The sequence below is a fragment of the Schistocerca cancellata genome, chromosome 2 (assembly GCF_023864275.1).
Source record: "Schistocerca cancellata isolate TAMUIC-IGC-003103 chromosome 2, iqSchCanc2.1, whole genome shotgun sequence".
Taxonomy (NCBI): domain Eukaryota; kingdom Metazoa; phylum Arthropoda; class Insecta; order Orthoptera; family Acrididae; genus Schistocerca; species Schistocerca cancellata.
In genome coordinates, this window is record NC_064627.1 from 647659221 (window position 1) to 647916266 (window position 257046).

At 39.0% G+C, this 257046-nt stretch overlaps 1 protein-coding gene across 1 annotated transcript; it reads right to left on the reverse strand.

The window, feature by feature from the left end:
- Positions 1-316: 316 nt before the first annotated feature.
- LOC126162321 (uncharacterized) lies at positions 317-136039 on the reverse strand. The gene is made up of 14 exons (XM_049918745.1): positions 135619-136039; positions 121687-121943; positions 114786-116088; positions 109082-109269; positions 89476-89709; positions 75228-75499; positions 59618-60078; positions 58356-58609; positions 42617-42850; positions 40788-41021; positions 39451-39675; positions 28617-28909; positions 6976-7087; positions 317-581 (listed from the first exon to the last, which is right to left on the reverse strand). The coding sequence occupies exons 1-14, from the start codon at positions 135632-135634 to the stop codon at positions 426-428; spliced, it is 4239 nt and encodes a 1412-aa protein (XP_049774702.1). The 5' UTR covers positions 135635-136039; the 3' UTR covers positions 317-425.
- Positions 136040-257046: the final 121007 nt, after the last annotated feature.

Consider the following 257046-nt stretch of genomic DNA (forward strand, 5'->3'; position numbering starts at 1 on the left):
TCTCCTATATATTCCTTCCACCCTTTCGGCTTTCTCATCTTTGCTTAGTACTGGCTTACCATATGAGCTCTTGATATTCATATAGCTGCCTCTCTTTTCTCCAAAGGTCTCTTTAATCTTCCTATACATGGCATACTTCTACAGCCTTGCATTTATCACCTAGTTACTTTTGCTTGGACATTTTGCACTGAGAACAGTATTAACAACACAGCAATAATTTTTTAGAACAGTATTTTTAAGTTGTGAAACATTATTTTCAGGTGTCAGAATATAGAACAGCAATATATTTTGGTTTTACATTTATATATTTAATATTTCTAAGGCACCCCTACAAAAAAGTATACGAAATATATATACTGAAATATTTATTTACACAAGTTATGAAAGTCAAGCTGTACAAACAATGCTTTACACAGAATTTTATTTCACACTTTTCCTGTAAACCTATAGTGTTTCTTGAAGTTGTCATGCACTGTTTTAAATATTTCTTTCGGTGCAGGCGGCAAAATTTGCATGAGGAATGAAACAGCATGAGAGTCACACAAGGTAAGAAAACTGTACACACAGTTCATCATATGCATCTGTAACACAAAAGGAATAATTGCATAAGAATACAAAAAAGGTTCACACAAAACATTTTTGAAACATGCAACATCTACACCACGGCGACAAAAGTCAAGGAATAGCAATATGCACATAAACATTTGGTGATAGTATCATGTGAACAAGGTATAACAGGGCAGTGCATTGGTGGAGTTGTTACTCGTACTTAGGTGATTATGGCCACACAATGGGAATTAACAGACATTGAAAGCAGAGTGGTAGCTGGAGCTAGGTGAATGGGACTTTTCATTTTGGAACTCATTAAGGAATCCACTGTTCCAAGATTCACAGTGTCAAGAGTGTGCCGAAAATACCAAATTTCAGGCATTACCTCTCACCACAGACAACGCAGTGGCCGACGGCCTTCATTTAACGACCAGTAGCACTGGTGTTTGTGCAGAGTTGCCAGTGCTAACAGACAAGCAACACTGTGTGAAATAACTGCAGAAATCAGTGTGGGGCATATTATGAACATATCCATTAGGACACTAGGGGAACTTTGGTATTAATGGGCTATGGCTGCAGACGACCGATGCGGGGGCCTTTGCTAACAGCACAACAACGCCTGCAGTGCCTCTCCTGGGCTTGTGATCATGTCGGTTGGACCCTAGGTGACTCAAAAACTGTGGCATGGTCAGATGAGTGCCAATTTCAGTTGGAAAGAGTTGATGGTAGGGTTTGAGTGTGGTGCAGACTCCATGAAGCTATTGAAGCAAGTCGTCAACAAGGCACTGTGCAATCTGATGGTGGCTCCATAATGGTGTGAGCTGTGTTTACGCTGAATGGACTTGGTCCTCTGACATAACTGAACCAATTATTGACTCAAAATGATTATGTTGGGCTACTTGGAGTCCATTTACAGTCATTAATGGACTTCATTTTTATGGTTGACAATGCACCATGCCACTGAGGCACAACTGTTCACAGTTGGTTTGAAGAACATTCTGGGCAATTCAAGTGAATGATATAGCCGAGCAGATCTCCCAACATGAATCCCATGGAACTTTTATAGGACATAACTGAGAGATCATTTCATGCACAAAATACTGCACTGGCAACAATTTTGCAATTATGGAAGGTTATACAAGCAGTATGGCTCAATATTTCTGCAGGGGTCTTCCCACAACTTGTTGAGTTCATCCCATGTCAAGTTGCTGCGCTAAACAGTGCAAAAGAGGTCCAATACAATACTAAGAGGTATCCTGGACTTTTGTCATCTCAGTGCATAGTCATCTCAGTGCATATTCAGTTGTAATTCTGACTGAAAGGGATTTATCAGTTGCCAAGAATTATTGGTACTAAGTGAAGGTTAAAATCATATGGAATACACATTAATTTTTGCACTGCTGAAATTTGTTATGGAGCTATTTACAGCTGCATGGAAAAATTTTAATTTTTTGAGACTGCAATCAGAAGACATAGGCATGGGACTACAAAAATAACAATATTATGAAAAGGAAAGTTGCTATTTACCATATAGTGTAGATGAGGAGTCGCAGATAGGCACAACAAAACGATTCTCACAATTAAAGCTTTCAGCCGTTAATGCCTTCGTCAACAATAGACCACACACACACACACACACACACACATACACACACACACACACGCGCGCGTGCAAACACAACTCACACACACAACTGCAGTCTCAGCAACTGAAACCACACGGTGAGCAGCAGCACTAGTGCATGATGGGGGAGGTGACTCGCTGGGGGTAAGGAGGAGGCTGGGGCAGGGAGGGGGAGGGATAGTATGGTGGGGGTGGTGGACGGAGAAGTGCGCAGGTTAGACAGAGGGCTGAAGAGAGGTTGGAAGGGGGAGGTGGGAAGGAAGTAGCGGAAAAGGAGAGAAATAAAAAGACTGGGTGTGATGGTAGAATGACGGCCGTGTAGAGTTGTAATGGGAACTGGGAAGGGGCTGGATGGGTGAGGACAGTGACTAACAAAGGTTGAGGCTAAGAGCGTTACAGGAACGTAGGATGTATTGCAGAGAAAGTTCCCACCTGAGCAATTCAGAAAAGCTGGTGTTGGTGGGACAGATTCATATGGCACAGGCTGTGAAGCAGTCATTGAAATGAAGGATATCACGTCTGGCAGCGTGTTCAGCAACAGGATGGTCCACTTGTTTCTTGGCCCCAGTTTGTCAGTGGCCATTCATGCGGCCAGACAGCTTGTTGGTTGTCATACCTACATAGAACCAGCACAGTGGCTACAGCCTAGCTTGTAGATTACATGACTGGTTTCACAGGTAGCCTTACCTTTGATGGGATAGGTGATGTTAGTGACTGGACTGGAGTAGGTGGTGGCTACATAGAACCAGCACAGTGGCTGCAGCCTAGCTTGTAGATTACATGACTGATTTCACAGGTAGCCTTGCCTTTGATGGGATAGGTGATGTTAGTGACTGGACTGGAGTAGGTGGTGGTGGTGGTGGTGGTGGTGGTGGTGGTGGGAGGATGTACGGGACAGTTCTTGCATCTACGTCTATTACAGGGGTACGAGCCATGAGCTAAGGGATTGGGAGCAGAGATTGTGTAAGTATGGACAAGTATATTGTATAGGTTTGGTGGATGGCAGAATAACACTGTGGGAGGAGTGGGAAGGATAGTGGGCAGGACATTACATTCTCCACCAGGGTTTCGATTACCTCTCGTCATTACCTCTCGTAGTGCCCTGAAATGAGAATATTTTTGTTGTGCTTATCTGCGACTCAGCATCTCCACTATATGGTGAGTAGCAACTTTCCTTTTCGTAATATTGTTACATTCAATCCTTGATTTTTCATTGATGGACTACAAAAATACTGTGACTAAATACAGAGTAGAAGCTGAAGGTGACAGTCAGTGGGATAGGAGGAAAGCAATGATGGAAGCGAATGAGTAGGCAAGGAGAGATGATCATACCTTTTTGCAACACTGACGTAAGAGTTCACAAGCAACTCAATATATAGTGTAGAATAATTTACAAGCAACTCAGTATATACTGTAGAATAAGCAAAATGCTGGCTGGGAAGAGAATGACTGATCATCTTCTGTCGTAACTGCCACTAGGAAGCCTGTGCCTTAGCTTGTCACTGTAAATTGTGATAGTGCCATTTGTACTGAGACAATCATCCAAGTGTCATCTTAACAAACTAATGATTACCAAGGAGACATCTACTGCTGACAGTTTATGTGGCAGAACTGCACTTGTTCACACAGTTGCCACTGCCTGAGCTTGCTTAGGTTCCACGACGGAACTACAGCTTCTACTTCACTACAGTATTGTTTGATTACTAAGGCTGCTGGTATACATGTGCTGAAGCAAATACACTATTTTTCCAAAGGTTTGTGACAACTGCTGACTTAAGACTAGACTGATAACACAACACAACAGTGAGCCCTTTAATTGCCATTTTTGCTATTCCATTATACAGCTCAGTCGGATACAGGCAGGGATAGGAGTTGTGTATGATCTAGTTAAAAGAATCCTCATGCACTTTGCCTTGTGTGGTTTACGGAAATCACAGCAAACCTACATATGGACCCAGAATGAGGTACTGGTGGACATAAAGCTGTGAGGATGGGTCATGAGTCATGCTTGGATAGTTCAGCCAGTAGTGCACTTATCTGAAAAAGGCAAAGGGGTCAAGTTTGAGTCTCGGACTGGCACACAGGTTTAATTTGCCAGAAAGTTTTTAAATATGAATGTCTGAGTAGGGATTTGAACCTTGCTTGTTCAAATATGGGTCTATTTCAACACCACACCACCTGAATGAGAAGGCAGCAGCCCAAATGCACCAGAAGCAGATGTTCCACAAACATAAAAAACACAAACACTGATACAGGTGTCTTTCTTTGGAATTACAAACAATTGATTAATGCTTATTAAAGTGGTTCTTAACAGGACTGACATCATGCAGAAATATGGAAATAGTCATTAGTGATTATTGTGTTACATTCATTTCCACTTAAAGTGCCACCAGCAACTATTATATTTACAACTAAAAACGGGTCATGAGATTTATGAATGGTAATAAAATAAGATTCACATACATATAACTCTATAACCTGAAGTATACTTGTCTTGGTGGATGATTCTTGTAGATTTTTAATGTAAAACAGATTTAAATTGCATTCATAATTCAAAGAAGATTGTTTGCCAAATATTTATAACTCACAGAATAGCTGTATGCAAGAAGATTCAACCACTAACACATTAAAAAGGTAAGAATGAAACAAGCAATGGAAAGTCTTAGTTCAAACATCAACAATACTGAAAAGGGTAGATTGCTATTCACTGTAAAGATAACGCACTGAGTTGCAGATAGGCACAATGAAAAGACTGTCACACAAAAGCTTTCAGCCAAAGCATTCTTCAGAAATAAAAACACACACACATTCACACAAATAACCATATCTTGCACACACTGACTGCTACCTCCAGCCTCTTAAGCCAGAAGGCAAATGTTGTGTTGAAAGAAGGCAACAATCCAGACTGGGATGACGAACGGGAAGGGGGTTAGGAATGTACGGCCAGTGGGAGAAAAGAGCATTATCTGGTGGAACATGTAGGGGATAGATTGCAGCAGGACAACACTGCCAGGTACACCTTTAGGAAACTGTGAGGGAAAGGAGAGGGGGAATGGGAGAGTGGAAAGGAGAGGAACAGACAAAAGGAAAAAGACCAGTGGGTGCATTGGAAGATAGTAGCGCATGGTGAGGGTGAGGGGGATGTGAACTAGGAGGAGATGTGGTACACAGGTGCCAGAAGGTATTCAGTAGAGGGTGAAGGAACAGTAGATTACCATAGGCTGAGGCCTGGATACTTTCGGAGGCAGAAAACAAGTTGTAAGGATAACGCCCATCTGCGCAGTTCAGAAAAACTGCTGGTGGAGGGAAGGATCCGGATGGTCTGTATAGCGAAGCCGCCAATGAAATCAAACATGTTACGTTCAGCTGCATGTTGTGCCACAGGGTGGTCCACTTTGCCCTTGGACCCAGCTTAGCTGTAGCTAATCATCCTTGTTGGTCCCTGGGCAGTATCTACAGTGACAGGAACTCCCTTATCCATTACGGTGAAGACCTCACAAGGCCTTCACAGACAGGCACTATCCCCCAGACCTAGTCTGCAAACAATTTCTCATGCTGTATCCACACGCAACCACAATCCTCCCACCACCCCCAAGAAACAGCCCAGTACCACCCTAGTCTAGTGCAACTGAACCATATCTTTCATCTGGGCTTTGATTACCTACCATTATGTCCTGAAATAAGGGCCATTCTAGCCAAGATACTTCCCATCCCTCATAAAGAGGTGTTCTGTCATCAACCCAACCTCCACATCTTAATCCACCCCTAAGTCACACTCAATACCAACCCTTGCACAAGGATCACATAACTGTGGAAGACCCAGATGAAAGACCTGCCCAATCCATCCACCCAGCACTTCCTAATTCCAGTCCTGTAATAGGCTTATCATACACCATTACAGGCGAGACCACCTGTGAAAGCAGCCGTGTCATATACCAGCTATTGCAATCCTTGCACAGCTATTTATATTGGTATGACTACCAACCAGCTGCCAATCAGGGTGAATGGCGAGAGCCAAGATGTGACCAAGAGCAAAGTGAACCACCCTATGGCTCAACATGTAGCTGAACATAGCACGCTTGATTTCAATGGCTGTTTCACAATCAGGGCCATCTCAACCCTCCCCTCCACCACCACCTTATCTGAATTGTACAGATGGGAGTTATCCTTACAACATATTCTCTGCTCCCAAAATCATCCTGGCCTCAATCTACGGTAACGCATTGTTCCCACATCCTTCACCCAATTGTTTTTGTCCCCTCTGTCCCACACCCTTCAACCAATTCAAATCCCCTTACCCTTAATGCGTGCGCCACACTCTGCCAATGGACCCACCAATTTTTTCCTTCTCTGCCCCTTTCCTTCCTGCATCCTATTTCCCTCCAACCCCTCTATCACCACTGCCTCCTGATGCTGCACCAGGCCATGTTGCCCTGCCACAATCTAGTCCCTGTGTACTCTGCCAGACAGCCCGCTTGTCTACCCCCACTTGTACCCTGCTATCCCCACCCCCTCCCCGCCCTACATCAGATTGCTGCTTTGTTCAATGTGACAGCTGCATTTTGGCCTGAGCGGCAACAGATAGCAGTTGCGTGTGTGTGAGGTGTGGCCTTCTGTGAATTCATGTGTGTTTTCTTTTTTGAAGAAACCTTTAGACAAAAGCTAAATGTGTAACAGTCTTTCCATTGTGCCAGTGTGTGGCTCAACATTTCATCTTTACGATGAGTTATTATCTACCCTTTTCAATATTGTTGACAGGCAAGAAAAACATAGAAATAAACAAGTACGGGTACAGAACTCACCCTCACTGCTTGGTGTATAGTAAACTTCTGAAAAATATTTAATATATCTGCAACTATGTACGGACAAACACGAGCAAAATGTTTCTTATGCCGGATCATAGAATTTACCAACCTGAAAGAGTTAACAACATTGCATGAACACTTTAAACAAAATGATGACAATTTCCCTTACTGTGAACAAAGAATAATTTATAGTACTATTTCATCTTTGTTTCTCACCTGCAGAAATAAAAAATAAACAACACTCTGAATTATAGTATTGCTTACTGAATACACAAAGTACGAGCACAAACTAAATAAAACTAAGGGTTAATGCTATTTCGATATACTTTATAAACAACTGTAAAAAAAGCTACTACGGAAACTGATTTAATACTGTTTTTTCACAAACTAGATAGACTTTTGCAATGTCAAAAATATGCCACCCCTAGCAAGAAATAATAAACAGTGCAAAAATGAAGGTTCTGAGCGTACATACTAATGTAAATTTGTGGTGCAAAAAGCTATACAGAAGACTTGATGAAACATGTTTTTGTGTGGTCTTCAGTCCAGAGACTGGTTTGATACAGCTCTCCATGCTTCTCTATCCTATGCAAACCTCTTCATCTCCGAGTAACAACTGCAACCTACAGCCTTCTGAATCTGCTTAGCATATTCATCTCTTGGTCTCCCTCTATGATTTCTACCCTCCACGCTTCCCTCCAGTACTAAATTGGTGATACCTTGATGCCTCAGAATGTGTTCTAGCAACCGATCTCTTCTTCTAGTCAAGTTGTGCCACAAATTCCTCTTCTCCCCAATTCTATTCAGTCCCTCCTCATTAGTTACGTGATCTACCCATCGAATCTTCATCATTCTTCTGTAGCTCCACATTTTGTAAGCTTCTATTTTATTCTTGTTGAAACTGTTTATCATCCATGTTTCACTTCCATACATGGCTACACTCCATACAAATACTATTAGGAAAGACTTCCTGACACTTAAATCTATACTCTATGTCAACAAATTACTCTTCTTCAGAAATGCTTTCCTTGCCATTGCCAGCTGACATTTTGTATCCTCTCTACTTCGTCCATCATCAGTTATTTTGCTCCCCAAATAACAAAACTCATTTACTACTTTAAGTGTCTCATTTCCTAATCTGATTCTCCCAGCATCATCTGATTTAATTCAACTGCATTCCATTATCCACGTTTTGATTTTGTTGATGTTCATCTTATACCCTCCTTTCAAGACACTGTCCACTCCATTCAGCTGCTCTTCCAGGTCCTTTGCTGTCTCTGACAAAATTATGATGTCGGCAGCAAATCTTAAAGTTTTTTATTTCTTCTCCATGGATTCTATTTCCTACTCCAAATTTTTCTTTTGTTTCCTTTACTGCTTGCTCAATATAAAGACTGAATAACATGAGGGATAAGGGACAACCCTGTCTCCCTCCCTTCTCAACCACTGCTTCCCTTTCATGCCTCTTGACTCTTATGACTGCCATCTGGTTTCTGCACAAATTGTAAATAGCCTCTTGCTCGCAGTAGTTTACCCCCATCTCCTTCAGAATTTGAAAGAGAGTTTTCCATTCAACATTTTCAAAAGCTTTCTCGAAGTCTATAAACACTACAAACGTATGTTTGCCTTTCCTTAACCTATCTTCCAAGACAAGTTGTAGGGCCAGTATTGCCTCACGTGTTCCAACATTTCTATAGAATCCAAACTGATCTTCCCCGAGGTTGAATTCTACCAGTTTTCCCATTCATCTCTAAAGAATTTGTGTTATTATTTTGCAACCGTGACTTATTAAACTGACAGTTCAGTAATTTTCACACCTGTCAACACCTGCTTTCTTTGGGATTGGAATTATTCAATTCTTCTTGAAGTCTGAGGGTATTTCACCTGTCTCATACATCTTGCTCACCAGATGGAAGAGTTTTGTCATGGCTGGCTCTCCCAAGGCTATCAGTAGTTCTAATGGAATGTTGTCTACTCCTGGGACCTTGTTTCAACTTAGGTCTTTCAGTGCTCTGTCAAATTGTTCATGCAGTATCATACTTGCCATTTCATCTTCATCTACATCTTCTTCCATTTCCATAATATTGCCTTTAAGTACATCACCATTGTACAGATCCTCTATATACTCCTTCCACCTTTCTGCTTTCCCTACTTTGCTTGGATGGGTTTTCCATCTGAGCTCTTGATAGTCATACAGCTGCTTCTCATTTGGTTGGTAGGGCATATTCTGAGGCATCAAGGGATCACCAATTTAGTATTGGAGGGCAGTGTGGAGGTTAAAAATCATAGTGGGAGACCAAGAGATGCATACACTAAGCAGATTCAGAAGGTGTAGGTTGCAGTAGGTACTGGGAGATGAAGAAGCTTGCACAGGATAGAGTAGCTTGGAGAGCTGCATCAAACCAGTCTCTGGGCTGAAGACCACAACAACAATGATGTATTATGGGATATTTTGGAGTAATTCCTCACTTAAAATATAAAAGTGTTCTTCATACAAACTAAAGTATTAAAGAAGTTTGTGCAGTTCACAGGTGTAAATCGTGTAGACATCTGTTAAAGCACTTGAGGGTATTAACCAGAGCCTCATATTAAATTTTATAATTATTGATGAAATTTGATCAACAATCCATTTCTGTTTGAGAGCAGGAGAGATATTCACAAGTACAATACTAAAGGCATACTATCCTTGAGTGAATTTAACTTTTACACAAAAAGGAATAAAATACACAGTTATACAACTCCTTAACAATTTTTCATGGAAATTACATGTCTGACAAACAGAAATAAGTACTCAACAACTGATCTGACCACTTATATGTGGTAATATAAATACACACATATTATGACTTGTATAGATTTTGTTCAGTTTACACATTCCATGTCACAATTTTACCATCTATATGGTCTATAGAATACAACTAAATAAAATATCGTATTTACCTGAGTAAAGATGAACTCCCTTTTATTTAAGAGGCTCCTTGAGAAAAATTTATTATGTTCAGATTCAGACTAATCAAAATTACAAACTAATACAAAGTATCTGCCAAAACGTTAACATTACATCTATTGTAAACTTACGCCATTTATTGATTGTCTGCATGTTGATAATACCAGGAGAAATAAAATAAACAAAAAGAAATGGCTTATGTTAATTTTCACACCATTTTCTTTTCTACCTATTTTTCTTACAAACCCTGCATTCTGTGATTTAACTATTCTTAATTATCACCATCCCCCTATGTATAGGTAAATAAGGAAAAGACCCAACAAGCTATGACAAAAATTTAAAACCAATGATAATAATTATTAGCACGGCTGCTGTAAGCATCAATAAAGATATATTTTGCTAGCCAGAAGGCGAATAGCAAATGATAAAAAAATCTCCTTTCAATTATTTTTGTTAATTAATAAAGAGACTCTGTCTTTAGTTCTCGAGTGGAGAAGAAGTTTTTTTGTGAGATGTGTGTGGTAGCCATTTGTGTTGTCTGAATAATAATTATTGTTGGAACAAAACCAAGAAGCTATTCAGTTATCTTCGGCGCAATACGTAAACGTCATGTCACAAGTGCTGCCTGTATATAAGGAAGAGGTCCGATAAATGAAGATTACATTACCTACACGGTCAAGAATGATAAGTTTTGTGGCATCAGAAGAAGAAGCACCTAACAGGAATGCGTAGATCTCAACTACATGGAAGTTAAGTTCACGTTAAAATGGGCTCAAAGGAGAGAAACTATAAAAATCCAAAATTTGGGTGTTAATTGAAAATAACTGATTTCTATTAATCTCTTCATTTATGTACCCTTTATTATATTTGCACACCTAATAGCACAGCTGTGAAATTTATATCTTTGTTATCGCAAAAGTTTGGCTGTTTCTTTCGAATATGTAGCTATTTCTGGAGTAGTTGTTACAGTGGCACCTGAGAATACAGCTGTTATTTTCCAAATACGTATCAGATTTAACATCTACACTGATAGGAGAATACCAACATCTCTTGCTTCCAAACATATTACCTGCCCACTGCTCTCCTATTGGTTGTGTAGAACCAGCTGACACACCCCCTTTCAGTATCCTCACACATCATGGTGTCGACAACATTACAGCAAGAAACACGCAAGTATGCCGCTGACCTCTATCTAGACTTTTACTGTCTCCTGCAGAAATGAATACTATTGGTGAGTATTTGTTCAATTTTAAAATCAGTTTGAGTCCACTACAAATGGATTCAGCCAAACTGTAGTTTAAAATTGATAGATGTTCATAAAAAGACAAACTATGTGGTATAGATTCCCATGGCTGGTAACACAATGAAGTTTGTTGCTCGCTCACTGCTCCCCTACCTGCATCATCCTAGTGCTCACTCAGCTGAGCTGGAGCAACTGAGAACAATAGACTGCAATACTGTATAGCGTGCCGGTCATATGCAAAATGCCAACTACTACATAAATAAAAGATCACAGTTACAATTCAGTCCCATTCTCTAACTTTTGCTCGCTGCTCAATCTAGTGACTTCTGTTAGTACCATCTCCATGAAGGGTCTTGTCACTGTAATTTATTTTCACAATAACAATTAGTCAGTTTAATACGATGTATTTCCTTTGTTAGACCTTTCATTGTGGATAAATTTTCCTTCTTGTTTCAACTGAAAGGCACCATCATGTTCTAAAGCTGATTACAAGTTGGTAACATTTTTACGCAATATTCTAATACATGAACAGCAACTGAATTTCTCATTTGCTATCCACTTACTAAGTCATAACTGTCTCTTATAACCAAATAAAATACTGATCTGGCTTCTGAATCAACTAATGGTTTTTGAAGTACATTATTTCTGTTTTTGAATGTTACCTTTATTTAGAAAGCAGCACTAATGTTTTTATACGATATCCATACATGTACGATAATGTTTATTACAAACCTCTTCAAATAGAATGACAGTTTGTAAGATGATAGAATTTAATTCTACTTCCTCCTGTGTTTCAGAAAACTGTCTAATTTAAATCAGAGCAATAGACCGTTGCAGTGGCTAATTCACAGTTTCTCACATATCTCTTGCACTGGAGTCACATGAGTCATTATCACGTGACAAAAACACCACTAGAAACAAACGCAAAATAATTTTATTTAAAAAAGCGGATAAAGTGTCACTAGAAGCCTTCCTAAGAGACAATCTCCATTCCTTCCGAACTAACTATGCCAATGTAGACGAGATGTAGCTCAAATTCAAAGATATAATAGCAACAGCAATTGAGAGATTCATACCTCATAAATTGGTAAGAGATGGAACTGATCCCCCGTGGTACACAAAACAGATCCGAACGCTGTTGCAGAGGCAACGGATAAAGCATGCGAAGTTCAGAGGAACGCGAAATCCCGAAGATTGGCTAAAATTTACAGACATGCGATATTTGGCACGACTTCAATGCGAGATGCCTTTAATAGGTTCCAGAACGAAACATTGTCTCGAAATCTGGTAGAAAATCCGAAGAAATTCTGGTCGTATGTAAAGTACACAAGCGGCAAGACGCAGTCAATACCTTCGCTGCGCAGTGCCGATGGTACTGTTACTGACGACTGTGCCGCTAAAGCGGAGTTATTGAACGCAGTTTTCCGAAATTCCTTCACCAGGGAAGATGAAAGGAATATTCCAGAATTTGAAACACGAACAGCTGCTAGCATGAGTTTCTTAGAAGTAGAAACCTTAGGGGTTGCGAAGCCACTCAAATCGCTTGATACGGGCAAGTCTTCAGGTCCAGATTGTATACCGATTAGGTTCCTTTCAGATTACGCTGATACAATAGCTCCCTACTTAGCAATCATATACAACCGCTCGCTCACCGATAGATCTGTACCTACAGATTGGAAAATTGCGCAGGTCGCACCAGTGATTAAGAAGGGTAGTAGGAGTAATCCTTCGAATTTCAGACTTATATCATTGACATCGGTTTGCAGTAGGGTTTTGGAGCATATACTGTATTCAAACATTATGAATCACCTCGAAGGGAACGATCTATTGATACGTAATCAGCATGGTTTCAGAAAACAACGTTCTTGTGCAACACAGCTAGCTCTTTATTCGCACGAAGTAATGGCCGCTATCGACGGGATCTCAGGTTGATTCTGTATTTCTGGATTTCCGGAAAGCTTTTGACACCGTTCCTCACAAGCGACTTCTAATCAAGCTGCGGGCCTATGGGGTATCGTCTCAGTTGTGCGACTGGATTCATGATTTCCTGTCAGGAAGGTCGTAGTTCATAGTAATAGACAGCAAATCATTGAGTAAAACTGAAGTGATATCAGGTGTTCCCCAGGGAAGCGTCCTGGGACCTCTGCTGTTCCTGATCTATATAAATGACCTGGGTGACAATCTGAGCAGTTCTCTTAGGTTGTCCGCAGATTATGCTGTAATTTACCATCTAGTAAGGTCATCCGAAGACCAGTATCAGTTGCAAAGCGATTTAGAAAAGATAACTGTATGGTGTGGCAGGTGGCAGTTGACGCTAAATAACGAAAAGTATGAGGTGATCCACATGAGTTCCAAAAGAAATCCGTTGGAATTCGATTACTCGATAAATAGTACAATTCTCAAGGCTGTCAATTCAACTAACTACCTGGGTGTTAAAATCACGAACAACTTCAGTTGGAAAGACCACATAGATAATATTGTGGGGAAGGTGAGCCAAAGGTTCCATTTCATTGGCAGGACACTTAGAAGATGCAACAAGTCCACTAAAGAGACAGCTTACACTACACTCATTCGTCCTCTGTTAAAGAATATTGTTGCGCGGTGTGGGATCCTTACCAGGTGGGATTGACGGAGGACATCGAAAGGGTGCAAAAAAGGGCAGCTCGTTTTGTATTATCACGTAATAGGGGAGAGAGTGTGGCAGATATGATACGCGAGTTGGGATGGAAGTCATTACAGCAAAGACGTTTTTCGTTGCGGCGAGATCTATTTACGAAATTTCAGTCACCAACTTTCTCTTCCGATTCGATTGTGGTTCGATGAACCCTCTGCCAAGCACTTAAATGTGAATTGCAGAGTAGTCATGTAGATGTAGATGTAGATGTAGATGTGATGGTTCTAGCAACATTGATACTGTGTGAAGCACTTCAGCATATCGGGAATCTCAAGCCTGTTGGAATGTATCATTTGCAGTAATGAATTCTTCATGCCAAATAGGACCGGGTACCAGTTGTGACACACAATAATTCAATAAGCTGTGTATTTGTATACTTAAAAAATAAATTTTACATAAAAATATATTAAAAAATGAAAGGAAACAAAAGTCTATAACTAACTTAATGCCAGTAATCCTTCACATATTTCAGTTGTTCGAGTTACAATGGGAAAGAGCTGGCAAGAATTGTATATCAAACTCTTGCTGAATGATGCTTCCACTTTTATGATTGGACTGGAACAACTGGACAATATCCTTCATGAGAGCACTGATTACACAGGCAAATGATGGAAAAACTTTTTTGCTGAAAATACCTTACTCTTATGTTTTATAGGCTGGGAAACCAAATATGATACTTAATAAACTGTATCACCCACCATTTCTTCGCATTTTACAGTTAAATTTATTAAATTTAAGTGATTTTTTTAAAGAATTTACCAGCTTTTATAAAGTAAAAATAATTTAAAAAGGAGGTGTAATGAATGTAGGTGACATTGGTAGCACTGCTGAAAAACATTTGCTGGCAAAAAAAAGGTCGATTCTATTTTTGTGTTAACAGATGGTGTTTCGTTTACTGTCAACCTAACCTCACTTTCCCGTTTCCTGTACATGTGTTCAGTACAATGTCTACTCATGGTTGTAAAAACTCTGCTAACTGTTTTTGTTATATTTATGGTGAATTTGTGATTAAAAAACAGCAAAGAAACTTTACAGACTTTGTGAAAAATGTTTACCTAGCATACTTTGGATCTAAACTTGGTGATCAAGATAAATCTTGGGTGCCACGTAAGGTATATTATGTGTGTGTTGAAGATCTGAGAAAATGGTCCAAAAAGGAGAAAAAAGCCTTTGGATTTGCTGTTCCTGTGATTTGGAGGGAGCCAAGAAATCATACCGATGATTGCTACTTTTGCAGTGTCTGCCATCTGACCAACAGGGCATGGTGTACATTTGCCGATTCCTGAACCACCCAGCCTAATGAATGAGTTTAGTATTGAATACGAAAAGGAAGTCTGGAGGCTGTTTATTGATTCATCCAAACCTAGTTTAAAGACTGTTTCATTACACAATGGTAACCTGTATGTATTTATACCTGTTGGACATTCTGTACATATGAAAGAAATCTATGAAAACCTAGAAATAGAGCTAAATAAAATAGGCTATTCTGATCATGGTTGGATGATATGTGGCGCACTAAAAGTAACATGCATGCTCCTTGGTCAGAAAGTGGCTTTACTAAATTTCCATGTTTCTTGTGTGAATGGGACAGAAGGGCTTGGGATCAACACTGGTGCAGAAAGAACCGGCCTGTGAGGGAGTCTTTAAAACCTGGTGAGAAGAACATTCTATGCAAAAACCTTGTAGATCCAAAAAACATACTTTTACCACCTCTATATATAAAGTTAGGCCTAATAAAACAGTTTGTAAGGGCTTTGCCTAAAGACGGACTATGTTTTAAGTATCTCTGCCAAAAGTTTCCACACCTTTCAGAAGCTAAACTAAAAGAAGGCATCTTTATCAGACCTGACATTAGAAAATTGATGTTTGATGTTAACTTTGAATCCACAATGACCTTAAATGAGAAAGAAGCATGGGTATCATTCAAGCAAGTCGTTACAAAGTTCTTAGGACATGAAAATGATCCAGAATATATTTCTATTATAGCTACGATGTTAAAGAAGTTTAAAACTTTAGGATGTTTAATGAGCCTGAAAGTTCACTTTTTGAACCGTCACCTTGATTACTTTCCGGACAATATGGGAGATGTTAGTGAGGAGCAAGGAGGGCGTTTTCACCAGGACATTAAAGTGATGGAAAAACACTATCAATGCCGCTGGAACACCAGCCTGGTGGAGGGCTACTGTTAGACACTTCACCGAGAAGAGCAGCAAGCGACTTATTGTAGAAAAAGCTACACAAGAAGCTTCAATGACAAAAGAGAAAGAAAATACAAACCAAATCCAGCTGACAAGTGAAACCTCTATTAACACATATAATTGCTTTAAGTAGCTTACTGTAAATACAAACCGTGCTTATGTTGTAACAAAGCATTTCATTAATTTCCCCATTTACTGTATGGCATCGGATTTTTATACTATATAATAAAAAGCATATTGCTCGAAAACTATGGGTGATACAATAAAACTAAGGTTAGATTTGGATTCAGCTCATAAAAATCTATAAAGATCAGCTATCAAAGTAAAAAAAGTTTTTTTTAAAAACGAATTTTGTTGGCCTGTGTTACCTATCATCATACCCAGTAATGAGGGACGTCCTAGCCAAGATCATTCCAACCCCTCCTAAAGTGGTTTTTTATCACCCAGACAACTTCACAACATCCTGGTCCCAGGCACTTCCACTCCCAACCCCTTGCCACAGGGGTCGTATCCCTGTGGAACTCCACGGTGCACAACCTACCCATCCAACCAATGAGCACTTGTTACTCCAGTCCTGTCACAGGCTTATCCTATCCCATTGAAGGCAGGGCCGTGTCACCCCCTCCCAATACACATCTCCACATCACCTTTGTCGTGCACTGCATCCTGTGTCCAGCACCCGGGTATTGCATGTCTAGCCATGCCATATACCAAGTCTACTGCAACCACTGACAAACAAACAACTGTTCACCAGAATGAATGGCCAAATCCAAGCTGTGGCCAAGAACAAAGTTAATCACCAAGTGGCACTACACGCTCGAGTTCAACGGCTGCTTCACATGCCTCTCCACTAACAGCTTATCTGAACTATGCAAATGAGAATTATTCTAGCAACATATCCTTTGCTCGTGTAACACTCCTGACCTCAGTCTTCAGTAAACCATTGTCTCCACATGCTTTATACAACAGTTTCCCCTTTGCCTGCCCTGTCATCCCCTCCCAATACACATCTCCACATCACCTTTGTCGTGCACTGCATCCTGTGTCCAGCATCCGGGTATTGCATGTCTAGCCATTGCAACTACCACCCCTCCCTCCAACTATTCTAGTCAGCAAACCTGCTACCTCCCTCCTAGCTGCCAGCTATTCGCTCCAACCCCACTTTCTGCATCCCACCTCTCTCTACCAGTCCCGCCAAACACAACCCCTGTCCCGCCCTAGCCACCTGCCCACCCTAGTCTCCTCTGAGATACCTGCAGCCTACAGGGTATTATATTAAAGTAATAGCATTAATTGTGATACATCTTGTTGCAGCAGCATCTCGTAGAATATCTTCCTGCGCTCCAGGGGCTATCCAATATGTAAGATGGATGACAAAAGCTATTGAAAATGTTTATATTGCTTGACAAATTTGAATTATGAGTACAAGAAGAATAAACAATTTGTGATATTCATATTTTCCTACTCGCTATGTATGTCGAAGCATGGTTCTGTGCCCCATATTTTCCTACTTCCTATGTAAGTCAAAGCATGGTTATGTGCCCTTTCTGAAAGAAAAACACTATTTTTGGATTACAACTTCTTTAAAAATTTCATATGAAACATGGTGTAGATTGTGATCACTCTCATCTGGCTTTACAAAACTGAAAATCATTTACAACAACTGCTGCCTTGGCCATCGCAACTGGTCTTCTGACTGAAAATTAAAATAGTAATTTACTGAATTCACCCATCAGACAAAATTATTAAATGGGTTCAAATAGAAACCAATCAAATTGTCAATAATACCACAGAACAGTTAGTTTCTTATAAAATAAGAGTATTTTTTGTCAGATCTTTTTTGAGTGACTACACAAGCCCTTCACAGTGGCACGAAAATAAAGATTTCATAAATTCTCTACATCTAGCTATTAAACAAAGTTGTGAATGATCTGATGCTCTACATCTAGCTATTAAACAAAGTTGTGAACGACCTGGCTGAGGGAGGTCAGTAGCAGGTGGTCGAGACACAAGTAGCAACAAGGAAGTAACAGATTTTTCCTAACCAGGAGCGAATTTTATATCATCATCTGTGCGCTTTAATAGTTTAGTTTCTTGAGTTTCTGCATGTTTATTTAATAGTTCTACCATTTTTGCATGCATCAGAAAGTAAACCAATTTTTTGACATATTACAAGTTCTTAATCTGGGCGAATAATTTAGTTTCACCTGAGTGCTTCGGTAGTTAGGTTTCTGAATCTCTGCATATTAATCTAATTTATTAGACACAGTACTTGCATTTTCGTCAGGGTCTACAGTAGAGTTGTGCAGCATGTGCCGATAGTCCGTTTATCTGTATAGTTCAGTTTTCCATGGTCTTTAGTACGGGCAGGGACTGCGATTGTTGTGTGTGGATGTGAGCCAAGTTGGTGACACTTCGCTCTCAGCTCCAGGCTGTGATGGCCTTGGTTACACAGCTAGCAGCTGCAGTGGATGGGCACCACTGTTGTGGGCCGGCTGTGGCGATTCAACACATGTTCAGCAAGTCTATGTCCTCCGATCGGTCCTCACCAGTGGCCAGCCCAGTTACTGCTCACACTGTGGTTGACCCCTCACCTGTGGTCGAGTGGGAGGTCGCCCGGGTTGTAGCAGGCAGTGAAAGATTTCCCAGATGGCCGTACGTAAAGCCTCCTGGGTTAGTCTGACAAACAGGTTCCAGGTGCTGTCTGTGGCTGACTCTGTCGCTGAGCCACATGCTGTCGCCTGTCCTGTTTCAGAGGAAACCTCTCAGCCTGCAGGATCTGAACAAGCACAGAGGGTGGGATTATTGATAGTTGGGAGCTCCAACATTAAGGACATGGCGCCAAGAAGGGAAAGAAAACCAATGTGCTCTCTGTGTGCGTACCCAGTGGAGTCAATCCAGATGTGGAACGGGTCCTCCCGGATACCATGAAGAGCACAGGGTGCAGCCAACTGCAGGTGGTTGCTCACATCAGTACCTATGATGTGTGTCACTTTGGATCAGAAGAGATTCTCTCTGGTTTCGAGCGGCTAACAGAAGTGATAAAGGCTGCCAGTCTTGCTTGCAACATGAAAGCAGAGCTGACCATTTGCAGTATAGTCGACAGGACCAATTGCGGACCTCTGGTACAAAGCTGAGTGGAGGGTCTGAATTAGAGGCTCAGACGGTTCTGCGACTGTGTAGGCTGCAAGTTCCTCGACTTGCACCACAGGGTGGTTGGGTTTCAGGTTCCGCTGAATAGATCAGGTGTCCACCATACACAAAAGACGGCTACACAGGTAGCAGGGGCTTTGTGGTGTGGATTGGGTGGTTTTTTAGGTTAGAGGGTCTCAGGAAAACACAAGAAGGGCTTCAATCACTACGGGTGCAGGCCAAACACAGGAAGATCGTTGATACAGGAACCATCAGTATAACAGTTGTAAATTGTCATAGCTGTGTTGGGAAAGTACCAGAGTTCCAAGTGCTAATAGAAAGCACTGATGTTCAAATCGTTATAGGCACTGAAAGCTGGCTACAGTCAGGAATAAGCTCAGCCAAAATTTTTACAAAGAACCTAACGGTGTTCCAAGAAGATAGGCGAAACCAGTTGGCAGTGGCATGTTTCTTGCTGTTAGAAGTAGTTTATCTAGTCAGGAAATCGAAACAGATAGTTACTGTGAGTTAGTATGGGCAGAGGTCATTGTTGGTAATCAGAATAAAATAATAATTGGATCCTTTTGCCGACCTCCCAATTCAGATGATACAGTTGCTAAAAGGTTCAAAGAAAACTTGAGTTTGATTTCAAACATGTAGCCGACTCATATGATTGTAGTTGGTGGTGACTTTAATTTACCCTTGATATGTTGGCGAAAAAACATGTTCATTTCTGAAGGTATGCATAAAACATCATCTGAAATTGTGCTAAATGTATTCACTGAAAATTATTTCGTACAGTAGTTCATGAGCTAACGAGAACAGTAAATGGTTGTGAAAACACACTTGACCTCTTAGCAACAAGTAATCCTGATTTAATAATGAGCATCAAAATGGATACAGGGGTTAGTGAACACAGGGCTGTCATAGCGAGATTGAATATTGTAACCTCCATATCCTCAAAAAATAGACATAAAATATACCTATTCAAAGAAGCAGATAAAAATTCACTTGACGCCTTCCTAAGAGACAATCTCCACTCCTTCCAAATTAATAATATAAGTGCAGACCAGATGTGGCTTGAATTCAAAGAGATAGTATTGGAAGCAACTGAGAGATTTATATCAAATAAATTAACAAGCGATGGAGCTGATCCTTCTTGGTACACAAAATGGGTCAGAACACTGTTGCAGAAACAACAAAACAAACATGCCAAATTTAAACAGATGCAAAATCCCCAAGATTGGCTGTCTTTTACAGAAGCTCGAAATTTAGCGCGGACTTCAATGTGAGACGGTTATAACAGTTTCGACAATGAAATTTTGTCTCAAAACCTGGCAGAAAATCCGAAGAGATTCTGGTTGTATGTGAAGTATGTTAACGGCAAGAACCAATCAATGCCTTCTCTGCACGATAGCAATGTACATACTATCAAAGACAGTGCTGCCAAAGCAGAGTTATTGAACACAGCCTTCCGAAATGCCTTCACAAAAGAAGATGAAGTAAATATTCCAGAATAGAAATCAAGAATAGCTGCCTCATGAATACTGTAGAAGTAAATATCCTTGGCATAGTGAATCAACTTGAATCACTTACTAAAAGCAAGTTGGTTGGTTTGGGGAAGGAGACCAGACAGCGTGGTCATCGGTCTCATCGGATTAGGGAAGGATTGGGAAGGAAGTCGGCCGTGCCCTTTCAGAGGAACCATCCCGGCATTTGCCTGCAGCGATTTAGGGAAATCACGGAAAACCTAAATCAGGATGGCCGGTAAAAGCAAGTCTTCTGGTCCATAATGTATACCAGTTAGGTTCCTTTCAGAGTATGCTGATGCATTAGCTCCATACTTAACAACCATATACAACCATTCACTCAACGAAATATCCGTACCAAAAGACTGGAAAGCTGCACAGGTCACACCAATATTCAAGAAATGTAGTAGGAGTAATCCACTTAATTACAGGCCCATATCATTAACGTCAATATGCAGCAGGATTTTTGGAACATGTATTGTGTTCAAATATTATGAATTACCTCGAAGAAACTGGTCTATTGACACACAGGCAACATGGGTTTAGAAAACATCGTTCTTGTGAAACACAGCTAGCTCTTTATTTGCATGAAGTGTTGAGTGCTATTGACAAGGGATTTCAGGTTGATTCCATATTTCTGGATTTCTGGAAGGCTTTTGACACTGTACCACACAAACCGCTTGTAGTGAAATTGGATGCTTATGGAATATCATCTCAGTTATGTGACTGGATTTGTGATTTCCTGTCGGAGAGGTCACAGTTCGTAGTAACGGAAAGTCATCGAATAAAACAGAAGTGACTTCTGGCATTCCCCAAGCTAGTGTTATAGGCCCTTTGCTGTTCCTTATCTATACAAACGATTTGGGAGACGATCTGAGCAGCCATCTTAGGTTGTTTGCAGATGATGTCGTCATTTATCGACTAGTAAAGTCATCAGAAGATCAAAACGTAGTGCAAAAGATTTAGAAAAGATATCTGAATGGTGCAAAAATTGGCACTTGACCCTAAATAACAAAAAGTGTGAGATCATCCATATGTGCTAAAAGGAATTTGTTAAACTTCAGTTACACGATAAATCAGTCAAATCTAAAGGCTGTAAATTCAACTAAATACCCAGGAATTACAATTACAAACCACTTAATTGGAAGGAACACATACAAAATGTTGTGGGGAAGGCTAACCAAAGACTGTGTTTTATCGGCAGGACACTTAGCAATTGCAACAGATCTACTAAGGAGACTGCCTATACTACACTTGTCCGCCCTCTTTTAGAATACGGCTGCGCAGTGTGGGATCCTAACCAGATAGGACTGATGGAGCACATTGAAAAAGTTCAAAGAAGGGCAGGGCTGGACATCTTCCTCCGAATGCGAGAATATTTTGTTGACACGGACCTACATAGGGAGAAATGATCAAAGCTCGTACAGAAAGATATAGGTATTCGTTCTTTTCACACGCTATATGAGATTGGAATAATAGAGAATAGTGAAGGTGGTGGGATGAACTCTCTGCCAGGCACTTAATGTGATTTGCAGAGTATCGATGTAGATGTAGATGTGTCTAGCTCAAGGAGGACTACAAAATACGAGAAACAGAAGCAGTGTATTCTTCAGTTTGTATCTGAGTACTGGCATGAGTTTCCAGGGCATAAAGAGGAACTTATCAAAGAATAAGTGATTTTAAAAGCAAATTTATGCCTCATAAATGTTGTATGTAGTACCTCCGTACATTTCATCAACGTTGTGAATGATTTGACCCTCTACATCTAGCTATTAAACAAAGACAAAATAACAATAGTTATAGTTAAGCAGAAAGAAATAAACTTACTAGTTAATCAGCTGATTCATAAAAATAGTTTTAGGTAAAAGATAAATAAGTTTTTGAGTGATTTGTCTTTCTTTTTCTTCAAATATGGGAACTGCGAGGCATCCCTCTCTCTTTTCCTATGTAGGCTAAATCACGCACAATACTTTTTTGTGCAATGGTATCAATCTTGGGGTATCACAATAAAAAAATTGAACTTGAAAAAATGAGAGCCACAGTAAGGATGATACTGAATACATCTTTCTGAGACACACCACTACATTCCCACAGGATACTGTCTACAAAGCAATGTTTAGTTTATTATTGTCTCCAGTAGGGTTAAATTCCAACAACATGGTAAATTTACGTCAACAGTCCTGTTTAGGTCATTTCTGCAAATCACTGTTAGCTCTCCACAAAAAAAAAATTATAAATAATCTGCTAATCACTCTTTTCTCCCATTGTAAACTCTTAGCATGCCATATAATACCAAACTGTGAACTGATATTAGTACACTGACATCTTGGCTCAGTGAAAAGCATGAAACCTTGGTTTAGCAGATAGATGGATGCAACTCTAAAAGCATACATCACCCCTTTTCGTTGCGGCACCTCTCCTCTCTTTCTAATTTGTATGATATAGTTTTATGGCTAATGACATTCCGGTATGTTATGGAAACACAATGTTTTGAGGAAGTTCTATATCTGCACATAGTGTCAATGTAATGATAGATGCCCTTCTGCAAGATACATAAGGGAAATGTAAGAGAAGTTTATCATTACATTTTTACAAAGGGTATGCTGTGATATGAATTAAAACAACAAGGATCACTCTATATGTTAAATATGGCAGAATATACTGAATGTTCATGTGTGTTTATTTACAACACAAAAGAAAATATGACGAGTATCCAATAAGAAATGCAACACTTTCTTTTTCTCTACAAACAGGTTGCTTTTACTTAGGATTTCAATGCACCATATTATTCCCCACTTTTCTGGTTTAAAAAATCATATTTTTAAACGTAATCGTTGTTAAATGTGACGGCCTTACACCACCTTACTGGGAGGGCCTGCGTGCCTGCATGGTAGCACTCCATTGGTTGACATCAGAACCAATGTCTTGCTGCATCAATAACCTCCCCAGCAGCCATGTACTGCTTCCCACAGTGTGCATCCTTCATTGGGCCAAACAGATGGAACTCGGAAGGTGCGAGATCTGTGCTGTAGGGTGGATGAGGAAAAACAGTCTAAGGATGTTTTGTGATCTCCTCTCGGATGTGTAAACTTGTGTGAGGCCTTGCTATGTCATGGAGAAGGAGAAGTTTGTTGCACTTCTGTGGTGACAAACATACTAAAGTAATTTCTTCAATTTCCTGAAGGTAGCACAATACACTTCAGAGTTGATCATTTCACCATGACGGGGAAGGGTGGAACACATCAAACAGAATTACCTCTTCAGAGTCCCAGGAGACCCTTGACATGACTTTACTGGCTAAAGGTGAAGCTTTCAACATTTTCTTCTTCAGAGAAGAGGTGATGTTTGTTTCTACGTCAAAGTGATAAACCCATGTTTCACTGCCCATGATGATATTTGAGAAAAAATTGTCACAATCAACATCATATCACACTATCAGCTCAGCTCATATGGTCCTTCGTTGCTCTTTATGCTCTTCTGTTAGGCAGCAAGGAACCCAGCAGGCACACGCCTTTGAGTACCCAAACTAGTGGACGAGTGTGACAACACTACCAATAGAGACATCCTTTTGTGCAGCGAGGTGTTTCATTGTGATCCATCAATCATCTCGAATGAGTGTGTTTGCATGTTCAACACTGCAAAAGTCACAGCTGCGTGTGGCCAGACGGTACGCTAGCGATCCGACAGGTTTGCACGATCCTGACAAAGACTCACCATGCTTGTGTTCACTGCCAGGTAACTGTCGACATTCTGCAAATGTCTTATTAACATCCACGCTGCTCTGGTTTTCTGCCAAACGAAAATCAATTACAGCTCTCTGCTTGGAAAGCACCTCCATTACAGACACCATTTTGAAGGCTACGAGTAGCACCGTCAACTATCAGAACTTTATAAACTACAGGGGCTGAGGTGGGAATATTCCATGATGCCTCACAACAAATTCTTCATTCTTTAAACCAAAACTGGCTGAGAAACAAATATTTTACGTTACTTATTGTGTGCCATTCATACACTGTCATCAGGAAGAAAAATGAGAGTAACACCAATATTACACAGAATTAAAAAAGGCTGAAACTGCACAAACAGAATCACCAAACATGTAGCATACTAGTTTAAAAATAACGTAAGGTGGAGAAATTCTTAACTTTCAAACAAATAATCTGCCTTTTATAAATCTCTTAAAAAATGGATCATCATTTGATTTCAGTTTTTCAAAATACTAACTTTAAGCATACTAAATTTTTCTTTAAACTTCTTGGCAGGTTAAAACTATGTGCAGCACCAAGTCTCAAAAATGAAACCTTCGCCTTTTGCAGGTAAGTGTTCTATCCTTACTTTTAGGAGCACTAGTCCTACAAGTTTTGCAGAAGAACTTGCATGAAGTTTGGAAGGAAAGAGATGAGGTACTGAAGACAGTAAAGCTGTGAGGGTGGTCATGAGTAGCTCACTTGGTAGAGCAACTGCCCACAGGAGGAAAATATTCTGAGTTTGAGACTCGTCCGGCACACAGTTTTAATCTGCCAAGATGTTTCATATCAGTGAACACTCAACTACAGGGTGAAAATTTCATTCTGTAAATTTCTCATTTCTCCCTAATTGGTTATTGTTACATTTCTTTAAAAAGTAGTCGTTTAGAGATATAATGTCAGATATTTAATCATAACAAGCTGACATGTCACTACTGTATCTGCATATAAGTGATTTAGGAGTACAGAGAACAATTCACTCAATAGTGGAGGTATTGTGTACACACACACACACACACACACACACACACACACACACACACACAGAGAGAGAGAGAGAGAGAGAGAGAGAGTGAGTTTGGTGTGGACTAGAGGTGAGTGGTGGTGTCTGATGGAATGGGTGAGGTGATAATGGAGGCAGGGAATGGGAGGGAGGGTTGGGGAAAGTTAGTTGTTGGGTCACAGGGAGACAGCAGGTGTACACTAGAGCAATGAAAGAGAGAGATGATGCAGGATAGACATGAGACACACAGAGACACCAGGACTGTTGGGTTTGTGCAGTACACACTCAAGATGACTGAAGAAGAGGTAACAGATCAGAGGAAGTGGAGATTTTGAGGAAGAGGGTCAGGTTGCTGATGGTTAGCAGAGATTGAGTATTATGAGAAAAAAGGATGTGCTGCCATGGTAGCTGCCATCTACGTAATTAAGAAAAGCTGAGGTTAGGAGGAAAGATCCAGAAGGCACAGATTCTGAAGCAGACACTGGAAAAGAGCATGTTGTGTTCAGCAGCGTGTTCTACAACTGGATGGTGAACTGTGCTCTTGGTCACAATTTGGCAGTGGCCATTTGTTCAGGCAGATTTTTGGTTGATCATACCAACATAAAATGCAGTGCACAAATTGCAGCGTAGCTGGTATATGACATGGCTGCTTACAGGTGGTCCTGTCTCTGCTGGGACAGGATATGCCTGTGACAGGACTGGAACAGGAAGTGCTGGCTGGGTAATTAGGCAGGTCTTGCACCTGGGTCTTATGCAGGGATGTGACCCATGTGGCAAAGGGTTGGGAATTGGTGTGGCAGAGGGACAGATCAGGATATTGTGTATGTTGGGTGGGCAGCGGAATACCACTTTAGGAGGGGTAGAATGACTGTGGGTAGGATGTCTCTCATTTGTGGGAATGACAACAAATAGTCAAAGCTCTGGCAATGAACATGGTTAGGTTGCTCCAGTTTGGGATGATGAGTGATCAGTGATGTGCTCCTTTACAACTAGTTCTTAAGGTTGGTTGGAGGATTATGGGTGTATGAGGACATGGCATGAGAAACTGTGTTTGAGGGCTAGGTTTGGGCGATAGTGCCTGTCTGCGAAGGCCTTAATGAGACCTAGGCAAGGGAACTCTCATGCTGTAGAGGCATCATCCACATATAGCCAGATGATATGGGAGGGATTTTTTTGGTGTGGATGGGATAACAGCTTCCAAAATGTAGGTAATGTTGATTGTTAGTGTTTTGTTGCACACTGGTAACCACAAACGGGTGGAAGGTGGCCAAAGATCTATTGCTGTAAGAGTCTGAACAGGCAAGCAAAAGATTAGTTGACACAAAGGCAGTTTGAATAAATATATTGTACTCAACTTATTCTGAAGAACTCCTACGCTGTTGACAACTGCTATGGCCATAGCTAGCAGTAAGTAGAGGCCTGGCATGGATGTGTGTCTATACACACTGAATGTTCACCAGCAGAGCAAACTATCAACAACTAGGAGAGATGTTTGGCACCAATGAGCAACACAACAGAACTCTCAGTACAAGCATAGAACTACCAGTAGAAGCAGAAGACTGCAACCCAGGTAACCATTGGTTCTTCACTGACTGTGATGTTCAAAGTGCAGCTCATGGCACCTGCTGCAATCTACAAGGAGCCAGCTCTGGGGTGAAGGGAACAGTAGAGAAGGCCGTGGAGAACTCTGATGTTCAAAGTGCAGCTCATGGCACCTGCTGCAATCCACAAGGAGCCAGCTCTGGGGTGAAGGGAACAGTAGAGAAGGCCGTGGAGAACTCCGACAGGATTTCTTGGCCCATCAATGAACTTGAAACAGACAAGGGGTTTGGGGTTTTGTGAGGTTAGGAAAGTTTCTTCTAGATAGCCCATATACAGAATGACATAGGAGGGAGCCATCCATGTGTCAATGGTTATGCTGCAGATTTTTTAAAATGTATCTTCCCCTCAAAGGGAAAGTAAGTACATGTGAGGATATAATTGGGTAGACGTATATAGCTTGGAGCAAGAAGGACGTTGGGAGTAGTGCTGAATAGCAGCAAGGCCATTGGCAAAGGGGATGTTGGTGTACAGGAAGATAGAATCAACACTAGCGAATAGCGATCCAGAGGGTAATGGGGTGGGCATGGTCAAGTGTCAGTAAAGGGAGCAGTTCGTATCTTTAATTATATGAGGATATGCTGTAGGCAATTGATTGGAGGTGCTGGTTGACAAGAGCATGTCCTTCATCATGGCTTTCACTAGCTATCATTGTGCCCTGAGATGATGGACATCTTACCCACTTCACACCCGTCCTAAAATGATAGTCTGCTACCCATCCATCATGCACATCTTTATGCCACACCCAATCCCAAAGCCTTGCCACATGGGTCATACCCCTGTGGAAGAGCCAGGTTCAAGATATGTCCAATTCAAACACTCAGCACATCCTACTCTGGTCTAGTCATAGCCTTATCCTATCCCAACAGAGGCAGGGCCATTCTTGAAGCAGCCATGTCATATACCAGCTCTGCTGCAATTGCTGCATGGTATTTTAGGCGGGCATTACCACCAACAAACTATCCACCCAAAGTAATAGCCACTGCTAAACTGTGGCCAAGCGCAGCATTCGTCACTCAGTTGCAGAGCATACCGTTGAATGCAACATGCTCGATTTAAATGGTTGCTTCACAAACTGTGCCATATGAATCCCTGCCCATACCATCAGCCTTTCTGAACTACGCAAATGGGAGATACCCATGCAAAACATCCTTCGTTCTCTTTATTCCTGACCTCAACCTCAGGTAATCCCCTGCAGCCACATTGTCTCCCATTCTTCTGACCCCCCACCCACCCACATCATCCCCGTTGTCTGCTGCACAATCCCACCAGTTCTGTTGACTAAGTTCACCTGCAGCATCTCTGCCCTGAATTCCTATATTGTATACTTGCTGCCTCCCTTTGAGGTGTCATCCAAATTTTCAGTCTTGTTTGTGTGCCTTTGGATGACTCAACATCTCTACTATTCTCCTGAATTATTTACATTCTAATATATTTGTATCTGAATATAATTTTGAAGTAATAAGTTGAAATATATAGTTTTCACAATTTAGATGTGAGAAAGTCAGAACCAACACATCATTCATAAAACCTGGTTTGGTACAGATAACATTAAAATGTCACTCACTTTTCAAGTTTGTGGCAGCATGTAGCTAACATTGTCAATTCCGACACAGAATACTCATGATTACATGTGACATCTGCTCTTTCAGCAATAGCAGAAATCAAATTTCTCACACATAGAAGCAAAAGTGGCACACGATCCATGACATGAACCTCCCATTTTATCATCATTGTCATAAGCAGCTGTAGGCATATATCTGAAATGTCTACCATCTCAGACACACTGCCAATCAACGATAATTCAGCTCGTAAAACTATTGTCAGGCAGAGATCCAGAACTACTGGTACAAGCTGCACCTGGAAGATGAATAAAACAGGTTAAAATACATTTATGCACAAGCAATACATTTTAACATTAATATATAATTGAAAAACAGTATTTTTTTCTGTTCCATCATGCATTACATGTCATATCCATACCATGTGCAAACCTGGTGCTGCAAATGCAAGAAAGACTCATAGAAATGTTCCCATATGTAACATATTAGGAATGGTACATGGGCAGAAAAGGTCAAACAAATAAGAAAGGCATAAATGCTGATTTTATTATTAACTGCTGCTTACACAATTTGTTCATCAGAGATGTAAAAAAGATGCTCTACACAGACAGATTTGCACCTAATGGCCAAAATTGGAACTAATTTTTTTCTAGTGTAAATCAATTGCACATTAGCATATCTATCAAGTTCCACTGCCATATGACAATTACAGCCCATACTGCATATCCATGAGAAGCTGCATTTTAATTAGAACCACCCGGTACATGGAATGTTGGAGAATAATATTAAAAATACAAATGGATTTGAAGTACAGGGCACTACCTAAAATACTGGTAGCAACAACTCAAACATGTTTTATTAAATCTTTCGTATCAATTTCATCAGCAACAATTCTTACTTTAGACATACCGTATATTAACATTAAGTACACACATGTCTCTAAACATAAACAGAGTTTCACTTTTTTGTGAGAATATTGCAATGCCACACACTGCAGTATCTGAACAGATTGATTAGAACAAAGTGACACACGCACGAAGGTGACAGTGTATTCAAACAATGTGCTACTGTTCGTGTAGGTTTACTGTACTTGATGGTTTGACAGGTATTCGATTCACTTATGGGAGCACAGTTTGTAGGCCAATACAAACGGTAGCACAATGTGTGCATACACAGCCATTTTCGTGCATATGTTATGGCACAAGTCTAAATAAATACAGCTGAGATAGAAAAATGCCCCTACATTCAATAAATTTATGACTGTTGTGCAGACTAAGAGAAAGAAGTGTTCAAATGCCAGTACACCAAGTGGTATAATTTAAACCACTTATTAATAAGTATACTGGCATGAAAAAGCACAGCACACTCTGAAAACAGTGGGGCTCTTGTAACAGTACCGAGCTAGCACTTATCATTTTAAACAAGTGATGTGTATCCATATGCTTTCTTATCAGTATATGATATTCGCAATTAAGATAGAAAATAAACTATTGAATATATAGGTACAGGTATTGTATAGTATTGTTATTTTTATTTGCATGTGGATGAGCCATGTCGAGGCACGATGCACGTCTTCAACGTAGGACAGCAATTGCAGTAACTTCGAGAGAGGGAGTACCTGCCTGGACATGAAAATAAAAGTTCCAGGAATCGCTGGCCTGTCTTGAAGATGCAGCAAATACACATTAACAGTGGAGAATTAAGCTGTGAGAAACAAATGAAATATGATTTCTGAGATTCATTCTATGGTTGATGTTGAGCACTGTCAGTATGTCTTGCCATAATTGTTATGTTATGTTATGTTATGTGGTTTATTCATCTCATTACATACAATTTTCAAATCATTTGATTTGATGTACAGGAGACATGTCAAGGTTTACAAAAGAAACTTTTTTCACTTTTTTAAGAGAAATACAAAAGTTTACATTATATTTTACATTTCTAAGTTTCAGCTACACATGTACATAAAATAATAAATGTATTACAATCCCTGTGTTCAGATTGTGAAGCTGTCCTCAATGAATTCATCGACAGAATAATAACACTTTTCCACCAGTAGAGTAAAGAGCAATCTTTTCAGTGAACCAATCTCCATTTTAAATATATTACTGCCTTTTATTTTATTGAAAATTTTTAACCCCATATACTCTGGTGTTTGGGCATAAAGTAATGGAGAAGTCAAAACATGTGTTATTAATTCAAGGTGGACTGCATGGGTTATGCGGTAGTGACTAAAAATGTAGTGTAACAGTCTTTAACGGCACCACAACTATAAATTGATCAGAAATATGAGAGCCAAAGGGCATCCACGTCAAGAATAAATGTAAGAAGAACTGAATTAATATTTCAACGCCAGTACACCACATTTGTGACATCAAGAGCAGGACATGGATCAAGTTGATGGCTGGAAGCGTAATGGAAACTTAAACTTTGGATGTGACTAATGTATGGCATTATGTGTGATAAAAACAGAAAATACAAAACAAAAACTGGTAGGGGAGATTATTAGAGGAAAGTATTTAAGAAGAATAACCCACTTTACATGAAGAATTATCATGAGATTGTGGCATTACCATTGGCAACCAAATGAATAATTCATTGAAGAAAGGAAGAGCGCATGTTAATCTACATTCTAAAGAGCAGTTATTACAAAGAAATTTGTAGCTGATGACATGCAATTAAAAGTCACAGCATTTTATCTAACACAGATGATTTTTTTAAGATGATGAAATGGAAGATTGACAGCCACCTGCTTTGGCAGACAGCAAATAATTGCAATGACTGACCAATAAACTGCACAGAAATTTGCAGTTTGGGAGACAGTTCCACATCTACATCACAACATCACCGACGGATAAGATGGTGCACTGCAGTTCACATTATGATGCAGCATGCTGCACAACATAGCCAGGTGAGTTGTATTTTATTTTTTCTGTCTTACATGATATTGCATGTTGAAAGAGAACCGGACTAATTTTAAGAAGTGATTTACAAAGTAAGTGTTGGTAATTATTGTGAACTGGGGAAGTATGGTTCAAGTATTATTATTTGGACTTTATGACAGTTTTAACAAGAAGGATTGAAGAAATTTTATGAGGTATTTCTGACCTAAATGCCAAAATGGGACAACTAGTGACTGATCTGAAAACAGTGAAAGAACAAACCAATGTTAATTTAAATGCTCAAAGTGTTAGGTTTGAAAACACTTTTACTCAGATAAATGCTACTGTAGGACAATTAACTACTACACTCACTGACAAATTACGTACAATTTATGAGAGGGTATATCAACAGATTAATAAGTGAGCCATGTCAAGAAAAGGCTCGGGTAAGTTGAAAAATATTACGAGGGTGAGTCAAACGAAAACCTTAAATATTTTTAAAAATATTATTTATTGTGCAGAAGTGGTACAAAGCTGTATCACTTTTCAACATAGTCTCCCCCATGCTCAATGCAAGTCCTCCGGCACTTACAAAGTGCATAAATTCCTTTAGAAAAAAAATTCTTTTGGTAGTCCGCGCAACCACTCATGCACCGCATGGCGTACCTCTTCATCAGAACGGAACTTCTTTCCTCCCATTGCGTCTTTGAATGGTCAAAACATATGGAAATCAGTTGGGGCAAGGTCTGGTGAGTATGGTGGATGAGAAAGACACTCAAAACGCAGGTCTGTGATTGTTGCAACTGTTGTATGGGCAGTGTGGGGCCTTGCATTGTCATGTTGCAAAAGGACACCTGCTGACAGCAATCCACGTCACTTTGATTTGATTGCATGCCGCAGATGATTTTTTAGGAGAGCTGTGTATGATGCACAGGTGACAGTGGTCCCTCTGGGCATGTAATGCTCCAAAATGATGCCTCTTTCGTCCCAAAAGAGAGTCAGCATAACCTTCCCTGCTGATGGTTCTGTTTGAAACTTCTTTGGTTTTGGTGATGAAGAATGGCGTCATTCCTTGCTCGCTCTCTTGGTTTCCGGTTGGTGGAAGTTAACCCAGGTTTTGTCCCCAGTAATGATTCTTGCAAGGAAGCCATCACCTTATCGTTCAACGCACCGAAGAAGTTCTTCACAAGCATAAACAGGTCGTTATCTCATTTCAGGAGTCAGCTCCTGTGGCACCCATCTTGCAGACACTTTGTGAAACTGGAGCACATCATGCACAATATGGTGTGCTGACCCATGACTAATATGTAAACATGCTGCAATGTTATTCAGTGTCACTTGGCAGTTTTCCTTCACTATGGCTTCAACTACTGCAATGTTCTGTGGAGTCACAACCCGTAGTGCCTGACCTGGACGAGGAGCATCTTCCACTTCCTACTCCATTCGTAGACTTGCTGCTGTGACAAACATGCATCACCGTACTGAACCTTCATTCGACTATGAATTTCAGTAGGTTTCACACCTTCACTACACAAAAACTGAACAACAGAACGCTGTTCTTCGCTGGTGAAAGTCGCAACACGGGTGGCCATCTTTATACTGATATGTGTGCATCTGCACTATGCTGCCACCTACAGGCCATTCTGCACGCTGTTTGTAATGTGCTTACCAACTTACATGAAAATGGCCCGAAATTTTGATTTGTCATTACAAATTTAAGGTTTTCATTTGACTCGCCCTTGTAGAATTAAAACATCCACTTCACTCATTTAAAAGGCGATTTACATTCTGAGGTAATTAACCATTGTGATTGAGTGAGGAATGAAGTAAATGAACTATGCAAATATGGATATGAAACAAATTAAAGAATGTACTGAATGAGAATTTGCAGAACAACAGAAACAAATTTCAGATAGCAGTGCAAGACTAAAAGTTTCAGAAAAATGAGTCCCCTTTTACAAACTGGAGGTAAGTGTGAATAATCTGACTGAAGAAAAAATTCAAGGAAAGATAGATTCACCGTTTGATTCACTGTATTTGAGAAAACAGAAGCAGAATTTTCAACATTAACAGCATAAAGTTATTTTAAACCTACTGTATGTAAGGATCTATTTGGGAGACTGTATAAATTTAGTTCAAAACTACAGCTTGAATGCTGGAAGAAATATATAAATGAATTTTGTAGAACATTTAAAAGTTTTCTTTTTTTTTTTTCTTTTTTGGTCATATAGTAATCGATGCTGATTTAGTTGAACTGTTTGATGAAAAGAGTTATTAATGTATGGAGAGTTGGGTTTGTTCTCATTGACAAGTTATATGATTTCGATTTACATGTGGAACTGAGGGAGAACATATTTACAAAATGTAAGAGTAGGATTGTGCTTGGGCCTGGGATCGTAGTGGAAAAGGTACAGACGGGACATAGAATAGAAGGAATCAGAAAACCACCAGATATACTGACGTGGTATCTAGTGTCATAATGATCAGTAGTCTCTGATGAACCATTCAGCAGCATGTAGGGAAAACTATAAGCATGCAAGTCACATTCTGACCGGGGATTTTGTCATAAAGGTGAACATTCAGTATTTTCCACAATAACAGTACTTTCCCATGAACACGACGTTCCTCATTTCAATGACTGCTTCACAGCTCGTGCCATCTGGATCCTTCCCACCAACACCAGCTTTTCTGAACTGCGCAGGTGGGAACTCTCCCTGCAATATATCATATGTTCCCATAACACTCCTGACCTCAAGCTTCATTAGTCATTGTCCTTACCCACCTAGCCCCTTCTCTGTTCCCATTCCAGCTGTATACAGCCCTCTATTCCACCAACACACTCAGTCTTTTTATTTCTCTCCTCTCTGCTGCCCCCCTATCTTCCCCACCCTCCGTCTAACCTACTGACTGCACCTAGCTGCCCTGCTCTCCACCCTGTACCTGAATGCTCCCACTAGCGGCACTTTGCTGTCCCCAACCACTATCCTGCTATCCTCCCTCTCCCTGCCCCAGACTCCTCCTTACCCCCACCTGGTTGTCTCTCCCATCTTTGGCCAAAAGCTCACTTTCTGACAGTCTTTTTGTTGTACCTATCTGTGATTCAGCATTGCTACTATATGGTGAGTAGCAACTGTTGTTGTTGTTGTGTTCTTCAGTCCTGAGACTGGTTTGATGCAGCTCTCCATGCTACTCTATCCTGTGCAAGCTTCTTCATCTCCCAGTACCTACTGCAACCTACATCCTTCTGAATCTGCTTAGTGTATTCATCTCTTGGTCTCCCCCTACGATTTTTACCCTCCACGCTGCCCTCCAATATTAAATTGGTGATCCCTTGATGCCTCAGAACATGTCCTACCAACCGATCCCTTCTTCTGGTCAAGTTGTGCCACAAACTTCTCTTCTCCCCAATCCTATTCAATACTTCCTCATTAGTTATGTGATCTACCCATCTAATCTTCAGCATTCTTCTGTAGCACCACATTTCAAAAGCTTCTATTCTCTTCTTGTCCAAACTATTTACCGTCCATGTTTCACTTCCATACATGGCTACAATCCATACAAATACTTTCAGAAATGACTTCCTGACACTTAAATCTATACTCGATGTTAACAAATTTCTCTTCTTCAGAAACGCTTTCCTTGCCATTGCCAGTCTACATTTTATATCCTCTCTACTTCGACCATCATCAGTTATTTTGCTCCCCAAATAGCAAAACTCCTTTACTACTTTAAGTGTCTCATTTCCTAATCTAATTCCCTCAGCATCACCCGACTTAATTCGACTACATTCCATTATCCTCGTTTTGCTTTTGTTGATGTTCATCTTATATCCTCCTTTCAAGACACTGTCCATTCTGTTCAACTGCTCTTCCAGGTCCTTTGTTGTCTCTGACAGAATTACAATGTCATCGGCAAACCTCAAGGTTTTTATTTCTTCTCCATGGATTTTAATACCTACTCCGAATTTTTCTTTTGTTTCCTTTACTGCTTGTTCAATATACAGATTGAATAACATCAGGGAGAGGCTACAACCCTGTCTCACTCCCTTCCCAACCACTGCTTCCCATTCATGTCCCTCGACTCTTATAACTGCCATCTGGTTTCTGTACAAATTGTAAATAGCCTTTCGCTCCCTGTATTTTACCCCTGCCACCTTTAGAATTTGAAAGAGAGTATTCCAGTCAACATTGTCAAAAGCTTTCTCTAAGTCTACAAATGCTAGAAACGTAGGTTTGCCTTTCCTTAATCTTTCTTCTAAGATAAGTCGTAAGGTCAGTATTGCCTCACGTGTTCTAGTATTTCTACGGAATCCAAACTGATCTTCCCCGAGGTCAGCTTCTACTAGTTTTTCCATTCGTCTGTAAAGAATTCGTGTTAGTATTTTGCACCTGTGGCTTATTAAACTGATTGTTCGGTAATTTTCACATCTGTCAACACCTGCTTTCTTTGGGATTGGAATTATTATATTCTTCTTGAAGTCTGAGGGTATTTCGCCTGTTTCATACATCTTGCTCACCAGATGGTAGAGTTTTGACAGGGCTGGCTCTCCCAAGGCCGTCAGTAGTTCCAATGGAATGTTGTCTACTCCGGGGGCCTTGTTTCGACTCAGGTCTTTCAGTGCTCTGTCAAACTCTTCACGCAGTATCGTATCTCCCATTTCATCTTCATCTACATCCTCTTCCATTTCCATAATATTGTCCTCAAGTACATCGCCCTTGTATAGACCCTCTATATACTCCTTCCACCTTTCTGCTTTCCCTTCTTTTCTTAGAACTGGGTTTCCATCTGAGCTCTTGATGTTCATACAAGTGGTTCTCTTATCTCCAAAGGTCTCTTTAATTTTCCTGTAGGCAGTATCTATCTTACCCCTAGTGAGATAAGCCTCTACGTCCTTACATTTGTCGTCTAGCCATCCCTGCTTAGCCATTTTGCACTTCCTGTCGATCTCATTTTTGAGATGTTTGTATTCCTTTTTGCCTGCTTCATTAACTGCATTTTTATATTTTCTCCTTTCATCAATTAAATTCAATATTTCTTCTGTTACCCAAGGATTTCTAAGAGCCCTGGTCTTTTTACCTACTTGATCCTCTGCTGCCTTCACTACTTCATCCCTCAAAGCTACCCATTCTTCTTCTACTGTATTCCTTTCCCCCATTCCTGTCAATTGTTCCCTTATGCTCTCCCTAAAACTCTGTACAACCTCTGGTTCTTTCAGTTTATCCAGGTCCCATCTCCTTAAATTCCCACCTTTTTGCAGTTTCTTCAGTTTTAATCTACAGGTCATAACCAATAGATTGTGGTCAGAGTCCACATCTGCCCCTGGAAATGTCTTACAATTTAAAACCTGGTTCCTAAATCTCTGTCTTACCATTATATAATCTATCTGATACCTTTTAGTATCTCCAGGGTTCTTCCATGTATACAACCTTCTATCATGATTCTTAAACCAAGTGTTAGCTATAATTAAGTTGTGCTCTGTGCAAAATTCTACCAGGCGGCTTCCTCTTTCATTTCTTAGCCCCAATCCATATTCACCTATTACGCTTCCTTCTCTCCCTTTTCCTACACTCGAATTCCAGTCACCCATGACTATTAAATTTTCGTCTCCCTTCACTATCTGAATAATTTCTTTTATATCATCATACATTTCTTCAATTTCTTCGTCATCTGCAGAGCTAGTTGGCATATAAACTTGTACTACTGTAGTAGGCGTGGGCTTCGTGTCTATCTTGGCCACAATAATGTGTTCACTATGCTGTTTGTAGTAGCTTACCTGCATTCCTATTTTCCTATTCATTATTAAACCTACTCCTGCATTACCCCTATTTGACTTTGTGTTTATAACCCTGTAGTCACCTGACCAGAAGTCTTGTTCCTCCTGCCACTGAACTTCACTAATTCCCACTATATCTAACTTTAACCTATCCATTTCCCTTTTTAAATTTTCTAACCTACCTGCCTGATTAAGGGATCTGACATTCCACGCTCTGATCCGTAGGATGCCAGTTTTCTTTCTTCTGATAACGACATCCTCTTGAGTAGTCCCCGCCCAGAGATCCGAATGGGGGACTATTTTACCTCCGGAATATTTTACCCAAGAGGACGCCATCATCATTTAATCATACAGTAAAGCTGCATGCCCTCGGGAAAAATTACGGCCGTAGTTTCCCCTTGCTTTCAGCCGTTCGCAGTACCAGCACAGCAATGCCGTTTTGGTTATTGTTACAAGGCCAGATCAGTCAATCATCCAGACTGTTGCCCTTGCAACTACTGAAAAGGCTGCTGCCCCTCTTCAGGAACCACACGTTTGTCTGGCCTCTCAACAGATACCCCTCCGTTGTGGTTGTACCTACGGTACGGCCATCTGTATCGCTGAGGCACGCAAGCCTCCCCACCAACGGCATGGTCCATGGTTCATGGGTGGGGGGGGGGGGGGGAGTAGCAACTATCCTTTTCATAATATTGTTACATTCCATCCTGGATCTTCCACTGTTCCAAAAATAAAAAAATAAAAAAAATAACTGTTAGCCTTTCCTTACTCATTCCTAGTGGAACATTATTACTAACATATACTGAAAAGTGCTTTTCTGTGTTTACCTCTCACCCACGGTGGCTGGCCATGCACAATTCTAGCCCTTTGGCCATTTCATTTTCACATTTTTCACTGTCTCTCTTTCCCTCATCCCTATTCCCAGTCCCGGTACTGTTATAACCTTTAATTCACTAATAAATTGTGTGGATATACAAACGTAGAAACAATAGTGGGTTTCATGCTACCAACTCGGTATCTGTCACTCAACTGCCATGCCGTGACATGCGGCCAGCGCCGTTCATAGCCAGGTGGCGCTCCCGCGCTCAGCCGAGCTGCGGAGCGCCTCTATCGCCGTGTTTGTGTACTGACGTAGCGGCACTTTTAAATCTCGTGGCACTGTCACAACAGGTACCACATTGACACATGGGTTTACATGTTACATTGTCACGAGAAATGACTTACAGAGAACAGTGAACTGAAATTATTAATAAAAGAAGATGTAGAACATGCACAGATGAAAGTAGAGCAGCAGAAGGTGGTTTCCTCCAGAATATGAGTTGGCATGGAAGATTTATTCTGTGATTCCCTTTACTTCCTCCCTCTGCATCAAAATTAGGAGAAAGTATCACAAAAAGTCATTTGTGTATTATAGGTGACTACTAACACAATTAAGATTTCAATTATAGGGGGGCAAGATTTGGGTGTTATGTCTGGACTGGGGTGAACCTGGGTTGGGACCCCCCGTGGGGCTTGCAAGCGGTAAGAGGAGAGAAATAGAAGTTGGAAGTGAGAACAATGTATGAAGAGGATAGGGTGTGATAGTGATGAGATGTATTATGCTAACACTGTGAAATTTATCTGTATAGCTGAAGTATTTGAAAACTGACATGTAGCACATTAAAATAAAATAAACTAATGAGAAAGACCAGTGAAAAATGGAGTGAAGAAGGCATAGTTTCATCAACATTTAATTAACAAAATTTATCTCTGTGTATTTTTGGCAATGACAATTATTACAAATGATGTATTCAAGATTCACCTCCCATTCCCATTTGCTTTCAAACTCCTTTTCAAACACCAGTCCTGATATCACATTTTCCTCTCATTCTTATTTAACATCTCTGTGTAGCGTGTCCTCAAGAGCGAGTCATTTATATTTACTTCCAGGAGTAAAGACTCAAAACAACAACTTGTCAAATATGTGTTTCGCATGAGAACTAGAAACAAAACAAATGAAAAAACAGAAACACTAAATGGGAATTGTCATAGTGTTATAGAATAACTGCTCACAGAAATCACCAGAATTAAACTTCACAGGGCAATTTCCTCCTCCCCCCCCCCCCCCCCATCCACCCAATAATAATAATTCAGTTCCTATGATAGATCTATAATAATGACTGAAATATGAAGTGATGAACTGATTACCTCTTTGTTATAATTAATAGCAACTTCAAAAAATTTCAGGAGGTCTCTTTTGCAGGTATCAGGTACTTTTAGAGAAACAAATGAAAACAGAAGCTGTAGTACATCGGTCAGAGTTGTACATCTTATTTTGTTCTTTTCACTGCTCAAATTACTTTTTATCACCGACGACCAAAGGACGAGGCATCTCTCTATGTCATCTGATGAACATAACGCAACAGCTGTTTTCTGAAATAGAGCCAAATGACAACATATTTTACTGATTATAATTAACAATAATAATATATTTCATTAGTTCATATAAAGTCTATCAAAACTGTGGCAGACATTAATTATATCCATGAACCTACTTTCCTAAAATAAAATAAATAAATAAACAAACAAAAATAAAACAGATGTCATTAGGCAAATTGAGAAAGGAACTGCAGATCCTATATTTAATTCTCATTACAAAATAATATTACAGAAGTGGAGGAGTTATTGCATATAATGAATTAGATGTAAGATGAGTAAAAATCTGGATTCTCAAAAATACAAAAAATATACCAATAAAAGAAAAATGACAATAACATTGAAAAGTCCTACCTTCAGTACTTGTGAAGCTGTGCAAAAGTGTGTAAGCTTCATTTACACATGCAACAAATATGAGAAAATCATCATGAACTTTTTCAGTGCCACTTAGACTACGCTCTTACAAGGACTGAAATGTCAGTATGTATTAACATTACAAAGACTGTCATATTGAACAAATTCCTGTTGTGGACTAGAAGTATCTTTTCAAATTTAATCATTTGCAAACTACAAATTGAAGAAAAAAACTGCAATGTGTATTCATTTCCTTAATGTACAGAAAAAAATTTTCATATTCAAGACTGTACAGGCTTTACACTGCACAACATATGAACTGAGTTCATTCTCACTACTGTAGTGTTATTATGTAGATTGTTTTATTTCATGAATAACAGTTTGTAAAGAAAACTGGGGCATGCTAGTAAAGCATTGTGTTGTTCAGACCAATCTTTGGACTGAAGCTAAGTTTACTTTTTTTTTCCTCCAGTTTTTTCATCATCAGGACATTAAATCAGTTGCAATGATCAAACTGCAAGTTTATTTCTTTGTCCATCATTTGAAAAATAAATCATTCATACTTCATTGACACTCTTCCCTCTTTAGTAAGATTCATTTAATTATTATTCACATGAGCTATGATTATCAGAACCATGCACTAAATATTATATAAGTCTTTTCCATCAATACAATACTGTAAAATAGGATATATTATAAGCAACTGCAAACTAATGTTCCAAGTATGCACCATAAAGAAACAGACTTTTACTCACAGTCTGTGATGCAAGACTCTGAATAATGTGTGTATACTCCTCCAATGTGGCACTCTCCAGTAGAAGCTGTGCATTGTCTACAGATACAGCAGTATCTGTTGTAACTTTTGCCCATGCTGTAGTTACAAAATCTGCAGGGAGAAAACGCCCCAACCTACTGCGATGGCGAAGGACTGTAGAGAGCAACGCAATGGCATCTTCTGTCTGAGGGCCAGAGTTCTTAGCACTGGACAACTGAAAAAAAAGTAGTCAATCCAGTAAAGCAACAGTGTGGCATACAATCATTAGTTAAGCACAAAACATAAACCATTACACGCATAATTGGAAAAAAAAAAATGGAAGATTATTACCAAGGAACAAATGAATTGGAAGACATAAAAATAATGGTGCAGCTGGCCCTAAAAGATGACATGTATGGTATCACCAGCACCAATTCGTTAATATTTCCTAACAGTGTCAGTTAACATAGTAACTAATAATAAACAATTAACAATGCATCAGATTTACTCCCAAATTAAATTTGTATATTGCGCACCGGCATTAGTTTCAGACTTACAACCTGTAATAAGATGGGGATAATTATTTCTGCAAATAACAGTAAGTGCTGTGACTACTACAATGTTTCTAGATGATTATTATAAAGTCTCTGATGCAGAATTAAAATTGTGTGCTGTCCTTTTTACCACTCTGAAAGTGTTAAATCTACTGCAGCAATTTCAATATACACGGATAAGATTTAGGAGGCAACTTCTATTTATAGGTCCATTAAACTCCTTAATAGAGAGAGAGAGAGAGAGAGAGAGAGAGAGAGAGAGAGAGAGAGAGAGAGAGAGAGAGCACCTCTCAGTGCACTTTCTAGAAAATACGATGATCTCATGAAAGAAGGTCCCCAGAATTAAAAGTGGCACAGGAGAGGAGCCTGCTAAAGATTCATAACAGGAAGATGAGACATATGTTACAGAGCAATTTGAACAATTCAGAGGAGCTGGCATTAGGGGACAGGAAGTAACACAAGTTGTGAAACAGTGACTGAAGATAATTATTTCACTTTGGCTGATATGCCCTACCAGTGAGTATTCAAATTTGCCCTTCTACATAATGTGGAGTCAAGGAGAATCATTACTCATTTCAGATGGCTCATCTAAGCAGGTAGCGGGATGCAGTTAAAAACAATACAAACACTACACATTAATTACTTTTGCTATTTTATCCACATGACACACAAAAAGAAAATTTCCTGATAAGCATAAAAAAGAACACAATCTGGTTGAAGTACATGCAGAGAATACACATAACAGCCAAACAGACAGTATCCGAAGAAGAGGGTTGGGGCAGTTGTCGAAATATTGTGCATAAAATGGATACGACAACTTGGTAGAATACCAGGAAGCACAATGACAGCCAATCATGCTGAGAAAATCTGAGAGATCACATCAAGAAATAAATCTTCTATCCACATTTTTTCCCTGCTTTACCTGTGTCAGTTTTTTATAAGTGAAATGGAAGTGCATGCTCTATGAATATTTTTTTTTACTTCCTGCAGAAATCAGCCACATCAACAAACTTGTTGAATAAATATTCTGCCTCCAAACTATTTCACAATGACAAGAAATAAAATGTGTTGTACAGAAACACAAAAAAAGTAATAAGCTGAGTCAGCTAAAAAAACTTGTAAAAAAAAAAAAATGAAGCTCTCAATACCACAGTAGTAAGATCAATAACAACAAGTTTACCAAATTCAATGAACACATTTAGTGACATGCACAAGAGAATAAAACCAAATTTCAAGTACTAAAACCAAATTAAATAAAAAATATGAACATACGTACAGCATTTTGAACAAACAAATCCAAGTATTTTACAGAATGACTGAGTTGCTTCTCTTTGTTTCTACTGAGGCTGTTAGTCAAAGTTAAATTAAAACTCCGCATCAGTAAGAGTATCAATTCGGGATTCTTTTTTGTATTTCCCTTCTTCAAGAAATCAAGTAATCTGCGGCACAGTTTATTGCGGTATGCTTTACAAATTGAGCGGCTGGTAGGTTTAAGATGGCGCTGTTTTCCCTGAAAAACATTTAAAGTTTTTTTTTTTTTTTTTTTTTTTTTTTTTAAATATAAGATAATACGAAAACACAAATTTCAGTAATAATATAATTACACAAGATTATGACAACAAGTTTGAAACATATCTCTTTTCTACCACTAATGTTGCTGTGGCTGAAGAAGCTAGTTCTCCAAGTTGCAAGTAATTATCATAATTCTCATTATATGCTAGTCGTTTTTTTGCCCGTACACTTTCCAAAAGTAGCGAGGTGTGGCTACTACTGCTGCCTCTTTATGTACAAGTTCACTCATTCCACACCCCTGAATGCTCTTCCTCATTATGGGATTCACGGAACATTATGTGTGGATGAATGAACAGTTTTTAAATTTTGCAAGTACACTTAGCAGCACAAAAAAAATGGCAGTGGCTGAAATTTGAAGTACCCACCATGTTACACACGAGCCAACCACATTAAAGGCTGTACAGATCTGCTCATAACAGTAAAGAACACTTGTAATTGTGATTGTAGTAGACGGATTAACACCTTTTTGACATTCAGAACAAGAAAGCATCCTTATAAACATGCACAAAAATAGCACCATGTCATTCGTAGCATTGCAGACTTAGTAATGTTACTTCATTTCGTGGTGTGAAGTCAAGAGCAGTAAGAAGTATCTGAAGGTTGGCAGCTGTAGCATACTGCAGTTGTTTCCTCAGTGGCACAGTCAGCGATCTAACAGACAACTGCCTAGCAACAAGGTTTGGTTCATATCTTGCCTCTTTTTTTTTTTTTTTTTCCCCCATTAACTTGTTTAATCAGCGGGAACTACGAAATTACTAGAATGAACAGTTCACGGTACTTATTAAGATATTTTCAATCACCAAAATGGCACAGCAAGGGTGGATTCTTTACCATTTAATATCCCATCCAAAGGCCTTCAACTTCAATGACTGTCTGCAGTCGGCTTTTGCAGTGGGCAATAAATCTCTCATATCCTGTCATCATCTCCTACCAGGCAGCTAAAGCGACATTCCAAAGGTCAAGGTCATCACAGGTTCTTGGCGGGGTGGGATGGGGTGGGAGGGAGAGGGTCAGGTCAGCTTTCTTGCTTCACTCATTTAATCTGTGCCCATATATTTTTAATAGGGTTTAGGTCTGGTGCAAATAGAGACTAATCACGAAGAGAAATGTCTGTTCTGCAAATCACTCCTGCATCATCCCTGACACATGTGTGGGGGAATGGTCCTGTTGGAAACAGAATACTCTGTCTGGAGATAACTGCACTGATAGGAGCATATTATTACTCATAATATGGGTATACTGGGCAGCATCAAGTCAACCATCTATTGTGTGAAGCACTCCATGTCCACGGAAACTCATCCCGCCCCACTGTCCTCAGCAAATGCTAATTGGTGATGATCATCATAGAAACTCTTTTTGATAGCCACATGTTTGCTAAGTAGTCCAGACCCTGAAGCCAGCGCCAAACCACATCCACCGATCCAGCAAATGTAGTAGTTTGTTTCAACTGCACCGCTCTTAAAAAGGATTTTGCCTTGATGTGTTGAGAAGTTCTTTATCCTGGACAAGTGCTGTTACATGTCAAAGTAAAGTTCCTAGATGCCAATTGGATTCTCCAGTATCTCAATAATGTTTCATCCACCATTGCACAGTGCGCCATACTGTGCCGAAGCCTCTGACACTGTCAAATTCTCTTGCTCCACAAGAGTATTGACATGGTCCCGAATAGCCTGCTGATGATCAGGCATGTCACATGAATATGTGACTCAACTGCAAGCTTGTGTACTCTCATTGGCTATTACAGAACGAACGGTGCAGCTGCAGACTCAACACACTGCAACAGACTATTGGTCTACAACTGTGTTAGATACAATGAAGCTGTTAGGTATAATGAAGCTGTTTGAACAATTCTCATGCATTATGTTAAAAAGAGGCAATAAATTTAATTTTTTGACTCCAGGGAGATCATTTTCCATCAGAAGTGATTCTTGTTCATTTGTACCCAAAATTCCACCACTTTGGTGGGAAATTAGCAGCACATCATCAAAATGTGTTTCATAAAATATAATGGAGGGCATCATAGAAAAAATATTGTTTGAACCAGAAGAACATGTGTCTTCTGGCTGAAAAAGAAACTCACAAGGAAATTAACACTTGACATGCAGTGACCATTTATAAACATTACTTCTGTTAACAGGCACTATATCTATAGATTATAGTAGGACATATCTGGAATAATGACAAGATCGGTTTCCTACAACTTTTGAAGTAATATTTCCTCATCTGCATGTTCCTAAGGTACACAGAAGAATATGGCAGGTTGCATTTCATTCATGTCAGTCCTGCACTGGACCTCAGTTCTGGCTGTGATTTCCACCATCCAATTTTTGCATTGTCAAGTGTACCGGACAGAAAATAATACAGTATACTGTTTTAAGCTGACACTATGTGACTGCAAGCTACAAAAAAAGTATTACCAGTATACCTAGAGGGTCTCTCAAGTTTCTTCCAGCCAACAAATTTCTAAAAGGAAATATGTTTATATAGATCCTGTGGTCCGAAGTTTTACAAAAGGTGCAAGTGCCCAACCTGTACAAATAGAACCAAAGGGGTGTCTTTGGACTGGTTATCACTGACCACTGCTTAAGCCCTTTGTAATATTGGAGAAGACTTTCAGACATGTAAATTGACACAGGAAACGTAATTTCAGTGCAGTATGAATGGATTGTGTAATAAGTCACGTGATTTAGAATCCAGTACCTTAAAGCTCTGTGATTTACACAAAACAAAAAGTAAACATGAGAGCTCAGTGCATCTAGGATAATGGGCTTAAATGTGCAATATCGTACAAACATGCTCAATGCAGGAAACAACATGGCACTAATTGTTAGTGAATATATTACAGTTAAAAGAAACTCATTTCTTGAACTGTACACTAAAGGAAAAACTGAAATGACTGGCGTTGTGCTCCAAACAAATATTCAGCCAAAGGGGTTAGCTAAACATAAAGACACTGGAAGGTACCACCCACCAAATACTGATGTGTTCTACTACCTGAATGGACTTAACAGCATAATACAGATTTGACCACTAACCTTGGTATAGTTGGAGAGTTAAATATTAATGCAAACTTCTGCAATTTAATGTACAGGAAGTTGCTGACATTAGAGCAAGAGTCGAGCTCTACTCAAATAGATTACACAACGATCAACAGATATGTGAACAGCAGTGTTAGTACAGAAATGTTTATTTTCATTACTCACACAACTACTGCCAGTTGTCAGAATACCTAAGTTTTGATGTACTAGTGATAACTAAAGTTATGTATCAATTATAACCAAAATATACAAGCAGAAGCAGATTGTGAATAGTGTCAAACTAAGAATTTCAAAAATAAGCTAGCAGGTGTGATGAGGGACACGATTTATCAAGCTGAAGGCTCTGAAAAAAATAAGAGATGAATTTTACAGAATAATGTTGAGGCATTTTCACTACTGCTGTCCTATCAAAGAAATAGCCAGGGTACTAACATACTGCCACAGAGAAAGTACTATTAGACTGAAACTTATACATTTGATTCAGCCAAAGCAGAACACATATGATATTGATCTTGTATACTTTTATATTAAAAAACAGGAAAAGCTCAATTAAAAAAACCTTCTATGGCAAACCTCTTACAATGGAGAGAACAGCTCAACAATGATGCAACTGCGTACTCAGCCAATACAGATAAAGCATCCCGGACACTAATCAGTGAACACTGTACAACATTGAATAAGTCAACATAATTCAAGAAGGTCATCTAGTAAAAGATCCAAAGACATTACTTAATTTGTTCAATAAGCATATTGTTTCTCCTTCTCACCACCCAGCCTCCATTATAGATTTGCAGGCTGAGACACCAAATAACATCACACATTGAGCAGTGCTCAAATTTGTGGAGATGAACTGACAAGAAACATTTAATACAATACAAAAGTTAAGGGCCTACCACTTGTCTGGATGGGACAGTTTCTCAAGCACAGTGGTAAAGAACTGTGTGAATGAGACCACTAAACCTCTTACCTACCACATTAACTATAATATTTAAAAAAAATTATATTCACATATCTTAAAAATAAGTGTAATTCATCTAGTGCATAAGATGGGATGTAAGGAAGTAGTTTCAAATTACTGAAAGATGTCACTGATATCCATTTCCAGTAAAATATTTGAAACTATTGTCCTATCTCAACTCATTAATTTCCTCTCTAGACACAAAATGCTTACCAAATCTAAGCAAATATTTAAGAAAGTTCTAAGCATGACCACTGCTGTTATTATGATTCTTACATGAAGATTACAGTCACACAGAACAAGATACACATGCTGCTGGTATATTTCTAGACCAGAGCAAATCTTTTGACTTAGCAAACCATTAAAGTTAAAGAAACTGAGGGCACACGTCCATGAAACTTCTAGCCACATACCAGATCTACTGGAAACAGTATACCAAAATTATATATCAACCTGACAGTTAGGTTGTAGCTTTCAAATCCTGAAGTGAAAAAGTGATACAAGAAGTCTCTCAGGGCTCCATTATTGGTTCTTTCTTTTTCCTAATATATATTAATGACATTGTGCATCCCTTCAATTCTCACATTGTATATTATTCTGATGACCTTTTGGCCTTATTCTATGGCAAATAGCGTGAGGAAGTGGAATTTTAGCAGCTTGGGCGGTATTAAAACTAGATAAACTAGGAAAAGATAGACTGCTATTTACTGTAAAGAAGACACATCAAGTTACAGACAAGCACGATTAAAAGACACTCACATGTAGCTTTCGGCCACAGCCTTCGTCAGTAAAGGTGCTTGCACACACACACACACACACACACACACACACACACACACACACACACACACACACATGCACGTGCGCACGCAAGTACGCACGCACGCATACAAAAAGCAAGCACACCTGACGGCCTACTCCACTGTCTCAGGAGGGATCGCAACATCATGTGGGATGCAAGCAGCCATCTGGAGGGGGTGTGGAAGGGTAAGGGGAAGGGATAGTAATGTACAAGTGGGGGGAGAGAGACAAATGCTGTCTGGTGGAGTGTGCTGGAACTAAAGTCCAACAGTTTCAGTGTCAGGAGGATGTGGGGCAGGGAGGTGGGGAAAAAGGAACAAAAAATGAGAGGAGTAGGGAAAAACAGGTGGATGCATTAGCAGAGGGCTGCAAATAAACAGGGCAGGAGATGAGCATGGGGAGGAAAAGGTAGGACATAGGGGATGGAAACTGTTGGGTGGAGGATATGGGGACAGTATGTTACCGTAGGTTTGAAGTCAGGATGATTACGGGAGCGGAGAATGTGTAGTAAGGATAACTACCATCTGCACAGTTCAGAAAAACTGGTGGTGGAGGGAGGGATCCAGATGGCTTGGGTAGTGAAGCAATCATTGAAATTAAGCGTGTTACATACAGTTGCATAATGTGCCAGCAGTTGGTCTGCTTTGCTTTTGACCACAGTTTGGTGGTGGCCATTCATCCTTGTAGACAGCTAGTTGGTAATCATACTAATGTAAAAAGCTGTGCAATGAGTGCAATGACTGCAGCAGACCTGGTAAATTACATTGTTGTTTTCACATGTGGCCTGGCCCCTGAAGGGGTAGGATGCACCTGTGACAGGACTGGAAGGAAGGGCTGGGTGGATTGGACAGGTTTTGCACCCGAGCCTTCCACAGGGGTATGATCCTTGTGGCAAAGGGTTGGGATTGGGAGTGGCATAGGTATGGACTAGGATGTTGTGGAGGAGCAGTGGGAAGAATCTCGGGTAGGATGTCCCTCATTTCACGGCATCATCATGTCCTGGTGAAGGATATGGTTCAGTTGTTCCAGTCCAGGGTAGTACTGGGTGATGAAGGGGACACTCCTTTGTGGTTAGTTTTTGGGAGGAGGATTGAGATTGTGAGGAGAAATGGCACGAAAGATCTGTTTGCAGACTAGGTATGGGGGATAGTGCCTGTCTGTGAAGGCCTTGGTGAGACACTCAGCATACTGAGCAAGGGAGTTTTTGTCACTACAGATACACTGTCCCTGGGTAGCCATGATATATGGGAGGGATGTTTTTGTGTGAAATGGATGACAGCTGTCAAAATGCAGGTACTGTTGGTGGTAGGTGGGTTAAATGTGGACAGAGGTGCGAATGGAGCCATCAGAGAGGAAGAAGACAACATCTAGGAAGGTCACGCTGGGATGAGGAGGACCATGTGACGTGGATGGGAGAGTAGGTGTTGAGATGGTGAAGGAACAAAGATAGAATGTCTTGGCCCTGGGTCCAGATCATGAAGATATCATCACAGAATCTGAAGCAGACTAGTGGTTTGGTGTTTTGGGAGGCTAGGAGGGTCTTCTCTAGATGGCCCATAAAAAGATTGGCATTGGAGCAGCAATTGGCTGGCTAGAAGGCTAAAAGAAAGCATCTGCCCTGGTAGTTTTATTTATGTACAAAAATGAAAAACACCACCTCCTTCAGCTGTCATTAGAAAAGAAAGTACTGCTACTAGGTCAACATCCTTGGGAATATGTAGTCCATCAATTGTAGAAATGCAGGGTTTAATCACATAACAGAATATCTAGGGTCTCTCTGTAAGAAAATCATAAGAGAAAATTTAGTAGTAATACATGTGGTGGTAGCTAACAGTTTGACCAGTACCAGGATATTCAACATAGGTGACATGATCAGCCATAAATAAACAAAGTTGCAAAGTGTGTGCAGAGATGACACAGATATTAGCCGAGTTAGGATCTAAGAAGAAATTTGACAGTTTGTGAGAGAGAAAATAGTGTGTAGCTCTCATGATGATTTTAGGTAAATTTTTGTAGTTACAGGTAGGACAGTCAGGCTTTGTTTTAGGATGAAGTCACAGATCAGCAGTAGCAGATATATCAACAACACAAAATGCTCCATGAACCAATGGTAGCAGTAGTAGTGCCCAATCATCTCCTAAATAACAGATAATACGTAAGGAGGTTCGAGCAGCAGGCAGATCAAGAAAATTACTAATATCCTTGTGGAAAGAGTCACAGATATGACATCCAAAGGTATGGAGACAAAACACATAAATAAATATTTTCTATACAAAAATTCTGCATTAATAGGCTCAGTGTTCACCAATAAAATTGGAAGACATGGCAATACAACTAATGAGTTAATTTTAGTATGAAAGACCATCCATAAAAATAAAATAAGTGTTTACAATCTATCAATCTATGAAGTACTAACACAACTATGCAGAAATCAACTTAAGGGAGTGAGAGTCACAAAAATATGCAAGCAGTAAAGTCAATGTTAATTCCCAGTTAACAATAGAAACTGTCCATTGTCCATTTTTGAAGCAGCAGCAGTACAGGTAATCATTCAAATTTTTGTGGAGCTAAGGCAAACAAAATATCTGAGTAGTAAAATGTTTGTAGTTGTGGTTCAGTGGTAAAGTATAAGACTACGGATTCAAAGGTCTTAGATTCAATCCCAGGTCAGACCTAGGGTTTTTATCTGTCACTTGTCACTTCTTTCAACTCTGGAAATGCCTGTTGATGTAAAAAGTATTGCGGTACGGAGTCCACATTAAACTTTTAAGCCCCTTATAACTGGCTGGTTAAGGCTGGCGGAAGACAATGGCTTACCTCCTCCAAAAGGACCATGCCTACTAAAGCACTGTGATGTTCAAACTAATATTCAAAATGATTACAGCTAACCCTTTATTTCACTCTCATAAAGTAATTGGTGCATAAGTTCATAGCATTTTTCCATAAGTTTACTAATCACAACAGAGACTTTAGTCATCAATAATATATTCGTCCTCACTATTTACAACAGTCTAGCAATGCTAGGATAACTTTTTGATTCTGTGAGTGTAGAGATCACACAGTTTTAAGGCAAAGAACTCATTGAACAACCTGGAAAGGAAGTTCCTTGAAAATTGTTCGACAGAGAGTGGAAAAGGTTAAAATCCGAGGGTGCATGGTAAGGTGGAAGTGGAATGGCTTCCCAAACCAATTCCTGTACAGTGTTTTTGCCAGTCTGGCAGAATGCGGGCGGGCGTTATCGTGAGGTAGCATCACTTTATGCAGTCTTCAGGCTTGTTGTTGTTGGATTGTTTCTACAAGAAGTCTCAGTTATCATCACCTTGAGGAAGCAATTTGTAGATTTGTAGGACACCTCAGCATTGCTGTCCCATCGGGTGCATAACATTCTTTTATGGATGCACGTAGGTCTTTGTATGGAGTGTTGCTGCATTGTTTGTGGTCAACTATTCGTTTCTTTTCCTTATGTTACCACAAAGACACCAGTCCTCATTGGCAGTAACAATACGTGATGGGAATAGTCAGTGTCGTTCACAAGCCAATGATGACACGAGCATGCAGAGATGCACATATGGTCACCCACAGATTTTTTTATTTTGGCTTAGAGTACGGGCACCCATACACCCAACTTTTGAACCTTCCTCTTTGCATGCAAATGTCACACGATGGTGGAACGATCACAATTCATCACTTTTGCCAGTTCTTGAGTACACTGATGTGGATCATTGCGGATTAATGTGTTTAAACTATCTTCATCAAACCCTGAAGGTCTTCCTGCAGTGTGTATATGCGGACAAGGAAAAAAAAACCTGGATTTTCCCCCAATTCCCTGGTTAAAAATACATTTTCTCCCACGTGAAAACACACTTTTTCTGTGTTAATTGACAGTATACTTTCCCTCAGAACTGTAAAACTTACCACGCCTTTGAATGGATAAGGTTTTATACAGTTGCATAGAATTTCTCGGCACATTACAAAATGAAACTCGGGGGAAAAAACACATTTTGGAATGATCTCTGATATGCAGCAACAAGTACGATGCATATTTTTGTACAGAAGTATAAATTCGAATTCCACCAACAGGAAAAGTTAATGGTTTAAGTTAGTATACACAGTGTTGCTACAAGGAAAGCAAAGCCTTTGCATATAATATTGGTCTTGAAGATTAATAAGTTACAGGAGAAGCTAAGCTTTCACATATAATGTTGATCTGTTTAGCGCATGTTACACTTTAACATACATCACACAAAGGCATCAGTAAAATTTTTAATACGGACATAAATCTCTGATATTAGGGGCTTGAAATTCTTCTAAATGGCTCATCATCAAGGAGTTGATTTTTAAATGAGAGAAAACGCTCTGTGATTTAAGAAATTCATCATACGTTAAAGGAAATTTACTTTGAAAATAACACTTTTCAAACCACAATTCGCAATATTTTCCTGCAACCTGTTAGAAATAGATTCATTTCAGCAGTTTTCAGAGAGTGCCAGATACAAGGCGTCCCCGCGCTTGCACAGCTATGGTGACGTAGGAAGCCCGTATGTTCATAAGTGTAAAACATTAAAAGATCTTTCTTACAATATGTCATAAAGAAACAAGACCTCAGAGGATACTCCAAGAGCATCAGAATTTCATGAATCATACTAAAATGCATAGTTCGCCTTTAAGCGCACATTCATATGTTCAGATATCCAATTACACAGTCCTCGACCTGATATTAAGCTTTACAGTATGGTTTTCGGGACGTACATTTCCTGGAGTACCAGTACTGTATTATCTCATGTTTGGTTCTTTATTATGGCATAATGCCATATGTGCTAGAAGATGAAAATGTGCACTTGAAATGGAGCAAACAGTTGAAATTAGCCAATAGTGTGGAATTAAACACTTCATTTCAAATAAATTTACTGCCTCAGCAGGAAAGCTTAATAAAGGCCAAATTTCTTTAGTAAACCGATAAAAATAAGTTTATTGTTCTGCGAGGTGATTAACGCTTGACTGTGAGAAAGGTGGAAATAAAATAAAATCTGAAACTAGTAATATATTTTAGCCTTCCGTAACTATGTGAATGTATTTTAATTCACCTGATAGCTACCAGCCACAGCAATCAGTCTTGTTTTCATTTGACGTGAGAGCAGTAAACGAAGAGGAAACAGAAAAATGACTAAATGTAAACATGGGTCGCGGGGAGACAACCCTCCCCCCCCCCCCCCCCCCCACACACACACCATTATAACTCAGACTGCTCTGCGCACCACGTCGTCAAAAAGACTTTTCAAAAAGAAGTTCATCTTGTACTGCACATCTTTGTGAAGAGTCTGATACATAAAACATATATCTTCGAGGAGATGTAAGACAAGTTATTTGGTCTTTATTGTGCCGAAGTGCAGTGCTACGCCTCTTCAAACAACATTCTTCTACCGCACGTCACTGTATTTCACTCTGTGGAACTCAAATGTGTATATTTTGCAATGGATACCATCAAACTATTTCAGGACTGTGGAAATTAAAATGTCCTGTAGTGCATTTCCTGCTCCCAGTTGGCTGGTTTGACATCCTGCCCCTCTAAAAAATAAAAATAAAAAATAAAAATCGCAATTAATACTGGATGGGATTATTTGTAACCGGGAGAACAAGAACTCTTCAGAAAATCTGGACTCTTTATTGCCTATTATTAGCTAATAACTTGCTCTTCTGTGCGACATAAAACTAAATATAGGATACCTACAACCAGTAAAGACAAGAGCCAGGCAAGACAGTACACATTTCTTCAATCTTTAGGTCCTAGCGATTTTTCTCTCTAATCTTGCTGTAGCTTTACATGGTGTGCTTTCCTTTCTGCAAAAGAACTATTACCTCATCAAAGTTCATCAAGCGTTTTGCTACATGAAAAATAGAAATGTTGTCGTCTAATACTGAAAAAGCTGTTAATACGAACAGTACCCAAGACTGGTGTGGTTTCTTGATCCGATTACGTCTATTTCGTCACTGTGTGCTGGATAAAACAAAATAGGCCTTTCTAATATTACAGCAATTGTAACACACACCAAATAAGCGCAACTGTTTTGGCAATGATGATTATTTTTATAGTATGACAATATAATTCACGAAGTACCAATACAAAATACCTATTTGGCCTACTACAATCAAAAAGCTTTATGTTAGGAAACAGTTTCACATTTCATTCATACGCTCCAATTTCTCATGCACGAGACTGAAAAGTAGTGGAACGAAATTTTTGTATAAATTTGGAATTGTCATATTCTTCCATAATTTGTGTGATGTCCCTGTTTCTTCTCCTTCCTCGTTCTAACAAACAATCTTGTCACCACTAATTCTGTAACTATTCCTACCACTGTCAAAACTCGTTCTCCGGTTAACTTTACTAACCGATTATTCTCTGGTTAAGCTTATTATGTGTTTTCTGCGCTACTCCCGCAATGGAACTTAAGCGGCTGCTAGCTGGGGACTACAACTGGCCCTGTCTAGTGTAGCGATCTGGCCAAAAATTTTCATCAGAATTTCACTTTCTTGGATACACCGAGAAGATAATACATAATCTTTCTTACCTGTTATTCCCCTTAGTCGTTTATTTCCACTCTGGTAGTCTGAAACTATGGATTTCACTAGTAATTATAACAACACTGAACATCTGCAAACTGAATCAACCACATAAACAAGCAGCAGTTGGCATTCACTGGTTCGGCTTTATTCTGCTCAGCTCGTATAGACCCGTCCCGTTTTGTCTGCTAGAAAGTTCATTTCTAGATGCAAAGAGGATTCCTCTGACAGAGACATCACGTACCCTATGCACACATTCAAAAATCAACTTATAATTCATTCAGAAATCAACTTAGAATGTGTTCAAAAATGTCCAAAAATCAGCAGGAGTGAGTTTCAAAATCAAATGAATAATCATGTGCCGGATGACAGGTGCTTTTTGAAACAAGGCTTTTTCCCTCAAGAATATAAATTTGTCCCCTCCCCCCCCCCCCCCCCCCGAAACTGCCGACTGGTTCAGATAGCCCGGTTTGCAGGTCTGCCCCCCCCCCTCCCCTCCCCAGTAGATCCAGGCCTGCTGCTGCTGTGCACACATGAATCTGGCAGCTTTGGTGCACCAGTAAAATTTTTCCGGGTACCCCATGTAGCTGGTTGCTGCTACTGCTGCTTACACAGCCAACAGCCACATTTCTGTAGCCAGAAGTGGGAGAAGGTATTACTCATACCAACTCAACTGTGCGTGTGCATGAACCCGCTTGTAACTGCTTAAATGAATCTAATGTAAACAGTTGTGACATCACACTCATCAGAGGAAATTTGTTGTTATGAAGCATTGCACAGTCTTCCTAAAGCTTTTGACACATTTTGCTGTTGGCCGATGCTTGTAGGTGCGCTGTTATTTTATATGGCGCATTTCCTCCACAATTTAAATTTTATTTTCATTTTTTTCTCTCATTCATGTTTTAATGCTGCAGTATTATTCTGCAGTAGTGGGATACAGTAAAATCCTTTGTTAGTGTACCGGTTCTTACCAGTCAAAATTACAAAAATTTAACTGAAAACTAAAACAACAAGAAATTCCCAAAATTCTAAAAAATTCCCAGGTTTTTCCCAGTTTTCTCCCAGATGAAAAAATTCCTGGATTTTTCCTGGATCTCCCGGGTCTTATATACCCTGTCCTGAATGTGGGAAATCACTAATGTCAAAACAATCCTCCTTAAATCAAGAAAATAAATTTATTGCCGTGTTCTTAAATTTCACATGTTCAGTTGCATAAACTCTATTTTTTCTTCTCTTTATTCCCACGTTTCAGTTATAAATCTTTCAGCCTTCTTCAGAGTAAACTGACAACTGAAGCTACAGCACTCGCCACGTTAGGTGTTACAAACAAAACCTAAGGTGGAAATAAGGAACACGGCAGAAGACACAAAGAGATTTAAATCCAAGGCTTTCCCTCCATATGTGGTAACCCTGTCAGCAATAATAGGATGGATCTTCAGTCTGTCAGCTCCTTCTGAAGATGCTGCTGTGTCCAAAATTTGATAGCTAGGCAACTGTGCCACAAAAACAAAGATGCATCTGACAATATGTTTGTAATGCAATAATGAACAACTGCAGAACATTGTTAAACAGAAACATACATTGTTAGAATAAATGAAATAATGATGACTACCATCTCTGCAGGAATCATCTCAAATTATCTCAAAAGTTGAATGCACTCTGCACAACAAACTACAAGATAACGGATCAAAACTATACAGACCTCCAAATATCCCAGAAACAGGGTATTTTGAGAAAATAAGCCAATAGGCGCAAAAGAAAATTTGAGGTATTGGCTCTTGAATGTGTTATGTGTGTGACACACACATTAGTAAAATTCTGATGTTCATAACATACAACTACATGTCACTATAAGGTTTGTGGCACAACATCAAAAACAACACACAATTGGCTGTGACAATTCCATTGCGGAGTTCCACAGAGGAGCATTGTGGATAAAAAAAGAGGGCCGTTCAAGCCACAGAGAATAGGTCAATGATCTCAATAAAAAAATTGTTTCTCAGTAAAATCTGAGAATGTGTAAAGGAAGATACATCAACAAGCATCTGTTGACTTGCCTATGAAATTCCACACTCCAAAGATAAAAATGTGGAGGGTGGTGGAGCAGAAACTACAACCCTACCACAACCAGAGTGCAAGGAATGTGATCAACTGACTTTGAAACCTGAGCTCAGTCCCATCAATACGTTACCCAGTGTAGTACTGCAGTGCTGAACTACTTACATTTGTACTGTTAATGAATGAGGCCTCATTCATCTGTGATGGTGTTATCAACTAGCATAAGATCCAAGTGAAGGATGAAAGTGCACATGCCATGCTCATTTTTTTTTTTTTTTTTTGTGGTTTTAGGGCGCAAAACTTCTATGGTCATTAGCGCCCACAGGCTGGGATTGTATAAGATTAATTAATAGGACCTTATACTGCCATCGCATTTGAATCATTCACATTACCTACCCTTCATTTGAAATATGTTACTGCAATTGTTGGAAACTGTACCTCTTCTTGTCTGTAAGAGGATATGTTTCATCATGATGGTATGAGAATTTCAATAGCAAGTATCTTCATGGTCAGATTGAAAAGGGAGGGGGCAGGGAGGGGGTCATGTCCCATAGCCAAAAAGAATGATAGATCTTAGTCATAGTCTGTATTTTTCTTCCCATGAGTAACATGATGGCATCTGTGCACAAAACTTCAATAGAAATTAGAAAGGAACTGGCTGGTAGGTCCTAGCTGCCCGTCTCATTGTTCAACAGGCAACACAAACATTTAAAAGAAAGCAGGAAAATTTTGTGCACCATTATAATGCAGGTATTGAGACTGGCACTCATCATTTTAACAGTTGTTATAAGCATAAATTGTTGCTGCAAATTAATGCTATTAATTACATTTATAACAAGTTAGTAATTACAAACTCCAAATGATTAATGGAAAATCTCATATAAAGGTGTGAAACTAATACTAGCAAAGAGATAGAGGGGCTGGCCAGTACTTACCTCAGCTCAGTACGGCCGATAGATACACAAAAAACAGAACCGAAAATTTACTTTCCTAGCTTTCGGAACAAATGTTCCTTCATCAGGGAGGAGAGAGGGGAAGAAGGGAAAGTGGATTCAGTTACTCACAACCCAGGTTATGAAGCAACAGGGAAAGGAAAACAGGGAGGGTAGCAAGGATGTTTTCCTTTCCCTGTTGCTTCATAACCTGGATTGTGAGTAACTGAATCCACTTTCCCTTCTTCCCTTTCTTTCCCCTCTCTCCTCCCTGATGAAGGAACATTTGTTCCAAAAGCTAGGAACGTAAATTTTCGGTTCTGTTTTTTGTGTATCTATTGGATGTACTGAGCTGAGGTAAGTACTGGCCAGCCCTTCTATCTCTTTGTTAGTATTAATTACAAACTCCTTTAGGTATCTCTGTTATAATGAAATTTTAAAAACTAGGGCACACTTTATATCCCGGGTCGAGAAGAAACTGCCTTAGTCAAGAATTTGTAATCCTGACAATTTTATGCAATGTTGATGTTAATATAGATCCGATCACAAACATGCTTTTTACCAAGAAGTATGTAAAAACAAAATACAAATAGATAGAGGTCATGGCACACAATATGATTGATCTCCTATTTATCATATCAGTAACAGTCAGAAATAAGTAGTCTATTATTTATTTTAAAAGACTGCTTTGTTTTGACTTAATCAGTACCACCAGTTTCATAAAATGATAAGTTGTTCTTGAATCCCTCTGCATACTATAACTGAGAATTTCCTATGAGTAACTCACCTAAAAATTATTTGCAGTACAGACCTGACTGTTGTGCACCCAAACAAATATATAATAATAATAATAATAATAATAATAATAATAATAATAATCACAACAGAATAAGAGGTTTATGAATTGTGGAAAGCAATGTCTGATACAAATAAAACCATTGAACTTTATGAAAATTTGGTAATTATTACTTTCCTAAAATGTGGTGTTCCCAATATTTAGGTGTTGTTATTAAACATAAATTAAAAAGTAAATTCCTTATGAAATTGTTTGCTTAAAAAATTCAAATTTAACAAGAAAACAATAACTTTTATTACCTTATAAAGTGCTTGCAACACTGCTGTGCCAATTTCCCATGCAGAGCCACATTCACTGTTCTCCAACAGGACATCCAAGTTCTCAGTGAGCTGCCGCTCCTCTATAGAGCCACTTATCATTTGCAACGCTAAACTTGATAGTAGCTGTTGCCGAAGGTGAGTACAATGAGGAGCTAAACTCAGTGCATTTACACGGAGTATAATATGACTCAGTTGCAAATGACAGCCTATGTTGCTCACATTTTCCAACAAACCTGCAACACGGCAAACCTAAAAATGTTTCAGCTACTTGCTTCGAATTGATGCAAGTGTGATAATGTATGTATATCTCTCTCTCTCTATCTGACATGCGTGCGCACACACACACACACACACACACACACACACACACACACACACACACAGGTTTGAAGGAACTATCATAGCATTTGCCTAAATGATTAGGGAAATCAGAAAATTTAAATCTGGATGGCTAGTTGGGGATCGGAGCCGTTGTACTTCCAGTCCAGTGTTTTAGTTTATGTTAGAAGGAACCCACTTGTGATGACGAGCATGTGAGGCTTTTCAAATTTGAAGTGGATCTATCATTAGTACCTAGGTTTGTGCCGTCTGCAGCAAAGTAATGGTCGGACTTTTTATCACTTTGTAATTTTAACTATTTTCTATATTGTACTTTCCATTTGACACAAAGTACTGGGAGAACTTGACAGTACTGCAGATGTAAAATCAGTTTTCTCCCAACTGCTTTTTCTGGTCCAATGGAAGTATGGTCTTAAGTGATTGATACCTTTTATTTTATTTAGAGACTGTAACATAATACAAGACAAAAATTGTGTTCCAGTTATGTGGTTCCAGTTGCCTGAGACTGAGGTCGTGCATGTGAGTTGCATTTCTGTGTGTGTGTGTGTGTGTGTGTGTGTGTGTGTGTGTGTGTGTCTGCGGCTCAGCATCTCCGCTATGTGGTGAGTTGATATTTTCCTTTTCATAATATTGTTACATTCTATTCGGGATTTTCCATTGTTTGACTGAAGACAAAAATTATTACTACTTTGAACAAAAATTTCTAATCCACGTTGTTACTAGCAGAAACTTTGACAAATTACCATGCTGATAGACAATAACCTGTTTAATTTCTTTCAAATCCCTATACACAACATAAGTATAGAGTTATAAATAATTTAAGCTCTCTGAAGAAACTCAAAATTAAAATTACTGCAATAACTTCTGATATAAATATATCAAGCAATCTCATTTATACTCACCAATAAGTATCTCACAACAAGTCTCCTTCAGAAGTATGTCTTCTGCAGCAGTAGGGCGATAAATCTTCTCTGTGGCAAGCAATATGGCAATGGTACTCAGTAAAACAATGCTCTGGACTTCTTTACACATATTAAGCAAGGGAAACTTTTGTAATGCTTTCAGGTACAGATGGCACAAATCTACATTGTAAATCAAACCATTTGTCAATGCAGGCACTGTTTCTTGTTCAGTTTCACAGTAAGCATTTATTAATGCTGCCATTTTTGCCACTGTCTCTGCAAAACTACTTGAATCAGTTTCTGGAACACAGCAAAGAGGGTCAATCTTGGAGAGTACATCTCTTGCCAGTTTCAAAGAGAGAATTGCAGCATCACTGTCAGGCTCAGCTTTTCTCTTAACTTTCACAAAACACTTGCGAGTTTTTATTAATACAGCCCAGAGCAAGGTCAATATAAATGGTCTGGAAAAGAAAAATGTAAAAATCATTTAAAATATAATCAGGTAGTGCTATCAGTTCATGCAACAATAGTCAAATTAACATTAAATGTCAGTGTGTCGGAGAAAATTATTCCATTAGACTTGTCATATTCTATTTAGTGATTTTCTCAACTCTTCTACAGGCAGATATCCTAAATAACTTCTTCTAAATAGGAAGGATAAAACAGGAAGGGGAGATAAAAAATTCATACCTCTATGTGTTTGTCACTAAGCTAGTGGTTTCTCATTGCTGCATACAGCTTCACTTCTAAATTGGTGGCGTAGTAACAGTAAATAACAAAGCAACATTGCACTATAGACGAGTGTTCCTCCGAGAAGCGTAGGAAGAAAGTGCCCATGAAAGTATAAGACTTGGTGAATTCCTAGTTAACTCATTGGTGAGTTTCACAATAACATGGCTTGCCATTACACAAACTACACAGAAATTATGAACATTTAACAGAAAGTGCACAAACAAGGATTCTAATAGCAAAGTAGTTCATGATGCACAGAATATGTTCATTACAAATAAATCATCAATAGTGAAATCTAATACTACCAAAATACAGCACTCCTTCACAATAGAGTTAAGATGGAAAGAAATGACGAGAAATTAAAAAATAAAAATAAAATTATCTTCAAGATAACTAATTCCAACATAGGAAACACTTTTGGTGGAATGATACCGAGTAAACACCCATTTGCACATACACTCAGGGCAGGGAGGGAAGTAAAGAGGGAACAAGAAAACTGAAATTTCTCTACAAAACAAAACTTGCAAGATATCATCCACTGGGCCTCTGTTTTATCAAAGGTAATAGACAAATGACATTTAACACTCAAGAACTGATGTTCAGAATCAACAAACACAACTTTATATCTCAATTCTCAACAAATTGCATGTGGAACTACAGGAGGAATCATAAAATCAACAGGTCCAAATTCCAAATAGGGTATCACCAGAATTATGCAGAATGTTTGGGAAATGCAACAAATTTCAGTAATAATATGATTCAGGTTTGTCATCAACAAGAAAGTCTGCAACTCTAGTGACAGTGAATCATTATTCCAAAGTCTGGAACACATATGATTTAGATGTTGGAAAATGTAAAATCCTTCAGTGCATAGGACAAAATGCAAATTGTTTCAAATAAAAATGAAAGTAAATAACACAAACAAGCAAAAATTCACATTTAAAATGAATACAGTAATCATAACAGGCAGAAGTATATGGAAATTAAGACATAAATTTCTCCATTTTCACAGAAGATCTAGCAATCTTCTTTCAATTTTATTAAAAAAAGCAGCAGAATCCATGATAAAATTAGGTGATAAAGAATAAAAGAAATTTGCAGTACATGGTAAATTATAACACCTGAATGTTAGTATGCATTAGAAACATTTTGAATGAAAAAAGTACACAGTGTATTACATGGAAAATTTTTGAATCAAAATTCATAATAAAATGGGTGGAACTAAGAAGCAACCATACTAGTATTAAAATTTTGTAAGTGTATCACAGCTCACTGCATAACAAATATTTAAATTCATCTTCAATGCTAATAAGCAAACATATGAGTGACTTATGTATTATTTCTGTGTCTTTTGGAATGGTGATCAGCCAGGTCATCACATTCTACATATTGTCTTCTCCTGACTCAAATCATGTTGCTTTCAAAGGCATTTTCAGCTTGATGAAACACCCAAAAGTCATACAGCTACATCATGGTGGTAGGGAGCCTGACTAATGACGCATACATTGTGTTTGGTGAGGAAAGTCTAAATCATATACACAGAATGGGCAGGTGCATTACCACGGTGGAGCTGCTAAGTTGGCAATTTGCACTGCACAGCATCACAAAGGTGATGAAAACTCTCTGGTAGTGTCCTTTTGCGATGGTTTGGCCTTGGGGGTGTGTACAGTGTGTTAACTGTAAGATGGCAGAGTTGTGAGGGGAGTGCGGGGAGAGGAGGAAGCAAGCATTGGCTGGTGAGGGGAGAGGAGCCGTTGGGGGGGGGGAGACAAGGCACGCCTACCAGTTGCAGTGCTGGCACTACAAATTGCGCGTCATGCTTACACGAAAGCAGACAAAAGGCTTGGAAGTAAAACTCGCTTTAAATGTTGTTCGTAAACGAAACTGAAATAATCATGTGCATTAATATATATATATATATATATATATATATATATATATATATATATATATATATATATATATATATATATATCTGCCCAAATTCTTTAAATATGTCTGCTTGTGTCTGTCTATGTGTGGATGGATATGTGTGTGTGTGCGTGTGTATACCCGTCCCTTTTTCCCCCTAAGGTAAGTCTTTCCGCTCCCGGGACTGGAATGACTCCTTACCCTCTCCCTTAAAACCCACAGCCTTTCGTCTTTCCCTCTCCTTCCCTCTTTCCTGATGAGGCAACAGTTTGTTGCGAAAGCTTGAATTTTGTGTGTATGTTTGTGTTCGTTTGTGTGTGTCTGTCGACCTGCCAGCACTTTCATTTGGTAAGTCACATCATCATTGTGTGTATATATATATATATATATATATATATATATATATAAGAAAGATGATGAGACTTACCAAACAAAAGTGCTGGCAGGTCGATAGACACACAAACAAACACAAACATACACACAAAATTCAAGCTTTCGCAACCAACGGTTGCCTCATCAGGAAAGAGGGAAGGAGAGGGAAAGACGAAAGGATTTGGGTTTTAAGGGAGAGGGTAAGGAGTCATTCCAATCCCGGGAGCGGAAAGACTTACCTTAGGGGGAAAAAAGGACAGGTATATACTCGCACACACACACATATCCATCTGCATATACACTGACACAAGCAGACATTTGTAAAGGCAAAGAGTTTCAACATATATATATATATATATATATATATATATATATATATATATATATAACTTTTTCTGATGCCAGGATGTGGGGACTGTTAAACTGTCTCCTGTCATACAGAGCGGAAGACATTATGATGGGTCAGAGCCTAAAAAAATTAGAGTAGGATTAAAGACATCGTTTTTCAATGAAAGGAAGTGTGGGTTTGGCTGCATTGGTCTGAGGTGTAACCAGTTTTTAGAGTGAAAGTCGAGTACCAAAATTGTAATATTTTGTTTAACTCTTAAAATAGCGGCTATGTAAACTTATCGGAGGAGACAGGAAGGTCTGTTACAGGCTTGTGTCTGTGTATATGCGGATGGATATGTGTGTGTGTGCGAGTATATACCTGTCCTTTTTTCCCCCTAAGGTAAGTCTTTCCGCTCCCGGGATTGGAATGACTCCTTACCCTCTCCCTTAAAACCCAAATCCTTTCGTCTTTCCCTCTCCTTCCCTCTTTCCTGATGAGGTAACCGTTGGTTGCGAAAGCTTGAATTTTGTGTGTATGTTTGTGTGTCTATCGACCTGCCAGCGCTTTTGTTTGGTAAGTCTCATCATCTTTCTTTTATATGAATGTATGTTTGTCTACTATGCACTCACAAACCATTCATCCGATTGCAATGAAACTTTGGTGAGTTGTTCTCCGTACGCCCAAAAAGGTTCCTAGGCGAAAAAAAAAAGAAATAAGACACATTCTTGAGGAGATATGATGTCATAAACAATGAGATGCCACCGCAGGAAAATACCCAGCTTTATGCATCCACTATTTGAGAATGAGAGCACTTAGCGACTTGCAACAAACGTTACATACAATTTCAAGCCTTTATGAAAATTTTTCTCGCTGACACCCCCCACAAAATAATGAAAGCAAGAAAGGTTATCGCTTACTACATTTTGTCAGTACATACCGTAAATCTGCCGCAGTAGGCATGACATTTTAATGTATTATTTCGTTACTATTAACTCTAATCGCAACATATTTCGCATACAGTATCCACATATATCAGTAAATACGCCGGCAAATTTATGTCTCTTTACGACATATAATTCAGGAGATACAACGTGGTAAACATCGAGATGTGTGAAAAGTGCCGCGCAGCATTCAATCACACACAATATAATTTTGCGAGCATCGCTACGTAATATTGGTTTCCTTCTAACCGTAGGCCTACCGGGAGGGGTTGTTGGTGACTCCCGAGATGGACCAGCAACTGCCTCTTCCCTCATTTTGATAATGTTTAGCACAACTGCACAAGAAAAACACGCAGAACAGTACAGCGCAAAACAATAACGAAGCAGATGACAATGGCTACCTCGTACAACACTGTCAGCTACGTAATGTTGGCAGCAGTCGAAACTGCGTGCCTACCGAAGCCTTCCGACGTTTACAGACTTCTACCGATTCAGGACTAGGGAGAGGTCTGACATCTAAAAGTTTACAGACTGTAATCACAACGGACCACCCCTGTGAGTCGAAGAAAATAGTTAACATGATAGGGAAGTTGGATATTTCCACTGTAACGATGTTCAGAAAGCTGGGGTTACTGTTTGCACTGTCAGCATATCATGTGCCATTTCCAGGCACTATTGCTTCTACTCCCTTGCCAGCAGTTACAGTATGGATTTTGTGGACTATCTGTTCATGCACAAATCATTGATCACAATTGAATGTATCTACCCAATGCTTCCCCGAACGTCATTTGCAAGTTCTTACAATGTGGTCCGCATCTCGTGGTCGTGCGGTAGCGTTCTCGCTTCCCACGCCCGGGTTCCCGGGTTCGATTCCCGGCGGGGTCAGGGATTTTCTCTGCCTCGTGATGGCTGGGTGTTGTGTGCTGTCCTTAGGTTAGTTAGGTTTAAGTAGTTCTAAGTTCTAGGGGACTTATGACCACAGCAGTTGAGTCCCATAGTGCTCAGAGCCATTTCATTTCTTACAATGTGAAACAATGACCTTCCATGAGTAAAGTCCACACTTGCTCAATGACATGATCATTTTGGCTTGTTGAGGGTCCACTTGATGCACAGTCATCTTTGAAGCCATTGTACCTCTGTGTTGCTCATGGCATTGCTCTGAATGCCTGTTGAATCTTGTAGGAAAGAAGAAGGTTCAATACTTTTTCAACACACCCCATATGTTACTACATGCAGTACTGTTACTGTTATATCTGTGAGGTTCATAGCAACCAAACACAGAATACTAGCAGCCGAAGAGTTCCAACTTCTACAGACTCAGAAATAATGAGCCCAGTGATGAACAGAAGTGCAACAAACAGCAAGTTAAAGCAATCTTTGTCATTGCTGCAAGAAGTAAAAATGATCGAACAGAAGTTTTTTGTTCAGAATGACAGTATATGCTAGTCACTCGTTTTTGCTTCCTACAGTAATAACAAAGATTGCCTTAATTTACTATTTACAATTATGGAAAGGACAGATTACTACTCAATGTAAAGATGAAACACTGGGCACAGACAGGCACAATGAAAAGACTGTTACAGAAACCTTTCATCACAAAAGAAAAACACCTATGCATTCACACATCAAGCTCACATCCCACATACATGACTGCTATCTCTGCTCAGGCTCTGTCTGGTCTGAGCAACGATAGATAGTGGTCAGATGTGTGTGAGGTGTGCTTGATGTGTGAATGCGTGTGTTTTTTTCTTTTGTGATGAAGGGTTTTTCCAAAAGCTTAATGTGTACCAGTCTTTTCATTATGCCTATCTGCAATTCAATGTGGCATCTTTACGGTGAGTACCAACCTACTCTTTCCATCATGCACCTGATCATGCATGGACAGAGCTGGTCATAGTGTCATGACACCAAGCCATCAGAGGTGTGCATGATGCAAAGTCAGCGGCCAAGGCAGTGACTGACAACCATCGGTATCCACTTAGGGCACTGGCCAAACCCATGGGCCCAGGCAGCAGAGCCCAGATGGAACTGTGTGAGCAAATAAAACAACATATGGGACTGGTGGCCATGAAGCAGCTCCTCTGGGCTACTATTGACAACTGGAATGAATCTATATAAACTCAAGAACCTATTGAGAGCTTCTTCGGTAAAAGATTGAGTGATATATTTTTTCATCTGAGTTTTTCACCTTTCTATTGGGCTACGGGTAAAAGGGAGGGGCCGTAACATGCCAGATACCACTCTCTGTACAAATACCTCGAGACACAAACTGCGAGTCATTGTCAGTCGCAAGGAGATATGGCAATTATTCTAGGGAAAAAAATATTTGAGGGAGCTGTGGCCATAGCTGCTGAGGACATGGAAGAGCAACAAACCATATGGGGAAATTTTGAGAAAGCATCAACTACAACAAGCTGAAAGGAGTTAAGGAAGAGACATGTAAAATCAGCATGAATGCACTCCCAGGGGCGCTGGGGTGTGGCATGGGGAAAGAGAGGCCTGTGGTGCCGCTTGATGGGTGGCACACTGTGGCCAGACTGTCACAACGTGCATGATATCATTGTCAATATCTGGCCAAAACACAGTGGCAGGCTAGTAATTTCTATGAGAAACATCCCAAAGGTTCTGATGGAAAAGGTGCACGATGTCCTGCCAAAGACAGATGGGATCACAATCCTGGGCGCTGACTCTTCAGTAGCCAACAGCATCAAGAACTGGGAGGCAGTGGTGGAGAGCATAATAACTACGCAAAGGAGCCAATGATCTGCCTGGTGGCTTATCCGGCCAGTCACGTCAGATGAGCTTAACAACCTGACAAAAAACAGAATCGAGCACAACAGCTGCTGAAATCTGAGATCTAGTAATGGGAAAATCATCCAGAGTGTTTTGGGCTTTGATGTCTAAATGGAAACACAACACTTCATCCTGTTCAAATTCTGGATCACGGCCAATCGATAACAGAGAAAGAGCATTCACATTAGCATGTTGTGCTGTGGGTCAGAAATTAATCTCACAGTCACAGTGGGACAAAAACAGGACCCAGCACTGCAGGCAAAGGGCTGTTTTGTCCGGTAAAAATGCCAAAGAACTGAGACACCAGAGGTTTATAATCAGTAATGGAACAAAACTTAGAACCATACAGGGATATATGCATGTTTTTGAGCATGTACACAATAGCAAGAGCTGCTTTTTCTATCTGCAAGTAGCACTATTGCACCTGATTCATATTTTCGGAAGTGTACGCAATTGAGCATTCGGAACTGTCTGCATATTTGTGCACAAGAGACCCAAGGCCATACTAGCAAGTGTTTATTCTATCATTTGCGCCTTTATCCTGTATTTTGCGCGGGGTTGGCATGGTTAAATCAGATGTGGCATGTTAACGTGAAGGGGTGGCCGGATGCCCTTCCTGCCACCACCCCTTACCCCCCAGGATGGAATGAGAGTACCCCATCTGTCTGCGTCCAGTGTAAATCATGGAAAAGTGCGGATGTGTTTCAAATGTCTGTGAGTCGTGTAACTAAGGCGGGACATGGGGACCAGCCCATTATTCACCCAGAGGGATGTGGAAAACTGCATAAAAACCACATCCAGGCTGGCCAGCACACCGGCCCTCGTCGTTAATCCGGCGGGTGGATTCAATCCGGGGCCAACGTGCCTGCCAGAGTCCAGGAAGCAGTGCATTAGCGCTCTCGGTTAACCTGGCGGGTTCATACTAGCAAGTGTCTGTGGACAAATAAAACTTAATTGGCACATTCACAAGTGTGTGGCCAGTGAAAACTAACATCTTTACGTAAGAGAGCATGAAGTGGCTGTGCCAATGCACTGCACCAGGAAGATATTTATGGTAGTATGGAATTTTTCTGAGAAAGGCGAAGTTGTAATGATATTGACATTAAGGCATAAAGACTTCAAAACCAAGATAAATGATAGATGGGCAAAAAAAAAGTGATCTGTCCAAGTTACATTTCAAACGAGAAGCCTGTAGCACCGTGAACAAGGCAAAAAGGTCCTGCAAACTTTCATCTGCTGAGAACCTGAGGTCCCAATATTGTCCAGGTAGTTAGCCCTTAGCTTCCCAGATCATTTTTTGTTCTCTCTCCACACTCTGACTCAAATTGGAAAAAGGTGACATTAATACCACACAAAAAATGTATTCAAATAAATTTTAAAGTTTATTTTTATGAAAAAACACATTTATACAAAACATTGTACAAAATGAACACAATAATACATGATAATGTTAATGCTATGGAAACTCAAATAGCCTGCACTCTTTTACTTTATTTTTATTGTTTATTATACATGTAATAATGAAAACATAAAAAACTACCACAAAACATTCAAAAAATGAAAATTACACAAGTAATTTTCAAATTTTTAGTTTTCTCCTCTGAGTTTTTCCTTGCACTTGGAAATTTTTGTAGAGAAATCTAATTATGCTGGATTCTTGCAACAATGACAAATATGTCTTCCTCTTCTTTTTTGGATCACAGGTGGAGCAAGTTTTGCATTTTTACAATCATTCTACAATGACTTCTATTCTTAGTTCTGCTACACCCAAAACATGGAGAATGGATAAATGAAATGTGCTATGTGACAGTTGACTCACTTTTTACCTGTGGTGTTACCAACAAGTTTGCAAGCTGCTTCAAAAAATTAAACCAGCTCACCCGAACTTTATACAAACTTTGAAGGACAAACACATTCACTCCCTTATGTCCAACATATGGAAAAATAATGCAATTAGCCATCACTGGAAAAGGCTTCGGTGATCAGCGATATGTATTTCAACTAACTATATTTCTAGTAGAACCTTTAGCTAAAGATTCAGTCTCTACAATTCTGTCTTCATCACTTTGAACACTTGTTTCATTCAAGGATTTCACAAGTGGAAAACAAATTTGTCTTCACGTTCACACTGTTCCTATTCTGATTTATGTCCACTCTCAATTTCACTGTCTAATCCTACATCACTTTCTGAACTGTCCTGAAAACATTTTAAAACAGTATCCTCAAAGTCAGGGTCCATAACATGAACAGCAGATGAAGACTCAGTTACTGAATCCGTAATATAAAGTCCCAGGTGCAATCTCAGAGACCGCTAGCATGAAGGATGCAGTAATAGTATAGATTTATGCCACATTAATGCGGCTACTGACAAACAAAATTACTGCAGCTTCAGGAAAGAACAACTAGATAATAGTGTAATCTCCTACCCCATCCCTATGCATTAGCAACAGAGTAACAATAAACGCTAAGTAACAATAAACGCTAAGTAACAATAAACGCTAGTGGTCTGTGAGACTGCTCCTTGGACGTTAAGAGTTAATACACCCTTGCACGGAGGCCGTGAGTCACTCCAAATATCATTGGAAAATGGCAGAGGCACCAGCCATGCTGAATATAATCCAAAGGGAGTACTCATTACGAGGATACTTTTGGAATTATCATCGAGAGGCAGTTTCTAATTAGGCTTCTCATAAGTCTCTTTTGGAAAAATACTAGATCCCAGAAATCCACACTACGAGTTAATCAAGACGGGGTACGGAATAGGTATCAATAAGAGACTGAAGTTGTAGATACTTAAAATCGCAACAGAGCTGAAGGTTACCATTAGGCTTTTTGACAATCATCAATGGAGTAGACCATTCACTAGAGGAGACATGCATGATAACACCCAAAGATCTGAGTCGATCTTGTTCCAATTTGACTTTCTCACATAAAGCTACTGGAACTGGGCGGGCAAAAAAAAAAGGGAGCGCGACATTTGGTTCATTGTGATGTGAATCTCAAGATCAGTATCACATCCACGCCCTAAACCTTCCGAAAACAGAGAGGAACATTCTGAACAGCGTATCCAATTGTTTGTACAGAACTTGATCCGATACCAGATGTAATTCATCAGAAATAGAGAAACCAAAATTTTTAAAAGCGTCTAACTCAAATAAATTTTCAGTGTTGACAACATCCACTACCAGAAAGGTCAAAGGCCAAACAACTGCTATGTACACTATGGGTGCCGGTGATCCAAGATCTACATAGGTTTGAAAATTTAACAAAGTTACTACTTCACCAGTGTCCACTTGAATTTTTATCACCTTGCCCATCACACATACTTCAAATCAGTGTTTGTTCTTGGCTACCATCACTTAGGAAACAGTGTTCACATCCATATTCATGTCTGGTGAAGGAGTTTGGGAATAGCACACAGATGCAATATTTATTTATTTATTTTTTACAATGGTTGCATGTCGCCGAATGTTTTGGGCATGCGGCTTGCTCATGATGAGCAAAACAATAAGGGCATGCGGCCACTGTTGTGACACTGACTGTTGCTGGTGCTTACAAAGGCATGGAGGCTGTGGTTGCATGGCCGTGACGTCGTCTTACTCCTGTGAGCTAGATGATGGTGGGTGAGGAGGAGGGGAAGCAATTGGGGCTTCTTCACATCATGCTTCTATCTGATATCCTGCCCCCTAGACACATCAAAAGACTGAGCAACGTTCAGAACATCTGTGAGAGAGGGATTTTCACTTTGTAAAGCACGTTCAAGGATTTCCTTATCAGGAGCCAGGTGTATTATAGCATTACAAACAATCAAATCAGCATATGAGATCTGTTGGGCCTCAGTAACAAACTGGCAATGACGGATAAGGCCATGAAGTTCCGCTGCCCAAGCTCTGTATGACTGTTGCAGCCGCTTTTGACAATGGTACAACTCAATGCGAGCAGCAATAATAGAAGTACATTTGCAATGATAATTAGAGAGCAACTGACACATTTTATCAAAAGAGAGACTGGCAGGTTTCTGAAGAGGAGCTGTTGTTGTTGTTGTGGTCTTCAGTCCAGAGACTGGTTTGATGCAGCTCTCCATGCTACTCTATCCTTGTGCAAGCTTCTTCATCTCCCAATACGTACTGCACCCTACATCCTTCTGAATCTGTTTAGTGTATTCATCTCTTGGTCTCCCTCTACGATTTTTACCCTCCACGCTGCCCTCCAATACTAAATTGGTGATCCCTTCATGACTCAGAACATGTCCTACTAACCGATCCCTTCTTCTTGTCAAGTTGTGCCACAAACTCCTCTTCTCCCCAATCCAATTCAATACTCCCTCATTAGTTACGGGATCTACCCATCTAATCTTCAGCATTCTTCTGTAGCACCACATTTCAAAGGCTTCTATTCTCTTCTTGTCCAAACTATTTATCGTCCATGTTTCACTTCCGTACATGGCTACACTCCATACAAATACTTTCAGAAACGACTTCCTGACATTTAAATCTATACTCAATGTTAACAAATTTCTCTTCTTCAGAAACGCTTTCCTTGCCATTGCCAGTCTACATTTTATATCCTCTCTACTTCGACCATCATCAGTTACTTTGCTCCCCAAATAGCAAAACTCCTTTACTACTTTAAATGTCTCATTTCCTAATCTAATTCCCTCAGCATCGCCCGACTTAATTCGACTACATTCCATTATCCTCGTTTTGCTTTTGTTGATGTTCATCTTATATCATCCCTTCAAGACACTGTCCATTCCGTTGAACTGCTCTTCCAAGTCCTTTGCTGTCTCTGACAGAATTACAATGTCATCGGCAAACCTCAAGGTTTTTATTTCTTCTCCATGGATTTTAATACCTACGCCGAATTTTTCTTTTGTTTCCTTTACTGCTTGCTCAATATACAGATTGAATAACACCAGGGAGAGGCTACAGCCCTGTCTCACTCCCTTCCCAACCACTGCTTCCGTTTCATGTCCCTCGACTCTTATAACTGCCATATGGTTTTTACACAAATTGTAAATAGTTTTTTGTCCCCTGTATTTGACCCCAGCCGTGAGGGATTAGCCAAGCGGTCTAAGGCGCTGCAGTCATGGACTGTGCGGCTAGTCTTGGTGGAGGTTCGAGTCCTCCCTCAGGCATGGGTGTGTGTGTTTGTCCTTACAATACTTTATGTTAATTAGTGTGTAAGTTTAGGGATTGATGACCTTAGCAGTTACGTCCTATAAGATTTCACACACATTTGAACATATGACCCCTGTCACCTTCAGAATGTGAAAGAGAGTATTCCAGTCAACATTATCGAAAGCTTTCTCTAAGCGTACAAATGCTAGAAACGTAGGTTTGCCTTTCCTTGATCTATCTTCTAAGATAAGTCGTAGTGTCAGTATTGCCTCACATGTTCCAACATTTCCACGGAGTCCAAACTGATCTTCCACGAGGTCAGCTTCTATCAGTTTTTCCATTCGTCTGTAAAGAACTCGTGTTAGTATTTTGCAGCCGTGACTTATTAAACTGATGGTTTGGTAATTTTCACATCTGTCAACACCTGCTTTCTTTGTGATTGGAAATATTATATTCTTCTTGAAGTCTGAGGGTATTTCGCCTGCCCCATACATCTTTCTCACCAGATGGTAGAGTTTTGTCAGGGCTGGCTTCCCAAGACTGTAAGTAGGTCTAATGGAATGTTGTCTACTCCTGGGGCCTTGTTTCGACTTAAGTCTTTCAGTGCTCTATCGAATTCTTCACACAGTATCATTTCATCTTCATCTACATCCTCTTCCATTTCCATAATATTGTCCTCAAGAACATTGCCCTTGTATAGTCCCTCTATATACTCCTTCCACCTTTCTGCTTTCCCTTCTTTGCTTAGAACTGGGTTTCGTTCTGAACCCTTGATATTCATACAAGTGGTTCTCTTTTCTCCAAAGGTCTCTCTAATTTTCCTGTAGGCAGTATCTATCTTACCCCTAGTGAGGTAAGCCTCTACATCCTTACATTTGTCCTCTAGACATCCCTGCTTAGCCATTTTGCACTTCCTGTCGATCTCATTTTTGAGACGTTTGTATTCCTTTTTGCCTGCTTCATTTACTGCATTTTTATATTTTCTCCTTTCATCAATTAAATTCAGTATTTCTTCTGTCACCCAAGGATTTCTACTAGCCCTTGTCTTTTTACCTACTTGATCCTCTGCTGCCTTCACCACGTCATCCCTCAAAACTACCCATTCTTCTTCTACTGTATTTCTTTCCCCCATTCTTGTCAATTGTTCCTTTATGTTCTTCCTGAAACTCTCTACAACCTCTGGTTCTTTCAGTTTATCCAGGTCCCATCTCCTCAAATTCCCACCTTTTTGCAGTTTCTTCAGTTTTAATCTACAGTTCATAACCAATAGATTGTGGTCAGAGTCCACATCTGCCCCTGGAAATGTCTTACAATTTAAAACCTGGTTCCTAAATCTCTGTCTTACCATTATATAATCTATCTGAAACCTGTCAGTATCTCCAGGCTTCTTCCATGTATACAACCTCCCTTTATAATTCTTGAACCAAGTGTTAGCTACGATTAAGTTGTGCTCTGTGCAAAATTCTACCAGGCGGCTTCCTCTTTCATTTCTTAGCCCCAATCCATATTCACCTACTACGTTTCCTTCTCTTCCTTTTCCTACTATCGAATTCCAGTCACCCGTGACTATTAAATTTTCATCTCCCTTCACTATCTGAATAATTCCTTTTATCTCATCATACATTTCTTCAATTTCTTTGTCATCTGCAGAGCTAGTTGGCATATAGACTTGTACTACTGTTGTAGGTGTAGGCTTCGTGTCTATTTTGGCCACAATAATGCATTCACGATGTTGTTTGTAGTAGCTTACCCGAACTCCTATTTTTTTTATTCATTATTAAACCTACTCATGCATTACCCTTATTTGATTTTGTATTTATAACCCTGTATTCACCTGACCAAAAGTCTTGTTCCTCCTGCCACCAAACTTCGCTAATTCCCACTATATCTAACTTTAACCTATCCGTTTCCCTTTTTAAATTTTCTAATCTACCTGCCCGATTAAGGGCTCTGACATTCCACGCTCCGATCTGTAGGACGCCAGTTTTCTTTCTCCTGATAATGACGTCCTCCTGAGTAGTCCACGCCTGGAGATCCGAATGGGGGGACTATTTTACCTCCGGAATATTTTTCCCAAGAGGACGCCATCGTCATTTATCCATACAGTAAAGCTGCATGCCCTTGGGAAAAATTACGGCCGTAGTTTCCCCTTGCTTTCAGCTGTTCGCAGTACCAGCACAGCAAGGCCGTTTTGGTTAATGTTACAAGGCCAGATCAGTCACTCATCCAGACTGTTGCCCCTGCAACTACTGAAAAGGCTGCTGCCCCTCTTCAGGAACCATCGTTTGTCTGGCCTCTCAACAGATACCCCTCCGTTGTGGTTGCACCTACGGTACAGCTATCTGTGTCGCTGAGGCACGCAAGCCTCCCCACCAACAGCAAGGTCTATGGTTCATGGGGAGGGAGGGGGGGGGGGGGGGGGGGGGGGGAACCAACGGCAAGGTCTATGGTTCATGGGGGTGGGTGGGGGGGGGGGGGGGGGTGAGGAGCTAACTGACACAAAAGGCGATAAACATGAAGTGAAGTCTATGACAAAAATAAAGCCTTACATAAATTGGGGTCAATAACTCCAAAAAACTTGAAAATGTTGCTGAAGGTGGTTTTCACATGCGTCCGAATCTTCCGCAGAATCATTGTACGGAGGAAATGGTAGGGTTTGCATCAACACCAGTGGAACCTGGCACTTCAATGAGGCTGCCACATGGTTTAATGTGATGGTGAGAGCCTGCTGGTAGCCAGTGAGAATGTTGTTATTCAACAAGAGGCTGAAGAACTTCTTCCACAGACATTTTGGCTTTATATCAAATCAAAGAAACGAAACACTTAAGAGTAGAATAACGTACTCATCGCCAAGTATGTTGTAATATTGTATAAGACACAACATCAGAAGTAGCACCAACTAAGTTTTACTCTGCTTCCACATACAGAGATCCACAATTACACTGACTGAAGTGTAGAACAGTACAAAGCCTCATAACTGTAGAACACATCAATACAGAGTCTTGTAGGTGAGTGTATGGTAAGCAAGTAAAAATAAGTGAGGCCAAGGGCCCACCATGCCAGGCTTACATTGGGCTGTTGTGCACACGCTACAGTACTTTCTGGATGGTCTGTCAACGTCGTGAGGCAACCTCTTTAGGCCTGCCATGGAGGCACTTGTATTGTGCACTGCTTGATTACATGTGCTCACACTACAGGGTTACAAAACTCAATTCCTGTATCAACTGCTTTATGTTTCCTTCTCTCTCTCTCTCTCTCTCTCTCTCTCTCTCTCTCTCTCTCTCTCTCTCTCTCCTCCCCTCCCCCTCGAGTTATTGCTGCTTTTATGAGCTCATGAATTTATGAAATTTCAGTGTAATGGAAAAACAACAAACTAACGAAGTTTTTAAAACTACAATTTAATAAATTACCTGCTTTCCTGTATTTCTGGCTCTAACAATTTGCAGGCAAGAGATGAATCCTCTTTGAACACTTCTACTGTTCTCTCCGCCAATGTCATGAGGTCTTCTGGATTGCCACTATTTAGCAGCCCTTCACGGAAGTCTCTTTCTAACAATAAATGTGGACACTCCAGAGCAGAAGAAAGTAAGTAAGACTTAACATTATGACACGACTCTTCCAAGCCTTTTACAGGATGACGTTGGAGTAACAGAGAATGCAGTTTCTGGATTACCAGCTGCCTCTGTAAACAAATTTTGAAATTTTCAATTAAAGTCAAACTTAAGATACCAACACCATTTCAAGTCATGCTACATTTCAGAAAATACTGGAAGAATGGAAATACTAGTAGGAGAAATTACAGACCTTTACATACACATGCTCTTTGCTTATCAAGAGGCTTAAAGGGACATGGGCTGGGAAAGTGTCTTCCTGTATTTTATACAGTTGGTTGTGTTGGCATGTTTTGTATTTCTCTTTCTAAAAACAACTCACCATTTTGGATAGTTTTTAATGTATTGGTAATAAAGCAATTTGAGTAAAATGCAATGAGGTTTAAAAAGTACTGTGGCAAGTGTCAGAGTCAGCTGTTGTGTGTAATGATACTGGCATTTGTTTAGTGTCATTTACAGAACTTATGATAATCATATACCAGAATGCCCTCATTCTAATTCCAGTCATAATTTAAAATGCTGCATTTGGATAACTTTGTTCTCAAAATTTTATTATTATCCTTCTCTTAAAAATGGTACAATTCTTGCTGCAAATTCAGAAAACAGCAATCTTACATCAAATTCTATACAATCTACTGAATTATGCAAGAACAGGCAGAACTAACACAGTGCATTAAATAAGAGTCAATCTCAAACAATGCATAAATCTTGAGAATGACAAGTTCATCTAAGACTGGAATCAACAGAAACCAAATATTTCAGATGGGAGGATTCTTACTTTGGAAGTCAAAGGAGATGGAGAGAAATGAAAGGACAGACAAGTGATAACAAAAAACTCTTGTGAAGTACAAACAGTACCATGACAAAAGACACCAAGAAGCTGGACAGGGGAAGCATGGAGCAAGGGGGATAGCAGGACACAAGAATACAAAGGACAGAGAGAGATCACCCAGGTGCAGGCATGAGTAGTTGTATATTAAGCACAAGGATACTGAGGAGGGAGGGAACATCTGAAAAACATTGTTGGGAAGGGGAAGTCGAAGGGGAAGGGGAAGGGGAAGGGGAAGGGGGAGGGGGAGAGGGAGAGGGAGAGGGAGAGGGAGAGGGAGAGGGAGAGGAAGAGGAAGGAAAAGGGAAAGGGGGAGGACAAACGAGGGGGAGGGAGGGGGAGGGTAAGGGGGAAAGGGAAAGGGAGAGGGAGGGGAAGGGGGAGGGGGAGGGGGAAAGGGAGGGGAAGGGGGGAGAGGGAGGGAAGGAGGCAGGGACAGGTTGCAATTCAAGACAGATGCAGAAAACTTAGAAAACAGTGCAGAACAGGCTACATAGGCTTATAAACTTATTTAAAGTGCAGGGTACATGGAAGTAAGAAGCTGGGGAGAGGGCGACAAGCGGAAGATAATTTGAGAACAGAGGCAGTGGACTGGGAAGTGGGTAAAGGTAGCCAGTTCACAAAGAGTTGTGGAAATTAAAGCCAAGAAAACAGTGAAACAACGGGATGCTTTGTAGTGACAGTTCCTATTTCCAAAATTTAGGTATGATGGTATTTGGGAAAGGGGTGGGTGGTGGGTGAGAGCTGAGAGGGATCATCCAGTCAATGCCAACGGTGAAGCACCATTGTCTGTACGTACACCACCTGATCAAAAATATCCGGACACTTTTTTGTAACCTGGAACTGATCACTAGATGTCACAACAAGCAGATCCACCAGTGTAAAAGAAGGCTGAGGGTATGCATTGTCAATAGACAAGCAGTTGACAGCAGAATGGGTCGGAAAAGAGAGCTAAGTGAATTCAGACATGGACTAGTCACTGGATGTCACTAAATAACAAATCTATCAGGGACATTTCAACACTTCTAAAGCTGCCAAAGATAACAATGGGTGATTTAACTGTGAAGGGGAAAAGTAGTGGAACAACAACAGCTAAGACAAGACCAGACAGACATTGTGTACTAACAGCCAAGGGCTGATGCGCATTGAGGAAGGTGGTTTGTGAGTCCAAAAGTGCTACCAGCAATCCAGTTAACACAGTGACTGTGTATAGGTAATTAAAATGAATGGGGTAAAATGGTCGAGCAGCTCCTCATAAGTCACACATTTCTGTAGTAAATGCTAAATGACACTTGAGGCAGTGTAAAGAGCACTGCTATTAGACAGTGGATGATTGGAAATGAGTCATGAATCCTGCTACCCCTTGGCAAACCAATGTGAGAGCTTGGGTTTGGCAAATGCCCGGAGAATGTTACCTGTAATTATATGCAGAGCCAACTGTGAAGTTTGGAAGAGGTGGTGTTGCAGTAAGAGGGTGATTTTCATGGTCAGGGTGTGGTCTCCTTATTGCACTTACAGAAACACTAAACGCAGAATGATATGAACACATTTTACAGCATTGTATGTTGCGTACAGCAGAGGAACCTTTCAGAGATGATGACTGATTGTATTGGCATGACAATGCACACTGTCATAAAGCACCACCTGTGAGGCAATAGTTTGTGGACAATAAATTGCTGAAACAGACATGACTGCTCAGCATCTCTGACCTGAATGCAGTGGGATACCCCTGAGATGATTTAGAATGTCAACTTACTTCGAACTACAGTGCTCAACATCACTACTTTCCCTGGATTCAGCTCCTGAGGAAAAATGGGCTGCCAGTCACCCACAGACGTCCAGACACCTCACTGAAAGTGCCCCCACCAGAGTTCAAGGCATAATAAAGTTGAAGTGTGGATACACCCCATATTAAAGTCCACTAATAAGTGTCCTGATACTTTTGATCTGATAGTGTATACCACCACTAATTCATTGTCACATGGATTGTATCTTTGTGAAAAAGACCCAGGTAGAAAGTGTGTCCCATACATTGGCCAAGCACTTCTACACCTGTCCTGCCTCTGGTATATTCACTCCCATTAATGAAAGTAACCATACTATTTATCAACTTCACTGTGTGGTTTTTTTACAAAACACAGCCTGTGAATGAATGAATGCTTTAGTAATCATGCTGAACTACAAGAAAAGTAGCAACCTAGCACCTGGAAGGAACTCCCACATCACAAATGATTTCCCATTTGTTGTAGCCAAAGTAGGGGAAAAAATGTTATCATACTAGGTGTAATAAAAATGACCAAAAAAAATATGACAATACATGCCATTAACACAAAAGTATACCCTAAATCCAAAAATTTTCAACAAATGCTCCTGATCATTTTGTGCTTCACAGCTGATTCATGTAAATATTAATAAGAACCAACATAGTTGTATTAATGTACATTTATTACGGCACAACCAGATTCATTCAGTGATGATGTTCACTAAACCAAACCAGTCTTGACATAATAAATGTATATTAATACAGCTGTGGTGGTTCTTATTAATACCGATTTTCAATTAACTATCTCATGTGCCAATTATGGAACATACACTGTGCTCTCATATGATGACTTTTCGAGAGACCAAAAAACTCCTATGTAAGATCAGCCAAGGTTTCCACACTCACCAGTTACATTAAATCCAGCTTTCTCTGTTCTTTCAAGAGATTCATTGGGCAGTGGCTAGCAGAGCTCATCTTGATTCTGTCTTTTTTTACTCCTAGAAAGCCTAGTAAATAAATTACACATGGAGTATTAACACTGACGTGCAATTAGGATGATGAGACTTTCTACCAAATAGGACTCTGTATGTTGTTCTTAATGGGGAAAACATAATCAGAAACACAGACAGCATCTGTCTGGCACTGCTCGAAGTAATGTGTAGCTGTTATTGTTCATATAAATATAGCGGGTGGTTATAATTAGACTTTCCTATTTAACATGTTATAACATGGAAACTAATTACCAAATGAGTACAAGACTTGGTAACATCAATGTTCAGAGTATGGGGTGCACGATTTCCATGTGTCACCATGCCACCATCCAGTTCCAACTATGGCCACCAGGTGCCGTGATCAGTCATCGTGATTCATAGTCTCTTGGTTTTTGGTTTGTGGGGCGCTCAACAGCGTGGTTATCAGCGTTCATAGTCTCACGCACCTGAGCAGTCGTAGTGCATTTGTTGACATGTCAACATGAGCTTGGACAAAAGGAGCAGGGCATTATTGGTGAGGCTCTATTATGAAAATAACAGTAATGAAGCAGCTGCACTTCGAGAATATTGCCAGCTGAAAGGATTATGGAAGCGCTGCTGTGCAGAGCATGATGAATTTCAAATCGACTGGAGAACTGGGCGCCGTTCCGGGAAGAGGCCAACAACTGGTTGCACCACAGGTGGTTGATGAAATCTCTGTTGCTATGGCAGGCAATGCTGCATGCAATTCCCGATTGCAGGCAGTGTGCTTGCCCTATCACAACAGTTGAACTTCCTGTAGTCCACTGTACGGCAGGTGCTTTGAACCATTCTCGAATGGTATCTGTACAAGATCCATATCGTCCAACAGCTTGCACCACAGGACGCACAACGAAGTGTTGACTTTGCTCTCCACCTTCTCGTAAGGAATGAAGTTGAAAAGGGCTGGTCCTGGACCATCCTACGGACAGATGAAGCTCATTTTTCTCTGATGAGTAAGGTGAGCACACAGAATTGCCGAGTGTGGGGATCTTTACCTCCAGTCGCTGTGCATGAAGTTCCTCTGTATGGCGAACATGTCACCATATGGTATGGCTTCACAGCTACATTCATCACAGGCCCAGTCTTTTTTGAACAGGCTGGCGCTCAAGGACCAAAGACATGCAGTGTGACTGGCCAGCGTTACTGAGATATGCTTCGCCAGCATGTCATAGCCACCCTACAGGAGAGAGATGCATTAAAATCAACAGTTATCATTGAAGATGAGGCCCCACTGCACATCGCTCTTAAAGGTCACCTGTTTCCCTGAAACACATTTGGAAATGAATTATCAGCTAGTTGTTTCCAAATGCTTGACTGGTATGATCACTTGATCTCATTCCCTGTGATTTCTCACTGTGGGGCTATCTGAAGGACAGAATTTAGCAGGGAAATATTCACACCTGTGCTAATCTGAAGCACAGCATATCAAGAGAGGTAGCCAGTGTATCCGTGAACATGCTTTGTTCTGCTGTGCAGAATGCAGTCCTGAACTTTCAGACTTGTTTGGACACTGATGGGAACCATATTGAGCCCTTTTGTAGCAGTAATGGTACCGGTATGTAATGGTACAATGTACTACAGCAGCACGTTAAAAGTGTTTCAATTGAGTTGATTATGCATTATTTCACTTCCCCATATGCTTGACATTAATGCCACCACATGTGGTCCTCATACGGCAATTAGTTTCCATGTTATAACATATTAAATAAGAAAAGTTTAATTATAACTACCCAGTATACTCAAGTCTCCTGCTGCTGCTTTGTCTATACAATGAATCTCTGCTGGTGAGAAAGATGTATACGCCTTTTATGATTATAAAAGAATATTTCAATATGTCAGTTACATTTCGTGTAGAGCAGTGTGCACCAAATAAAGAGCAGCAACAAGGCTCATAAACATTGGTGGATTCATAAGCTTCTTAAACAGCTAAACAGACAAGGGTGGCTTAAAAACAGATGATGGAATGGGATACAGAAATTCCTTGTAGATGAGTACAGAAGATTTCAAAAGAATTCCATAGATGGTTGAATGATACATTTTGAAGAAAGATAACAATTTCGAACTGGCAATTTCTGCTTCCATCAGATTAGCAATCACTACGGTATTCACTGCACACTCTTCGAGCAACAAACAGTGAATTACATAACTTCGCAGCAAAAGAACACATGAATCCAAAACCTGTGGTTTTTAATTTTTTTTTACACAAAAAGTAAAACAGTTTCTGAAAAACTACTTGAGCAAGGGATACAGTTCTGATTTATTTACACAAAGGAAGTTTTTTCAGCAGCATAGCAGACAACTCTGCTTGCAGCTTTCTACCTCCCACAAATCAAATCTAGATGCCTACACTACTCTTTGTGCGGCAAGGTGAAAAAGTCTGCCACAAAGAGACTGCAATAAACAATTGCGGCACTGAGTCTGAACAAAGGATAAGTGTGTACTACAATTTACAACAAGATTGCTGTCATGGCTACGCATCTACATGATCATCAGGCATCAGGAAGTTATGTCTTTCTCTTTTCTTTTTTGAACATGCTCCTCTCAGGCAGCCTCTGGTAAATGATGTGCTACAGATCACCCCCCCCCCTACACACACACACACACACACACACACACAAACACACACACACACACACACACACACATATATATGTCTGCTTGTGTCTGTGTATATGCGGATGGATGTGTGTGTGTGTGTGTGTGTGTGTGTGTGTGTGCGCCTGTCCTTTTTTCCCCCAAGGTAAGCCTTTCCGCTCCCGGGATTGGAATGACTCCTTACCCTCTCCCTTAAAACCCAAATCCTTTCATCTTTCCCTCTCCTTCCCTCTTTCCTGATGAGGCAACCGTTGGTTGCGAAAGCTTGAATTTTGTGTGTATGTTTGTGTGTCTATCGACCTGCCAGCGCTTTTGTTTGGTAAGTCTCATCATCTTTCTTTATATATATATATATATATAGTTATAATAGAAGGAAACATTCCATGAAGGAAAAATATACCTAAAAACAAAGATGATGTGACTTACCAAATGAAAGTGCTGGCAGGTCGACAGACACACAAACGAACACAAACATACACACAAAATTCAAGCTTTCGCAACAAACTGTTGCCTCATCAGGAAAGAGGGAAGGAGAGGGAAAGACGAAAGGATGTGGGTTTTAAGGGAGAGGGTAAGGAGTCATTCCAGTCCCGGGAGCGGAAAGACTTACCTTATGGGGAAAAAAGGACGGGTATACACTCGCACACACACACATATCCATCCACACATATACAGACACAAGCAGATATATTTAAAGACATCTGCTTGTGTCTGTATATGTGTGGATGGATATGTGTGTGTGTGCGAGTGTATACCCGTCCTTTTTTCCCCATAAGGTAAGTCTTTCCGCTCCCGGGACTGGAATGACTCCTTACCCTCTCCCTTAAAACCCACATCCTTTCGTCTTTCCCTCTCCTTCCCTCTTTCCTGATGAGGCAACAGTTTGTTGCGAAAGCTTGAATTTTGTGTGTATGTTTGTGTTCGTTTGTGTGTCTGTCGACCTGCCAGCACTTTCATTTGGTAAGTCACATCATCTTTGTTTTTAGGTATATATATATATATATATACATATATATATATATATATATATATATATAAAAAGAAAGATGTGAGACTTACCAAACAAAAGCGCTGGCAGGTCGATAGACACACAAACAAACACAAACACACACACAAAATTCAAGCTTTCGCAACAAACTGTTGCCTCATCAGGAAAGAGGGAAGGAGAGGGAAAGATGAAAGGATGTGGGTTTTAAGGGAGAGGGTAAGGAGTCATTCCAGTCCCGGGAGCGGAAAGACTTACCTTAGGGGGAAAAAAGGACGGGTATACACTCGCACACACACACATATCCATCCATCTGTATATGTGCGGATGGATATGTGTGTGTGTGCGAGTGTATACCCGTCCTTTTTTCCCCCTAAGGTAAGTCTTTCCGCTCCCGGGACTGGAATGACTCCTTACCCTCTCCCTTAAAACCCACATCCTTTCGTCTTTCCCTCTCCTTCCCTCTTTCCTGATGAGGCAACAGTTTGTTGCGAAAGCTTGAATTTTGTGTGTGTGTTTGTGTTTGTTTGTGTGTCTATCGACCTGCCAGCGCTTTTGTTTGGTAAGTCTCACATCTTTCTTTTTAAATATATTTTTCCCACGTGGAATGTTTCCCTCTATTTTATATATATATATATATATATATATATATATATATATATATATATATATATATATATATATATATATATATAAACAAAGATGATGTGACTTACCAAATGAAAGTGCTGGCAGGTCGACAGACACACAAACGAACACAAACATACACACAAAATTCAAGCTTTCGCAACAAACTGTTGCCTCATCAGGAAAGAGGGAAAGACGAAAGGATGTGGGTTTTAAGGGAGAGGGTAAGGAGTCATTCCAGTCCCGGGAGCGGAAAGACTTACCTTAGGGGGAAAAAAGGACGGGTATACACTCGCACACACACACACATATCCATCTACACATATACAGACACAAGCAGACATGTCTGCTTGTGTCTGTATATGTGTAGATGGATATGTGTGTGTGTGTGCGAGTGTATACCCGTCCTTTTTTCCCCCTAAGGTAAGTCTTTCCGCTCCCGGGACTGGAATGACTCCTTACCCTCTCCCTTAAAACCCACATCCTTTCGTCTTTCCCTCTTTCCTGATGAGGCAACAGTTTGTTGCGAAAGCTTGAATTTTGTGTGTATGTTTGTGTTCGTTTGTGTGTCTGTCGACCTGCCAGCACTTTCATTTGGTAAGTCACATCATCTTTGTTTTTAGATATATTTTTCCATCGTGGAATGTTTCCTTCTATTATAACCATATATATATATATATATATATATATATATATATATATATATATATATATATATATATATTTGCATTGGCTGAAAACATATTAATCAAATCACAATGTGTGCCCATTGTTGCTACAAGATGTCACTCTAAATGCCAGTTAAATATAGAAAAGGCAATATTCATGCCTCCTAAGAACTTTACTGGTTCACACTGCTTAAATCCTTTAAGTTATATGACAGCAATGATACTCAGTTACGTAACATTCTCTGAATTCTAGGCATAACCCTACACAGTGACCCGTAAACAAATTTATCGCTGTGTCGACAAGCTGTAGATACTCAGTGCTACCTGTGTGACCCTAACGTGCGTTGCTAGTTATATGTACAAATAACCTAACTGATACTGTTGGTAGACAGGTGAGAGCGCTATATTATTGCTATTAGGGACTTTAGGCACCACAGCAGTGGTGCTCGGAATATACCCAAGAGGCATCACCACCTAATGCAGGGCACAACACACTGGCTGAAGGTTGGTAACCATGAAAAGTTGTCAGAAATCACAGAGGAGAATTTCCAAATCCTGCAATCACTAAAGTCTCAAAAAAGAGATACATGGCAAATGGAGTGGGACACCAACAATAACGCACAACTTCTTCCCAACAACTAAGAGCGGCTGGCAATGAGACATGTTGACACCAGCTGGGGTATAGCCCACTTGATGACTGACCCTTCTCCTGCATGAATCTCAGACAGGAGTCAGAATGCATCATGCGGAGAAAGTGTGTCTCCAGAATAGACACCCTTCCACAGTTACATTCTGGACCATAAAAAACTGCTGCACTTGACAAACAAAGAAATTTTGGCAACCACTATGAGACTCTATAAAATGGATAGAACTAAATACTGTTTCAATAACATATCCAGGACAGGCACTACAGTGTTTCAAAGACCCTGTATCTTAACAGATAAGACATTAGAATAATTTAGTCCATAGGCATGCTGTCCAGTAAGATTATTATTATTATTATTATTATTATTATTATTTTTATTATTATCACTTTTCATGGCTTCATGGAATGGCACAAGTCTTTTATAATCATCACACTCCTTTATCTCAATCAGTTTGAGCTTTATGACATGATAATTGTAAAATGAACTATGAATCAATATGTACTTCGGATATGATGACTGTAAAATGTATGGCCTGTTACACATTCTACATAACAGATGTAAAACTTTATGGTAATAAATAACTAAGTTCTTAAAAACTTGTATTGAAATGGACAGGGAAACTTGCAGATGATCAGAATTTGGTACAAAGATTAGTAGCTGACTCAACATACAAGGAAGTAACAGATCTGGTATTATTTGTATATGCAATCAGCAGTCAGTCACTGGAATCAGGCACAAGCTGCAAGTATCTAGGAGTTTCTATGTACAGAAATTTAATATGGAATAAACACATAAAAAGAGCTTTAGTGAATGCAGAAGCCTGACTCAGGTTTACTGGAAGAATCTTACGGAAGTGTAATCCATACACTAAAGATATTACTTACAAAACCTGTGTTTGGCCAAATCTTGAGTATCGTCCATCTAACTTCAGTTGATGCCAAGTTATATAACCAGAAAAGGTAGGAAAGATTAAAAGTAAAACGGAAGTGATTTCTGGCATTCCCCAACGTAGTGTTACAGGCTGTCTGCTGTTACTTATCTATATAAATGATTTGGGAGGCAATGTGAGCAGCCATCTTAGGTTGTTTGCAGATGACCCTGTCGGTTATTGACCAGTAAAGTCATCAGGAGATCAAAATATAGTTCAAAACAATTTAGAAAAGACATCTGTATGGTGTGAAAACTGGCAATTGACCATAAATAACAAAAAGTGTGAGGTCATCCACATGAGTACTAAAAGGACTCTGTTAGCTTTGGTTACATGATAAATCAGTCAAATCTAAAGGCCATAAATTCAACAAAATACCTAGGAATAACAATTACAAACAACCTAAATTGAAAGGAACATATAGAAAATGTTATGGGGAAGGCTAACCAAAGACTGCATTTTATTGGCAGGACACTTAGAAAATGAACCAGATGTACTAAAGAGATTGCCTACACTATGCTTGTCCGTCCTCTTTTAGAATACTGCTGTGTGGTGTGGGATCCTTAGCAGACAGGATTGACAGAATACATCGAAAAAGTTCAAAGGGGGGCAGGTACGTTTTGCATTATCATGAAATAGAGTAGAGAGTTTCACTGAAATGATACATGATTTGGTGTGGACATAAGTAAAACAAAGGCATTTTTCGCTGCGGTGGAATCTTCTCACGAAATTTCAATCACCAACTTTCTCCTCTGAATGTGAAAATATTTTGTTGACGCCGACCTACATAGGGAGAAACGATCACCATAATAAAATAAGGGAAATCAGAGCTCGCATCAAAAGATATAGGTGTTCATTTTTTACGCGCACTATACAAGACAGGAGTCAGAATGGATCATACGGAGAAAGTGTGTCTCCAGAATACCCATTCTTCCACGCAACCACTATGAGACTCTATAAAATGGATAGAACTAAATACAGTAGAAGAAGAATGGGTAGCTTTGAGAGATGAAGTAGTGAATGCAGCAGAGGATCAAGTAGGTAAAAAGACGAGGGCTAGTAGAAATCCTTGGGTAACAGAAGAAATACTGAATTTAATTGATGAAAGGAGAAAATATAAAAATGCAGTAAATGAAGTAGGCAAAAAGGAATACAAATGTCTCAAAAATGAGATCAACAGGAAGTGCAAAATGGCTAAGCAGGCATGGCTAGAGGACAAATGTAAGGATGTAGATGCTTATCTCACTAGGGGTAAGATAGATACTGCCTACAGGAAAATTAAAGAGACCTTTGGAGAAAAGAGAACCACTTGCATGAATATCAATAGCTCAGATGGAAATCCAGTTCTAAGAAAAGAAGGGAAAGCAGAAAGGTGGAAGGAGTATATAGCGGGTCTATACAAGGGCGATGTACTTGAGAACAATATTATGTAAATGGAAGAGGATGTAGATGAAGATGGAATGGGAGATATGATCCTGCGTGAAGAGTTTGACAGAGCATTGAAAGACCTGAGTCGAAACAAGGCCCCGGGAGTAGACAACATTCCATTAGAACTACTGACGGCTTTGGGAGAGCCAGTACTGACAAAACTCTACCATCTGGCGAGCAAGATGTATGAGACAGGTGAAATACCCTCAGACTTCAAGAAGAATATAATAATTCCAATCCCAAAGAAAGCAGGTGCTGACAGATGTGAAAATTACCGAACAATCAGTTTAATAAGTCATGGATGCAAAATACTAACGCGAATTCTTTACAGACGAATGGGAAAACTGGTAGAAGCCGGCCTCGGGGAAGATCAGTTTGGATTCCGTAGAAATATTGGAACATGTGAGGCAATACTGACCTTACAACTTATCTTAGAAGAAAGATTAAGGAAAGGCAAACCTACTTTTCTAGCATTTGTAGACTTAGAGAAAGCTTTTGACAATGTTGACTGGAATACTCTCTTTCAAATTCTGAAGGAGGCAGGGGTAAAATACAGGGGGCGAAAGGCCATTTACAATTTGTACAGAAACCAGATGGCAGTTATTAGAGTTGAGGGGCATGCAAGGGAAGCAGTGGTTGGGAAGGGAGTGAGACAGGGCTGTAGCCTCTCCCTGATGTTATTCAATCTGTATATTGAGCAAGCAGTGAAGGAAACAAAAGTAAAATTCGGAGTAGGTATTAAAATCCACGGAGAAGAAATAAAATCTTTGAGGTTTGCCGACGACATTGTAATTCTGTCAGAGACAGCAAAGGACTTGGAAGAGCAGTTGAACAGAATGGACAGTGTCTTGAAAGGAGGATATAAGATGAACATCAACAAAAGCAAAACGAGGATAATGGAATGTAGTCGAATTAAGTCGGGTGATGCTGAGGGAACCAGATTAGGAAATGAGACATTTAAAGTAGTAAAGGAGTTTTGCTATTTGGGGAGCAAAATAACTGATGATGGTCGAAGTAGAGAGGATATAAAATGTAGACTGGCAATGGCAAGGAAAGCGTTTCTGAAGAAGAGAAATTTGTTAACATTGAGTATAGATTTAAGTGTCAGGAAATAGTTTCTGATAGTATTTGTATGGAGCATAGCCATGTATGGAAGTGAAACATGGACAATAACTAGTTTGGACAAGAAGAGAACAGAAGCTTTCAAAATGTGGTGCTACAGAAGAATGCTGAAATTTAGATGGGTAGATCATAGAACTAATGAGGAGGTATTGAATAGGATTGGGGAGAAGAGAAGTTTGTGGCACAACTTGAATAGAAGAAGGGATCGGTAGGTAGGACATGTTCTGAGTCATGAAGGGATCACCAATTTAGTACTGGAGGGCAGTGTGGAGGGTAAAAATCGTAGAGGGAGACCAAGAGATGAATACACTAAACAGATTCAGAAGGATGTAGGTTGCAGTAGGTACTGGGAGATGAAGAAGCTTTGCAAAGGATAGAGTAGCACGGAGAGCTGCATCAAACCAGTCTCTGGACTGAAGATCACAACAACAACAAGACTGGAATAATAGAGAATTGTGAAGGTGATTTGATGAATCCTCTGCCAGGCACTTAATGTGATTTGCAGAGTACGGATGTCGATTTAGATGTAGATGAAAGAAGAGCTGCATAATTCATCACAAGTTTGTGTATTCACTGTGGAAATATTACAGAAATGTCCAAAAAACTCCATTAGGGGTGGTGGGTATCACAGAGAGGCTCACTCACAAAGTTCTGGGAGACCAAATTCCCAAATGAGGCAAGAAAAATAACACTTCTCCCAGCACACATTTTGCATAATGACTATGGTGCTAAAATTGAATTCAGATTGTCTGTATGGTAAACTACACAGTGAAGGAATGGTTTCCTTTCAACTGCAAGTAATATTGCGTTTTGGTTGGTTTGACACGTAAAGTTTGCATTTGGCTGTCAGTCAGACGACAGTCAGCACAGAAAAGTAATCATTAATTATTTGAATGTAAAGGCTTGGGAGGGTAGTGGCACTGCCAACAAACAATCATATCAATATAAATCTGCAGTGAAACAAGTAAAATCCAACAGAGTAGCAAATGATAAGTGTATCAATAATTTGATATTTCTGACCATAAATGAATTTTATGTATTTTCCTTATTATTGATTTGTCTTTGATTTTTTCCTACCTTATTTCCTATAAGTTTCTATGTGACATTCTAAATATCATACTGAAGAAATTTATGGATTGTGTCACCTTATATTCGTCTCCACACCTACAACTGTCTTTTCAATGCACTTTTTAACTCTTTATTTCACTAATTTTATTTTTTTTAAGATTCTCTTCATACATGCACTTAGTTGTATATGTATTCTTTTGAGAGGACATCATCTGGTCACAATTCTATCTGCAGGTTACTTAACATTCCATTCCAAAGTAATATGCACAATATCATGGGGACTCTTTACATTTTCATAATTTCATCAAAAAATTTAGCAAAGTACTGATTACCAGTCCCACTATGAAAGTAAAAAGGAAGTATGAAGTATCTCACCAAAATGTCCTTGCAAGGTTGCTCTCCAAAGTTGATTACTCTTTGTGTGAGGAGTGCCCAGATGTCCGGTGACAAATAGCGATGCAATGGTGTCAAATTGGTTGCAGTCAAATCTTCAACATGTGGAACAGAAATCTCTGGCGTGTAGGTATCCTCACAATAATATAACAATAAAATACGCAGCTGTCCCCAACAATGGCATGTTTTCAAATACGACACCACTAACCTGGGTCTCTGAAACAGGGCACAAAAGCAATGAGTTTGGAATCATTATGTTATGTCCCATGACACTTACTCCACAGAACTCATAGGCTGTAGTCTCCCTGATGAGGAAAGAAGTCAAAGAAGTAGCTTTTACTAAGCTGCAAGTGAATAATGTGGAATTTATAATATAAACTTAACATTGATAAAATTATAATTAAAACCATTGTACAGTAAATACTGCTAACTAAATTCCACATTACTTTTCAGATCCATATGAAGAAACTTTTCGAAACTCTTTGAAACTCAACTACATTTCTTAAATAATATTATACCCTGAAATCTTTTCGAGATTGTTTTTAGTTCTGGTGTTACGATTGTGCTACGTACTACTTTGTGAGTAAAGAGTAACAACAAAGGGCATCAAAGGGTGTCCTCAGTATCCAAAATTATAAAGATGGTAAAGGATTTTAATGTGAGTACTCGGAACAAATGTTCAGAAATGAATATTTAGTACTGTATTGCCACAAATAGTTTACACTTTATAACAATAACTTAACTCATAACAACTGTTCAACATGCTAAGCATGAGTTTCAATGCATGCATTGCAATGCTGTCAATGGAACTGAATGCTGCATTCACAATCTTTTGATGTCATTGCTTGCAGATTATGTTAGTGACAGGAATAATTGCTGCTCTTTGCATAAGATTCTTCAATGTTTGTAATTCAAAAAATAAGTTCATGGGTATTTATTGATGAATAATCTCCCACAGGATCAAACACCATCTGCTTGGGACCTTCATCAGGTGTCTGTGGCTTGAATGACAGTTTCTCATGAGTTTCTATACACAGAGCTAATTTTTTTCCAATTATGCTGGTGCCTATTGTGAAAATCCTTTTCTGCACATTCATTTAGTTTTCTGAGCACTACATCCTGATGCAGCCAACATTAAATGTATCTCTGCAAGTTCCTTTTACTGGTAATGTTCTGTCTTCAACAATTAGACTTGAACTGCAAATGTAAAAACACCACAGACATCTGTTTATTGTTTTTCAAGGTAGCATCACTAATGTTCCTCCCCACCCCCACCCCCCTTCAGGAGACAGTTGTTTGTTATGAAACATAAGCAGTTTACAAATGTGCCTCATGTAGACTGCTCATTCAAGACATCATGCTACCTCAAATACTCCGTTTCAGCTGTTGGTTCACTATCTCAAAATATTCAGTTTACAGTCCTCCGCTGCCTGTATAATTTTTACCAAACATTTTTGGGACATCTCATATGTATTATGCAACACTCATCGAAATTATCTATTAGACAGATCTACAAACAAATTGTAGAACTAAAATCATACATAATCTTTTTAACACACTTCTGTATTTTGAAAATATTGCTTCTGGAAAACAAGTTACTGCCAAAATCATTTCATAATATAATAATGAACAAAAATCTGAAGCACACGAGTTTCTTCATTTTTAAATCACAGGCATACTAGAAAATCACCTAAACTAAAGTCTGTTTTGGTGTTAGCAAAAGCGAACAAGTATGATTTGAAACAGGAAACAAAAAAAGACACCAAAAATTCTGTTAATGTTCCCTGAGAAAATTGATTGTATCAAGTTATGACAGTAAAACGTAGGGAATTAACCTGCACAATAAAAACATGATATGAAAAACAGTATGGACTGCTGCATAGACTGCTGATATCATTTTATAAGACTGTGTAGGACATCATTTTAGCTGATTTGCAGGCAACTAACCAAAGAATTAAGAAGAAGACTGCTAACACCCAACATAAATAAATGCTTATTAACTAGGAATGAAAACAAAAAAACTCCACAATCAAGCTCAAAAATCCAGTTCATGCCACCAGAATGCCAAGTATTCCTCTGGGGTATGGAGGGACATGGAGCAGCATACTGCTCTCCCACCCTCTGTCAGCTTTCCAGACCTCGGAGTCACTATATTTCTCAACTGGGTTCACAAGGCTGAGTGCGCCCTCTTCCAGTTCTTCCACTAAGGTTCAGCTATGCAGTCAGACACTTACGTATTTGGGGTTTTTAGAAATGGGTAGAAATGCTGTCTTTGCAGACCTTTGATTTAAGACATCTCTCAAGGGTTCTCCATTGGATTGAGAAAAGCTGAAATAGTGGCTTAAATATTACTAATAACCAGAATTTTAACACAGCAACACATAAAGACACAAACAAAAGCTGTAACTTAAAATGCCATCACTGGAAGTGTACTAAATAAAAGTGAATAGTTTGTTTTGTAGAGCAAAGGGATGTGCTAAGCATGTGAATGTTATGGTCTGCACTCCACAACATTTTTAGCATTAGCTTTCTTTTCTATTTTAACTACGAATGCACATTCCAAAACCACCAGCAGTAGCAGAAAAAGGCAATCTGAAATAATTTTCCACCATTGGTTTTTGATCCCCTCCCCCATCCCCAATCCCAAACAAACAATATCTCAGAGTTTAAAGAGTCTTCTTTCAAATACTGTGGGTAACCTGGTTGGCAGTTATGCCAGTGCTGCTGGGCTTGTTTGCACTTCATTTATCATAAAATATAAGTGATGTAATAAAGCAGTATCGAGTGACAAAATTCTGATTTCACTTAATAAAACAATGGAAAATCCAGGACAGAATGTACCAAGTTTCACTGTGGTTTCAGTTGCCTGAGGCTGCAGTTGTGTGTGCGAGTTGCATTTGCGTGAGTGAGTGAGTGAGTTTGTGTGTGTGTGGGGGGGGGGGGGGGGGGTCTATTGTTGATGAAGGCGTTAATGGCAGAAATCTTCAATTGTAAGACTCTTTTTGTTGTGTCTACCTGCGACTCAGCATCTCCGCTGTACGATTTCACTTAAATTATACAGCATTACAAAGCAATAAAATGCTGCACCAAGAGAGCAGTAAAGATCATATAGCAAGTGTTAAGAGTATTTAAACAGCTCATGGACTTCAAAGAAGAGTTGGTTCCCCACAACAAGTAAGGTGAGTGGTATTTCGCACTTTTCAGAGAAAACAATATCACCATAGTTGTGATAACTGGCAAGTAACATCACGATACAGTCCAAAAAGCACTACAAATTTCATACGACAGTGACTTCGCAATCATGTGTGACAATTCCCATCATTAAACAATGGGAAATCCAGGATGGTATGTAAAAACATTATGAAAAGGATAGATGCTATTTACCATATAGCAGAGATGTTGAGTTGCAGATAAGCACAACAAAAAGACTGTCACAAAATGAGCTTTTGCCCACCAAGGCCTTTGTCGAAAATATACAAAAAACACACACACACACACATATCTGCACGCACACACGCGAATACAACTAACACACATATGAAAAGTCTCTGGTAGCTGAAGCCAAGACGGTTCATTTTGTGATAGTCTTTATGTTGACTCAGCATCTCTGCTATACAGTGAGTAGCATTTCCATAATTTTCATTTTGTGATAGTCTTTATGTTGACTCAGCATCTCTGCTATATAGTGAGTAGCATTTCCATAATTTTTATTCTTGTGGTCTCTTTGCAGATGCAGGGGGTGCTTACTGGTATCACTTATCACTGAAGAGACATTTTTAATGTTATAATTAGTTGGTTAGTTAGTTTTCATCTTCCACAGATCTTTTTTGGGATAAATCATAATGATGTGGAATGAATCATTTTACATACATATTGCAAATTAATTTGTAAATGTGGCTACATGCTGAATATTTATATGGTTTTTTGTTTCTTTTATTATTATTATTATTATTATTATTATTATTATTAAATACAGAGATATGAGTTAGTAATTTCCACCCAGCACCTTTTAGACACTACCATAATAAAAATTCTTCTATGGAATAGGAACTGTCAAGGAAAAACTTTTTCAGTTTGTTTTCACATTGTACTCTTCTGTTTGTCAAACATTTTATATCACTGAGTAAGTGATTAAAAATATTATTTGCAGCATTGTTCATAACTTTTTGTGCTAAAGACTACCTTAATGAGGAGTAACGAATATAATTTTTCCTTTTGATATTGTAACTATGTACATTATTGTTCCTTTTGAGCTTGTAACGAAACTGGTCATATAAATCATGTTCTACTTATCTACCATAATTTCCAATGCACGAAGTTTAATCGCGCATTTTGTGATACCCTTTTTTAATTGTCATAAATTTTGAAATATGAATGTAAATGACAGAAAGGTATGTAGGCATGGAGGAATTTAATAATCTTTGACCAATGTGTTATTATCTTTGTATTTAACAATCTATGGACTATCACTGGATAAAATGAGTTGGTTGCTGGGAAGTAGTTTGCAGAGAGAAGTGGTGTATGGCCACATGTGGTGAAAGTTAGGTGAGTGTTGCCCATTATGTCTAAATAAAAATGCATCAAAGTAACTTTTTACAACTGTGAACCACAAAGAAAATGTGTTATTTAAAATCTGTACAAAGATTTCAAGAATATATGAACAGCATGAAAACTTCGCTCAGTGAGCTGTTATGGAGGATGAAGTATATGTCCTGAAAATCAGCAGAGACAGAATTTAAATAATTAATTTCACTCATTAATTATAGGGAGGGGTCAGTCTCTAGTCCGAGATAAAGTGAGAATTAGATACCTGTGACTAATAAAACAATACTTTTCACGCTGTGTGATTGTTGGTGCTATTTCTGGATACTATCACAAAAAATATCTGTTATTTCAACTTGAAGGACAAAAATCAAGAAGGATGAACCAGAATTACCGATCATCAGCAATTCCAAAGAAGACAACAGCAAGTTGAGTATAAAAGTGATCTTTTTTTATCTTTTCTGCTCTGCAGTGAACAGAAGTGAAAACGACCATTTTAGGGACTAAAGATAATTCAGAATATGGTGGAGGAGTGAAGGAGGGGGGGGGGACAGTGAATTGCATAACAATGAGGACAGTGAAATGTTTCATGACAGAGAATTAAGTGCAATAGTGAAGGACAAAAATTTATCATTTGTGGAACATCACTTTTTTGAGAAAGATGGTGTAATAGAGAGACATGAACAACTGGAACACAGTAATAATGAGATAGCTGATTAAAAGTAATTAATGATAGATATAGGCAGGAGGTTAAAAGGGAACAACCAAAAGATGGACCATAATAATGAACAACTGAATCCAAAGTTAGCTCCAATATCTACTAAACTGGACACAGCTGCAGTATGGGTGGGTGCCCTTGAGACACACATGGAGTAAGTTGATAAGGGCCTTACTATAAAAACTGAACAATTAACAGATGAACTTGCTAGTGATTGGGAGAAAAATAAAAGTGCCTATGATGAAGTATATTTGGAATTCAACATCGTCAATGAAACTCTACAGAAAAATATTAATACTGCTGAGTAAAGTATGATGTGAAGCTAGTTACTATTACAAGTAGACTAGAACAGAAAGTAAAATCAGTAGACAAAGACACTGAACTTAAACATGTCATCAGCAAAAATCATGTAAACAACTTAAAATGCAATTTTTCTGATCTACCTACAATGAGTGGAAAATCTCAATGCAGACACAGAAACCTAATTAATAATACTGGTATGATGTGGTGTAACACACCAGTGAAAAACTTTTCCAAAACATGTAGCACGCATCTTGCAGATTTTATGCAGCACTGTAATGATAACTTTATGCCACACATGATCGACTGCATGAAAATTAAGTTCGTTAAAAAGTTTTTAGAGGGCAAAGCACTGTTGTGGGCAAACCAAAATTTTTGTACTGACATGTCATCCGAAGCTTTTGAAAAGAAATTTAGGCCAGAAGCAAAGCTGACACGTATCAAAAGCAAATTTTTGAGTGGACCAAGGTACATGGAGGGGAGAGATGGTACAAAATAATTCTGCAGGAAAGAGATTTGCAAATTAGCACTCATCAGTAAACTTTTTGACAAAATCACAATGATTGAGGCTTTAAGATGTAGATTACCAGTTGAAATTCAGTGGAATCTAGTTTATGGACCAGATGACACACTTGAACAGTTTTTAAAGTATGCTGACAAGTTGGATAGCACTTCGGCAAGAACAGGAAAACAGCACCATGGTTACCACAATTTTGCATACAAAAATGGGAATCAAAATTGGGGAAATAATAATTATCACAAAACAGAACACAAAGAACAGAAAAGTTTCCTTATCCCTAGCTAGAACCTAGTCCCATATACTGCTCCTGAATTCTTGCTCGGCTCATGGAATCCCTCCAAACTACCTTACCATGAAAGTACCTATCTCCGAATGCCACCTTTCCTTCCACAATGACATCCAAATGTTCAGATTCCGCTAATCCTTAACCCTGACCAACATTGTCTGTAAAACCATATCAATCAGGCCCAAACCTCCTTGCAATACCTCCTCTCCATCTGCAAAATTCTCCTCCTATGCAATCCTAAATTCCTGGATCCCATATTACACATTGAAACCTTGCTCTCCTGGAATTAAAGCAACGTGCACAACACCACCTCAAAAAACTCTCCACCCTGTTCACTTCCTACTCCCACCTTGGGCTACCACTATCCACCACCTCTAGAACAATGTCCAAACCTCCTCTTGTAGCTGACAAACCCTGCCTCACAGACCTACTACGTTTACCCCATGCTCAAACATTCCTTCCCACCACCATACAGAATCCAAAACCTTAACAGACTGGAAAAACAGTCATGAATCTTTCCTGCAAAAGCAATACGCCACAGAAGTATCAGTCCTTTCCAAAGGCCTTAACTCTTGTTCCACTCCCAAATTCAATCATGCAGAACTTGTTAAAGACCTTCTCCCAGTCCCTACAATGGAAACACTTTTTCACCGCCTACGCTACCAATCAGACTCAATCAAAGACCAATGCTGAACTCTGCCTCACTCAGTTCGCTCCTCCATCCAACTGTGATATATCTATGCTGTTCCCAAATCACCCTCGTTAGCTTTCTAGAATTTCTTAACCTCGAACCTTGCCTCACCATGATTCCCCAAATCCCTCAACATGCGAACTAACCTTAGACCTGCAGAAAGAACAGCAATCCACCATCTAAAAGCTGATCCTGATCTTGTAATCCTACCTGCTGACAAAGGCTTCACCACAGTTGTTCTGAAACATAAGGATTACCTGCCAGAAGGACTCCGCCAGCTGTCAGATTCATCCACTTACAAACCCTGCCACAGTGACCCCATTCCAGAAGTCAAACAGGATCTCCAGTCTCCGCCCCAATCCTTAGGCACATCCCACACCATCTTTCCACAGTTCCTGTTCCTTTACCACATGGCACCCTGCTCATTACTATTGATGCCACCTCCCTTTACACTACTTTACGCTAAAAACCCTAATGCCCATGGCCTTTTCACTATTGAACACCAACTTTTCCAATACCCAATGGATTCCAAACTTACAACCTCCTTCCTAGTCACCATGGGCAACTATATCCTCACCCACAATTATTTCCCCTTTGAAGGCATTACCTACAAACAAATCCGGGGTATGGCTATGGGCACCTGCATGGTGCCATCCTATGCCAAAATATTTAGGGGCCATCTAGAGGAATCCTTCCTAAACAACCATAATCCAAAAACACTCACTGGTTCAGATTCACTGATGATCTGCATAGAGGGTGAGGACGCTCTATCCACATTCCTCCAGAACCTCAACACCTTCTCTCTCATTCGCTTCACCTGGTCTTACTCAAAACAATAAGCCACCTACCTAGATGTTGACCTCCACCTAAAAGATGGCTACATCAGTAACTCCATCCATATCAAACTAACCAACCACCAGCGATACCTCCACTTTGACAGCTGCCACCCATTCCATACCAAGAACTTCCTTGCATACAGCTTAGTCACCCATGGCCGTTGCATCTGTAGTGACAAGCAATCCCTCTGAGGGTCTCACTGAGGCCTTCACAAATGATAATTACCCTCCGTGCCTTGTACAAAAACAGATCTCCTGTGCCTTATCTCTCTACTCTCCCACCACCTCCCAAAGTCCCACCATCCAGCCACAGAGGAGCATTCCCCTCATGACTCAGTACTACCAAGAACTGGAGCAACTGAAACACATTCTTCACCACGGGTTCGACTACCTCTCGTCATGCCCTGAAATGAGGAATGTCCTATCCACTATCTTTCCCACCCCTCCCACAGTGGTATTCCACTGCCCACTGAATCAACACAATATCCCTTGTCCATCCCTACACATCAGAATGACAAGAATGCTGGGCCACCAAACTTGATGACGAACTTGCAAAATTTAAAGGTTATGAATATGGGAACATGGAATGTATTAAGTCTCTATAGATCAGGATCACTGATAAATGTCATACAGGAACTTGAAAGGTATAAAATGGATTTAGTTGCAGTACAAGAAATCAGATGGACGGGTAATGGAAGTATAAACAAAAATAAGTATACAATAATGTATGGGGGAAATGATACACAAATACATGCACTAGGGACAGGATTTATAATAAACAACAAATTGTTACCTTTTATTAGGAAATTTGAGGCAGTGAATGAAAGGATATCTCACATTACGATTCAATGCAAATATAAGACTTTAAATGTTATAAATTGCCATGCTCCAACAGAGGATAAAGAGGACAATATTAAAGAAGAATTTTACAACAAATTGGAACAGGTATATGATACATTCTCGAAAAATTCAATTAAAATAATTCTAGGAGATTTCAATGCCAAGTTAGGACATGAAAATCATTATAAACCTACAATTGGACCTCATAGTCTACATCAGCAGAGTAATGAAAACGGAACAAAACTTATTAGCTTTGCCACTTCCAAAAACATGTTGATCAAAAGTACATATTTTGCACATAAAGATATACATAAACAAACATGGGCCTCAAGAGATGGCATCACAAAAAATCAAATTGATCATGTATTAATCGAAAAACAACATCATAAATGCATACATGATATCAGAAGTCAAAGGGGAGCAGACTGCGATTCGGATCACTTTCTTGTAAAAGCCAAGTTCAAGATCTCACTCTCAAGACATAAATGGTCTAAATTAAATGGTGTTCCTAGGTTTAATACAATGAAACTGAAAAACCCAAACATTCTCAACCAGTACATTAGAGAATTAGAAACACACAAACCTGAAGTGGAAAGTAAAATTAACAATGATGATACTAATCAAGCCTGGAACGCTCTGAAAGAAAATATCACACGAGCAACTACCTCAGTTTTGGGACATTTTACTACAACTAAGAACCCCTGGTTTGATGCCGAGTGCTCGAACGCTATCGAAGATAGAAAATTAGCAAGGGAAAAATTCCTACAAAAACCAATAACACAAAACAAACTTATTTTTGAAGAGAAACAGAAACATGCCAGGAAACTCATTAGGAAAAAGAAAAGGGATTTTATGAATTACAAATTAAAAAGAGCTGAGAATGACCGTACCACAGACTCCAGAGGATTTTTCAAGAGCATAAATATGTTTAAAAGTGGGAATATAAAAAATTATGGACAGTTCATAACAGACCCAGATGGCTCCTTGCTAACAGAAAGAAGTGACATTGCTAACAGATGGAAGGAATATTTTAATGAGTTACTAAATGCTCCAACTATAAGCGTCTCTCAGGAAGATGACAATGAATATCTTACTGCTGACCCATCGGACGAAGAGCCCAGCTTAGCAGAAATTAAAGAAAGCATCAAGAAGCTGAAGAGACATAAAGCTCCTGGAAGTGATGGTATAGACACAGATATATGGAAGCTCAGTAAATTTCCTTTTGTAAACTGCTTACACAAAATCATCACCAACATCTGGAAGCAGGAACAGGTCCCACATGATTGGAAAGAAGTAGTTGTGTGCCCTATATACAAGAAGGGGGACCCAACAAATTGTTCAAACTACAGAGGAATTGCGTTACTAAACACAACATATAAAATTCTGACAAATATACTGTTAGCAAGGATAAGCCCTTACGTTGAAGACTCCCTAGATGATGCCCAATGTGGATTTAGACCTAACAGATCGACTATTGACAATATATATGTCCTAAGGATGTTGGGTGAAAAGAAATATGAATTCAATCAAAATGTACATATGCTTTTCATTGATTTTAAAAAAGCTTTTGACAGTATCAACAGGGAATATTTATGGAAGTGCATGAGGCAGATTGGCATCCCTAACAAATTGATAAATTTAATAAAAGCTTGCACTTTAAACTCAAAATACAAAATAAAAGTAGCTGGCAAACTTTCTGAAGACTTTGAGGTTAAAACTGGAGTCAAACAAGGGGATTCACTCTCACCAGTTCTTTTTAACATAGTAATCAATAGAATAATCCAAAAAGTAAAGCTACTACAAATTGGAGCACAACTGGAAAGCAAAATTAACATTGTAGCATACGCCGATGACATTGCATTATTATCTGACAGTGAGAATGATTTGAAGCTTCTTACAGCACAATTAATTAAAGCCACAAATGGCACAGGCCTCCAGCTGAATACAGACAAAACAATGTACTTTATCTTATCCCGCTATCCATCAAATAATAATGTACTGCAAATTAATAACACAGCTTTCACAAAGACAAATGAATTTAATTACCTTGGTACAATAGTAACCTCTGACAACTCCATAAAAATTGAAATAGAATCACGAATTCAGAAGGCTAATAAATGCTACTATAGTCTCTTGACAGTTTTCAAAAGTAAGTTAATATCTAGGAACACCAAACTACAAGTATACAAATCATTGATTATACCAGTACTCACCTATGGATCTGAAACCTGGACTCTCACAAAAAAAGAGGAAAACAGATTAAGAGTATTTGAACGAAAAATTTTGAGAAAAATATTTGGACCCATAAGAGATAGGATCAGTGATGAATGGAGATTGCTAAATAACAATGAAATTTACAAATTATATAAAGACTCCGATATAGTGGCCAAAATTAAAGCCAAAAGACTGAAATGGATAGGGCATGTCATCAGAGCACCACCAAACAGGACCATCAAGAAAGTGACTGAAGAGATTCCCACCGGAAGACGACCTCTTGGACGCCCACGCATGAGATACTTGGACAATATTCAAGACGATCTCAGAAAACTAGGACATGACAGACAGTGGCAAATTACTTGTAAAGACAGAGCAAAGTGGTTCAACATTGTCCATTCTGCAGCAAAAAGCCTTCATGGATTGTAATGCTTAATAATAATAATAATCCCTACACAACCCTTGCTCCCTACCCCTTGCCTCATGGCTCATATCCCTGTAATAAACCTAGATGCAAGATCTGTTCCATTCATCCTCCCACCATCACCTACTACAGTCCCGTTACAAGCATCACCTGTCCCATCAAAGGCTACCTGTCGAACCAGTCATGTGATCTACTAGCTAAGCTGCGACCACTGTGCTGCATTCTGCGTGGGCATGAGAACCAACAAGCTGTCTGTTCGCATGAATGGCCACTGACAAACTGTGGCCAAGAAACAGCTGGACCACCCCATTGCTAAACACATCACCCAACACAATGTTCTTCATTTCAATGACTGCTTCACAGCCTGTGCCACTCGATCCTTCCCACCAACACTAGCTTTTCTTAACTGCGCAGGTGGGAACACTCCTTGCAACGTATCCCACATTCCCGTAACCCTCCTGGCCTCAACTTTCATTAACCATTAATCTTATCCATCTAGCCCCTTCCCTGTTCCCATTCCAGCACTACACAGTCCCTATTCCAGCAACATACCCACAGCCTTCTTACTTCTCTCCTTTGCCACTAATCTCCTCCCCTGCCCTTTGTCTAATCTCCCGTTTGCACCTAACTTTCCTACCCTCTTTCCACCTCATGCCTGTATGCTCCCACAAGTAGCACTTTACTTTCCCCCATATCTACCCTGCTATCCCTCCCCCTCCCCACGCCAGCTTCCTCCTTACCCCCACCCAGTCATCACACACATCATACACTGCTGTTGCTGTTTGCAATGTGGCTTCAGTTGCCAGAGACTGCAGTCATGTGACTGAGTTGCGTTCATTCGTGTGTGTGTGTGTGTGTGTGTGTGTGTGTGTGTGTGTGTGTGTGTGTGTGTGTGCGTTCGTTGTCGTCTTGCAACTCAGCATCTTCACTATATGGTGAGTGGCAACTTCCCTTTTCATAATATTGTGAAGTAGAAGAAGATTTAATTAGATGAATGATGAACACTAACTTCACTTAACGAAGGTTTATTCAGCACTTGTACATACAGGAGCGTGGAGCAAACTCTATATGGCTACAGAACTTTCCAGGACAATGATTCTTGACATTTATGGATACTTCTAGAATGTACTCTAACCGAATATAGAAATTAAAATTGTACAGTCCAGGTGAGTTTTGAACTCACGACCCTCCATGCAACATTTTAGTATCATAACTCATATCATTTTAGTATCATAACTCAGCTTCTTCTGCAACATTGTTGCCTCCTTAAGAGAACAGCATCTCGGTGTTACGTCCTCCTAGTCCGGGAACTAGTCATCGGTCCCGCATACTCCGACTCCCCATGACTGATACTCGCCCTGGCAGTGATCTTCTCAGAACTTCTTTTCCGCTTCTCTCTTCATCACCTTTCTGCTTGTTGCCTGTCGCTGGAGCTTTGAATTTACCCTGGGGGGGGGGGGGGGGGGGGGGGGCAGGATCCCTGTAAGGCTTCCTTCAAAGGATGTGGACTGTATCTCTGATCTTTCATCGTCTTAGGTCGGAGTTGAAATCTTCAACTTCATAAGTAACATCAGACAACTGTCTTACAACCTTATAAGGTCCAAAGTAGTGCCTGAGGAGCTTCTCAGAGAGACCAACCTTCCGAACAGGAGTGAAGATCCAGACGAGGACACCAGGCTGGTAGACAACAGGGCAGTGGCTCATGTCATAATTTCGGCGATCGTTTTCTTGAGCCTGCATCATGTGTAGTCGAGCTCACTGCCAAGCTTCCTCAGCTCTGGTTAACACCTGGCCAATGTAGTCGTCGTCCACGTCATCAGGCTGTAACGGAAACAAAGTGTCCATCGTCGTAGTCACCTCTTACCCATGCGCCAGGTAAAATGGTGTAAATCCTGTGGTGTCTTGTTTGGTGGTATTTTAAGCAAACATCATGAAAGGTGGCACCTCATCCCAGTTGCTCTGCTCAATACTGACGAACACTGATAGCATGTCGGCCTAGGTCTTATTAAGCCCGTTAGTTTGCGGATGGTAGGCAGTCGTCATGTGGTGAGTAATGTTGCACTGATGGTTTATCTCTGTCACAAGATTCGATTGAAAAACTTTCCCTTGATCCGTAATTAACGACCTTGGGGCACCATGTTTTAATACAATGTCTTCTACGATGAATTTGGCTACCTCGGATGCTTCAGCTGTTTTCATGGCTTTTGTAATGGCATAGCTTGTCAGATAATCAATGCAAACAATAATCCATCTAGTACCAGTAGCAGATGTTGGAAATCGTCCAAGTAGGTCAATCCCAACATGCTGGAAAGGCATTTCAGCTGGTGGAATTGGTATGAGTCAGCCAGGTGGTTTCTGAGGAACTGCCTTTCTACTCTGGCACTCTCTACAGTGCAACACATAGTGACAGACACTCCTAAATAAAACTGGCCAGAAAAATCTCTTGCAGATTCTATCGTAGGTCTTAATAAATCCTAAATGTCCAGCCTCAGGGTGTCATGGAATTTCTGTAGAACATCTAAGCACACGTGCTTAGAAATCACTGGTAGCCACCTCTTTCCAAATGGATCAAAGTTTTTCTTGCAAAGTATTCCATTGACTACCTTAAATTGTCCTTTCAAGTCCTCTGAGTGATTTAAGACAAGCATAATTTGAGATATCTTGGCATCCTTCTGCTCAGCAGAGAGATCCTGGAGTGCAGCGAGACACTCACTATCTTCGTCAAAGTCTTGATGGTCTTGCAAATGGTTTCTTGAGAGACTGTCAGCATCTTGTACACTATGGTAATGTCATACTCTTGAAGACATAGTGCCCACCTGGCAAGTCGTCCAGTTGGATCCTTAAGACCTGTCAGCTAACAAAGTGAATGATGGTCTGTAACAACTGTGAATGGCCTTCCATAGAGATACTGTTGAAATATGCACAAGGCCCAGATCACAGCAAGAGGAGGAGGATATTAGTGTTTAACGTCCCGTCGACAACGAGGTCATTAGAGACGGAGCGCAAGCTCGGGTGAGGGAAGGATGGGGAAGGAAATCGGCCGTGCCCTTTCAAAGGAACCATCCCGGCATTTGCCTGAAGCGATTTAGGGAAATCACGGAAAACCCAAATCAGGATGGCCGGAGACGGGATTGAACCGTCGTCCTCCCGAATGCGAGTCCAGTGTGCTAACCACTGCGCCACCTCGCTCGGTATCACAGCAAGACATACTCTTTCTGTAGTCAAGTAGTTTCTCTCGGCCTTTGTAAGTGTCCTAGAAGCATAGATCCATCCAAAATTTGCACCAGAAAAGCACCGATCCCATAACCACTGGCATCTGTGTGTAGTTGTGTAGGTGCTCTCTCATCATACAGACCAAGTACAGGGTCAGTCATCAGAGCTTTTCACAGCACATTGAAAGATTCTTGTTGAGCACCACCTCAGATAAAATTAGCATCAACTTTTAACAACTCTTGGAGTGGCCTGGCTTTGACATAAAAGACTTTGATAAAATGACAGTAATATGGACATAAACCAAGGAAGCTTCTCATTAATACTTTTAGGAATAGGAAATTCTGTTATAGGTCTCACCTTTTCTGGGTCTGGCCACACATCTTCATTTGACACAAGGTGCCAAAATATTTTGATTTCTTTTGCTCCAAAGAGAGACTTTCTTGGACTAAGTTTCAGCCCACCTTGTTGGAGAAACTTAAGAACAGCTCTCAGTCTTTTTATACGTTCATCAAATGTCTCTGAGAACATTATAATGTCATCTATATAACAAAGACACATTGTCCACTCCGGGTGAAGTAGAAGATTATCCATCACCCGTTCAAAAGTTGCTGGTGCATTACACAAACCAAACGGCATTACCTTAAACTCATACAGGCCTTCAGGGGTGATGAATGCAGTTTTTTCATGATAAGCCTCATCTACTTCGATTTGCCAATATCCCGAGTACATGTCCATGGTTGAGGAAAACTTAGCCCCCTTCAGACAATATAGTGTATCGTCAATTCGTGGAAGAGGGTAAACGTCCTTTTTAGTTATCTTATTAAGCTTCCTGTAATTAACACAAAAGCACCAACTGCCATCCTTCTTCCTGATGAGGAGCACTGGTGATGACCATGGGCTCTGTGAAGGCTGAATGATGTCATTCTTCTTCATTTTCTCTACCTGGGCATGAATTATTCAATGTTCCGTTGCTGACACACACAGTATGCTCTCTGACTTATAGGTTGATGGTCTCCAGAGCTAATCCGGTGCTTCACCATCGATTTGTCTAATTTGCTCTTCACTTGTGGATTGAATTATTCAGAGAACTCTTGAAGAATGGCAAGTAGCTTCTTCTGTCGTTCCTTAGTGAGAACTGGTGATAGTCGATTTAGAAGATCTTGTCTCGTAGTGGTAGCACTAAATTCGCCCACAGACTCGGCGGGGTAGGTTTCAATGACACTCAACTGTTCTTCAATGAACTGCTCAGCACTTGCTACACACATGCATCTTGGAAGGATCTGCGGTTCTCGGCGGCAGTTCTCGGCGACAGATAACTACCCACAATTCACCAAATCCGTTCTTAAATGAGACGGTAGAGACTGGGATGACCAAGTTATTCCTCAGTGGTATGCTTCTCTTACATTCCACTGCAAGATACACTGGTTGATGCATGGCATGACACGTGACAGTTACCTTTCTAGCACTGACTGCAGGAATGATCACTTCATTCAGCACACAGTCTCCACACACTCGGATGTGCAACTTCCTGTCCACAGTATCTCATCTCGTCTAGCAGAATCTTTGAGCAACCACAATCTATAACTGCCTGAGAAGCTTTCAGAAAGTCCCACCTGAGAATGAAGTCACGACTACACTCTTGTAAAACGATGAATTCTAAGGGCTGTGTATGGCCACTTTTACCCACATGAATGGTACATCTTCCTGTAGGTTTTACATATTTCCTATTAGCCACCTTCAGCAGAGATGTTTTGTTGTTGACGAATACAGTTTTATGCAACTGGCGACGGTTCTTCTCCAAAATGTCTGAATATGATGCTCCAGAGTCCACATGAGCTTGGATTGGTCGGCCATCCATGAGGATATCAATGTAGTTTCCTATCATTTTTGTAGTGATTGACGGCGGAGGATTTTTCTCTTTGGCGGCCTCACCTCCAAGGAAGGTCACACCCTTTAGTTTTCCAGGTTGCAGCACCTAGGTGATCGGCCAGAGCTTCTAAACGGCGATGAAGACCTTGAACGGCGTGTTGAGGAGCATCCTCTCCAGCGGCTAGCTTGCATCGATAGTGGCCTACATCGTACTGCACCCACATCTTCTTGTTCATCTTCGTCGTCCCGGAGTTGGCGTCGGCTAACATCAGTCTGCTGTCTTCTGGCATGGGCATCATCAAATATCCGCCGCCTTTCTCAACAACAGCGTGCCACAAGTCCCGGTCGTCCACAGTGGAAACATTCCGGTCGGTTATCCTGGGTCTTCCAGATTTCAGTCTTCCTTGGTGCCCAAGCAGGTTCCTCATGCGGCATTGTAGGAACGTAACTCCACCTGAGTCTCGACTTTTTCACTGTTTTAAAGGGAAATGAAGGACGAGGCAACGGGTTCAATGTCTGTTCCACTTTCTCCCTTATGATCTCTTGAAGTGTGCAATCCAAGTGCCTTCTGAGCTTCCTCTCTCTCTATCTGACGAAGAACATTTGTGAAATCAGTTGCTTCCTCCATTACAGACATCGATACGACGTTTGGAAGCCGTTCAAACTTCTTGCATGTAATTCTTTTTTGATGCATTGTCTCGATATACTGGCACCATTTTATGAAGTCGTCTGCTGTCAAAACCTCCATCAGGAGTAGGGCTCGATACATGTCCTTAGCAACACCCTTCATGAGATTTGCAATCTTATCCTCCTCCTTCATTCTAGGATCCACTATTTTACACAGCTCCAAGACATCTTGAATGTAGAATGGTATAATTTCTCTTGGATTCTGTGGCATGCACTTAAATTTATCTTCAACCTTGCACTTCTGTCGTTGTGTGTCACTGAAATACTTGCACAGTTCTGCCTGGAATACTTCCCAGCTTGTGAACTTCTCTTCACTGTTCTCATACCATGGCTTGGCAGTGCCCTCCAAATAGAAAAATACGTTAGCCAAACACACGGTGTCTTCCCATTTGCTAAATTTGGCTATACGCTCATATACCTTTGGCCACTTGTTTGGATCTTGGCCATCAACACCAGGGAACCCAGAAGGATGTCTCATGTGGTGGCACACAGTTGCTGTCATCGTAACACCCTCTTCTTCTTCTTCTGTCTCCAGTAGATTGCGATATGGCTTGAACTCGGGTTTCTCGCCACGTAAACGGTGGCTCTGTCGTGGCCTGATGGGAGCCACTGTGTCGTCAATAATGTGTGCCATCACAAGTTCCAATATCCAGCGTCTCCACCAGAATAATGTCACATAGAAGAAGATGTAATTAGAGGAATGACAAACACTAACTTCATTTAATGAAGGTTTATTCAGCATCTGCACATACAAGAGTGCGGAGTGAACTGCCTCCGGCCAGAACACATACAGTATATATACAGCTACAGAACAGTCCAGTACAATGATTCTTTAAATTTGTGGATACTTCTAGAATGTACTCGAACCAAATATAGAAATTAAAATTGTACAGTCCAGGTGAGTTTTGAACTCATGAGCCTCCATGCAACACTTTAGTATCATAACCACTACACCACGGTGCTATTCAACTTCTTCTGCAACAATCCAGTTACATACTAATTTGCACTGTATAAAGGACAAAACTGAATTCAGAACTGTTCCCTTTATGTTTTCATCAACCTGTTATCATTCTCATGCTCACATTTTGGTTCGTGGGCTTGTGTAATGAAACTGGTCTGACTACGTCATGTTCTATACATCTAGTGTAATTTCCAATACAAGATGTTTTATAACACATTTTGCAATACCCTTTTTTAACTGTCATGAATTTTGTAAATATTTCTTATAAAAAAACCGGTCTTGATTATTATGATGAACGTAAATGTCAGAGAGGTACGCAGGCATGGAGAAATTTACTAGTCTTTGACCAATGTGTTGTTATCTTTGTATTTAATGATCTATGGACTATTACTGGGTAAACTGAGTTGGTTGCTGGGTAGTAGTTTGTGGAGAGAAGTGGTGTATGGCTGCATGTGGTCAAAGTTAAGTGAGTGTTGTCCATTACGTCTAAATAATAATTTTCAAAAGTATCTTTTTATATTTGTGAACCACAATGCAATAGTGTTATTTATAATTTGTGAAAAGATTTCAAAAATATATAAACAAACTGCAAATTGAAACATGTCCAGTGTATTGACTAGAATGGATAAAACAAGATCAAATCCGTGAACTCCTGCAAATCCAAACATTTTGTCAATATTCTACATGAAAGCAAGAAAGAAGACCCATACACGTGAAACATGAGGAACAATTTTACCAACGAATTACCAAGTATTTTGATCAATCAACATGTTTGAACTTTCCACCCTGTTTGCTCAGTGTGCTGTTACAAAGGATAAAGTACATGTCCTGAAAAATCAGCAGAGATAGAATTGAAATAATTGATTTCAGTCAGTAATTATAGGATTGGAGGTGGAGCATGTAAGAAGCTGCAATACATTATTTACAACAAACTTCACATGGGGATAAATATATTGTAAGTAGTAGTGAGAATGACCAACTCTTTAAAAAGATATCTAGAAAATGATCATGGATGAGCACCACATTATATTCTTACAGCACGTTTTTGAACAACGAAGACCTTCTTTCTTAAAGACAGGTTATCCCAGACTATTATTCCACATGACATTACTGTATGAAAATATTCAGAATATGTCAACTTACTTATTTTTCTTTCCCCAAGGTTTACAACAATTCTAAGAGCACATGTATCTGAACCAAGATTTTTAAGAGTTCTAACGTGTGTTTTTTCCAGGCTAAATTATCATCAAAACGGACATCTAAAAATTTGATCCTTCAACCCTATCTATTATTTGCTCATCATGTGTTACATTTATCACTATGGTAGTACATCTAGATATGCAGAACAGAATATGTTGTTTTTTTTAAATTGAGACTTACAGCAAACCTAAGACTGTGCCTTGGGAAACCACATATTCAAGGTATAGTTACCAACATTAATATGATTAAAAAAACATAATAACATTAAAACCATATAAAAGACTTACATGTTGGATTTGAACAACAGCTGAGCCAAACTGTCCCAACACATCAGCCATCTCCTCCAGAGCTTCGCAAAAGCGTTTACGAACAGAATTTATTACTGTATGCTCAGCTAGACGAATACCAACCAAGAAGTGGCACAATAAGCAGGATAGCAAAGCAGTATGAATTTCTGCTGATTCACATGAATTGTCTGCAACAAAAATTTTCAAATCAACAGCCAACTACAGGAGCTACATTACTTATCTATAATAACATTCCCCACTAACAAATTTGATTAGGAAATGAGACACTGAAGGTAGTAGATGCATTTTGCTACATTGGCAGTAAAATAACTGATGACAGCCAAAGCAGAGAGGATATAAAATGTAGACTGGCAATGGCAAGAAAAGCATTTGTGAAGAAGAGAAATCTTTTTAGATCAAATACAGATATGTATGTTAGGAAGTATTTTTTGAAGGTATTTTTCCAAAGTGTAGCCTTTTATGGAAGTAAAATGTGTACAATAAAGAAGAGAATAGAAGCTTTTGAAATGTGGTGCTACAGAAGAAGGCTGAAGACTAGTTGGGTAGATCACGTAACCCATGAGGAAGTATGAGCAGGGACTGAATAGAATTGCAGTGAAGAAATTTGTGGCACAAGTTGACTAAAAGAAGAGATAGGTCAATAGGACACATTCTGAGGCATCGAGGATCACCACTTCAGTATTGGAGGGAATTGTGTGCAGGTGGGGACAGAGAGAGAGATCAAGAGACGAATACAGTACAAAGGTTTAAAAAGGATGTAGGCTGCAGTAGTTATTCGGAGATGAAGACGGCTGCACAGGACAGATTATTGTGAGAAGCGGCGTCAAACTAGTCTTTGGACTGAAGACCACAACAAAAACTAACAACTGTTACAATTTTTTATGCTGATTACAAACCATTATTGGCCTTTTCCAAGCCAGAGATAGAAACAATCTTTGTTGAAGAAGACTGCATTAAATGCTTTCGTCTTATTTCAAGACATGGGCAATGCAATTGCAGTAAAGCAAATTAATTAATTAAAAGGTTGTACAATTTGTTCTATGCAACAGATAACAAGAAATATGAAGAATATTAAAATAATTTCAAGATATCAAAAGCTTGGGAGGAATTCCACCTAAGAATGTGCATAGCGAGGTGCACTGAAAGAAATTACAGATATAGCCTATTCTCCAAATTTTGCATCAACACTCTTGTAGCCAGTAAAGATTTGACTTGGCAGAAGGCACTGTCGTTATGACAATGAACTTGTATTCTTAAAAAGTGTTCAAATCTCTGTCCAATATCTTAATTTAGATTTTCCCCTAAAGCACTTCAAGTGAATGTCAGAATGGTTCCATATTTGGGCCACACCAACAGTGACCACATTTCCCCATTCTTATCCAACTGTGTAAGTACTCAATGTCTACAAGATTTTAAACTGAAACATACGGTTCTTAGCCACCATCATGATGCAATAATAATGCTGCATTCCTATAATTACATTATGTTATCAATTTTGGAATTATGTAACTCCATTCTATATATTCATATGGTTGTCCAAATCACTCGACCATCTGATACATAGAGCAACTCAAATAGCATAGAAATAAAGACACACTCGGCAAGCCAACTTTATAAGCAGGAGAGTGAAGAACACAGTAACAACAACTGTCAAGACACACACATGTGTAACAGGCAAATATTAGGCTGCATTTTATGAGTCTTGAAATTTCTGCTTTCAAACAGTAAATACAGGTTCTCATTACTGATATCATATCTGACACGTGTATGTATCTCAACTTCAGCATAACTGTTGCCAGGGTCCTCTAAACATCTGATAGTAAAGTTGGCTTGCATAGTAGGTGTGCTACACACTGTATATGCTATTTGAGATGCTCTTTGAACTCTGTATTCATTTCATTTGGACAGCAGTATGGACATCTTGGGATGGAATTATATAACTCTGAAATCAATAATGGAATGCAAATACAAACATCACAAACATAGGTAGCTGAGTTGAATATTCCAAACATATGAGGCATTTCTGCTAACTAGCAACTCTGAAAAACAATCTTCTTTCAAACAGTAAATACAGGTTCTCGTTACTCATATCATATCTGGCACGTGTATGTAACTCAACTTCAGCATAACTGTTGCCAGGGACCTCTAAACATCTGATAGTAAAGTTGGCTTGCATAGTAGGTGTGCTACACACTGTATATGCTGAAACTTCCTGGCAGATTAAAACTGTGTGCCTGACCGAGACTCGAACTCGGGACCTTTGCTTTTCGCGGGCAAGTGTTCTACCATCTGAGCTACCGAAGCACGACTCACGCCCGGTACTCACAGCTTTACTTCTGCCAGTACCTCGTCTCCTACCTTCCAAACTTTACAGAAGCTCTCCTGCGAACCTTGCAGAACTAGCACTCCTGAAAGAAAGGATATTGCGGAGACATGGCTTAGCCACAGCCCAGGCTAAGCCATGTCTCCCGAGTTCGAGTCTCGGTCGGGCACACAGTTTTAATCTGCCAGGAAGTTTCATATCAGCGCACACTCCGCTGCAGAGTGAAAATCTCATTCTGGACTGTATATGCTATTTGAGATGCTCTATGAACTCTGTATTCATTTCATTTGGACAGCAATAAGGACATCTTAGGATGGAATTATATAACTCTGAAATCAATAATGGAATGCAAATACAAACATCACAAACATAGGTAGCTGAGTTGAATATTCCATGAGGCATATTCAGAGAGTAAGTGTGCTGTGGCCTTTACAAGCTGCATTGTTTTCTGTTTTCAGGGTTGGCAACACTGAGTGGTAGAGGAAGACCCGGTGTCCAGAGCGAGCATCACAGGAACACTGTAGCACGTAAACTCATGTTGTAGTGTCCAGTTGCATGAAACAAGTCAATAAGAAATCTTGCCAAGTGCGTGTTACACACTGTGATCAACTTCCTACTCGCAGAACGAATAACACATACTGCAACTTTTTCACGAAGCAAAATCTTTTACAGCGAGAATTCTCCCATGTGAGACACACACCAAAAACTCTGTGCAAGATGGGTCCAAAAACAGCTGACAGAGCAGCACAATAAAAATTGCATCAATAACGCCAGTGAGTTTCTTGAGCAACTTGAATTGGAAGGTGAGGTTTTTCCGAGCTCTATTGTAACTGGAGATGAAGTGTGGGCAGCTCATTACACACACGAGACAAAAAGACATTTGTTATAGTGGCATCACACCAATTCCCACCTCCCAAAAAATTCAAAACCACAATTTTGGGCAAAAAACTCATGGTCTCCGAGTTTTGGAACTGGAAATACGTCATTTTGGTTGGATTTCTGCCTCAGGCAGAGGCCATCACTGCACAGTGGTTTTGATGTGGTGTCATCGTAAGACTCCACTCATGTGCTGACCATCAAAACCTGCCAGTGCAAACATCAGTATCTGTGGACCCCGATGGGTGGCACCAGCGTGGCAGGTGCTACACATCCCTTCTGCAGTAAGATTATACGACATCAGTGTCATCTCTGGCACTAGTGTAAAGGACGCTGAAGACAGCATTCAGGGGCAGTTTTTCAGTGCAGATTGTCATCTCAATTTGACAGCTCAGCTCCCCGGGACAGCGGCCACTGACATTATCATTACTTAGCTCTGTAAGAACCAGAGCAGCTAGAAAGACAGTTTGCTGTTGTGTTGACAATAAACTTTATTCAGTGATTAGAAATGCTTGTTACGTTCTACGTGACTGCTTCTCAAGACACAATTAAAATTGTTTGATTATTCAATCACAGCACTGTCTGTTGATATCCTGTAGTGTGGCCAGCTGCCCTGACCTGTCTCCTGCTTCCTAGTCTACGAATTACTTTTGTAATCATCTGAGATACAATTGTGAGAAAAAAAAAAAAAAAAAAAAAGGACATCCAAAACAAAAGGAGGGAAATGCTGAGGAGTGTGCTTGTTGCATGACAGTGCCTGTCCTCACACAGCCTTAGTCACCAAGGTGCTCTTGGACTCATCCCCCCCCCCATATTATCCTGACTTGGCACCTTCAGTTTATCATCTTTTCACCTTGCTGAAAGCGCATGAGTGAAATTAAATTTTCAGCCACCGAGCAGATGCAGAAACAAGTTCTGAATTGGCGGAAAGAGCTGGTGGGAGAGTTCTTTGATGATACCATAAAAAAGCTTTGCCATGACTCACCACATGCAATGAACAGGATAGCAGTTATGTGGAAATATAATCAACAAATGTATCAACAACACTCTGTAATTTTTTAAATACATTTTTTCTAAAAAATATAAAAATCCAGTACACTTACATTCTGAAATGTCTTGTATAATACAGTAAATGCAGTTGAAAGCTCAAAATACCTATATGGAAACATGGGTCACATACAAAAGACTTTTTGAAACAGTTGCATTAGGAAAAATTCCAAATATCTGAAGCATTTCCCAGAATTCATTTTACAGTATGACATTGAGTCCTTTACATAAAAACAAAAAATCAGAAAACTTCAAAAGCAAAACTTTGAGAAAACAATAAAACAGACAGAGAACTAACTTCTTAGTCTGAACACTCATAGTCGACATATATCAATTACATTTAGTAAACAATAACATTTGAATTAACATCATAACATGCCAAGCAAAAAATTTTTTTAATCCTTGAGTAGTCACGTGGGTGGCATATGTCATGCATCAACTTTCTTTTTGTTATGCTGTTGCCTGTACAGGTTGTCCACATATGTGAATTTGTATAGCTTCATGTTACACTTTAAAGGTTAGTTTTTCACCCCTGGTCTTTGAATGTGGCTGTTGTTAGCAAGCATAAAAATAAGTTTCTCCACTTTGTGTGGTGTAGTTGAGAATTATCACCTGTGCAACCACTGGTGTTACAATTTCCATTTCAATTTCAATATGGAAGTTATTTACTTTTCAGAATTTAATACAATTAAAATGAAAATAAAGCACTGAAGAGAACTGGTTTCCTAACCATTATTGTATGAGAACTTATGAAGCCCCAAACAGAAAGGAGATTTTGAGCACCATATGTAGCTAAGGAGGTCAGGAGGCACAGATTTCCACTTTGTGGAATGGAGGGGACTGTAAAGAAGCCACAAGAGGAAAGAAAGAGAAAAAGAGGAGGAATGTGTTACAAGAGTGGCAGAGCACAGGACAAATCAACCAGAAGTAGTGTGTTGCGTGTGACAGGTGGACCTGCTCTGATCATTTGAAGGAAGTTTGTGTTAATTGTTTGGACAGTGCGGACTGAAATAATAGATGTATCAAAAAGTAATTTTTGAAATATTGGTTAGCTCTTATATCAGAGAGGCTCATATATATATAGGTATTGCAGTGTATGTTCAGAAATTACACTTATTATTCATTTTTACTGCAATATATGTTCATTTTTGTTTGTTTTCATTAAAATAGTTATGTATGGATATTATAATATGCATAGCACATTCATGTATGGTGTCTAATAATTAAATGACTCTGAAATCATTATGGACATATATATCCTATTTTGTTTCATCATTGTTAATATAACATTGAGAACAATGGTCAGTGACAGCTGTCACCCAAGCAACCCATAATGTAGCAGAAATTCATGCGACTACTGCACAGTTAAAGTAATAATATCTATGTTACACTGAAGAACACAGAAACAATTTATTGCTGTTCTATAGTTAATCTTACCATTTCTACAAGCTGGCAGCTTTGGAAGACAGTCTTCTTTTAAATGGTAAATAAAGGTTCTCATCATTGATATTATCTGAGAACTGGGCAGCAGCAAGACATTTTTAGAAAACTGCGAGCAGAATTTTTCTGGGAAAACATCTGAGACCTCAGCCATTAATAATCCAGATGTTACTGGTCCTTCAAACATAGCCTTTAAAGTAGTTAACAATTTTGAAATAAATTTCTGCAGTCTATGAAGTTTCATAAACATCTCAAGGATGGTACACATAAAAGTTGTATATCTCAACATTACTGGCAGTACCGGTTTACTAGAAAACATTATTTCTTTTAGGATGTCCATTATTATGGGTTCCACTACTAATGGGCTAAGATGAACAAAACAGCACAATATTTCAAACATTCTTTCTGATGCAGTGTTGTCTTGAACAACTGACAACATCAGAGCTTGTAGCCATTTCAACATTGTAACTTCTTTAATGACAGCATCCAAGTTTGTTTCTTTTGTAATTATAACATCAAACAAGCCCTTCAAGACAGCCAATGATGTTTCATCAACATTACGTGGTTTGTGAACATTCAACTCATTAAAAAGCATTTTAAAATCTCTGTACCTTAATAACTGTACCCTGGAGTCCCCCAGTGGAGCCATAGTTGTTGGCTTAAAGCCAACAAGAAAGCTAAATACTACAAGTGCCTGAAATAAACCACTGCTGTCCTCTTTAGTGTCTGTAACAACAGCACCAAAAAATATAGCGTATAGCTTAGACACAACATCTGCACTAAATTTCTCTCTTGCTAAAAGCAGAGTATAAAGCAGTGTTTCAGTAATGAGATTATTAGAGCAGCTTTCACTTTCAAACACTGAGGAGAGAGAAGAAACAATATCTTTAACACAGTTCTTTGGCAATAACACTTGCTGCACAAACTTAAGTGTCTCTTTTTCAATGTAAGTGCTGTCTTCAATAGTACTCTGCTGTTGCAGTTTCAACACTGCTTTCACAAGTGAAGCTGAAACACAACTAACAAAGCCAGTATTAAGTTTACCTTTTACAGAACTTTGTTTACTAAATGATATGATATAATTCAGACAGTCAAAATATAATGTCAGTTTTTGAGATATGTCAGTGTCTTCAAGTTCAGACAAAGCTTCAAAAAATGAAGCACAAAGTGGGTACAGCTCTTCCAAATTTCGTGCAAGATGTTGCTGGAAAATCGTTGTCTGTAAAATGTTAAGAGTGCAATGAAGACCTATTAACTGCACACTGCTAGGATGTACCTCCTTCATGTGGTCTTGAATATCCTAAAAGAAAACAAAAAAGAGACAGGTTAGCCTTCCATATTAATTGATAATTACAAATGGCTACAATTGTTTATCATCTAAATGACATGAAGAGTAGGCTGTACTTTACAAAGAGCCAATGACATGCTGTGCTTGTTCATCATATTGAGCAGATGTCTGCAATTCATCTCCATGTCACCCGCAGTCAACTGCAGGGTGAATATTGGTTACAGTACCAAAACAACACAAATTACTCATATCATGTGGACAGCCCATTCACCATTTCCTGCTTTTGCCACTTGAAGGTGTTTCTCTTACTGACATATACAGCACTCTTGCACTGTTGTGTCTCAAAGACAGAATCTAGGTTGGGGTCACAGACCAAGCAGTATTGTAGCCCAATGTCTACATTAGGATGAAAGGTGACAGAAACATTAAGGTTACTGTAACATTACATCCGTATTACTAATTCCTTGATCAAAACAAAAACATTGTTACGTCACTGGATATCCAAAACAGCTGTTCTGCCATCAAAACTTTCCATGACCACTGAAGAAAGATGTTATTAACATAAAATTTGTAGTTGGAGAAAAGAAGGCCTCTTGCAAAATTTGATCTGAAAAGCACTAACAGCCAAAAACAGTAATGCAAGAAACAATTAAAAAGTTTCATTCCAGAAGGCACAAGTCTTTCAATAACACATACTTGCTTCCCACAAACTCTTAACCAAGATGTGTTTGTAAGCCAGAGCACATAATTATATACTGATTCATTCTTGCATGCAAACTGCTCTCCCAATTCATCATCAAAAATTAAATACTAGTTGCCAAACATGGGATTTTTTATGAAGTTTTTGCAGAATGTTCTACAACTAACATCAGATATAGCTGTTATAACATGCTCTTCTATTCTAAACATATTATCCCTGTAAGTTGCATTTCCCCCATCACTAATCCATACCTCACATCTCTTACCTAGTATTTATCCCATTGTAGAGGATCCTGTTTTTCATGATTTGGCAAATTAATGTATTTTCACCTCGCATGGCCCTTCCTGCACCTCCTCCTCCCTCCCCAGCCACCAGTTAACTTTAGTAAGGTAAGTTGTGCGCATCACATGTCTCCAAATCATACAAACTATGTTCTCTGTGCTATGTGTTATAATATTATAACAATTTGTGTATCACGTATTCTGGTGTAAAGATTGGGGACCAGCCCAACACTTGTCTAATCAAGCAAAAATAAATCACCTAAAAACCACTTTAACACTAGAAGTACCGGACTTTGCCATAGCCCTAGTAGTACCTGTGTGTCACTTTTGACCTACAGCAGTTAACTGCCGTTTCATTCATATCTGGATGGTGTTTTCAGTGTCACCATGTTCACAATATGTTCAGGAAGACACTGAAGTATAACCAAAGATTATTTGGTCTCTAAAATGAATAGTACATGGTCAAACAAATTTTCAGAAATAAGCTTATTTTTATTTTAAATTTTACAGAGTAAATTCCACAGTCTCTCATCAATCATCGTTAAAACAAGTACGTAAAACAATGTTACAATGTTTTTCTTTATAAAAAGAATGAAACTGATTCAAAACATACTGTTTACGTGAGTACTAATAGTATTTTTACTTTTACAGACAAATAAGCTAAGTACTGAGAATTTATGAAACATTCTAAAATGCAGCAGGTGATTAAAATGATCCATGTGTTTTCTTGCTTATCGCAATCAAGGAACTAAAACATAAGAACCAACAACTTCGGTCTATAATTATAAATATTTGGAAATGTTTAGGAACAAAGAGTTGACAGAATTGTCTAAGCCGGAATGGAGTCACAGCTCAGACATTCAACAAGAGCTTTTGCTTGGCAGCTTTTGTGCACGCACACACACATACACACGCACACACACGCACACACACACACACACACACACACACACACACACACACACACACACACACACACACACACACACACACACACTTGTTGCACTTGAAGCATATGTTTAATGTTTTATTCTCCTCTTGCTGTTTGCAGGAAACCAAAATTTGACAACGCCTTCTATTTGCATATCGGCCAGCACCAATATCGAGTGTCTGCAAAGGGAGATTGGCTCCTCTCTGCATTTTGTAGGGGGCAGCAAGCTCATCTGCTTTTCTGAGGGTAAAGCTCAGAATGAAATCTTCTCAGAGGTAAGTAACTTAAAAATTATGTGAACATTGATCATGGCAGGGTCAAGAATATTGTAAAAGATACGCACAGTCCATCAGTGGGTGCCAGCTTGTACACTGTAGTGTATAACCCTTTGGTCAACTATATCGAATCCACCCTCAGTTTAATTATAAAACATCACATTTTCTTCTCAACATTTTCATTCACTTGACATCTAGCATGCATGTTGCTCAGAATAAGGAAATTTTTGTCTTTTTCCCATGCTATATTGTGAGAAGATTGTGGCCGGACTTGTATAAGAGTGTAGCATACAATGCATCGTCTCCACTCAATGCCACAGGAGGGACTTCTTTGAGTTATCTCCAAAGAGTGCCACTTACTGCTTGATAAGTCTTTGTATGAAATACCCCAGGCACCATATGCTCCAAGAGCATAGAGTAATCCAATGAAAGCATCTAGTTCTTCCAGGCTTAGGGACCACTCATTATTACCAATTGTGCTGGGAGATTTTTCTTCAGTGCTTTTTTTTCATTTGTTTCTGATGGGGTCACTGACACATAGCCGCAACACAGAGAGTGGTGAGTCATCCACAACATGTCGTATGGTGTGTCCTGTCAGCCTGGGTACCTTCTGCAACACATTCTGGGCACTGCGTCTATCTGCTATGTCGCCTGGCTCAGTCCGTCCCCACTTGGTACCACTGGAACTCTGCACTTCCTTGCCTGGAAGTGGATGTCGCATGGCACTTCCTCTTCCTTGTCCACGATGAGCTGCTGCACCATGTCTGGCACCCAAATACCGTGACCACGTCCACCTCTCGCTGCTCCGTCAACTGCACTGACCGCCACACTATTGCCATCTTTTGCGTCATCCACAACACCTGGATCACTGCCTTTGTCAGCTGCAAATTGAATCATTTATCAAAATTCTTTTTAGCTGCTGAGAGATAGGGAATGGTGGGAAAAGAAAATCCTGCACCCCATCATCATTGTCCTTGTCGAGGGACCCGACCTGCACTGCACACTGATTTGGCTCGTTGTTGGGAGGGACGTCCACGCCCACTGGTAGAATCCATAAATTTGACACATAAAGAACAGAAAAAAGGAACTTGCACCATGGACTACATGCTCATTGGTTCAAAAACTTCAATTGAATGGTTCATGCTTACATTTTGGAAGAGGTAGGTCATCATGGATCAGATTCTGCTTGCTGTTCATTTGATACATCTGAATCACTTGAGTCAGCAGTTTCCACTGGAACAAAATTGTTATCCTCCTCCATATTCATCTCACTACCGTATTCATTGCTTGATAGAATCAGTGAAATGTTCTCCAAATAGTAGAGAATCTCAGCCTCCGTAAGGCCATGTTGTCTTGCAATCACAGCTTCAATGACGCAAACTTGTGAAAATAAACTGCAAGCTCACGTCGCTGGCATCAGGACTGCCTCAGCCCGCTCAGCTTGACCACAGACAAAGGTATACTGACTAGAAACTTTCATAGGGATGATGCACATGACATATGCTGTCATGTAACAGAACTATCAGCTGAGCTCCTGACAGTGGTGCAGGGAGGGGGAGGGCTTCCCACTGCATAATATATTACTTGGGGCTTCCTAGTGTCACTTCGTGTGCCTGCATGTCACCAGTCTGCAGGAAATGGAAAGCCATGCTGATACCCCTCCATGCTGATAACAATCTTTGAATTCATAGTATTTCGCATTCTTTTTGGCCAAAAGTGTTATAATATACTCCAACATCTCATGAATAATGTCGAGGCATGTCCAGAAACTATTTAGTGTCTGAAGACCAGTGTCATTGATATCAAAGTGCATTAAAATGTGTATGGGTCAAAAATGACCCACATGGTACTACTGATATAACAGGTAAATTTTTCATACTTCTAGGTGTGCTAGTAGGATGAAATTTTGGTGAGTTGTACAACCCCATAAATGATGAAGTCACAGGAGCATTTTGTTCCGCGATGATTATGGAGGGGAGTAGAGCCCTCTAAAAACCCTTTTTGATCAAAAAATGGCTCACATGATACTTCTAGTGTTAAGGCTGGCCAGTGTATCAGATCAATGGTTGTTAACATGCCATGGACTCATTCTGCGTCTGGCTCATCAGCCATTGCACTGTGCACTGATTTTGTAATTCATCAATGAGTGAAAATGTGCAGAATAAACTTGTTTCTTTGTTTTTAAATCATCTTTAGCATTGAGAAAGTGTACTGCAACCGAGATGAACTAAGGTGCTTCCTTATCTCTGAGATGTGGATTTTCCAATTAAGACTGTGACCTACCTGTAGCCCCAAAAACTTAACACTATCTACTTCTTATATTTCATTATTGGAGTACACCGTTATTTAAGTTTGTGGAATTCTATGAAAGGTATTGATAGTTTCTGGAAAATTATGAAAGTAGTGAAATGTGGCCACTACACAGCCCAAGACGTCAACCCACATAAACTTCTTCCTTTCAGACTATGTTAACAAGAATGTGATCATAGACTACCTGAATATGCAGTGAAACCCAGTGACAACATAGTGAAGCTGTGACTTGAAACTTCTTAATTTTTGTGTGAGAGCCATCAGTAATATGCAAATGCAACTTCAAGAATATGTAACATTAAACAACAATTGAAAAGCCACGATTGCTTCAATATCGTTTACTAGATGACAGGTTTCAGCACTCTGAAGGTGCCATCATCAGATCTGAAGTGTGGATTAACATTTATAAAACCATATGGACATCATGGCACATGAGGCAGACCATCTGATAAAATCATTGTCACAACCAACAAAAAATAATAAAAAACTGCTCTCATGGTCGTTCTTTCCATAAAATATAAAACTGAAGTCACCAGATGAAACTACCACTGCTCGCCTAACACCAGTCGGCATTATCACTGCCCAGATCCGATGATGGCACCTTCAGAGTGCTGAAACTGGTCATTTAGTAAATGATATTGAAGCAATCGTGGCTTTTCAATTATTTTAAAAACAGAGTGATCGGCCCACAACATACCATGTGTTCACTGCAAAATTAAACAACAAATGAGTTGAACATGCTCACCACCATGGGGTACTTTCACGCTGTATTGAGTACTTTGATATGAATTCCATACTAATCTTGTTCTAAACAAAGATTTAACTCTTAAAATAAACTAAGTCATAGGTCATTGTCAACATTCCTGGCTGTTTTCCATATTCCTGTCATTACACACACATTATCAATAAGAAATTTGTTAAGAACTTAAAACTAGTCAATAGCCTACAAAATTTGGTTGCCGATTATATTTCTCTTCCCCTCTGCCCCTCTCTCTCTTTTATTTATTTATTTTTCAAACTAAAAGCAGCACAATTCCCTGTATATCTGGTAGCTGCAATTTTCTAAGCAGCGTATATCACTTCAAATTAAAATTTCTCAGAATATAAACGTACCTGCACCAACAAACTTTTCACATTAGTCCTTATATCAGAACCAATAATATTCAATGAGCTGATATTTGCAAGGCATTCCTGCAGTGCCTTCCATACATCCTCTGATTGTGTTTTTGGTACATTAAGGTCACAAAACCACTTTATGATAATTTCCTCTTTATGCTGAATACGAAAACTGTTGTCTTGAAGGGCATTTTTTGCTAGGCACAGTCTTTTGCACAGAGGTATGGTCTCCTCGTTTAATCTGGCTAGCAGCACTGTAAAGAAAATGGTAACATATATCATTGTACTTTCACCATACTAGAAACACACATTACATATGAATGTGTGAAACCTATAGCATATCCACATCCATGACAATCTCCTCACTACAACTATACAAAATGAATAACGCATCTAAATAACACATCTAGTCTAAAATAATAATTGGAGATATAAAGATCCAACAATTAGTACCTCAAAGAAACTTTCTGTGCACACAGCATGTGTTGAGACCGTTTCATTACAACAAATAATAACAGTGAAAACAATACATCCAAGGAAAAGACGTCCTGTCTGTACACATCGGTATGACTGAAGAACACTAGACTCACAGTTAATTCTTAACAAATATAGCCACTCCAACTTTCATGTAATCACATTCAAAGCAACCATGTCAGCACAGATAGTATCATCTGAACAATGAATCATGTTGTAAAAATACAGAGTGTCATGGTCATAGCATTCAACAAAATAAAAGTGTCATAATAAGAGTCGCCAACAGCCTTAATGAATTTAATGAAAGACATTACTGAAAAACACCATAGGCTGCACTCATAAAACCCTTATTTCAAGTTTGACCTTCTTGGCATCCACATAAAGAGCAGCTGCATTACAAACTATCAAGCAGGTTCCATGTAGTCACACAACTGAAAAATTGTCTTTAACTAATAACCTGAATTTAAAAATCACAAAAAATATAATACTACATAACATGGAAGTAGGCATTGTAATTCATAACATCATAATTCATAACGTAATTCATTTGTGACACTTGTGTGACAACAAAGTTCATATCTGTCAGAGGGATTAATGAAAAATGTGCAAAATTATTTCCTTACATGACACATACAGTAACATGAGAGTAATTTTTAGATATCTACGTGCACCTGTTCAACACCCAACTGATGTTCTGTTATGCAAAGTACATACATGCAGAAATGCCTTTAGATATTTCAGTTTCCCATAGTGATATGGGAAGCTCATTTTCCTTATTTAACAAGCTTCTTATGTACTGATGGAAAGATCCAAGCGTATTATGATTGGCACCCTTAGTGCTGCCCAAGCTGCAATTTCTTGTTTTCCCATTAATTACTTCTACTGTTTTTACAATTATTTGGCATCTATGTCTTGAGAAACATTTACCCTAGATAAGGTTGATTGAAAATTTTGCAAATCACAAGGCTTGGGCAGACACTGCATTTTGGTTACACTGAATGCTTCTGGGAATTAGTTGTCAAAGTAAAGTCTTTCCAGAAACATTCAGGTGTGGACCATGCTGTGTGAGATGTAAATGTGTTAGGAGCAACACATCAGTTATACCCATGTGTGATCATCCCATCTTGTTAAGCAACTTCTGGAGTCTGCATCTGCATATACAACAAAAAGCTTCAACCAAGGCTTGTCATTCCACTCAAGGAATATTCCCAGTGAAGCGCCTGATGTTGCCATCAGTTGCATAGTTGCGGTAATGGTCCAAATTGTTCTTGCCACCCATACCAAATAAGTTAACTGGATTAACCTATACTAGATGCTGGTTATGTCCTGTATTGCAATGGTGATGTGGTGTGTGATGTCATACATGCACAAACTGAAAGGGAAGGAAACACTGACAATATTTTTTCTGTATCTACATTAGTTTTCAAAATATAGTTTGTGGCAACAGACTGAGTTGTAGTGTACCTTGAAGTCTAGATTATGTAAGAAAGTGGCAGTTTGATTGTGCACAGCCAACAAATCTGAAAGCACACCAGTACATAAGAAGCTGTACAGTGGCTTCCATAGTATCAATGTAAAGGTAGATCTGTACCATAGCCCAAAGTCTATGTTAATTTGTAAGGTGACAGTTTGGTTGTGAGTTGGCAAAGCAGTATTGAACAGTTAATCCCGAGAATCACCACATGGTGATCTTTGCCAAGAGAGCTTCAATTACAGGTGACAACCCCACGTCCTGTACTTGGTTTAAAAGAATTCCCTTCCCAAGACAACTTGTACACTTGCAAAACTATACTTTCACAAGTATGAGTGTTTTGGATGCATAATTTATTTCATAGCAAATCAGGATTGGTGTTCACAGTTACTGCCAGAGAATAATCTTCACTGAATTTCATTGTAAATCAACAGAAACAAATGTGCATTTTTGAGAATTTTCAGAAGCTGCCATTGTCCTGTGCATATTCTAATTTGTAGTAAATTGGCATTTGTGATTTAGTTACTATAGCAGTTATTGTAACCAATATATTGTGTTACATCTACTTTTCCCTTAAAGAGAAGAAACCCTATATATTGTCTATATTTATCATAAATTAGCTCTGTTTTCCAGTTTGCTTACAACTATAATAATTAACCTCAAAAAGTTTTAGTAATTTTTACCACAGGTTGTTCTACTGCCTTGATTGAAATCTCGTTTTGTGTATTTGCTTCAATTCACATAAGGAACTTTTTACCTCAACAGATTAAAAGATAATCAGTGGGCTTAACTTAAAAGTTATTTGTACACTGTTCTGTAATGCAGCATACTGGATAAAATGCATCCCCACTGTGAATGTTGCTCTCAAACAAGGAAAGAGTTGGTTGACATTCATAAGCAGCTAGAAATTGCCCTGACTACTGCCAAAGAATTGGCAGCTGCTGCGAGTCGTTGTCTTGGAAGAGCTCCCAAGAGTCATGTATCTGTTGTACCAGTACCAAAGGTACCTCAAGTACAATCCACTATTCCCTCTGCAGAAAGTACGGGATCTGTCATTACACATCCACTTGATTCTGAGTGGTGTTTCAGTGTTAGAGCTAGGCACCCTGCACGGGGTGGATGGGTACCAGGGAGGACTCAAGGTGTTGTACCAATCTCCCCTTACCAACAAGTCTATGGTGCTGTCTTTCACTGAAACTGAGCCAGTAGGACTCACTTCACTTGTTTTGGCAAACCTATTTTATCTAGTTGCAAGAGCAGGCAAATGCAAGACAGTAGGGATCTATTAATCATCAGTTCAAACGTACAGCGAATGATGGTATCCCTCCACTCAACATGTTGAAGAGCCTATTGCGGCAGCCATTAAAGGAAATGGGTGCAATTAACTGCAGCTTGTGATGCATGTTGGAACAAATGATGCTCGTCGTCTGGGCTCAGGGGTCATAGCTGGATCATCCCAGCAACTAGCAGAGAAGGTTAAGAAGACCAGCCTTGTGCAGGGAGTTTTAATGAATCTTGCAATTTGCAGCATTGTACCCAGAACTAATCATGGCCCTTTGGTTCTGTGTCGAGTGGAAGGACTGAATTAGAGACTTTGAAGGTTCTGCGACAAGCTAAGCTGTGACTTCCTGGATTGTGCCATAGGTTGTGAATGGTAGGGCCTCCTAAATGGGTCAAGTGTGCACTACACACCGGAGGCTGCCACTCAAATAGCTGACTGTGTGTGGATGTGCACACAAGGACTTTTCAGATCAGATGACTCTCCATCCAATCCAAATGACAATAGCTGCAGGAAACCCAGAAGCATCAGCGTAAGATCAAAAGAAATGCCTTGCACAGGTGAGAGTATTAAAATCCTAATGGTTAAGTTTTGAAGAATTCACAAAAAAGTGCCAGAGTTTGAAGAACGCCTGAAAAGCAGTGAAGTTCACAAAATACTAGGTCCATAAAGGTGGCTGAACTCTGAAATTGATAGCAGAGAGAGTTTTAGGGAAAATCTAAGTGTATATTGAAAGGATAGGCAAATGGGAAATGGAGGAGATGCATTTGTCGCAACAGACATGAAACTCAGATTCAGCGAAATAGAAACTGAAGCTGCATGTGAGATTGTTTGGCCAAGACTCAGTACCAGGGGTGGACATGAAATGATAATTTAATTGGATCCTCTTTAACCCACTAGACGCATCTCCTGATGTAACTGAAAGCTTAAGAGAAAACCTCAGTTCACTTGTACTTAAATTCCCCAATCATACTGTAATCATCAATGGAGACAATCAATTGGAAAATTACAGTTTTGTTAGTGCTGGGCATGATAAGCCATCCAGCGAAACACTGCTAAATGCCTTCTCCGAAAACTACCTAAAGCAGATAGCTCGGAAACCCACTCATGATGGAAATATATTGGATTTAATGGCAACAAATGGACTTGATCTCTCTGAGGATGTTGTGGCAATAATGATTACCAAAGTACGAAGGACAAGTAAAACAAGCAGAAAGCACACATGTTCAGTAAACTGTGTCATATCTCAACGAGGAACTTGAAACTTTCAGCACAGCGGTGGAGAATGTACAAGAACTATGGTTCAAGTTGAAAAGCATAATTGACCATGCGCTGGACAGATATGTACCCAGTAGTACAGTTCATAATGGGAGGGACCCTACATGGTATACAGTCACTATAAAGAAACTTCTAAAGAAATGGAGACTATTGCATTAATAGGTGTAAAACAAAACAAAGGGTTATAAATAGTGCAATGCTGAATGAAATGCCTTTGGCTGTCAAGAGAGCAATGTGTGAAGCCATCAGTGATTACTGTAATGGCATTTTGTCAAATGATCTTTCACAAAACCTAAATAACTTCCGGTCATATGTAAAGGCTGTTATTGGCATTAAAGTTAGTGTCCAGTCTCTACCAAGTGAAACAGGGACTAACTTCATTATCAAATGTTCCTTCATAAAGGAAATTCAGGAAAATTGCCTCAATTTAATCCTTGTGCCACTGAAAAGTGAATGAAATAAGTATTAGAGTCAGTAGCATTGAGAAATAGCAGAAATTGTTAAAACTGAACAAAGTTCCAGGGCCCAATGGAATCCCTATCAGATTCTATACTGAATTTGCAGTGGAGTTACCCCTCATCTATTGTAGATCCCTCACATAAAAAACTGCACCCAGTTCTTGGAAAAGAGCACAGGTCACACCAGTCTACAAGAAGGGTAGTAGAATTCATCCATAGAACTACTGTCCAATATCCTTGACATCAACTTGCTGTAGAATCTTAGAACATATTCTGAGCTCAAACATAATGAGGTATCTCAAACAGAATGACCTCTTCCATGCCAACAACTATGGATTCAGAAAACATTGATAATGCAAAACCCAACTCACACTTTTCTCACATGATGTGACCAGGCAGTTAGGCAGATGCAGTATTTCTTGATTTCTGAAAAGCATTTGACTCAGTACCACTCGTATTCTAATTGTCAAAAGTACAATCATACAGGGTATCAAACAGAATTTGTGACTGGATTGAGGACTTTTTGGTGGGGAGGATGCAGCGTGTTATCTCGGATGGAGAGTCCCCATCAGATGCAGAAATAACTTCGGAGTTGCCCCAGGGAGTTGTGTTGAGACCCTTGCTATTCATTTTGTATATAAATGATGCTGCAGATGATGTAGTTATCTATAATGAAGTACTGTTTGAAAGAAGCTGCATAAATATTCAGTCACATCTTGATAAGATTTCAGAGTGGTGTAAAGATAGGCAACTTGGTTTAAATGTTCAAAAATGTAAAACTGCGCACTTCAAAAACAACAAACTGGTCAACTCATAGAAATACCTGGGTGTAACACTCTGCAGGGAAATGGGATAGAATGATCAATTAGGCTCATTTGTGGATAAAGCAGGTGATAAGACTCGGGTCATTGGGTGGATACTGGGGAAGTGAATCACTCTACAAAGAAGATGGCTTACAAATCACTCGGCAACTGGTTCTAGAATATTGCTAAATTGTGTGGGACCCATACCAAATAGGACTAATCAGGGATATTGTATGTGTACAGAGAAATGCAGCACGAATGGTCACAGTTTTGTTTGATCTGTGGGAGAATGTCAGAAAGATACTGAAGAAACTGAACTGGCAGACTCTTGAAGAGAGACGTAAAGTATCCTGAGAAAGTCTACTTTAGTAGAACAAAGTTTCGAGAACTGGCTTTAAATTATGACTGTACAAATATACTACAACCCCCTGCATATCACTCACATAGGGACCGTGAAGGTAAGATCAGAATAAATACAGCACGTACAGAGGCATTCAAACAATCATTCTTCCCATACTCCACACATGAATGGAATGGGAAGAAACCCTAATAACTGATAGAGATGTACTTTCTGCCATGCACTTCACGGTGGTTTGCAGAGTGCAAATGTAAAACTCACTAGTAGAAGGACCTTCTTGGTCTTTCCAATCCTCTGACTATTTACAGCTTTAACTTACAGTTTTTCCTTCAATTGTCTGTACACAGTCACTGAAGCAGTGCAGCTTTTAGAGCTACCCAGATTGAAAACAGGTGCTTTTCAGCTTCTAGTACACCTCTTCCTCAAATCTAGCACATGGCCACAGCCAGTCACCTATTTCATTTTTAACCTTACTGCTGCCAACTGCTCTCTCAACTGGTCTAATTTTGCCTGTGCTACTGTCACTCCAGCCCGGAGCTTTAAGATCAACTGCACCTTCACCATAATCCCAGAGCAACAAGCACAGTTACCATGTAATTGCTAAAGTGTAGCCATATCACCATTCAAGTTAGTTGCTTCACAGCATCCAACAAGAAACAAAGTATAGGCCGTGAACACTGCTGAACATTCGTCACTATTCTGTGGCAGTTACCAACTTGCCCACTGCAACAAATCTGTTTAGTCTAAACAGATTATTTAGCAAATGTCGTTCCATGAAAAATTGTGATTAGGCCTACATGGCTTATTACTGTTTATTTAATAAAGACTAAATAACTGATGATATTTATTTTGCAGAAAAAATATATGTATGTTACATATAAATATCATCGAGTAAGTTAAATTTTAACTTCTTAAATATTTATCATTAATGATGTTTCCCATATGCAATTTACCTGGCGCTCTGTAAAGCAGCAAAAACATAATGAGGAAAATATGCATCCTGTTTTCTTACATTACTTCACACTGAGAATAACACCATGAAAGACATAAATTGTCAAATGAAATGAAAGCTTTTAATGTGGAACCAAACACAGTCTCTACCTCTTGAATAAAATGAAAAGGAGTTAATACTATGTTTAAATAAAATGTAGCATATTTCTTTTTACCAAAAAAACAGTCACCAGGGGAAATTAGGGTCAATGGAAGCATTTGATTCCACCCATCTGCTTCGAGCCGTGATGTAATGGTGTTGTGGTATGTGATGTCACTACAGTGCGGAATTTTTGAGTTGGTTGTGTTTTTCGATGCCCTTTTGTTATTTTTGATGTTGCACTCTCGTGGTGGATGTCGATGCGCTGAGTGTAACGTGCAATAGCGCGATGTTGACGAGAGTTCTGGCGGCTTGGACCAGGGACATGTATATGCAGCATTTTCTGTGTGTGTGTGTGTGTGTGTGTGTGTGTGTGTGTGTGTGTGTTTGGGGTGGCCGATCTAAGTGATACTGCCAGAGGTTTCTGTTGGTAAGTAGTTTTTGTTTTGGTTTTATTCTATAGTAATGGTGATGTTTTGTGTGTTGTCTATTTACGGTAGGTTGGTTGTGTTTTAATTGATGTAGTGAATAGGGAGTATTTTGGTTTCTGAGTCGTCGTGGTTTTGGTTCAATTGTTCAGAGTTGTAGGTGCTGGTTTTTTATTTAGGTCAAGGGAAACGTCCAATTCCACTTTTTTGGGGTTGTAGGTGTTGGTTTTTTGGTATCAGTAGCTGCGGTTGAGCTATATAGGTAAAGAGAAATGTAAGATTCCTGTGGCTTTTTGTTGATGTAGCAGAATACTGTAATTTATATTTTTTTGGTTGTTATTTGTTTTGGGATGCTGTGGAGATTTCTTAATTGTTGTATATTAGGTTGTCCCCATCCAAACCACCACCCCCCCCCCCCAATTTCCCACAGTTGTCCCTTTAGTTTCATTTTCTTTTTGGAGTGAGACGTTATTGTGTCATTTTTATTTTTGTTCATGTTTGTTGGCGAATGTATGTGGTGACATATTGATGACATCCTGGGTCAAAGCACGTGGGTGGAATCGGATGCTGAATTTGCACTTTTGCAAAATTTACATTGTTTATGAATGAAACACATTACATAAATGTATGACACATATTACATACAAGCTGGCCATTTCACGAGCAAGTGGAACAATTTTCAAAATTAATAGTCCTCATTTACCCTGCACCTGAGGTTCAAGTTACAATCTGTGGCCAATAAATATCAAATAGTCAAAATAATATGGTTATTTTAAGTTTTTTGGATCTTAAAGCAATGTGACTTAAAAGATATTAGTGTTTAATAAGTGGAACAGTTCAACAAAAACAACACATCGAAGTTTTACAGAACATTCAGAGAAAATATGACACGACATCAACCACCAAGTTCATGTTTCAAAAGACAAGATGGAACACTAGAGATAAACCCAAAAAATAACTGTGAAATATTAACCCAATGCTTTGACTCACTACCTAACTGTGATAAACTAACACTACACTTCAAAAAGCCAGAACTTGATCTGGATTTCAAATCCCCAAAACATGAAGTAATTGTGGACATAATAAAATCATTGAGAAATAGAGGTCACACGGAGAATATGGACCGATTTCAGAACGTTGACCATGAAAATGTTATTCAAAAGTAAAATAGTCATTGAAAACAACTGGGGAAAATAAAAAAGTACCAGAGAATGGAAGTCAGCTCTAATACATCCCCTCCACAAGAAAGGAGTGAAACTGCATACTTATGGAATATCGTCTCAGATATGTGTCTGGATTCGTGGTTTCTGTCAGAGGGGTCACAGCTCATAGTAACTGATGGAAAGTCATCGAAAAAAACAGGTGTGATTTCTGGCATTCCCCAAGCTAGTGTTATAGGCCCTTTGCTGTTCCTTATCTATATAAACGATTTGGGAGATGATCTGAGCAGTCATCTTAGGTTGTTTGCAGATGATGTTGTCATTTATTGATCAAAACAAATCGAAAAACAATTTAGAAAACATATCTGTATGGTGCAAAAATTAGCAGTTGACCCTAAATAACGAAAAGTGTGAGGTCATCGACATGAGTGCTAAAATGAATCCGTTGAACTTTGTTTACATGATAAACCGGTCAAATCTAAAGATCATAAATTCAACTAAATACCTAGGAATTACAATTATGAACAGCTTAAATTGGAAGGAATACACAGAAAATGTTGTGGGGAAGGCTAACCAAAGACTGCATTTTACTGGCAGGACACTTAGAAAATGTAACAGATCTACTAAGGAGATTGCCTACACTACGCTTGTCCATCCCATTTTAGAATACTGCTGCACGTTGTGGGATCCTTACCAGATAGGATTGACAGAATACTTCGAAAAAGTTCAAAGAAGGGCAGCACATATTGTATTATCGCGAAATAGGGGACAGAGTGTCACTGAAATGATACAGAATCGGTATGGACATCATTAAAACAAAGGCGTTTTTCGCTGCGGAGCAATCTTCCATGAAATTCCAATCACCAACTTGCCCCTCTGAATGTGAAAGTATTTTGTTGATGTCTACCTACATAGGGAGAAACGTTCACCACTATAAAATAAGGGAAATCAGAGCTCTCACGGAAAGATACACGTGTTCGTTCTTTCCCCGCGCTATACGACACTGGAATAATAGAGAATTGTGAAGGTGGTTTGATGAACCCTCTGCCAGATACTTAAATTTGATTTGCAGAGTATCCATGTAAATGTAGATGTAGAAGACAAAACAGACCCCAATAACTACAGAGGAATTTCACTACTACTTTTCACACACAAAATTCTATCCAAAGCCCTGTTAAATCCCTAAAGTCTCAGATAGATACACAGATAAGAATATCTCAAGGAGGGTTCAGGAAGGGAACATTAGGTAGCAAACAGATCTTGTGCCTGGCAACATTATTAACAAGGATAAAGTCCAGGAATATCACAATAACATCTGTCAATTACAAGAAGGCCTACGAACCCATAGATACAGAAACACTCTCCAATATCCTGAAAGAAATTATGGTGGACAACACGACCTGAAAGCTAACCCAAATACAACAATCAAAGTGAAGTTGATGGGAGGGAGATCGAACCCATTCAAAATCAACACAGAACTGAGTCAGGGAGATGGCTTGTCATCCAATCTATTAAACTGAGTTTAATCAGGACATGAGATAAAGGAGTCAGTGGGATCAAGACAGGGAGACACAAGGATAAAATCATCAATACAAAATGCCTGACCTTTGTTGGTAATATAGCCATCATAACAAATAACAGAAAAGAAGCCAAAGAAGCTCTAGAGACAATACATGCAATGTCAGCCAAAATCGGATTATAAATCTCACATGAAAAAGCACGGTACTTGGGCAGAAAATTCACACACCACACAGAGAAACACCACTGGTGACTAAGTACAGAAGCGCAAGTAGAAATTTTCAAATGCCTGGGAGGGTTTAAAGAACATAGGACTGAACTCGACATCCAATGAAGAACTACAAAACTACAAAAAGCATACAGTCATACCCTGGGAGGGTTTAAAGAACATAGGACTGAACTTGACATCCAATGAAGAACTAGAAAACTACAAAAAGCATACAGTCATACATGGAACCACTACAACAAAGAAGTATCTCCATCAACCCCAAATTAAGACACTGTAATACAATAGTGTTACCAAAGGCCTTGTAGGTCTCAGAAACAACATTAACCAAGGGAAAAAAAAAAAAAATGCATGTGACACAAAAAGAGAGGAAAATACTGGGAAAGTTCAGAAAGAGGGAGCTCTGGATAAACAGATCAACAAAAGAACTGTACCAACAGAGACAATTACAAATAACATCAGGAAAAGAAGTGAAAAGTTCAATGTACACTTCAATATGATGAATGAAGACAAACTTGACAAAAAATGTTAAACATGGTGACCAGCAATACAGTGGAAACAAGCTGGGTAAAGGAAACCATGGATGATAGTTCAGGACCCCATTTATGACAGAAATAACTTAAATCTAATAAAAAAAAAACTGACCTCTTTGAGGAAGTCCACAGTAAACTGGTATCAGTGAGCATAACATAGTTACAGTAACAGTAAATATCAAAACACAAAGGGCAACTAAAGCAAGCAGACAGATTTATATTTTCAGCAAAATAGACAGAGGAACAATAGTGTCATACCACAATGAGGAACTTAAAACTTTTAGCTCTTGACAGGGGCATGTAGAGAAACTAGGGTTCAAGTTTAAAAGAATAGCTGACCATGCGCTGGATAAGTATGTATCCAGTAGGACAGTTCATAATGGGAGGGATCCTCAAAGTATACAGTCACTAAAAATAAACATCTAAAGCAACAGAGATAACTGTATCAAAGGTATTCTAAAACAAAACACAGGGTTGTAGATGGAGAGAAGCTGAATGAAAGTCATCTGGAAGTCAAGAGGGCAATGCATGAAGCCTTCAGTGACTACCACAGCAGAATGCTGTCACACAATCTTTCACAAAACCTAAAGAAATTATAGTCATATGTAAAGGATGTTCGTCGCACCAGAGTAAGTGTCCAGTCACTTATGGACATGACTGGAACTGAAGTTGAGGATAGCAAAGCAAAAGCTGGTATGTTTAACTCTGTTTTTAAATGTTCCTTTAAAAAAGAAAACCCAGGATTATTGCCCCAACTTATCTCTCATATCACTGAAAAGATGAGTGAAATAGATATTAGTGTCAGTGGTGTTGAGTAACAAATGAAATTGTTAAAACTGAAAAAAGCCCAGGGTCAAATGGAATCTGTATCAGATTCTGTGCCCAATTCACAGCACTGTAAGCCCCTCTGTTAGCTACAATCTACTGTAGAATTCTCGAACAGAATACTGTGCCCAGTAGTTGGAGAAATCAGAGGTCACATATGCCTACAGAAAAGGTACCAGAAGTGAACCACAAAGCTAAATGTAATGAGGTATCTTAAACAGAATGACCTCCTGCATATCAACCAGCATGTATTCTGAAAACATCAATCATGTGAAATCCAACTCACAGTTTTCTCACATGACATCCTAAAAGCTAGGGGTCAAGGCAGTTAGGTGGATGTAGTATTTCTTGATTACTGAAAAGCATCTGACTTTGTACAACTACGCTCATTACTGAAAATACGATTATACAGGTTACAAAACATAATTTGTGACTGGATTGAGTATTACTTTGAAGGAGAAGGAAAGCATTTTATCTTGGATGAAGTGATATCAACTGATGTAGAAGTATCTTTGTGTGTACCCCAGGGAAGTATGTCGAGTCCCTTGCTGTACATGGTGCATATTAATGATCTTGTGGACAATGTTAATAGTAACCTCAGACTTTTTGCAGATGATACACTTATCTACAATGAAGTACAGCCTGAACAACGCTGCACAAATATTCAGTCAGATTCTGATAACATTTCAAAGTAGGACAATGGTTGGCAACTTGCTATAAATGTTTAAAAAAATGTAAAACTGTGTACTTCATGAAACAGAAAAACATTGTACCCTAGGAAGGTAATATCAGTGAGTTTGTAAACTCTTACAAATATTTGGGTGCAATACTTAGTAAGAATCTGAAATGGAACGATAACATAGACTCAGTCATGTGTAAAGCAGGTAGCAGACTTCTGTTTATTAGTAGAATATTAGGGAAATGCAATCAGTCTGCACAGGGGATTGCTTACAAATCACTTGTGACCCACCCTACAGTATTGCTCTAGTGTGTAGAACCAGTACCAAATAGAACTAGCAAGGGATGTTGAACATATACAGAGAAGGGTAGCAGGAATTGTAACACATTCGTTTGACCTGTGGGAGAGTGTCACTGAGATGTTGAAAGAACCAAATTAATAGACTCTTGCAGGTAGATGAAAACAATTCTGAGAAAGTCTATGCTACTAAGTTACAAGAATTAACTTTAAATGATGCTCTAGGAAGATACTAGAACTTCCGAACATTTTGTTCTCATAGGGATCATCATGATAAGATTAGATTAATTACAGCAACACAGAGGCATTTAAACAATCATTTTTTTCTCTTGCTCTATTTGTCAATGGGATGGGAAAAGCCCTAATAACCGGTACAGTGGCATGTTTTCTCTGCCACGCGCTTCACACTGGTTCGCAGAGTCTGGTGTAGATGTGGACCGAAACAAACTAAACATCTCTGGGGAAGACATGAGGCACAGGCAAAAAATCACAAAACATCGGGTGAGAAGTGGACGGCGGAGAGGGGGGCAAAAGCACAGTAAATATATGTGACGTTTTTGGCAAGAAAGAGAAAGAACCTGAAAAAAATGTCAAGAAAACTGACTGTGTTTTAATAATAAATGGAACAGTTTTCGACTAAACACAATAGTGCCAAAGTAAAGCGCCACTCTCTGATGTACTAAATTATTGTTCACATTAAAAATAGTGTTTGTATACCTCCTCTCCGGGTTCAATATTTGTGTCTGGTTGCGTGAATATCTGATGTACTTAAAAATTTCTAGGTGAAGCGTACTTAATTTTTGTACCAATCATCAGTTCTTAGTTCATAACACTAAATGACGGTACAAGAAAGCAGCATAGGCTATATTAAACCTTTTCCAAATAATGCTGTGGACACGTGCCTAACCTACTTGTTTCCATGCAATTTCAGTTGTACGCTATTTCAAAATAATAAAGAAAAGGGTGAGTTTCTTCACTATTTCAGGACGTCTTTTCTACATGTTAAAAGCATTATATCAACAACAACAAAAATCCAATCACGTGTATCATACCTGCTGCTAGAGCCATTTCGAATTTGCCTCGATCCGACTTCTGAAGTCAAACTATGACGACAAAATTATGGCGAATATGCTTAACAGATTTCGTCTTCCACAAATAAATATCATTCTTTGTACACATACGTGGGAGAGTAAAATTTACTGCAGTTCAGGTGAATATAGCACATAGCAAATGACTAGAATCAGCAGTCCAAGCACAACATTCGCGGACCGCTTGTTTTGAAATCGTATGTAAACATAAACAGTGGTACTAAGCCGATTGCGACGTTTAAACGAGCGCACTATATGAATATCGTATAAATAAGTTACGTGCTAGCACAAAAGATAAGGCAGAATGGAAAGGGAACAAAGTCAAAAAAGAAAGAAAATACAGCTTCTGTAGTGTTCAGCAATTTTCTTATCCTTTAATTCGTATTCTGCATCATTCTTTTACACTCTGTGTAAAACAGAGTCCCCATGCCTCCCCTCTCACCTCTATACTGTTTAGATCTGAAATCTGGAGGTTCATAATTATTTACTGGATTGTGACTCGTATGTGAAACCTTTGCCTTTATGTCTGCACACAACACATCTGCACAGACAGATCGTTGCGTCTGAGCAAGAAGTTTGCGCAGATATGAGAAGTGAGCAAACTTGGAAACTAGAGTAGAGTTGGTGATCTGAGAAAAATTGCTGAAAACTGTGGGCATCCATCACATCTGTGCACACAAACCGTGGCGTGTGAACAGAAGCTAACCACACATCCGGCGCGCGAAACGTGTTTCAGTCAGCGTTTCTATCATGTTTCTCGTCCGTCCGAATCTTAACGTGTGTCAATGGCTCATGTGGAGTAATTGCCCTCCTCATAAAAGTATATTTCCATATTACACGAAGGGTTATGAGGATCAAAAGGTAATGACATGTTTCCAAATCCACCCACAATTAATTACGTCGGCCACTGTGTTCCCACAGAAATTCGCGAAGTAATTAATTTATGTATGAAAACTGCCTTCGCTTAAGCTGCCGCTGTGTAGACCATTTTGACAAGTCTTTCTGCTTCTTGCACTTTTTTTGCAATACAAGTTGAGAACACAGACCATTACAGAATTTCCTCCATTACGAATTGACGAATAAATGAAATAAAACTTGAGGTTGCGACAGCTAGCCGCTTGTCACTGAAATTCCCTTTCTGGATCGATAGACAGCGGACGAGCAGTTGGAAGTGTGAGCACACAACATTTACAGCGATTTATTAAATGCACAGACATCTGCGCAGATGACTGCACAGAGAGATTCTTGCATGTGAAAGGGTCTTTTCGCAGTTATATGCTCTGTCCGCTGAGATGCCCAGGCAGGAGTCACAACTCTCCCTAACTTCCACCAGTAGCTGTCTCCTACCTCTCTCTTACTTCACAGAAGTTTTATTGCATACTTAGGAACATTCAAATTCATTCTGGGCAATGTAGATGAGCCACCTGTAGACGTCTGTGTCACAACACCAATTGATGACCACTACACATAAACTGTGGATCCTATATTCCTTTCACTGAAAGGAAAATAAGTTACTGCGTATTTTTATACAGTGGCGATGTCAGAATCTGATTGTAAGTACATGTTAAAAGATGTTTGAAAGACCAGTTGTTGAGACTTAGCCTAAGTATCAGTGTCTGTAGTAGTATGCAGCGTTCATTGTTTCTGTGCTCATTCAATAGCATCACCTGTTTCTTTCACATTAGTATCACATTCGAGTAAACGCATTGTATCATGCTTCATTGATACAGTGAGCGAGCTCAACTCGTCCACTCGTTTCATTCGCTCACTCATTAGGTTTAAAATATTGACCTAAAACCTGCTGTATAACTCTACTATCGCCTACATTTCATGTCTAAATCATATATTTTCATTAAAAAACGTATATTTTGTTATAAAATACATAGAAAATTAAAAGGAAGGAATGTTTTTCTCATTATATTTACTTATTATAAAAATTATCTTTTTTATAAATAATGTGAATTTGAGGAAATAAATAAAAATGGTTATGTATGTTCTACACCTTGCCCAAAATTTTTCTAATTCTCTCTTCTTTATCAGCCATAAGATTTTTATAAACTGTTGATTTTTCATGTTTTTTGAGATAGGACTTGGCTACAGTTCTACCACATTCACATTTAACTTTTATTTTCAAGTATTTATTTTTACATTCTTTACAAACCCAACAATAACCATCTGTTAAGTATTTATCTTTATAAAATTCATTAATACTCTTTTCATTCCGACAGTCACTACACCATTCAAAAAGATTTTGGGGTTGCAGCTAGTCATCATAAACTTCATTGCACGATATTTCGGCGGAGAACGTCTTCATCAGTCCTCGTTCTGCTCACCTGAAGATGGCTGGCAGTTGTCCAGCCGAAATGCCGTACAATGAAGTTTACGACTGGCTGCAAGCCCAAAATCTTTTTGAACAGTTGATTCGCAGGGAAAATTTCAAATTTTACAGTCACTACACTGTTTTAGCTATTTGGTATTGTCCATTTAATAATAATAAAATTTAATAGGAAAAATATTTTATAAAAAATTTCACAGAGTACATTCCAAAGGATGAAATTCTTTATCATTATTTTTAAGTTTTTTCATTCCTTTATACCTCAGTTTAATATTCTGTTCTTTAAAATAATTAAATGAAAGCTGATTATGAGATGAAAAATAGAATTTCTGAAAAGAAGTCTATATATAAGCACAGTCAACTTTTTCTGATTTATATTTGCTGTGTAATCATAAGAACAAGCTGTTGTGGAAAAACTACATTAACCCATTACTGGCCAAAACTCTATCGGATCATTTTTTGCAAACTTTTATACATAAGCACGTTACATTGATTGATTAATTGAATAAAAAGTTGTTTTCAGAATTTTGAGTTTATGAGAGCAAGAACTACAGACCGTCCAATTTTTGGGACATTGGCCAAATGTGCTATCCAAATTCACAACCTTATTCTCCATGCATAATATTGTAAGAAACAACTCAAACAATAAATAAAAAATGTTTTAATATTATTAAATATCTATTCAGTATGAAATGAAGCAAAACACTTGTCATGTACACCAACATTGCACCTATCACAAATTTTTGTTGTTTTTTTCTTGCAGTAAGCACATCTCTTTTGTGTTTTACTTGGTGCAATGAAATGATTTCCTGGATCTAGTCATGCATCTGTGCTCACCCGTCCTCCCATCAATTTGCTTCCTTGTGATCCTCTGCGTTTTGGTACTGATCCTGTTTTCTTTGATAGGTAAAACATCACTATTCTCCATCAGATATCCAAAAGTGAGAGCTTCTCATTAGAGTTAGCAATTTGGTATGCACGCCATGTGTTTACCACGCAGATATCTATCATCTGTGTGAATAATGGCCACCACCATTTCTTTGACCTTATCCTCGTCCTATAAAGTTTTATCTGCTTGTCCAGTAGACCTACACCACCCATAAGGGCATTGTATTCTTCAATGACATGTGGCATTGTAACAGATATTTCCTTTTTCTTTGCCCGTGAGTATCTTTTAGTGGAACTCAGAGGAGTAACAATACTGTAATTTGTCGCTACACATACTGGTTTGGTGTCACTCCATTTCACAACCAGAGCTTCGTGCTCTTTGTCAAACATGTAGTCATAAAATCCTCGTTCCTTTTCTTTTGCCATTCTCTTCGAGTCAATCAAAGGACATGCATTAGTTCGGATCTCTCTCATTGTTCCTGTAGCTTTCATTTTACTCTTTCTGAGTGTGATCAGTGTGTCAACACTGGTGAAAAAATTGTCAAAGAGAAGCTTATAATTCGGATACTCTGATTCTGGAATCATGCTGGTTAGTTCATTTATTACCCTTGCACCTAAAGGCTCTTGTTTGTTGTCACTCTTTCCACAGTATGGCGAAAAATTATAAAGAAAGCCTTTGGAACTTGTAAGACACCAAATTTTATATCCAAATTTGATAGGCTTTCCCCTCAGAAACATTGTAGCTGAATGTTTGCCATAATAACGTACCATCATTTCATCAATTGAGAGTTCTTAATGAAATACGCCAAATTTACCAAATTCCTTTTTCAGCATTTCAAAGTACAACCTCAGCTTGTACATCTTGTCATTTCTGTCTATTTTGGAGTTTTCATTGAGATGAATGAATCTCTTTATTTCCCGAAACCTATTTCTGACATGGAGTGAAGGCTAAAGGAACACCGACATCAGGAACCTGTTCCCAGTACATATTCTCATGGGGAAGCTTATGATAACCACTCAGAGTAGTATGCCAATAAATGATTTTAGTTCTTCTTTGGTTAGCAGAAAATTTATTTGTTATGTTGGCAAGTATAGATTTCGCTTCGTTCAATAATAGTACCCATTAGTTTCTCAGAAAAAATCCTCAAACACCTGGGGCACTGTCTTATTTGCTAGACATTTTTCAACATAGTGTTCGTTGCTCTTCCCTGGTTCACTAGTCTTTGTGTACGTTGGTTGACATTTATACCACTTACATTTATATTTTTTTGTAGATAACGTACCACTTTCTGCTCCATCTCCTACCGCTTTCCTTCTTTTGGCTTCTGGAGCTACAACTATAGCATTAGCTTCATCTTGGCTGGTTATGAGCTCTAAATTAAAGGCTACATCTTGTACAACAGACTCATTGTTCAGTACATTTTCGTCAATGTCTTCTTCATCTGTTATTACATCTGCATTGGGTGGAATAATCGCCAATTCTACATCATCATCTTTATCGTCACTCTCTTGATGATTCTCTAGTTCTGTAGAATTTCTTCAAGTGTAAGTCACAGGGTATGTTTTTATCCTTTTGGAATCGTAAAATTAGAATAGAATATGAAAAAAGCAGATATAAAGAACGTAAAATGCAATTATTCTCTGTATTATATGTGTATACAAGAATATGGCACATCAACAATAAATGATTGTGTACATGCCATTGTCCCATTATTGGGATGCATAAAATATATCGATATTGCACTTACTTGAAAAAAATCTGAAGTATACTTAATCTTATACGGACATCCATATGTTCATAACAGACACGCCCAGACAACTAAATCACAGCTCATTGTCGTCCAGGAACTACCAGCAGACATACAGTGCTTCCAAGTCTGAGATAAAAAAATCGGCATGTTTATAATTTTCCTGACGTGAAGTACTTAGAGAAAAGTTATTTATTTTACATTTAGTTGAACCTACAGGTGCAACAATAAAGGCTAAAAGCTCCATTGCTTACATAGAAATAAGTAAAACATACGTGTCCCAAAAAAGGGACAATGGCCAGTAATGGGTTAATGATTGATAATTATATTCTAGTATCAGGATGGTTAAATTGGGATAAAATTAATCATTTGTACAGTTATTCTTAAAGCTCAGAACAAACGAAATACTTGGAATTCATAAAAAGACGTAAAAAAATTGAAGATAAGCGTCACGAAAATTTACTACTTATATTGAAAATAATGATGAAATTATTCCATTAGATCAATGTCAAAATAGTTCAGTTGCGTTTTTGAAGACTTGATTCTTGAAAGCCAAGATATAGTTAAAGAATATTTTACTAGAAGTAGACATAATAGAATAGATTGTTTTTGCTGAGCTCAAACTTATTCGAAAATACCAAAACAATTAACCAGAGAAAATCTTAATTTTTTAAAATATTTTCAGACAGGATGACACAAATTTAAATAATATTTATCATGGGTTTGTTGATGGAAATTTAAAAAAGTTTGACGATTTTAAAGAATTATGTAGTAAATGCTGGAATGATCAGTTTGGATTTTTTATTTTGGACTTGGCCAGTAAACAAAATGGAGGCAAGTAAGAGATAAACAAGTAGGTAAATCATAATGTAAACGTTAAACAAGAATGTTAAACTTTTAAAAATGATTGAGTTATTTTTTTCATTTTTACTAAATAAATACGACTCAGAGCTTGTTAAAAAGCCAGTCGAAATGGAAGAGGAAAAGAAGAATTAAAAGAAGAGTTTAAAAATGGAAAAAATAACCAAGAACAGAAAAGTATAAAAAAGGAGGTAAACCTATTATCGACACAATCGAAAAGTAAAACAAGGAATCGAGGGTTTAGGTTATAAAGTTCTGAAAGCTATAGAAGAAACAGAGAAGTTGAAAAAAAAGGTGATTTCTTATCCTCATTTTCATCCAGAAGAATTGGAAGATATATCACAAATAAGACAACTACATGTTTGGTCTGACAATGATACTGGTAAGTATGACTACACATTAAGTAAATCAGAAAGATAAGATGCGCTGAATAAACATGAAGAAACGTAAGACAGCTCAAACTCAGAGTGTAGTTACAAAATTAAGGAGACACAGTCTAAAGACAGCTTTTGCAGTCATCAGAGATGATATTAAAAAACTGAGGATGACAATTAGTTTAAAAGAGTAAATATAAGTGAAAGAATGTTACATTATGTCACATTATGTCACCACTGAATAAACTTGAAGAAACGTAAAACAGCTCAAACTCAGGGTGTAGTTAAAAAATTAAGGAGACACAGTCTAAAGACAGCTTTTGCAGTCATCAGAGATGATATTACCAGTTAAATTGAATCATGAGAAAATAATTATTGGTAATAAACAATATGATGCTACAGATGGATTAATGAATCGTTTAACTAAAAAACATATTACTATGGACGATATGGGTTAAAATTTGGTTTGTCTAACTATGCAGATATTTTGTACAAATCAGAAGCACTATATTCTGATAATAATTCACATACAATAAAATCAAGTAGAGACAAAAGTATAAACATTTGATAAAACAAATTATTGATGACTATTTCCCAAACTAAAGAAGAGAAAATATAATTGAAACAGACTCAAGTTCAGATGAAGAAACAGATCAAGGTCTAATAAGGACATATTCAGAAAAACCAAATGTATATATTTGGATTGATGACATCTGTCAGTTAATCGATAGCTTATCAGTAATTCATGGCGAACAATTATGTGGAAATAAAAATTATCGTTGAAAATGTTAGAGTAACACAGATGTTAACCAATAATTTTAATGATTTCAGCATCAACAACCCAAAATAATTCCATACTTGATTAGATTTTCAAATAAACTTCCTCAAACATTTTGAAAAAGTGAAAACTATGGAAAAGGATCTGTAAATACTTTGATTAAAAAATTACCATTTGAAATATACCTTCCAGTTCATAGTTCAAGTTCAAGTTAGAAGGAAAATTATTTAGAGGTGATAAAAGAATTAATCCATTAGACAAAGTTAATGAAAAACATGTTATTGCCTATAGAGAAAATAAAGATTTGGAAAAAAGGCATGAATAAGATGAAGAAAGAATGTATTCTGAAGATGCTACACTTCGTGTAAAATTGGCAGCAACAGCAGTTAGAAATGTATGGAAAACGAAAAACAGATAGAAAGGTTTACATGTCGATGAAAATGGATGGGGGTTTTAAAAATATTAATAATGTTTTAGCTTTGTAAATAAATACCTTCATATTAGATATTGACTGTAATTAGTCCTCTGTGAGATTATAAAGTTGCCTTTTAATCAAATACGCAATACACCATATTGCCAGGAAGACACATTTTTAGAGACAATTTATTCAACGATGTACATAACGAAGATTAAGGAGAAAACATAAACTACCATACATATAATACATCAAAGAGTAAAATATGAATGTTCTGAACACCCCCACAAGTTCTCGAGATGGAAATTCGTGAACTCTGAAAGTCCCACAGCTTGACAGCACCACTGATGTTTACCTTTAGGAAGTGCCTTTGTCAAAAAATCAGCTTCCTGCTTATTGGTACTTACAGGTTTCACACTGAATTTTCCGGTTTTAATTAAATCACGAATGTAGTGGTGCCTCACATCAATGTGTTTTGTTCGAGCGTGATGCACACCATTGTGACTCAGTGCATTGGCACCTCTATTATCACAGCATATGCTTACCGGTTTTTCACTATAGGTAACACACTATTCACGAAGCAATCCTTGAAGGTATACTGCTTCTTGCGCTGCTGCTGTTAGAGCCATATACTCAGCTTCTGTAGTTGATGGAGCGACGGTTTGTTGTCGTATTGAAGTCCAGGAAACTGCTGTCCCAGCTAACTTGAAGATATAGCCGGTCGTGAACTCTGAAAGTCCCTCCTGATGGAAGTCTGATGCATCACAGAAACATTCAATTTCAGTTGTTCCACTTTTTCGGAAAGTTAGCCCTACATTGACTGTGCCTTTAATGTATTGTATAATTCGTTTGACTGCTTCCCAGTGGATTTTCCGATAATTAGAACTGAATCTGCCTACAACTCCCACAGCATATGTAATGTCCAGTCTTGTGCTTTGAGCTAATACAGTAGTGATACTACGGCTTGCTGATAAGGAATGAGATGAAACACAAGGTTTTTCCTCATCTGTCAATTAATTTTCACATTTTTTGCAGCTTTGAACCAGGTTCAAATGGATATGCAACTGGATTACAATGTTCCATACCAAATTTCTTGAATATTTTTGCTTTTATCAATACTAATCGTCCCTTGTTTCCTGTTTCCTTTTATTCTCATTCCAAGACACCAACTAAGTTCACCAAGATCTTTCATCTTAAACTGATTCATTAATCCTTTCTTCAATTCTTTCTTCCACCTACTATTTCTATTAGAGAAAACAAGTTGTCTACATAAACAACTATAATGAGTATATTTTGTTTCTCAATTCTGAAGTAAATGCAAGAATCATATTCTGACTTCTTTAGGTTCATTTTATGTAATGTCAGATCTAATTTCATATTCCAAACGCGTGACGCCTGTTTTAGACCATAAATTGCCGTCTTCAGCTTGCAAACCCTCATCTCCTCCCCCTTCTTCACGTAGCCTTCAGGTTGACGAATGTAAACTTCTTCATCGAGATCACCATATAGGAACGCAGTTTGAACATCCATATGTTCAATGTCAAGATCAAATTCAGCTGATAAAGCTAACAGGATGTGAAGTGAAGAATGATGAACAACAAGCGAGAACGTTTCATCAAAGTATTCCTGCTATTTGGGAATAACCTTTCGCTACAAAACAAGCCTTATAATGTTCAATTTCACCATTTGACGTTTCTTTCACCTTGAGTACCCATTTCGAATTAATTACCTTCCTGTCTGGTGGTAAATCAGTCAAAATCCATGTTTCATTTTCAAGTAAAGATTTATATTCATTATCTAAGGCTTCCTTCCATTTTGCACAGTCATCACAATTCATTGCTTGTTCATACGAATTTGGTGCAGGAATACAAGCAAGATAAGCAAAATCATCATTAAAATATTAAGTATTTGGTTTTCTTTCACGTGATGATTTTCTAATTTGTGGTTGCATTTCTGGCTGCGCAACTTCCGTGTGACTATGTACGTTGCTATTTACTGTTTTCTCAGTGTCACTTTGCACTAATACAAGATAAACTGCATTTCTGTCAACTTCAGCAGGTTGAGTCAGTTCAGTTGCCTCTTCAATGATGTTATGTGCTGGCACTAGTTGACAACTGTCTATACGATTATCGTCAATTGGGTTACTGCTTGGAATACTGTTACCACAAATGCACTTTGAGTTTTCGATGAATTGCACATCATGGGCTTTCACAATTGTCTTTGGTGAATTTGGATCAATCAGACGATATGCTTTAGAATCTTCGCAATATGCAACAAAGATAATTTCCTTAGATTTGTCTTTTAATTTCGTCCTTTTTTCTTTTGGTATATGTACAAATGCTCAACTTCCAAAGATTCGTAAATGACTCAGATTTATCCGACGACCACTCCATAATTCCTCAGGAGTGACATTCTTAACAGCTTTTGCTGGAGATCGATTCTTCAAATACATTGCTGTGTTTACAGCTTCAGCCCAAAATTGTCTACTTAGACTTGCATATGTTAACATTGACCTTCTTTTCAATGATTGTACGAGCTAAGCGTTCTGCAACACCATTCTGTTCTGGCACGTAAGGAGTTGTTGTTTCATGTTGAATTCCATTCGTCTTTAAATATAACTTCATGCGCCGATTGACGAACTCTTTTCCTTTGTCTGTTCGAAGTATTTTGATTTTTCGACCAGTTTCATTTTCTACTCATGCTTTGAATTCGATGAATGTGTCACAGACTTCTGTTGTTGATTTTATATATAAACAAATATTTTATATATAACCAAAAGATTTTCTTGACAGATCATCCGTAAAAGTGAGAAGATGTCGTGATCCTCCCCACGAAGCCATGCTCATTGGTCCACAAACATCAGAATGTACAATGTCAAGTAGATCTTTTGCTCTTCTACTTGATGTTTTAGGAAAAGGTTGTCATGACTGTTTACCTTTTATGATGGGAATACACGGATCTAAATTGACGTTCGTCCAGTTCAGTCCATCAGCCATATTTTCTTTTAATAAATACATGCTTACACGATTCAAATGTCCCAATCTTCGATGCCACAATTCATAACTGTCAATTTCTACAACACTTGTGTAATGACGCACTTCATGTAATTGATACATACAATTTATTTGAGTTGTAGTTGCTACTGGTGCTCCAGAAACAATTACATTACTTTTATGGTATACACTGCACTGCACATTGTCAAACAATACACACAATCCACGTCTTGTCTTCTGACTAACCGACAGTAGGTTTTATGCAAGGCTTGGAACATACGCAACATCATTAGCAGTTATTTTTTTATTCTTGTCGTCACAAGTAAGTCGAAGATGAACATCGCCTTCTCCAATAGCCTGAAGATTGTTATTCTCTGCTACTGTCACTTTAGCAGCTGTGGTCAATTGGAAAGTGTTGAACGAGTCTCTTTGATTCGCCATATGTCGTGAACACCCGGAATCCACATACCAGCCACCACTATGATGCGAAGGTGCAGTTAGAGCCATTAACACAGTTTCGTTTTCAGTTTTCACTGCATTCGCAGAATTTGAAAATTTATTTGGTTTCTTCTTTGTTCTACACTCATTCGCCTTGTGACCAGGTTTCTCACATTTACAACACTTAAAATGCTTGATATTTCGCACATCACGTTGGATATTGGTCTTCTGGTGTTTACTGTCCTGCTTACTAGCTACCAGCGCCGAATCTGTGGTCTCATTTGTGGAAATTGACGTTTCGTCGATTCTTTACTGTCCTGCTTACTAGCTACCAGCGCTGAATCTGTGGTCTCATTTGTGGATGCAAACTGATGTTTCGTCGATTCTTCAATTAATCGCTGACTAACTAAATCACTAGTAATCTTGACACTTGAATTCTCAATTGCCATAATCAAGGGTTGGAAATCTGCTGAGAGTCCACTTAGCATAATTGCAGCTACGAAATCAGCGTCCATTTTCTTACCAATACTTCGAATTTGTTGAGCAAGTGACATAATTTTCGACAAATACGCCTCCATATTTTACTCAGAAGCCAATCGTACATTCATTAAGAGTTGTAACAGCCCAATATAACTAGATAAACTCTTATCTTCAAATGCAGATTGTAGATTTTGCCATGCTTCTTTAGTAGTCGTTACTGCACGAAGTTTTGGATACACAGATTAATTTACAGATAAACATAATTTTTATAATGCTTTCTGTACATTCTTCTCACCTTCGTCAGCGCCAGCAATTGTGTCCCATAGTCCCTCATGTCTCAGGTACATTTTCATCGTGAATTTCCAGTTGTAGTTTGTCATACCAGTCAACTTTTCAAAATTAAACAGTGATTGTCCACCCAAAGCCATCTTGAATACGTTCAGATAGTTAAACAAATAAATCTTGAAAGTTTCTCTGCAAAAAAATACGATAGCAACATGCTGAACACACGCAAAAATTATATAACCTTAATTTATCAGTTTATTTCTTTGGTATGGAAAGTTCACTAATCTCTCCTGGGTCCATAACATATTAGATATTGACTCTAATTAGTTCTCTGTGAGATTATAAAGTTGACCTTTTAATCAAATACGCAATACACCATATTTCCAGGAACACACATTTTTAGAGACCATTTATTCAACGATATACATAATGAAGATCAAGGAGAAAACGTTAACTACCATACATATAACACACCAAAGAGTAAAATATGAATGTTCCCAACACTACAGCAATGATTACACTTTTCTATCTAGTGGTAGAACAAAACCCAAATCAATTAAAATTAAATTAAATGACGAGCTATTAAATAGTATCAATAATATTTTAACTGAGGCACAAAAAATATAATGAGACAAAAAGACAAAAAATAATGGTAATCTAATTATTACACTAGATATTCATGTTGTAAAAAAGATTCTTTAATATCTAACAAAAAAGAAAAAAGGTACCACATTTTTACCATTACTATTGGCCATATTACTATATCTAGCAACAATTGGTTCACTATCTGGCGATTCTACAGCCATTGCAAATGCAGTAATTAATAAAAAGAAAGATGAAAACAATTAGAAGAACAAAAAAGACAAATTTCAGCAGTGGAAAAGAAAGCAGGCGCTGGAACGAAAAAAGTAAAAAAAAGTCAAGGAATAATCGATTTCTATCCAAATATATTAAGTAACTTCGATATAGAATAACTTGCTAAGGAATCAATAATCAAGTACTTTTGTGGTGTGTTCATGATTGATTAATTAAGCTATAAACCAAATAATATTGAATCTGGAACTGTAAATTTCGATACACTTGATCAGGTTGGTACTCACTGGATTTGTTACAATAAAAATAAAAGATTTGTATTTGATTCATTTGGTGGAAATATTCCTGAAGAATTGGTTAAATATCTTTGTTCATGTGAGTTGTATTATAATCGACAATGAATTCAAAATTTTAATGAAGTAATTTGTGATCATTTATGTCTATTTGTTTTAAAACTGTTGCCAGATAATTATAACGCTAATAATCTTTAAATTTATTAATTGGACAGTTTTAGAAAAAAATTACATGAGCCTCAATGTGGTATAAATATTAAAAAATTAACTTATAAAACTTACAAAATTGCATTAGAAGCAAAAATTGATCCCAAAATAGAAGTTAAATTAAACAGTTTCGTAAGGAATTATGTAATATTTTTAATATAACTACACGATAAATTGATTTTAAAGGTAGAAGACTAGTAGATCTAAAAGATCCTATAAGTGGTTATGATGCAGTTATGAAACAATATTTAGATAATTAGTTAACCAATCTTGTTACAAAACTTGAATACAGCAATTCTTCTAACACAGCTCAGTAACTATGCCACAAAGTCACATTTTAATGACAAGATTAATCAACTTAATTAAACTAATCTAACTGATTACAAAAAAGGAAGTGTAGAATGTTTTTCATTGTTGTTTTTGTGGTCTTCAGTCCAGAGACCAGTTTGATGCAGCTCTCCATGCTACTCTATCCTGTGCAAGCTTCTTCATCTCCCAGTACCTACTGCAACTTACATCCTTCTGAATCTGTCTAGTGTATTCATCTCTTGGTCTCCTACTATGATTTTTACTTTTCACGCCATCCTCCAGTACTAAATTGGTGATCCCTTGATGCTTCAGAACACGTCCAACCAACCGATCCCTTCTCTTAGTTAAGTTTTGCCACAAACTCATCTTCTCCCCAATTCTATTCAATACCTCCTCATTAACTATGTTACGTACCCATCTAATCTTCAGCATTCTTCTGTAGCACCACATTTCAAAAGCTTCTATTCTCTTCTTGTCCAAACTATTTATTGTTCACGTTTCACTTCCATACATGGCTATATTCCATACAAATACTTTCAGAGACGACTTCATGACACTTAAATCTATACTCGATGTTAACAAATTTCTCTTCTTCAGAAACGCTTTCCTTCCCATTGCCAGTCAACATTTTATATCCTCTCTACTTCGACCATACCATCATCAGTTATTTTGCTCCCCAAATAGCAAAACTCCTTTACTACTTGAAGTGTCTCATTTCCTAATCTAGTTCCCTCATCATCACCCGACTTAATTCGACTACATTCCATTATCCTCATTTTGCTTTTGTTGATGTTCATCTTATATCCTCCTTTCAAGACACTGTCCATTCGGTTCAACTGCTCTTCCAAGTCCTTTGCTGTATCTGACAGAATTACAATGTCATCGGCGAACCTCAAAGTTTTTATTTCTTCTCTGTGGATTTAAATATTTACTCCGATTTTTTCTTTTGTTTCCTTACTGCTTGCTCAATATACAGATTGAATAACATCGGGGATAGGCTACAACCCTTCTCACTCCCTTCCCAACCACTGCTTCCCTTTCATGCCCCTCAACTCTTATAACTGCTATCTGGTTTCTGCACAAATTGTAAATAGCGTTTCGCTCCCTGTAGGATAGTTTTTACTATATGTGCTTTATTTCCAAGACTTCTTGTTCAGTAATAACTGGATCAAATGCTATAGGGTCTTAAGTTTATATATTGGAATATACTCGTACTTTACTTGCATGAAAATTTATTAAATGAACATATTTTTTCATATCTCACAGTATAATTCCTTATACTGTTTTATGCCATTACAGTGTACTTGTTCTCTCTCATTATTACCTTTATGTATACCTAAATATTTTTCAACTGTCAACATGTAACGCATTTTTAAGGGAATATTCTGATAATTGAATGAAATGTTTTGTTAAATACTCTTTCATATTTGTTGAAAGCCACAGCTAAATTTTGTTAGGGAGCTATTGCCAGAAATATCATACGTATTCCAATGTGACGACATCTGTCTTATGATGGATTAAGAAAAAAATCTTTCTGTAATATTACGTGATAAATCTATTAAGCACAATGCATACTTAGTTTTTTCCATGAGGCTTGAAGCTTCAGGATAGTTGCCTAAGTGCAATGGCAGCATATACATATATAGAAATTACTCTTAATGAAACAGTACCTCTGGCCAAAAATGAATTGGAAAATATTACAAGACTTCATTTTGTATTTATTAAGATTATTATTTTTAATACCTTTAGCATTTAATGACTTGTAACCAGTAAAATACACAGAATTATCTGTAATGACAGCTTCTGGCTTACCTATTATGGGTATATAATCGTTTTCTATCCTGCTAACAATGACTGTAGTTGTAGAACATTTGAGTGGATACATCTTTAGATACTTAGAAAACACATCGTAAGCTGCCAATATATATTTGCACCCTCCTCGTGCTGTGGGCATTGGTCCAGTTAAATCCAAAGAAAATAGTTGTAATGAGTGTGTTGGTATGGTTGCATGTAAATCGTTTCTCGTTGAATGGTTACTCAATTTGTTTTCTGACATAGGAGACATGTTCTCAAAATTCGGTGAACATACCTGTCTAAATTTAGGTAATAGCAAAACTGTTCTATTTTAGTAATAGTCTTATTTTCGCCAAAATGCCCCCAAGTCTTATGGGTATACCAGATAATCTCATAAACAACTTTCCAGAATATCTACGCACCACCGTTCTTCTTCTTTCTTAGGTTTATAGTACAAAATGTCATCTTTTATCTTAAATTGCTTGGCTAATTCCGAATTAGGATTCTCAGTGACAATTTAAACAACGTTTTTCCACTTACAGTCAGTAGTTTGCAATTCTGACATATGTTTACACATGTCATGAAAATTATGTCTGTATGTTTGATCTTAACTAACAGTAGTTTGTACTCTGATGCTTGTTGTCTTGTGACAGCGAGAGCGAGAGCACCAGCAGCAGCACAGTACTGTTTGTATAAAGCGTTTATTTTGCATTTTGTTTACGACCTTCCACTAAGGAAGGGATTCTATTTGTGTTTATCTGCTCTGCATAGTAACTAACAGTTCTTGATAAAACTTTACGTAGTTTTCGTGTTAGATTTCTTAGTGTTTTCTTGATCGTTTAGAACAGAAAGCGCCCTAAAACCGTCTTTTGTTTGTTTCGCGGCCGTTAGCCACTAGTCACTTGAATCAGCAGTTGTCTTGTGACAGCGAGAGCGAGAGCACCAGCAGCAGCACAGTACTGTTTGTATAAAGCATTTATTTTGCATTTTGTTTACGACCTTCCACTAAGGAAGGGATTCTATTTGTGTTTATCTGCTCTGCATAGTAACTAACAGTTCTTGATAAAACTTTACGTAGTTTTCGTGTTAGATTTCTTAGTGTTTTCTTGATCGTTTAGAACAGAAAGCGCCCTAAAACCGTCTTTTGTTTGTTTCGCGGCCGTTAGCCACTAGTCACTTGAATCAGCAGTTGTCTTGTGACAGCGAGAGCGAGAGCACCAGCAGCAGCACAGTACTGTTTGTATAAAGCGTTTTTTGTACTTATTTGCTGCGCTTAGCTTTTAAATAGTTTTTCTGGGAAAACCTAGCGTAGTTTTCGCGTCTCGTATTTCAGTGAGTGTTTCTTGATTATCAGAGTAGCTCATCAGAAGATTATCTTGGGAATTTGTCACCGTATAGGGTAGGGTAAACATAGTCATGTGTAGGGACTGTGGTTGTTGTGAGCAGATGCAAGGAGAATTGGCCACTCTTCGGGGGCAGGTGGAGGCTTTGTCTGTTAGGCTCATCGAGCTCGAGGCGCAGGCGTCGGCTCGTAGTGGCGTTGGGGCAACTGTGGTGAGACCTATGCCTACTTCGGTGGCCTTGGAATCACATGGAACCCCTGATGTCGCTGCGTCTTCCGGCAGTGAGCATCTTACCGGTCAGCCATCACTCCAGGGTGAATGGCGGACAGTGGTGGGCTCTCGCGTGCCTGGCCGAAAGGCGAAGGTGGGATCTGGCTGTGTGGCAGCTGCCTTACCCCTTTCCAACAGGTACGGGGTGCTTCCTAGTGGTGATGACATCGTTTCCGAGCCACCACAGGATGCCTCGCTTGTTGGGCCAGTGGCCGATTCTCTGGCAAGGTCCCGACAGTCACAGAGGGCGGGCCTATTAGTTATAGGGAGCTCCAACGTTAGGCGGGTTATGGAGCCCCTCAGGAAAATAGCGGGTAGGTCGGGGAAGAATGCCAGTGTGCACTCGGTGTGCTTGCCGGGGGGTCTCGTCCGTAATGTGGAGGAGGCCCTTCCGGCAGCTATTGAACGCACTGGGTGTGACCGGCTGCAGATAGTAGCACATGTCAGAACGAATGACGCCTGCCGCTTGGGTTCTGAGGCCATCCTTGGTTCCTTCCGGCGGCTGGCTGATTTGGTGAAGACAACCAGCATCGCACGCGGAGTGCAAGCTGAGCTTAATATCTGCAGCATAGTGCCCAGAGTCGATCGCGGTCCTCTGGTTTGGAGCCGTGTGGAGGGTCTAAACCAGAGGCTCAGACGACTCTGCGACTATAATGGTTGCAAATTCATCGACCTCCGTTATTGGGTGGAGAACTGTAGGGCCCCCCTAGACAGGTCAGGCGTGCACTACACACCGGAAGCAGCTACTAGGGTAGCAGAGTACGTGTGGCGTGCACACGGGGGTTTTTTAGGTTAGAGGGACCCCCCCTTGGGCGAAACGATAAAATACCTGACGGCTTACCAGAGAGGACATTATCATCGTTGATAAAGAACGTCCGTCCTCAGAGACCAAAAACAGGAAAAGTTAACGTAATATTGGTAAACTGCAGGAGTATCCAGGGCAAGGTTCCTGAATTAGTATCTCTTATTGAAGGAAATAGTGCGCATATAGTATTAGGAACGGAAAGTTGGTTAAAACCGGAAGTGAACAGTAACGAAATCCTAGACACAGAATGGAATATATACCGCAAGGATAGGATAAACGCCAATGGTGGAGGAGTATTTATAGCAGTAAAGAATTCAATAATATCCAGTGAAGTTATTAGCGAATGCGAATGTGAAATAATCTGGGTTAAGCTAAGTATCAAAGGTGGGTCAGATATGATAGTCGGATGCTTCTATAGACCACCTGCATCAGCAACCGTAGTAGTTGAGCGCCTCAGAGAGAACCTGCAGAACGTCGTGAAGAAGTTTCGTGATCATACTATTGTAATAGGGGGAGACTTCAATCTACCAGGTATAGAATGGGATAGTCACACAATCAGAACTGGAGCCAGGGACAGAGACTCTTGTGACATTATCCTGACTGCCTTGTCCGAGAATTACTTCGAGCAGATAGTTAGAGAACCAACTCGTGAAGCTAACGTTTTAGACCTCATAGCAACAAATAGACCGGAACTTTTCGACTCCGTGAATGTAGAAGAGGGTATCAGTGATCATAAGTCAGTGGTTGCATCAATGACTACAAGTGTAATAAGAAATGCCAAGAAAGGAAGGAAAATATATTTGCTTAACAAGAGTGATAGGGCACAAATCGCAGAATATCTGAGTGACCACCATCAAACGTTCATTTCTGAGGAAGAGGATGTGGAACAAAAATGGAAAAAATTCAGAAACATCGTCCAGTACGCCTTAGATAAGTTCGTACCGACTAAGGTCCAAAGCGAGGGGAAAGATCCACCGTGGTATAACAATCATGTACGAAAGGTACTACGGAAACAAAGAAAGCTTCATCATAGGTTTAAGAGTAGTCGAATCATAGCTGATAAGGAAAAGCTGAACGAAGCGAAAAAGAGCGTAAAGAGAGCAATGAGAGAAGCATTCAACGAATTCGAACATAAAACATTGGCAAACAATCTAAACAAGAACCCTAAAAAGTTTTGGTCATATGTAAAATCGGTAAGCGGATCTAAATCCCCTATTCAGTCACTCGTTGACCACGATGGCACCGAAACAGAGGACGACCGAAGAAAGGCAGAAATACTGAATTCAGTGTTCCGAAACTGTTTCACTGCGGAAAATCGTAACACGGTCCCTGACTTCAGCCGTCGCACGGACGCCAAAATGGAAAATATTGAAATAAACGATATCGGAATTGAAAAACAACTGCTATCACTTAGTAGCGGAAAAGCATCCGGACCAGACGAGATACCCTTAAGATTCTACAGTGATTATGCTAAAGAACTTGCCCCCTTTCTATCAGCAATTTATCGTAGATCGCTGGAAGAACGTAAAGTACCTAGCGACTGGAAGAAAGCGCAGGTCGTTCCCATTTTCAAGAAGGGTCATAAATCAGATGCGAATAATTATAGGCCTATTTCGCTTACGTCAATCTGTTGTAGAATAATGGAACATGTTTTGTGTTCTCGTATTATGACGTTCTTAGATAATACAAATCTCCTTCATCATAACCAACATGGATTCCGCAAACAGAGATCATGTGAAACTCAGCTCGCCCTATTTGCCCAAGAAATTCACAGTGCCGTAGACACTGGCGAGCAGATTGATGCCGTATTCCTGGACTTCAGGAAGGCATTTGATACGGTTCCGCACTTACGTTTAATGAAAAAAATACGAGCTTACGGAATATCGGACCAGGTTTGTGATTGGATTCAGGATTTCCTAGAAGAAAGAACTCAACATGTCATTCTTAACGGTTCAAAATCTGCAGATGTAGAGGTAATTTCGGGAGTACCGCAAGGAAGCGTGATAGGACCTTTATTGTTTACAATATACATAAATGACTTAGTTGACAACATCGGTAGCTCCGTGAGGCTATTTGCAGATGACACGGTTGTCTACAAGAAAGTAGCAACATCAGAAGACTCGTACGTACTCCAGGAAGACCTGCAGAGGATTAATGCATGGTGCGACAGCTGGCAGCTTTCCCTAAACGTAGATAAATGTAATATAATGCGCATACATAGGGGCAGAAATCCATTCCAGTACGATTATGCCATAGGTGGTAAATCATTGGAAGCGGTAACGACCGTAAAATACTTAGGAGTTACTATCCGGAGCGATCTGAAGTGGAATGATCACATAAAACAAATAGTGGGAAAAGCAGGCGCCAGGTTGAGATTCATAGGAAGAATTCTAAGAAAATGTGACTCATCGACGAAAGAAGTAGCTTACAAAACGCTTGTTCGTCCGATTCTTGAGTATTGCTCATCAGTATGGGACCCTTACCAGGTTGGATTAATAGAAGAGATAGACATGATCCAGCGAAAAGCAGCGCGATTCGTCATGGGGACATTTAGTCAGCGCGAGAGCGTTACGGAGATGCTGAACAAGCTCCAGTGGCGGACACTTCAAGAAAGGCGTTACGCAATACGGAGAGGTTTATTATCGAAATTACGAGAGAGCACATTCCGGGAAGAGATGGGCAACATATTACTACCGCCCACATATATCTCGCGTAATGATCACAACGAAAAGATCCGAGAAATTAGAGCAAATACGGAGACTTACAAGCAGTCGTTCTTCCCACGCACAATTCGTGAATGGAACAGGGAAGGGGGGATCAGATAGTGGTACAATAAGTACCCTCCGCCACACACCGTAAGGTGGCTCGCGGAGTATAGATGTAGATGTAGATGTAGATGTAGATAAGTTCTGCATTTTCAGACATACTCTGTGTAAACCTAGACAAGGGATCAGCAATTATGTTATCATTCGTGTTAATATATACAGTGTGGAAGCAATACTCTTGCAACGCTAAAGTCCATCTCGCTAAGAGTGTGTGTAGCAATTTACATGTTAACAAGAAACTTAGTGATTGGTGTTCACAGTACACCTTTATCTTTTTACCATAAACGTAAAAATGAAATTTGTTGAAAGCCCAAACCATAGCTAAGGCTTCAAAGTTCCGTTATTGATTATGATCGTTCACATTCTGTTCAGACATGACTCACAAAACAAATCACTTTAACCTGTTGTTCGCCGTCTGTCTCATCCACTTGGAACAGACAAGCTCCTAGTCCTGTAAAAGACGCATCAGCAGCAATGCAAAAATCTTTCACCATGTTGGGGTGGTACAGAGTATCTGCATTGATTAGTGCTTGCTTGAAACGATTGAACTCTCTTCTCAGGCAGAATTGCACTGCCAAAATATATTTTTCTTGAGTAGATTTAGCAACACATCACTGTGTAGTAATGGATCAGGACCAAAACACCAAAAGGAATATACTAAGCCCAAGAACGCTTTTAATTGCCCCTTTGTTCTAGGAGATGGAAAATTCTTTATAGCTTGTATTTTCTTCTCGTCTGGGACAATCCCCAAGGGTGAAATGACATGTCCCAGAAATCCCAGAAATTTAATGTTTTCCCTACCGAATTTTGACTTGCTTAGGTTGGCAGTGACTCCAGCCTGTTCGAATTTGCTCAATATTCTGTTTGTTATCTGCATATGCTCTTCCCATGTGGGAGTCGCAATCAAAATGTCATCCACATATACAGTGACTCTGTCAAGCAACTCTGGGCCTAACACAAATCAAGAGCTGCTATGAATACCCCAGCACTTGTATTTAAACCTAATGGGCGTACTTTAAACTGGTAAGTCCAACCAGCGAAAATAAAAGCTGTATATTTTCTCGACTGTTCCATGAAGGGGATTTGCTAATATGAAAATCGCAAATCAATGGAGGAAAGATATTTTACTCCAAAAAACTTTTGCAACTGTTCCTCCAAATTCTCTGGCCTAGTTCTTACTGACACAATAATTTTATTAATGTCAAGAGCATCTAACACCAGACGTATTTTTCATTATCTTTTGTAACTGCTAGTAACAGGTTGCTGTAAGGTGAAATTGATGGCTCAATTATTCCCCATTATAGCATCTTACGTGTTCCTGGTTTCACTGCCTCATTTTTTGACCATGGAATGGAGTAAGTAGCATTACAAAATGTCTTGTGTGGCATCACATCAATATGATATGTATAACCTCTGATGACCCCCTGGTCTCTCAGAGAATACTTCTATGTTGTTGTTGTTATGGTCTTCAGTCCTGAGACAGGTTTGATGCAGCTCTTCATGCTACTCTATCCTGTGCAAGCTTCTTCATCTCCCAGTACCTACTGCAACCTACATCCTTCTGAATCTGCTTAGTGTATTCATCTCTTGGTCTCCCCCTACGATTTTTACCCTCCACGCTGCCCTCCAATACTAAATTGGTGATCCCTTGATGCCTCAGAACATGTCCTACCAACCGATCCCTTCTTCTGGTCAAGTTGTTCCACAAACTTCTCTTCTCCCCAATCCTATTCAATACTTCCTCATTAGTTATGTGATCTACCCATCTAATCTTCAGCATTCTTCTGTAGCACCACATTTCGAAAGCTTCTATTCTCTTCTTGTCCAAACTATTTACCGTCCATGTTTCACTTCCATACATGGCTACACTCCATACAAATACCTTCAGAAATGATTTCCTGACACTTAAATCTATACTCAATGTTAACAAATTTCTCTTCTTCAAAAACGCTTTCCTTGCCATTGCCAGTCAACATTTTATATCCTCTCTACTTCGACCATCATCAGTTATTTTGCTCCCCAAATAGCAAAACTCCTTTACTACTTGAAGTGTCTCATTTCCTAATCTAATACCCTCAACATCACCCGACTTAATTCGACTACATTCCGTTATCCTCGTTTTGCTTTAGTTGATGTTCATCTTATACCCTCCCTTCAAGACACCATCCATTCCGTTCAACTGCTCTTCCAAGTCCTTTGCTGTCTCTGACAGAATTACAATGCCATCGGCGAACCTCAACGTTTTTATTTCTTCTCCATGGATTTTAATACCTGCTCCGAATTTTTCTTTTGTTTCCTTTACTGCTTGCTCAATATACAGATTGAATAACATTGGGGAGAGGCTACAACCTGTATTACTCCCTTCCCAACCACTGCTTCCCTTTCATGTCCCTCGACTCTTATAACTGCCATCTGGTTTCTGTACAAATTGTAAATAGCATTTCGCTCCCTGTATTTTACCCCTGCCACCTTTAGAATTTGAAAGAGAGTATTCCAGTCAACATTGTCAAAAGCTTTCTCTAAGTCTACAGATGCTAGAAACGTAGGTTTGCCTTTCCTTAATCTTTCTTCTAAGACACGTCGTAAGGTCAGTATTGCCTCATGTGTTCCAATATTTCTACGGAATCCAAACTGATCTTCCCCAAGGTCGGCTTCTACCAGTTTCTACATTCGTTTGTAAATTTTCGCGTTAGTATTTTGCAGCTGTGACTTATTAAACTGATAGTTCGGTAATTTTCACATCTGTCAACACCTGCTTTCTTTGGGATTGGAATTACTATATTCTTTTTGAAGTCTGAGGATACTTCGCCTGTCTCATACATCTTGCTCACCAGATGGTAGCGTTTTGTCAGGACTGGCTCTCCCAAGGCCGTCAGTAGTTCTAATGGAATGTTGTCTACTCCCGGGGCCTTCTTTCGGCTCAGGTCTTTCAGTGCTCTGTCGAACTCTTCACGCAGTATCGTATCTCCCTTTTCATCTTCATCTACACTCTCTTCCATTTCTATAATATTGTCCTCAAGTACATCGCCCTTGTATAGACCCTCTATATACTCCTTCCACCTTTCTGCTTTCCCTTCTTTGGTTAGGACTGGGTTTCCATCTGAGCTCTTGATATTCATACAAGTGGTTCTCATTACTCCAAAAGTCTCTTTAATTTTCCTGTAGGCAGTATCTATCTTACCCCTAGTGAGATAAGCCTCTACATCCTTACATTTGTCCTCTAGCCACCCCTGCTTACCCATTTTGCACTTCCTGTCGATCTCATTTTTGAGACATTTGTGTTACTTTTTGCCTGCTTCATTTACTGCATTTTTATATTTTCTCCTTTCATCAATTAAATTCAATATTTCTTCTGTTACCCAAGGATTTCTATTAGCCCTCGTCTTTTTACCTACTTGATCCTCTGCTGCCTTCACTACTTCATCCCTCAAAGCTACCCATTCTTCTTCTACTGTATTTATTTCCCCATTCCTGTCAATTGTTCCCTTATGCTCTCCCTGAAACTCTGTACAACCTCTGGTTCTTTCAGTTTATCCAGGTCCCATCTCCTTAAATTCCCACCTTTTTGCAATTTCTTCAGTTTTAATCTACAGGTCATAACCAATAGATTGTGGTCAGAGTCCACATCTGCCCCTGGAAATGTCTTACAATTTAAAACCTGGTTCCTAAATCTCTGTCTTACCATTATATAATCTATCTGATACCTTTTAGTATCTCCAGGGTTCTTCCATGTATACAACCTTCTATCATGATTCTTAAACCAAGTGTTAGCTATGATTAAGTTGTGCTCTGTGCAAAATTCTACCAGGTGGCTCCCTCTTTCATTTCTTAGCCCCAATCCATATTCACCTACTACGTTTCCTTCTCTCCCTTTTCCTACACTCGAATTCCAGTCACCCATGACTATGAAATTTTCGTTTCCCTTCACTATCTGAATAATTTCTTTTATTTCATCATACATTTCATCGATTTCTTCATCATTGCAGAGCTAGTTGGCATATAAACTTGTACTACTGTAGTAGGTGTGGGCTTCGTATCTATCGTGGCCACAGTAATGCGTTCACTATGCTGTTTGTAGTAGCTTACCCGCCGTCCTATTTTCCTATTCATTATTAAACCTACTCCTGCATTACCCCTATTTGACTTTGTGTTTATAACCCTGTAGTCACCTGACCAGAAGTCTTGTTCCTCCTGCCACCGAACTTCACTAATTCCCACTATATCTAACTTTAACCTATCCATTTCCCTTTTTAAATTTTCTAACCTACCTGCCCGATTAAGGGATCTGCCATTCCACGTTCCGATCCGTAGAACGCCAGTTTTCTTTCTCCTGATAACGACATCCTCTTGAGTAGTCCCTGCCCGGAGATCCGAATGGGGGACTATTTTACCTCCGGAATATTTTACCCCAGAGGACGCCATCATCATTTAATCATACAGTAAAGCTGCATGCCCTCAGGAAAAATTATGGCTGTAGTTTCCCCTTGCTTTCAGCCGTTCGCAGTACCAGCACAGCAAGGCCGTTTTGGTTATTGTTACAAGGCCAGATCAGTCAATCATCCAGACTGTTGCCCTTGCAACTACTGAAAAGGCTGCTGCCCCTCTTCAGGAACCACACGTTTGCCTGGCCTCTCAACAGATACCCCTCCGTTGTGGTTGTACCTACGGTACGGCTATCTGTATCGCTGAGGCACGCAAGCCTCCCCACCAATGGCAAGGTCCATGGTTCAACTTCTATATGTTCCTTTAATAGCTGAGATAATTGTAATTGCTGCTCAGGTACCAGATATGTGGATTTCTGTACTTTATCTTTTATTGATTGACAGGACTCTGTGGTATTAACATTCTCTCCACTGTGATGGATACAATCACCCCTCAAAACACTGCTGCATATACAGTATTTTTGGCAGGTTACATTTGACTTTAACATTCTGACGATATTTGCCAATGTATAGATTTTGTGCGCAGCAATTCCAGTTTCACTCTTACTTCTCCATTCTCGAAACTGCAAATACCTTGAGAGAGGTCCATATAGGCATTCCTTTCTCTCAAAAACTCCCGACCCAGAATACAGGCGACTCTCAATCCCTTTACAACTAGGAATGTGCAATTGAATGCTCCATTTCCCATAAATATGTCCACCTGTACCTGGCTCTTCACTACCTGTGCTTGGGCACTATTGGCACCTGACACTTTGCAATTCTGAACTGGCAACACTGGCACTTTATGCAATTTGCACAATTTCCTGTAGAAATCATAACTAATCACATTAACTGTAGCTTCTGTATCAATTGAGATATTGACCGGTATACTAAGAACTTTAACCTAAACCACAGCCTGTATCAACTCACTATCTACTTCGTTATATCTCTTACTCTCAGACAAAAGTTCTTCCTTCATTCCAACACCATCGTTATATCTTAATATGTTATATACATCCTGTTTCTCTTAAGTCTCTTGTGAGCTCTCCTTCTGTCCCACAGCCAACAATATCAACTATTCTCACACTCTGATTCTGGTTCTGCCAACCCGGGTTGTTTGAAGTACCTGTTTGACCATGTTCATTTCTACTATTGCTATTGTTCGAGTATCTTTTGGGGTTATTCTAATTGTCCTGTTTTGGATACTTGGGAATTGCAAACACATTCTTCCCCTGTCTCTCATCTGCTGTTGAATGCCATCTCCTGGGCCAAATCTTTCCTCATATCTTCGTTTTCGTCTGTATTGAGGTGAACTGTTTCCCCAAACTGGTCTATTGTTACTACATTTGTCATCATTTGGATGACTGTTAAATGACTAATTTCCGTTCATAGGTTTACCACTGCTGTTTCCTCCATTAGAACAATTCCTACAATTATTCCAACCATTTTGTCTATTATTGTTCTTTTTTTTATACTCGTAACCATTTCCATTGCTACTTTGTAACTTTAAGTCTTCCTGAAGTTAGTCTATTGAATCCACAACAGAGAAGAAGTTATCTAAATCACTGTCTTGTAGATGAATTAGATCCTCTATCATACTGGGTGGAAGGCTGGCTTTTAATAACCTGATCACATCAAGATTTGAGATCGGTTCGTCCCAATATCGCGTTTTCTTAATATTTTTTTTCGAAATACTTTCTTAGGCTTCCTTGTTTAGGACTATATGCCTCTGGACTGTATACTTATTTTCTAAGTCTTTCCTGAATACAAGGCGACCAGTACTTATTTAGAAATACTTTCTCAAATTGTTCACAGGTATAGCTAGTTTCAGCTGCATCTGTCGCCCATAGAGAAGCATCTCCTACTATGTACGAAACAATGAATTAGATCTTTTGTTTCTCGGTCCATGCTCTGGCCAGTATGTTGCATGGGGGCTTTCTTTTTATATATATAATAAGAATGCAAATATTTTTGGTAGCTGTCTGTCCGATTACGCTGTTTCGTAAACGGCAGGCCCTGACTAGTTTTAGTACGCAATCTTACTGCATAGAATAACAACAAACAATGAAAGAAAATTTTCATTAACACAGTTAATTAATTAAGTCCCCAGCAACTATAAAACCTACGAAACAACAAACAAAAGTGTAGCTGTTCTGTATGTGGTAGTATGACTCAATGCACATCTGGCACGGTTCTTCTTCAACAAGACAAGAATTTTTAAATACCAACTATACTGACGTGATAAAAGCAAATTAGAAATACTATAATTGTGCAAGAAAACCAAAATTACACTCTAATACAAGAACACAAGCCAGATGCTTTGTTGACTGAACCTGTAATGATGCATTATTTAGGTCACTGAAATAATAAAAGAATAAAAGAAAATACCTCCATATATATTGACGAAATGCACTCTGACCATTACAATATCTCCATTAGAACAACATCTGCTATCTCTCCCATCAAACCACTGCATAAAACATGGAACAACACTCTCCACTACCACATCTCACTCTGACTTCACGACAAGCAGTGTCCACCACAACTTCTCGGTAAGAACTGCCTGCCGCTACGTCTCAATAAGCACTGCCACTGGAGGCGGCGGAACAATACTCTCTGGCGCGATCTTTGGCGCTGTGGCTCAGTGTAGCCACCTTTCATATGCCCCTCGGCTAGAATTTGATGGTATTTTTGCCAGCATTGGTGGTGAAAATACCACCAAATTCGTCAAAAAAAAAAAAATACAGACAAAAATAAAAGATAATATTAATACGTAAATATCATATAACTAGATAAAATTTTGGCTTTGCACTGACCTTACAATAGCCTAATATATAAAATACAGTAAGGAATACAAATTCTTTCATACATATGACTTTACATAATAGTTTACACAAATATCATGTGGTTAAACAATTCAATCGATAGCGTCAGCAATGACGAATATGTACAGGTAAGAGTCTCATAATTTTTAACAAACAGTAATACACAAAAAATCAGTCTATACAAATATTCACATAAAATGTTTTCACAACAAGTGGTTGACAGTTCCAGCAGTAGCACCCAGCAATGTTGAGTAGGTGCAGACACCATCAGGTGACATCATTTCAGTAGAAGCAGTCCATCAGTGGCACCCAGCATTGTGGAACAGGTGCAGACTCCAACAAGTGACATCATTTCAGTAGAAGCAGTCCATCAGTGGCACCCAGCAATGTTGAGTAGGTGCAGACTCCAACAGGTGACATCATTTCAGTAGAAGCAGTCCATCAGTGGCACCCAGCATTGTGGAACAGGTGCAGACTCCAACAGGTGACATCATTTCAGTAGAAGCAGTCCATCAGTGGCACCCAGCATTGTGGAACAGGTGCAAACTCCATCAGGTGACATCATTTCAGTAGAAGCAGTCCATCAGTGGCACCCAGCATTGTGGAACATGTGCAGACTCCATCAGGTGACATCATTTCAGTAGAAGCAGTCCATCAGTGGCACCCAGCATTGTGGAACAGGTGCAGACTCCAACAGGTGACATCATTTCAGTAGAAGCAGTCCATCAGTGGCACCCAGCATTGTGGAACAGGTGCAGACTCCATCAGGTGACATCATTTCAGTAGAAGCAGTCCATCAGTGGCACCCAGCATTGTGGAACAGGTGCAGACTCCATCAGGTGACATCATTTCAGTAGAAGCAGTCCATCAGTGGCACCCAGCAATGTCGAGTAGGTGCAGAAGGCAGTCCATAATATTCACTATCACTGATCACACAGTTCATCAGCAGAAATTAAACATGTCCTAGTGGCACCAATCATGAAGAAAAAATACAAGTAACAGTCCATAATATTTACTATCACTGATCACACAGTTCATCAGCAGAAATTAAACATGTCCTAGTGGCACCAATCATGTAGAAAAAGTACAAGTAACAGTCCATAATATTTACTATCACTGATCACACAGTTCATCAGCAGAAATTAAACATGTCCTAGTGGCACCAATCATGTAGAAAAAGTACAAGTAACAGTCCATAATATTTACTATCACTGATCACACAGTTCATCAGCAGAAATTAAACATGTCCTAGTGGCACCAATCATGTAGAAAAAGTACAAGTAACGGTCCATAATATTTACTATTACTGATCACACAGTCCATCAGCAGAAATTAAACATTTCTAAGTGTCACACATCATGTTGAAAAGTGCAGGTAACAGTTCATAATATTCACCATCACTACTCAGACAGTTCAAGCATGAACAATAGTTTGAATACACATACAAATGCTTTTACAATGCTCTTACACTAAACATACAAATCATAACAAACACACAAATGATATCAGATAATTGTCATATTACTATTACAAATACACAAACATCAGTAAACCTATAATATTTATGGGTGTCAGTGCAAGCCACTACAAACAAATAAAATAATATTTAGGAGATAGGTGGGTAGGATTAGGAAAGGAAAACACACAAAACACACTCACTCATCTTTCATCCACATTAAGTACTACTGTGTAATTGAATAGTGTTAACTGTGTAATTGCAATTCTGTCAAAATTTGATGTTCATCATGTGTATCAAGTGGTAGTGGCAGCAATGTATAACAGTCAATAATAGTTAAGTCAACATCATAGTCATCATGTCAAGACCAATGTTTGCCAAGCTAAATCAAAATGTACGGTTGCTGAACAACTGTCAGTGTGCCAAGATATGCAATGCTTCCTCTCTCCAAAAAAATACATACTGCTTAGTGATTTAACAAAGTGTGTGTAGACAATCTTCCTTCCATTTTAGTGTTTTAGTCTGCTATCTTCATCCTCCTTGTTCCATATAGACCAACAAAAAAAAAAATATGCACCTCACTTATTTTACCTCTTATACACCAAAACTCCAATCAACTTCATATAATCTCAATACCTCAATAATACCTCTTCAATACGTCGATACATATAAACCTTATTGCCAGTTTCATTTCACTTCCATAACAACTCTTTCCTCTAGTCAGTTTCCTCGAACAAGTACAGATAAAATCCTAATGCAAACCTCCACATCCCATACAATCCGAAGACACACTGTCAACACACAACCTCTGTGTAATCCATCTGACCAAAATCTTCTACTCATTATGAATTATAAACAAAGAATGCATACATGACCTCTAACAGACTTAGTTCGAATAACTCTCAGTAATTAAGTACGATTACGGAGTGTGAATGATCCTAATTTTTCACAGTGTGGACACCACTTCAAGAATTATGGCAAACAGAAGCAAACATGTGGAGTATTTCTTGTGTCAAGTGTCACTTCCTATTTCAATTGCTCACGAAAAATGCAGTGTAATAACTGTGTTGGTATGTCATGTCGTTAGCTTGCTTCCTATTGGCATACATTTATACAGCTTCCATAAAACCTCCAGCTCATGTGGCTTCTATGAAGTTTCTTGTACTAATGTCGTTCGTCGAATTATAGCAGTTCATTTTCTTATCTTAAAAATATAAGGCACTGAGCGTAAGCAAAGCAAGCAATAGCGAGTAAATATACCAGTAGTGAACAGAATGTCAACAAGTGGATGCAGCACAATTCTTACAACGAGGCTCTGCCAAGCGAACAATCTGTAACTAATACCATAGTGTAACCTAAACTCTATATTCATTCACAGTATATCAGCATTTCTATATACCAAATTAAAGAGTAGTTGTGACGACAAACAGAGATGTATAAATATGCAATCCATACGCATAGCAGCAAACATATATCTTACATACTAAACAGGTCGTTAGCATCTTATCATCATAAGCAAATAAATGTTCATATGTAATCTTAATAAGTAAACATGAAGGCGCAAGCAGATAAATCACAAAGTATAACTTACATACCTAACCACATCAGCACCATTAATCAGGTGACAATTATAATTTAAATAAATAAGCACAGCAGGCACATAATAAAAAAATATGACATCAGTGAAAAAGCAGTGCAGTCAAGCGATGCATAATATACACAAGTTACAACCCAGTTCATTAATAATCATTGTCAAAATCAGTTAACGTACGAAAGCACATCGCTTCACAAGTAAATTCATAGAACATGAAATTAGTACAAAGTATGAATCACGTAATCGCGACCAGCAAATTATGTCTAAAGTACGTACCTAAGTGGAAATATGTTACCTGAAAAATAAACTCAATTAATAGTTACCTTTTTTAGTTTATTAGTTTCTTCTTGGAAATTACATTCTTCCTGAAAATTTCTCGATAGCAAGTCATCTTAACGTCGGACACGCACAGAATTTACCTGAAGTTCTTAAATATTTTATAGAACCGTATCCTGAAAAATACTGAATGTTAATAACAGAATTCATCAAGTCACTATAGCTTTATACTGAATTTAGTCGGAGAAATTAGACTGTGTATTTATTTACGGCTGTCAGTGCATTCGCACTGAGCGCTCGATCAGCTGTAGGCGCGTGACGTAGGAAGTGATTGTTTGCGGTCAACGACTGCCTTGTGCGGCGCGCAGACTTCACTGTTGCTTTGAGTATGTGCCGCCGCGCCGCCAAAACACAGCGCGGTATCCTTGTACTCTCCGCATGTTTACATCTAGCTGTTAGTTTCTCACAAGTATGTCATTCTACAAAAATTTTAACGTTTGATATATGATGTATTCCCTTAGAGCGTCGAGATTTAAGAGTTTCTACTTCAACAGTGTTATCATGAATAATTTTGCGAATTCTATATGGACCGTTATAAAGCAGAAAAAATTTGCGACACAAGCCTTTTCCTTTTTGAGACAATCGATGAGACTTAATTAACACTTTCTGACCAACTGACAAGATTTTTAAACGACCAGGACGCTTAGCTGATTTCTCTCTTCTAGCAGCCGCAGATGTAATATTTCGTAGAGCCAGGTTGACAATTTCAGAATGCCGCAGTTTCCGTGTAGGCGGAAAAGGAACGATTTCAGAAATGCGATTTGTCGGTGCTTTGTTTTTTAATGTCAGTAAAGGCGGTAAAGAAGTTGAATCATTAGGGAGTTCATTCAGAATGTTTTGAAAAATATGAAGATAACTGATCCCACGTTCTGTGATTCTGATGACAATAAAGACGACACAATTTATTGATTTCCTTCATCCATCTCTCTGAAGCGTTAGATTGAGGGTGAAAAAGTGAAATGAAAATTGGTTTAATCGTACGACGCCAAATTTTAGAACAAAACTGTGATCCATTATCTGATATAACCTTATCAACATGACCAACTTCTTTAAGAAAATGTTTGATGAAAGCGTTAGATACTAAACGAGCTGTTGCTTTGCGTAAAGGTGTAAAACACACATATTTTGATGTCAGTTCCACTGCTACGAAAATGTACGCAAAACCATTAGTAGATCGAACCACTGGACCGAACAAATCAACTGCAGGCATTTCCTTTAATTTCACTGGAATGATAGGAAACAACGGTGCTCTGTGAGAAACTGTTGGCGGCTTAGCCTTTTGACATAATTTGCATTTGGCCAGAACAGATCGAATACGTTTTTCCATATTACTGAAGTAGCAATTTTCCCGTAATTTATGAAAGCATTTTCTGGGACCAAAGTGTGCATAACTGAAATGCGTATACCAAATCAGCTTATTAACCCACTCATCAGGAATACAAACTAACCAAACAGAGTTGTCGACCGATTTTCGTTTAAAAAGAATGTCATTGCGAACTAAATAATGCTGTCTAATCGCTACGCTTTCCTTTCTCCTCCACTTCTCCTTAATGTCCTTCCAGATTGGATCCTTATTTTGCTCCTTAGCGATGTCCTGGAGCGAAGACGAAATAAAGTTCTCAAACGCAACACCTTGAATATACATCAAACAATAATTGTTTTCCTTGCAGTCCTCTTCAGCACTTTGTTTCAAACCCATAGGTGCACGTGATAAAGCATCAGCAACAATATTTGAAGAACCCTGTATGTAAACAATACTAAAATCAAATTCCTGTAGATACAACGCCCATCGTGACAATCTGCCATGAGTTAATTTTGTCGACGTAAGAAATTCCGGAGCTCGATGATCGGTGTAAACCTTAGTATGTCTGCCAAACAAAAATGTGCGAAATTTTGTAAAAGCCCAAACAACAGCCAAAGCTTCAAGTTCCGTAATCGAATAATTCTTTTCAGATTTAGAGAGAACACGACTTCCAAATGCAATAGTCTTTTGTACTACAACGCCGTTTTCTTCTATCTCTTGAAATAAATGTGCACCTAGCCCTTTGTATGATGAGTCCGTTGCCAAACAAAAATCTTTAGATAAATCTGGGTGTGAAAGAAGTGGAGCAGCAACTAAAGCATCACAAAGTTGTTCAAATTCTGATTGAGCTTCCTCATCCCAACACCAATTAGATTTCTTTCCAGATAGTTGACATAAACGAGGTGTGGCCCAATCGTCCAATCTAACAAAGCGTCTAAGAAAATTACAGACACCAAGGAAACTACGAACATCACGTTTTTTGGTAGGAACAGCATAATTACGAATAGCGTCAAGTTTTTCTGGATCAGGAAGAATACCCTCTGTAGAAATAATGTGACCGAGAAATTTCACCTGAGAACGACCAAATTCAGATTTTTCTAAGTTCACTGTAATGCCAACTCTTGCAAAAATACGTAATAATGAATCTAAAATTTTGTTGTGCTCACTCCAAGAATGTTTAGCAATAAGAATGTCGTCGACATAAGACGTAATATTGTCACGAAGATAAACAGGTAAAATTTCATTTAAACTACGAATGAATGCTGCTGAAGATACAGTAAGTCCAAACGGTAATTTCCGAAACTGGTAACAGTTACCAAAGGCTAAGAAGGCAGTATATTTTCTACAATCAGGGTGGAGTTCTATTTGCCAAAAACTTGCGCGCATATCAATCGTGGATAAAACTTTAATTCCATGAAAATGTTGAAGAAGTTCATCTAAATTTTGTGGGCGGTCAGTTTCAGGAATGATGATATTATTTATCTGTCTGGAATCCAGAACCAAACGAATTGACCCATCCTTTTTAAGAACAACGTGTAATGGGCTAGTATAAGGACTGACTGCAGGCTCAATAATACCCTGATCTAACATGTACTGAAGTTCATTCTTAACCTTGTCTCTGTAAGCCAAAGGAATAGCGTACGTTTTCCCTCGAAATGGTGTGTGTTCTTTTACTTTAAATAAATATTGTAAGCCTTGTATAGTTCCTGTGTGATGACTAAATACTGTAGCATGTGAAGTCAAAATGTGGTGCAACTCTTCTCTTGCAACGTCATCTGGCACTTCAGCTTTCTTAACCTTTTCATTAATTAATTCTTCGCTATTAATTATATCATCCATCGCGTCTCTGTATCTATTGTCATTGTCATGAATAAACACATTGTCGTCATAATGCTCAACGAAAACATCAGAAGTAAGAAACCTTAAACATTTTGTATCTGACTCAGATCTTGTTAAACACTCGAAAAATTTCAAACATTTCGGCATTCCGGCAACAGTCAAATTCACACTTCCTTCTTTAAAGTTCAAAATTGCCTTATGTGCGTTAAGAAACTCCATACCTAATATAATTTGTGTACTGAGTAATGGAACAATAATAAAATTAGCAGAAAATTCGTATCCTTGACAATTGAAATTTAGATTGGTCTGTTGTTTAACTTCTACACTTTTTCCAGAAATCGCTCCTCGAATTGTAGTTTTAGAAATAGGTAACACAGGACAGGCAATAGTTCTTTCACATATACGAAAAACTGATTCACTAATGACATTCAATGGGCTCCCAGAATCTAAAACTGCAGTGAACTTATTCTTACCCACACATACTTCAATAACAGGATGTAAAAATGCGTCTACATTATTGTCCTTTTCGTCTAACAAAATGTCTCTCATGTCTTCCAGGCGTACGTAGTGTAAAGTCGTAGTGTCATTACTTTCTGAACCGTCTATATTGCTGCCAGAAGCCGAAGCTGCAAGTCATTGTCGATTGTTTGCGTCACGTCTTTGAGTATTCGCGTCATCCCACGGATCCATTTCTACGATTTGCACTTGTCTCTCTGAAGTTCTGTCACGTGGAGGATGCCAATTAGGTACCTCCTGTCTGTTAGATACAAATTCTTGGTTGCGTCTGTTATTAAAATTTCTGTTTTCCTGTCTGTCTGCATAACTACTTCTTGTGTAATTTCGACTGTCACTTCTGAAATTATTGTTGTATCTACTACCCTGGTTATTTCTGTAGTAAGAATTTCTATTACTGTATGAATAATTTCTGTCTTGATGAAACCGATTACTGTTTCCGTATGATTGATCATTCCGGTAGGAATTACCGTTATTATAATTGTCTGTGTAATTTCTGTTAGAACGTCTGTTATTGTCATAAGGCTGGTATCTATTGTCCTGTCTGTTACGTCTGTCATTCTCAAAGTTCCCCATATAACGCCCGTTCCGATCACTATCCCTTTTCTCTGAAAATCTATTGTAATTACTGTTACTGAAAAAGTTACAAGAAGTGCCGTCATCGTTGTCATACTCAAGTTCTTGCAACAAAGTCTTAAAAGTCTCAATGTCGTCTTTACATCGTCCGGCTAAAGCAATTTGTCTTATGGATTGTGGCAGCTTAGTTAAACAAATGCGAATTAATTCAGTCGGGCTGTAAGGGTTGAAAAGGAACTGATTCTTTCGAATCATGTCTTCAAAATATTCCGCTGGCGTGCGGAACTCAGACTGTTTGAAATTATGCTGCATGATAAGACTGTGTTTGACTCTGTCTTGCGTGTTTTCGGACCAATATGCCGATAGAAATGCATGATAAAAATCATTCAGACTATTACAATCTCTAATGAGTGCGCGCATCCGCGTCGCCCGTTCGTTTTCTAAATATCCACACATAAATTCCAGTTTGTGACTTAGTGGCCAATTTGGTGGAAGTGCGTACATAAATTGATCTAACCATGCACATGGATGTATGTCCTTCTTAGAATTGCGGAAGATCTTAAATTTCCGAACAGTCAAAAAGTGTTTATAGTCAAAGTTTTCGCCTCGTGGCGACAAAGACCTACCGCGTCTGTCCCAGTCACAATGACGATTATTGTTAAATTCACGCGCCTGGCGCTCTCTTGTTGCATCCCGTACACGAAACAAATTACTTTCTTCAAACCCCTCTGCTACCTGTGATTCTAAATTTCTTCTGCTATCTTTTCCTACGATTTCGCCTTCAATTTGCTTGACTTGCTTTCGTAATGCCTCAACTTCCCTTTTAACGCGTTCATTAATTTTTCCCTGACTTTCAACATGCTTATTTATGTTCTGGTACTCTTCGGTTTCTCCAAATGGCAATGGTGCTGTATCATCTGAATCTCTGTCCCCATTTAAACTAAGATTTGTCAATTTATCTGAAATCTCCTCCACTCTTTCCGATAAGTCACCTATTTGTTCTTTCTGTTTATTTACGTCTTCCGTAAGTGTCGCGACTCGGGTTTCGGTATGGTCACATTTAGTAGTTAACTGTTCACACTGTTGTGTTAGGTTATTTATTCTGTCATTTGGTACGGATTCCTCGATTCTTTCAAGTATTTCTTCCTTATCGTGTGCACATTGTAAATTTAATTCTGAAAATTTCTGTACTATCACGCGATCTCTTTCCTCCTGTTCTCTATCCTGTTCCCTTTGTCTAATCTCTACTGCAATTAATCTATTATTGTGAGAATTCAAAATCGGTTGTACTTCTCTGATTTCTTTCTTTAATTCATCTTTCATATTTTTGAAACATGTCCCTATTCGTGAATCTAACCGTGTTTCCAAAGTTCCCATCTCTGTTTTTAATTCAGATCCAAACCGTGTTTCCATTGTTCCCATTTGTGATCCCAGTGAGTCTAACCGTGTTGCCATTGTTCCCATATCTGTTTTTAATTCAGATCATAACTGTTCCATTGTTCCCATTTGTGAGTCTAACCGAGTTCCCAAATTTAATATTGCACTCATCAACTGCTCCGTGTTAACTTGTTCAAAATTCTTTTCGCCCCTAACATTTCCCGCAAAACTAACTTCCTTCTGCATAGCCATAAGGCTATCTGTGTTCGATACTATTCCAGAATCTTCTGTCGTTAATCTCGGATTCTGTGAATTTTCTGATTGAGAAAAATTTTGAAATGGTTCCGGACTATTTTCCCGACTTATTACATTGTTTTCCACCTCATTATCCACCATACTGTTTTCCTCTGTTCGCGAGTTCGCCATGTCAACAATTTCGTCATTCTCACTATTCATCATTTATGCCTTTTTCATCGATCGCGTAATCATTTACAAAACATACAAAACTCGTCACTGTACGAAAATTACACACAATGGCTCTTTATCTCCAACAATACCATTTACATGAAATGTTACCCTCAAACACGATTAATCGAACAATTTAAATAATTGCACTATAATTGTCAAACGCTTATACAAGACAACAAATCAAATTCTGAGAAAAAAATACCATTAGAAGAGTGACAATTACCAAATCTACACATGCAACATAGACTATAATTACTAAACTACAGATTACTACAACCATACTACTGTCTACTATTTTTACAATCAGAAGAATTCCAAGGGACGATCCAAAGCAGCGGTCGCCACGTGCATGGGGGCTTTATTTTTTATATATACACTCCTGGAAATGGAAAAAAGAACACATTGACACCGGTGTGTCAGACCCACCATACTTGCTCCGGACACTGCGAGAGGGCTGTACAAGCAATGATCACACGCACGGCACAGCGGACACACCAGGAACCGCGGTGTTGGCCGTCGAATGGCGGTAGCTGCGCAGCATTTGTGCACCGCCGCCGTCAGTGTCAGCCAGTTTGCCGTGGCATACGGAGCTCCATCGCAGTCTTTAACACTGGTAGCATGCCGCGACAGCGTGGACGTGAACCGTATGTGCAGTTGACGGACTTTGAGCGAGGGCGTATAGTGGGCATGCGGGAGGCCGGGTGGACGTACCGCCGAATTGCTCAACACGTGGGGCGTGAGGTCTCCACAGTACATCGATGTTGTCGCCAGTGGTCGGCGGAAGGTGCACGTGCCCGTCGACCTGGGACCGGACCGCAGCGACGCACGGATGCACGCCAAGACCGTAGGATCCTACGCAGTGCCGTAGGGGACCGCACCGCCACTTCCCAGCAAATTAGGGACACTGTTGCTCCTGGGGTATCGGCGAGGACCATTCGCAACCGTCTCCATGAAGCTGGGCTACGGTCCCGCACACCGTTAGGCCGTCTTCCGCTCACACCCCAACATCGTGCAGCCCGCCTCCAGTGGTGTCGCGACAGGCGTGAATGGAGGGACGAATGGAGACGTGTCGTCTTCAGCGATGAGAGTCGCTTCTGCCTTGGTGCCAATGATGGTCGTATGCGTGTTTGGCGCCGTGCAGGTGAGCGCCACAATCAAGACTGCATACGACCGAGGCACACAGGGCCAACACCCGGCATCTTGGTGTGGGGAGCGATCTCCTACACTGGCCGTACACCACTGGTGATCGTCGAGGGGACACTGAATAGTGCACGGTACATCCAAACCGTCATCGAACCCATCGTTCTCCCATTCCTAGACCGGCAAGGGAACTTGCTGTTCCAATAGGACAATGCACGTCCGCATGTATCCCGTGCCACCAAACGTGCTCTAGAAGGTGTAAGTCAACTACCCTGGCCAGCAAGATCTCCGGATCTGTCCCCCATTGAGCATGTTTGGGACTGGATGAAGCGTCGTCTCACGCGGTCTGCACGTCCAGCACGAACGCTGGTCCAACTGAGGCGCCAGGTGGAAATGGCATGGCAAGCCGTTCCACAGGACTACATCCAGCATCTCTACGATCGTCTCCATGGGAGAATAGCAGCCTGCATTGCTGCGAAAGGTGGATATACACTGTACTAGTGCCGACATTGTGCGTGCTCTGTTGCCTGTGTCTATGTGCCTGTGGTTCTGTCAGTGTGATCATGTGATGTATCTGACCCCAGGAATGTGTCAATAAAGTTTCCCCTTCCTGGGACAATGAATTCACGGTGTTCTTATTTCAATTTCCTGGAGTGTATAATATGAATGCAAATATTTTTGGTAGCTGTAAGTCCGATTACGGAAGTCTCGTAAACGGCTGGCCCTGACTAGTATTACTACGCAATCTGACTGCTTAGAATGACAACAAAGAATGTAAGAAAATTTTCGTTAACACAGTTAATTAATTAAGTCCCCAGCAACTATAAAACCTACGAAACAACAAACACAAGTGTAGCTGTTCTGTATGTGGTAGTATGACTCAACGCACATCTGGCACGGTTCTTCTTCAACAAGACAAGAATTTTTGAATACCAATTATACTGACGTGATAAAAGCAAATTAGAAATACTATAATTGTGCAAGAAAACCAAAATTACACTCTAATACAAGAACACAAGCCAGATGCTTTGTTGACTGAACCTGTAATGATGCATTATTTAGGTCACTGAAATAATAAAAGAATAAAATAAAATACCTCCATATACACTCCTGGAAATGGAAAAAAGAACACATTGACACCGGTGTGTCAGACCCACCATACTTGCTCCGGACACTGCGAGAGGGCTGTACAAGCAATGATCACACGCACGGCACAGCGGACACACCAAGAACCGCGGTGTTGGCCGTCGAATGGCGGTAGCTGCGCAGCATTTGTGCACCGCCGCCGTCAGTGTCAGCCAGTTTGCCGTGGCATACGGAGCTCCATCGCAGTCTTTAACACTGGTAGCATGCCGCAACAGCGTGGACGTGAACCGTATGTGCAGTTGACGGACTTTGAGCGAGGGTGTATAGTGGCATGCGGGAGGCCGGGTGGACGTACCGCCGAATTGCTCAACACGTGGTACGTGAGGTCTCCACAGTACATCGATGTTGTCGCCACTGGTCGGCGGAAGGTGCACGTGCCCGTCGACCTGGGACCGGACCGCAGCGACGCACGGATGCACGCCAAGACCGTAGGATCCTACGCAGTGCCGTAGGGGACCGCACCGCCACTTCCCAGCAAATTAGGGACACTGTTGCTCCTGGGGTATCGGCGAGGACCATTCGCAACCGTCTCCATGAAGCTGGGCTACGGTCCCGCACACCGTTAGGCCGTCTTCCGCTCACGCCCCAACATCGTGCAGCCCGCCTCCAGTGGTGTCGCGACAGGCGTGAATGGAGGGACGAATGGAGACGTGTCGTCTTCAGCGATGAGAGTCGCTTCTGCCTTGGTGCCAATGATGGTCGTATGCGTGTTTGGCGCCGTGCAGGTGAGCGCCACAATCAGGACTGCATACGACCGAGGCACACAGGGCCAACACCCGGCATCTTGGTGTGGGGAGCGATCTCCTACACTGGCCGTACACCACTGGTGATCGTCGAGGGGACACTGAATAGTGTACGGTACATCCAAACCGTCATCGAACCCATCGTTCTACCATTCCTAGACCGGCAAGGGAACTTGCTGTTCCAACAGGACAATGCACGTCCGCATGTATCCCGTGCCACCCAACGTGCTCTAGAAGGTGTAAGTCAACTACCCTGGCCAGCAAGATCTCCGGATCTGTCCCCCATTGAGCATGTTTGAGACTGGATGAAGCGTCGTCTCACGCGGTCTGCACGTCCAGCACGAACGCTGGTCCAACTGAGGCGCCAGGTGGAAATGGCATGGCAAGCCGTTCCACAGGACTACATCCAGCATCTCTACGATCGTCTCCATGGGAGAATAGCAGCCTGCATTGCTGCGAAAGGTGAATATACACTGTACTAGTGCCGACATTGTGCATGCTCTGTTGCCTGTGTCTATGTGCCTGTGGTTCTGTCAGTGTGATCATGTGATGTATCTGACCCCAGGAATGTGTCAATAAAGTTTCCCCTTCCTGGGACAATGAATTCACGGTGTTCTTATTTCAATTTCCAGGAGTGTATATTGACAAAATGCACTCTGACCATTACAATATCTCCATTAGAACAACATCTGCTATCTCTCCCATCAAACCACTGCATAAAACATGGAACAACACTCTCCACTACCACATCTCACTCTGACTTCACGACAAGCAGTGTCCACCACAACTTCTCGGTAAGAACTGCCTGCCGCTACGTCTCAATAAGCACGGCCAGTGGAGGCGGCAGAACAATACTCTCTGGCGCGATCTTTGGCGCTGTGGCTCAGTGTAGCCACCTTTCAATGTTTCGAAAACTCTTTATGAATACAACTGGGTGAATATTTTTCTTGTCGATGGAGAAGGTTTGAAATTGGTGGTATTTAGTTAAACTTTCCTCCATCATTATTGAAGACCCAGTAGGCACAGCCCCTCAACCATGTAACTGTTCACAGTTAGGACAACACGTTCCTGCCTGCACCCCACAAATCGTATTATAGATGGCAGAGAACGTCAAATTTTCGTGTGAAGCATGAGAAGCAGGTATTTACGAGGGCAGTTCAATAAGTAATGTAATACATTTTTTTTCTGAAACAGGGGTTGTTATATTCAGCATTGAAATACACCAGGTTATTCCCCAATCTTTTAGCTACACAACACTATTTTTCAACGTAATCTCCATTCAATGCTACGGCCTTATGCCACCTTGAAATGAGGGCCTGTATGCCTGCACGGTACCATTCCACTGGTCAATGTCGGAGCCAACGTCGTACTGCATCAATAACTTCTTCATCATCCGCGTAGTGCCTCCCACAGATTGCGTCCTTCATTGGGCCAAACGTATGGAAATCCGACGGTGCGAGATCGGGGCTGTAGGGTGCATGAGGAAGAACAGTCCACTGAAGTTTTGTGAGCTCCTCTCGGGCGCGAAGACTTGTGTGTGGTCTTGCGTTGTCATGAAGAAGGAGAAGTTCGTTTAGATTTTTGTGACTACGAACACGCTGAAGTCGTTTCTTCAATTTCTGAAGAGTAGCACAATACACTTCAGAGTTGATCGTTTGGCCATGGGGAAGGACATCGGACAGAATAACCCCTTCAGTGTCCCAGAAGACTGTAACCATGACTTTACCAGCTGAGGGTATGGCTTTAAAGTTTTTCTTGGTAGGGGAGTGGGTGTGGCGCCACTCCATTGATTGCCGTTTTGTTTCAGGTTCGAAGTGATGAACCCATGTTTCATCACCTGTAACAATCTTTGACAAGAAATTGTCACCCTCAGCCACATGACGAGCAAGCAATTCCGCACAGATGGTTCTCCTTTGCTCTTTATGGTGTTCGGTTAGACAACGAGGGACCCAGCGGGAACAAACCTTTGAATATCCCAACTGGTGAACAATTGTGACAGCACTACCAACAGAGATGTCAAGTTGAGCACTGAGTTGTTTGATGGTGATCTGTGGATCATCTCGAACGAGTGTGTTCGCACGCTCCGCCATTGCAGGAGTCACAGCTGTGCACGGCCGGCCCACACGCGGGAGATCAGACAGTCTTGCTTGACCTTGCGGCGATGATGACACACGCTTTGCCCAACGACTAACCGTGCTTTTGTCCACTGCCAGATCACCGTAGACATTCTGCAAGCGCCTATGAATATCTGAGATGCCCTGGTTTTCCGCCAAAAGAAACTCGATCACTGCCCGTTGTTTGCAACGCACATCCGTTACAGACGCCATTTTAACAGCTCCGTACAGCGCTGCCACCTGTCGGAAGTCAATGAAACTATACGAGACGAAGCGGGAATGTTTGAAAATATTCCACAAGAAATTTCCGGTTTTTTCAACCAAAATTGGCAGAGAAAAAAAATGTGTTGCATTACTTATTGAACTGCCCTCGTAATTGTCCTCCATTCTAAGGCGCTGCTGCAGTCATGGACTGTGCGGCTGGTCCAGGCGAAGATTCGAGTCCTCCCTTGGGCATGGGTGTGTGTGTTTGTCCTTAGGATAATTTGAGTTAAGTAGTGTGTAAGCTTAGAGACAGATGACCTTAGCAGTTAAGTCCCATATGATTTCACACACATTTTTTCCTTCCATTCTCATGTTATCTACTCTTTCCTGTTCTGTCCGATTAATCTGACTAACCGAGTGAACTGCATGAATTGCGCATGTCACTTCTGTCTGTATTTTATCGTCTATCTATTTCTCTTTGTTATGTATCCATTTTTTTACTTTTTCTACGATCTTTTTGGTATGTTCTGCTAGGCAATTCTGTATTCTTTCCTCGTTTCCTATCTCTATATTTTCTACCCTCTTGGCTATGTTCTTAATATCTTCCCTCACGTTATTCTGCTCTATCTGCAAATTTGTGCATCTGTTGTTAGACTAGCTACCAAATTTGGTAATGCTTGGCACAATTGTTTCAATCTTTCTGTCTGCTTTCATGACTTCTAAACTTTGAAGCTGTTCATATATTCTGTTTTTGCTCTCTTTTTCCCTTTCCTTTCTCTCTCTTTCTCTCTGTTCCTGGTGTCTCTCCCTTTCTAACTATATTCTTTCCCTCTCTTTTTGTCTCTCCTCCTGCTGTTTCCACAACTGTAACTGTATTCTTTCCCTCTCTTTATCTCTCTCTTCCTGTTGTTTCTGATCTAACTTCATTAGGGCTGCAGTTATGGTGTCATAACACTGCGCCAAGCGCGTAACTGTTTGCTTAGTTGCAGGCGAGGCTGTTTCAACCGCAACAGTTGGCAACAAGCTACTATCAATGTTACACTCTATCTCTGTGCACTGATGTGCAGTCTCTACTTCATGACCCCTAATATTTTCTTGCATATTTCTATTGGATGTAGATCTCATGGGGATTTCCTCCAATTCGTTATCACTACTCTCTTGTGAATCTGCTTCCATATCAACTTCTCTCCTAGTCTTACTAGATAATATCATGGACTCTGAACGAGACATTATTTTATCACAATTATTTTCACCTGGCAATCACCCCAAAAATGATAATAATAGAATCTAAAATTTCTAATTCTACACAAAAGTTACAGCAAATATAAATTTTCCTGCCTATCTGAATTACTGTTTGTAAAACACTATCACACGGTACGAACCATGAATACTGGCAAACCACATAAAACACGAAAGTAAGAGATATTTTCATCAGCACTTACATTCGTTTTTACTATAGGTTGTATTCTTATTCAAATCTGTGGTGGGTTCCAGGTTTTCGGTTTCTCTTAACTTCGAAAGTAATAATCCTCATACACTTAAAACAGATTACATAAACAAGCATTAATTTTCTTATCTTAATAATGTATTCTTTTCACATACATAAATTTTGTGGAACATCGATCCCCACGTTGGGCCCCAGTTATCGTGTAACTTTTTTTTGAAAGAGAATAGTCTGATAACTGAATGAAATGTTTTCTTAAATAGTCTTTTATGTTTGTTAAAAGCCATGGCTAAATATTCTCAGGGTGCTGTCTCCAGAAATATCATCTGTACTCCAATATGAAGACATCCATCTTACAATGGATTAAAAAAATTGTTTTTAATATAATGTGTTAAGCCAATTAAAAACAATGATTAATTATTTTTTCTGTGAGGCTTGATGCTCCAGGATAGCTGCCTATGTGCAATGGTAGCGTACACATTTATAGAAATTACTCTTAGTAAAACTGTACCTCTGGTCAAAAATGAATTGGAAAATATTACAAGACACCATTTTGTATTAATTGAGATTATTCTATTTAATAACTTTAGCATAAAATGCCTGTTAAAATAGATTATATCATATTTATCATTAATGGCATTGCTACAACAATGAGCCTATACAAAATGGCCAGGGCAACATTTAGTTACTGAAAGGTACTTGCTACTGACAAAAACACACAATTTATGAGCAGTAGTTTCATACATATTCAAAATATTACTATATTACTATAGATGATCATATTAGCAACAGACAGTGAACAAGAAGCGTATGTCAGCTAGAACATCAGAATCAAGAAAACAATGAAACAAAAAATGTTAATCCCTTTTGCACCAAATGACAAAGATACTACAAATTACTATTCTGAGAGTGCATATAGCACAGCTTTTCTTGAGTATTGACAATTTTATTATATTCTTTTCATCTGGAGGCTATGCTATACTATATTTTCTACCAGTTGTTTTATAAGATTCTTTAATAAATATGTTAAATAATTTATCATTGTCTAATCAACATTTATTATATGTCGAAAAACGCCCTTGTTTGCTGTAATTTCAATTTAACACTGTCAGCTTTAAAGCATTTTTTTCTGGGGTGATGTTCATTATTTGCAATATAAGTAATCTCTTCTTTTTTCAGTTCTACAATGTTATTTACTGCATCTTTTAAATGTAAACATTCTGTGTCCTTTTCTTGTAGTTGTTGTTTTAATTTGATTTTCTTGTTCACCTATTTTTAAATATTTTTTAATTGACCAGGTAATTGTTGCAATTGAAACACTTTATGCACTGCTGTCTATTTAATATAGTCGTATAGTACTTTTTCGAAAGTTGAGTAATATTTTCTTACTTGTTTCCACTGCTTTGTGTTTAATGTCATTGTAGATTCTTTAAAATTACTAACTGTTAACAAAATACATTCCTTTTGAACAAGATTATTTGATCTCAATGTTCTGATTTCACATTGAATTTGTTCATATTCATAAACCAAAGAGTTGTAGTACTTTGTTACTGTGTATGATATTTCGATTTTTGTTAAAAAAACTAAGTAATCCTTTTTCACTTGTTTGAAATTTGACCCCTCAGCAGTTCCATATAAAATTAATAAAATATCTTTTGTAATTAGTAGATATTTCTCTTCAAACGAAGGAAACCAAATCTCTCTAAACTAAGACTAAAAATTCTGTTGATATTCGTATTTCTGAAGAAATGCAATAGTCGACATAAACGATTCTGAATTATAAGTACTTATAATTATTGCCAATTATTAAAACCAATTTGTATTAGAGTTTTAATTTTTTATATTGTAGTTAAAACCAACCACTCAAATAGACTTTTAAGTTTCAGGTAATTAAATTTTCAGGTATCCAAAAAATTTTCGATGTTTCACACTTTTTACAACTCTAATAAAAATTATATGTAATAAATTGTGAGTTTAAGTAGTCTAAAAGTAAACAAATTAAATGTTAAAGTTAAACAAGCATGACTTATAGGTTCCTCTAAACTAAGACTACAATGATTTATTAATATAATTAATAACCAAAATACAACAAACTAAGAACTGAACAATTATCATCATGAAGTGAAAAATTGTATTGTGAATGAATTAAAAGCTAAAGCAAAAGAACTGGGAATTAAAGGGAATTCTAAATTAGAAAAAGAAAAACTTATTACTTTATTTAATTTTAATTTGGGAACATTCATTTTAAGGAATAATATAAACTTCATTCGATGACAACTGAAAAACACATATATAATGTTTTTGATAATGTTAACAATAATGATCAATATGATGAAGCTGGATGGAAATATATATAAGGACATTCGCATTATCTGCAGATTTTATGAGTGAATTTCAAGCCAATTATATTGGGAACTAATATTAATACTAGAACCAAATTTGTCTGAAGAATTTATTAGAGAAGTTAAAGCTAAATTATTTGGGATATTTTGTCTCGATATAAAATATTATTTGAAAATTTTATGAAAAAATCCCAAGACAAATTATACTTAAATGCTTTATCGTATTGTAACTTAACTATTAATTTCATCAAAGAATTTCAAGACAATTTAGATTGGGGTATTATATCACAGAAAAAATCATCTGTTGATTTTATATGAAAATTTCAAGACTAACTTATATGGGACATTATACAAATAAAAATTAACTGTATATTTTACAAGAGAACTTCAAGACAGAATACATTGGAATGCTACATCACAATGTAATGTAACTGAAAATTTCACAAGACAATTTCAAGACATATTATCACTTATTTCAAGTGAAAAAATACCATTAGAATAAAGTACATTGAGAAAACATAGAGTATCATCAAAAATTATTTAAAGATTTCGAAAGAGAATTTCAAGATAAAGTAAGCTGGGATGAAATCTCAGATCATCAAAAATTATCTGAAAATTTTATGAGATAATTTCAAGATAAATCAAATTCCCATGATATCTCATGTAATAAAAAATTATCTGAAGATTTTATCAGAGAATTTCAAGATACAAGAGATTGGTGTCAAATATCAGGTCGACAAAAATTATTTGATTGAGTTTCAAGATACATTAAAATGGGAGACTGTATCAATCTTTTAGACTTTATCTTAAGATTTTATGAGAGTATTTCTAGGAAAATTAAATGGAAATGTTATATCAAGTGATAAAAAATTAAATGAAGATTTTTTAAGAGAAATTAAAAATAAGGTTAACTGGTCATATATTTTGAACTATCAAAATTTATAGAATCTCTCATGCAAGAGGTATTGAAACATTATGAAGTAATAAATTCTTCATAATGTACTGACAGTTTTGCATGATTAAGTGATCAAATTTTGAGTTTTTAAAAACTTACTGTAATCATACTTTTCATAAAGAATGTGTTGATAAATTGTTAGAAGAAAAGGTTTCTTGTCCAATATGTAGAAAAGTTATTAAAAGAATATTATCTCAAGTTTGGTGATAATTTATTTTATTATTAATTAGTTGTTCTTTTGTATAGTCATTCAAAATATTAAATTAATTGTGCCAACAAAAGGTTCTTGAAGTTTCTTTTATTTAGTGATACAAATTTATTGAATTAGAGTTATAATTTAGTCTTAACATTTCTTCACAATTAGGATATTTATCGTCAGTTCTGTATAACTGTTCTCGAAAATAGTTTGGTAATGTTCTAATGACATAATTTTATTCAGAGTCATCATCGAATATTTTTAAAAGAATGAATGTTGGTTTTAAATTATCATCAACTGTTTGAGAAACAAGATGAGGTATAAAAGTAATTATTTCTCTCTGTTTCTTTTTCTGTTATAATTAATTGATCTATTTGATCATCTTTAATTTTATATAAATTTTCTAAGTGTGTTATTTGATCTTTCATTTTATATTCACTAGTTTTTCTTATTGCATGTAAATCATGGTTAGTAAGACATAATTTAATTTTTTGGTTCTTTTTCGTAGATAATAAAATAAGCGAATATAATCCAGATTTATTTATAAGCATTGTTTGTTTTTCATTGTAAGTTAGACCTATCTGGGAGATGAGTCTTACATTTTATATTATACTACTGGTGTCTTTAACAATAATTTTTCTAATTGCTTGATTTGTGCTTTTATATTCTAATATTTCATCAATCTTATCCTATAAACGAAGAAATATTATTTTTATCAATAATTATTAGGACTTGCTGATTATTTTATGTAAGCTTGTTATTGATAAGATCTATGGTCGACCGCATTTATTGAAACTCCTTTTTACTTATATTAATAAAAATTATATATAGCCCAGATACAGACACAGGTTCCTGACTGATATCGTTATGCTTGGGTTCAATCTTACAATATATAAATGAAGATACTACTACCACTATTATGTGTAATATCAACATTGCCAAAAAGAATACACCTGTAAAATTGTAAGTAGGCTGTTTATGTTTTCTTATTGGCAACGTTACGTAGCGCTCTGTATGAAAATCACTGGCTGTGCTGTGTGCAGTCTGTGGCTAGTTTGCATTGTTGTCTGCCATTGTAGTGTTGGGCAGCGGCAGCTGGATGTGAACAGCGCATAGCGTTGCGCAGTTGGAGGTGAGCCGCCAACAGTGGAGGATGTGAGGAGAGAGATGGCGGAGTTTTGAAATTTGCAATACTGGATGTCATGAACTGCTCTATATATTATGACTTTTGATGACTATTAAGGCAAATACATTGTTTGTTCTCTATTAAAATCTTTCATTTGCTAACTATCCCTATCAGTAGTTAGTGCCTTCCGTAGTTTGAATCTTTTATTTAGCTGGCAGTAGTGGCGCTCGCTGTTTAGCAGTAGTTCGAGTAACGGAGATTTTTTGGTGAGGTAAGTGATTTGTGAAAGGTATAGGTTAATGTTAGTCAGGGCTATTCTTTTGTAGGGATTTCTGAAAGTCAGATTGCGTTGCGCTAAAAAATATTGTGTCAGTTTAATCACAGTCATATATAATTTTTCTAAGGGGACGTTTCAAAATTTCTCCATTATTTTGTGACTTAAATATTCACAATGATTCAAAACTTACTCAAGTGACTGATGACATAGTCACAGAAGCCTTAATGTTATTTCAGTACAATCTTGAAACAACTGGTGGGTTAAGCATAGAAAATTTTAAATTTATGACTAAGCCCAGATGTGGTGTAAAAGATTCTTCTGAGAGTTATAGAACTAGATTGTATAAATGGAATAAAAAATATAAAATGTTTCTATATAAGAGCAATTTAAAAAGTATTAGAAATAACAGAAAAACATTTCATTTAAAGCAAAAAAATACTGATATTTGATTTCATCTTGAGAACAATAACCCTGATATTTTAATTTTAAAAAAAGACGATTATATAAAAATGAAACATATGGTCACCATTGTCCAAAGTATCTAGAAGGAAAAGAAAATGTGTTAAAAAGTGGATTTTTTCCAAATATGAATAATTATTCAGTAGAAATACGTATGTATGATGAAGAGTCGTGGTACTTAGTGGTTGACAAAAATACACCAAAAATGGAAAAAAATATCAGACAAATTTATTTGCATTTTTAGCTTGTGAAATTGGTCACTTATGTTTCCTTACTATAGCGGTTTACATTCCGAATTATTTCAAGATGACATCGATGGGATTCAAAGCTTTTATGGTAAAAAATATATCAAAACAACTGACTATACCAAAATATCTACCAGTTGTACAATTGTGTTACACAAATGAATTAGTCAAAGTTTTATGTGAAGCTATGAAGTTTGCCTTTTTAATACTTTTGAATGAAAGAGTATATATTTTGTATAAGAAGTGGATGTGGATACGTAGTGATATGAATGCACAACTAATAAGCAATTGGTTAACATTCTCACTGCAAGATTTCCAAAAATATAGATGGAATATATTAAAGACCGAATAGCGATGTTCCTTTATCTTTTGACATGATGTATATGATAAATTTACATACATTAGAATTAAATCCAGAATAACAATGTCAGTAACTATTATAAGATTACATAAAAACTTTTTATTAAATAGTTTAGTAAACACTTTTTGTGGTAGACTTTTTTTTGTCTTCAATGAATATTTCTGTGCAGTAAGATGAATTTGATCTTAAATATAAATTGCAAGGAGTTATAAATAGACAATTTCCAGGTTTACCTATGGGATTAAATTCTGCATTCGGATATGTTAATGGATTACTGTATTTTTTCAAGGATGATATTTTTCAGAATATAATGAATTCATAAAAAATTTAGTTAAAACTTGTATACTGTTTTATTTTTAAGTGGTGTTGATTCTAATGAATCATCATAATTAGTTCATTTGGCAATACATATATTGAAAGGCACATTGCAAAAATTAGAAATTTTTACATTTTTCCTAATAATTTTTTAAATATAAATGGAATCGATTACAGCACTGAGAAGTCAACCGATAATTTTACTTCTCAAAAACACACAAAAGATGGCTATGGAATGATGTGTAGGCAATATGTAAATGAATATCTTGTATAAGTTTGTAATGAAAAACGAATTCGTTTTGTACATGGAAAAACTATTTCTAACCGACAATATTATTATAGATAACAATGATGAAAACAATGAAACTCATACATCTGCAAAGAAATGGGAAGACCATCATGAAATTAAAGATTTAATTTGTTTTTACACAACTCTATCACATAAATATAACCATAATAATCAATACAAAAATGTGTTTTAAAAAATATGAGGAATAAGAAAGGGCCATCATCCTGTACTTAATTTTCAAATGCCTATTAAAAAAGAAGTCTTTCCAATCGATTTTTGAAATCTTAGTTTTTTGGGAATCTAATAAATTTTATATCTAATAAATAGAAGACTAAAATAGAGAAATTCATGGTTGTTCAACTTCGTCATTATTGTAAAGGCAATAATTTAAGAGCTTATATTAAATATATAAATCTGATCGAATTACATTTATTAAGAGATATCAAGTTACTGGCTCAAGCCTGCATCGGCTGATGCAAGGTGCAACTTTTTGGTAGCAGTTGACTAATTTTGACGATAAAAATTTCGAAACTAAAAAAGATAAACCATTGAAAAAAGTATTTCCATTTTCTACCAATGTCTCTGAGAAACAAAACACAGAAAAGCATTTAATGATTAACTAGTTGGTAAAGCATTTGCCAAAAGATTATTACCTATAAATTTTGAAAATAATATAAACTCAATTGAACCTATCCATATCTTAACTGCAGTAAAACCAAATTAATGAAAATTGAACAATATACTATAAGAATATGTCAAGGAATGAAAGTAACTTAAATATTTTGGGGGGAACTAAATGCAGAGAAGTGAAAATATTATGCAATTGAATCACTGACTGCAAAAGCCTCCTAGGTCATCTTTTTGTGAAAACTGTGTTAAAGGCAAAAGTGCATACTCTTGCATGTAGCTCCACCAGACTGGGCACGATAACAGCCAAAGTCATCGTTTGTTGTCATTCAATCAGGGGTAGGAAGTTAGAGCTGAGTGCAGAAACGTCCAATGTCTAGGAATTCGGTTATTTTTCTTCTGAACTGTTAGCACTACAGTAAAGTGCGCTACAACTGTATGGAAGAAATTTACATTGTTGATTTTAGTATGTTTGTGAAAATGGATGATGTGCCATACCAGCAGTTATGAGAAGAAAAGGGTGAAACATTCTTTGGAATATCAAAGAAATATTTTGAAGAAAGCTAAAATTCATGGAGAGGAATATGTAAATTACAGAGGCACAGCAATTCTGGAAAAGGTGACAGGATAAGATAGCAAGTGTCTAAGAAGTTGTTTTAGTGTTATAGCAGAAGACAACAGAACTCAAGCTTTAGCACGTTTTCTGAACATGAAATGCAAGAATGATAAGGTCTGTTTCCTGCAAGGGGTGATCACAGCTTGTGATGTTAAAAGAAACCGCCCAAGAAGTGAGACAGGGCGCTTGAGTGAAAAATCTTTTGACTACTGTGTCCCCGTAGGAGATATGCAGAAATGCTTTTCTAAGTGTTTATGCAGTAACTGATGCGAGAGTAAAGAATTCAGAAACTGCTGTGTAGTGGGCACAATACGAAAGAAAGAAGAGGGAAATTTACTAGTGTTAATGCTGTGCCATCAGAGGAAATTTCAAAATTATAGGTCATATCAGATCGTTCCCCATTAAGGAAAGTCATTATGGTAGCCACACTATGCACTATCTTGACCGTGAACTATCTGTGAAAAAAATGCACCAACTTTTTATCGCAAAACATCTTAACTTACAAGTGACGTACGAGTACTATAATAAGATTTTTTGTGGAAGATCTAAAGTAGACACTTGCTGAACCTGCGAAGAATTAATGTTAAAGATTAATTCAAAAACACTCAATGAGGTATTAAAACGAGCAGCAGTAGCAGAGATTGTCCATATCTGAAGATCTAAGAAGTTTTAAGATGCTCTGTAAGATGGGAAAAGACAGTCGGAGACTAATCCTAGAACTACTGCTTTGTGTTTCGACTACATGCAAATGTTCAACTTCCATGTCTTCTGGGGCAAGAGCTGTTCTACTTATGCCAGTTGACTGCTGCAGTATTTTTGATACATAATCTACATACAAGGTCATCTGTTTTTATCTCTATCACAAAGGGAAAGCAAAAAAAGAACCCAATCAAGTTTGTAGTTTTCTATTAAATTACGAGTTAGGCCAATTTGAAAAGATTGAACATATGTATCCTATCCACAGTCACTCATTCCTGCCATGCCATAGGTTATTTGGGGTAATAAAGAGAGTTCTCAAGGAAGTAGAGAGAATATACACAATCTAGGAATTAATGGAGCTTATAGTAACTGCACACTGTGATTTCATCATGCATTTGGTGGATGGAGAGGAAATAGTTGACTTTAAAAAGTAGTGGCCATCAGTTTATATGAAGACTTGCTTTTCTATTGAAACAATGAAACGAGATATTACTAGGGCTGACACTGTACCACTATATACTTCAAACTTTCATCATTTCAATTATAAATCATCAATGCCTCAATTTGTGGAAGCAATGGAATTCATGAATGGGCTTCAGACCAATAACGTCTCTTTGAAATTTTACCAAAGGAAGAAACCACAGTTGCCAGAAGAACAGCGTTACAAGGATGTTTTTCCTTTTGTAAACAGTGTTTATTAGTGAAAGAATTCAGACATGTCATATTACAGCTCTGCAATAAACATAGGATTAATGTTCTGTATTCTAGATAAAAATGGTTAATTTCTTTGTGTTTTTTGAAATTTCTTCATCAAATGCATTGATTGCAAAAACAACCTAAATCTGCAGCACAAAACGTTTTATGCAATGCAGATGGGTTTGCATGAAGTTGTGAGATGCTGACAATAAACTAGTTGAGTGCTACTTCATCTCAAGCTTAAGTTTCTCCTTATTCTAATACTTTATAAAGTACATATATTGTTTTTCTCTCTTTCCTTAAGAGTAGAATGAGATTTAGGATGTTTTTTCAATCAGTGATTCAATTTGAGTTCCAGATAAAATCACAAATGAAAGAGAGTTAATTGGAAATTTTAAGAGTTGTAAACAAGATATTTTATCAAGAATTGGTAATTTTCATGCACATAGATCAGAATGGACATTAAACAGTATTATTGGTCTATAACTAGAATTAACTGATATGTTCCATTGAGAGGATCATCAAACATTCAATTACGGGATAAAGTAAAATTAAAAAGCTGTAATAATGTAAAAAAGAATAATCAGAAGTCTTTCTTATGGTCTATTAAATCTGCACTATATTCTGCAGATACAAATGCGGAAAGAATTAGCATATAGAAAAAAAAGAAAGTTGAAAATTTTGAATTTCCAGAAGTTGTTGATAACCTTCCAAAAAGTGAGAGTAAAATTAATGTATTTATTAATGTTAATTAGATTGATGAAAAATACCAGTTATACCCATAAATTGTTACAAAATTTAAAGAAGAGAACAATGTGAATCTCCTTATTTCAAGGATGGAAGTAACTCACACTATTGTTGTATAACAAATTTATGTACACTTGCTTGAAGTGAAATTATTAAACCTGGAACAGTAATATTTATTTGTGATTTGTTTCTACTTAATGTCAATAGTAAAGAAAAATTAGATAATCCCACATCAAACAGTTTAGTTAACAAATCAATAAAAGTAGAACTGCCAGAAAAGGGTTCAAAAATTATCATTGTACACAAATGTTCCATTTATCATTTCTGCTGATTTTGAAAGTTTTCTACTGAAGATGGGTAACTGTCAGCCAAATCCAAAAATCCATACACAATGAAATATCAAAAACATGAATTCTGTTATTATATGAAGTACATTAATGGATGTTATAAAGATCCTAATGTATACAGAGGACCAAATTGTTATGAAAAATTTATTGCATATATGAAACAAGAAATGGAAGGTATTGGAAGAACTTATTTTGAAATTGAAGTAGTGGAACCATTAGCACCTAAAGAATAATCAAGATATGCATGATTAAAAATTTGTTCACTGTGATAATGCCATTACTCACAATAAAATAGAAAGATTCGTCATCATGATCATTTGAGCAGAAAAGTTATAAATCTATCATGTAATAATTGTGATCTCTAACTGACACATCTGAGTTCTGTACCAATTTATTTATATAATCTCTCAGGATATGATTCACATCTGTTTGTAAAAGAACTTGGTTATGATAAGAAAGAGATAGTGTAATAATTGTAATCTCAAACTGACACATCTGAGTTCTGTACCAATTAACTTGTATAATCTCTCAGGATACGATTCACATCTTTTTGTAAAAGAACTTTGTTATGATAAAAAATAGATACATTTAATACCTAATAATGAAGATAGATACATCAATTTTGGTAAGAAGACAGAAAAAACAAGGTGATATGTATAGATAAACTTAAATTTGTGACTTCTTCACTGTACAGACTTTCATCAAATTTGAAGAGAGATGAAATGAAAAACAATAGAAAATTTTTCCAGAAGACTTATCGAATCTGCAGATCACAAAGGTGTTTATCAATATGATTACATGGATTCCTGGAAAAGATTTGAGGAGCCACAATTACCAGCAAAGGAAGAATTTTACAGTAAACTGAATGACTGTGAAAGAAGTGATGAAGATTGTAAACAGGCGAAAATAGTTTGGGAAAAACTTCACGTCAAAAATCTTGCTGAAGATCATAACTATATCTTAAACTGAAGTTTTGTCATTGCCTGATATGTTTGGAAACTTTACAAAAACTTGTATAAATGCTTATGATTTAGATCCGTCTTGGTATTTTACAGCATCTGTTTTATCAGGATTTAATGTTAAAAATGACTAAATGGCCACTTGATTTGAATAAATGCAGAAATATCTGAATGTTGTAAAAGATATTTAAAAGGAAATTATGTATATATATATATATATATATATATATATATATATATATATATATATATATATATATATATACAAAAAAGATTATGATGTTAAAAAGACATCGAATTCCTTAGGATATATGGATTCAAAACATTTATATGGTTATGCAATGATTCAATATTTATCATATGATGGATTTGAATAGGATAATACAGATACTTTTAACTGTACAAAATAAGCGAAATTACAGGCAAACATGCACAAGGGTATATATCTGAAGTAGATCTAGAATATCCAAAAGAATTACATGATTTACATAACGATTAACCACTCACTCCTGAAAATAAAGTTGTACCTGGTACTAAAAAAAATTGGTTAATGACCACTTTGAAAGACAAACATTATTATGTAATTCACTACAGAAATCTTAAACAATATTTATCTCTAGGAATGAAATTAACAAAAATACATAGAGTTCCAAATTTTAATCAATCAGATTGGCTGAATAAATATACATATTTGTATACTGAAACGAGAACTAAAGCTAAAAATATTTTGAAAAAATTTCTACAAGTTAATGAATAATGCAGTATCTGGTCAGACAATGGAAAATGTTAGAGACAGAGTGGATACAAAATTAGTGTCAGATGGAGAAAAATGTGATGAACTTATAGCAAATACAAATGTTTAGGGAAGACCTGAATTTAATCAAAATCTTGTTGCCATTCATATGAATGAAACAAAAAATTAGTTTTAATAAACCAATCTATATTGGTGTGAGTACATTAGATTTATCGAAAGAACTGATGTATGATTTTCACTATAGAATAATGAAAACAAAATATGGAGAAAATGTTGAGTTGTGTTATCAACATACTGACAGTTATATCTACAATATACAAAGTGAAGATTTCTATGAAGATATGAAATCGAGGACTGATCATTTTGGTACAAGTGATTATCCAGTAGTTAATATGTATGGAATTCCACAAGTAAACAAAACAGTTTTAGGAAAAATGAAAGATGAATGTAATGGAAAAATCATAGAAGAATTCTTTGGTTTAAGAGCAAAAAGATCGACAATGTTAGCAATACTGATTTGTTTAAATGATCAGTGAGTTAGAAGTAAATGCTTTACATAATATTACTGGTTGGGAATATTTACTAACCAGGTATGGAGAAAAAATTTGTTTGGAGCTCTATAATGAATTTAAAATTATTTTATCTAATAGATATTTCTTCAATTTTTTGATGAGCGGAATTTGAATTGCGATATAAAGGAATGAATTAAGTTAAAAGTAAAGATAAAGAATTTCATGATTTGGAATTTACTTATTGAAATTTTTTTAAATTTTACTTTTTCCTATTAAATTTTATAATCTCTAAATGGACAATACCAAACTGCTATAGCAGTGTTGTGACTGTCTGAATAAAAAGAATGAATTCTATTAAGATAAATATCGAACAGATGCATATTGTTTGGTTTGTGAAGTGTGTAAAAGGAAATACATGGAAATACAAGTTATATGTGAATTTGGTAGAACTGTAGTCAAGTCTTGCCTCAAAAAACATGAAAAATCAACAGTTCATAAAATTCTTATGTCTGATAAAGAAGAAAAAATTAGAAAAATTCTGGATAAGGAATAGAACATAAAAACTGTTTCTGTTTATTTTCTTACATTCACCTTTTCTATAAAAAAGATAAATTTTTAAGAAAATAAGTGAATGTCAAAAGAAAACCTATTCATTTCTCTTAATTTTCTATGTATTTTATAGCAAAATACAGGTTTTTCAATGAGAGTAAGAATGAGTTGGAACTGAAGTTTAGACGATAATAGAGATATTCAGCTGATGCTAGGTAAAATGTTTTAAAGCGAACGATTTAGTTTTAAAAACTTGAGCTAGAGCCTTAGCCAGGCTGTGAGTAAGCCATGTCTACGCAATATCCTTTCTTGCAGGAGTGCTAGTTCTACAAGTTTCGCAGGAGAGCTTGTGTAAAGTTTGGAAGGTAGGTGACGAGGTACTTACAGAAGTAAAGCTGCGAGGACGGGGCGTGAGTCGTGCTTGGATAGCTCAGTCGGTAGAGCACTTGCCCGCAAAAGGCAAAGGTCCCGTGTTCGAGTCTCGGTCCGGCACACAGTTTTAATCTCACAGGAAGTTTCATATCAGCGCACACTCCACTGCAGAGTGAAAATCTCATTCTAGTGAAGCTATGTTGATGAATGAGTATTGTACACAGGGTTGGTTGGATGCATCGTGTTGCTATTCCTGTGGACTCATCCAGGGAAACATCTGCTGTCTTTGTGGGGAGCACTGTACAGTCAGCAACTCCAATAAGTGGGCTTGGTGGGATAACTGTTAGTTGACAAAAGATCACGTGTATTACTTATAAAGTATAATTTTTTGTTCTGTTATTACATATTGCACAATAATATTATACTGTCGACTTGAACTGTAGAATTCTTGTGTGCATATGGATTTTTAAGCAGTCATCTTGTTTGCATTTCATTTAAACAACTGAAATACAAATCTGTCACACAATTATTTGGGGTGCGTGTTGTTCACCAAACGAAATTTATCCAAATTTGATGAAGACTTATTCAAAGCACCCCCATGTCACGTTTAAGATATGGCACATTTAAGATATGGCACCTGGATTAAAACCAGATAGCTCTTCTCCATGAGATGATCTGCTTAAAATACATGTCCAAATTACAACCACAGAGAAAGTGGATACTATGGCATTAGTGAATTGACATTGAGAGACATCACTGGCACACATACCATTTTAGTGTGCAGTATAGTGAACATGAAAATTTTGTTTTAATAACTTTTTTGTAAGATGAAAGTCACATTTGTGGAATGTTGGCCAAAAACAGTCTAACAACAAATTTCTAAGTAACATTTGGACTATTTTAATGGGAATCCAATTGATAATATTCACCACTTTGTTACTGAGAATAAAAGAGGGTTTCCATGTTAAACTAAAGTGATGTCAATTGAGCGGCGCCCCTAGCATTACTTGTGCAGTCTCTCTAACTACATTGTTGCAGTTGGAAGGACGTTCTTTTCTGCCACACCACAAAAAAGTCATCTTAATTTGGAATGCCACAAGCAAAGTTGACTTCAATTTTCAGCTTCACTGCTATTGTTTCCCCACTGCTAATCAGTGCTGTTCGAGCATGAGTCTGATGCTGAATTTCGAAACATAATAAGTTTACACATAGAAAATTCTGCTATCGGAACTGATTAATTATGACGGGCTATTTGCATTTTCTTAACAGTTCAGTTTATTCTGCAAAGTGGCCTCTAGACTGTTAACAATATTGTGTTATATTTCATATTGTGGAATATTATTGACTGTCTGTGGCAAATACCTTGTAAAATAAAACTAGGCTCACTGACAGCCATGCACAGTGGAAGACATTTTGAACCACTGGCTAGACCAAAGAGCAGGCTGAATGGACGCCATTGTGGCGGTAGGACTCTGGCAACTGAAGTGTACTGGGGCTTTTAAAGACACAGATCGAACATTATATATTTATTGCTGCATACTAATAGTATTTGTGAGTTATAGCTGTGTTGTTTACAGGTTCCAGAGTACATGAAGAAAATGGGTAAGAGTATTGCAACATTAAATAACACAAATAATTTTGGGAAAGGAACCAATATTACCTTTCAGCGTTATGTGGGAGTGTTCAATTATTTTATATTAGGGACTTGAAGTCATAGCACATTTTCATAAGGGGTACATCACTGACTTTACATTCTTTGTTATTAATAGTAGCTGCTGTTTTTGACACTAGATGTGAGGTTCAAAACCTTTGATTTTGCAATGCTGTAAAATAATTTAGATGTTGATGAGGCACCACAGTTGCAGGTATCAGGGTTTACCTTCATTCTGCAAATGATTTGAAATGATAATGTAATGTGTCAGAAACTGGTAAAATCACGTGAAGCTAATTACACTTCACTTTAGAAATTTGGAGCACTGAATAATGAAATACTGCAGTTTGCACTCATGCTAACCTAGCAAGCTGCATGTAGGTGTGAACAAACAGTTATGGCAAATTACTTATTGTGTGTTAAAAAGAAATCGCTAAACAGTGCCTGGTGGTTGTTCATAAATTAATTGATATTTTGTAGTTACATTCTTAAATGAGACATTAATTTCATCATATAAATCAAAGGAAGATATGATATAATTGGAAGTGCGTAAGTTCACAATGGGCACTAAAGTACCTTTCGAATTGTCCACTTTTCACAATAGCCCACTTACACGATTGTGGGGCCTTGGTTTATGGGTAAGATTGAAGGCAGTGCACTATATTGATTGATATACCGAAATTTGATTTTTATTACACAAACTGATTGTTCTGTGTAGTCTCTGGCTGATACCATACATTTCTGTCAGCTTACTTGTCAGTTCTGTGTGCCAAACTGTTTACTTCAGGCCATTTGTTGCATAAACTGAATTGTGAATATGGTATCAAAATCAGCAGTCAGCTTAGAATATTGTAAGTCTTTACCGATTTGCCAGTCTTAGATATATTCACACTATGCACCAGACCATGACATGTTGGTTTGCGTTCATGGTACGCTGGGGTTTTAAATCCATTGTTTTACATTCACACAGGCGACTGGGTCATGATGGCATGGCAGGAGCTGGGTTGCAACAGTGACATCCAGAATGTTTAATATCTCTAGCATGATGTGGCAGCTGGTTAAACTTCAGTTTCTCCAGTATGTATCAGATGTCTCCCATCTGCCATTATCAAAAGTATCACTGTACAACTTTTATACTTTTGTCTTATCTTTTATTTTGTTGAAGGAGAATTTCCTTCTCATTTCACAGCTCGTGAGGAAAAATTACAAGTAGTTTTACACACAAAGTTACTTAGTCCATCTATTTTCATACATCTTCAACAACAGGAAATTAAAGAGCCACATTTTTTCACCTTTTTGTTCTTATTTAGATTAAAATGATGAAGTGTAATGGAAAGACCTTAAATACAGTTACAGAAGAAAACTTGAAAACATTTGCAAAATCAGGTTAGGTAATCCAGGTAAAAGTCTTTCGAAAAGTAGTTCCACTTGGTTTTCATTTTACCGCAATTCTTAAAAGCTAAAATAATTTCAAGAGCTATGCACAGTTCCTTGACCGTGGAAACAGAGCCAGTGAGCCACATGGCATTATTTCAAGAATTTTCACCTATCTATCAGTGTCACAAGACAAAAAATCTTTCTGAAAGGTCGCCATTGGCTCCAGCCGTTGAACCATCGCTACTGCCAACTACAGCATCACTAAGAAAAAAGGAAAAAAATAGTGGAAAATAAACAGAATTTTTATAAATGAACGAGACACAGCAAGATATTACCAAAAATGACGGTGTTAATTAGTCCCTGATGTGTATCAGGTCTTGAATGTGCTGCAGCACATACTGAAATGTATTATGATTCATTCTTCAATACAAATAAATGTTTTCAGGGAGGTTCTTACTTTTTATGTAAAGTTAAAAACTCTTGTAAATGTCTGTTACTGTACATGGGATGAGTTCTTAACCTATTTCTTTTGTGCCTAATGACTCGATGAGTCACTGCACTGTCAAAACAGTACCAATAAAGTAATGAAGCATTGTTTTACAAGATAGCTAAGAATAGCTGGTGGTGAAAAACTGATGGCTGCAGTTATGTTATCTATGACCTTGTATGTTAGCTGTCAAAGACTGGGGATTCCCTTGCTGGTGTAGCCATGGGGGAAAAGGAAAAAAAAAAACAATGATTGGCACACGTCCATCTATCGACGTAATTAGTCTACCTGCCCTACAGTGTTTGACAGTATGTTGAACCGGCCCATTATTCTTTTTTTTAACCATCTCTGATGACTTCGATATCGACAGGATATTAAATCCTAAACCTCCTTCCTTCTTTCTGTTACAACAGGGATAGAAATGAGATGTAATTATTTACAACTTGTGATACTATATAATCACAGAGAGACAACAGTTAAAATTTTCTGTGCATTACTCAGTTTAATTACTTAATTTATTTACTTCTGCCATTTTTCATCTACAAGCAGAGACAAATTAAGTAGAATGTCGCAAACTTTCAGTACAGTCCAGCAACATCAAAGTCTCAGTTAAATATATTCTTAGGTTCTGTTTCAGAATACGGATGTAATTCTACTAATTGTTGGATGTTGACAACAAATGACTGCTTGTCTTTTATAATGTCAAATGTGGTCCACTGTAAAACCATTGCCAGTGTAATTAGTCGTCATCAGGAGAAATATTCGTATTTGCTTGGAGTTTTCTTCACATGGATCATTGAAGCAACACAAGAGACTGACACTAGGCCAGTAACTGTTTTTTTTCCATTATGCAGTGTTTGACAATAAGATAAAAACTTGCGAACTCTGTAGGCTTGCAGTCACAGCAATGATGCTACTCAAAAACTCACATTTACTTGTGAATAAGGACAGATGTCAATGACGCTACCATTTCAAAAACGTTTTTGTTCTTTATGGTCTAAAACGTATCCAAAAGTAAGCTACTCATTATCAAACGTTCTCACTACAAGATTGGTAAATCAGGTGTGCATGGTTGACAAATATCATCATCTGACAGTGACTGTTACAAATTATGAGAAGGTAAACAGTTAATTAATAAGCTAAGATGCTACACTACCAAGTACAAAAATCCTATTTTTTTAACTGCATTTTTTCTTCAAAATCTATGAGAAACGTTTCAGAACAGAAAATAAAAGTAGGCATTTCCTTTTTCATGGGGAAAGTAAATCTTTTAAGGAAAAAATAAGCTGATGAAACGATGTGGGACAGTCCTGTACACCATCAAGAGTTTCTATGACATGATAATTGGAGAAGTGGATTTTCGCTCTTTTCGCTGTCCCCATTTGGAACGGCGGCACATGACGTTAGTGACAGAATTACGCCAATCGGAAATGCCACTGGTTGTATCATGTGAAGTATCTGTCTCTTCAAGTGGTTCAAATGGCTCTGAGCACTATGGGACTTATCATCTATGGTCAACAGTCCCCTATCTGTCTCTTCATGAACTTCGCATGTGCTAGGAAATAAACACCAAGCGACCTGTACTGATTATAAACCCCTTTGTGAACAGTGAAATATTTGTGACAAGGAAGCATGGAGGTATAAACAAGAGCAGATGACTGAACGACACAAACATGAAACCGACTGACACCGGGCACTGCCGTGATAGTGTGCTCAGAAGACTCGTATTCACCTGTGCTACTGTGTAGAGTTGTGGAAGTTTCTTACTTGACAATGCTGATTTACGATATTTACCGTTGTACTAATCGTTGGTATACTATTAGCAAGTTAAAAGGAATCACGTTCCGTACATACCAGGCAAGTGGCCACGTTTATTTAATATTACTGTTTATATTCGTGAAATTTGTGGCCTTGTTTATTTTTCGTCTGTGAAATTCATAGAGTCATTTGGGTTCATGCTGTAAGAAGGAAAGATTAAAACCGAGAAAATGGAGCAGAATATGTTTCCAGCGTTTTCAAGAAGAAATCTCGACCAGACTTCAGTTTTGAGTGTTCGAAACAGAGAAAATGCAGTATCATCAATTTTTCCTGCCTTTCCACCTCATTTACCAAAGGTAGGCTATGTGACATCAGACTTTTCATTCTTAACTCCTGCAAAAGTAGTAAATAAAACTACAATACCATATTAGGGGAGGATATTTCTATATTTGCCTGTATTTGGTGGGAAGTTCATTTACAATAACACTCCTATGTTTGAAACTGCCTTTGTATGTAGAAACAGTAAATATATATAGGTAGAGAGCGTTTGTTTAATATTTATACCTGTGTAATAAGCAAGTTTTTAATGTTAAATTTTATGTTTTAACTGTCATGCTCTTGCTCTTTCTGTTTGTCATATTTTGTTATTTTACTTCTTCCTGGTCTTTGATTACTTAATCATTCTTCGATAAAATTTGACACACTTGCAAGCATTCCAATCAGTAGTGGAAGAACGTTATATAAATGCTTCAGTAACAACACTGCATTCTCTTATGAGCAGTGACATCTCATCATATTGGAAAAAAGTGCTTTATTGTGGAAGAGTTGAAAAGAGGATAGTTTGTCTAATGTATAATATGTTCAAGTGTAAATTGCTACTATTTCAAGATACAAAGTGGATCCAAACTACATCACATTAGCACCTTCTTACAACACTGACGATATCGAACTCAACCCACCCCTCCCCCCCCCCCCCATTCCAAATGGAGCTTTTAATAAAAGCAGTTTTCTCTTCTTATCTCCTCACATTCACAAGTGTCACTGTAGTGTAATTTTAGTGCAAATAAATATTCAAAAGTCTAATCAAAATCTAGAAGCATTGCAAGTATTTGACTCTGCATGATGTAATAAGAACAATTGTACGTAGACTGTAATGTGTAATGAAACAGATTTTAATTTGCTTTCAATCTTTGTTTCCTATAGAAGGAGAGGAAGAGACGACCACCAACACAAAGGGAACTGACTTCAAAATGTATAGTTGATTTAACTGCTACCAGTGGAACTCAAAATGAAGCTACTACCAGTGGATTTCAGGATGAAGCTTCTTTGCATTCTGCTAATGCCCCCTCACCGATTTTTGAAGGAAATCATGAAGAAACACTAATAGTGATAAGCCTTGAGAGGGACGTGACAGTTCTCTTAACAAAAAATGAACACTATAGGAAAAAAGGTAAAGTTCTTCAGCAAACAAACTGCCATTTATCAAAAAAGTGGCTTCTTTGAGTAAGGTAACATTATAACTCAGGAAAAAACATTTGACTGATGAAGATAGCGTTATTGCAAGCATAACTGGGATGAATAAGGAGCTGTTGCAAAGACAAGTAGCAAAGGCAAACTGCCAAGGTGTGCCTAGAATGTACAGCCCCAAGCTACATTTGTTGGCTCTTATTCTGAATTTTATTCCCCAAAAGCATTCAAATACGTTAGACACTACTTCACCACATGCCTGCATCATCCAAGGACCTTAGCAAAGTACCAGTGTGTAGACAGGGCACCTTGATTTACCTCAGAGGCATCCGCCATTAACAAAGCAAAAGCCTTCTCTCAGGGACTAAGTAACCAAATTCAATGCAGGTTGTTGATAGATAAAATTGCAGTCAGACAACACATAGAAATTGATGGTGCACAATACTACAACTATGTAGATATGGGATTTTCTGTTGCTGTGGATAGTTAACCTGTAGCTAAAGATGCATATGTATTAACATTAGTTGCTATTAATGGTTTATGGACACTACCAGTGGGGTATTTTTTGATGTATGGAATAACTGGGGAGTAGAAATCTCACTTTGTTGAACAGTGCATCAGCCTTGCTAGTGCCAGTTGTATTCCAGTAGTTGATGTTGATGAACTAAAGACCACCTTTGTTGTTCAAGATATTATTTTTGAAGTTACGTTTCTGCTAGATCACCCCATATGCTAAAACGTCTGAGAACTTAGAAGAAGGGAAACGTTTTTGGATGGGCAACGTGATGTCATCTTGTGGTATCTATTTTAGCTACTACATAAGTTACAAGTAAAAGGACTCCACATGAGCAACAGTATGACAAGCAGCAATATTAATTTTGTAAATAACAAAATGAAAGATTAGCAGCCCAGATCCACAGCAACTCTGTGGCAGACACAATGTGGTACTGCTCCAACATGAAGATACCAACTTTTGAAGAAGCATCTGCAACAATAAAATGTATACAGATGTTCAATTGTCTGTTTGATATATTGAATTCCAATGATATATTGAATTCCAGAAGCCTTCTGCAAAATACGTGGAAGTAACTTTTGAATGTTTGTAATTTCTAAGTTGTGGAGAGATTTTTATTGAATGCACATATATATGTCAAAACACTTACCGTCACTGAAATGTTATGGAACAAGAGTTGAGTACTGTTAAGAGAAAATCAGGTTTAATTGGCTTCCTTGTATGTAATTCCAGTATTTTGCACATCTAGGCAAAGCTTGTCGAACCACAGGCCACTGCACCTTTGTTTAAGTTGCATCCCCCTTTATAAGAGCTCCCAAGATGAATTGGAGACGTTTTTCAGTGAAATCCCTAGTTGTGTTGCGTGGAACAATAATCGAACGGTTCGCCAGTTCATATCTGTGTATAAGAGACTCCGAATCCACAGTGACATTCGTGAATCACAGAGCGGAAAAAGTACATCCCTCGAAGAAATCCTTATTTTGACTTACAGTGGTCAGAATATAGAACAACAAATAAACTTCACCACTGATCTTTGGCAATTAGTAGATAGTGAAAGCTATTTAGTCGGCCATAGTCATGATTGTGTTGAAGCTGAAGTGATTCTCTCTGAAGTGGCAACCCATAGTGTGTGTTTGTAGTACATTAGTTAGAGAGAACATTACGAGGTGCATTCAAGTTCTAAGGCCTCCGATTTTTTTTCTAATTAACTAGTCACCCGAAATCGATGAAACTGGCGTTACTTCTCGACGTAATCGCCCTGCAGACGTACACATTTTTCACAACGCTGACGCCATGATTCCATGGCAGCGGCGAAGGCTTCTTTAGGAGTCTGTTTTGACCACTGGAAAATCGTTGAGGCAATAGCAGCTCGGCTGGTGAATGTGCGGCCACAGAGAGTGTCTTTCATTGTTGGAAAAAGCCAAAAGTCACTAGGAGCCACGTCAGGTGAGTAGGGAGCATGAGGAATCACTTCAAAGATGTTATCACGAAGAAAATGTTGCGTAACGTTAGCTCGATGTGCAGGTGCGTTGTCTTGGTGAAACAGCACACGCGCAGCCCTTCCCGGTCGTTTTTGTTGCAGTGCAGAAAGGAATTTGTTCTTCAAAACATTTTCGTAGGATGCACCTGTTACCGTAGTGCCCTTTGGAACGCAATGGGTAAGGATTACGCCCTCGCTGTCCCAGAACATGGACACCATCATTTTTTCAGCACTGGTGGTTACCCGAAATTTTTTTGGTGGCGGTGAATCTGTGTGCTTCCATTGAGCTGACTGACGCTTTGTTTCTGGATTGAAAAATGGCATCCACGTCTCATCCATTGTCACAACCGACGAAAAGAAAGTCCCATTCATGCTGTCGTTGCACGTCAACATTGCTTGGCAACATGCCACACGGGCAGCCATGTGGTCATCTGTCAGCATTCGTGGCACCCACCTGGATGACACTTTTCGCATTTTCAGGTCGTCATGCAGGATTGTGTGCACAGAACCCACAGAAATGCTAACTCTGGAGGCGATCTGTTCAACAGTCATTCGGAGATCCCCCAAAACAATTCTCTCCACTTTCTCGATCATGTCGTCAAAGCGGCTTGTGTGAGCCCGAGGTTGTTTTGGTTTGTTGTCACACGATGTTCTGCCTTCATTAAAATGCCGCACCCACGAACGCACTTTCGACACATCCATAACTCTATCACCACGTGTCTCCTTCAACTGTCGATGAATTTCAATTGGTTTCACACCACGGAAATTCAGAAAACGAATGATTGCACACTGTTCAAGTAAGGAAAACGCCGCCATTTTAAGTATTTAAAACAGTTCTCATTCTCGCCGCTGGCGGTAAAATTCCATCTGCCATACGGTGCTGCCATCTCTGGGACGTATTGACAATGAATGCGGCCTCATTTTAAAACAATGCACATGGTCCTATCTCTTTCCAGTATGGAGAAAAAAAATTGGAGGCCTTAGAACTTGAATGCACCTCGTACAGTGTGAATCTTGCTTATTTCAATTGCCTGGGGAAGGGAGTCATACTGTGTATTCTCTTACCCACAGAAAGAGTAGAGGTGGTATGGTTTCACCATCAGAAGATGTTGTGGATATCTGTCTGTGTTCAGAAAACGTGTTTAGGAAGTACAGTGATGGAAATAGAAACATCCCTGAGAAATACCTTATTTCGGTAATTTTCAAGAGTCAGCGCACATTGAAGTTGCAGATCCATTTTGATATACAGGGTGTCCATAAAGTCCTTTCACAACTACAAAATTTTATTACAACAGCAGTTGTTGAAATATTTTAATAACATTACTTTTATTGTAATCAGTGTTTATAAAAGCTTTTTTCACAGTGTTTAATAGACCTCTATATGGACGCCTTTAGTTGCACGAATCACATCAAGACGGTACTCTGTTTCTTGCCATTTTCACTGTAGCATAGCGTCATCAATGGTGGAAATGCCATTAATCCTTTGCTCCAAGTCAGCAATGTCTTGTATCTGTGTTTGACACACGATATCTTTCATGTATCCCCATACAAAATGTCCGAGGGAGTGATATCTGGCGAACGCGGTGGCCGAGGAATTGGCCCATCCCCCCCCCAATCCATCTGCCTGGAAATGTTTCATTGAGGTACCAACGAACATGCAGTCCCCAATGTGGTGGTGCACCATCTTGCTGGAAAATGATAGTTGGTTGTAAGTCAATCACTTGTGGTGCTACATATTCAGTCAGAAGGTAGAGGCAAACATCTGCACTAATTGTTGGCTTGCTGAATAAAAATGGACCAATTATTCGGTTGCGCATGATTCCACACCATTAATTCACATTTGGACTATCCCGGTCATATGGGCGTGTTCAGATCTCCAGATTCTCACATTGTGTCTATTTAATGGCCCAGAAACATGAAAAGTTGCCTCGTCACTGAAAAAAATTCTCTTGAGGAATGCTTCATCCTCTGAAAGGTTTTGCAGCATGTTGAGTGGAAACTCTGTCGTTTTGGCTTGTCATTTGGCTCAAGTGCCTGTAACAGTTGCACTTTGTAATACAGCCGTAAGTTCTTGTGGAGGACCTTATGTACAGTTGAACATGGTAGTTGCAACTGTTTGACAGCAGTGTGGATGGACATCATAGGTGAAAGAGTGAAGACGTTTAAAACGCGATCGATGTTTCCCTCAGACGTTCTTGGTCGCCCGTTCCTCCCTTTATCCAACATTGTCCCTGTCTCCATAAATTTTTTGTGCCATGCATGGATTGAAGGGTGCGATGGTGGATTTCTTCCATACTTCGTTGAGTCTGAACATCTGATTTTGTCTCAGTAAACCAGGACACACATTGTGCCTTCTCTTGAGGAGTTGCCATTTTATAGAAGTTCAGGTCGTTCCATCAACAGAGTATCTCAAACACAAAATTGTAGTATATATAAAAACTTTAATAAACAGTGATTACAATAAAAGTGTAATAGGTTGACCAGAGCGGGTGACATGGTCGGGGTTGTAGGGCGTGGCTGGGTAGGAGAAGGTGGCTGTTTTTAGCAATCTACCTCTTCATTGTTGGTTTTTCCAATACATTTTCTGGTAGCTCAGCCCCACCGCTCGTGTCATGGTGGAGACGTGCTGATGCACGCAGCCGAGGGAACGCGATGCCGTGCTCGGTCAGCGGCTGTGCGGGCGGTAGGAGGTCAGCAGCACGAGGCCCGGCCAGGCTTACAGAAGCAGTGGCTCGTGACGACGCCGGGAGTCGCCGGTGCAGCAGCGGGCAACGCCCTCCGCCAGCCAGTCCTCAGGGACAGCGTCACTGATGACGACGACGTAACAGCGACCGAACGCCCAATCGGTCGAACTGAATGCCGACACCCACCTCTGATGCCCTTAAATAGTGCAAACCGCTGCTGAATCCGCTGGTTATATGGCGCCGTGTATATTAGAAGGTTCTCGATGAGTTGGCTATCGCAACCACGCCACACGCGGTCCGCGCCTGCGTAATTCTGCGAATGCTGCGTTCTGGCTGTGGATGGCTGCCGTGCACATACACACATACCGACGCTCGTTGCAAGACTGTGTCACCTGCATAACGCGCCGGCCAGCCTTCGTCTGCCGTCTGCCGTGAGGCTGGCGCATCGTTCACTGAAACACACTAAATCACAATTTCGCACCATATTTCCTAAGAATAACCCCTTGTCCTCTACAATTCCTCCCTCGTACGAAAAGAATTCGTCCCCGAATTCAACCAAAAAGTCAAAACAACTACAGTTCACTTCGCAAACACCACAAAATGCGATTGATTCACTATTTTCACTGTGTTCATTCACTTCTATCCTCCGTCTACTCAGTGTGTTCTGCTGCAGTGCCTCACAACTGTTCAGTGATTTTGTCTGGACCCTTAGGTTAAAGGTTGGAAGGGGCGGGATTTGGGCTACCTTCCTCTTGAACCGATAGTACACTAATCCTATGACAAAGATAAAAATACAGGTTGCGGTGGTTGATGATCCAATAACTAGTAAGCGTTGCTTATGCTCATTACAGTACTCATGCACTCGTTGAAAAAGATGTTCCATAGTTATAAGTCCATCCTGAACTGCTAGCATCCGGTCCAAAGAGGCGAGCAAAGTCGAGTCTAATGTGCTATTCAAAAGAGTGAGATTTTCTTTCGTGACGAATTGCACCGGTTGGTCAGGTACATAGATCAATGTGCGTTTAATGTTCATGATTGTAGCTCCAGTAATCACGGCTGTAAACGGAAAGTTGGCCCTGGAACGTCACACTGTGTGCCATTAATTAACAGTCCCTGCCCCTGTAATTCTATTCTTTGCGTACTCCCTTGCTTAGCCTGCTCGTAAAAAACGCAAATAACGGCTGTGTTTTCCATTACTGAAAATACCCAATGTGGACCCACTTTCTGAAAGAACTGCACCGTGCCTGCTATAATTTCCTTAGGGCAGTCCGCGACTGGTTCTTGAGAACGGAATAGAGAATACTCACAAGATTTGGGAACAGTGCGTAACAATTTCGCGGGGCAGATGGTAACTGGACCTGTTCGACAACGCATCAAGTCTTGTGCAGTGAGGAACACATGAGCTTGTCTGTTACGTGTCACTAACAGTATTTTCCGTACGGTTAATTGTACAAATTTCCGCAAAATTTCCTACTTCACTGGAAACGTATGCAAGGCGTAACATTCAGATTTACAATCCTTACGTGTTAATGGTATTATGATATGAATTCTCGGCAGGGTACCCGTCCGCGTACTGGTAACAGTGGCCATTTTGTAGTACAGAGATAAGTGTTCGTCTGTTAATATCGTCAGTAGCTCCAGGGATGCGGGCAATTCCGATTGAACTTTCCGTAATCCTTCCCGAAGTTGTTCCGAAGGTAACAATACTGGGGTTACGTGCCCGCGCATCGCGTGCGACAAAGCCTCCTGTAGTTCCGTGGCTTCTATGCGTGCTTCCGCAATACTATCAGCAAGAAAACGGAGCAGCTTAGCGATTATCAGCTGTGAATCGATGTTATCCAACCGGTACTTGATTATACCCAAGTCGTGATTGGTTGTGTCGGCTGTGGCCTTAATATGGGACATCAAGGTCGCGGTCAAAGCTCGCAATTGGCGCGTATTATTAACATCTTTCTCCAAACTCTCTAATTGGGTTGTGTGAAGATCTAGCATTCCCTGGTTGCTATTCACATTATCCTGTATCTGCCGTAGCGATTCATTAATACTTTTAATATCTTCCGTGTCAGCGGTCCCAAAAACAGTTTTTAGGATACGGCCACCTGTGTCTAACCATCCTCTTTTCCTACGGACGTGCGGGATTAACCCTGCAGTTTGCCGCAACTAAGCTTGTAAGCGTGCAAAAGCTGATCGTAGTAGCTGATATTCCCCCTGTGTGTCATTAAACCTTGACTGATTAGCCACCATGGAATGAAGTTCATTAAATGTATCCTCTGATTTACAGGTTTCGTCGTCAACCGCCCAAATATACAGTCCACCCTTAAGGTCCATTGATGGCCGGACATAATTACGTCCGCTTGTCGCGAGGACAAAACACCACTTGATATAGGACGTATCTTCAAGGCTTCAGCTAAGTTGCAACAGCAAAACAGAATAACTATGCTGAGAGATAGTGTACACCTTCCCTCTTTCCTCTTCAGCGCAGCCCATGACGCTGGCACTGCTGGTCTTACCAGAACGTCACGCCTCCTGAGAAACAAAAGAAAAACAACTCACATTAGCTCTTCCTTTTTACGCGTGGCCTAAGAGCATAATATTTTGTTAAAACATTTCAACAACTGCCGTTGTAATAAAATTTTGAAGTTCTAAAGGGACCTTATGGACACCCTGTATATCGAACGGTAGCCTCTCGAGCTGTTGACAAGAAACAGGACAAAAGACGAACATATTGAAAACAGAAACATGCTACTTGGTTCTGAACATCACAACATACATCGAGAACAGCTCACCACATGTATGGAATAATTTTATTTCATTAATGAACATGGAATGGAAAAGCTACAATTTACATTTCCTACGATTGTGTCCTTATATACGAGTATGTACTTACGCAGGAACCTGACTACAGGTTGAATTACTCCTATTGAAAAGAAGAGTAATTATATACTGAAGCGCCAAATAAACTGGCTTAGGCATACGTATTCAAATACAGAGTTATGTAAACAGGCATAATACGGCGCTGCGGTCGACAACGCCACATATGACAAGTCTCTGGCGCAGTTGCTAGATCGGTTACTGCTGCCACAATGGCAGGTTATCAAGATTTAAGTGAATCTGAACTTGGCATTGTAGTCGGCACACGAGCGATGGGCCACAGAATCTCCGAGGTAGCGATGAAGTGGGGATTTTCCCGTACGACCATTTCGCGGGTGTACCGTGAATATCAGAAATCAGGTAAAACATCAAATCTCATACATCGCCGCGGCCGGGAAAAGATCCTGCAAGAATGGGACCAACGACGACTGAAGAGAATCGTTCAAAGTGACAGAAGTGCAACCCTTCCGAAAATTGCTGCAGACTTCAATGCTGGGCCATCAACAAGTGTCAGCGTGCAAACCATTCAACGAAACATCATCGATATGGGCTTTCAGAGCCGAAGGCCTAGTCGTGTACCCTTGGTGACTGCAAGACACAAAGCTTTACGCCTCGCCTGGGTCCATCAGCTCCGACATTGGACTGTTGATGACTGGACACATGTTGCCTGGTCGAACGAGTCTCGTTTCAAATTGTGTCGAGCGGATGGAAAGATGCAGGTATGGAGACAACCTCACGACTCCATGGACCCTGCATGTCAGCAGAGGACCTTTGAAGCTGGTGGAGGCTCTGTCATGGTGTGGTGTGTGTGAGTGTGTGTGTGTGTGTGTGTGTGTGTGTGTGTGTGTGCAGTTGTAGTGATGTGGGACCCCTGATACGGCTAGATACGACTCTGACAGGTGACACATACGTAAGCATCCTGTCTGATCACCTGCATCCAATCACATCCACTGTGTATTCCGACGGTCTTGGACAATGCGACACCTCACACGTCCAGAATTGCTGCGGAATGGTTTCAGGAAACTCTTCTGAGTTTAAATACTTTCGCTGGCCACCAAACTCCCCAGACATGGACGTAATTGAGCATATCTGGGATGTCTTGGTGTCAGTTCTCTCCAGCACTACTTCAGACATTAGTCGAGTCAATGCCATGTCGTGTTGCGGCACTTCTGTGTGCTCGCGGTGGCAATACACAATATTAAGCAGGTGTACCATTTTCTTTCGCTCTTCGGTGTATTTTTAATATTGTTTGTCAAAAACATTTGTCGCGATGTGCAATAACAAACTTCTAAGCATGTTCCCATCTCAGTCTACTTGTAACTTCCCTGTTCAGTTTTCATTAATGAAACAGGACTGTTACACCATTGTAATGCTTGGTTCTTGAAGTACGTCGTGATATTCAATAATAGACCTCTAAGCATGTTGCGACTTTGTTTATGACAAATAAAATGGAGCTCGTACTTACGCAGCTTGCGAATTCTGTATCTTAGTAACAACTATAGGGCGTTAGGCCGCGCACGTATCCACCAGCATACGGAGGGCTGCCAATGACCCGTAATTGCGCCCAAAAAACGAACTCACTTCTCTCTGAGTCAATGTCGAGTTCGAAAGTCTTAATAATCTTATTATCACAAATAATCATATTGTTCGAGTGATTGGAATCAGTAAGTCTACAATACAGTCACTAAATATTCATTCAAATTTAAAACTTTTTTCACACACAGTTCGTGACAGGTATGTCTCTGCCTCAAATAATATGAATTACAAAAACTCCTCTAATGCCTATTTGTCTTTTCTTATATTAAACTCTTAAAATTTGTATCAACTTGTCTTAATAGAAACCATAAATGGTAACACTGAACTCCATGACTAAACATAAATGCTGCAAAAGTTATGTAGTCTACATAAGCCCACTTGCTGGTAAAAATAATATGTTTAATGTTGCATGGCCAACATAGAGCTCTTACTGGAAACAGGTGTCGAAAACACACTCAGAAGAAATTTGTCTTATAATTTTTCCTTTCCAGTTCCGTCAAATAAGAATCTAAATATTGAAGAATCCACAATCCGATTCAAGTCACTAATTAAAAATTTCTAAACTTTTAATCTCATTCCACATGTTCCAATTATTTGCGACAACAAAGAATATAAACGTCAAAATGCAGGAATAATGGAGTGAAATATTTGTGACCACCAGCATTGTATGTCATAGCTTATCTTGTTTTGAACATAATGACATACATCGACAACCAGTCACTACATGGATGTAACAGTTTTGTATGTGTGTATCTGTGTGTACGATTTTGAGGTTTTATTTCACTAAGAAACCTCAAAATTGTACACACACACACGAAACTGTTATACCATATTGTGATCGGTTCTTGATGTACGTCGTATATCGAGAACATATTGGAAAGATAAACTCATTAGAGAAGAGATATGAACAGCATATGCACATGCACATTATTGATCAGTTCCATCTTCATTCGCTGTAGTACAAGTGTGGTGTACACAATAGGTGCAATTCCTTTTCTGCCATACCCAGGGTAAACTCGCAATATGGCTTTGAGGAAAAGTGGGTGGGACAGACATTTCCTAGTTAGTCGCAGGTTATAGAAATACAGGAACTGAAACATGTATAACTGATTCTGATCCCCTGGTCTCCACTCTTTCCTTACAGCTGATATGAGAGACTTCCACTTTCGCTTGATATTCTGCATGTGTACCCAATGGTTATCAGATGATACAAATTCTATGAAATTTTATTTTCACAAGTCCGTCTTGATCACACAAATTTCTTACATTTTATTACCGGTTTCGGCACATTGCCATCCTCACGTCTGTTACAAAGGTAAGTATTGTGTAAGCGACAAGTTCAATAAGTTAATTCTAAATTTAACAAGTCTTAGTGATACATAAAATATAAAATTATAAAATGTTTATAACCACATGTAGCAGCCACATATACGATTAAAATATTCTGATGTAAATCATCGTCAAGTTAAACATGTGAGTACATGGGATGTGCTGGGAATACTCAGATTGCGTCTGGTATTTATACAAGAGACTAATTCCAGCAGAGGACACTTTAGCTAGAGCGCATATTAAATCAGTGTCGGCAATGTGATGATTAAATTGCAGCATGCACAGTCATTAGTTAAAAATTTCGTAAAATTACTTCCCATTGCAAAACGAGCGTCTGACAATAAAACGTAACTAATGTGATATTGGATTCGTACTTACAACAAGTTCTTATAAATTCAACGTATTGTTTATTGGGACGTTGGTATATAGGTTAACAATGTCAAAAGAAGCCCTTGTAGCTCCAGCTGGGATTGGTACATCTTAAATCTCATTCGCAAATTCATAACTATTCCTGACATTAAATGATTTTCTGTAAATATACGCTGCTCTTAGTTTCTTGTTGCATTCGCGGTTCAACTTGTAATTAGGACACGACTTATTACCAACAATCCGTGAATCGGTTCCCCTTTCTTGTGTAATTTAATTTGCGAACGAAGCACAGAGATGGACAGGTTCATCATTTTTAATCTGTGCTTCTCTTTTACATCGGGAAACATAAATATACTTCTCTCAATTACTTTCCTTATATCTGACTGATATTTGTTCACACGATTTCTTTTGACCTCAACCATCTTATTTGCTGCAACTTTTCGGTTTTATGAATGTAATCGCAATCATAAATTACGACAACCAAATTACCTTTGTCAGGTCTTGTAATTAAAGCCTTACCCATTTCCCATTTTTGATTGAGGCTTTTAAGTGCTTCTAAATGTTACATAGCAGTGAAAACTAATAAATGTATATCCAAAGTAGGTGGCTACGAACGTAAAAATGCAAAGGAGGGCGTTCAGACAGTCGTTTTTTCTTCATGATGGAACAGATGGAGGGAAATATGACTTTGGCGCGAATAGTACCCTCCACCACACACCGCTTGGTGGCTAGCAGAGTATATATGTAGATGTAGATGGAATATAGTTTAAACAAAAGATCGCTAATAATAAAGACACATCCCACCTCTCGACGCCCGACACTAACGACAGAGAGCGGGTGCACCGGCGCTCCCAGTGAAGCCACGACGCGACCACTCTGGCCCTCCAAGGATGAGGCAGCGACATTTCTTTCATACTTGACACTTGAGAAATTCCTATCGAAACACGTGTTAATCTAGGTACCAATGCTGGTGCGATGACGCATAGCTGCGATTCGGTCCACAGCCTAGAGATGTTGCAGTGCTTCCAGAATAGCACTGTTCCACACATTCCTAACGTGGCATGCGAGAGCCGTATAGCCTGCACGTGCATACTTACGTAGTAGGTCTAACATCGAATGCATTGCCCCTAGCAATCCTAATGGGACACCACATCTTCCATTCCCGCTATGAACATACACACAAACGTTCTCACCGCTAAAAGGCCTCATCATGTCTGTCAAAGTTCGCGAAACGTGAATCATTCCCGCCACAAGTCACTGGCGCTGCACGCCAAGCAAGCATAGACGGAATGATCCTACGAAATCGTTCACATATATATTTGATCGCTATACTTACAACTAAATGTTACGATCGTGGTCTCAGTTGAACGACATTTGACAATGAGCCAAGTATCGGAAATACACCCTGTTGACGGATGTGGCTCTGGAAATAGAAATATTAGTATCATTCTTATGACTTGACATTCTCTTCCCTTCGCTATCACAGTAGTCGACATCAAATCCATACCTTCCTTATGACTAGACATAGTCATTTCCTTTGCTTATGTCGGAACACAAACACATACTATATAAGCCTGATGCTCAAGGCGAACCTATGACTCACCCCCTACTACTAAGTATAATACTTCATCAATAACTGATCGCTGGAAATACGAAATAATACTGACAAGGGAACCTTCCCATCGCACCCCCCTCAGATTTAGTTATAATTTGGCATAGTGGATAGGCCTTGAAAAACTGAACACAGATCAATCGAGAAAACAGGAAGAAGTTGTGTGGAACTATGAAAAAATAAGCAAAATATACAAACTGAGTAGTCCATCGGTAACATAGGCAATATCAAGGAGAATGTATGCATAGGAGCGCCGTGGTCCCGTGGTTAGCGTGAGCAGCAGCGGAGCGAGAGGTCGTTGGTTCAAGTCTTCCTTCGAGCGGAAAGTTTACTTAATTTATTTTTGAAAAGTTATGATCTGTCCGTTCGTTAATTGACGTCTCTGTTCACCGTAATAAGTTTAGTGTCTGTGTTTTGCGACCGCACCGCAAAACCGTGCGATTAGTAGACGAATGGACGTGCCTCTCCAATGGCAACCGAAAACATTTGATCCAGTAAAACACGTTTTATATATTCTATACGACACTGGTGACGGCATGTGCGTCACATGACAGGAATATGTTGTCGACCCACCTAACTTGCACACTTGGCGAATGGGTAAAAAGATTCTTCTACCTTGCCCGATTTAGGTTTTCTTGTGGATGTGATAATCACTCCCAAAAAAGTGATGGAAACATAAGAGTGTGTCACATAAACTGCAACAAATGAATGCAACAGTTTCACAGTCGCGCAGTTTCCTCTGTGCTCTGTCAAAACATGTGTTTTTAACGTTTTCAAATTTTTCCGTGTGTAGACCGTCAAATCCTGTATATGTCCAAGCAAATCTGAACATGTCCTGGAATTTTGGAGAGCGAAGTTGATTATGTGCCTGAACTCTGATAATTGTCTGAAAATAAAAATTTTCACTCGAGGGAAGACTTGAACCCAAGCTGCTCACGCTAACCACGGGACCACTGCGCTCCTGATCTCACATTATCCTAAATATTGCCGATCTTACACATGGACTACTCAGTTTGTATATTTTGCTTATTTTTTCATAGTTCCACACAACTTCTTCCTGTTTTCTCGATTGATCTATGTTCAGTTTTTCAAGGCCTATCCACTGTGCCAAATTATAACTAAATCTGAGGGGGTGCGATGGGGAGGTTCCCTTGTGAGAGAAAATCAACCCTGAGTGGACATGTCTAATAAGTTTTTCTTCTGAGTGATACCACTGTGTCTTAGAAAGATAGGCGTAATCGTCTCACAAACGACCAGATACTAAAAAACGATCCCAACAACTACTGTATGTTAGTGTACGTTTACACTGCCTGCGATGCGATGCGACGCGACGCGACGCGACGCGATTGGAGGCATAATGGCCAAAGCGATGCAATGCGGTGGAGCGTTCACATTGCACACGATACAGCGCGCGCGCGATCTGGCCAGCAATTGAGCAGTCTCGGCACGATGTCGTGTCTCCTCGACCCAGTAAATTCTTTTTTTATTAGAAAACAGTGCTCTGAGAATTCAACGCAGTCGTGAATGGGTGCATGAAATCAACAAGGAGAGGAGGGCTTTAGGAGAATTTCATCATTTGTACAGTGACTTGAGAAAGGATGAGGATAAATTTTGGAATTATTTCAGAACGAGTACAGAGACATTTGATTATATAGTGTCGTCTGTTTCAAATAGATTACAGAAGCAAAACACAAATTTCAGAATGGCTATTACTCCTGAGGGGAAAGTTATGATCACCATCAGGTAAGTACACAATATTAAGTTTACAGCAATAATTTTATTATGAAAAATTTACAAATTGTGATAGATTCAAACTTTCTTTTAATAAATTTTGATGTAAATGACAATGAGAAGTAAAATACATCACAGTTCACTCATTTAAGTATCAAAGTTTTCAGAATCTTGGTGGCTTGAAACAACAATGTCATCAGATTGAATTTCAGAAATGACTATTTCATTCTGCGGATTTCCAGCAATTACGATTTCAACTCGATTTTCAGGTGCATAGGGTGACATCAACGAATGTGCAGTGGAAGCGGTTGATTGTTCCAATTCTTCCAAAAGAACCTACTGAATTTTTATCCCAGCTCTCAACTGAGCTGCTGGTGATTGTTTTCGCATTGCTGGCAGCAAACTCACTACAAAATGAAAGCTGTCATCTTGCGTTTCTGATTTCGACATTTGTTGCTGAATTGGCTTCAACTTTTGCTTCTCTATATTTAGCAACTCAGAGTTTGTCGATTTCTTGGATCTCTTGTTTTGGTTTGTGTGTAGTGTGGGTGAGGGAGGAGGGATTGAAACGCTACCCTCTGAACTTACAGACAGTCTTGAAGAGCTGGCTTGGTTGGTTTCATCAGGTGAAACACACTCTCTCTCTCTGTAAGTGCTGGTAAAAATGGTACGTCGTCGTGTGCGTCGTCGTGTTGCGATGCTGTTCTTTTCCTGTGATGAACATTAGTCTTCGTCTTCCATGGCGTCATTATGTCAGTCAGGAAGGCCATTAGCTCGTACCACGGCCAATTAGATTGGAAAGACGGCATGCCACCTTCGTCTCCTGAACGTTCAGCACGAGTTTTTTTGAGTTCAGAGCGGAAAGTGTCACGTAGGTTCTTCCATTTATTCTTCAGTACCTCGCCTGAAAATATAGACGTGAAAATATGCGTAAATAATTAAGTACACTGTATACTTAGTACATTTTTTGTCCTTAGCTCATTAACTGCAAATCCTACGGAGATCCTACACATCCTTCAATTACGCTCATTTCATTCTTTTTCGGATATTTGTCGGTTGGGATGTCTTTCCATGCACTGTCACAGTCATTTCGGATGGGTCTAACTAGTCGCACAATGTGTGCATGAAACGTGCGCCACAATATGTGAAATTCTGAGCCCTGTACACCTGCCTTCTCCTACTATACCACTGCTTCAAATCGCTGCAAAACACATGTATGCCAACTGGAATTTTCCGAATTGTGTGGGGGCCATTGATGGTAAGCATGTTCGGGTTAAATGTCCCCCTCATTCTGGGACAATGTATTACAATTACAAAAAATATTTTTCACTTGCTTTACTAGCTGTAGCCGATGCTACCTGCAGATTAATAGCAGTTGACATTGGAGGCTAGGGCAAGCAATCAGACGGTGGCACATTTAGAGCAAGTAAATTGTACAATAATATTTTGAACGAAACTGAAAACTGGCCTCCACCGAAAGAACTACCAGGTACTTCAGTAAAAGCCCCATTAGTGTTGGTTGGAGATGAAGCTTTTCCACTACTGGAAAACTTAATGCGCCCTTTCCCTGAACTGTCACTGACTGAGGAAGAGAGGTTATTTAACAGGAGGCTATCAAGGGCTAGAACGGTGGTGGAACGCACTATCGGAATTATGGCCAGCAAGTGGCGTCTTTTCCGAAAGGAAATTGAAACTTCTGTAGAACATGCAGACATTATTATTCAGTGCATCTATCGACCAGGACATGACAGAACACAGTGCTTTAGCAGCATGCTTCCAAAATGTCAGAGCAAACAGTAGTGCTTCAAGAAGATCGAGGAATGTCAGAGAGGCCTTCAAAAACTATGTCAACAGTCATTAATACAAACATATTTCATGTCGAAATTATCAAATACTGTAACTATTGTGAACGTCATTTCATTATCAAAATACTGTAATAGTATCTATACACAATTAAAATTAGAAAATAAACGAAGCTGTTTGTGTTACTTATTTCTTGGAGTTTTGTAGCTATTTATTTTACTTTTTTGTACTTACTGTCTGTTCCACAATCTTCAGCTATTGAATTCCATGCTTGACAAACAAAATCCCTATTGTGGTAATATTTATTTTTCTGGTCCCACAATACGGGGCGTTCACGCACATTGTTGATTAGTCTTTCGACGTCCATCGCAAGCAAGCAATTACTCCAGACGCAAGCGCAAACAAGCAATCGCTCCAAACACTCGCGCGAAACGCAAACTCGGTTGCGACTACAGCGGAGTCATCGCATCGCACCGCATTACATCGCTCGGCCCAGCCTGCAGTCTAAACGCGCACTGCTCTGTTGCCACTGTTAAACCAAGCCTGCCCATTGTCACGCGATTACAGCGCTTCATCGCTCGGCTCGGCATCGCATCCCCATCGCACCGCGGGCAGTGTGAATTTAGCCTTACTGTCGCAAGCGGTCTTGGTTCTATATGTGCACACAAGTATCCATGTTAAAAGCTATACTGGCCTTATAATTCCATGTATGGCATTACCTATGAATGCGGTGGCTTTTTGTCTGGACAAATACCGTGACGGCGATCGCAGGAGTATATAGTACCAACCCAGCACCCAAATTACACGTCGCCAACGGTTCAACCTCGTAATAAAATCGCTGAATTTTGAAAGTGATTCGGGTAAGGAACATGGTATGTAAGCAGTATTTGCGACTTCCTCACGCCGCTCCAACTAGATATTTCTGTAGTACTTGTAGTAGCACTTTCTGTCTCGGTACCATCTTAGAGGTTTGGTGATGTATGTAGTGATCTATAGGCGATTACTGACTGAGAAGGATCACAGACAGTAGCAGTTGATGATGTGCTGATTCAGATCATTAGAAAATGTACACTAGCTTCTCAGGCCTGTAGTGTTACGTTATCCACTAGAAATGATGTCCATGATTTGGAAACAGGTCTTTCCATTCAAGCACATTCCTGTGTTGGATCCTACTGACAATTCCTTTAATGATTACAACCACTACTCAGTCATATTTCTGGCGCTCTCATTTCACGAAACGAGTAGCCTGTCTCGAACCTGGCTGCTACAGTAAAATTCCAATGTGGTTTTAGTCACCCTCTACGCATCTTACAACTGCTCCCATTTCTACAGCTTTCTGCATGCGATCATTCCAATTTAAGTCGGAACTGAGCAGAAGTCGGAGAAAGACATATTGACCACCTTCTGTAACCCGTGTAGAAACAGAAGGACCTCAGCTGGTGCAACAGGACCGTGTTGCGACCATTCGGTGGAAATGCGCGCAATGTGGTATGTCTCCAAACTAGATACAGATACTACAGTCTGAAGCAGATCCGCGTCCATTCAAATCAGTCAGCCCAACATATTGTTATCGTTGTTCTCTACCCCCCAACAGAGATAGATGCGGGTAGATGACTGCACAGTACGTCCATTCAGTGTTAATTCTCGGACACACAAATCGTCAAAGTATACCAGACAGCACTCTACATATTTCTAACACCTCGAGCACAGTGCTTAATTTACGATCTATCTCTCTGGGTATGTGAGTCACAGAGCATTCTCGCCGTCATAGGGTAAAATTAGAGAGTGAAAGACCCTCCTCACACTGTCATGGACTAACCCGCCCTGCAGCACCATTACCGAATTAATCTGCAACCGATCAGAAGTAGACAGCTACACTCCACGTCTCGTGAATAAATAGAGTTTTCCAAGTCCTCACCCATCCAAGTGCTCGAGATTTCTCGAGATGCGCCCATGTCGAGGAGCTTAGCACTCCTTATCGATGTATAGTAACAGATTTCAAAGCGTCATGGTGTAATAGCAGACGGTTAAGAAAAACAAGAAACGAACGATTTTTATGCGCGATGGAGCTCCAGACGGATGGAGTTCGAGGCATTTTTACGTAAATCAACCAGGATATCAACTATAAAGTAATGTTCTACAGTCTAGGATCGGTACCTGGAAGGTATTGGTAAGAGAGAACATAAACACATGCACTCCTATGAATACAACGTTCTGCACTTAAAACGGGCTATAATGTTATATTGCTTACATTTCCAATCTATCAGTCGTATGGAATGTAGCGCTGGTGATATTCCAATGTAAGGAATATATTTCAAGCGCAGGACATACATCCTTCTTCCCGATTTCTCTACGATAAACTATGTTATCGAACGGTAAAACGAAAAAACTACTTCCTTAAAACATTGGCTCTGTGTGATACGAGTACACCGGAGATGTATAGCGCCCACTGTTCACATCCGATCACGGTTCGGAAATTATACTATACCTGCATGAGCCCTATATAAAATGATCGTTAGGAACGGCGAATACAGTGCTAAGCTTCTCGACGTGAGCGCATCTCGAGAAATCTCGTGCACTTAGATGGGTGAGTACTCGGAAAGCTCTATTCATTCACGAGACGTGGAGTGTAGCTGTCTACTTCTGATCGGTTGCAGATTAATTCGGTAATGCTGCTCCAGGGCGGGTTGGTCAATGACTCTAATTTTACCCTATGACAGCGAGAATGCTCTGTGACTCTCATACGCAGAGAGATAGATCGTAAATTGAGCACTGTGCTCGAGGTTCCAAAATATGTAGAGCGTTGTCTGGTATACTTTAACGATTTATGTGTTCGAGAATTAACACTGAATGGACGTACTGTGTGCAGTCATCTATCTGCAACTATCTGCAATGATTCCCACAAAGTAGAGAAGGGGCAGTTTAGCTATGATACTGAAATAGGGGAAACATGCTGTCACATCATTGGCCGACGTTGAAATTACTGTAAAATTGGTAAAATTGTTCGTGCTATCAACTATGATGCTTATTATTACAGTACATCGGTGGTGTCTTTTCCGTCCCATCCGTGCATTGGTGCGCTGTTGGTTATCACATAATAATTGACTGACAGCACTTGTTTGAGTTGGGGAATAAGTTTTGTGGATGGGTGACACCTTCTGGGGGATAGCTAACACCAACACAGTGATCGCGTACATGAGAGCAATATGCGCAATCAATCGAAAGGGAACGCAGAGCCATCATCTATTTCGTCATTGTGGCAGATGAATTTAAATGCAGAGACCGTCAATCACTTTCGTACATGAGAGCAATATGCGCAATCAATCGAAAGGGAACGCAGAGCCATCATCTATTTCGTCATTGTGGCAGATGAGTTTAAATGCAGAGACCGTCAATCACTTTCGTACATCTGTTTGGAAACTCTCCACAACGCAGCCAAACTCTTCTAGTTTCCTTATGTTGTAGCTGTCTTTTATTTAAAATCGTCCAGTGTGTGGTGTGTTATGGTAACCGCTGTAAAAAAATGATTTACACCGTACAATGTCTAGTTTTTTGCAAGAGGCCGTGGATCAGAGCGTCTTAATGTCAGTTTAGAACCTGACACAGACCTCGAAGTCGTGGCAGAAGAACAAAATGTATGGCAGAGTGCAAAGCATGTTAGAAAACAATGTTTCAAAAAACGACACAGGGTCACAGGGAGCGTCTCTTGCGACTTACAGTATAGCCATAGGATACAGTCATTATCCTACAGTGCGGGTCATGAAGCCTTAAACTGCCCTCTGCACTGGATCAAAAAGCTGCATATTTCATAGGATCGTGTAGCATAGGCGGCAGCAGCAGCAGTTTGACAGGTAAATTCGATGAAGGACTGGGTGTCCCATTAGGAATGCTATTCTGGGGAGCATCACGAAATCTCCCTCTCTGCACTGGACCGCACAGCAGCTATGCGTCATCACGTGAGCATCGGTGCCTAGGTGACTTCTATATCGGATGAAGTTAGTGGAGCTTTTATAGTTCGCAATTTTTCTCTGTTGGGGGGTAGAGAATAACGATAACAACATGTTGGGCTGATTGATTTGAATGGACGCGGATCTGCTTCGGACTGTAGTATCTGTATCTAGTTTGGAGACGTACCACATTGCGCGCATTTCCACTGAATGATCAAAACACGGTCCTGTTGCACTAACTCAGGTCGTTCTGTTTCTACACAGGTTACAGAAGGTGGTGAATGTCTTTCTCCGACTTCTGCTCAGTTCCGACTTAAATTGGAACGAACCCATGCGGAAAGCTGTAGAAATGGGAGCAGTTGTAAGATCCGTAGTGGGTAACTAAAAGCACGTTGGAATTTTACTGTAGCAGCCACATTCGAGAAAGGTAATGTGTTTCGTGATTTTCGTGACATGGTATTGAGACATAAAATGTTGCAAGTACTATAGAAATATCTATCTGGGGCGGCGTGAGGGAGTCGCAAATACTGCTTACATACCACGTTCCTTATCCGAATCACGTTCAAAATTCAGCGATTTTATTACGAGGTTGAACCGTTGGCGACGTGTAATTTGGGTGCTGGGTTGGTACTATATACTCCTGCGATCGCCGTCACGGTATTTGTCCAGACAAAAAGCCACCTAATTCAGATATAATGCCATACGTGGATTTATAAGGCCGTAATAAGATCTAACATGGATACTTGTGTGCACATATAGAACCAAGAGCCCTTGCGACAGTAACACACAGTAGTTGCTAGGATCGGTTTTTTTAACATCTGGCGGTTTGTAAGACGATTACACCTATCTTTCTAAGACACAGTGGTATCACTCACAAGAAAAACTTATTGAACATATCCACCCATGGTTGATTTTTCTCTCAGTATTATTTCGTTTCGCCAGCGATCAGTTATTGACGAAGTATTATACTTAGTAGCAGGGCTTGCGTGATAGCTTATAAAGTATGTGTTTGTGTTCCGACACATGCAAAGGAAATGACTGTCCAGTCGTAAGGAAGGTATGGATTTGATGTTGAGTACTGTGAAAGCAAAGGGAAGAGTATGTCAAGTCATAAGAATGGTACTGATATTTCTATTTCCAGAGCCACAGTCGTCAACAGGGTGTATTTCCGATACTCGCTCATTGTCTAATGTCGTTCAATTGAGACCGCGATCGTAACATTTAGTTGTAAGTATAGCGTTCAAATATATATGTGAACGATTTCGCAGGATCATTCTGTCTATGCTTGCTTGGCGTGCAGCCCCGGTGACTTGTGGCGGGAATGATACACGTTTCCGTTAACTGTAGGAGCCTTCCAAATGCAAAGTCCTGTTGGAATGTAGGAATGTAGATGAATTAACGTGTTGTCCTCTAGATGGCCGTATAGCGAACTAATACTTAGTATGTGTTGGATAGCTTTCGTGATCGCGTGAAAATTTAAGACGATCCAATATGGACATGTGTTTGCATTGAATCGTTATTCCCTCCTACATAAATTGTCCCGTTGACTGCTTCTGCACATTTCGCGCCTTTATTTAGTTGAGGGAAAATCGACTGTAGTGTGTGTATTTAGCATGTGGGAGACACGTTTGCCGGTTCTTTAGACAAGAGAAACACTTAAGTTGACCTTGTAAATTATTGGGATGAATTCGAATCTGTTACATCACCGACATCGGTACTCGTGAGTGCAAATATCAGATTTCTCTATTTTTGTTTCGAGTTGTGGAGCAAATGTCTTCGCAGACGTGACAAGTCCTAGTTAGTCAGTGGTTTGCAGCATGCCCCACCTAGCTATAGTTATGGGTCTCTAGAGAAATAATTTCCAGTCTATATCTTGGGAATTATATTGTGCGAGCAATTGGTAGGATGCTGCCGAGTGCTTGATGTCGAGAAGTACCGCGAAAATGGTATAATATTATGTCAAACCACGCGAAAATATATTTGTTCTTTTAATCCCCAAGTCTAGAGATGGGTGTAGAAAAGCGAGCAAGTAAGGAACGAGGTTCAGACCAGAAACAGTAATGCGTTTGTGCCGAGGGGAGACGAGCACGAATTTGTAGAACAGTTCTGGGAGCGCCCGCATCTCGTGGTCGTGCGGTAGCGTTCTCGCTTCCCACGCATGGCTTCCCGGGTTCGATTCCCGGCGGGGTCAGGGATTTTCTCTGCCTCGTGATGGCTGGGTGTTGTGTGCTGTCCTTAGGTTAGTTAGGTTTAAGTAGTTCTAAGTTCTAGGGGACTGATGACCTTAGATGTTAAGTCCCATAGTGCTCAGAGCCATTTGAACCAGTTCTGGGAGCGACTTTGGTCTGCTGAGGGTGCTCTGGTCACGTGTTGGGGGTGAATGACTTGTAATCGTCGGCTGTGGAAAAATATCTAGTGCTGTGAGGAGTATATACGGTGCTGTCTGTCTTCGTGGTATATGTGCAAATGATGTAAAATGGGAGCTTTTGTATGTTTACTAAATCGACACGGTTGGAGTTCAGTTTCATACTCTAATATTCAAGCTCCTGTCCTCAGTTGGAGAGCAGGTAATTGAGTAAGAGACTTTCCGTATTTGCGATGTTTAGGGGCACTTTTCAGGGATCAATTGTCAGTGCAATATGGTGATCTGTACAAAACACAATCATAATGCTCTCTTAATTCACAAGACATCCTTTAGTCCGGGATGTAGGAGTGTCTAAAAACTCATTTGAACAAGAATGGCGGTAAGGTATGTACGGAAAGTTAGAAGAAAGCAAGTGTTCAAATACGAGTTGAAGCAGACCATTCATCTCTGGCTTGGATGCGTCCATCCAGCACTGTGCCATTAGGACACCTCCAGACCTGTAGCTGTGGGACAGTGCAAATTCGCGTCATTATTCTCTTCTGTAGGATAGTGCTTCGAATTCTGTTTGCGTAGTTGTCCTGATTTCCCCCGTCTGTGCTTAGACAGTGAGCTTTTCACAAACAAGAAGAACGGTGTTTTCACGAGCTTGGACAGACATGATGAGGGCTTTTAGTGGTGAGAACGTTTGTGTATATGCTGATAGCGGGAAGGGAAGAAGTGATGTCCCATCAGGATTGCTAGGGAGAAAGCATTCGATGTTAGACCTGTTATGTAAGTTTTCGCACATGGGCTATACAGCTCTCGCATGCCACATTAGGAATGTGAGGAACAATGCACGTTGTGCTATTCTGGAAACATTGCAACATCTCTAGGCTGTGGATTGAATCGCAGCTACGCATCATCGCACTAGCAACGGTACCTAGGTGCACCCAGACTCCGGCGTCAGCATCGAGTGTCAAGTGGTGGGATGTGTTTTTTATTATTAGCGATCTTTTGTTTAAATTATATTCCACCTACATCTACAGCTACATATATACTCTGCTAGCCACCATGTGGTGTGTGGTAGATGGCACTGTTTACACCAAAGTCATATTTCCCTCCTTCTGTTCCACTCGTGAGGGAAAAACGACTGTCTGAACGTCTCAGTATGAGCTCTAATTTCCCTTATTTTTGAATGGTGGTCATTGCGTGATATGAACGTTGGTGGTAATAATATATGCTCTACATCCCCAGCGAAGATAGGATTTTGCAATTTAGTGAGCAGCCTCTTCCGTTTAGCGCATCTATCTGCAAGTGTGTCGCACATCAAACTTTCAATGAGATTTGTAATGCTCTAGCCATGGCTAAATGTACCAGTCTCAAATCTTGCGGTTCTTCTTCGGACCTTCTCAATCTCTTGAATCAGACCCAACTGGTAAACAGACAAACAATACTCTAAGACCAATAGGATGCTGCAAATAAAAAAAACTACCCCATACATGTGAAGAATATCGATTTAATTAATTTACATAAATTTTTTATATCAGCGTAGTGTTAGCGGTACAATAGTTAAGGGGAGGCTGTGTGTGAGTGGGTGACATGGAGTAGAACAGCAGGTTAAGTGCAGGACACTAAGTTAATTTGAATAATTTCTATGTAAAACACAGTAAAATACGTTAAGGGCGTGGGTGACACAGAAGGATGCGCCAGAAATGGCTTTCAAAAACATGTGAAATTCGAAAAGTGTACCAGAAAATGGTGAGAGGAGATAACTAATTACTTAAATTCGTATCAAAGGCGGTACAATAGTTTAAGTGTGGTGACATGGAAAACTACTTAATAGAACAATAGGTTAAGTGCTGACAAAGGGCCAAACATTAGGTTAAGACACCCAGAGTACAGTGATGAACATTAGGTTATGCAACATGCTTGCACCATGTAATTGCTTCTTGCAAGACTTAGATGTTTCCAAACACCAGAGAATGAAGAGCAAGAGAAAGCCAACCCTCAAAAACTGAGTTTTTTATAAATAAACAATATACCCTTTCCATAAATTCCATACATTGTCTAAATTGATAAATAACAATATTCCGTACAGAGCAATCGATTTCCTTCCAAATGACCGATCAACTGAGTCTTTTTCCCGCCATTTTCCGGCTGGGAGGAGAGAGTGGGAGGGGAGGGAGGTTTACCAGAGGGGAGGGGGAGGTTAATTAATTAGTCAATCAAACTAATAGTAGTGATAGGGTGTATTCCAATAACTCAGACCTGAAATGTATTGAATCCCCTAGAACAATGTCCCATACACAGCAATCGATTTCCCTTCAAATGACCGATCAATTAAGTCTTTTTCCTGCCATTTTCTGGGGGAGGAGGAGAGGGTGGGAGGGTAGGGTCTTTACCAGAGGGCGGAGAAGTTAATTAAGTAGTTAATCTAACTAGTAGTAGTGACAGGGGCTATTCCAGTAACTCAGACCCGAAAGTGTACCTGTAGCAGTGAGGGGGGCAGGGGAGTTGGAGTGGGTGGGGGGGAGAGGGGCAATAGGTTAAGTCCAGTGACATGGAAAACCACTTAACAGGACAATAGGTTAAGTACCTGTCAATCAAAGGAGAACAATAGGATTGCCTCTGAGTGCATACCTGCCCCTGATGTAGGCAACCCAACTCGCACTAACAAAATTGTCTATTACAGACGATATTTAGACGATATCATACTAATGTACAAAGGTGACGAAAGTGAAATACTCGAGATAGCGGAAAGAATGGGTGAGATGCATGAAAAAATTAAATACACAGTGGAATTTTAAGAAGAGAGAAGTATAAGTTTTTTGATCTTAGGTTAACTAACAGAGATGGAAGACATAAGATTAGCATATTTAGGAAGGCAACGGCCACAGACACTACTATAAATGCGAAATGCTGTCACCCAAGGAAGCATAAATGGCCATACTCCAGTGCTATGATCAACATGATACTAAAGCTACCACTTGCCCCTAATGACGAAGTGGAAGAATTAAGTGTAATTAGACAAGCAGCTAAGGCAAATGCATATAAAGATCGTCATGTAATTAAACTTTATTACAAACTAAAAGCAAAAATATGTGATAGGAAGGAGTCAATAGAACCAAAGGGCAAGAAGTTTGTTGCTATGATGTACAATGATGCGTTTCCGAGAGAATTGCGCAGACCTTCAGAAAAACGAAAATAAAAATTGGGTTTCAAACGAAATCTACAATTGGTTGTAAGCTACGGCACAAAGTTGACAACGACAGCAATAAATATATGGGATCTGGTGTTTATAAGATCAGCTGCAAAGACGGTGACAGTTTTTATATCGGTCAGACAGGAAGCAATTTCCCGACTCGTTTTAGAGAACATACGTGTAATCAGAACACTAGCACCTTTGGAATACATTTAGACAGAGAAAGACATTTAGTAGGAAGCATAGACAATAATATGAAAGTGTAGCATAGGGCCCCAAAGGGCCAGTTACTGAACCTACTCGAAGAAATGGAGTTTTATGTGCACAGGAAACGGCAACCGGAAGTACTGCTGAATGAACAGAATGAGTTCAGTCTAAATGCTTATTCTGATATATTCGGAGACCTACTAGTGTTGGGTAGCGTAGAGCACCACAGCGGATCGACGTGAACCGGCCGCCGACGACTAGGAGACTGGGTCTTCCTCCGTAAGCTCCATCACAGGGAAGCAAGGATACTACATGTCGCTATTGAGACCACACGCTGGATACGATATTTGACTTGTAATGCATAGTTACTATTTTATTAATTGTATTACAGTTACGTTTATTGTAACTGATCTCCCAGGCTGGAATATTTTTTAGATGTTTTATTTTATTGTTACGCTTTTTATACTAGCTTATACAAGTTCTATGTTTTAGCTATTCAGCTCTTGGCTGTTTTATATTAGTATTTGTACTTTTATGGTATTTTAACCCTTTCCAGCCCAACTTTTATTTACTTGTGGGAAAAAATATTTTTTCGCGTATTTCCCTACATAATGATTGGAATAATATATATTTATAAGAAATTTTGTAATTTTTTTGTTTTTGGAGGGTAATTTGGAATGACTACATATGGTATCATTGGGCAGGATTTGTTTCCTTCAGTTAGGTGGTTGGGATGTCACAGTGCTTGGTAATGGAACTTGAATGAATATTTTAATTACACAATTTGATGCAGTTTATTAAAGAAAAATTAGTACATATAATAATGCAACTTGCATTTCAGGACAATTTCATGTTTTTTTACAGCATGATTGTTACTTTACATGAAAATTTAAGAAACACTTCCTGTCTTTGGTAAAGCAAAGAGGTTTATCACATTTGATGCATTTCGTTCGAGAATATGATGTAATGCACAATTTACATCTCTGTTTGTTTTCTACACGCTGTGGCCAGTGTCCAATGTTGTCATACCTTACATCATCAACTGGGCTGGGAACCAATGGGGCTCGTTTCTTCACAACTGTAGGCGATGGACTGTCATCTGATGGCCATCCTCGTCTTATTACCAAAATGTCTCCTGCTTTTAGTAGTCCATGAGCTACATGAGACCGAAAAATCAGCAGAGACATGTGTTTGGTAATTCCTCTTTGTCTGCAATGTCGACGGTATAGGAGCCGCCACGCATTCACAACACACATGTCGGAGGTGGAAAACGATCCTTAGATAAAATCTTTTCACACCAATATTATTCCTATACAGAGCAACCAGCATGTCGTTCAGATCAACTCCTCCCATCGAATGGCTATATTCTCTAACAATGTCTGGCCTTGGAACATCAATATATTTTCGTTCTCCCAGTGGCCAACGTTTCACTGGTTCTACTGGACTTACTCCTTTGTATGATGATGCAAGAACGACAGACTTGTTATCATATCACTTCAGCGCTATGATGTTCCTTTTTGTTTCAGTTCGATAATCGTATGCTCCTCGTCCCTGCTTTTTCAGCTCACTGTCTGCTTTTAGAGTGCAGCCTTGAAGTCTTGTGGGTCTAACAGTTCCAACAGCCAAAATGCCATAGTTTTTCAGGGCAGAAATAAGATTGTAAGAGGAGAACCAATTGTCTGTAAACACGTTAAAATTTTTATATTTTGGCAGTCCTTCCACAAGCCTTATCACATCACCACTTATACCAAGACCAGTATCATTATGTACAGTTCCTTTCGCTCGGTATATTTCAAAATCGTACACAATGCCACTAGAACCAGCACGGGCAAAAACTTCTATACCCCACTTGTGTGGTTTGCTTTTTACATACTGTTTCAGGGATGAATGACCTTTGAAAGGAATGATTAATTCATCCACTGAATGATATTCCTCAGTTTTCAATAACTGAAAAACCTTGTTTGATTTTGTCAACAAATGGTCTCACCTTGTTTCATTTTAGTGTTGTCATTCACATGTAAATAATTTCTTAGCTTATCAAACCTATTTCTAGGCATTGAGTCAGCTATTGGAGAAAATCTTGTAGCCTCTGCCCAGTACATTCTGTAGCTAGGCATTTTCACAACACCTGCTAGAATGTTTATCCCTATATACTTTTCTGTTTCACGAACATTTGTATCTAAAGATGCACCTGTTTTCTGTGTGCAGTATAGATTAGATTGCTCGACTAGGTTCTGGATAATGTCATCACTACACATTGTTCTGAAATACTGCAAAGGTGTCAGTTCATCTCCTGGAGGGCCAGAAAAAACTGCATTACGTGATGTGTCCACTTCTTCACTGTCCTTCATTCTCCACCGAAGATCCCGGTGTGTATCACACTGAATTTTCTGAGCGGAATGACTTGGTGCAAGGTGTGGCTCAGCAAGTAATCTTGAAGCTAAGGGAACATCATCTTCATCATTGGCTTGAGGGTCCAGAATTTCAACCGTATCAAGGTCCATTCCTTGAAGAAACTGTATATCCAGTGTAGTAGGGTCCTGTTGCCGAGCATTTTCAATCTCTTCCTCCACATCAGACGTATCAAGGTCCAAATCAGATAAATCACCTTCAAGAAGCAGCAATATTTCTTCTTCTGATAATGATTTGTGATTGCGAATCATCTGGTAAACAAACCAGGAATTTTTTACTAAAGCAGCAAAAAGCTGGTAAATTCTATCAAAAAAAATTTTAACATATTAATATTAGTTAGCATAATAAAGCTTCAAAAGAAACTTGAAAATATTAGAGTTACACATTATGGTAAACTTTAGTCGAAGTTATTGCATGTACTACATTTGGTAACATAACAAATGCCCGATGATGCCAAATGGAATCACACATGTTTGTGACTTCCAAGCAGAAAATTACCGTAACTAGCATTATTTTCAAAGTGTTTACTAGTTAATTTACACTTTCAACCATAATTTATTAGTGCAACTTTTATACTAGTTTGCTTTCTTTACCTTGATATAATATTTTGAAAGTCCAGCTGGGTGCACTGTACCGTAGACAGCATGCAACAATACTTTTGTCAAGGCATTGTAGCTTGGTGCTCTCTGTTTTAGCGAATTCACGGTAGCCAACCTAAGAACAATGAACTTTAGAAAGCACTGCACACTTGTTTATAATCTTTGGACAAATAGTTTGTCCTTGGGAGAAAGTTAAATATGATGATGCCATTTGGCATCACTGGGCTGGAAAGGGTTAAGTACGAATCCAATGTCACATCAGTTACGTTTTATTGTCAGACGCTCGTTTTGCTATGGGAAGTAATTTTAAGAAATTTTTAACTAATGACTGTGCATGCTGCAATTTAATCATCACATTGCCGACATTGGTTTAATATGCGCTCTAGCTAAAGTGCCCTCTGCTGGAATTAGTCTCTTGTATAAATACCAGACGCAATCTGAGTATTCCCAGCACATACCAAGTACTCACATGTTTAACTTGATGATGATTTACATCAGAATATTTTAATCGTATGTATGGTTGCTATATGTCGTTACAAATATTTTATAGTTTTATATTTTATGTATCACTAACACTTGTTAGATTTAGCGTTAACTTATTGAACCTGTCGCTTACACAATAATTATCTTTGCTACACATCTGAGGATGGATGTCGAAACTGGTAATAAAAAGTAAGAAATCTGTGTTATCAAGGCGGACGTTTGAAAATAGTGCCAAAACTGATTGCGGACTCATTTACAGACTTTGTCTTCAATTAATAAATTCTATGGAATGGTTCACGAAATCGTGTTCCATACCCTCCTTCATAGCTTGATATGCCTTCCACCCATCTGTGACGATTTTCGTACTGGGTAATGTGAAGTGGTTAATTCGAGGTACTAGGGTTTTTCCCCCCTCTCGAATGCTTAATTAGTGGTACTAATGTTCTTTCCCTCTCGAATACAAATGCAATGTAAAACACTTCCACGCGTCTCGCTTGATCCTTCCAAAAACCCAGACATGTTCTTTTCCATTCTTGAGTAATCGCCCTCTTCCATATTTACGTGTAGCAATGTGTGATTCGCCTACTTCCACCACTTTATTCTGACTGCTAATAGGAACACTGTCACTGGTCACGCCACCGTAGCAGACTTCTCTACAAAATCCACCATTCTCACAGATGGTTTTCATTGACAAGTCAGACTCCACCGCAGTCTCCTCCAAAATACTGTTTTTTATCCAACATGCAACAACTATGATGCTTCGCTGAATACTTAAAGGACAATGCACACTGACCTTCACGCCACCGTCACGTCACGGCCCGTCAAGTCAGTTCAATACATGTGATCTCAACTCGCATGGTTGTCCTCAAGTGTTTTTTCGTGGTAATTGCGATTTTAGCAAGACTATTTTAAACTGTTTTTACTGTGAAGTGCAGCTTGGAGGTACAGCTTGTACATTAGAGAAGTAAGACAGAAGGGCAAATCATAGCAAAAAAAAAAATGCGGTTCCAAAATGTCATTACGTGGTACTGAAGTGGAATTTCACTCACTATCCAAGGAACTCGAGGAAGAGGAATCTGCATTTTATAAGTATTTTAGAAAGTCGAAGCATCAGTTTATTTTTACATTAAACTGCAACCAGAATCACTATAAACAACAAAGTGTTACGAGCTACCACCAGATCCTGTGAAAAATTGGTTTCTTTAAGAATAAGTTTAGTTGCCAGTCCAGTCTAAATTTTTGTTTCACAGTCATATCTCGCAGAATCCCTTCAAGATTTATAGGGTTTTTTATGTGTTGATTTGACATTTAATAGTGCTAGGATTAGCTAGTGAAACCATATAAATAATGAACACTGATGCTTACAAAGCTCATACATAATCCAGAGATACAATAAGCAAGCCTGCCACGAACACATATTTAAACAAACTACTCTAATGCGTTACTTGATGCACAGTTTACACATAGGCATTGTGCCACTCTTGCAGTGTCTGAAGGTTTTAGCGCAATTCGTTATGAAACATCATAAATGCCTGACAGCATACAAATAAATTACACTTACTAATCAGTCTGATTCTACCCACAGTAATTTTTTTCGCTTCAGGTTGCGGCTACATTGCAATCTATCTCATTGTAAAATATTAAATACTGTACCGGTATGTATAAAAATGAACTTTATAAATGTAGTAGATGGCAAGTAATTTAGTGTGCACAGTTCAGATTGTTGCCTCATTGCTTCAATTAATCTTTCGTCATTTATTATAAAATTATAAATTTTAACAAAAGAAATAGCGAAGCAAAAAATTTATAGCAAATAACGAACAACAAACAACTGATATCAACCATGAAAACCACGACGAAACGAAATATGGAAACACGCATATGTTCGTGTATCAGGTGGAAATGAGCTTCGACGACACGTGATCAACGAACGGATGACATCAGCTTTCAAAACTTTCTTCCCGAGAAGTGTGGACGGTGCCGTGACGCGACGTGATAGGACGGCCAGTGTGGATGCCGCCATTTGAAATGCACTGCACAATGCTTTGACAGGACGTGATATATAAATATAAATCGTTCGCAGTGGGTCTTTAACTTCGATGTGCACCGATTCTTCGAAAAATATCCTTAATTCTAAATGTGTGTCAAAGATAATTCAAAAAAATGTTTGAAATATGTTTTAGCTTTTCCAAAACATTATTGCTGTTGTGTGGCTTTGATGCAGCTGTCCATGCTAGTGTCTCCTGTGCAGACGTTATCCTTTCTTTATAACTGTAGGAACCTACATTCAGCAGAACCTAATTATTGCACTCAGGCTTTGGCTTCTCTGTTTTCAATTTTTGTCCCCTCTTTCCTTCCATTACCACCCTGACCATTCCTTGATGACTCAGGATGTGTCGTGTCAACAAATCCCTCATTTGGTCAAGTTGTGCCACAAATTTCTTTTTCCCCAATTAAGTTCAGGACTCTTTGTGAGTTGTTTGTCCTAACCGTCTAATCCTCAGCATTCTTCTATGGCACTAAATTTCAAAATTATCAACTCTATTGTTGTCTGAACTGTATATCACCTTATTTCACTTTTGCACAAGAATATACTTCATATAAATACCCTAAGAAAAATACTTCCTGACACTTAAATTAATATACAAAGTTAACAAATCCCTCTTCTTCAGAAACGTTTTTCTTGTGCTTGCCGCATGCTCTCTTCTTTGGCCATCATCTATTTCTTTGCTGCCCAAATAGCAAAACTTATACACCACTTTTAGTGTCCTGTTTCCTATTGAAATTCTGTCAGCATAGCCTAATTTGACCATGTTCAAATAAATTTATTTTACTTTTGTTTATTTTAGTCCTATGATCACATTCGAAGACATTATCAATTCCAATGAAAAGTTATTACAAGTCTTTTCCTACCTCTAACAGGATTACAATGTCATTGGCAATCCACAAAATTTTTATTTCTTCTTTCAAAATGTAGCACAAAATGCTGCATAACTGAATCTTTGCTTTCAGGTACTGTTTCTTTAATAAATGTTTAATACTCCAAATGTTCCTGCATGAAATTCTCTCTGAGAGCCGAAATCTGCACTTTCTTTTTCTTCTTATATGGTTCTCCATTTCACTTGATGTAATATTCAAAAGTGCACCACTGCAAGGGAGTAGGAACTCCTTTCGAAACCATCACACAGGTAGTATCATCACTTTTTTAAATATAGAATTCTGGCTTCAAACGTGGGTCCACCATTCCACACCAAAATCGAAGAATAGCTCTAGTAGTATGAGGTAGGTTATGATTCTGCATTAGAAAAAGCAAAGCGGTTTCACCTGCCAGAAATGTTGCAGGTAACTTTTTCTGGGCTGCGAAATATGGTCTCATTTTGAATTACCTTACAAACATTACAATAATATCCAGCAAGAAACTCAAACTTGTTCAGGGGGATTTGACTTATCCTGTCTTTCCTCTCTGCAAAATTTGTGTTGATGTTAGTTCAAAAACAGGCTTCGCCCGAAATAATACGCGACGGAAATATTTTTTGCGGTAGGCCACCATAAGAAACGTTACACTGTCTGCGGAGCTATGAACATAGTTTATTTTATTATTCAAAGAGTTACAGCAAAAAGATACAATTTTTAAATGGAACAATAGTTGTTTCTATCATGCACTGGAATCAATAACACCAGCTGCGTATACATCAATTTATATTACATTCCTATCACTTTTAGTTTGGGAGCTACAACCCTTCAAAGTTTCAGGGCCAAGTACCACATGCTGTACATAATACATAGCTGTGTGGTAGGTGACGGATGTTCTGGCGGTGGGAAGTTGATTTAAATGAGATATTCAAATGTGTGTCCATGTTCCTTAATGCACAATGCAATGCACCTTCTAAAGGATCTGCATAGGAGATGTAACATCGCCGATGTCACAGAGCAATATGCGTCCTCGATGCGCCATTTTAGATCATCTGAGGATGTGGGTTCAGTGACATAAACACGATCCTTTAGATATCCCCACGAAAAGAAATCTGTTGTTGTTGTGGTCTTCAGTCCTGAGACTGGTTTGATACAGCTCTCCATGCTACTCTATCCTGTGCAAGTTTCTACATCTCCCAGTACTTACTGCAACCTACATCCTTCTGAATCTGCTTAGTGTATTCATCTCTTGGTCTCCGTCTACGATTTTTACCCTCCACGCTGCTCTCCAATGCTAAATTTGTGATCCCCTGATGCCTCAGAAGATGTCCTGCTAACCGGTCCCTTCTTCTTGTCAAATTGTGCCACAAACTCCTCTTCTCCCCAGTTCTGTTCAATACTTCCTCATTAGTTATGTGGTCTACCCATCTAATCTTCAGCATTCTTCTGTAGCACCACATTTCGAAAACTTCTATTCTCTTCTATTTAAAACTATTTATCGTCCACGTTTCACTTCCGTACATGGCTACACTCCATACAAATACTTTCAGAAACGACTCCCTTTGTAAGAGGTATGCGATGTATGCGCTGCCTGCAACAGGCAAGGCTTAGGAGATTCTCTGACCAGAGAGCAGTATGTACGAGGGCCGTTCAGAAAGTAACCTCCGGTTGATTTAAAAAAATACACCAAGTTAAATAAAAATATTTTAATATATACATCTTACAACTACATCTTTGCACTATTTTTCTACATAGTCTCCATAGCGATTGAGGCACTTATCGTATCTCTTCACAAGCTTTGAAATTCCTTCTGCATAAAAATCACCCGCTTGTGCCTGGAGCCAGCCTGTGACCGCGTCTTTGAGCTCTTCGTCGTCATCAAACTGCTGTGACCCGAGCCATTTCTTCAAATGCATGAAGAGGTGATAATCACTTGGCGCCAGGTCTGGGCTGTAAGGTGGATGGTTGATAACGTCCCACTTGAAGGACTCAAGAAGGGCCGTTGTTCTGCTAGCAGAGTGAGGACGGGCGTTATCGTGCAAAAAAACGATACCGGAAGTCAGCATACCACGGCGTTTGTTCTGTATAGCCCGTTGTAACTTTTTTATTGTTTCACAGTACATGTCTTGATTAATGGTCGTACCACGTTCCATGAATTCAAACAACAACACCCCTTTGGCATCCCAAAACACCGTTGCCATCAGTTTTCTGGCAGAAAAATCTTGCGAGGCTTTTCTTGGTTTGGTAGGCGAATTTGAATGTGCCCACATCTTTGATTGTTCTTTTGTCTCAGGGTTCACGTACTTAATCCAGGTTTCGTCACCGGTCACGATTCTGTTTAACAATGGTTCTCCTTCGTCCTCATAACGTGACAGAAAGTCTAATGCAGAGGCCATTCTTTGAGTTTTGTGGTGGTCGGTAAGATTTTGGGCACCCATCGTGCACAGAACTTACGGTAACCCAATCTTGCTGTCACTATCTCGTACAACAGAGTCTTAGAAATCTGTGGAAAACCAGTAGACAACTCCGACATTGAGAAACGTCGATTTTCACGAACTTTTGCATCAACTGTCTGAACGAGTTCGTCAGTCACCAATGATGGTCTACCACTCCTCTCTTCATCATGAACGTTTTCTCGTCCACTTTTAAATAAACGTACCCATTCACGGACAACTCCTTCACTCATAACTCTTGGTCCGTACACGGCACAAAGCTCACGATGAATAGCTGCTGCAGAATATCCTTTGGCTGTAAAAAACCTTATGACAGCACGCACTTCACATTTGGCGGGGTTTTCTATTGCAGCACACATTTCAAACTGCCACAAAAACTAAACTAGCGCAGGTACGACGTTCACTCGACCACGGCTTGATGCCGACTGACCTGTTGAGTGCGTGAACGCACAGATGGCGTCGCTACTCCCCCCACAACCCGCACTGTGACCGATCGGAGGTTACTTTCTGAACCGCCCTCGTAGTTGTCGCTGGTCGGCATTAGTCGGCAGTAGTCTACAGTAGTCTGCGCGAGTCGGCAGTCGGTCGGCGCGTGTCTGCGCGTGTCGGCAGTCTGCTCTGGTCGGGACTCTGGAGGATGAGTATTATTGTAGAAGGTAAAGAAGCAGCCTTGCGCATATCTAGTAATGTATGTTAACTGTCATCCAATTTCTTTCAAAAAATAGTAATTTTTATAATGTAAAGTAATTTTTTTTTAAAAGGCATTCATTTCAATTTAAAGATTTTATTCAATGGATTATCCTTCCTTTCATGAATCACATAGCATAGGCCAGTATTGCACGGAGCTGAGCCGAAATTTTTTTTAGGTAAGAGCAGATATATTCGCAGTTTTTATTGAGGTAAGAATTTTTGCTTTTTTATTCAGAGTACAGGGCCGTGGCGCAGCGTTGCTGTCGTCATAAAATTTACCAGGTTACTGAATTTTTTTTATTATTTCCGGGTTTAGGAATTGAAGTTTGTGGTTACATTAAATGTGAATGCACTTCTGCATGGAGACTATAAATGGTAACCAATTTTGTTCAGAGGTTACAATTCATTTAATTCTTATTTCCGAGCGGAGGTTACACCTGGTTCATGGTTCATTTTCATTTTTTATTATGATTTTTGTGGGGAGGTTACACTTGGCGACATCCGGCCAGGATCGTATTTCTTTGTGAATCTTCTGAGAAGTAGTCATATATCTGCTCTTATTTACTTAAACGTAGTTTGCATCTGGCGCAACGCATTTACTAATTTGTCACTCTTTCTTTCACAGATCATCGGCAATTTGTTGCTCTTTGTTGTAATTGTGTTTGTTGCATTTTGCATTGTCCTTGTTTTATTTGTGCTTAATTTTGATTAGTGAAAATGCCGCGAAAAACTGTTAACAGTATATCGCGATGCGCAATGAGTGAAATAGCCGACTCTAATTATTTGACCGATAATACTTGCGACACTCAGTGTCTTAATGATAGTCCTCCATTTACAGACAATCAGTGCCTACCAACCACTAGTAATGATTTTAATGCTAATGATGAGCAAACAAATTCAATTGTGTCGTCTGTTAATTTAACGACAATTGAAGACGCGGGGCGTTCTGTTACAATAAACGTTACCCTGTTTAACACACCCGATTTGCAAAATTTGAATTGTGAACAGATAAATTTTTCTAACGAAAATGAACAGTCTACTCAAAGTACAGCAGATTTATTTGATTCCGAGGTAGTGACTAACAGTGCACATCCGATTGGGAAACATTTTCAAGAATCACAGAATGACCAAATGGTGCTCGCATCTCGTGGTCGTGCGGTAGCGTTCTCGCTTCCCACGCCCGGGTTCCCGGGTTCGATTCCCGGCGGGGTCAGGGATTTTCTCTGCCTCGTGATGGCTGGGTGTTGTGTGCTGTCCTTAGGTTAGTTAGGTTTAAGTAGTTCTAAGTTCTAGGGGACTTATGACCACAGCAGTTGAGTCCCATAGTGCTCAGAGCCATTTTTGAACCAAATGGTACTCCAGGAAGACCTGCAGAGGATTAATGCATGGTGCGACAGCTGGCAGCTTTCCCTAAACGTAGATAAATGTAATATAATGCGCATACATAGGGGCAGAAATCCATTCCAGTACGATTATGCCATAGGTGGTAAATCATTGGAAGCGGTAACGACCGTAAAATACTTAGGAGTTACTATCCGGAGCGATCTGAAGTGGAATGATCACATAAAACAAATAGTGGGAAAAGCAGGCGCCAGGTTGAGATTCATAGGAAGAATTCTAAGAAAATGTGACTCATCGACGAAAGAAGTAGCTTACAAAACGCTTGTTCGTCCGATTCTTGAGTATTGCTCATCAGTATGGGACCCTTACCAGGTTGGATTAATAGAAGAGATAGACATGATCCAGCGAAAAGCAGCGCGATTCGTCATGGGGACATTTAGTCAGCGCGAGAGCGTTACGGAGATGCTGAACAAGCTCCAGTGGCGGACACTTCAAGAAAGGCGTTACGCAATACGGAGAGGTTTATTATCGAAATTACGAGAGAGCACATTCCGGGAAGAGATGGGCAACATATTACTACCGCCCACATATATCTCGCGTAATGATCACAACGAAAAGATCCGAGAAATTAGAGCAAATACGGAGACTTACAAGCAGTCGTTCTTCCCACGCACAATTCGTGAATGGAACAGGGAAGGGGGGATCAGATAGTGGTACAATAAGTACCCTCCGCCACACACCGTAAGGTGGCTCGCGGAGTATAGATGTAGATGTAGATGTAGAAATGGTTACACAAAACGTGACAATTGTAGGTACGTCATCAAACAGCACAGAGAATAGAGTTGCTAATTTTGGCTTGGATCAAATTATAGCATTGTTGCTACAAATTAATGAACATAATAAAAAACAAGACGACAATTACAAACGACTCAATGAATCGAACAAACAAATTCATGAAAGTGTTAAACAGTCTAATGATAGACAAGACAACAATCACAAACAACTTAGTGAAAATCTCAAACAACAAATTGATGAAATTAATGAAAAACTAGATAACAACTCCAAACAGCTTAGTGAACAGATTACAGCCGTTGCCGTGCAATGTCATGATACTAAGGAACAATTACGTGAGGAAATTAAGGCTTGTGCTAGGAAAAGTAGTGAAGAAATTAGATATGTTGCTCAAGAATTAAGGAATACGCAAGCAGCTACAACAGAATCACTTAGAGACGAAATTAGTGCAGTCGGTAAACAATGCTCTGAAAACGCAACACAGTTACGCGACGAGTTTAAATTAATGTCAGCAGGACTTTCACGCACACTGGATGCAAAAGTAGACGCGAAATTTGACCAACAGAACAGACAAATTGACGAACGTTTTAATCACAACTTACAAAACAGTGAAACGCGCTACCGTAAATTTATACAAGAACAGAATAAAGTAAAACGACAAGTCATGGAAACAATTACCGCACAGAGACAGGAAGATAAACGTAAATTGTTTACGAAAGCAAAAACATACGTAGACAACAATATTGCTACAGTATCAGACGAAATTAATACCATCAAACAGTTGAATACCGAATTGCGTGATGAAATTTCCGATCTTAAATCAAAAACAGATACACATACAGTAGACTTTCAGACAGTGACCGACGGACTTGAACAATTAGAACTAATACAGGATCGCGATGCCATCAAAGCAGACGTTAAAATGTTGAACAAAACCACGCATAAAATACAAGAACAAATTAATGCTTGCGAGACTAAAAACGATGATCAGGTAAAAATACTGACTGAAAAATATGATGAATTGGCCAGTCGTATTGACGTTATCGAAAGTAATAATGACATCAAATCAGACGATACGTCACCAGTTTCGTGTAATCAAACACCCGAATTCCAAAATTTACAACAGACGATCAGTGAAATAGATTCGTCTAGTAATACACTACATAGAAAATTGTCAACTTTACAGCAAGAAGTGACAGAGATGAAAAATGTTTCCGTCACTAATACGTCACAGCATACGCCACTTTGCGAACATTTGTCACACCCACACAGCCAGTATAACTTAAGTAATTTACAGAGAGTACGTGACTTAGACTCCGAACAGTCTCACACAAACAGATTGCTACACAATCCTGAACCTGTTCACACATTCAGAGACGATAACGTTGATTACAAGCAATTTTTATCCGTAAAAAAATCTAAAGTATTTAAAAATAACAGAGCACTGGTACACGCTTTCGACTGGATACAATTTGCTTTTGAATTTTCACCGGCATTTCGTGTAATGCAGAAACTAGCATTGGACTGGATACAACAATTTGCTTTTGAATTTTTACTGCCATTGCCTGTAACGAGGAAACTGAAATTTATTTGCAGCGCGTAATAGACCTCAGGGGATTCATTACACTTCGATGAATATGTGCCGTAGCGTGCACAGGGCCCCGAGCCGTAGTAGTGCTGTTTCATCTTTAGTTTTCTGCACTGCTGCCTTCTCTTCTACTATCCGTTATATCTATCAGAACAGCTCTTCAACTATCGATCTATCTGTGTAGGATTAGAAATGTGTAAAGAAAATCTGATATGACAAGTTTTACCGAAAGTGACAGTTTTCATTAGACGATCCAGAAATGACAACCACGAGAACTTTAATACCAGACAAAAATTTTAATCATCAGTGTGTGTAAAACTATAAGCATCACCAACCGCATTTTGGTAACAATAAAGGTATTTCCCCACAACAGCATCAAAACCAGCCGGTTTGCATACCTAACCAACAATGCAGTCTGCAAGGTCAACCAAGCTTTAATGTTTCGCCGCGTACGCGTATAGCGCGGCCCCAACAAATAGTAGCGCACAGCAACAAGGGAATCAGTACGTACAGAAAACACACTATTTCAATTCCTATCGCAATGCACCGTATAGAAATGACTATCATGACACGACGTCAAAGTAGTGAGCACAATTTTCAGCGTACGTTTAATAACAGTCGGTCTTACCAACAGCAAAATCATCCGCAACAACATATTATCATGAATGAACCAGACAGTAGGTATCATCCCGAACGTATTACGTCAGGAAGAAATAACAAAACAGTACAAATAGTTGAAATGCCACAGCATCCTCCCGAAAATAATAGCACGTCAGATAGAATTTGACTAAATACAGTACAGGTTGCATCTTCCAGTAACGCAAGCAATACTTTTGACACAGAGAATCTTGTTCACGAAAATGTTATTACTTTTGACGACATCCGAGACACTCTTTTGCAGGAAAGACCAGTTATTCAAAAAACCATTTCACACCCTGTCATCGAAGTAAAAATTGGATCATCGAAAGTTTCAGCAGTAATCGATTCTGGATCTCCTATGTCAGTTATAAATGAGGAAACTTTCAACGAATGTAACGAAGAAAATACCTATCCTACGTTACCATTAGGCAAAACGAAAGTAAAAGGAGCAGTATCTGGTAAAGGAGTAGATGTAAAATTACAGACATTTATCATTTTGTATTGCAGGTCATACATTTCACTCAAATTTTTGGATTGTTCCCTTATTGACGACAGACGTTATTTTAGGTACGAATTTTCTGGTACAACACGACGCAATTATTGATTTTCAAAACTCCTATTTAATGTTAAAGGATGAAAATGTACAACTGGCTTTAGAATTTCAGCACTCTTTATCTGCAGAAGAACAAACAATTAATCGTACAGAGGTCATTTCCGCATCACGTAACATAGACTGTCATTCCACATTGTTCACAGATATGTACGTACACAACTATATTACTCCAGACGAAGCCGACTATGACGTTATACAAATGATTTCTGATAAAGTTAAACAGAGCAGTGCAAATACAGACGACGAACGCACGCAGCTACACAAAATTATTTTACAGCAAGCTCCAGTTTTTGGCCACGTTCCTGGTACTACGTCCGGTTTTATGTATGAATTTCAAGTTAAACAGCACGACACATTTAAAGCCAAACATTATCCCATTCCGTATATTCACAGAGAACAAGTTAAGAAAGAATTGCAAGCTATGCTTGACAAAGGAATTATTTAACTGGCCGTTAGTCCGTACATAAACACGCTCCATATCGTTAAGAAAAAGGATGGTTCACTTCGCCTTGTACTTGCTTCGCGTCACATCAACGACATTATTATTAATGAAACGGATCGCCCACAGACACTGTAAGAACTTCTACAGGAATTTCATGGTACTGTTATTTATTCCACATTAGATTTGAAATCGGGATTTTGGCAAATTCAACTCCATCCGGACTGCAGAAAGTACACGGCTTTTCTTTGTTTTGGTGACTGTTATCAATTTTGTAAATTACCGTTCGGTTTAACTATTTCTTCAGCAGCATTTATTCGCGGTTTGAATACAATACTTCCGACAGAACTTAAAGACAGAATCACAACGTATGTAGACGACATTCTTATTGCAGAAGCTAACTGGTTTGAACACAATCTCATTCTTGAACAACTGTTACGAACTTTTCGTGCACAAGGACTCACAGTTAATCTCAGTAAATCGCACTTTGGCAAAATTTCTATAAAATTTCTTGGACATGTAATTTCAGCAGAAGGCATTGCGCCTGACCCGGAAAGACTTCAAGCTTTACGAGACATTACTGTTCCTACGACGAAGAAACAACTACGCAGTTTTTGGGTTTAATTAACTTTTTTCGTAAATTTATTCATTACTCTGCTTTAGACGCCCCTATATTATGTCAATTGACAGGTAAAAACACTATTTGGTCCTGGGATAAGCAAGCACATCCTGAATTTATGAACCTGAAACATCCTTTGTTGAATGCACCACTTTTATCACATCCAGATCTTACTACAAATTTTTCCATTGCCACCGACAGTTCTAACACCGCTTTAGGCGTACACATTTTTCAGGAAATTGAAGAAGATGGCACTACAGTAATTAAAAACATCGCCTTTGCGAGTCGCATTCTGTCACCTGCTGAACGCAGTTATTCTGTTACAGAACTTGAAACATTATGTGATGTATGGGCATTTACGAGATTTCGGCATTTTCTTTATGGAAGACATACGACCGTTTATACAGACCATAGAGCGATACAGTTTTTACTTTCCGCTAAATTTACACACAACAGATTAAGTAGATGGAAACTTTATTTACAAGAATTTAATTTTACAATTGTTCACATTCCCGGTACACAAAATATTGTAGCAGACGCACTATCCCGTTCTCTCAGCAACAATCAGCAAGACATCGCAACCAACTTCTGCAAAGCAAATTTCAGCGTCATGTACATTCAACAAGTTGCATTTGAAAATTTCATTTCGTCGTCATTACATGACATAGCACAAGAGCAGAGTAAAGACAACGTGTGGAAAGAAATTAAACGCCTTTGGCAAGATAGGAATAATGTTACCATTAGAAACCATTACACTGTACGCAATGACATTCTGTTTCGCCGCTCTCACCCTGACAGCAACAAATGGTTATTATGCATTCGTGACGAGCTTGTTAACAAAGTAATCTGGTATACTCATTTAAGTTACGCACATTACGGCGCCAAAAAATGTTTTCTTATACTGAGACAGAACTGTTATTTTACCAACATGGAGAAACGTATTCGACGAGTTTTAGCGTCATGTAAAATCTGCCAGAAAGCTAAGTCAGATACAACTTCACATATTCCTCCATTACATCCCATTGTACCTGTTAAATTGAGACACATGGCCGCTGTAGGCATTTTTGGTCCGATTCCCAGAACTAATAGAGGTTTTTACTACATCTTTGTCGCTGTTGAACTCACTTCAAAATTTGTTACCTTCACTCCGTTACGCAAAGCTACTGCTAAAACTGTTTCGAAAGCATTTGTAAAACATTTTCTATTTCATGTAGGACATGTGTTGAAAGTAATTTCCGACAATGGATCACAGTTTCGATCTGCTATATGGACACGTATGTTACGAGCTAGAAACATTTCCCCGATCTATATATCCAGGTACCATGCTTCTTCGAACCCTTGTGAACGATTAATGAAAGAAATTGGTAAACTGTGTAGAATATACTGCCATAAAAACATATTGATTGGGACACACACATACTCTCATTCCAGGATGTAATTAATTCCATACCAAATGAATCTACTATGCTATCTCCGACTGTTATACTGAAAAATGTTGAACCACCTAACAAAATTAAAGAATTAGTAACCTTTCCTACATCTCGTCGACTACGACACCATGAAATAATTGACATTGCGCTGAACAACATGAAACATGCCGCAGAGCGCTGGAGAAGACAGCAAAAACGGTTTGTACACGCCGTGACTTTCACATTGGACAGAAGATATTAGTACGCACACATTATTTATCTAATAGCGGAAAAAGTAGATGTAGTAAATTTGAGCTTCTATATGCAGGTCCTTATCGAATTCACAGCATTCCTCACCCCAATGTAGTACACGTCGAAACTTTGAGAAACAGAAAAACCAAAGGGAATCACCATATCTCCAACATCAAACCCTTTAGGGAATGAACATACTTTATGATTTATCACACTGTAATGCCATTTTCTGATTTTTTTATGACCACTTCTGCAATTATATTCACATGAACACTTACTTATGATTATCGTATTTTTTCTTGGCGAGTGCCCGGCAAGGTAAGGTTAGCAGGTCGCTTTTCTTGTCGTTACACACCAGACCGTGCACATTTTTCCAGATAAACTTACATATTTTATGATCAATTATGCGATTCTATCTAGTGACATTATTTTTATCAAATTCTTTCTCCATTAAAGTCTTCAACTCTCGCCTCTATCAACTACACAACATACAAGCTGCACAAAGAGAGGCATTTCTTGTTGTTACACATCGGACTGTGCACATTTTTCATGTATGTATGATTGTTTTAGGGGTGTTTTGTTTGTATACACTATGAAATATTTAAGATATAACAAACATTAGTTGACTTTGACATTTTGCCTTGTGATATCTAAACATCGTGACTATTTTACATTTTGCTGCTACATTGTGATACTCTGTGTACATTTTTGCACCTGAACACTATGTTTTTTGACATATTACGTTTTGTGTCATGCTATGCTGTATGCTCAATTATATCATTAGAAACCAGCTTTTATTTAATGGGTATATGATTTAAATGCAAGACATTAATCATTGTTCGTCATTTTCAGAAAGAAATAACGTGTAAAAGAAATAAATTAAACAGAAATGGGAATTTCACCTTCAGAATGAAGGAAAGAAAATGCAATACCTCGCCACGATGAGTAAATGGATCAGAATTAACAAGCATTAACAAGAATATACTATACACATCGTATGATAGCAGTCTTAACTAATTTTTTCTTTCAGAATACGAGGCGATTGATGCAGACTGTCAAACAGAACTACGTATCTTAGTTTTAGTGATGAAATATGCTAGAAATAAGGAACTCTATACTATGAATAGTTGTATAATGAATAATGAAGTGACTTTCTTGCAGATGATAATGAATGATGATGAATAGTGATGCAGAATATTTGATGCAGAATGTTTTTCTTTACAGGTGATGATAATAATGGAGTTATGATGATATGGATAATGAAGTTTTTCTTTGCAGATGAAAATAATGATGTTTATATATTTACTCTTAGTTAAGAAATGCTATGTAGTTATTTAGGTATTTGTTGCAGTTCGTTCTGACAGTATGTCTTATGTCGCATGGTATGATGACTGAAGGTTTTGGAAAGGACAGCTAGAGAACATATATAATTAATACACATTTCATTACCTGTTGATTCGAAGTTCACTACTTTTCAGCATAATATGCGTTTCTTCTTTCAGCTTAATAATCCATTTTGTATTTTTTGCAGGAGAAATTATTCATGAAATTAATGTGCTATAAGCAGTTGGTCATTAAACTTGCATTTTTTCTTACCCATTTGTGTGTGTCATTCATGAATGTGATCACATATACTCTATTTGTTTCATAACCTTGCTACAGCTGACTCATGACGAATGATGTTACTCATCTTCATTTGCAGCAATAAATCAAATGCAAATATTGTTATGCCCCAGCAATTAATTATCGATCCCAACGCAATGCATTGCTAGCACAAAAAAAGAAAATGTATTACCAGTCCCAAATAGTGCTACTAGTTTAAAAGAGTTATGAGTAATACCGAATGATGTTTTCTAATCACAGACTTTGAGTAATAGTTACAGCATGTTACATTTTTAAATATGTCATATGTTACTTGAATGATGAAAAATATTTGTAATATTCAATACTTGCTGGCCAATGAATGCCACAGTTTTTTATATTTTAAATTTATGTCACTTACATGCTACATATATGAATACCAGTAGCTTGATGCTACACGCTTTGATTCCTGTTTTGAATGATGACTTCTGATGGTTTGTAACTGGCCACTGAGTGCCAATAATTATTTTTAAATATGTCATATGTCACTTTGAAAGGTCTCTGTTGGATTCCTTTCATGTTAATTTCTTAAATCTGTTGTCATTTATGGCATAAATTCCTCTTCTAAATTTACTGTGGTGTTTCTGACTATCTGGGAGGAGACTGAGCAGTGAAACGTGTTACTTTTACACATAAACAAGAACGATCTGTCACACTACTACACTTTAAAACACAGTTTATATGTAATTCATGTCACACAGTCTCATACGGAACCTACATCCGCTTTCTTTTATATACTCTATATGGTAAGATACTGTCAGCCCCCTTCCCTTCTGTGTGAAAGAATGAATGAGCAAATGTATTTCTAGTTGCATGCTGGATGGTAGCAGACAAGCCTGTCTGCTAGAGAACAGTAGGACCAACGTTGGAACAGGTAGCTACGCTTTCTAAAAGCAAAGAGGTTTCTATCATTAGTGGGGTCCTGTCCGTCCCTTGTCATGTTGGTATAGGAAGCTGCCCCTCTGGCCACTTCCGTTTGTATTTGTGAGCCACCCTCAGGAAGGGACCTGGTCAGTCTGTCCGTGGCGAGCGTCTGAAGTGGTAAGATCTCTGGCTAACCGCATGTCTGCTAAGTCCGTAGGACAATGGATTTCTTAAGTTCAGCCTAACTGAAAATTTAATCACCTTTATTTCAGGTTTAGCTCTAAAATATCTAATGTTATCTTAATTTGCAACACAGTGTAATTCGAGTGTGAAGTTCAGAATATATTCTGGTAGTTGCTTTGTCACTACTTTATGAGTAAAGTGGAACCACGTGTTCATCAGTAACTCTAACTAAGATCATCAATCTTAAATGCGAATGTGCGCGAGATTATAACGTCTCGTCTTGACAATATTTTTCAATATAGCAAATTTTCTTTATGTTCAACCCACGTGGGGTGTACTTTGTGAGACCAGTACCACGTGCGTATACAGTTGTTTGACCCATCAGGTTAATAGTAAGAATATAGTAACCAGTTCGAGGTTTTTCTTTAGTAAATCGCGTTTCGATGTAATTTATTTTAATTATCAAAATTATTGTGGAGTTACACTCTTTGTGTAAACCAAGTTGACCACGTGAAGCATGTGGTGTACGCATCAAAGTAGCCTTCAGCTATTCTTTTCGGGAAGATTTCACAGAGAGTTAGTATGAATTTAGTATACCAGTGTGTGGTAATGTCATGACGGACAGGATCGCGCTATGAACGTAACTTCTTTGGGTGAAAATTGAATCGGTTGGTTGTGTTTAATTTCCTCTTGCATATGTTTCAACATTCTTCGTGTGCTATTTTATGAATGCAGTGTTGTATGCAGTCTCCCAATCTTGGCTCCATATTTGATGTGTTCCTTAAGATTACAATCTCACATTTTCACAATCCTAAATAAGGCATCAGCTTAGTTATGACTCAAGTTTAATATGCTGAAATTTCAATGATCAATGTTAAAATAAATTTCCAAATATAAACTGATTTATTCCTTTTTATTTAAATTATTTAAATTCTCTTATATATATATATATCACCGATTGTCGTATGACTATTAAAAGATCATAATTAATGTTAGTCTGGTTGGGAATTTGGTAAGTTAGACTGGATACCTGGTGAAACAGTCGTACAGTAATGCAAGGTTAACTTACCCAGACAGCTCACAGCTTTTAACCCGCTTTTATTGTCTATCAGCACCGCTTACACCACAAATTAAAGCAACAACGTTACAACTTGAATGAGGAAAAATGTTTTGTAATACTCAATACTTGCTGGTCAACGAATGCCACTGTTTCTTATATTTTAAATTTGTATTATGTCACTTTTATGCTATATATATGAATACTAGTAGCTTGATGCTACACTCATTAGCTCCTGTTTTCACTGATGACTTCTGATGGTTTGTAATTGGTCAATGAGTGCCAATGTTCTCTGTAAACAGACAACTTATGAACATTATTCTGTAATACTTCATACATGGTACAGAAATGTTCAGTAACTGGGCAATGAGTACCACTAATTAATCAATTCAGTTGGTAGACTAGTAATTATCAATGATGACTGTCATAAGACTTAATGTCCTTCACCTTCTGACCTAATTACCAGAAATTACTGCAATATCCGTTTGTCCTGTCTATCCTCATGCTCATGGAGCACTATATTTAGTTTTTGCACTAATTCTACGTTGGTGTACCTTACAAGAACATGGTGTTGACACGACATGCTGTCCACCACCTTGAGCGATGGAGATGTTATTATGGTCCCACTGTTTGGTGTACCTAATGTACTACCAAAATGATAACATGGAATATTACTACGACATTTCAGTGTCTTGGCTACACTGATTAATACTTCAAGGAAAGAACTTCAGATTGTCTCACTTGTTGTTGTGCTTCTGTAGAAAGATATGGACTTTCAGTGCAGCTGCGTGCAACCTAATGTGCTACAACCATGATGCAATCCTTCCCTTTCCTATCCTAGTTCTTGTTAAATAGTAAAAAAAAAAACTACAGTGCGTGTGCACTTTGTCATTTGTTAATATGATTTTTACTCATTGCGTATACTTTTTGTGATTTCCTGATATTCTGCACTACAGTGTGTGTGCACTTATGTCATTTGTTAATATGATTTATATTCATTGCGTATACATTTTGTGATTTGCTGATATATTCTGAACTACAGTGCGTGTGCACTTTTGCCATTTGTTAATATGTTTTGTACTCATTGTGTATACATTTTGTCATTGCTTGATATGTTCTGTACTCAGTGCATGTGCACTATATTTTATTTCATGTTCTGCACTTATATATATGTATATATTCTGTGACTGTAAACTTAGTTAATTAAGAAAAATTTGTTGCTCATGGCAAATCCAATTGACTCACCAGCGCTGCCAAATTTATGCCCCCCCAGTGGAGGGTTATGTAAGAGGTATACGATGTATGCGCTGCCTGCAACAGGCAAGGCTTAGGAGAGTCTCTGACCAGAGAGCAGTATGTACTAAGTTGTTGCTAGTCGGCAGTAGTCGACAGTAGTCTGCATGAGTCGGCAGTCGGTCGGCGCGTGTCTGCGCGTGTCGGCAGTCTGCTCTGGTCGGGACTCTGGAGGATGAGTATTATTGTAGAAGGTAAAGAAGCAGCCTTGCGCATATCTAGTAATGTATGTTAACTGTCATTCAATTTCTTTTAAAAAAAATCCCCCAATAATAATTTTTATAATATAAAGTAATTTTTTTTAAAAAAAAGGCATTCTTTTCAATTTAAAAATTTTATTCAATGGATTATCTTTCTTTTCATGAATCACAAAGCATAGGCCAGTATTGCACGGAGCTGAGTCGAAAATTTTTTAGGTAAGAGCAGATATATTCGCAGTTTTTATTGAGGTAAGAATTTTTGCTTTTTTATTCAGAGCACAGGGCCATGGCGCAGCGTTGCTGTCGTCATAAAATTTACCAGGTTACTGAATTTTTTATTATTTCTGGGTTCAGGAATTGAATTTTGTGGTTACATTAAATGTGAATGCATTTCTGCACGGAGACTATAAATGGGAACCAATTTTGTTCAGAGGTTACAATATTTAAAAATTCATTTAATTCTTATTTCCGAGGGGAGGTTACACCTGGTTCATGGTTCATTTTCATTTTTTATTATGATTTTTGTGGGGAGGTTACACCTTACACTTAAATCTATACTCGATGTTAACAAATTTCTCTTCTTCAGAAATGCTTTCCTTGCCATTCCCAGTCTACATTTTATATCCTCTCTACTTCGACCATCATCAGTTATTTTACTCCCCAAATAGCAAAACTCCTTTACTACTTTCAGTGTCTCATTTCCTAATCTAGTTCCCTCATCATCACCCGACTTAATTCGACTACATTCCATTATCCTCATTTTGCTTTTGTTGATGTTCATCTTATATCCTCCTTTCAAGACACTGTCCATTCCGTTCAACTGCTCTTCCAAGTCCTTTGCTGTCTCTGACAGAATTACAATGTCATCGGCGAACCTCAAAGTTTTTATTTCTTCTCTATGGATTTAAATACCTACTCCGATTTTTTCTTTTGTTTCATTACTGCTTGCTCAATATACAGATTGAATAACATCGGGGAGAGGCTACAACTCTGCCTCACTCACTTTCCAACTACTGCTTCCCTTTTGTGCCCCTCAACTCTTATAACTGCCATCTGGTTTCTCTACAAATTGTAAATAGCCTTTCGCTCCCTGTATTTTACACCTGCGACCTTTAGAATTTGAAAGAGATTATTCCAGTCGACATTGTCAAAAGCTTTCTCCAAGTCTACAAATGCTAGAAACCTAGGTTTGCCTTTCCTTAATCTTTCTTCTAAGACAAGTCGTTAGGTCAGTATTGCCTCACATGTTCCAACATTTCTACGGAATCCAAACTGATCTTCCCCGAGGTCGGCTTCTACCAGTTTTTCCATTCGTCTGTAAAGAATTCGCGTTAGTATTTTGCAGCTGTGACTTATTAAACTGATAGTTCGGTAATTTTCACATCTGTCAACACCTGCTCTCTTTGGGATTGGGATTATTATATTCGTCTTGAAGTCTGAGGGTATTTCGTCTGTCTCAAACATCTTGCTCACCAGATGGTAGAGTTTTGTCAGGACTGGCTCTCCCAAGGCTGTCAGTAGTTCTCATGGAATGTTGTCTACTCTCGGGGCCTTGTTTCTACTCAGGTCTTTCAGTGCTCTGTCAAACTCTTCACGCAATATCGTATTTCCCATTTCATCTTCATCTACATCCTCTTCCATTTCCATAATATTGTCCTCAAGTGTATTGCCCTTGTATAGACCCTCTGTATACTCCTTCCACCTTTCTGCTTTCCCTTCTTTGTTTAGAACTGGGTTTCCATCTGAGCTCTTGATATTCATACAAGTGGCTCTCCTTTCTCCAAAGGTCTCTTCAATTTTCCTGTAGGCGGTATCTATCTTGCCCCTAGTGAGATAAGCCTCTACATCCTTACATTTGTCCTCTAGTCATCCCTGCTTAGCCATTTTGCACTTCCTGTCGATCTCATTTTTGAGACGTTTGTATTCCTTTTTGCCTGCTCCATTTACTGCCTTTTTATATTTTCGCCTTTCATCAATTAAATTCAATATTTCTTCTGTTACTCAAGGATTTCTACTAGCCCTCGTCTTTTTACCTACCTGATTCTCTGCTGCCTTCACTACTTTATGCCTCAGAGGTACCCATTCTTCTTCTACTGTATTTCCTTCTCCCATTCCTGTCAATTGTTCCCGTATGCTCTCCCTGAAACTCTGTACAACTTCTGGTTTAGTCAGTTTATCCAGGTCCCATCTCCTTAAATTCCCACCTTTTTGCAGTTACTTCAGTTTTAATTTACAGTTCATAACCAATAGATTGTGGTCAGAGTCCATATCTGCCCCTGGAAATGTCTTACAATTTAAAACCTGGTTCCTAAATCTCTGTCTTACCATTATATAATCTATCTGATACCTTCCAGTATCTCCAGGATTCTTCCATGTATACAGCCTTCTTTTATGATTCTTGAACCAAGTGTTAGCTATGATTAAGTTATGCTCTGTGCAAAATTCTACCAGACAGCTTCCTCTTTCATTTCTTACCCCCAATCCATATTCACCTACTACGTTTCCTTCTCTCCCTTTTCCTACTCTCGAATTCCAGTCACCCATGACTTAAATTTTCGTCTCCCTTCACTACCTGAATAATTTCTTTTATCTCATCATACATTTCATCAATTTCTTCATCATCTGCAGAGCTAGTTGGCATATAAACTTCTACTATTGTAGTAGGCATGGACTTCGTGTCTATCTTGGCTACAATAATGCGTTCACTATGCTGTTTGTAGTAGCTTACTTGCACTCATATTTTTTTATTTGTTATTAAACCTACTCCTGCATTACCCCTATTTGAATTTGTATTTATAACCCTGTATTCACCTGACCAAAAGTATAGTTCCTCCTGCCACCGAACTTCACTAATTCCCACTATATCTAACTTTAACCTATCCATTTCCCTTTTTAAATTTTCTAAGCTACCTGCCCGTTTAAGGGATCTGACATTCCATGCTCTGATCCGTAGAACGCCAGTTTTCTTTCTCCTGATAATGACGTCCTCATGAGTAGTCCCCGCCCGGAGATCTGAATGGGGTCTATTTTACCTCCAGAATATTTTACGCAAGAGGACGCCATCATCATTTAACCATACAGGAAAGCTGCCCTCGGGAAAAATTATGGCCGTAGTTTCCCCTTGCTTTCAGCCATTCGCAGTACCAGCACAGCAAGGCCAGATCAGTCAATCATCCAGACTGATGCCCTTGCAACTACTGAAAGGGCTGCTGCCCCTCTTCAGGAACCCACGTTTGTCTGGCCTCTCAACAGATACCCCTCCATTGTGGTTGCACCTACGGTATGGCCATCTGTATTGCTGAGGCACGCAAGTCTCTCCACCAACGGCAAGGTCCATGGTTCATGGGGGTGGGGAAGAAATCTAATGGTGTTAAATCAGGCGACCTTGAGGGCTATGAATGAGGTCCATGGCGCCCCAACCTCCTTCCTGCAAACCTGTTGTTTAGGTCTTCCACAACAGCACGTGCAGAATTGGCTGGGTGACCATCGTGTTGCATCCACATATGGACTCTCGTGTGTAGACACACATGTTCAAGGAGACCACCCAAACTGTCGACCACAACGGGTGATATAACTCATCTGTCAGTGTACCTGGGAAGTAGTGTGGACCGATGATTGCATCCCCAAGGATTCCACACCATACATTAATAGATCACCTACATTGACGGTCGACAGATCGCAACCACTCAGGATTTCAGCGGCCCAGTAGTGCACGTTATGGCGATTCACTGCACCATAATTTGTGAACGTGGACTCATCAGAGAACATAACACCTTGTAAAGACTCCAGAGTGAAATTACGTATGGCCCATTCACAGAATGTAACTCTCGCACGGAAATCGTTCCCGTGCAGCTCCTGGGTCAGTGACAGGTGGTATGGCTGAAACCAGTGGCCGTGTATTATACGCCACACAGATGTGAGACTGACACCAGCGACTGCAGCAACGGCTTGAAAGCTGACATGAGGATCGTGGTGTACTGCAGCTAAAACAAACACCTCGGTCTCCTCATTTCTTGCAGTTATTCGTCTGTTGCTGCGGCGCATTACCAAGCTGCCTGTTTCTCGAAGTCGTTATTCGGCACATAAGAACGTAATGGCTGCCGGTGCTCTTCGTCTAGGATATCTCACGGTGTGCGCCATGGTTGCTTCAGTGGCATCGTGTCGGCACTCGCCGAGCATCAACAACATGTCAAACATACTCGTTGTTCGTGCATGCCATCTTCATCCGATGTCAGTAACTGTGGTATATTGAGCCCCATTTGTTTGTGTGGCTCGAACTGTCGGTTATACGGCCGTGTTCGGCGACAGTCGGCAGTCTAACAGCGTATTGAGGAAGCTTCTCGCTCCGTGACACTGGTGAAGTTACCAACTCGGAAAGCGCATTGCGTTATGCTCAGCTTGTGTGGTATCTGCCCCAGAAACTCTAAAGAGTTGTAGCTCCCAAACTAAAAGTGATGGGAATGTAATTTAAATTGATGTATACGCAGCAGGTGTTACTGATTCCAGTGCATCATATGAACAACTATTGTTCCATTTAAAAAATTGTATCTTTTTTATGTTACTGTTTGGATAATAACACAATAAACTATGTTCATAGCTCCGTAGACAGTGTAACGTTTCTTATGGTGACCTACCACAATAAATACTTCCGTCGCCTATTACTTCGTAACCTACAGAGGCAAACACATTTAGTGAAACACCCTGTATATACAGGGTGTTTCAGAAGTGATGGTTAATATTCAAGGATATGAAAGGAATAATCATTCGAAACAAGAGTCAAGTAAACATGGGGTCCAAACGCATACCTTTAGAGATATGAACAATGCTTAATCTTCGATACTCTGAAACAAACCTCTTCTAATGCAAGCTCTTTGCTTTCCATATTTTGGGAAGTGGTAGTATGGACTAAGACAAGAAAAAAAGTCCAGTAAACATGTACCCTGAAACGCATAACTTAAGAGCAATGAGCACTTGTTCCTTTTCGCTATTTTGAAACACAACTCTTCTAATGAACAAGTGCTCATAACTTTCAAGGTAAGCATTTTCGAACACATGTTTACTGGACATTTTTTCTTGTTTTGGTGCATATTACCACTTCCCAAAATATGGAAAGCAAAGACCTTGCAGTAGAAGAGACTTGTTTCACAGTATCTAAGATCAAGAGTGCTCATAGCTCTTAAGGTCGTTTTAGACCCCATGTTTACTTGACTTTTTGTTTCGAATGATCATTCCTGTTATCTACTTGAATATTGACCACCACTTTGGAAACGCCCTGTATATATATATATATATATATATATATATATATATATATATATATATATATACTTCGCACAGTACACATGTTCTCACAGAGGGCGTTGCGGAGTGGATAAATTATCCAATGTCTGCATTATTAACAATACAAATGTACCTGAGATTACTCAACGATTTTATTGAAATATGGCCAGATTGCAGTAATACGAAGTGAACATGTTATCATTCCAGCAATTTTGTAGAACACAACTAGCAAAATGCAGTTTTCAATCACTGGCTAAGAGCCAAATTCCTGTCTCTTTCCAACTTCTCCCACTGCCACCAAAAATAAAGTTCCACTTATTTCCCGACGTCTCTTTTGCATAGAATAAGGTATTAAAACTCCATTAGGAAGAAGACATTTTCACTTTCGGTTTGGCCCTATTATCTGGATTTTCCTATGGTTTCTCTAAATCAATGCAGCCATACTGGGTTTCTTCCTTTTAGTTAATGTCATGAACATTTCCTGCTTCCTTCTCTTCTCAGTTTGATCTAATTATCTGTTTCTAATAAGCTCAATGTCTATGTGATGTGAAACTACATTTTTGAAGTCAATCAACTGTAAAAGTTGTTAGCATATTTTCCCATTCCATTTGCATATGAAACGCAGGAAAAATAATTGTTTATATGCCTTTGTACCGCTGTAATCAATATAATCTTCTCCTCATGATCTCTATGAAAGCGATATTTAGGGCATCCTAATATATTTCTAGAGTCATCATTTAAAGCCAGTTCGTGACACTTTGTTAGTAGACTTGGATAATTTTTTTTTTATCTTCAAGAGTCTGCCAGTTCAGTTGTGTCAGACAAACCTATGACAATTCGTGCTGCCCTTAATTGTGTATATTCAGTATCTCCTGCTAGTCCTATTCGGTATGGACCCCACACACTTGAGCAATGTTCTAGGATGGTTCACACGAGTGATTTGTAAGCTGTCTCCTTTGGAGATAATATGCTACCATTATATCGAAGTCTGCCACCTGCTTTACCCATGAGTGAGCCAATGTCATCATACCACTTCATGTCTTTACTAAGCGTTACACTCAAATATTTTTATGTTTACAGAATCAACTGAGACTCATTGTGTTTTTCGTTTTGCTAAGTGCACACTTTTATTTTCTTGAATTTTAAAATCAAACAACCAGTCATTGCATCACTTTGAAATCTTATCAAGCTCCGACTGAATATTTATACAGCTTCGTTCAGACTGTACTTCATTGTACATAACTGCCTCATTGGCAAAAAGTCTGAGGTTATTATCAATATTGTCCACAAGTTCAGACTGTACTTCATTGTAAATAACTGCCTCATTGGCAAAAAGTCTGAGGTTATTATAAATATTGTCCACAAGTTCATTAATATACAACATGAACAGCAAGATCCAAACACACTTCCCTTAAGTACAAGCAAAGTTACTTCTACATCTGTCAATGGTTTTCCATCTGACATAACATGCTGTGTCCTCCCTGTCATGAACTCCTCAATCCAGTCAAATATTTCGTCTGATACCACATGCGATCGTATTTTTTATAATAAGTGTAGATGTAGTACTGAGTGAAATGCTTTTTGGAAATCGAAAACTACTGCATCTACCTGACTGCCTTGATCCATGGCTTTCAGGACATCATGTGAGAAAATTGCGAATTGGATTTCACAAAATCTACATTTTCGTAATCCATACTGGTTGGCACAGAGCAGGTCGTTCTGTCGAGATACCTCATTATGTTTGAGCTCAGGTTCTACAACAAACTGATGTCAAGGACACAAGGACAATGGACAGTAGTTTTATGGATAACTTCTGTTACCATTCTCGTAGATATGTGTGACCTGTGCTTTCTTCCAATTAGTGGACACAGTTTTCTGTTCAAGGAATCTTCGATAAATGATAATTAACAGAAGCACTAACTCAGCCACGAATTGGGTAGAGTGTCTCATAGGGATTCTATCAGGCCCTGAGGCGTTGTTCAACTTTGTCAGCTGTTTCTCATCGCCAGTGATACTAATATCTATTTTACTCATCTCTCCAGTGGTATGAGAATTAAACTGGGGCAATACTCCTGGGGTTCCTTTTGTAAAGAAACATTTGAAAACAAACTTGAGCATTTCTGCTTTTGCTTTGCTGCTCTCAAATTCCAGTTCCTGCCATGTCCATGAGTGATTCGATACTAACGTTGGAGGCACCAACAGACTTTAATTATAACCAAATTATTTTGTGTTTTGTGAGAGATTTTTTGACTACATTCTGTTGCGGTAGTCATTAAAGGCTTCATGCATTGGGCTCTTGGCTGCAAAACATGTTTCATTCAGCACCTCTTTGTCTATAGCCAGTGCTTTTTGTACCCACTAAGCAGTAGCCTCTGTTTCTTATGAAGTTTCTTTAAAGTTACTATATTTCATGGAGAATCGCTCCCATTACGAACTGTCCTACTTATGGATAACTATCTAGGGCATTGTCAACTATTCTTTTAAACATTAGCCATAGTTCCTCTACATATTCCTGTCCTGAGCAAAAAGTTTCAAGTTCTTCATTGGAGTACGACACTATTGTTTCTCTATCCAGTTCGCCAAAAATCTAAATCTCTCTACTTGTTTTAGTTACACTTTATGTTTTGGTATTCATTGTTGCTATAACTTCCTTATGGTCACTGAAACCAGTTCTGCTGTGGACTTCCTCAAAGAGGAAGAGCTAATGTATTATGAGATGGGTTCTAAATTACATGTTCTAGGTAGTTTTCAGAGAAGACATATAGTAATGTTTCATACGATGTCTTGTCATGCTAACCACTAACAAAACTATAATCATCCCAATTGACTGTTGGACGATTAAAGTCTCCTCCAATGATTACACTATCATTAGCAAACTTGCATACTAGCGAACCGAGGTTTTCTCTGTATTTTTCAGTTACATCAGAACGTGAGCCTGGTAATCGATAGAAGGACCCTGTTAATATTTTATTCCTACCGTCGATACTGACTCTTGCCTAAGCAACTTCACAAGCAGCTTTAATTTCTATTCCGGTGATCCTGAGTTTCTTGCCTACTGCAACAAATATACCAATTCCATTTCTCATTTCCTTATCATTTCTGTTTTTATTTAAATTTTCTCCAGAGAGTCAGTTAGTTACATGTTCCTTTGATCATTTCAACAATTTCTTTATGGATTTGATGTGGAACGAGTTACAGGATATGTACATATGATTAATGGTAACATTAATGAACGCATTATCATTTTATTCTTGCTTATACAACTACACTTAAAAACTTTTTTTTTTACTGGCTACCAGTTTCTAAGCAGAAATTCATCAGTGGAATAGAAGGAATGGCCTAGAAGAAATGTTTATAAATTAGATTTAAAACTTGCTTCGCTACCTGTCTGATATTTTATGTTTTTGAGCAAATAGTCGAAAACTTTTATTGCTGAATATTGAACTCTTCCCTGGGCCACAGACAGCTTTAACATGTGTACTTAAGTGTTGTAGGTTTGTCTCGAATTGTGACGGATTATTTATGATGATTTACATTAGCGAAAATATGTACTGTGCGATGGCACAGTTAAAATGCCTAGCTCTTTGAGAGGTAGCTACATGACATCCATGGGTGAACACTATATATTATTCTCTCTGTTCGCTCAGGTGCAATCAGTTCTTTGTTTCCAAGTGATGAGTTACCCCAGAAAATATGACAGTCAAGTGGAGAGTCATTCACATATATAAGAAATAGGAGTGGACCCAAAATTGTAACCTGTGGGCATCCTTTGTGACATTGTCTGAAATATTCAGCTCAACCTTTTGCATTCTGTTTGTCAAGTAAGATTCAAAGCAACTGTGGATAAAGCCATCAATTCCATAAAACTTGAGTTTTTATCAAAGAGTGTCATGATCTACACAATCGAAAGCCTTGGAGAGATCACAAAATATAGCAACTAGCGATATATAGTTATTTAAAGTATGCACTATTTGATGAGTGAATCTATAAATAGTATTCTCAGTTGAGCAACCTTACTGGAATCCAAACTGTGATGTGCTCAGTAAATCGTTTCTACTTAAATGTGT

Bases quoted from the DNA above. Each gene is read 5' to 3' on its own strand.
- LOC126162321 (XM_049918745.1), bottom strand. The intron at 28,910-39,450 runs GTAATCAGTTCA...TTCATCTTCCAG, and splicing joins CTATTAATTATAACAAAGAG to GTGCAGCTTGTACCAGTAGT. The intron at 582-6,975 runs GTGAGTTCTGTA...TTTGTGTTACAG, and splicing joins CTATACACCAAGCAGTGAGG to ATGCATATGATGAACTGTGT.